The sequence below is a fragment of the Helicoverpa zea genome, chromosome 21 (genome assembly GCF_022581195.2).
Source record: "Helicoverpa zea isolate HzStark_Cry1AcR chromosome 21, ilHelZeax1.1, whole genome shotgun sequence".
Lineage (NCBI taxonomy): Eukaryota > Metazoa > Arthropoda > Insecta > Lepidoptera > Noctuidae > Helicoverpa > Helicoverpa zea.
The window spans coordinates 1549418-1813482 of record NC_061472.1 but is presented as its reverse complement, the minus strand read 5'-3'; the positions used below and the strand labels follow the sequence as shown (position 1 = coordinate 1813482).

Genomic DNA, 264065 nt, shown 5'->3' with positions numbered 1-264065 from the left:
ATGCAAAATTGGTACGAAATTGAAAAACAAATTTGTTACATATTGCTTTTTTGAGTCGATGACGACTGGGTGACGCGGGCGTATTCTAAAAGTATTTTTTATTGCTTATTTTAACGTTATGTTTTTTATTCCGGTGTTTGTTTGAATAAAAATACCAGTACATACGTCGCATATTCATATTCGTTTATTTTGGACCTTTTTGTCAGAGGTGTCTCGAGTGTAAATAAATTTTAACATTCTGTTACAGATGAAAAGTTGATGCAGTTAAAACACAAAAGACACGAACAGGGAGATGTTACCTTTTCGTAAGAAAATAAATTGGTAGAGGATAATATTTTAATTTAATACTTACATTGTCATTATTACATACAAGCAATCCCTAACCATTCAAACAATTAACCATAAAATAAATCTATTTATATAAAAACTAGCCGTTATCCCGCGGTTTCACCCGCGTTCCGTGGGAGCTACTGCCCGCACCGGGATAAAATATAGCCTATGTTACTCGCAGATAATATAGCTTTCTAATGGTGAAAGAATATTTAAAATCGGTCCAGTAATTTTTGAGTTTATCCATTACAACCAAACAAACAAAGTTTTCCTCTTTATAATATTAGTATACCGCTTTCCGCTTTCCGTTGTCACGACATAACATGAAAACGGCTTGACCGATTTGGCTGAAAATTAGAGGGGAGGTAACTTAGACCCGGGAGAAGGTTTTAGTTTTTGTCACCATCCGGCTACGGGACGCGGGTGAAACCGCTACTAATAATTACCAAAACAATAACAAGAAGCCATTGAAAAATAACATTATTTCCAGAATAGGCGCCCATCAAAATAAAAAGGGGTTGTGTCCAACATTGGCGCGTCATATTACTTCATTACATGCCATTATATGCAGAACGAAAGTTTATTTTTTTATTATTTGCGGTCCGTTATTGTATTCTGGTCTGCCAATGTGTTATAGGTACCAGTTTAATTTGTGCTGTACTTATGTAGGGATATCTTCTTTGTTTTTCCTCCATAGAGTTTCCGAAGTTCTGGTGGCAACTTTTTTTATTGCTCGTTGGCTCATAAATAAAGTAAGCTTATACTTAAATACATGCAGCGTCTATTTTGTTTTCACATTGAATAAACAATTTTTTAAGTGGTTCGATTGGTTCTTTTTAAAATTATTCTTCCGTTAGGACACTGAGTTGACGACATCGTTGAACATTTCGTGTCAAACAGTTTTAAACTGTAGTTAGAGAACTTTTTGAGAAGCTTTGATCGTATTTTAATACAATATAAAAAAAAATTAAGAAACTACATGAGGTCAAATGAATAACTACAAAAGTGTAAAGTTATTTTTTGTGGACTGTAACAACAAGCTTCTTCATTCGTTATTTTATCTTATTTTCGCCACGTTTCTGCTAAATGCTCCTAATGGAGAGAACTATGGAAAATTATCGTCTAAGTTCTAAACTAACGCCATTGACGTGACTAATCACATCACTGTCTCCAACCTAATGTGACTCCAAAACACTGGTAACCACTGGTAACTTTAGACTGCAGTCACCAGTGTGATGCAGTGTAGAATCAATCGTGACACAGACATGCTTCCTAATATCACTTAAGCACGCTGCGTTATATGAAGCCCTAATAATATTCGGGACATAGAGTAAGCTGGGCTTGTTGTTTAGTTACATTTAGGTAAAAAATGTTATGGACTAGCCACACCGATCATAAGGCAAAGCAATGCTTGGCGGTCGGTCCGAGGATGGGCGACCATCTTGTCATGGTGAATTCCTCCCGTGTTTTGAAAAGCACGTTAAATTGGTGGGTTCCGGCTATCATTTGAACATCTTTGGCAGACGTTACGGACAGTCAGACGCTAGAAAGTTGGACAACCAGTGTTATTATGGGTTACCCAAGTAATTGGGTTGAGGAGGACAGATAGGCAGTCGTTCGATGTAACTCTGTTACTCAGCTGCCTCGTTGGTCTAGTTGTCGCAAGTGCGGCTGCTGAGCACGAGGTCTCGGGTTCGATTCCCGAGTCGGGCCGAAATCGCTTTGTGGGTTTTAGAAGACTTTCACAAAGCAGCCCGGAGCCTGGAAGTTGGTGATTGATACACCCGTGCATCGGAGAGCACGTAAATGTCGGTCCTGCGCCTGATCTCTCTCCGGTCGTGTCGGATTGCCGTCCCATCGGGCTATGAGAGTGAAGGAATAGGGAGTGCACCTGTGTCTGCGCAAATGCTTGTTCACTATAATATGTCCTGCGCAGTTGGCTAATCTCCTTACATGAGAACAGCCGCCGTAGCCGATAATCGGCTAGGAGGACATCATCATCATCATCATCATCATCACTCAGCTGCATTCCGAGACTGGAAGCTGAAATAATCTATTTCTACTTCAAGCAATCGACATTTTGTTGCTTAAAAACAAGGACAGTTGTCACAAAAACATATCAACGTACCTTATCATATCTCATCTGATTATTTTTAGTCTTTGCGCAGTAAAATCATCCCTTGATTGTCGACAGCGGTGGCTGGACATTCAATATCAATGCAAATGTCTCGCTTGCAAAGGGGTGCACTTGCTATATCTATTATGTTTTATTTTGCATGTATACCACGATACCTAATTGTTGTATGTATCAAGTGTGGTTTGTAATTTCAAATATGCACGTAACATTATTTTTACTGCCGCCTTATTTACATGTAACTTTATAAAATTAAAAGTTTCCTTGTCTGCAAAGGCTCAAAAAATAACAGGTGGAATGACCCTGTTAAACAAATAAATTATTTTATTTTATTCTTACCAGAGAGCAAATTGCATAAAATAAAATAATAAGATCAAAAATGAACAAAATAATTTAAAAAACCGTCCCCCATATGGTACCAAAATTAATCAATCACCCATAATAACCTAAAAAGATCAATAATTAATCCCATTACATGCCGATTACAATATTAAAATTAATATCCCTTCGTCGCTTGCGCACCTAACAAAATCACAATGGCAATCTATAGAGGTGTGGTTCACGAAAATTATTTATGAAAAAAATATAAAAAGGGCTAATTTTTGGGCACGTGTCGAAAATATTTAATAACTTTCTGCTTAGTCATTGGCTGTGGGAATATGGTGATGAGAGAATAATTTGGTGGTGAAGGGTGGGTCCCTGTAGGTGGTCATTAGGAGAATAGTCATACTGGAACAAAATACTACGAGAAGTTAACATATCTGAAGTCTGAAGTACATTGGGTCAAAGCTCAGATTTTTTTGTTAATTTTAAGTTTGTGGTATGCGTCTTTGGTTGTGCAATAAAATTTATTTTCCTTCTTTCTTCTAACTAGTCCAAGAGTTCATAACATTGAAAGTTTCTTGGTCACAACTTTTCTTAAAGTGTAGGTTTACGTAGATTTTGTGTTATTTATGGTAAAATGAGCTTTTCATCTCATATGTCACTTACTGTAAAACTATCAATAGGTAATTTATTTTTACAAAGGTGATGATTCCAAATCGACATAAATGTAGGCGAAATAGGTTGACTATACCTATAGTTTTTAATGATAACCGCCAAACCCTCGTCTACCAGTAAATAATAAAGCACATAGATCCTATTTCCAGTCATACCCCTATCTATTACAATCCTATCATTTCAAACAAAGCACACAAAAAATATAATCAAATCACTAATGACGGCATTTACGCTGTTATTCCAATCCAACGCGTTTGCTTTTCTTACTAGCCACGTGACTTGCACGTGGCGGCCTAAACCGACGCCATCTTGAAAGAAAAACCAACTTAATCAGACCTCTCTGTGATATGTAAATGTTCGGGATGATAGGTCTCAGTATAATGGTTGAATTAACGGTCATTATTTCAACCGTTTGAATTAGAAATTCGAATAGAACTTTCGATTGCTGTTTTGTTAACGAATTATAGAACTTATGTAGACGTGTTAAGGGTTGTGTTAAGTGCATTTTATCTTGGTAAAGTTTTAAGCAATTTGATTGTATGGGAGCTAGTACAAATATGTGCGGTAGTTGTAAAATGTTTAGGCGGTTACTGGGCGATGATTCTAGTGATTTTGTTTCGTATTGTTTGCTAGAAGCGTGGCGTCCGTTGTTTAGGTGTTAATGATAGGCAATTTTGGGTTTAAGTTGCATTATTGATGGCCACTGAATCGTTGAAGAATGAATAAATGATAAAACATTGGGGAGACAAATTCGATGAACAAGACAGAAAGTAGGCACGGCATGATTATTGCGGATACTTGAACACAATCCCGATTTGAACCAACTCTTTCAAAAGCAAAAAACACTCAATACAATTTCAATAACCCTAAACGCCAAGCAGGTTCCCCTTAATCACAAAAATAGGACTAAACAACTAAAAAAAGTCAGTCGCATGTCATCAAATATCAATTCATCCCTTCAGTAATTTAGGTACCCGCAAAAATCATAATCAAAGTGTTACAGCGACCAGACGTGTTGAGCAAAATAGAATAAAAAATTCAATGACAAGATGGGGACGAGCAAAGACCAATGTAACATTACCCTTCAAATTTCAGTAGACACCCTCGAAGCTTCTGATTCTGATCAAGCAAAGGAGGGCGTGGAAGGTCTCCTAAAATTGGTCGAGCAGTATTAATGGTTTTGGACCTTGGGTGAGACGTGAAATTTAATCTTCCGCGCAAAAAGTATTGAATAGAGCGGGACAAAAAGGCTTGAAGTGATAAATGGATGCTGATCACCGTCGCCTCGCGTTTTGGTTTTAGTTTCTTGGGTATTTGCTAATTAATTTCTTTTAAGATTGAAAGGTAAAGATGGTCAGATTTTTTTATATTTCATTGTTCTGTATTATAAAAAGTACAAAATGCTTATTTTTTCTCGATTCAATTACTTTTCGAATAACTGTTGGAGTTTCCGTTTCATTTCCGTATAAAATCCACGATCATTGTCACAGTTATTATGACCACTGCCTTTAGTAACCGCTCTAGCAAATAATCAAATAAGCTTTAACAAAACAAAAGAGGTAGATGCAGTATTAAAAAACAAACACCATGAACTAAAAACAGGCACAAAGATATCAGAACTTCACACAGCGAAGTCGAAACCATCCACAATAATGATAAATGATGGCCCCGTCAATTCAGGCTCTGTTGTAAACGAACTGAACTTCCTGGACTGGAAACATGATAGTGCTATTGAAAATGAGTTTGAAGGTAATCGAGATTACAAATAAAAGCAATATTTTTTTGGAACTGTAAATATTACTCGAAGTGTCTCAGTTTCTACCTCTATCAGTGGAAGTATACAATTGTAATTTAAAGAACGAGAAATACTACCTTCCGATCAATAGTTCCTACGCTAAATTAGCGATTTTTAAAAGATTATAAGGTAGATCAAAATTAACATTCTTATTTATTTATTTATTTATTTAACAATTTATGTACACACACACAGAATACAGAGAAGAAGAAAAATAGAAAAGATAGTACAAAGGCACAGCTTATTTCATTAGAAATCTCTTCCAGCTGGCCCGTTATGAGAGAGTTAGAATAGAAAGAGATGCAGATAGAGTGCGTAAAAAGAAAAGAAGCTATAACTAACATAAAATAATCACTAACTTAACCTAAATATGTATATATAAAATATATATCAATATATATATATATATGTATAAAAATATATAAATACTATAAGCATCTATGATGACAAGGAAAGATAGTGTTCCTTCAACTTGCGTTTAAATAATGCAACAGTTTGGCAGCTCCTCAGCTCAGGCGGCAACTTATTCCACAGCCGTACAGCGTGCACGGTGAAGGAGTAGGAATAGAAATCAGTGGAGTGGGAAGGGATTTTAAGTAGGGATTTGAGATGAGTCCTGCAGGAAGCATCAGGTGAGCGGAGAAAGGAGAAACGTTCCCGCAGGTACGAAGGAGATTTAGGATTGAAGAGGATATTGAATAGAAGACACAAAATGCGAGTGTTCCTGCGAAGACGAATAGGGAGCCACTTGAGATCCTTGCGAAATTGTGAAACATGATCATACTTTTTAAGATTGAAGACAAAACGAATACAAAGATTTTGCAAGCGCTCAAGTTTATTTAAAAGCTCCTCTGTGGCATCCAGATAACAGGCATCAGCGTAATCTATAATAGGTTGGATGAGAGTCTGAGCAAGAGAAATTTTGGTTTTTAAGGGCAAAAAGTGTTGAAGACATTTTAGCGTATGAAAAGTGTAGTGAACTTTGCGACTAACTTCATTGACCAGAGTGCTTAGTGCGAGTTTTCGTGAATTTTTTTACGGACTCACATGAGAGCGCGTATACTAAGATTTGTATGCAGTGTTGCCAACTTAGTGGATTTTCCACTAATACTGGTGGTTTAAGTCCCCTATTTAGTGGCGAAATGTTGAAAGTACTGCGGGTCAAGTAGCGAAATGTAAGTTTTGTGGTACAACTTTAAGGAGTTACTATGGAGATTTGAAGTCTCACGGAATGTCAAAAAAGCATCTACAAAACAAAAAGGTGAACGACTACTATATAATTATATTAAGTACTCATTCATTGGTCAAATGCGTAACTAAACAATTTGTGAAACTACTACGCCGATTATAATTTGTGAAGGATTCGGATCGGGTCGGATGAATTGCTAAACAGATGTAATGCTTTGTCTGTTTTAATTTTCTATCGTTGCCGAGTTACATCTTTGGATGATTAAATTGTTTTAGGTTACAATAAAATATAAACAATATTTTTTTAGTGGTGAATTTGGTGATTTTAAGTGTGGGATAAATTTTTGTTAGTGGTTTTCTGGTGGTTTTAAAAGTTGACTCTGGTGGTAAGCTTCTACAACTGTTGGCAACACTGTTTGTATGGAACAAAAACAGGTTCCAATTTTTGACACTAGGTGGAGCTGTTTTTGTTCCATACAAATCTTAGTATACGCGCTCTCATGTGAGTCCGTAAAAAAATTCACGAAAACTCGCACTAAGCACTCTGAGCTGACCACGATAAGTTAGAATTTAGAATAACACCTAGGTTTTTCGCTGTATTAGTGTAGTCGATCTGAACCCCATTTAAACTAAGCGGTGGTAGTGACGCAATATCTAGCCTGCTACGCATGTATCTGCTACCAAGCACTAAAAATCATTGCCCACAATAAACAGTTAAGTAACCCTAAAAAATCCCACAAAACCGAAAGGCGTGCCCCAATCCATCATAGTATACCATGATTACACCATAATGATATCAGGACAAGGGTTGAAATTCACCAAGCACGTGACCATTGTTTGCTCTTCACCAAATTACGGTTTTGAATATACGTCGATGATTTTGTGTTAGGTAGGTATGGGCGATTTAATGTCGTTGTGTTTATAAAACTGTCTGGGAGTTGATAGGATTTTTCAGATTTTGTTGGTTGAAATATATGCCTCTAGGAGCTTTTATCACCGAGATATCAGCCTCATCGAATCTGTAAGTCATTTTTTCAATATTACCTGTGTGAGCATATCTTGAGCATAACTCCGATATATAAGCAAAAAATAATCAAACAACACCGCAAAACATAGCAACAAATGAATAGTTAAAAAATAAAACAAAATATACCTGTAGATAAACAAAACATACCTCAATCCATCTCCGTGTGAGAGAAGGCCTGTGCCCAATAGTGGGACGATAAAAAGGCTGTAACAGTACCTGTAGAAATAAACAAGGCAAAAACAGCAAATAACTAATTATCACAGTCGCATAAGTAATCCCAACCACCAGTGAGATACAGGATGATTCTAAGATACAAGCTCTTGATCCCTCAAAGAAGACACCTATTTAAAATAATCCGTATAAGAGCGGCAACGAAGGGGGAGATTTGTTTTTATTTATTGTTCCTGTATTTCCTTGATGCTGATTTATAGATGGAAATGGTGTTACTTAATTAAAAATAAAAAGAATATACTTTGTCTTTAGCAGTTTTTGATTTTTCTAAAGAATGTAATCTTCATTTGTAGCAACTTACATATACACGAAAAGTTTATTAATCAAATAGGCATAACTAAAACAAATCAAAATATGTACATTTTTCTGTATTGAAAATCGAGCTATCAGAATTTTAATTACCTTCTTGAGGGATACGCGGATTAGAAGTACTATAACTTTTAAGATTATAAGTGAACTACCGTGCTATTTGCAAATTTTAATTACATCCCATCATTTCAGACACCCTGCTGATAATATGACATCAAAGCAAATGCGGATAGCCACCCCTGGGCCACGTTATCCATGCTTTCGAATAATCCTTCTCTCTTCAATATAGGCCTTATGACTTACATAATAATGTTGAAAATTAGGACGTGATGGTGATTCTGGGTGCAAAAACAAGTTGGCATTGAGGTTTGGAATTAATATCTGTCAGCTTTTAGGCTCTTTGAACAGTATTATGAGCATTTGACACTATAAGTGTGCGATATGAAGAAAGACCTTTGTAGGGATTAAAGGACAAATGAGCTAGGGAGACAATATAGTGCGTACTTAGGTTAGTTATTGTGTGGTTCAAATTATTTTCTAGGCTGACTTAGGAATTTAATTTTGTCGTCGAGTATGATGTGTAAAGTGACGTCATTGAATGATGAATCTACATGGATATGTAAAAAAATATTTTGGGCTCTTCTAAAATATTCTAGACATTTGCGTGAGTAAAACAGAGTATTGTAAAGTTTATACTGAACAACACACTTTATTAAACAACCGGCATTTTAGAAAACCAAACTATTACATACATATTTGCAAGCATTCAAACATTCAATCCTCAAGATTATTTGCATCTTCTTCCATAACGTCCCACAGGGTTCGATTTCTGAACTCGATATTTTTGGTCTCCTCTACTTTTTCTTCAGTAACTGGTGTATCGGGAATCGATTCCAGGTCATCATCCAAGAGGGATGTGACTGAGAGTAGCGTTGAGTCTGTGATGTTCACTGTGTCACCAGCATCCCCTCTTTCTGGCTGACTACGTGTCGTGCCCAGGGTCTGGAAAGATGGAAATATTTTGTTTTTAGAGACGACTATTCCGAAATCTAGGCTTATTAACTGAGGGATATTAAAAAAATAAATATATAAAATATTTTGCAAGAAGACAGAATCTTTGAAGAATGGCGGACTGCTGAGCTCATTTTGATAATGTCTAAAATCGAATGTCACGCTATTATGTCGATAGGTAACTGACCTAAGAAGACTGAAGAGATTTATTTAGAAAATTGACGTCGCGATAGTGCCTCCAAATAGAAGTACGATATATCATATATGAACGATATATTCAAAATTATAACAATACTTGCCGGTGGATCTCCGTGGCTAGACTTCTTTGGGACAGATTGTCGACTATTCGCAAGCGCCTGTAAATTTTCTACATGAATAACCATCCTTTTTGGTTCACTTTAATTTCGAAAAACTATTTCAATTATCAATACTAATCTGAAGTTTCCTGGGAGCCGTTTGGGACGACAAACTTTCTTTAGGAGTTGACCTACTAGCAGTATGATTAATTTTTCAACTTACGTCTATGATAGCCATGTGTAGGATCGGCACTTCCAGTTTGAGCGGTTTGATCTCCTGAGGCTCCTCGTCCAAGTATGAATACTCAGTGGGCACCTGCCAATTTATCTAAAAGTTAAAATGCATCCGTAAATCAATACATGTAGGTACATGTAGATTTTAATACAGCAAAAAAAATATAGTATTACTTGAATTATTGGCAGCTAAATCTTGGAAAAGTAACCAGTGGGTTTTACATTTTTTTTAATTGGATGTTTTGTATTAGTGCGGCAACTGTGCGTTTACTGTCCGTCTCACGCCAGCCACACCAAAACAAACTAACCACTTTGATAGAAACCATATTCCTAAAGCTATCAACTAAACTTGCAACAATCGAATCCATAACCACCTAAACTTATGGTTCATTTTCATTTATCATCTTACCCGTCTTAATCTCCATTTCTCCAGAAACTCGTTGGTCTGCCTCAAAGCCTCTTTGCTTTCGTGAAGAAGATCATCAATGCGATCCTTGCTGCGGAACTGCTTGTATTTGTTTAGGAACTGGAAAATAATCTGCTCATGTTAGCCTACAATCTTCTTTCAATAAAGTGATCATTGAATACTATATAAAAACCGACTTTACAAAATATTGAGAGGGAAAATAAATCATATTTGACTAACATAAGGGTCTGCAGATCTGATGGCTTTGCTTATTTGCCAATAAGTATTATGTAAACTAATAATTATACTGAAGAGTTTGTTGTTGTTTGTTTGTTTGTTCTATTGGCCTGATCAGATTTGTTTTTCATACTAGCTTTCCGCCTGCGGTTTCACCCGCATCTCGAGATAACTGCTTCCTGTAGCCGGATGGTGACAAAAACTATCCTATGTCCTTCTCCTGGCTCTAAACTACCTCCCTGACAATTCAGCTAAATCAGTTCAGCCTTCTTGAGTTATAAGTGGAGTAACTAACACGACTTTCTTTTATATATATAGATTAGAGGTAGATAGCACACTTATCGAGGAAGGTTATGTAGGCTATTTATTTATGAGTACGGAGTAGTTCCCATAGGACACAAGTAAAACCTCTAACAAAAACTGCACTGAGTACCTAATAAAATACTTATATACTCACAGCGATAGTCAAACTCAGCACCAAAATCTCCATAAACAGAACCGGCAAACTGATCGGATTCTCTGGCAACAAGACCGCTTGCTTAGCCTCTTCTCTCACAGTCTTCTTCACAAAGCAAGCAATCTTACAGAAGAGCTTTTGAAACATATCAACGAACCCATGACCTAAAACGTAGTCGATCAGGATGAGGCTCAAAAACACTATACCGTAGAGCACAGCACTAAACGCTTCCAGTAACATGTTCGTGGTGGTTCGTTAAATCTTTGGTGTTGTTTCACATCATTTATTGTAACACATTCAATTTCTCAAATTTTCCGTTACTTGATGGGATTGACGGATTGTGTTTTGTGATTTTTTTCTTTTCTGTCATTGTCTTCAATGAAGACGTGGAAGAGGTTGGTGTATCGAATACCGAAAACATTTTTTTTTCTTTGCCAAGGTGCACAAGTTTCAGCTAATTATGTATTGAGTATTTATGATAAGCTACGCATTACACAATTTTACAATTTGAAGAGCTAAACATGATATTCCTACACATAAAATCCTAAATCATTATTGTAATATACTATGACGACAGTGGCGCAGTGGTAAGCTTACCAACGAAAACAAAGCAAATCCTCTTTGCGATAGTTACCATGGCGACGTACTTGTTGAATTACATCGAATTAACAAACGGACACTTCAGTTCCTTCAGTTTGTGCAAACATTTCGACGTATAGTTTAGTATTTATTTTCAGTTGCCCATTCAATAAAAATAGAAAATGGTACGTATTGTTTAACTGTTAAAGTGGTTGAACTGAATTTTCATTGTTTTACTTTCAGTGTGTACTTTTTGTGGTAGTGGTGAATTTGTACGAAGGTATTTTCAGGCTACTCTTGGATTATATATTTGCCGTTTGGTGTAGTGAATTGTTTACTGTTAGTGATGCATTTACAGTTTATTAATATAGTGTTACTTAATTTGCAGCCACCAAAGGCGGGAAAAGAAAAGGCTAAAAAGGCACCAGGTGAGTCAACAACTAGATATAATAGAAAAACTCGAGGACAATATTATAGACATTGTGTATTGTTTCGTTAATATCACATAATCTCATCATACATCATAATCAAATAGTCATTCAAACCTTCAATATCCGATAGCAGCACATTCACATACAATTTTTGTATTTCCAGCAATTATCATCGATGGCGTCGATACTTCAGATATGTCTCGGGAAAAACTCGAGCAGTTCACTCTTAAAGTTAAAGAGGAACTGGATAAAGAAAGAGAAGAACGCAACTACTTTCAACTGGAAAGAGACAAAATTAGAACATTCTGGGAGATCACCAGACAACAGCTTGAAGAAGCGAAAGCAGAACTGCGCAACAGAGAAAGAGCCACAGAGGAAGCACAGGAAGAAAATGAAGCGCTTTTGGAAACTGAAAAGCAAAAGATAAAGCACTTGAAATATGAACAGCAAGCTGCTGCAGCTGCTTTGAGAGCAGAAAACTTAGTTGCACTAAAAGCTGCTAAGGAAGAACACGCAGAACAGGAACTTGAACTACTAAATGACAAAAGAGTATTAAGACAAGAAATAAGAGAGAAAATGCTGGCAGCTCAAGATGAACTAAGAAGAGCTAAATTAATACATGCAGAAGAAGTATCAAAGGTCCGAGATGAGTTTGAGGAAAGAGCTCGTCAGATTGAAGATAAAGCAGATAAGAAACTACATGAAACTAAAGTAGAATTAACAGTAAAACATAGGACAGAAATTGCTGAGGTCGAAGAAAGGAAAAATAAGCAGCTCTCGGAATTAATTCAGCATCATGAAAGAGCGTTTTCGGATTTAAAGAACTATTATAATGATATCACTTTGAATAATTTGGGTAAGTGACAAGATGAAATATGTTCTGTAGGTATTTACGAGTGTTTTTTTTTAACGTGTTGATTTCGGCTTACAGGTCTGATAAGTAGTCTGAAACAGCAAATGGAGGAAATGCAAAAAGTAAAAGAGAGGGCGGAGAAAATATCTAGAGACGCAGTAGCCGAAACTAAAAGTCTTAGGGAGCCATTAGAAGCAGCTATTATAGATAACAAAGAACTTAAGCGGCAAATGTCTAACTATGACCGAGATAAGGCTGCTTTAGCTGTGAGTAGAAAAATCTTTGAAATGTCTAGTAGTCTTCTTCTTGTGAGCTGAAGGTTTAATCACCTAGCCAACCTTGGTATCAGTTTTCTTAAATCCGCCTGACGGCCTCTGGAATTGTAACAACAACTGCTACTGAGTAGCATTTGGGGTCGCGGCTTTACGTGGCTTTACGGTCTGGTGATACAAAGTAATATTTTGTCATTTTAGGCTAAAACAAAACAACTGACATCACTAGAAAAACAATTCGAAGTCTTGAAATGGGAATATGAAGTTCTCCAAGTTCGTTTCGATCGAGTTCAAGCAGAGAGAGATGAACTCAAAGCCAGATTCTCAAGAGCTGTTTTAGAAGTGCAGCAGAAAGCTTCCTTGAAGACTGCTTTACTGGAAGCTAAGCTGAAGAATATGGAAGGACGAGATGCTGGACCAAGGGAAATACACGTAAGATATATATTTTTTATTATACATAGGTCATATTTTTTAATTGTGATTAATTTTTTGAAAAGAATAACAGATTTTTGCTTACTTACAGTTCTTTCTTTTTTGAGTTTTTTTTTCATTACAGGAACTTCTGAAATTAAAAGACACACAAATTGATGATTTGCGTTACGAGGCAGCTCGACTACGCAAAGCCCATGATGATCTTCTAGCAACCTACGAAGCAAAACTTGCTAGACTTGGAGTACCTAAAGAGGAACTCGGTTTCAAGTGAGATCTTTGAAATAAGCGCCATCTATCGTAAACTAGATGCACTAATAGTACCTTACTTGTATATAACGCCATCTATGTGAAGTGCATTGAAGTTTTACTTATGCTGGGTTGAACATGTTTCGTTGTGTAAATTAGAGATGGCGCTGTAACCAGTTTTTGTTATTTTCAGGCCCTTGAAGGCTGTTGCTGTGGCTGGTCTAGCTCCTGTTATTGGACAAGGTCCAGCTGGATTAGTTACAAAAGACCCTTAGTAGTAAACATCGTTACTGCACTTTTGAGAAAAATCAACAACTTTACTATAGCAAAAAATATTCTTGATAATAATTATGTGCAATGAAAAGTAAATATTTTGTGTATATTACTTAAATGAATAAAAGTTATTTTGGAAACTTGTTTTTTGTTCATTGGTAATCTGGTCAGACTTTAAAAATAGTACATAATAAGTACATACATACATAACAAAATACACAAAGTGTGTTCCTGACAATTAGTTATTGCACAGGAAACCAACTTTTAACTTTACTTACGTTCACTTAATCAACGATCTTTTTTTTTTACGATCAACTTGAAAAGGTAAAGTAAGTTAAAACAAATAAAACACGCAGTTTGAAGCCAATGAGTGTACTTTATTTCCTACTAACGATTTTTTATTTATTTCTTTATGTACAAAACGGTTATAAGGCAACAGTTCCAAATGAATGAAAACGCACATTACGATGAATATTAATAATTCAAACATTTCGCATTTGTTAGTTTTTTATTTTATTTAGCAAGAAAATTTTGCGCCACACTTCAAAATGTTAAACTGGGTACACACAATACCAAAAATAATGTATCGAATAAAAGTATTATTATTCGAATAAATAATAATATCTTCATAACATGATTTTATTATTCCAATAACACAAAAGTCACATTCTCGTTCACTGCATCAATAAATTATGTTTTTCGAAGAAACCCCTAAGTTTTTAAGTAGTTCGATATTGCAGTACCGGCTAGCGCATAGCACTTATTTAATTTATGCAGTTTCAGATTAGTTATGTAAACATGCTTTTCACACAAAAAAGTATAACTTATAAATATTCGTATAAAAGTTTAACGTTTTTTATTATTCGAAACTAAATCGAATTTCTTGTTCGCTTCCATTTCAAAATTTATTGTGTAACATATTAAATGCTAAAAACTTTAGAATTGGACAAAATCCAAGGTTTTCTGGAGGCTAGCCAGAAACAATTAACCTTTGCAATAATACTGCCTCTGAATAATGATTTCAGTGGGTTGAATATTTTACTGTAAATCTTGATATATCACCTTCATATTGACAACTGTGACACCTAGTATTTTTTTCAAGCAAGTAACTATAATATCATTTTAACAAGTATAACATCAAAATTAAGTAACCCTGAATAAAAAGAAAACGTTACATAAACTTCTTTTCAAAATAACGGCTACTTTATTGTAAGATTTTATTTCTGTGTTTACTTTTTAAATAATAGGTTCTGATAAACTCGGTGTGTGTAGCCAGCTTACACGCGTAACTACAATTAGTTATGCTCTTAAGACCTAATCCCTTTACAAATATCTAAATTTTTGAAACCAATCTCATTGTTTTTTTTTTACAAAATACCTCTAGGTGGACTTCATCTATTCTGATATCGACTACAATTGTGTCGATAGATTGATGATAATGTTTATTATTAATATATCATTCTTATATATTTATATACATATAAGTATTTTGTTTCAAGCCAAAAAGCATTGAAATAGCGATCGCTCCATTAAACAATTTAACAAAATACACAAAAAATCGAGCATTTTCATTTCATCAACATTTTTGTGATAAAATTATTGTTGCTCGAATTTAAAGACAGGCGTTGGTATACGGAAAAATATTCGAAAGTAATTATGATAGTGTAAGAGTGTTACAAAAGTGTCGTAGACGTGATATTTATGAGAAATATAATGAGGCGAGGTCATATTTCTTATTCGTACAATAATTACATAGTTCTCCGAATAATTATTTTCAATAACAATTATGATTTTGAACTCAATAATAAACATGACAGATATATTTATGTCGTTCAACGTTCAAATATGCAATGTTAATCTTTTACAAAATTAATACAGAAATATAACCTCAAGTTTACAGTTATTGGAAGAATGGCATCGACGTGAAAACCTATACGAAGGTGCCTTAATTATATTACGATCACATTAAAGCATTTTACATACAATTGCAATACAACAATATCATTGGAATTATTAAAAATACGTACATATTGTTAATACTAAAATTACTAAAAAACTATACACAACCGAAATTCTGACGTTCACAAGGGAAACGCAAAAAATTAGAGCTAAAAAATAATTTGACCTCCGTTTACATTTTGTGATATATTTTACCAATTGCTTTTGCGCTAACTATAGTTATATTACAATTATTTTATTTTATTGAGATAATTATTTTCCATGTAGGTAAATGTATTTTTATTTTGTATGTAACATCAATATCATAAAAAAGGTTCTTTAAAAATACACAAATACAAAAGTACATTGGTTTTAACAGATCACCGAAGTCCTTTATCTGTAAAAACAATTGCAATTTAAATTGACAAAAGATTTATTAATTCGTGAAAATAATTTAGGATTTTTATATTCATAGCTGCTATTTATTAATTATTATATTACCTTTTCTGTTATTAAAATAATACAATGGGTTCAATTTATTCCCTCGACAATAAAATAATGTTTTTTTTGTTTTTACAATTTTATTTATATTTTATTCGGGAAAAACCACCACACAACATATAGTAAAACTATAAAGGCGTATCTTACTATCGGATTTCAAACAAACACTTATGATATATTCATCGAATTTAATATACTAGACAATGTGCGTAGATTTTAGCGATATCTATTATACTCAATACTCATCCAGTCTACGTGAATTTATCCAAATATTTTATATAAAACAAAAATAAATTATAAAAAACAATTATTTTGTTTGAGGAAATTATCTTGCGTTTGTGATGTAACCTGATCAATTTCCTCTTCACAAACTGGATCCTGGCAATAGGCCTGGGACACAAAAATATCAAAAATAATGGGTAAAAATTTCAAAAGTGGCTCTCAGCAGGAAAAAAATATTTACAGAAGTAATAAAGTATCAGAATTGAAGAAAATGGAACTCGACTGGCGTTATTAATCTAGAATTTACGCAATATTCACAAGCCTTTTTTGTTCATGGTAGGTATATGTTTTCGAAAAAATCTTATGCTTCTCCTACAACCATGGGCCATTTGAAAAGTTACTTCGAAATTTTCCGTGTAATTACTGTCGGGCTGAAAATTTCGGTAAAAATTTAACAGTGTGGTGAAATAGTGGAACTAATTTCGTTATAATTGTTTAATGTATTCTATTTGTGGTAGTTTAATGGTACAATGTCGGTTCGGATCGGCATGGACAGTGTTAATGAATTTTTGAATAGTCGAGGCACGGGACGGAGAATCGATACCGCGTAGCGCGTGGCAAGGAATTCGATAATCTCAATTTATGTATCATCGATTTACACATACGTTTCACCTAATTTTAATCGAGATTTTAATATATTGAAAAATTAATCCTTCTGTCAAGCATCGGGTAATTCAGCTAACTAAACTGCTATTCAAAATAGAAAGTGCATCATTACTTCCAAATAAACTAATTTAGCTTATCAACTAAAATGATATCAATGAATTGTACTGATGGGATAACTCTATTTTATAATTATTAGTCGATGTATTTAAACATATTGTTTTTCTTTCAATATACTTTTTTTCTTTCTAAATAATTTCTATTCCTCGACTTGTTTTTGTCGTGACTAATGTATCTCAAAATCAACAATTTCATAAAATTATTTCACTATTCTTGAACAGCTTGCTTTCTTATATATACCTTTTATAATATACAATACCTTTTATAATTTATATTTTCAATATATTTTAACAGCACGCGTGCATTTTGACACATTAGCGTACGAGCATTAAAACCTTATTTATAATTACTATTAGGAGATAAAATTCTTTTATTACTAATATATAAATGTTTTTGCGATAATGTCTTCTGCCTTTTACAAACCCTTCTGTATTGAGCAATAATTCTCCGAGGAAGTTAGTCTCAAAAATGATTAAAAATGAATAATATTAATTAAGAAACAATGTAATTTAATTCAAGTTTAATGCTCAAAAAATAACGTTTTTGGATAGAAACAATTATTGTCATCATGAAGGTATTATTTATTCGAAAAGTTAAGTTGGTAATAATTTCATCAATAATTATAATTATCAATAAAAAGCAGAAGATATCACCGCCAAAATATTCAGTATTACTTTTTTATTTCACAACGCGTTATAAAAAAAATCTTTCGCCCGTTTTCGACCTTTTGAAAGTCGTGCTTTCATACTGTGTCTATCCTACCTTCTCACTCTTGCACTCTTACAGAATAGAATGAGGGGAACAGCAATACTCAAGCGTGTTAAAATCACATTATGTCGAGCACAATATAGATCATAAATAGTTCGTTTATAGTGTTCAGCTCATCTCGTGATGCACTCTGTATCCGAAGCCACCTCTTCAGGAATCCTGTCATCTGAAAAGAGAATAAAACACATTTCAATTGACTTCTGAAATTACCAATAAGCTGCAAATAACGAAATGGGTGTCGAATATTTTGGATCTCTTAATTATTGGAAAATTGGCTGGCAAGCAAAAATAAAACTATCATACTTGTTTGGGGGCTAATGTAATGGACTTTACTTATGGGCTTAGAAAGCATCAAGCTCAAGATATTTTTAAAGTCATTGTGTAAATAAATCATAGGGATATGTGAGAAAAAAAAAATAAAAGTCGGGGAACAAGTAATTTGTGCAAGTCAAAAAGCCTGAACATGAAACAAAGGACAAACTGTAAGTCTTTTGATAAAAAATCATGTCAACAGAAACCATTATGGCTGATGCGTAGCTTTTGCGAGTTTCCTTCAAAAGTTTCATATTTTCCTCACGAGGGAACGTCATGAGTAAGGCTCAGGAGAACTTTTCACTTATTTCATAAAAGTTTCATATTGATTTATAATGTATGTAACAGGGAAATATATTTTAATACGTACCGGAGCAGAACAAAATACGGAGTAAACTAAAAATATGCAATACTTAGATGCTTTATTTGTAAAATAGTTGTATACTTTATTCGAGTGTACTTTAATATTTTTTTATTCGAATAATAAAAGTACAATAATTTTATTCGAATAATATATTGAATAATAATTTAATTTGTTCAAAGCATAAAGCGTCGATGATATTTTTTTTATTCTATTTTTTATAAACTGTTTCATAATATTTATGTGCAATATAATTTGTGCCATAGGATTTTGTGCCTTAAGCGTAAATCAATAAAGCTCAAGCCAACAGAGACGTACCTCTGTATTATATTGATGTAAGTCACGTTAGGCGTTCACGAACGATGACTTGGTCCTGTCGGGTGCAGAGAATTGTATTTAAGAAACTGAAGAATATATATTCTTGGGATATCAGTGTGAAATCTTTTTTTAGGATTATTTTGTATGATGAAGATTCTTTTTTAATAATTAATGACTGACTGAGCCTTGGTTTGGAGCCTCTTTTGTTTTGACAATTCATTTTAGCGAAAACTGTTTTCTTGTCGTAAAAAAAAATATCTGAAGAAAAAACATAAAACAACATTTATTAAACCTGTGTTAAGACAAGTGATATTAGATGCACTTACCCAGACAAAGAAGCAGAATTGGAAATTGGCGGACTATTGGATTCAAAGCCTTCCTTAGACTTCTCGTTAGCCAGTTGCATCTTCAGCTGATGTCCGAAACACGCCAGATCCTCCCTGAACGTATCAGACCCTGGGGTCGTCGGCTTCTCATCATCACCCGTCGCCATTGCTTCAGCATCACTCTTCAATGGCGCTTGCTCAGACTCTTCCTCAGTATTATATATCTTAAAGTACGCAAATGTCAAATATATCACCGAAATTATGAATGACGGTATCGGTATGGCCATCGCATACACCAGGTTCAATGTATTCTGCCACATGTCGAGTTCAGTGATGACCAACCCTGGGTCAACACGGCTGTAGTAGCATGTGTAGTTGTTGCCAATTGGTTTGTGCTTCGCGTAAAAGACCGTGCAGTTCAAGATAGGCGGATATCCACAGCCTTTAACATTCGGGAACAATCTGGCTCCTGTGAAGTACCATTCTGAATCGTTGCCTTGTAATCCTGTTGGTAAAGCATCGGGTAGCTCGTCGTCTAACATTTCTGGATACGATTTATCAGCTGTTACTTCATAATTCTCGTATTCATAGTCCTTCCTTAATGCCCTCTCGGCCCTGATTAATGTCTCCATGTCAGTTGGAGTAACATTGGGGTATATTCCCAATTTGTAGTTGACGCGAATTTGAGTGCACTCAAACAGGTCTTTGGTGCAGCCTTCCCGGCAGGACGCCCAGGAGCAGTTGCTGGCGCCAACGAGATGCTGCACTCCTGTCGTGACGCATAGTGCTGCGACTGGATCGAATTGCATGAATATTGTAGTAAAGGCTGGTTCTATGACGAATGGCACGAGGAAGAGGAACGCAAACAGGCTGAATGTTCCCAGTAGAACAAAGGTTGCTGTTGTGTAAAATAGAAGTTTCTCAGCGAAGGTTGGGGGTACAATTTCTTCGTCTGTCATGGTGTGGGAGCGCTACGGGCGACCATAGCGCTGTCTCAGCTCGCTTGTGTCATATCATTTTATATCCCATTTCAGTCTTTATACGTTTTTGTATTTTTCAATATCTTTTTACATATCTGCTGGTTGACTGATAAAGCTTTAATGAGGCTTGGTTACTTAAACATCCTAAAATTATTGTCAACTTATTTATTTATAGTTCAAACTTCTTCAATAAGAATTGAAGATAAAATTATTCTAAATAAACACTGCAGCGAAAATAAACGATGTTATCAACGATCTAACAAAATCTCTTTTTGTATCCCAAAAAGTTATATAAGTCAAGTTATGTAAAACAACGAAAACATCCAGTGAGCCATTCCTAGAATGTACGCAGACTAAATAACATGATTGGCATTTGACATATTTGGCGGAACATTCCTAACAGCGAAAGGCATAACTACGGCGCGGTCTGGTCTGACACACGACAGTCTTGGTATGGTCTGAGTGACAGTGAAGAAATTGAAGAGTTATTGGAAAAAATAAACGCTTTGTGATGGTAGCACACTCTAAGTGATATTGTCAACTGTATGAGATCGAATCAAGCATTACAATTCGAACTATAGTAGGTTAGGATCCGTTTCTGAGTTGAAAAGTGTGATACGTTTAAATCCGAAAGTTTGTAGGTACCTTTTTCAATTGAAAAATTATAATATTTCCAAAGCTCCGTCGAACATAAAAATCTCAGTTATCTTTATAATGCATACTAAAATACAGCCTTTTGAAGGCCCAGGCGCGACAACTAGCACCACACACAATTAAACCGGGACGCCAGACTGTCTGGCCAGCAATACAGTATCCAGATATCGATTTGGGCTAGAATTAGCATTGACACTAATAACAGCTTTATTTAGCAGAGAGCCTACGAAATTTTGGACCTTTGGTTCACCTACGAATTTTGTGGATTCTTTGCAAAACATCTAACAGTAAAATTGATACACTATATTTCAGATGACCTTAACACAAAATATTTAAACCTACATACCTATGCAATACCTATTTTTTTTTTTATGGCACCTCCCAGTTCAGGTTAGGATTATTTCATATAGTTCTGATTGTAACTACAGGTTCGATGAGGCTAAAAAAATAGCGCTTCAAATACAGCACGTTAGGTAAATGTCTATAAATATTATTAACTAATTGCAATTACGGTGAAAATATGTTATCATGTAAAGAGCACTTTATTACGTTCATGAAGAGACTATTAAAAAGACTTTAGGAAATTAAAAATGATTAATTTGATAAAAGATAGTGTAGTGCTCAATGGTATACTTAAGTTCTAGGTAGAGAGTCTGGTAGATTTTCAACTTACTTTGACAAGAAAGTCAGTTAAAAAAGGGGGAAAACGACAAACTCAAGCTCTGTTTTGGGCAGCTTGTTTCATCATTAATTATTGAATACTAACATAATTACCTATAATGATACGTCTATTATTATACACCACAATAGGCACCATGAATTTTAACTGGCCTTTATCACTAAAATATTTTTAAATTCAGGCTTCAGCTTTATTATTCATGAAGATACCATGAACTTATCATGAGGCCCATTATATCATGAATTTTGTATATCATGCCTGTTCGTGTCAAGAATCTGAAATTTATTTCACGGTTAACCTATTTCGTGTTCTATTTTTGTTGAATAAAAATTAATTGTGAATAAATAATTATTAATTTTTACTTAAATGCTTAAATGCCGTAAAACTCTGTTCTAAATGCCGTGAAACTCTGTTATTGGCTTAAAAGATTATTGTCATCATCACACCGTCAATGATCAGCGTATACGTAAGATCCCAGTTACCGTTTGGTTATAAAGTCCTCGCCTTCTGCAACTGCATTGCGCTGGTCATAAACAGAGGGGTGAAATTTCACAAAAAATGTCTCATTAGTAATAAGCTGTTGAGTTTCCAATAAATAAATAAATTTACTATAAATAATTTTATTTGGACAATTACACTTTATTTTTCGAATAAATATTTTTATTGAAAACAATTCTTCTTTTGAATTTTGCCTATTAAGAACTTTTGTGAGCTAATTAGTACCATGTTTTTAACACCAATTTTAACAAAAATCTTGAGTATATAGTAGGTATTTTGAACATGAAGAGATTTACGTCAAAAAACGGAATTTGATCGACTGATTGATGGCACTTAGGCGCGACCGGAAAACCGGAAAACTGAACCTATCTACGTTTTAACGTCAAATCGTTTATCTACACCACAAATAAACACAAAATTATAGAGCAAAGTTACCATGTGTTACTCAGCATGATAACTAAATTATTACCAGCTGATATCCGCGGTTTCACCCATATCTCTGGGGAACTACTAAGTCAAAGAAATCTTACCACTGTTGAATAGTGTTGTCCAGAAGGCATTTCGTAGTAAATGCGTCGTGGATGCACGACAACAGTAACCTTTACATTTTTATCAACGAGTTTGTGACACCACTGATTGGAAAATAATGAGTGTTTGGTTATTATGATACCCAAATTGTAACTATGAGAACACCGATAACTAGTATCGCTGTTTTCATTTCAGATAATGGTAATTAATATGAAGTAATTAGTAAGTTTTGTTATCAAACGCCACTATGAGAATTGATTTTCATAAGTAACTATTTTTTTACTATGTGTGTAAATCATTAATTCTCAACTCTATTTACCCAACAGTAAAAAGATGCCGATAGCAAATCTTATTTCATAAATTGACATACAAAGCGGATGCATTTTTATTCACAATCTCAAGTAAACATACACACAATAATTTATTGCCAGCCAATTTATTATGCAAGCAATTCTGTACGAGATAAAGTTTAAATTGCAATACACAATTAACTTCAACAAGGATTGAGTTCACTTTATCCCGAAATTATGCAATGTTGGCAGAAATATCAAATATGAGACGAGGACTTAAAATATTTAATAGGAACGTACAGTGATGCAATTTGTGATGAATATGGAATGCAAAAACAATGTAGATTATTTGAAAAATGTTGTTTTAAAGTAGTGTGTATAATAAATATTATATAAAGTGTGTTTAATAAATGTAATTTTTCTGACAGTACAAATAATAAAAATATAAAACTCCTACCACGGGTTTGCTGAAAGAGATTTCTTTAAAATAAAAAAATAAAAATAAAATGTGTTTATTGACAAAAAGTTTTACAATTTAGTTGCCGGGGCTTCCCAAAAAGTAATCCGAAGATACTTGTGTTGGGATAAACCTCGCTCTTTCTCGTTATACAAATGTATCGTTGTGCTAATTATAACTACACATTTTATATAATAAAAGAAAGACAATACACAGAAAAGTACAAATTACATTTTTGAGTGTGTGTTAGGTTGTCTGTGTGTGTGTGTGTGTGTGTGTGTGTGTGTGTGTGTGTGTGTGTGTGTGTTTGTGTGTGTGTGTGTGTGTGTGTGTGTTGTCTGGGTGTGGGTGTGCGTGTGTGTATGTTTGTATGTATGCTTAAGGGTATGAATGGGTTTCGTAAATATCAACATAGGTTTGTAATTAATTTAGTATCGGCGTGGGTGAATTTAGTTTATCCTTGTGTAACCAAGAAATCTTCAACGTCATCGTACTTTAGTGTGAGGAGCCAATTAGACAGGGTCCTCTTACACTCGCGCAACTGCATAGGGTATATATTAAGTATGCGATTCAATTTGTTATAAACGCGAGGGGCCTGAGCTATATTTTGTCGCTTAGCAAATGTTGAGCGGGCAGAGTATGTAGGGGCTACTATATCACATCGTCTTTTATTAAGTTTGGCACGGTCAAAAGGTAGTATTTTGTGATATCTGAGTACCATGTGTAAAATATATAGTTTCCTAATCGAGAGCAGCCTTGAGTTTGCGTATAAAGTTTGAGTAGGAAACCTGAAGGGCTTGCAGTACATTACCTTAATTAAGGATTCTTTCTTTAGAAATCAAAATCAAATAAAAATTAAAATATGTGTATCCCGATATCAGTATATTTATAAAACGTTGTATCTACCTATTTGAAAGATTAATTACAATGAAAGGACATTGTGACCTTCGGAACATGGATAATCAAAACCATAAGTCGAGGCAGGTTAAGATCCTGAGGCTTTACTTCAAGGTCACGAGTGAGCTTATTTACATATTCCTTGGGTTTTTGCTCTTTTAATACTGCTTAGCTTTACTTCTCAAAGTGTAAAATTAGACCATTTTGGGTATGTTTGCATATCTCTATATACTGAATCTCATATACCATGATAAATAAAGTCCTTCGATGCATCTGTCTGTTCCAAATAATGTAATTATTAAACTGAATCTTAAAATGTTATCATAGCGTGCAATAGCAGGAAGTTTGCTCGGAAGCGATGTTGATAGCAAATTGCAATGATTTATTTCAGTATTGTAGATAATGAATGTACAACAAAAACTGCATCAATAACAAGTTTACATTTTCTCCACTATATTGGATCGGCTTCTATAGGCTTTGCTGCGGCTATTCTCCTCAACGCAGTTATTCAAACAAGCGAATACTCTTGGTCAGATTGGTTGTTATACTTTCTGGCTTGAAATGACAGCCAAAAATATTCTAATGACAGCTCTCCAACTAACTTAACGTACCTTCCGAAGAACGGAGGAAGTCGTCGTAATAAGATGGTCACCCATCCACTGACCCTAAATATTTCCTAACTTTATGATCGATCGACCCTTGCGTATGCTGTATTACTTTATGGGTCAATATGCGTGTAAACATTAGAGAGATAGTTTTCAGCGGGCGGTCCGATAACTATCGATTTTATTTATAAATACATACGCATGTTAGTGACACTAGATCTATTATTAATTTATACGCTACACGAGTGAAAATTATGTTGACCATTTATACGTATATCGTATGATACGTATTATCAATGATTACGAAATGCCTATGTGGTGCGAAGTTATGTCGAAACCAGAGGAATGAGGATCATATTATCAGGTGTTGAGTATAAATGTGTTTAGATGAAGAAAAAAATTGAGGTGACGACTATGATATGAGATATGATAAATGGATTATGTAAAAAAAGATATGGCTTATAATTAATGTATCTTTTAAGACGACGGCGATGTCAAATAGAGAAATATTGAAAAAAGACATGCTGCGCCAACCCCAAATTAAAATTAGAATAAGGGTTAACAGGATAATGAGGATGGTGTATATTTTGTACAGAGGTTAGACACGGCAGCTGACCAAAAACTACTGTTTACAGGGCTCTAAGTTATGTGTATACAAATTAAACAATATATAATCACTCCACCCGTGACCAAAAGGCTGGCCTATACTTCGGTCAAAGAATATGCATTGCCATTCAGCGTGGCAATGCAGCCAGCCTTTTGGGCATGATCTCCGCTGACTTAATGTAGGTAATAGTGTAAATATTTAAATTAAAGTACTATTTTGTAATGAACAATTTAATTACTATTCACCAAAGAATACCAAGACCCATTTTTGCCGATAGCACAGAGTTCCTCAGTTCTGAAAGCTCAAGAATAGCGTAGAGATGAAATGAGGACACTGTTTGTATGGAGAAGACATCACATGTCATTGAGTCGGATGGAACCATGGAGAACTAAATGACTAACGGAGGTGCCATAACGGAAAATCTCTTAAGAAAACAGCGCGCCGAAACGCGGGTGAGCGGTGACGAGGAACGTTACTGTCTTCGCCCTTACCCGACCATCTTTTGTAATACCAAAAATCGTTGACAGATGTCTCAAAGAAGCCAAAAGCCCCTTAGTTCACTCGTAACTGATCGTTTTAGTCATGTCCACTGTATGAATTTGAATTTGTTACTAACTCCGCCTTTACACACATTCTATAGAACCCACCCATTACTTTTAAAATAAAATCATCAATTTATTAATCAAGACTAATATTTGACAGATTGATGATCATTTGATAAGGAACCCGAAAGTCTCGTTAGTTCTAGTAACTGATCACGCTTATCGCACGTTGCTTGACCTACAAGAAGGCGCCTGACCTACCTTCCTTATGGCATCTCCGCTATATTTCCTTCCTCTGTAGACGGAACCGTGTCGTGGTAGTCTTTTGTTTATTTTCTATCTGCGACGGTAGATGTTGGTTTTATTGTTATAATGCCTTTGCTAGAATGTTGATAAGAAGTACGTTGGGCATTGATTGATTCATGTCATTGTTATATATACGGCATGGTTGATAAGCATTATCAATTATTAGCTGTTAGCCCCGGTTTCGTTAGAGTTCCGGGAGAACTTCTTGTAGTGACACGGTAAATAGATAAGAATTGAAATTGTAAAGTAATTTCCATTGATTGATTAATAAACTATCAATTTTTAATTATTAGCGTTTCACTATCGTCCCTGAGAAACTACTTAATGAGAAACTGAATAAAAGTACCATATACCCTTTTTCAGACTCTAGACTATATTGGCCTTACTACAAAAACTTAAACGCCTGTTTTACAGTTGTCTAAAAAAAATGTGGCTCCAAAATGAACCATATGTCAACGTCATAATTTGTCATTTTTTTAGACAAGTCTTAAACTGACGTTTAAAAGTTTTTGTGGTAAGACGGTATATTTTTAAGTTGTATACCTATGAATCGGTTAAGTTATTTGGGCGAAAAAGCGCGAGATTATTGTATGAGCTACTTTTTTATCCAGGTGCGAGAAAAAAAATCCCTCAGGGAGCGGCTAAAACCTTGTAGTTTTAAGTAACCTTCCAAGCACTATTGAAATAAAAAATCAAAGCAAACAATGCATTTTCTACTATAAACTGACAAAGGTAAATAGGAACATAATATTAGCTTGTCAACCCATTACCTGCCATGTCCCATGGAGTACAGTCCACATCAAAAATGGTTGAAAAAACAATATTTTACTTTTTAATACTTGTGTAGTTGTGACTTTAAAAATCTTTTCTAGTAGTGATTATGGGCTCAAGTCAAAAAGTAGAGATAAATAAGATCAATCAGGTACTGAAAGATTTCGTATTCCTCTAAGGGTTTCATTGTATCTTATAAAACCTAGTTAATGGATTTATCTATTACACGTTTTGTAATATAGAAAATAATTCAATGTCTGAAAACGATCCCAAAAAAATACGTAGGTAATCAAAAGCTTAGCAGTTGTTAAAGTCTTAATAATATGGCGTAACGTGGAAGAATCTAAGTACCTACCTATATTATCTAACTTTGGCTTACACCTATTCTTACACCTATGCGTATAACATCGCGGGCAGCCAGCTTTTTTCAAAATATTTTGAACACAAACTTGCTTAGTTTGTTTTCAAAATATATATTTTTAATTTTATTTAAGTAAAAATACTACACCATCTTTTTCTGCCAACTGTACCCACACTAGCTAATCAATATCGATTTCCCGCCAATCACCATACGTTACTGGTGGGCTGTCTCCCCATAATAAGACTCGAAGTCTACCAATAATTGAGACATACCATACAGGAGAGGCTTAAGTAACAGCTGCTGGTACGATCGATCATAATGTTAAGCAACGCTTGGCGCGGCCGTTCCACGGATGGGTGATCAACTTATCATGACGAGTTACTGCGTATTTTATTTATTTATTATTATTTATTACAAAGAAAGTAGGTCCAGGTTAAGCTAAGACCCACAAAACTGTTTTATATAGTGGTATTCATGAACCATTTTAAAATGGTGGGCCTTGAATATGCCTAGCCTTTTAAAACTATGTTGAAATCAGCTTCTGGGCAAAATGCTAATTACCAGAATTTACATGGAATTACTCAATATCTTTTATCTGACATCTTCTCAGTAAGAGTAAGTTTCCTTGTTAAGACTGAATGTCAGACTTTCTGGAGTCCGACTGCCCCATACTACTATATAGTAGAAAGTAGTAGTGTATAGTAGATACCTATGGAAGAATGCTCTCTAAACTTAGGTTTATCACAATATATGAATTACATAATGTTAGATACATCCAATATTTTGTGGCATGATTTTGTCCCTAAGTAATAACCACATGGTGCCATCTTTCATAACGTTAAGCAATGCTTAGCGAGGTCTGTCTGTGGATGGGTGACCATCTCAGCTTAGCGAGTTCCTCTGTTTTCGCAATGCACGTTAAATTGATAGGCCCCAGATGTCATTTGAACACGTTTGGCTAGTAAAGAAGCAGAAAGTTTGATAACCAGTCTTACCAATAGGTACAGGCTTGCCCGGGGTTGAAGAGTTCAGATAGACAGTCGCTCCATGCAAAACACTGGTACCTCAACATAGTCAGGAAAATGACTAGGCAGATCATGATGACCTCGTGTCATTTCACTCTAAAAGTCTGAAAAAACAACACAAGCGTTCAAACGTAGATTGCCTGACAGTAAGTCAATAAGTATTTTATGTGAAAAACTGTTAAAATGGAAATAGTTTTCTATCGTAGATCTTATTAATTTAAGAAGCATAAAGACTTATGTTAATAATGTGCGTGAAAACCTAATCAAAGTCTGGTATTTACAGCTACACACTCTCAGATTCACGATACACATGCGTAGATACCAATTTTCACTGGACACTTAATAATATTACTACGAGCGACTAGAATAAAATGAACCCTAAAAAGCTTAGACTTTTGTACCGTTAAAAGCACTATTACATAACCTAACCTCAAACTATAGGGGTTTGACGTCACTTTCTACTAAAACAAGGGTATATTACCACTGAATAGAAACACGAAAATGTATACCAAACATGCAATCAAAAGGTATTGAAATATTCCTGTTATGATCATTCAATTATAACGCAAATCAAATAAACATTTCAAGTTACATAATTTTGCTCAAAAATCCTCATTTTAAATGAAACATATTTTAGTTTCGCAAATGTAGAATTGAAATACGAAAATACGCGAACAAAATACCTTACGCATATTGACATAATGCAGCAATGACTTGACGATACTTTCTCAGCGTTTTTCTCGTGAAATATGGAGTTATTTATCGAAATATCGACTAAAACACTTAATGAAATGTAAACGGTAATTAAATGTATCGTGTGTACTATAAATAAAGGTCTCTATATTCATTTAACCAGCCTCATTAAAGCTAAGGTCTCACTGTTACCATTTAAAACAAAACACGACGAAGAAAACAATATTTTGAAAAACACTTTAGTCTTTTATCACTATATCATTATGTTCTGAGTTTAAAAAACGTATATTTTTGAAAATTATTTTTTCTTTGACGTCTGTTTTTAGTCAGACGTCGACGCGTTCCCGCGACTCGAGTACTACTGGGCGCAGGCCTTCCCCGACAGCCCCGTAGCCACCTCAAAACTACGTAACGCATAAAAATCCCATAAAAAAACCTTCAATTAAACATTCACTCTACAAAACTAAAAATAAGAAAAAAAATCACAATCATTTTCAATAAAATAAAAAAATGAACATCATTTTAAAATAAGAAATTAAAATGAATAAAAGTGTCGAATAAAAAAATCGAAATTCATTTTATATTTTTATTTCTTTAAATATTTATTTATTGTTTTTTAGTTTTAATTTAAAATGTTTTTGGTGCTTAGATGTAGTTATTTGAGTGCGCGCGTCGGTTTGTCCGGTCGATACAGCGGTATCATGTGTTCCAACGTTGTACGGCGACAGACAGTCTTGTTTTACAATTCTGAGGTCCCAATGCTCAATGTTATTAAGATTACTTTCCCTTGCACCAACTTCTACTACTCCTATACAATTTTAAGGAGAGAACGTGCTTTCATGTTGTTCAAATATAGCCTTTATAGTAAATACCGGGTGTTTTGGGAACAGTGCTGGCTTCGTTTGGTTACTTTGTCTTCATAATAGTACTTGGGGTGCAATGAATGACGCTTTCCCGTTTTATGGGTTAATGACTCCTGTTTGGGGTAGGTTGATAAAAAATAAAGAATAAGAAAATATACTGTACAAAAGAAAATAATAAGGTTTCTTATTTTAATGATGTCTATGCAAAAAATAGGTTCTATAATGAGATTATTTTGCTGTAATAAGATCAGTGTAATTTACCATTGTATGTTCTGTTTTTGCCGACAATTTAGCAAAGACGGTAATGTTGTTAGTGCTACAAATAAATATGAATCCTACAAAATATGTTGACCTATAAAAATACTTGAAAGCACTTCTTTATCCTGATATTCTTATGGATTTGAGCCAAGTTATGATTCAATGAAAATACCGGTCAAGTATTATGGAGTTTATGGCTATTGAAGCTCGTAGAATCTTTGTCTTCTGTAGAATATTTGAGAGTAAAAATCCTATTTTTTTCATAAATGCAAAATACGTTTGTCTGAGTATGAGCTATGAAAAAAACAGGCTCACCTTATTTGAATAAAATCTGCCGATGCTCCAACAAAAATAAGTTTTGTGACTCAAATGTGGATGGTCAGATGTTATAGAAGAACGGCTGAGTGAAAAGAGTGACCAAAGAAACAATAAATGGATTATTTGAAAGACTACTAGTGGAAAGGTACCTACTTGTGTGATCACGGGCCAAAGAGGAGAATCACACAAGAAGACTTGCTGCGCATATAAAGATTTTGATACATTTAGTAGGATATTGATGAATTTAGATACATTTTAATTTTACAGTTAGTCTACATTGTTTAGCCAAAGGACTATACACAATTAAGCTTGTATCTTATGCTCCTAATTAAAAACATATTTTGGTTTATTGAGATCAGTATGACAATAAAACAGACCCACCATATTAATATTATGACTATGACACATCTAAATAAGCCATATTCTGTAACCATTCGTAAAGCCACTATGAGATATTTTATATCGCTCGTAAAGCGAGCTTAATTTCGCTCAGAACGCTCCGAAATGCAGCTGTAGCAAATTGCTTTGCTTTTTTTGTAGGCATTGCTTTTTCTTGAAGGAATATCTAAAGTTAAGCAAATAGAACCGTTGTATGATATTTTCAGTTATTCATATTTATATTTCTGAAAGTACTGCTGGGATTGGTCAGCCTTTCTCAATAAATCTACAGCTGCCAGAATTTATTGGATTAAATAAGATCCGAAGATCATGGCTTTAACAAACTCTTTTTAAGTAATCAAAGTCTAAGTCAAAACATTTAGTCGAGTAGTATCTAACTATTAAGTAATCTGTGCCTATACTAATGTTATGAAGCTGTAAAGTTTTATTTGAACGCGCTAAACTCGGAAACTTCTTGAACCATTAGAAAAATAATTTAAAATTCTTTTATAGATTAATAATACTTTTGTCCGGATGCACGAAGAACTTTCCTCCAGATGCAATTGAAACCAATAGCGAAACCTAGTCTACCAATATGTCGAAGCTACAAGTCATCTCGTCTCATCAACTCTTTGAAAAGTGCAACCTCCAAAGATGAAGTGGTTCGCCAAGTATCATAACTAGAGAGCTTTCTATCTCAGGCTGTCGATGGCACTTCCACATATTAGGCACTTTGTGAGATAGCCTCTTGTGTTAGTGGTCATTCTTGGCTATTAGCCTAGTGGACGACGAGGGATAGAAAGAAACATTTTAAGTACTAGTTTTTTCACTTGGCTCCGCTCGTGTCCCGGTAAACTATGTCCTTTCACTGACTCTAAATGATATGCTCTTTGATTTAAATTGGTCCAGTAGTTTAGACAGCCAACATGCGAAAAAAATACAACCCAACGACCGTGACAGATAGATGGCGTAGTTTTAGGCTGGAAGCAGTGCTCGGCCGACGGTCAGTGCTGACCCTACGTCCAGACCGAATCACGCGCGTACCGTCAGCGTAGCTGTTTGCGCGTTCATAGACTTGCACAGATATAGCCCTGTTTCCAGCCTTAGCGTGAAAGTGCATCAGATGGGCATACGGAATTACTTTCGCTTTATAATATTAGACAGAATAAGTATAGGCTACTTTTAACCGGGTATGGGAAGTAGCTTTTTTCGAGTTTCGAGTGAGACTACGGAGAATCGTGGTCCAACTTATTCCAAACTACCAATCAAGGTGCCTACATTTCCTAATTTCAGCAACTTCAAGTATGAAATAGGTTCAACAACCTGAAAAGTCGGTTTCCAGTAATTGCATTGCCGTGACTGCTGAAAAGCTGTAATTATACCTGTGACCCATTTCTGAATTACATGCAACTGAAAAACGTTTAGTAAGCACTAAGTACGGATTTATTCACGTTTGCAGGAAATAAGGTATTTTTGTATGTCATTAGTAGAGTTGTCTCAAGTTAAAATCCTTGCTAGTATTATAAATACGTACCTAAGTAGCTATGTTTGTCTGTCTATCTTGCTTTCAACAGAAAACTACTGAACTGATTTAAATCAAATTGTAATACACAAATACATAATTTCAGCTCATGTTGTTTCCCAGACTCTAGATTCCTGTTCATTTAAAATGTTTAAGTAGTTTAATCTAAGGGGGAGGACAATGTTTAGCAGCGGACTTCCTATGGCTGAGATGATGATGATGAAGTAGTTTTGGCGTGATAGTGGAACCGACTGACAAAGAAAAGCACTTTTGCATTATTAGTGAGCGTTTAGCTACTAACATGTGCTTTAAAATGCCTGAATCATTCCAATTTTCGTTTATATAAAATACGAGAATTATCTAAACGAACCTTTAAATAATTCTCTTCAATCGTCAAGGCCACATATTCAGTGGCTGACCAATCAAATATGTATCAGTTACCAGTCGGCCTCATTGTGAAACCCATGAATTTCATTTAGATTTAATACTTTTAGGAAACTTGCGTCTTTTTAGATGTTTTGATTTTAATTAACTTCTATTTTTTATGGTAGCTTTATCGGTTTGTGTTTTCGAGTTGCGTCATTAATAACGTCCTTCTAAGGAATCTTTGAGTTTCTCGTAGAAATATTTTTACATCAAGGTGTAATTGGCTATCTGCTGTTTTTTTTTTTAATTAGGGAAATAATAAAGGTGGAGGAGAATGCAGACTCGTTACGTGACCTCAATTAGTCTGACTTGAGAGTCATTTCCGAATGTACATGGTTAGCCGTGGCTCTTGACCAACAACCACCACCAAAAAAGCGAAAGACATTATCAAGCTTATCATCCTGCTGCCCTATTCGAAATCGTTGCAAAACTTTATTTGAGGTCGGCACAGCATGCCCTCTTCTCCATCTAACTTCATCTCACAATTAACATTCATTCCAACCATATCATCTTTCACACAATACATCCATTGTGTCTTCCTTCCTCTATACATCATGAAGCTGTCTCCACAAATTGTTGGCACAGTCCAAAATGCCACCAGTTCTGCCATGTTCTGAATATTTCCACATAATGTGATGGCGTTACGTAGACCCACGGCAATGCAGTGAAACGCAAGCCGCCGTGCCATGTGAGGTCGTTCAACCCTTTTAAAATACTGGCAATTCTGTTTAAGGGTTTGATTTTTGTGGGGGAGAGGAGCGACTAGCGATTTTGACCGACGTGGAGAGCTGTAGATAGGGTCCTTATTGTTGGATGAGCTTGTTACAGTAACTGTTATGTATAAGATATTTTGGCTTAAAACAGACGTGATCACATGTATTTTTATTCTAAGGTCAGAGCTAAACCCAAAGATGAGTTATCTTATAGCAATCCTTGGTGATAGAGAAATCATGATCATCATCGTCCTGCTTTCATCATCTTTTAATTTGAGGTCGGCGCAGCAGCATTGTTTCTTCTTTCTTCTATCTGAAATCATTTACCCACACTAGTCACCCATAAAGTCACCAAAGAAATATTTTAATGTTCTTCAAATCAGGCAAAATATTTCATTTTTCATTTCACCATTCGGTATTACTCTTAGAACTTTGCGAAAGTTCTGCGAAAAACAAGAACTGGCTGATTCATGGCTACAAAATAGTCCCGTTCATATTGGATGGCAATATTGTGCACTATTACGTTCCTCTTCCATACATACACTCTTGAGACTTTTCGAGACAATAGGCGTAAATTCTTAACCGCTCCGTGTATCACCCTGCCATGAGCCCAAAGGTGCTAAATTATTACTTTTTATCGATCCAAGGCAGGCATTTTTATATGCCTAGTTTTGCCTAGGCCGGTAAACTAGTAAATTGTTTGATGTCTATCTACAGAAATAAATAATGAATTAAACTACGTATGTGAATACTGAATTACTTACCTATTTTATTTAAATAGGCTATTTGATTTCTATTGGATTCATTATACGGTATTTTCAGTACTGGATGATATTAGAATGGTAAATAAATGTTATGTGAAATGCTAAACTACATCATACATTAACGTGACAGTTTGAATGATATCATTTCACGTCAAATTACTGGATTGATTAAGCTAGCTATACTTACTTTAATTCCTGGTGCGGGAAGTCGTTTCCTCAGGACTATACCTACTTTGTGAAGCTAGGGGGAAGGGTTACTCACTGCTAAATTATGTTCTTTATCAATAATAGAAAGACCTCTTATGAATAAATAATTTAACTGTCATGCTCACAGTGAAGATCGAGTCTTGAACTTGTATCATATAGAGGAAAGATACTAAAATCTCTTCATTATTGTAGGCATAATGAGGTACCTATCTCTAGTACCTGAAATTATCATTATCAAAGCTCCTACTGGCGTTCCATTGTTTCCTATAGACAGAATGGGATCAACAACCGTTGGCAGTCTTTGGGGATATTAGCTATTGGATTTGGATTACGCTAGGATTTGACTGGCGAAACTCTTATCCTTTCCCGCACTTTTATGGGCCAAGACCATCGTGTCACGTCGAATTCCTTCGTGTTTCGGTAGACATGTTAACCTGATGGGTCAATGCTGTCATTTGGACATCTGATTAGGATAGTCAAAACAAGAATGGTAACCAGTCTTACAGTTATTAAATGTATCGAGTTGCTCAAGTAATTGGCTTAAGGAGATCAGAGGCATTCGCTCATAGTAGACTCTTGATCATGAATACGTTGGCTAAAACAGTGACATCTGTTAAAATTCTATTGAACATAATTATATAGTTCACTGACACAGGACTACTCCGTGAGACTACTACAGTAATATTTATTTGGATACAACTATGTAAATTACTCGTTATATTAGGCTGGCTATTACCTCGGACAAAGAATCAGCATGGCGATCCAACGAGGTAATGCTGCCAGCCTCTTGGGCACGCTCCCAGTTGCCAGCGATGGAGACGAATTTTTTGACGCTTTTTAGTTGTTTGTTTTTCTAGGATAGTTTTTGATATTTATTGTAAATATGTATTGTAAATATCTATGTAAATAAAATAAATACTTTAATGAACTATGTAACCATATCCATTAACCACCTGCAAATACGACGGATGCTATCTGACTATTTGCTATCTACCATGTTTCACCACCCAAAAATTGAACATTTCTGAAGTTGTTTTTTTGCAACTGTATTGAGGTTGTCAGACTGGCCGGTCGTTCTATGTTAAATATTTGAAAGCATAGGCTTTTTGTAGATAAACCATAATCGAAGGGACCAGTGGAAATAAGCTGTTAATTACAAAATAAAACAAAATTACAAAACAAGCTTTATTTGTCATTACACTTTGTGTTTTGTTGCAGTTTGATGCATCACTTGCGTTATTACCTAAAATCTAATCATTAGACTCCAACAAAACATTTATAATTATAATTATTTACATATAATTCACATTGAATAACATTTCGATTATACTTTACAAATACAATTTTAATGATTATAATTCAATAAAAAATATTTTTTGGAAAACAAAACAGTAAGGATAAATAATTTATATTTAGAACGATAGTTATAAATAAATATTAAGGTATTTTTAACACATTTACTACACACAAGAGATTGATTTAAATTTAAAGCTTTGAACAATATAATTTTAAATGTAATATCACAAAACGTGGCAGATTATTTACAACAATTTTTATTTTATTTAACTTAATCTTAATTAATTCTGGCTAATGAGAGAATAATAAGCTAAATGGTTAAACAATGTCCACATACAAGAGTATTTTAAAATTAGCTTAACAATAGTTTTTAAAATAATTAGATATTTCTGTAAACATAATTATTTTAAGTACAAAATACAAGAGAAACTTTATTTTTATAACAGTTGTGCTATATCCATTTATTTTACTTATAAACCTACCACTTCAAAGATGCAATTAAAATAATGTCACACTTATAAGCTTCTAATAATTTCTTTACAGTGAACTCTAAAAATTAAATTACATTTTATGACAAAAACATAATTATTACTTAAATAAAATACAAATAATTGAATCATTCACAATAAATTATTATTGTATGTACAATAATTATTATATTTTTCTACTTTAGGCGTGTGATAAATTCTTGAAAGTGTTTTCTACGTTATTATTTCAAAAATGAATTTATGCTTATTATCTTTTCTTTATTTATTGTTAATATTTTTTTCAAAATGCCGACGAAAATATTTATGACATCATTATTTTATTAAGGTACACAATTTTGAACATGATATTTGAATGATATTTTTTTCTATCTATGTTTAATTTTAATAATTATTATAAGTAAAAAATAAAATAATAATCACGCGTTTCCGGAAGCAAAAAATATAAAAAAGGACTTAATTATTATCCGGCATAGCTCAGTTTTAGAATAAAGAGACGTTGTTACATTATATTATTATTATTTTTTCATAGATATTCTTAAATGCTTTAAAGCGTAAGCCTTTTGCCCGCCAAAAGTCGTTATTTAGTAATACTGGTCTGATATTAACCCCTCCCCTATATTTGCAGCCTTGTAAGGTAATTGCACTTTCCTATTTTCGCAAATGCTCTATTGAAATGTTATAAGATAAGAATACTGGAAACACTATCGGTTGAAAGGTCAAAACTTTTATTTTACTTCTATTTTAAATAGTTTGCTCTTTAAAAAGATCAAAGGCCAAATGGATTTTGTCATCAGAACTGTGAAACGTTGGATTTACATCAACTGACGAATTGTATAATCCTACTCTAAAACCAATTTTATTAATACAAGAAGGTAAACTACAGATGAACCTATAATGAGCATAATTATAGTTTACTCACAACCTTCCAATATCAGGTAAACGTTTCAACCGATAGTAAATAGAATAAGTTATTTTAGTGTCAGATACTCGAGTTTAGTAGATAGATCTTGATAAAATTTGAAGGCTACGGAAATATGACGTAGACATTAGAGGATAATCACGTAAATACTACGAGAAGACTACGAAGCCCCACGCAAGAACTACGTAATGTCTACGTAGAACCATGCAAGGAGTACGTAGCAACTACGCAGCTACTACGCAGAACCATGCAAGAACTACGTAGCAACTACGAAGTGACTACGCAGAACCTTGTAAGGATTACGTAGCAGCTGCTTAAAATGCAGTATTTACGTGAGAACAATGTAGTGACTACGCAGAACCTCGTAGTTCTACAGCTGTGTGTAGCCTGCGGGGTTGCGGGGGGAGGCACGGCGGCGGGCGGCTGAAGCTCGGCGTCAGAACACATCATCGCTCGGATCGTCGTCCAACTCGCATAACAGTTTGCTGCTGTAAAAGAAATAATATAAAAGTTTAATATTTTTATGATTTTTTTCCATTACATGGTTTTTGGTTACATTTGAATTTAGACTAGAAAAAAGCAAATTGAGCAAAATATTAATTGGAAAGGTTTTCAAAAGACGAAATTGAAAGGCGAAACAGTTATTCATTTGTCTGGAGTTAAAATTGAAATTGGAAGGTAAAATAGTAGTACAGCTGTTTGGAATTCAAAATGCGAAATTATTGAAGGAAGTAGGTATTATTGATGTTTTTTTTTCTACTACTTGTTGTGCTAATATTTGCGTTAACTATTTAAAATCCTACTTGCAGTGATTTTTCCTGTGGGTGATATAGAAAGACCATTTTCTAGGACAAGAGTACCAGTGAACATTTTGATGAAAATAAAACTATGAAAATTGTAATTAAAATGGTATGTTATCCACACAGCACAGTGCAAAGTTCTAATATAAAACGTACTTGTTAAAACTATAATCCATTAAAACTATGTTGTTCCAACACCATACTTGAGGTAGGACCTGAAAGTCCAGTAATTTGCACTATTTATGTTTAAGTTACAAAAAAACCGTCAGAAATCAACAAATAGAACATTATTGTAGTACAGTAAATAAGTCTCGTCAACACCCATTCATTTCCAAACCAAACGGCATTAATTATTTTCTTGATAAGCTCTTGCAATATTGCATGTGATACAAAAGAAAACATAACTTATATGAAAAAAAAAAACTGTGGTTGTTTCCGACAGTAAAAAATCTACAAAAGGCAACAACTGACAAGAATACTTACTCTTCTTTACTCGCGAAGGATTCGGCGTGCACCCGTCTGTTACACGCCCTGTCGCAGCAACGACAGTGCCAATACGCGAGCACACTCAGGCTGAACACGAACACCGTCGTGGGTAGCACCAGGGCCAGGATCAGCCCCCTCACCGTCGACTCCCACGAGTACCTCGCCACCACCAGGTCCGACCTCGTCAAACTATAGTAGCACGGAAATATCTTCGGCGCCCTCGGACCCGCGTAATCAGTCGCAAAAACTGAACAATTCACCCTCGGCGGATACCCACAACCTTCAGGATTTATCAGAAACTTCAAATCAGTCTCGTCCCATTCAGTCGGCACTGGTGCATTCTCTACAAACGGTCTTCTAGATAAATTAACACGTATCTTATGACATTTAGTGTGGGCGGTCGTGCATCCTTCTCTGCACGACGCCCAGGTGCAATTAGTCAAAGTTTCAGCGTGAACGTGTTCAGATACGGAGCAGATACCAGCTTCTGGTACGAACTCTGCTAATATTGTCTGTATAGCAGGCTCGACGACGAAGGGTATCAAGAAGAGGAAAGCGAAGACTGCGAGTATGGCTGACGTTCCAAGACAGAGCGATGTGTAGAACTTGAATCTTTCAAAAAAGTGGGTTAGAAGCTGCTCCCTCGTTGGTTGTTCCAAAGACTTGAAGTCCGGGCTACCTGGTTCGGCAGACGCTCCCATAGGTAACGTCGACCTTTCTGAGGCTGCTGGTGATAGGCTCGCCCTGGATCTGCTCATAGTAGACATCTGGAGGGAGTGTCAGCCAGTTGAAAGCATTGCAAGCAGGTTAATCGTCTCTTAGTGAACTAGCCGGACCCTCACAAAGGAGGGGAACGCCTGGAACAGATAAAATTTTCTATTTAAAAAAACAATAACAGAATTACGAATTTAATTTTTGACAGAGAGTTAATATCGTAAAGGGAATGTTTAGGGAACAAACATATGATTATAAATGAAACCACCACACCTATCAACGATTTACTACTGACTGAAATCAAATCCATCAAAAATCTTAGGCGCTTAACTGGAAATGTTTGCCGCAAATCTCCCAAATTATCGCATTAAGTCTGTTACTTAAAATATTCAGCACAAAAACACCCTGAGTCACGAAACTATGTCAAGGACAGTACCTACGTATTTTGTCGTTGGTGCTATTGATTAAGCTAAAACAAGAGTATACGGACTTTTGCTAATGAATTATGCATTAACATTGATCCTTTACGTTTTTCTAGCTAAGCGCTTAAAGGCTCAGATTTAATTATGTAACAATGAACGCCATGGCACGAATGGATATAAGTATACGTTTTACATAATGTAGTTTAGTTTTAAAGTAGCATGTTTTATAATTGAGGATTAATATGATTATCTCACGTGACTGATCTCAGAGTGGAGAAACAGGATCGTTTGGATGCAATTGCATATCAGCCTGACCACCAGCGCAACCCTTAAATCTCATCTTCGCGTCATCACCAACTTCAATGGTCCGTTGACACAACATCAGAGTTATACAAGACACCACAACCAGCACTGTCGGAAGCACCAAAGCTACTAAGAACTGGCGGTAAGTAGTTTCTAGATCAAATCGGGCTACAACTGTGTCAGGGCTATTCTCCATATAAAAGCAAGGGAATCTTGCTTTAGCGTTGTGGTCAGTCCCATCACGACCATAATCTTTCAAGAATTCTTTACATTCATCAGCCAGAGTATTGACACATCCTTCCAGGTTTATCATCAAGCGGCTGTCATTAGCTAGAGTCAGTTCCACTTCCGATGGAGCGATTACTCGATTTGGTGTTGCTCTGGATTGATATAGGTACTGTAAGTATGTAAAGTTAGTCAAATCAGCGATATCAGTGCGAGGCAGTAAGGCAGCATTAATACAATCAATAGCAACTACTCCCTGAGTTCCATTGTGAACCGCATGACATGATAACATAAGAACTTCTTCACCAGAATCAGTCCAAACTATTTCACCTTTATCTTCCTGAACTAATTTCGCACATCTTGCTAAAAACACTCTGTCCCCACTTAAAACTATCACGTTCTTGTTACGGGTAGGAATGTCGACGCATCGGCGGTCACAATTGTACGGTGTTCTTATCCTTCGACAAGTGCCTCTGTTACACGAGAAAAGTCCATGTACGTCTATACAAGTAATTTTCCCTCTTCTACCAGAACATTTTAATGGTGGATCCGTTTCTCTGAAGGCGCACTCGAAGGCGTCTGTTATGTTGATACATTTCCCTTCAGTACAGTTGAATGTACCAGTCAAGTTTTTACATTCATCTCTGATGCAGTGGTACTTCTTAGCGTTTTCCTGATCGATACCAAAGCAGGTTTTGTTCGCAGCACTTCCACATTCAGACAAAAGTAAAGACGTTCCATTCTTCCTGACGTTGACGTAGATCTGGATGCAGGCGCCTGAGGTCTTGCTGAGGCACCACTCACCACAGGATCCCCAGTCACAGTTGTCTTTGTTAATCGCCCGTGTTGTTGTGCACATAATCGGGGTAGGATCGATTCCGGACGCGATGGCTCGAGTGTAAGGCATGTAGATGGCCACAGTTAGGTATACTAAGGACACTGCACTGAGCACTGCTGTCATCTGACAGATGCATATTGTTCCACATATTTTTGTATCCTGTGGAGGAACCACGAGATCTTCGACGGGTGTCGGTTTCGGCATGTCGTCGACTTCCCACCCGCGTTCTATGACCACTGACGTAAATGTTGCTTATTTGCGCATGCGTGGTGGTGCGATCGATTTGACGCTGCAGTGCGGACAACTTCGGTGGTAGGGACTTTTTTTATAAACATGTCAACGTTCGGAAGGTATAATTATAAAATATGTTCACGCAATGGTTTGAATGAGGCGAACTCCTGTGCAATTTATATTGAGAGCACTGATGTTGATTGGAGTCTAAATTTAGAACGGATGTTATATACTGAATGGGAAGATAGTTTTGATCATTCAAAGGACTTGTAAACAAAGTATGCGTCACGGTTCAGAGCTAGATATTTTCCACTGTAGTTTTTACTAATTACGAAATTCTTATGCTTCGGAAATATTTTATCGCGTATTCTAGTTAGCCTAATAGCAATCAGTCGCAATCAACAGGTTTTTGTTATATTACATTATGTTTATAATTTTACACATAATTCCATAGTATACCATAATTTTCTAGTATTTCTTGGTCGTTTCATAGTGAAATTCTTTATTTCTCGGATTAAGCCCTTATAAAACCGCTTTAGCTGACGGTTCTTACATATTACGGCATTACTTTTCATTATGCTTTTACAGATACATAATTTTATATAAAATATTATTTGCACAATCATTATTTTGTAGAATTGATGCACACTCATGATAAAACAGTAAATTGACACAGTAAAATTACACTTACCAAGCAAACACGCTACCCGATCTCCGACACCAAAACAATCAATAGAAAAACGTTTAAAACGACTAAAATACCAACTTCTTTACAAAAATCGCACCTTTTACAAAACTTGAGTATTATTGTTTTATCACAGATGATCTTAGTTTAATTTGTATTGTTAAAAATGTACGTTTTTCGCGTTGCTGTGTGTTATTTTCTACTGGCGTGAAGTTGGTCAGAGATGGAGCTGCGCAATGCGGAGTTTCTGTACCAGACTGAAGTTGGGTATTGTCTGTTTACTGCATACAAGCTTGGAGCTGAGTTTATGAAGTTTCTTTATTCAATTAAAGTTTTTAGGTACAAGTATTTCTTCAATTAAAATGGTCATAACATGCTGGGAAGATTTTTTAACCTATAGGAAATGGAATTATTTTGCTTTTTACTTTGCCCTGACATTACTGCGTAAAATATTCTTAGAATAGTAGAAGTCCTTTGTAACATTTATTACAGACAAAAATATAATAAATTAAATAAGAGGTAATCAAAATTGGTTATAAATAAGGGCTCATCTCTGTCAAAGCGAATTTTGAAATAGAGTATTCTCTACTCGTGCATCAATTAGGATATATGTACATTAAATTGTTTGTTATTGATTTATCAGAATAAGAAGTATGAAGTACTAATAAATCGTTTATGCCTTTTGACACTAGCACACTAGCTGTATATTAAATAAATGTATTTGTATTTAAAATTGCTTCAAAAAATGGGTCGAACGAGTTCTTAACCATTGGTGTGGTATTTAACTAAAATCGAATAGGTACATTAAATGACTAAAAGGCAACAAAAATATATACCTATAAAAAAAAATACTCACCACTGACACGAACCACAACACAAACACTCGAAGCCATCACAAAAATTTCCAATTAACCGACCAATTATTATTTTCCAATTAAAAAATAGGAATTTCCAATTAGTTCCGAAATTTATTTGTTTACATTTTTAGCCTCGGAACCGGAACACCGTTTTAGCGCGATGTCCAAAAGTTTATGTTTTTAAGGTTAAAGTTGGATTCCTTTGCGCATGCGTAGTACAGTGCCAAAATTTCCTACGGTTGTATTTACTTGGTTTGCAACGTTTTCATCGACTTTCTCCAAAATATTGCAGTTGGAAGATATATTGGTATTGATGTGGTGTTTGAAGATATTTTTTTGTATGAGTTTGCAATTTTTTGGGTTTGTAAATTGATGCATTTTTATTTTAATCATTTAACAATTTATTTTCTATAGTTTAGATTGTTTATTCAAATCAAAAAAATAATTAAATCATGTTTAAATTCAATCAATTACGTAGTTATTTACAAGTTATTAAAACATGTAAACTGAAAGGTAAAAAAAGGAAAAATTGACGAGTCAAAAACATGTCTATTTTTATTATTAAAATTAATAAATTATTACTTCCACTTTTAAAAGTTAGTAATTTTAAAATTTTTCATTTTGATATTTCGTCAATAAAAGACCTGTTTATTTTTAATGATTTAATTTACAAAAACTACTTCTGTTATGCACGGCCTGAGGTAAGAACTTCGGTCGTAAAGATCTTCTATTATTTACGGCGTACATTTCCACTGAACTTTAACTCCCCCACTCAATCAATTTCATAGAAACTGCAACACATTTAAACGTAAAATTTAATACCGACACGAAGCCAGTAAACTACAATCAAGATGGCCTCCGTTACAAACGTAGGCCGATAACAGCCTATTTGCAGTAATCTTGAATCTAGACGTTAACTATAAAATCTTCCTTTATAAGCTAGCATTTAACCCATGGTTTCATCCTGCGTCCTTTTTCTCAGGCATCATTAGTACTAAATATAATCACATTCATTTATTTTACAGTGCATGTGTGACAAATAGTATTGGATGTTATAATATTGTTATTTCCCAAGATTTTTGATATTGACGCAGTATATTTTCTAGAACTCTTTTATCTGCAGTCACTTCACAATTTAACTCAAAAACTCAAAACTTATTTATTTTTGCAAATATGGGTACATGTGGTTCTTATATTCGATCTTCCACAAAAGCACCAACACATTTTTATAATACTAGTACGTATAGTGAGTAAGGAAGTATTATAAACATTTAAAGAGGTACCTACTGGATGAATCCTACTAAACTGGTAAAATGGACCTTGTAGCAAACTAGATAAAACCATATTGTTATACAAGGCATTGACAGTGTTTAGTGATTTTATTAACTAGATTGCTCCAGACTATGATAGCGTGGAAAGATTCTATCGCAAGTGGCTGTACCTATAGTACTTAGTTTTTGCGTTTTCACACGCGCCCAGTGAAAACTGCCAAGATAATAAGTAGCCTGTGTCCTTCCTCAATACATGGGCTACCAAATACTGAAATATTTTTTCACATAGGTCTTGCACCTAATCTCTCTCCGGTGTCGTAACAAATTGCCATCCTATCGTTCCATGGCGGTCTATGAATACTTAGAGTATGTGTAAACACAACGCATATGTTTGTGCACTACAATAATGTCCTGTGCTGCTGACTGATCTCCTAAGAGAGAATAACCGCCGCGGCCGAGAATCATACTGATTGCCATTAAAACAAATATCGTGTGTTCTTCAACTCCCTTATTCCTTAGAACTATAGCTATTAATAAAAACACTAAGATTTCCTACCGTTAACAATGGATGTCACCCTCATCTGAGTATTGTATACTTATATTACCTCACGTTTCATTGATCTAATCCGGCTAATCATTGTTGAATGTTTTCAACACTGTGGGAACTAGTACCAAGGGCTTGTAAGCCTGAGATTGATATTCAAAATACCACCTATATTTTCAGATCCAATCAAATATAAAATAGTTAACTGAAACTTGGCTGCAAAACAGCACTTTTTGAACGTCGAAAACAAAAGACAGTCCCTAAAACGCCCACCCATCACCACTTCCTACGTATTTTTGCTGAGAAGAAGTGGCGCAACAAACTCCCGAGCAACAATACAGAATATTACTATATAGATGATGATAAGCCTACTCTCATCATCTGCCTAGCCTTTTCCCAACTTAGTGGGATTCCAGTCTAAGAAGATGCAGCTGAGTATCAATGTTCTATAAGCAGTGACTGCTCATCTTTCATAGCATATTAGCTAGAAATAGTTGGCTAATATGTATAAGCTCAGTAATATCCTATAAACACTTTTTTATAGAGAAATATTAATAAAATAACTTTTCTTTTTTTTAACGACGTCAAAAATCATCAAATGACCCCTCCCGCTGTGGGTTAGCAGCGGCGAGGGAGTGTCAGACTCTTACTGACTAAAAACCGTCGTGTTCCGTCGTAGGCCTTTTTATGTGCCAGGACCGCGGTAACTCTTTCGAACAACCCGCAGCCCCGGCAGGCCTTGGCCCTACTGGCTCCCGCTGGGGTTGCTGACATCTCTTAATAAAATAACCTCACTTTTGCATTTTTAATCTCAGTAAGGCTGTAACATTGAAAACTCAAGCCAAACTAGTTTTTACTTTATATTTGCTTTTAATTTTATAGTTTATGCTATAATTATAACTCTTTTACTTTATAGGTACTAAAGAGCCAGATATATCGTAAAAATACGTCCTTTAAATATACAAGAACCTTTTATAGAGATACAATAACTATGAATTTTATCTATGTACCTATCTCTATGCCTTACATCTTTATAGATTTACCCGTTTTACCTGAATTGCCTAAAAATATAACAAGTTGCTTTTTTGCTGTACATTATTAGAAAGGTTGAAATACTTTGAAAACTAATTTTAATACTTGGAATGAAAAAATAAGGAACAAAGTGGCAATGCAGCTAGCCTGTTGGGTACACTGCCAGGAGACAGCGATGAGGACCAATTTTTAAACGCCCTTTAGGTATAAGTTCTAAGTTTCTTTTACATAAACTAGCTTCTGCCCGCGATTTCACAAGCGTCCTGGATGATGACAAAAACTATCCTATATCCTTCTCCCGGACCTAAGCTATCTATACCTAAGCCCCTCTAATTTTCAGCTCAGCCATTCTTGAGTTATAAAATGTGTAACTAACACGACTCTCTTTTATATATTACGTAGATAGATATAGATTTCGTTTACTTTAAATAATATGTACAGTTGGTGTAAATACCGAAAACAAAGCAATTATTTAGGAAGAAAATGAAATGTAGTCAAAAGTAAGTGAACAACAGAGGGCATAAGGGTCAACGTACAACATAAATCAGCAGGTCGGACGGTTATTGCATTATGTCGTTAGACTGATTGTTCACTCGCAATTTATCAGTTAGCGGTAAGGGTCTTAACATACTGGGTCTTTTTTTTTCGTATTTTATATTTTTACGAATTAGCCGTCGTGGTTCTTATAGCTATCTTAGTATGTGTACATTGTACAGGTCGGTATATGCAAGGACAACCTATCTAGATGGGGCTACACTGACGACAATAGATGACACACTACAAACAATGCAGCACTTTTTGTGTTTACCATTTTTCCTCTATTTTACATATCGAACTTGGGTGTGCACACTTAACTTTAGGACTATTGAAAATCATGGGTGACTGTTAGCTAAGGAAGCTATTAGAAAGACCACACCAAGACGGATGAAAATCTACGAAAGGTAAGCAGTGGTTAGACGCGTCAAACGTTTGCCACAAGCATGTTAGTCTTTGTAGCCCAGTAGCGGACAACATGTTCGGGTAAATAAATTAACAATAATTATTTAAAACAGATAAATGTCGTCATAATAAAATTAATGACGCAGGCATAAAGCGGGCCTAGTGATCTTATCGCTAACAAAAAAATATTCTTAAGCACTTAAAGGGCAAGTATTTATCTGACGTATAGTCTTAATTAAAAGGCAGCAGTTATTGTTATTGGCGAAATAAAATAAAAATATTTAATTGATGTCAAGAAAAAAAAGATTTACTCATTTTAACAACTGGACAGACATTCTTAGATGAAACATATACATGTAGTTTATTTTTAATAATTCTTATAAATAAGGTTCCAACAAAAATGAAAATCACATCAAATGCCATTTCAAAGAATCTACAACCCAAACAAAAACATAATTTTTTCTGCAAGGCATTGCAAACATAGTTCAGATAATATCCGATATCAAACATCTGAAGAAAAAAATAATAAAAAATAGTAAAAAACAAGATGGCGTCGGTGTGACCGCGTCGTTATATTCACACACAAGACACGCCCGGATCTTTCCAGAACAACCCACGTGTTTTACAGGTGTAAACAACTTTTCACCATGATTACCTTTAATTAAAATAATTATAATTTATTTATTTTTGCACAGCACCTTAGGGGAAGTTAGAGGTATGGGATAGGCTGATTGTCTGATGAAAGAGACTCGATGAGGAGAACTGTTTCTTCTAGAAGCTACATCACAAATAAAATATTTTTTTTCCAGATCACAAGAAAAATACCTAGAGGAGACTGATTAATATTAATCCTGAGGTCAAATCCTTAATAATAGTATTTTAATAAAGTTGTCTCAAGAGTTTCAGCGTGTTGGCTTCGACCGTTTCGACTCGTTCGCTTTCCAAAAATCCGGAACTCTGTAGTTATTTGTTTTTGTTTTTTTTTTTATAAATAGAAAGTAATTTGGTCTGTCTTTGCGCTTTCACGCCAAAACTACTTGGAAACAAAAGGTGCCCGTTAGTAAAGAGCCTGTGAAATGTCTGACTTTCCATCCAGGTGCGGGCATTAGTTCCCTCAGGAATTTATTTAATACCAGTTTCAATTTATTTACCTGCGTTAATTTTATTTAATTACTTTAAGATTTTACGATATTCAAGTGAATCACGGCCGCCTAGGTATTGACCGAGAAAATGTTGTCGACCCCATTTAAATCCGTCGGCGATTATCATCAATACACTGAATCTTACTGCTGGCTGCTATATAAGTCGGGAGCCCTCAGGACTCGCCACACAACTCCTGCGCAGCTAGGACATCTAAGATTACTGCAAGTTTAAGAATCAAGATGAAGACGTTTGTGGTTTTGGCGGCTTGCGTTATGTTAGTTCAGGTTAGTGGTAATTTTTTTCCAATTAAAATTGCCTAGCTAAAAAACTACTTTTTTCCCGTAATTTTGAAAATTTGCATTATTGTTGGATAATGTTTATTAGGTACCTACTGTAAATATTTTTCATAATGTTGTTTACTCACAACTGTTCCTGTTCCCAGTCATAAGTTAGTCCATCTTATTTATTTTGTTTAGGATGGAAAAATCTAATGTTTCAGAATCTACGAAACCATTTCAAATTTTGATTCATTTTTGTGGTGTTGATTTCTTCACTACATAAACTCTTATCATACCTGTAGAAGCCTAAAATAACAAAATTATACAATAATCTGTACACAGCTTTTTATGACCAGTCCGTAGATTTCTTCATGTCATATAATTTATTTGCGCTCCACTTTTTTGACAAGCTGTTACAGTAGGCTTATAGCTAAGGACAATAATTGTGGCCCCGTTAGGATCTTTTCTTTCAAGTTTATTGACGTCTACTTTTTCTGCAGGCGTCAGGTCTGACTGATGAACAGAAGGAGAAATTGAAGAAGCATCGCTCGGAGTGCCTCACGGAGACCAAGGTGGACGAACAGCTGGTCAACAAGCTCAAAGGAGGAGACTATAAGGTTGTGTATAATTTTATATAACAGCTATTAGTTTGGTACTGTTCCAATTATGAAGTAGCCAATTATCTTGCTAGATTTAGCAACATCATCACCAATATTATGAATGCGAAAGTCTGTAAGGATGTATGCATGTCTGGGGATGCCGGTATATGTTTAGTTATTATTTTGACGTTACAGAACTGATTTTGATGAAAAATGGCAGTAATATAGCGTATTACAACATAAGGTTACTCTTTTCTATGTGCTGGAAATAGTTACCTAGAAACACGGGTAAAACCGTGGGCGAAAGCGTAGTACACTACCAATTCCAAACTGATACTGACTCAAATAAAATAGCTCTTTATACTATTTTCTAACAACTATCAGCAGGTTTTCTGGCATTTAAGTCTTGCCAAAAAGTCAATTTCAACATTATAGATTCAAAAGTATCATAACATAGTACGTCATGTTTTACACAGACGGAAAGCGAGCCCTTGAAGAAGTACGCTTTATGCATGATGATGAAGTCTGAGCTGATGACCAAGGACGGCAAGTTCAAGAAGGACGTCGCTTTGGCCAAGGTCCCTAACGCAGGTGAGAACTAACTACACGTTAACAACATATATACATATACTTAGTCTGGCCATAAATACTGTTACACTTAATTATAAAAAAATATTACATTTGAATTTCGAATCTGTCATTTTTATATGATTGTTCATTGTGTTTTCTCATTTTGGCGCCAATACATTGTAAAATATTTTGCGATATTAAAATGGTGTGGGGTGATAAAGAGAACCGAATCGCTGTGATAGCATTACACAAAGTAGGTATGGAGCCAAATGCAATTTTTAAAACTCTCCATACACTTGGTATTAGTAAAATGTTTGTGTACCGGGCTATTAATAGGTACAATGAGACCTCCTCTGTTTGTGACAGAAAAAGATCTGGCCGTCCACGTAGTGTTCGTACGAAAAAGGTGGTCAAAGCAGTAAGGGAAAGAATTCGAAGAAATCCTGTCCGAAAGCAAAAGATTTTATCTCGGGAAATGAAGATAGCACCTAGAACCATGTCGCGTATTTTAAAAGATGACTTAGGACTTGCAGCCTATAAGAGACGCACTGGCCATTTCTTAACTGATAATTTAAAGAAGAATAGGGTGGTAAAATCGAAACAACTACTGAAGCGGTACGCAAAGGGAGGTCACAGAAAAATTTTGTTTACGGATGAGAAAATTTTTACAATTGAGCAACATTTTAACAAACAAAATGACCGTATTTATGCTCAAAGCTCTAAGGAAGCTTCCCAATTAGTCGACAGAGTGCAACGTGGACATTATCCGACTTCAGTGATGGTTTGGTGGGGTGTTAGCTATGAAGGAGTGACTGAGCCATATTTTTGTGAAAAAGGTATCAAAACATCGGCACAAGTGTATCAAGATACCATTCTTGAGAAGGTAGTTAAGCCCCTTAACATCACCATGTTCAATAACCAAGTATGGTCCTTCCAGCAAGACTCGGCGCCGGGTCATAAAGCTCGGTCCACGCAGTCTTGGTTGGAATCGAACGTTTCGGACTTCATCAGAGCTGAAGACTGGCCGTCGTCTAGTCCCGATCTTAATCCGCTGGATTATGATTTGTGGTCAGTTTTAGAGAGTACAGCTTGCTCTAAACGCCATGATAATTTGGAGTCCCTAAAACAATCTATACGATTGGCAGTGAAGAATTTTCCCATGGAAAGAGTGCGTGCTTCTATTGATAACTGGCCTCATCGTTTAAAGGACTGTATTGCAGCCAATGGAGACCACTTCGAATAAGCTTTTTATATTTTTAATTGTTTTATATTTATGTATTAAACTGACACACTGTAAAAGTAATAAATGTTATTTGCAGTTAACAATTTTCTTTTTTCTTTATTACAATATTTATGGCAAGACTAGGTATAGCAACGCCTTGAAGTGCTAATTTCGTAAGTTTGAAATACCTAGGTAACTTTTCGGTGAGAAGAAATAGGATGCGTTTTACGACATTATTATCCAGACACTTAATAAATAAATAAGCAAAAGTGCATAACCGAGGTTTCGACTCGGTACTGATATATTAAGGTGTAGGTACATCGACGAGGTTTCGAAGGAGGGCTTTTAGGTGATTGTTAGGTTCATTCAGCTCACAATCAGCCTCACACAAAAAAAAATTAGATATGAATGTCTTCCACATGACCAAATGGTTTTTAATTGGTAAAAATTCTAACGCAATTTCTACTTTGTTCTAGCTGACAAACCCACCGTAGAGAAGCTGATTGACGCCTGCCTAGCCAACAAGGGTAACACCCCTCACCAGACTGCCTGGAACTACGTCAAATGCTACCACGAGAAGGACCCTAAGCACGCGATATTTTTGTAATTGCAGAACATTATCAGCCTTTGGTTTTTTCCAAAGAATTTTCTGTTACAACCTCAATTTTTGAACGGATTCTGTAATTTAAATGAAGAACGCTCGCACGTCCGTACTGTTCGACGGTTAATAAGCAACTGTCAATTTTTGAATTGAGAAGTGGTTAGATATTGTTTTTTTTTCTTAATACCCTCGCTTTAAAAATAAAATTGTAAATGCAAAGTACTGTTTAGGAATAATTTGGAATACAGGGATCAATTTGAAGTAAGAAATGCACTTAAAATAAACTGCCTTAACGAATTTAATAATTAGACCAACAATAAATGAAGAACATCATTGATTTGTCGTTTTATTTTTTTTTAACTCTTCTGTCACCTATTTACTTCTAGTCATGATAAACTAAGTATATTAGACAGAGTTTCCATTATAACAGAATACGATTGAGTACCTCCTAGATTTTTAACTGGAATCTAGCCACTGAATAAGATTTTTAAGACCTGTAAAGTGGTGGTCTATCTATCAAGAACAGTCGGAAATGGTGCCTGTGATGTCTTCAAGATAAGACTCTACATATACAGAGTGTATGCAGATACAAAATATTCAAATGGCTTTGATGACTTCCAGCCTATCAAAATAAAGAATCGAAAATCGGATTTCAAAAATCCAAAAATTACTTATTACCGTTCTCACCAAAACTTAACAACAACCAAAAGCGTTTTAGTCGGTCTGATACATTCTGGATACCATTCATCTCCGTACTATGATTATCTACGATCAAATTGCTGCATTGTCGTTGTTTGCAGTGTGCTATTGCACAAGGTAATCTAGAGAAAACAATTCTCACTTTTCAAAACAGACTGTTATGATGTTTTTGATACACAACATTTGTTACAATATTGTTTAGTCTTAATCATTATTATGTAGGTACAAACATTCATTACTATCTCCATACACAAACTGCCTATAGGTTACAATATAACACCAACTGTCTATTGAATCGATACAATACTATTGTGATAGTAATAAAATAAACTATCACTTCCTAGTGGTTTAGTTTTCTATAAGATTTTGTTCAGATGTCGCGGTTTTTATATTTTACTTCCATGTTAAGTCCACCAGCATTTTCCGCCGCCTCCTGCTTAAATTCTCGGTCCTCTGAGCACATTCAAACAAACAAGCAAGCTTCATTGTGATGATCAAAAAAGCCTCATATCAGTGTTACCCGGCTTACCAAAGAAAGTGACTTATTCATCCTATGACAAAGGAACGTAGGTAGACTCTTGTGCTTGTGCAAGTGATGTGGAAGAATAACGGTCATAATACCTATATTGTGAAGATTTGTTTATTTATTTGATACACTATGGAGGACTACATAAATACAGCTAAACAAAAACTAAGAAATAGAAGGAAGTTATAGTCGACAGAGAGCCAATTAGAAGTCCTCACACATCAGTGCAACGTTTTTAGAGATAATAATATACATTTTAAACAACAGCATTTTAAACACAAAGAAAGGAACATAAAGAGAAAAAAATCTGAGTAGGTAAAACTAAAGAAAGACTGAAAGATCTGGAACAAAAACTTGGATGGATATAGAGGAATAGGATCACCAAAGAAACGACGAATGGGTTTTGTGTAAGATAATAGATCTACTAAGCGTGTCACTTATGAAATATCGTCAGAAAGAAAGTATGGAAGGAGCAGAACCAGTTACTTAGAGAAACTTTAGAGTTATAACTGGAGTTCCAATCAATTTGAACGCGCCGTCTGAACCAACTCTTAACATGACGACTATTCCTAATAATATTTTGTCTGTAATACCATTGTTTTAAATTAGTGACTGATATAAAAAGGTTGGTGTATTAGGCTGTACGTCAGTCACATTGCTTGGTCAAAGTGTGAAACTTATTCTGTTCAAAAATGTGTAGAGTCGAGTTAGCTGTCGTGTTCTTATTTGTTGGTTTGGTTCACGGTCATAATAAGGTAGGTTTATTTTTATTACATAACATCTCAAAAAATTCCTGGTCATAAATGAACCTATGTATGTAACGTTACAAGTTAATACGACTATATAAGAACGAGTACATATTGTGAAGAAAAACATTTAAGGTAGCCCTTAGCTAGTCTGTGAATTAACTTAAAACGGAAATTCGATCAAAATAGTAAAAATTACTACCGATCACGGGGCCAATAGGTCTGCCTGATGTCTTTCACGAAACTTTAACTCCTTTTTAGGCAGAGCCCAGTTTTTTTTGATGAGTAATTATCAAATGACCTGTGGGTGCAGTGTGGGAGTACCTATCTATCTAGTAAATCCTTTATGTACTAGGGCTGAGGTAACTCTTTCGAACAATCCCGCATCTCAGGTCAGGAGAAGAGAGTTTAAACTGATGCGTGAAGTGACACCTGCTGCAAGTTATTGTACATATTAATACCAATAGTGAATGTATATGCCTGTTTTTTTCCAGACTCACACAAAGAATGACATAGTCCAGATGAAGAAAAGATTTCAGATGGAGTGCATTGAAGAAACGAGGGTAGACCAAGACATTGTTTCTGCAGTTAGACGAGGGTACTGGACTGTACCCAAAGTATGTATTCTATTACAGTTAGTATCTCTCTCCAGTCGTGGCGGATTACTGTCCCATCGGGCTATGATAGTGAAGAAATACTCAGTGTACGCAAATGCTCATGCACGGAGGTTGATCTCCTTATGTTAGAACAGCAGCGGTGATTGAAATCGGCTTTGGACGCCACTATTACCATCTCAAGTCTGATTAAACAATCCTACCTGAAAAATTAACTATAAATTCTAAATTCTTAAGTGATGTACTTAATAACTATTTAGTGGTCTTATAAGTGGAATAACTGTGTGATTTCAGGCCCAACTACCGCTGCTGAAGGAATGGGCCTTGTGCGCCATGATAAAAACTGGACTCATGACAAAACAAGGGGTCTACAAGATTGACGTGGCTCTGCAGAAGGTGCCCAGACCTCGTAAGATTTCATTACTTTTAAAATTTACCTGGAGTTTATACCAGACTATAGTTATTATGAGGGTTTACCCGCTCCCAACCCTCACGGCTCGTTTATCTATACCTACACATTGGAAGTTTTGATGAGCTCTTGAGAAAAACATTATTTTTTACCTACCAGAATCGGTTTATCATAAACAGTCTTTCTGAGTAGTGGTGGCCTGAAGTTAAAGCACCTGTTTCTCATGTACGAGTGTACAAGTTTGGTTCCAAAGTTGTTATGTTCCAAGTCATAATATTTTGTGTAACTTTGATTTCCGATCTTTTCTTTCAGAAAGATACGATGCTGAGAAGCTTATAGACAAATGTCTAAGCACAAAAGCGATTCCTGCACCAGATATTGCTTACGAATTCGTAAAATGCTTCCAAAGAACAAATGCAAACTACACGGTATCTATTTTCTAATAAAACTTAAGAAAGCGCCATCTAGTGGTGGCAGTTTTCACTACATCTGTGTTTTGAAAACAGTGACATCTAGCGAACTTTAATGGAACTTAATGGCGCCATCCAACAGTTATTTAGCAAGTACGTCATGTGAGTTTACAGTCACAGTTTACTTATAGTAACAATAGTTCTTAGCTTGTGGTGTAGATGGCGTTATATTTAGTTATGCTTATAAGATGACTTGCGATAATTATTTTTATTGTCGTTTTTTATTAAGAGTATCGTTATGTTATTTGATTTGTAGGTTTTATAATAAAATATTATATGAAACAGTTAAATAAGTTTTATTTCTGTAGCATATACTTAATATAAATTGTGCATGTAGGGACCTGAACGACGTGTTGAGAACTCTCTTCTTTTTTGAATGTCGGTAAAAAAGAGGACATACCTAGGCATTTATTTAATCAAAGCGGCATATATCCTTCTATCTATCTCTATTTAGGCTTCTATCTTCCTACCAACATTATTTAAGAAGTAAATAGATATGAGAAAAAAACTAGTTCAACAATCAGCCTTGCGGGCAGCGTAGCGCCACTCAGTTATAAGCTTATTTAAAAAAAAATACTCAGGTTCCGCAGGATATAAGAAAAGATTTGTTAATCGATAAAAATAGAAATACTTTATGCTTATTTAAGTTCTTGTAGAATTTAAAAAAGCAGTACCGAATTTGATACAAGTGTTAATTATTGATTTTTGGTTTACCTATTTTGAAAAATTACTAGGCTTTCAAATGCATCCGGACTATAAGTAGACTGGGTACATAACATCGAAAGATTTGACGTTCAAGCAGGTGCTAAGAATATAGGTACTGAGATTGAGAGATGTACCATTCAAAATATGACAGACCCGTGTTAGGTATAATGAAAAGTAAGGTACCTACAGGTTAATGTCTTTTTAATACTTAGAAATAAAATTAAAACATTTCTTCCGCATTATCCTCACAAATTCACCACATGATATCACAAGAAATTCGTTCGATAAAAAGCCAAAAATAAGTACTCACGTGTTCATAAATAATGAGGGCAGATGTTGGTCGTTAATTTGCACATCAAGTGTATGTTGTTAAGATATGTAATGCGCATAAACACTGGTGATTGAAGTCATTATAAACCGTTAAATGTACGTATGTTATCATATAGAACATGGACTGTAATTAATATTGGTAAATAATAATAGGAATGACTTTTGAAAGACAGAAAGGACCTCAAATAACTTGGGAATGGGGCGTGAAGATGAAGTAGGGTGGAACAATATGAATATTAAAAAATCAAAATCAAAAGTAATTTATTTAAAGTAGGCTGAAAATCAGCACTACAAATAATATAAGCCCAAACACGAGGTAGCTTACACAGTCAGTTGTCGAGTTCCCTCGACCTTCTTTCGTCTCCATCATCAGATCAGCTCCAAACCTTCACTGTGTTGTATATTGTTATCAGACATACCTACACCTCATTGTCAAGTTTTTATCCTGCGCATGCCTACAAATTTCAAAAGTTGCCTGGATTTCTCAGGGGTTCCATCATCAGATCCTGACCTGATGATTATGGTACCACTTGTGAGGTATCAAACAAAAAAATAATTTAAAAAAATTGTCCATTAATGGACGATGTCTTATGACGATGAGTCTTATGAACGATGTTTTAATAACGGCGCCTGAACAATTTTTGAAGCATTTTTTTAGGATGAAAGTGTAAAAACACACACAAACACACAAACTCACAAAGACACAAACGCACATCTCTCACCCTAAACGCATATACCTGCTCCGTTCCGTCGTGGGTAAAAAATAAGTTAGAGAGTAGATATGCCATATTTTTTAAATATCTTTATCTTTTTTTTGAGATACGTCACTTTGTTATAGGACGTGGGGCAATTTTGATCCATCTTCTTTACAAAAGACAGCCCCCAAAACGCACGCCGTTCACCACTTTCTATGTGTTTTTGCTGGGAACAAGAAGTGGGTAAATAATGTGTAATAGGTACCTAGGTACCAATCATGTAGTCATCTAGGTACAAGATCAACAGTTGGCAACGACGTTTGCAGTATATGAAAGCGATATAAAAAGACTAACCATTACATTGTCAGAATTTTGATAGATATCTACTCCACATTAACAAATAAAAATTAGTTTATAAGCTTCCTCGGTAAATGATATTTCAGTTCAGTCTAGTATTTCCTTAGATAGTTAGATAGCATGTAAAAAACTCTTATTTAAGCTTTATATGATTAGCATTAAAGTTCTTAGAAGGCGTCACTTATTTCTCGAATTCATTTAAATCACTTTTCTAGTTTTACCCATTTCTCTAGAGAACCCTACATAGCGGTAGACCAGTATAAACCAGCCCAGTAATTGCAGACAATAGTTTTTGTATCATAATACATACGCCATTGTTGAAGGTGTTCGTCTAGTCAGAATTACCATATACATACGCCGTGGTTGTAAATCAATTTATAAGATCTTTTGTAAGCTTCGTAACGTTGTACATAGAGATGGGTTAATAAAGCTGCTTTATAGTTGACTTACAGAGGATTCATAGAGTTATTATAGAGTAAAATAAATAACCAAATTGCCTTCATTTCTAAAAAGCTTAATAAATTGGAGGAAATCCAAGACAAGATTGCTATTTTCTTTTCGCTTTTCTGGTGGATAGGTACCTATACTTACTGGGTAACCCTAAAGCTAGTTTCAATAAGTAAATGTCGCATTTAAGTAGCTGGATCTTCTGAGAAGTTTTATTCACTCCAACCTCCTATCCTAATATGTCTTAATACAATTGTATGTGTAATTAAAAAATTTATAAATTGAGTACATATGTCATTATATAATATAAATAATCAGGTATTACCTTTTTTTATTAGATGGTTCTTAATTTACAGTGGCTACCTCCTTTCCAACTACTTATTAGCGAATTTATATAATTATAGCCAAAATTAGACAGACGCACAAATTATAACCTTGTTCTGACATTGAAGCTCAGCTTTAGAAATTATTTCAGAAGTTCTAATTTAAGATAGCTTCAGGGGAAATTAAATCTACTTCTATGAATTGACGGTATTTAAAATATGAATGATTCTGTGTAATTTAATGATATAATGATAGGTACTTAATAGAATTTGAATTATAATGGTTTCTTAGTAGGTATACAATACAAGCCAGGTAGAAATTAATTCTTACTATTATTATAAATGCAAAAATAACTGACTGTCTGTCTGGCTTTCATGGACTTTCGCGTTAAAGTAGGTACTTATAATATGTATTAGTAAGGATTTCGTTTCAAACTTCATGAAGCACCTATTGTAACATTTGCATTTAAAGTTGATTACTTATATAACAAAGAAAATATCAAATGAATGGTAGGTACCTACGCAATGAGGATTGGCCAATAGAAAAACGCCAAAATACGAATAGGTACATGCAGCAAAGATACAAAACATATAATTTTAGCTAGATACGTAATACAACTGTATGTAAAACCCATGGGTAGGTAATATTTTTTAACCAGGTCGCCACAATTATCCACAATCTAAACTACCATCGCGTTTGTATGGCTCATGGTGTTGTATGGGACATACAAATGTGTGTGTGTAGGTATGTCTGTTTGTGTGTGTGTGTGTATGTGGCACAATCATATCGCTACACAACTATGATGGATATTAAATTGTTATTTATTTATGTGTCGCTTTCAATGTTTGAATTTGGTATTGGTAGAACATTTTTAGCTGTAAGTATTTTTAGTGGCCCTCAGAATATATTTTCAGTAAAGGAATTAATCAGTTTCCCTTTGTCGTAAATCGTCTGATTTGATGATACAAACGATTATTAATTCTGACCAGACCAATTCGATTTCATCTATGGCGTCTGTTCTCTGTTGTTTTGTCTCGTAGGAGATCAACCAGCTCCACATGAAATTAAATGCATTATAGGTACCTACTTAGTTCACAAGTATAAGTACCTACGCCCAGATATGGAAGCTCTCTCTTGCATCAGTTCAGTAAGATTGGAGTGAGATCAGCATAAGATACTTACTCACATCGTTAAAAGCGACTGTGTCTTTTTGTAGTTATTCCTATTAGGCACTCTTGAATATTCTTGATATACCTACTAGGTATTATGTAAAATCCTGCGAACAAAACTTTACCTGCAACATAAATAGTCGGAGAGCCAACCAACGTATCGATGGATATCACAATGCAAAAACATTGTATTTCACAAAAACTAATAGTTCTGTTTATCATGGCTGCTAGATTTGTTACGAAGTTACCTCATTTTTATTATAGTTGCTATCTAATAGGTGTAATTTGTTGTAGGTACCTATATTATTATAATGGAGGTCGGCTAAATATTGTTTTGTTGGTACTTTTACTTTTATTTAGACCACTGTGCCAACTCGAAAACGTTTTTTCTAACAATTAGTACTTTTCGAACAATGTAAAAATATATCTTTATTTTTCTGTGTTATCAGATGCCTATCTTTCTTTTTGGTACCCATTAGTTTTCAAACTCATAATTATTTTTGAGCATTAGGTATCTAGCGCTCTAGGTAGCTTTTGAAAAGAAATTATTGACTGTGTTTCTATTAAACAAACTTATCAAGCGATAGGTATTTATCATAGGTACCTCAGTAGGAAAATGTAAAATAATACAAATTATGCTCAAAGGCAATTTCTAACATTTGGTTGGAGTTGACTTGTACCTTTAGGTAGGTACTTATCACTTTGGGTTTATACAGTGCATTTTGATTTTAATTGTTTATACCTAATTCTTTTACCTTTACTGCGATCTATTCTGCGGTAAATAATATTTTTTTTCTACAATTGTGTAGTCGATGACAAAAACAAACCCTTTTCAACTGGCTAGCAGAATTTCCACGCTGGAAGTACAATATGGAAATCCTTAGTCGTTGGCTAAACTCACAATAGTATGACGAAGGAAAATTAAATATGTAGAAAAATAATTTTAGTCTCGTATCTAAATTATCTCCATATTTCCATCGAAGTTCAAACTTATTGAAGAAACAAAACAAAAAAATAAGGAAGCTCAAAAAATTCAATATTTGTTCACATTGGAATATTCAGTCGTTACAAATTCATTTTGGAATTGCGTGTTTTCGATTCACTTTCAAGATATGTTTGAACGAAAGTGTCTCATCAAAATTCACCCAGTAGCCCTATACAAACGTTAAACATACAATATATGTAACATGAATAAACAATCAATAAATTATTGGTTTGTTTTTTTTGCAATAATTTGTCATAACAATTCAGTATCTTTGATATTTTTGTATAATCGTTAATGCTGGAAAAAATTGTGACATGACATTATAGATTGATCATTTTATTCACGTGTTCGTTTCATACATTTAGAATATATTTATCTTCCTACCAGGGTTTACGATTTTATTAAATATTTTGACTTTAGTGAACTCATTGTTTTATGCGTTGAAACCTTAAAGATGAAGAAGATTTAAGCATTCATTTCACACAATTCAACGTTTGTACCTATTCGGGAAATCGTCGATGACTTCAACAACAATTTGGAGCTCTACTAGCTACACTAGCGGTGAGCTACACTAGCGGACAATAAAATAGAGCCCGCTTAAGATTCTTACAATTAACCACATCTGTGCATTGTGAAGGGTTTTATTGCAGGATTTTCAAAATATGATGAAAAAAATAATAGATTTTTGATATTCACAGTCATAATAACTATTCAAAGGTGAAGGTTGAAAGCCGATTAAAATTCACGGACAATGGGATTAAAAAAACTGCAATCAGGAACTTATAAAAGGGAATCCTTCAATTTAAAATGCAACAAAAAACGTAAAAACTATAGATACAAACCTACTTAACAAAAAGCAACATATCCTATACTTACCTAAAATGATTATTACAAAAACAATCCTACCTAACCTTGTCTACCATTCAACCAATTTACATTTCGGACAACCACTGAATTTAAATTCAGAGAACTCTTAAAAAAACTGTTTCAAATAAGTTTTTTATCACTATAATCCTGCTGAACCCAACATAAGGAACCAATTTTCATCAATCTATTTGAAAACAGAAGCCGACCCGCCCATTACTGCCCCCGGATTGGCTATCAACTACATTGTTAGAAAAGTATCAACGGAATACTGACTATCCCGCTCTAACGCGTTGCATTTTATGAACGAATAATCGGAGCTCCCTGTCTTTCGTACTATACAAATTACAGATGGCTTAATGTTTTTCTACGCGTCCGCTGTAATAAATTTTTAGGGCATTCTAATGCTTGCATCATGCATTCCAAACTCAATTCTAGCTAGTAACCTCTAAGGTTAGTTTTCAGTTGTAGAATTGTTGTCGTATATAACGTTTTGGATTGTAAGTGTGCAGGTATAATTTTTAACACAAACTTTTTTCGCCAAACGGTGTATAATCGTTATACTTGTAATGGCGGCCGCAGTGTATATTTTTTTTAATATTCAGAGAACGTTACTTTGTGGTGTTAGTAGGTAATTATCCACATATCTAGATTTTAGATAAAAACTGTTTTTTATATGTTTTTTTTGTACATAGTTTTTAAATTGTGATGTGTCCTTCCGTTTTACAAGTTGTATAATATTAATAACAGTATGAAAGATAAATTGGTCGGGTTTGTAATTATGAGCAAAAGACGCATTTTGTTAATTAATGTTAAGAGCATCTGTTAAGCAAATGTTCGCTAATGATGATGTTATTTTTTGATTGAGTTATGTTCTGAAATAAACGCTTTTTCTAAGATAGGTTACGGATAGTTTAAAATTGAGATAATTTGATATATTTTTAACACACAATTTATGACAGACGATTTCATGGCTATTAATCATTTATAAATACCTACGGTCACATGAAAATAAAAGAGATAAGTATATAATAGACATAGGTAGACATAATTTCTAGTGCTTATGTTAGCTATTTTATTTAATATTTTAGGAACACCTGTATTTTACAGCAAAGTTATTGTCATTATGGTTAGTATTGTCATAGCAATCTAATTAGGTATAGCAATGCAGACAAAACACAACACACACAAATAGTGTTAGGTATAACTACAATTTTTGGTTAAAAGATAATTTATTGTTAATCGCATTTTGGAAAATCTCACAAAACCTGTTCAAACCTTAGGTACTTACCTACACGAAGTATCTATACGTATTTTTTATTCCTAACGTTATAATATAACATGGGTATAAAAAAAACTTATTTAACTAAAGAGCTAACATTATCGGCCTTTATATACTGTGGTGCATCACCATAAAGCAACATGAACACATGCCATGGACAATAAATCATCATTTGCAAAGAAACTATGAAAAAAACATGAGAACGCCGCGAAAAGGGCAACCTTGCGGTAAGCGGGATAATACATAACTAATATTACATATTTAGTTTATATTAAGATCTAAATGTTATTGATAATTTCTTTTAAGAGCTAAGTATTTACTGAACTTTAAATTCTAGAAAAAACTTTCCAAAACTAAACGAAATGTATGTAACATAACTACAAAATATAGGTATAGAGGGTGGGTAAAAAAGTGATTGACCAAGTTTCTTTGCCCTCATGTGTAATGCTTTTTGTTTTTTCAAACTTATGGTAGTTTTTTTGCCATAAACTTCATGGAATAAACGTAAGTAAAGGTTTCTACGCAAATCTTTTCTGGTTGAAAGAAATCTGCACGTAAGTATTGACAAACCAGCAGTTCCCCGCGTCACATCTGGATAAAAAGCAGCCTATGTCCTTTCTTAGGCCCCTGTGTAGGTTACCAAAAGAGTTTATAATATTAGTAAGCATAAAATACTCAAACGAGCGTAGTTTAGTAACAGCATATCCTCCGAGCCTTTTTCCCAAACTATGTTGGGGTCGGCTTCCAGTCTAACCGGATTCAGCTGAGTACCAGTGCTTTACAAGAAGCGACTGCCTATCTGACCTCCTCAACCCAGTTACCCGGGCAACCGATACCGATACCCCTTGGTTAGACTGGTGTCAGACTTACTGGCTTCTGACTACCCGTAACGACTGCCAAGGATGTTCAATGCCAGTCGGGACCTACAGTTTAACGTGCCATCCGAAACACAGTCATTGGTGTCTAAGATATACTTAGAAAGTACATACAAACTTAGAAAAGTTGCATTGGTACTTGTCTGACCTGGAATCGAACCCGCGCCCTCCTACTCGAGAAGTTGGTTCTTTGCCCACTAGGCCACCACGACTTTCCACGTTTTAGTTTAGTAATAGCATGTACTCGCATAAATAGCAACGTAACTTTGCTGGATTTTTCTTGGAAAATGACTTAACTGACGCGGGAAACTGCTAATTCCCTACATAAATCATGATCACCCATCCATGATATAACAGGAGCAAGCTCATTTTTACCCTACAGACGCAAAAGGTGTGTTCAAACCCAAACCTGAGTGACCAGTTGTTCTGCATAATGCAACATTATGTTAAAATTATAATTATGCGAACATGAAATTTAATTGCATGCAAATTCTTTTTACTTACTCGACAAATTTTAATTAGTTATGAGGCTCTAGAAGCTACTTATTTACATTAAGCCTTGGTTTTTTAATAAAGAATAATACACATGCTTATTTCCTAGAAATATTTAGGTAGGTATGCGTCTATCATACCACCCACGTAGTGCCAGTTATGTTTCAAATTCATGTCATTCTGATAGAAAAATATAAGTCTAAGCCCTAGAAGTTATAATATGCATTTTTGATCCGTTTAAAAAGTGCCCTAAAAATTACCACACTAAACAGAAAACTACAGGTCGAATTGAACCTAATCTTTTTCGTGATACAATAAATTATGGAATTATAAATATATTTTTATTACGTGTGAAAATCTTGCGTGTCACCTTACTTCTCCCAAACGCCTCTATCGGTTTGGTAATTTTGTGTATGCCCATGCTCATATTTAAACAGGTTTCCGGATAATTTGAAAAGACAACCTGAACGTGGCATTTTACTGTAAGATTGAGTATAACGTTGAAAACTATAATTCTACATTTTCCACTTTGAACTTTGAAAGAATACCTGAGGTATATGTTAATAAATAAAATATACAAATTCTTGCTTTCCCAGAGATCACTTTAGATACTAATCCCCCGTTTATATTCAATTACAATTAGAAAACAATAACAAGTTAAACTTCATTGCAAATAATGACCGTGGTCAAGTTTTTAATGCAGTGAAAAATATCCAAACGATTGAATCGCATGCTTGATCAAATGCATGCTAGCTACTTACATGCTTACTTGGTTTCTGTAACGTTTTAATCTCTGGGTGTTCCGTAGGTTTTAAAATGGACCTTATTTTTTATGGGATAAGTTTCAAAAAGCTGTTATGGTAGGTGTCAATAGGTAAGCTTTTTAATTTAGTTTGCATTATGGTTATTGAATGAAAGAAAATAATGTAACTTTGTAAGATGACTTTAACATATGAAATAGCATGGAAAGGATATGGCATTGGTGTGTTATATCTGTTTTCTGGAGCATTATTTTCTCAGAAAGACGAATACCTCTCCTCTTGTCTTATTTCATTGACATCAATTCAGCATGCAAAATCATGAACGTTTTTTCTCGCAACGCTGCTTTTTAACCGACTTCCCAAAAAGGAGGAGGTTCTCAATTCGTTGGGATCTTTTTTTATGCTCAATAGCTCCTTAACCTTCAGCAATGACCAAATATCACTAGCAATCATCAAACCATAGCAAAAGTACAAAAAACATCATATCTGCCAAAGGCTCTCAAAACCGGCCCACAGAACTCTAAACTAAGGCACGTGCGCAAGATTTTCTCTATCACAAAAACTCGCAGTACCATATGCAATACTAGGAATATAATTATAGTGTTTGCATACGCTAATTGTAGTACGTTATCGCGAACATCTTGGTTCGGATGCGCCGGCGCACTCGAGCGGTATGCGCAACGGGACTGTATTGACTGATCATGCAAAGTATGAGCTTGATTGGTAACTTTGATACAATTGTTATGGTAATTTTTTTATGGTGGTCCGATTGTGCTTCGATTCTAGAATACTTAAAAGTATTTTCACAATTTATATTTGGTCAGCAAATTGAACTTCGATTGAATTGAATTGTTCTTTCGAAAAGTTCAATTGAAGTTACAAAATATAATCGCATGAGATTTGGTCAGCAATGGCCGATTATATTGTGTCTCTAGAAAATGTTACCACGCTACCGCCATGGGGTATTCCTGTAATGATAGCTGTGTCTTGTGAATAAATAAATAAATAAACTTTTCCTACTATTTTGGAAAGAGGTGTACTTTTTCGGTCCGTCGAACAGCTCTATGTTATTCCTAGGATTGAATCAATTAAAACAATATGAATTGCAATTACTTTCAACAAATGAATATAAAACTCAAAAGCCAGAAAAATTGTAACGGAACACACATACACACACACCTACACATTACACGGTCAATTTAAATGCTCATAAAAAAATGTACACACTGTTAATGAGATAATAAGTCGGTGAATCTTTGACTATTTGACATCTTACAACACTGTGGTAGGCCAACCAGAATTATAGATCTCTGCTCCAGAAAATTCTACCATTTTTTTCTACAATTTTCACTATCTGTATGAAATGTCAGAGCTCAAGATATGTTGGTCGTAGTATAGTGCTTTAATTTTAGTAAATGAGTATGAAGAATCGTTCAGGGCGGCCCCTTTGATGTTCGAAGCGGGTGATACAAAGGAATCGTGTAATTGGTGTCGACGGTTTTGGGTACTGCGAGAAAAATGTTGGGTTCTGTAGATTGCATCTACTGTTGTTTTTTTTGCTATCGGTAAAAAAAACAGCTGTTTCTAAATATCGTATAGTTTTTTTTTATTTGATTATGATATTAATGTTATTAGCCTACTTTTAAATAAACACACAAAATATACATGCAGAATTTTGGTATTTTTCTTTTCAAAATTTTGGTATTTATTTTTATCCGATTAATAAATAACTTACATTAATAAATAGTGATATTAATTAAATGATAGTTCTTTTCGCAGACAATCTGATAAGTCTCATCGTGCTAAGTAGTAAAATACCCGTTATCTAATCTTTGTAATAATTTTTATATTTTACGAACCGATATTAAAATTTTATTGGTTTACAAGCGATGGCCATTTTACATTAATTGCTTTGCAGTTATTATATTATTTTGTTACACATATGTGTTGTATTTTTAATTAAAGCAATAATTTTTATGGCTAAAGTGTCATTTATTCGATATCCATATTTTTTTCTAATTACTATACTCATTAATTATTTTTAAAAAAATAAATAATTTTATACATAATTTTTCAACATTTTAAAATATGTAATACAAAAAAAAATAAGTTGAATATTAAAATTATTATTTTTATTATAAACTACACGGATCTTTGATACAAAGACTGTCATTTGTTTATTTTTGATGTTTGAAGAACGTTAAGCCTTTTTCATAGACATAAGGTCCAGCCAGGCCAACCTGCCATCCAATTCACAATCTTATACTTAACAATATAAGGGTGAAAACAATCGGCAAGGAGTTCTGTCATTTGGCTATTTACAACCAGGATATAACATAGCTACTGGTTTTAACCACCAAACAAAAAAATAACCCACCAAATGTCTTTACAGCGGTATAATTTCAAAATCAACACACAACAATTAAAGGGCACTTTAATAATTTTGATAATTCGTAATATCTCATTACTAAACCATGTGGGAAGTTTTTGAAAGAACGTCGTATCTGATCAAAAGGCAAGCTGACAATACGAACAAATTAAACGAGCGATTTGCGAATTTTAAATTTGGAAACACGGAAGAGGCGGTATGAATGTAACGGTTTTTCGAAGGTGCATGAGGGTATTTGGATGATGTCACTTGATAATTGTTGTTTTGTAATTAAGTAGTTCTTAAAATAAAGCCGAAACTCGAGGTGCAAAGGAAAAAAACTTAGGTAAGGTTAGCTTATAACACGCTGAGCTCCAAATAACTTGCAATTTTTTCGGGAAGATTGCATATTAATTTGTCCCTTTCTTGAATGCAAGAAAGTTTTGCCCAGCAGTGAGATATTAAGTAGTTACAAGCACAAAATAATTTATTATTAAATATAATTCTTTAAAAATAACGCCCAGGCATCATAGAGCCGTTTGATAGAAGAAAAGAAAGGATTTAAAGAACCATTTGGTAATTCTATGGACACCAAAGTGTCAAAGAATCTAGCAACAACTTTTTAACCGACAATTAACAGGGTGTAACCGTATTATTCAATTCGTTACTAATTGCGAATTTTAAAGAAAGGCTATGTCCGACTCAAGCCCTTGAACACGATAAGCCAGCCATTTGAAAGGAGTCGTCCCCAAGACGTCTTGATAAGGTCCTTTAATTCACAGATTACCGACTAATTACCGGTATAAATGGAAAAGGGCAAATGTTAAGCGTAACATCTTTTTATTTCAAAGGTGCTAAAAAGCCTTTAAGCCGATAACAAAACATAAAAACCGATAAAAACCAAACGCATTGATAAAATAAGACAAAAGACATTTTTGTATAAAAGTTCAATGATAATTGAATTGCACTTTTATCAATTTAAATGGGTTTCTTGAAGTGTTAAAATTGTGAGACGCGAAAAAAGAATAATTTCGCTTTATGTTGACTTTTGTTAATTGTTTTAAATTTATTTTTATCGGCTATCTGTTTTAATTTATTAGTTATGTTGGGAATTTTTGATGAATTATTAATATGGGGTCTGAATAACAAATAAATGGGTGACGAAAATGGATTTATGGGACCATCTTAATTTGGTCGAGTATTAAATTGAGTACGATAGATATTGGTAAAAAGGTCGTTTTCATCAAATGTTTTGTTTTACATTTAACTGCTATAGAATTATAAATACAGTACGCATTGCGAGTTAAACCATTAATTACCGCTGCTTTCTATGGCTTTTGTTGGTAATTGAAAAACTGGTCAAGTGTGTGTTGCACACGCATTAATGATGACCACGCAGCAGTTTCTAGTCTTTCAATTTAGTTCCCAATATCTACAATAAGAGGAATAATCTCAATCGCAGATTATTGCCGATTTTTTTAAAACAATAGGGCTTGATCAGCCTGTAGACTGGCGGCACACACCATAGGAAAAGAATGCATTTTCCATGTTCCTTTTCCATGTTTCTAAGAAAAATATAAATTCTTTTTGCAAAATATACCGTAGCTTGTATGGTTTTTATTAAGTGTAGGTACATATTGCTAACCACCATACTTCCACCATGATATCAAAAATGTAAATGATCCGTCGGTTAATTTGACGGGAACTTACTGTGCGCTCGAACGTGAAATAAGCTCGTGATTAATGATATAATAATTACAGATTGCTTCATTATAGTCATATTTTGTAATGCAAAAACATCTTCCTATTGAACTACCTAATATAACAATAACTCTGAAGATGGGTATTTTTGTATTCCAATAGTCTAGTTTCAATATAAACATATGGGTGAAAGACCACCGAAAATAAAATGAGTGAGAACATTTTGTGAATAAAAATATTTTATTTTCTAATGCTAGTGCTTTTTTAATACTAAATGACAAATATGAGTAATGAGAACAAAATGACAGTATCCTATTACAATTAACTTCAGAGCTAGGTGTTTTTGTAGATATCCCAAGGCTAGCTTTTACTTCAACATGCGAGTGACCCCTAAAACAAAATAAGTAAAGATATAGCGAAAAATAAAATATTCTGTAAGTATAGTTTAATAGTCACACAACGTTTTAATTACCGGTTGAATATCTAAAATGTTAAGCCTTGTATTTCATCCCACAGGGGGTATATGAATATTCAGTTTCTGAATAAAGTCTTCAAACAGACAACTTTTAAGTACCCTTTTTCTATGTGCATATGGTTAAAATTGCCTTTTATATAAAAATGAAGTCAGTTGCATATTTTCTGAGATGTTGTTGCTTTTATGGAGAATTAGCTGTATCCCGCCGTTTTAGTGAACTACTGCGCTCAAAAGGAAAGGACGTATTTTTTTTTGGAACTAAGAAATATTACTAACTTTCGACGGCGGTTTTACCCTCGTCCCGTGTGGTGTGAGACTATTTCGAGCCCCCAGACAAAAGTAGCAAAAAGTCTTTCCGTGTTAAATAGTTTTCATTTATCGAGAAGGCCTACCTTAACCTAGAAAGATTTTTTCAAATCGGACTGAAGTTGACGCGTCAAATGGTATGATGAAGCAACAACAAACAGACTTACAAACAACAATAGCTCGTTCACCCTCTGCTCTCAAGTCTTTGCGCATTAGGTGAAGTTGGTCAGTATTAAGAAAGTCTAGAATCATGTAGCTCATGAATTAAAGCCAGCTTTACAAAATAAATAAGATTAGGAATATTCAAATAATATGGATTGATAGATCCCAAAGATGCAATGAGCGTAGGGCTGGAAGAAGCTACTTCCATGCAACTTACCAAGCATCAGAAGACACTACAAAAATAAACCTTATGACACAAGAAATAAAGCCTACTTCTTCTGATCGTTATCCATCATGACCTGATCGACTTTGACCCTCCATTCTTACCATACATTGCACCACGAAATGTTCAAGAAAAAACCGTTCGAATCGCGTGCGCAAGTAGCTAATACGCATTCGGTCTTCACATGCGTCACCGATTAAGATGGGTATCATCGCAAACCGTTATTAAATGTAAGAAGTTTTTAATACTAGCTGTTTATCACGATTTCACTCGCCTTCAGAGAGTTATACCTTCCAACTATAAAAATGGATCCTGGACTGTCGTACTATATCTTAATATATCATACCAAGGCCTGAGTCTCCAAAACTTAGGAGGTATAAATGCCCTCAGACTCTTTCCGAGACCCGAAAGAATAATTCGGATATTTTTTTTTAGTTTTCAAATATAAATTGTTCTCCTTGTAGGTCGAAGAATAAGTACTCTTTCTAGTAACTGCATACCTATGTGTATTTGCTTTTCAATCTATGCTAAACTTCAGTGTGTGTGTGTCTTCAAATAGGTACCTATTCCTTTAAAAGCGATGGATTGTACGGAGATGATTGGCAGTGCGCACATTAATGGTCTCTGCACACAGCGGGCGCGGCGCGGCGGGACGGGACGGCGACGCGACACAATGTACTAGATCGTCGCATCGCGTCGCGTCGAGCGGGACGGCTCTGTGTGGCGGCCTCCGTAATATCTAGTACATTACAACTGCTCAGCGTCGCGTCGCCGTCCCGTCCCGCCGCGCCGCGCCCGCTGTGTGCAGAGACCATAAAACGATTAGCACTTACTGGGTAGACCGACTATAGAGTTTGTTTGGATCACATTCATAAGATTACCTTCAAAATAAACCGTCAGCCAACCATCAGACCAACCATCGGCCGACAATTTAACTAAAGGGATCTAAATAAAATTAAATTCTGCAGATTTCAGTCACAAACCTTCACCTGTTCTACAGAGAACTCGTAACAAACTTACAGCCTTATTTTCGCATTGTAAATACAATGATTGTATTATTTAATTCGATAGGTTTATGCGAGAGATATTTGTTGTGTGACAGCTCACATTCGAATGATTGTTATCGATTTGACTTTTCTATAATGACGGTTTTATTCGATTATCGCTCGTTTATTCGAGTTTATTTTGTGTTGATGTGTTTTTGTTATAGGAATGAAAGTGATGGATAGACTTTCTCTTTACTATTGATGTGATGTAGGGCTTCTAGTGTCATCTAGTTTGGTTACTTTTTTACGATTTTACAGTAAGATAGGTTAATTTATTTAATTCTTATTGTCATTATTATATGAAGTATGCTGGATTGAATAGATTCAAGCTTCAGTATTCTTCTTATCTTAAGGTACATGTTTAATTACCTTTGCAAAGACTTAGGCAGGTCGCAACTCGCACCGTTTAACTGTAATGTTAACCGAACCATTTTTAGGATGGAAATGAACAGTAACTATTACTGAGTGATCGATAGTTATAAAAAAAGCTGTACCTTTAAGTGCTACAAAAGTATACGAGTAAATTGCAATTGTTCATATAACAAACTTAGAATAATGATAAACCAAAGAAGTGTGAGCATTGTGTAATTAGCACGTTTTATCTTAATTATAGTTTTTAACTTTATGTTCTTTTATTACATAATAACTTTATATAAAACAGTAAACTATGTATATTGCAACTTGTAAATATTTCTTACAACTAATTTGCACGTTTTTTTATTTGATACTGTTCAAGCAATATAATTATATACATCTTTCTGTACCATAATTATGGGAAGACGTTTTCTAGAGGTATAAAAAATAGGTTTTTAATTCGATCTCTACATCGGATTAAAAGCTAATTACTTATTGCGTAATCCTTAATCATATTTTAATCATCCATAATTATCAAGAATCACCTTTTTAAAATTAATTCAAACTCATTTTATCCAACCTCATCACTCATTAGAAAAAAGTCGTAAATACCGAATTTATATTAATATATTAATACAATTAGATAGACATCGGTCCAAGTAAATAGATATTTAGACTTCAAATGAATATCCAATAAAACTCATTTTAAAAGGTGAAATTTTAAATGTAAATGACGCAAGTTTATTGTATGAACGTTTCTGCAGGCCGGCAGGAAATCGGTCCGGTTCGACGATCCGGCTCTTATCGAGTAACGATTGCAAAACATAAAAAAAAAACTTTTTTTTCTGTTTTTTTTTTCTTTTTTTTTTTAACTTCCACTCATATGTATAAATGGTATGTTAATTAATATAAAAAAGGAACTTTAATATATTTATTGAGCTGCGAAATTTATTAAAAGGTCAGTTGCTTAGAAGTCTAGAATTACTTGTAAGAACTCAAAATGTTGTTCTGTTGTAGTTGTAATTATTTTTATTAAGTAATGTGGTTTGTCTAAGACTATTATTATTATTGTATTGTTTATTGTAATGGGCGATTATTTTTTATTGCTAGCAATAGAATGAATGAGGCGTTATGATACCACTTTGTTTTCCGTTTAAGGTGTTTTGTAAATGTTTGAAAAAATAAAGATTATGCTTTTTATTTCAATAAAACGACCTACTGCGTACAGTATTGCATTATTGTATTCACTTATGAAAGTGTGTGATGAGGTGATAAAATTAAATTAAAAAAATGGATAAGTATTAGGATTTCTAAAATTTTATAAACACACTTTTCAGCACACATTATCTTAAAAGCCGTTTTCAACCCCTTCTGGAAAAAAAGCACTCATTAGATTTTTTTTCTCATTACTTGCGTCAAAATAATACATCAGTAAATCATAAAACAGTTCATAGACAAAAAAAATCATTACATCATCCTCCGAGCCTTTTTTCCCAACTATGTGGGGGTCGGCTTCCAGTCTTACCGGATGCAGCCAGTGCTTAAAGCTGGGTACTCACTTAGCAGTGTAGCACGTAACGTATCAGATACGGTATCAACCTGCAAGTGAGTACGGCTCGTCCACGGTCCTCACGAGCACACTGCGAACCGCGGAGCGACTGCCCTATCTGACGTCCTCAACCTAGTTACCCGGGCATACCAATTCCCCTTGGTTAGACTGTACATACAAACTTAGAAAAGTGGCATCGGTACTTGCCTGAACTGGGATCGAACACGCACCCTCATACTTGAGAGGTTGGTTCTTTGCCCACTAGGCCACACAACCCAAATAAAAAGTCTTCAATCCCGCAAAAAAATAAAAAAAAACTTGCTTCATTTTTTTGCCATCCCTTCTGCGCGGCGGCATTATATCACAAGTCGCCTTTGCCGGTAGCCTAAGCGCCATCAGTCAGTTCAAACGATAGCGCTACAACTAATAACTTTTAACGTACTAAAATAAAGGTCTGCGCATACACCTGTGCCTATAATGCTCGCATGTCGAACTGGCATCGGTTGTTACAATTAAAGGTGCCACCCACCTTATAGGATACGAGAATGATTTGACAAGTATCAATGTACATTGAGAATGATGTACCTAATTTTGTATTAAGATTCTTCAAATCACCATCATCATGTTCAAACAGACAGACAGTTGTTTCTGGGGACATGTTTGTGGTTTTTGAGTGCATTATATTGCTATGCTTTGATTGTCTTCGATGTCTTCAACCACCGTACTTTCCACTTTGTGTAGGTACCTACGGGCTTTGTGTTACATAGTCGGGTTTTGTCTGTATTTATATATGTGTGTGAGGAATTTGGTTGATCTGTCACATAATTTTGACGGTCGACACTACATCACTGGCTTATTTATTTCTAACTGTTGAGCTCCTCTTCACTTGTATTTCTAAATGTTGCCGTCTTTTTACCTCTTCTTACACTGAAGACATCACTATTACTAAAACACCTACTTGTTGAAGATAAGCAATTTTAAACTGTTGGTCTGGATATCTGAACAAGATTTTCCTTCATATTTACATTGGTCCGTAGCGTCTAGACTAAATAGACTTTTAACTTAGAGAACTTACATTGTATCGAGTTTGAGACGAAATTGACATAGCGGTATACCCAAGTATTCACATTGCTACATATCAATTAAGCATTTTACAGCTAGAACTGATCCTATCAGGACAGATAACACGGTTTGACTAACAACGTGTTCAAACAGCCGCCTAGTGGTTCTGACATTTATCAATGTGTCACAATAAATGTCACAATTAGAGGCATCCCTGTTTACAGACATTTGCTGAACATTTGCCGTACCTACTATAGGTACATTGAATATTATGTAAACTAAAGATACAACTTTGCATTTTTTTATGTGGCAAATCATAATTTTTATTTCGGCCGGAGCTATGCGTTAGTACGAAAAAAATACCGTGACAATTTTACTACTGGAAAGGGCTTCAGAATGAACAAAGATAAGTCAGTACAAGTCAGACACTCTCCCCTACTCAAAAAGGGATAAATCAGATAAGCTAAGTTCACAAGGACAACTCTTCTTCATTTTAAACAGTACCTAATTTAATTTTTCCCGAGAAACAACAAACTAGAAAACTCCTTAATAAATGTATTTCGACCCCATAATCCCAACAAAAACCTTTACTATGATCGGCTTTCGTCCACATAACAGGCCCAAGTTGCATAAGCATTAATTGCATACATTTTGCTGACATATTTTCACGAGTCAACATTTGACGCGGACTTTGCATAATTGCACCAAAGTACAGTCGCATACTTTATTTTATGAACACTAAAATTTTATTATTATCTACGGATATTTTTCGCGAATTAAATTTCGACATATCAATCTTTTTGCGTTAAATCTGATTTATTGATTGAAGGATGTAATAAATGTCGAATAAAATAATGTGGAGTTTCTCTTCATGATTTTTTAAATAATGTTTTATTTTCTAATATTAATATGCATTGTTGTAGATTTATGAATATTATAGTTTTTTGAGATATTAAGTGAATTCTTCCATATGATTATTTGTCGATTATATATTTCATTTTCATGTTGTACCTACCGTGGTCGGTCGCAATTTTATACATCAAACTATGTTCTGAGTTCAAATTACCCCTTGCTAAGACTGGTTATCAGACTTCTTAATGCCCTTTACGACTGCCAAAGACCTATAGTTTATCTCACCCTCCAAAACACGGTCGTTGTATCTCACCCTCCAAAATATACTTATAAAGTACACACAAACTAAGAAAACTTGCATTGGTACTTGCCTTACCTAGAATCGAACAAACTAGGCAGCCACTCTAACTCTTCTTCTCCTAAAAAAGGTGACAAATTACACCATGTCAACCATTCTTACTACGTGATAAGAAAAGACAATTATATCATTATCATACACAATACAATTGCGAACCACAATAATTGTCAGCAATCATGCGTGTGCTACAATTACCGATCGATCAACTGTTTTTATTATAATTTGTCTTGACTTGATCAGGGTTTAATATACCAATTATATGTGGACAGTAACATAATACTTGGGTAAATAAAAACCGGCCAAGTGCGAGTCAGACTCGCGCACGTAGGGTTCCGTACCATATAAACTAATATTCTATATATATTTATGGATATCGAGCAAAAATGAGCAAAAAAATCACGTTTGTTGTATGGGAGCCCCCCGAAATATTTATTTTATTCTAGTTTTCAGTATTTGTTGCATATAGCGGCAACAGAAATACATCATCTGTGAAAATTTCAACTCTCTAACTATCACGGTTCATGAGATACAGCCTGGTGACAGACGGACGGACAGAGGAGCGAAAACATTAGGGTCCCGTTTTACCTTTTGGGTACGGAACCCTTAAAAGAGGTTGGATATTGCTCTGAAGAAAATAATGGCGCTCATAGTAATTGAGTTGAAATAACTAATAGAACGATAGATATTGTAAAGATGAGGGATCGATTAAAACTGACTTGTATTAATTTTCTAGTTATTAGTTGTAATACTAGAGTAAATAGATGGGCTATACATATAATAATGGAAGGCTGCCTTGTTCGTTTAGTGCCTGTTAAGCCATGCTTAATCGATTTCCCTCTTATTATGAACATGGATCAAAGTTACACCAAAGAATTACATGAAAAAAGCCGTACATTTTCATGTTTTTTTAACTTGTATCAACCGTTCTTATTGTTTATTAATAAGGGGTTTGTGGGTTTCAGAATAGATAAATCATCATCATCATCATCATCAGCCTATCGCAGTCCACTGCTGGACATAGGCCTCTCCAAGTGCACGCCACTGAGATCGATTTTCGGCTTCTCGCATCCAGCTCGCATAGATAAATAGAATAGAGAAATTCAGTCTATCATTATATGTTATAAGGCACACATCCCTGGCAGTTACCGGTAGTTGTAGGTGTAAAAATTTCACATCAGGCGGATTTGGAAAGACTCTGCCACCAAGGCTTAAACCTGCATCCTACTTGATAGGAACTGTACATTGTGCAGTTAATAGATAATTCCAGAAAAATAAATATCAAGGTTATGGTACTTAATAAATAATAATCCACATCTAAGTTCCAATTCTCTTTAATTCCAAATTGTATCCTCCTTACGCTTAATCATGTGGATATGACCAAAAATGGCTAACACAATGGCTATTTTTCTGACCTAATTCTACTTAGCAACGCTAGTTTTTAAAGGGATGGCCGCCTAATGAATAGAATACCCTTCAAGGGTCCAAGGACAGTTTAATAATGAGTTGTCGCCTGTCACTTGTCAGTCTAACTTGGGTAACTTGAGTATCAAGGTATTGTCACCTAGCGTTTAACACCTAAGTTAAGAAAGCATTATTTAACTTACGACTATGTAATGGTATTCCAAATTCTTGAATATAATTTGAAACAGGGTTGTATGGAAATAAGCTTTACGTCGCGGTTTTACTCGTGTATTTAATTTTAACCAACCACGTACACAGTTTTTAACTGACTCAAAAAAATGAGGAGATTTTTTATTCAGATGTTGCTGTATTATTTTCGGTGCAGTTTTGATGGTCCCGCAATACAGAATATTTTGTTATCTAATATTGATAAAGGTTTAAAATAACAACTTTTAATATTTTAGAGGTTAGGTAGAGCTTTTCAAACAACACACAAGCTTTTTGCTTTATTAGCTTTATGTACCCTTGGTGCACTACTAACTATAAATAGAAAATACATATAAATACAACTGGGGTGCAAAAAGCCCCTTAACGATACTTGAAGGAATGCATCTATCCATCATTATCGATGATTTTTTATACATTCGACCGTTATCTGCAATGGTCACGGTTATAATGAGCTTGAAAAAACGATTTCATATTTTTTCACGAACTTTGAAGCCAAAAATGGTGAACAGAACTCCTATTCTTTTTCTTCTTAAAATGGTCTAACTAGTAAAACTAAGCATATTCAAAATGTTTTCAAAAATGACTGTAATACGACATGAATGACAAGAAAGTGAAAGCTAGTATGATGGGCATTTGATAAGAATATTAAAGTATACACCCAAAATAAAATTCGGACTAGGTATTTCATGTAATTTTGCTGTAAATTCTAAGAATGTACAATAAAATGTTAAAGTGCAAATTTTAGTACTATGGGATAAAATATGCACGTTTATATACACTTTTGTCCCTGACTGTACAGCCACTAGCAAAGAGTAGCACAATTAAATCCAGCCTATGTTTAAACTGCTTTGCTAGAAAACATATTTTTCAAACTCATTACTTTGTAACTTAAGTGGTGCTATCGATATGACTTCTTGTATTTATTTTGTTATCGTCGTCTTAGAATGAAAACTTCGGAAATGCATTTTTTCTCAATATTTTTTTATTGCATTTCTTGGAAGATAATCGTAAAAAATATCGAATACCAATCCTTATCCTGAAAAGTTATCTCTTGCACTTACGAGGTTTTCACTCTAAGGCGTCGTTATGTAACTATGTATGTCAGTATGTTTTAAGTCCATTTTTGTATGGACTTAACGAACTAACTTAAAAACTAGTTTTCTTTGGATATAATAGTTGGTCCCATTTGCAATCATACCTACTAATAATGTAAATGCGAAAGTAACTCTTTCTGTCTGTCTGTCTGTCTGTTACGCTTTCACGTCTAAACCTCTGAACTAATTTTAATAAAATTTGGTACAGAGATAGAGTTGACCTTGAGAAATATCATAGGATAGGTTTTATATCGGACTTATGAAGAATTCTCTTGGAAACGCGATATAACCGAATTCTACGCGGGCGAAGCCGCAGGCGGAAGCTAGTTCAAGACTAAGTAATACTACTTTTTATTGGTTTCATATTTTTTCTTGTTAAATACAAAACAGAAAAGGCCAAAAATCTGTCAAAGTCAAAGTCAACATAACACATAAAATATTTATTTTATACCTTCCTGCTTAAGTTTTAACTCATAAACTAGATGATTTACAAGAGCATGAACATTTGCAACTAAAACTCAATGACAATTGGACGTGTTGTTCTACCAATAAAATTAAAATAAAACAAGCATAAATGCTGTACAATTTATCATATTACAACTATGACACATACTTACTAAACTATAAATTATTGTTACAGCCAGTTTCATCGTTTACTGGTAATGTCTCTGAAAACCTGACAAAAACTTATCTGACAGATAAACTCTAACATTTGGCTTCACGGATAGCAATATCTGGCAGAAACTATCAGCCTTACTTATAAAAATCCCTAATCACCTTCTAAGCAACATTTTAACTACCTCTAATCACTACTTAAAGTCTTAAGTAGTGATCAAATATTAGTTAAGACATGCTTACGTAAGAATGCTTACGCAACGTTTATAAGTAAGAATGTTCTTAAACAGCCCTTAAGTATTACATATTATTTAATTCACGTTTATACGTAAGGCTGTATACCTCTAATAAACCTTTATCTAGCAGATAGTATTAACTGTCAGATAACTAGGTAACAGATACTTTATCGGTAACCAATGAAACGGGCCTAAAAACATTAAAAACTCCTTCGTTACAAAAACAAAACACCTTAAAATTCGAAATTCGAAAAGCGCGTGGAACGGCCAATTTTTAAATTCCGAACGCGTGGCGATTGGCTGCGCATCTGCTCATGCGATGGACACTTGTCACTTTGACACTTCAATACAAAGTGCTGCATTCTGCCTCTGTCGGCTTTTTTTTTGTTTTGTCTTATCTTCGGCTTAAAGGCTGTTCTGTAGTTGATACGATGATATTTTTGCCAATATATTATCTGATTCGCAACCTAAGTCTGATAATAATTATGTGGTTTTCATTTGCAAACAACACAATTAGGCTATAAATAAATAAAATCCTTGCTATGTATCCGACTTACATAGATATATTATTCAATAGCTTGTTGTTTCATCAAAGATAAAGTGTACCGAATACCGAGTCGGAATTGTCTAATCTTCTGCTTTTTGAGAATTCAGTTGATAATTGTTATCTTTTTTAGTCGATAAAACTGTTCTCAGATCATTCAATGAATAGAAGAAAAAGCGTAATTTGGAAATCATTCCGATGCTATTACAATCCTTATTTAAAATTACCTAGCTTATGCTACAAATAGCTTAGCTTCCAGTGTGCAACACGAAAGCAGACAAACACTTTATTTAAAAATTATTTATAATACACCATTGACTTCAATGAGATATCCATGGTCGATAAAAGTAACATTTAACTGGTGTAAGTAGTTTTAAAAAACAAACTTTGTACGAACATTTATCTTGCGAATGTAAGTTACGTCCTTTTTCAATGAGAACCTATTGTGGTGAATATTTTATTTGTTTAAAGGTTTTGGTACACCGATTCGAAAAGTTTTTAACGTATTATCAGTTATCTGCAATTTAGGAGTGAATGGTAATGAGCACAAGTTGTCATCTCGTATTGAAATTTATTTAGCTCGCAAATCTATTAATGTTTCATTTGGTTATCAGGACATAATCTGCCCAGTCTTTTCCCAACTATTTTGGGGTCGGTTTACAGTCTAACCGGATGCAGCTGAGTACCAGTGTTTTACAAAGAGCGACTGCCTATCTGACCTCCTCAACCCAGTTACCCGGGCAACCTAGTTCCCCTTGATAACACTGTCAAACATTCTGGCTTCTGACTACCCGTAACGACTGCCAAATTCAACAATAATGTTTTTAAAGTAATAGGTATTTTATTACTTTTCTTATAATAGTGTGAGAGCACCTTAACTTATCATTGTCCTTTTGTCTTCATGCTAGTTCATTTGTGTAATGGTGTTATTATGGTAAATGCCCGGTATTCTATGGGTAATGTATGTAATGCTAGACTGGGTGCTATCTATCAATGTTCAATGCATTAGAAATTTTTGTATTTATAATGCGTTGCAGCTTTGTTCAGTAATTTTGTACATACGTCACGTCGATAGTTAATAAGTATGTAGGTAATAGTTATCCTTACAAACGACTTTTAATATGATATGTATAGACCACACAGAATTTGCGAAAGGTCGTCTCTCGTTTCTTTAATTTGAATCGAGTGAATGTGAAAACTAGCCGTTTTCACATTCACTCGTGGGAAGTACTGCTCGTATCGGGGAAAATTTTTTACTTGTACCTTTCTAATGGTGAAAGAATTTTTAAAACCGATCCAGTATGTTTTTAGTTTATCCATTACAAACAAAAATACATTTTTTTCTGATGATGAATGAATGAAGATATATGTATACTAAAGACACTTATTTATTTTCCACCGTTTTAGAAAACAAAAATAGAGGAGATCTTTTAAGTTTTATGAACCTCTACCAAAACGTATTTTCAACTAAGTAAAGTTCATAATTTAACTGTACTGAATCACCTGAACTTTTAAACACAGTGCTGTATCATTAAGCTTATTTATATTCCAAACTGGAAGCTATCATAGACAATTATTATGATAATCCACAGCTAAACCGACCTACAATTTCATCACTAGAGAAATATTATATGTCTGAATAAATAAAGCTTATTACACATTCATTGCGCGTATTTGAATTAAGACTAGACAACCTACATGCAAAACAGTTAATTCATGGCTTAGTATCAACCATTAAGGCGATTATCACACTGCCCCGCATGATGCAGCGTAGTGCGTGGATGCGTTTTTTTCCGTTGTATGGAAATATCTCCGTTTGTATGGAAAACACGCATAGTCCAACACACTGAAAATGCATACACGCGCGTTCATGCGGATCACGCACATACATGCGGAGAAACACGCACCCCCGCGCGTAGGTGCGGGGCGAGACGCAAGGTATGGCACACTGAATCCCGCAATGCCGCGCGTGATTTTGAATGGGCGTGACGTGTATATTTGAAAATGGAACTCGCTGTGCGTGAATTTACAAAACGCACCTACGCGCCTGAGTGCGTGAAAAACCCGCACGATGATGCAGATCTGCACTCCCGCAGGAACGCGCGTAGGTGCGTCGACACGCAAGATGCAGCGTGATGCGGGGCAGTGTGAAGATCACCTTAAGGAATTGTTTATTAGTATTTTTTGCCTGGAGTTTGGATAGAATACTAGCTGTTACCTGCAGTTCCATTTGCGTCTCAAAGGAACTACTTCCTGTACAAGGATATAAAGTTGGTAGCTTAACTATGTCTTTTCTCAGTTTCTAGTTAGACAATAATTCGTGAACCAAAGTTCATTTCAATTGGAATTGGCGTAAAAGAGTGACGGACAGTGTTTCTATGTATTCTCTCATTTTTTTGGTAATGATAAATTAGTCATAGATATGTTAAATTCTCACCAACCCTAGTGAAGAGGTATAGATATTGCTACAAACGTAATAGTCTTAAGAAAAATACATCGTTGTCTGCTGATGATTGTTTTCAGGTCATCATCATTATCCTCCAGCCCTTATCCCAATTTCATTTGGGATCGGCACAGTGTTTATTATTAGTAAATGTATAGATTAAAAGTAATTAAAACTAACAAACAGACTACTCTTATCACCATATTATTACCTACTATTAAGTACCAACTAAACACTAACAATTCGTTATTTTAATCGTGAACCGAACGAGATTATTTTATCATGCCCGCCATGACAGTAGGATTATCTCTTACTTAATTAATATAGGACATCTGTACGTCATTATTAACGCCAGGTGAATTTATGACGACTTGTGTACTTGTGAGCTATTTTTAGGTTATTTTACTTGCTGAGTCTATGTTTAGAACTTAGTCAATGAGTTTCAATGTGTGCGCTACCCGATGTTTATTTTTTTCTGTTCTGACTTCCCCTTTGGTCTAAAGGCTGCTTGATTTTGGTGCCATCGCTTTTATTTCTCATTTCATTTATTTTAGATAGTAAGATCAGCCTGGTATATTAAGGGCCCCAGAAAGAACATAGTGAGTTTAAGTCAGTAAAAGTTAGTCGCTCCTTCTCGTTGCAACCACAGCGAGAGTGGTCGTACGGTTTATTTTCAAATGAAAAACCCACTTAACAAAAACAACCTGTTTTTTTTTTTAATAAAAAATGCACATTAAACACAATAATTCAAACATGCCAATAACTATAAAATATAATCAATTGAATAACTATAAAACAATTGTCTAAAATTCTATAACACTTATGACAAACACACTTATTATTTTTACCGTAATTAAATACCAACTGCATAGATGACGATCGGTATCGTATCTGTCACAATTCTTCAAAGCGGGGAAGAATTTATGTGGAGAAGGAAAGGTTAGGTTCATCAAAGGTCTCTGTCAACATACCGTGCACTGTCATAGCTGGGTTTATGCTTATGATACGTCACGGCAAAAAAGAGAATAAAAAAATATATATAAAAAAGAAAAAAAAAAATATCAGTAAACTACATATTTATTAATAGCAGAATACACTTAATATAAAACAAATAATTAAAAATTATTGAAAATTCTTTGAATAATAATAAAAATAAATGCACGTTAAAGATAGGGCAAGCTACTTTTGCATTTTAATAATATCATGAGAAAAAAGTATCAATTTTCCGTAGGTAATATTAAAAACTATGGGGAAACTATACCTAGTTATTTAGTACGCACCTTTGCATAAAACCCCGAGGCGTGGAGGCGTTACAATAAAACTTGTGAAACATCGACTTTTGTAATTGATACCTTTATGCTCATAATTGAATTTAAAACGACAATATGTTTCATTATACTTGAATAGATCGTCATTCCTTATACGGGCTTAATTTTAAAGAGACCGTCATGTTTTGTCACCCAAAATGGATCGAATGTCAATCTTTGTGTACTAATTTGTTGAATTAATTGTTAAATAATCAAATTTTGATGAGTAAAAAATGTATGCTGAAAGAAATGTAGGTACACATACTTTTAATAGTAATATTCGTATTTTGTAAAAAAAACAGCACCAAATAATGAGTAGGTAGGTACGGCATGACGTAAGATGAGACCCTTCAAACCATTTTACTACATTTTCGACGATACGATATTTTTAAAACCAGTTAAATTTTCCGTGTCAAAAACTAAAATATTGTAGTCATTGGTTTCAGACACTGGTCACACCCGCATCCCTTGGAAACTACTCCGCTTACCCGGAAAAAAAGTTGCCTACGCCTTTTTGTCAAAGATGAAATCAGTACCTACAATAGTTTCTGATATAAGCACATTCAAGTAAGCAAACTCTTCAACTCTATAATAATACTTAATATAAGCCAGCGTTAGCTAAGTATGTATAAACTATCTTGAAAACCATGCTTCATAACGCATTGTTTAATTCCTTTATATTTTTATGATTGTCTGTTATTTCAATTGCAATTTATATGTTTTATTCGATTTTCAGATCAATATCTGATATATACCGTAGTATGATCGTTTTTAAATGTCAAATACTTATAATATATAGGTAGATATCGTCTTATGTTATGTTTTTAGATAAAAGATACTGTTGCCTTCAAAAATTGTTATTTATTACATTTTTATGGTTTTTTATAGGGCATGCAATACTTGTTTTTAAAATAAGCTGGCATTTAGATATATTTTTTTAGTTAATAAAAGTATTATCTCAAAATTCTACGATCAAAGAAACTCGCGTATAACTAAGAACTATAAAACTACAGCTTACTGCTAATACTTAAAGTGTGTATTTTTAGGGTTCCGTACCCAAAGGGTAAAACGGGACCCTATTGTTTTCGTTCCTCTGTTCGTCCGTCCCGCGTCCGTCCGTCCGTCCGTCCGTCTGTCACCAGGCTGTATCTCATGCACCGTCATAGTGAGAGAGTTGAAATTTTCACAGATGATGTATTTATGTTGCCGCTATAACTGAAAACTAGAATAAAATAAAAATTTTTTTGGGCCTCCCATACAACAAACGTGATTTTTTTTTGCTCTGGTACGGAACCCTTTGTGCGGGAGTCCGACTAGTACTTGGCCTTTTTTTTGCAGTCAAAGTATGAAAAAGGGCGATATACAACCCCGGTGGTCAAACAACTAAAACATATCTAAACGGACCATTACTTCAATACAAAATATCCTAATGACAAAACACCAGCCGTTAGCAATAGCTAATTTCCCACAATATTAACTTCTCCATTAGACAGTCATATTATCTATTTGTCTTATACATCGGCCATTTAAAATAACATGATAATTAGTGACTATGTAATTACGACATTAACATAAGCAACACAACTTTATCGTTTGAAAACGTATTCGTTGCAAAAAGAACATTAGCTATGCTAAAATAGTGGATAAGATTATAGTTGTTAGATACTTTGTCTATAGTTTATTAGATCAGAACAGACAAGATTAGAACTATAATTTAGGCTTAATTACTTAGGAAGGTATCGAGACGTTTTAATTTTATGACACAAACATAAGTAAGGCTCTTTGTCTGATACCAGTTTGATAAGATTAACTCCAAACCTTTCATCTTAATGTTATTTTCACTGATAACCAATAATTAAAAATGCTACCAACGATACGTAATACTTTACGAAATTGTATATATGTATACTCCATTCCACCAGTTGAATTCCTTTAAAAAAACCTTGTTTCTTGAGCTCCTTATGTACCAGGGATTTTCTTAATCTAAATCAAGAAAAACGTGACTTTTAATCAGAACTTAACTTTTTTTTATTACCACTTCACTGTCGAATGCATATCTACTCAATAGTTAAACAATCGTCAAGGAAGTTATTAAGTTACTTTTGAAAGTACTCATGAAATCTTCATAACTTCTGCTTATATGATAAACTGAATCTCCAAATGGCCACTAGAGACAAACCAGTTTCCAAAGAATATTATCGTATTCATTATTATCACTCCATTAAATAAATACCTAACGAATTTAAAATTCAAACTTAATTCATTCTTATCTCAATATTAAAATGTTACATGACCCTAAAACCATTTATGTCGGTACTATCGCAAGTTTTGTTTCTATAATTGTGCTTATAAATTATCTAGACACACATGATAATGAAGGCATTAGCCAACTTTATAGGAACGTAACTGTTTAATAAACAATATTAGGACGCATAAAATTAAGCGAAAAAAATATGGTGTAAACTTTAACAATATTTGATCAGGATAAATCATTAGGTGTAAACAAATATACGTAAACGAGAAAGGAAGCATCTTGAGGAAACCAGGAAGTCTGAGATCGCCAATCTGTTTTCAGCAAATACGGTGGTTAACGATCTGAGCCCTACAGGGGCAATGAGTATGATGATGATAGTAGATGACAAATATCTTATATCAATGATGACAAATGTCACCAATAGGTAATTTGCAAATCTTAAAAACTAATTCATCCATAAATTAGTCCGCTTCCATTGGTTTTGGTATATGCTTTTATGAGTAATTTTAAAGACGGCTTAACATTTCTTCTTCCATACTCGTCTATCTGATATCAAATTCTCTTAAGTCACATCGTCTTTCATATAATCCATCCATCGTTTCTTTGATCATCCCTTTCCTTTACATCTATCTAGATTCTTACTGACATTCCATGTGTCCACAGCAAGTATTTGTTCTTTGGTATTTTTGTTTGCCCTTTCGCTTCTACTATAGTATCTAGACCTAGGTGGTCTATTAAGACCGCAGACCTCACAACACAACGTTGCCCCACTCAGAGTTTACGACTTACTAATCACTATTGGTCAAATACTTAAGAATGGCAACATTGATAATTTTATTGCCAGTGATAAAAATTAAAGAGGTCGGTTACAGGTTTTGTAACATCAGACATTTCTTTGGACTATGTCGAATGAACCTTAATAGTGTAATAATTTTCGAAGAAAGTATTTAACTGTGCTTATAGGCTCTTTATTTCATATTTTGTGGGTCATTGCAAACTATCCAACATGGTCTACTAATAGCGTCTTTAATAAACTGACAAAGTATAAACCTTATAACGATATTTATTAATTAGCGCAATTATTGTCCCATTACTGGGTAAAGACTTTTATTTTTATAAAGAGAAGACATAAGTTATGATCACCATGCCTGCTAACTCATGCTCAAAGTGGATTGGTGATTTCAAGCTCATAGGTTTTACAACGATGTTAGTTTTAGGTTAAGTGACTAAGAGCAGAAATGTTAAACTGATGTGATATTTGGAACTCATAGAACATCCTTCCTCAGTTTAATCATCAATCGCGGAATTAAACGCTTTGGGAATAACTTCACCGTTCTTCGTTGTTAATGTTTTTGCATATTACAAGCTGTTACACAGATTTGCAAAACCACTAAAGCTTGTTAGGTGGTCAAACCTGCAGTCCACTTCAGAAAACGTAAACTAACACATCAATTACAACATCCTAGGTCGTGCCCTCAACCATACGCCAAAGGTTGATGACCATCCATGTTTACAACAAGACCAAGAAAAAAACCATCTCGAACACGAAGCTAGAGGTGATAACTCAAAAGTTGCACAATTTTTTTGCAATATTAAGAGTTAAAGGTATAAAAATGGATATAATTAAGATATTGATTGTTGCGCTCGCGCAGGTGTATGCGACGCGGGACGAATTTTTAATGGAAAATAAAAAATGCTACAAGACACACAGTTTTATGAGTTAACGTGCAACTGTAGTTACGGGAATTAATTGTTGGCTGCTTGGTGGAAATAATTATGATAATTTTTGTGGGGTAAGCAGAGCTACTGCTGTGTGTAAAGTGTATGCGTTTATTGGAAACTGTTTCTTTGTAACTGATATAGAAGTGTATCGGTCAGATTTTTCGCGTTCTGCGAATAATTCATACAGGTACCATCAGGGTACCATTACCCCTTGATTTCGCTCCCGTTCTAATCGGAATTACTTGGCGTATCCAGATAATAACGCTTGTCAAATTGATCCTATAGTTTCTGAAATAAGCGCATTCAACCAATTAATAATTAAACTTAACAACAATCCCTAAATTAGACAAGTAGCTGTTAATGAAAATAAAAGGAAATTTCAATGAGCGCAAGAAATTGTTAGCTGCCTTTCAATACATTTTCGACTTCCCAAGAAGGAGGAAGTTCTCAATTCATCGAGATCTTTGTTTTAATTTTTTATGTACAAGTATTCATTGTATTTACATATTTACCTAGTGTTGTTAATAGAACACTAGTGTGAATTATTACAGAGCTTACATTGTCTACAGAGGTCACAAACCTTCAACAAAGCCACAGAGTATCAATGACAAATGACACTCATTTCACCTTCCACTAACTTTGCAATTACTTCGCGAAATTACATTGTACGAACGTTTAAACGAACAAACCGACAATTGTACTGGCGATTTATCAATATGACTTTTTACTTGAATTGTTGGTATGTACACAATTACTAATTTTATAAAGAAAGTAACTTTTGTTTGTTGGCCTCAAGACGACAGTATCAATTTCATTATTGTTTTGGAAAAAATAATTATTTTTCCAAGTGAAATAATGTTAAAGAATTCTAAAGAATTCTCATATTTAGACCAAAATTGTCGCTTAGATAAACGTAATAATGTACATCTAAACGATATACCGATAACCACGGAGGCTGTTCTCCAAGGAGATCAGCCGTCTACGTGGAATCTATTATAGTGCACAAGCATATACACAGACACAGGTGCACTCTCTATTCCTTCACTCTCATAGCCCGATAGGACGGCAATCCGACGCGACCGGAAAGAGATCAGGCGCAGGACTGACATTTACGTGCTTTTTGATGCACGGGTGATGTATCAATCACCAACTTCTAGACTCCAGGCTGCTTTGGAAAAGTTTCTGAAAATTCTTACAAAGACCTATATTGCAACGTGTGGAAGGAAATAGTACCTATATTTTTATCCGGCTTAAACTAGTTTAGTATAGTATTAATGCAAGTGAAACCACGGGAAATAAGCTAGTATAAACTATCAGTATGCTTTCATACTTGACGATAACTAAAAGTAGTAACGCGTTTAATTACCAAGACAACATTTACTTTCATGAAAGTTAGTCAACTAGGATGAGTTATGTTGTGGTTAAACCTAAAACTTAGGCGTTTGCAATTTATCCTAGAAATTGACATATAAAAAACTGCTGCATGACAATACTTCAAAACAACTTTGCAAAAAAAAACTACGAAAATATTTAAAAAAACTGAATAAATCCTAAGAAACACATATTTAATTTAATGTTCCCAAAATGTCCATAAAATGCTCTTTCATTATATCAATATCTTATCTTTGACTTAAATACAATGTATTCAAATTCACAACGTTGTATTATTTATTAGGCATACTGCTTACAACTGTATATCATTTTATCAATACAAAAAAAGTTTAAATATTCCGCGAACAAGATTATCAGACATCTAAAAGGAAAGCCATCGATATATTTAGCGGCATTTTTGCCATAAATATCATAAAAATCGATTTTATTACATCAAAATGAGATAAACTATACCGAGTTTCATCTGCCTGAGAAATACACCTTTAAACAATAAATAATTTAAATAACAAGACTTTCATGTATGTATATATGCGAATTCGATAGTTTTACATCAAATTATAACATATTTTTGTTTCTTAGACGTTGTCAAAAGTTCATGGTCTTATTTATACGATTAAGGAATAAATGTTAAAACTCCCATCAAGTTCATCTGGAATTTAACTACGGTTCCGTAAAATATTTTATGCATACCTAACATTGAATATCGGCCTTCTTAGCTATGACCATTTTTTTAAGTTCCTATTGGTCAGGAACTTCTGCTATCAGTTCACTATCAGTAGTGATTTTTCATATTATTTTCAATCCATTTTCAGTTCAAGATGGAGGATGGATGGATGGATAAGGATCACATTATTATGTCAGTAAGTACTAAGTGGGTTTTATTAAGTGGTGTACTAAATGGGCATTTTTTTTTTCTAGCATAATGTCAAACTCCATACTCCAGCTTCCTCGTGGTTTTGACTCTCTGGAACTTAAGAATTTTTCATTGACTACGGAACCCTAACGGACCGTGTTCCTTATCAGCTGTTACTATGGTCAGCTGTGAAGTATGCGTTGTGTATCGCATAAGTAATAGTGAAACAACTTAGTAAAACAGTCGTCTCTTAGATTGACCTTCGCACCATATTAAAAATGTTTCCTTACAAGAGTCTGACAAATGTGTTTTTGCTGCTAATCCATGTAACTGAGACCTGCCTTTTAGACCATTTACCTATTAACGCTACCTGCATCATAATTTTGTTTCATACGGCGAAGCGTTAGGTATATTTTAAAACATACCATCTTTTTCCCGCGGCTTCGGCTCGTCCCGTGGGAACCTCTGCCCGCATCAGGATAGTATGTTACTCAGGAAGAGTGTGGCTTTCCAATAGTGAAAGAATTTTTCAAATCAGTTCAGTAGTTTTAGAGCCTTTAGGGTAAACACAGAAAAACAAAAAAAAAAAATTCATATTTATTTTATTTTATTAGTATAGAACAAAAGATAAAATGACAAATTGCGAGGCATAATCGATGCGAAGCATAAACGGGTCTGCCGGCATAAAATTGAGTTAAAAATCTAAACAGCCATTTTAAAAACCTCCCAATTTAACACTTATACCGCTACACGGTAACTGCTTGGAGAAACACAAGCTATTTATAATTCCATATTCCGAGCGAATATGACACAAACATGAGGTATTGTTGATTTATAACCAGCACGCTCTGAAACATAAATTGAAAACTAAATTATGTGGCCAAATGACATTAGGAGATATTTTTTTCATAGTAATTTTACGGTCGATTTTCTTATGGATTAATGGGATGTGAGAATGATGTGAAATTATTGCTGTTTTCTTTGAAAATGAATGATTTTTAAGAGCATATTCTTGGCGTCTGAAACGCTTTTGGGATTTATTTATTCAGCTAAAATTTTAGGATAACAAAATGGAAATTAAATATCTCATCATATGTACAAGCTTTTCTTTGCTATATTGGGGTCGGCTTCCAGTCTTAATAGAAGTAGCTGTTTACCAGTGTTTGAAGTTAAGCGACTACCTATCTGACCTCCGTAACCCCGATACACGTTGTTATTTATTTACTTATTTATTATGTTAACACGGTTTACACACCAACGGTTGTGACTGGTGGTTAGACTTTCTAGATCCTGTAACGACTGCCAAAGATATACAGAAGACCACCAATTTAACCAGCCTTCCGAAAAACTGAGAAACGCTCAAAGCGAAACACAGAAGGGTCGTTTTAGAACGGTCATCTTCTAACATGGTTCTAAAAACATACAGAGGTCTTAAGGTCACCCATCTATGTTCTAACCTGGATTACCGCTTACCTTCACATTATTTAAAAGCAATTAACCCATAAGCAAGTTCAGCAGGTGGTACCCTTTATACGTAATCCGGCTAATGGTAGTTTATTGCGCCTTAATACATGATCTGTCGATAATTAATATGCTTTAATTGCTACATTAATATGCTAATGACTTAACGGGATGGTTTTCAGTGATAAATATTGTGGTTATAATATTGTTAGATGTTCTGAGTGTAATAAATCAGCCTCCAGGCGTTTGTGAGGCTGTTGGGTCTATTTACTTTGTGGCTTCGATTTATTTGTAAGAAAAGAAAAATAACTTCTACATATGTATATAGGAACTTACTTAAAACTTAGATACTCTTACTTCCTTCAATAATAACTTGCCGGCAAAGTGAATTAAAAAGCGTGTCATCATCCTCCGAGCCTTTTCCCCAACTATGTTGGGGTCGGCTTCCAGTCTAACCGGATTCAGCTGAGTACCAGTGCTTTACAAGAAGCGACTGCCTATCTGACCTCCTCAACCCAGTTACCCGGGCAACCCGATACCCCTTGGTTAGACTGGTGTCAGACTTACTGGCTTCCGACTACCCGTAACGACTGCCAAGGATGTTCAATGACAGCCGGGACCTACAGTTTAACGTGCCATCCGAAACACAGTCATTGGTGTCTAAGATATACTTAGAAAGTACATACAAACTTAGAAAAGTTGCATTGGTACTTGCCTGACCTGGGATCGAACCTGCGCCCTCATACTTGAGGTTGACCCTTTACCCACTAGGCCACCACGACGTTTCAATTAAAAAGCGTGTATATTTTAAAAATAAAGAAAATATTGAACTTTCATATTACTTCATTTCGTGTTCTGTCAGTTTTTTAGTGTAACGCAGAAGATTAACAGCATCTGTATCATTATAAGATTCATAATAAGCAAGATACAACAATGTTACAACAAAATAAATTGATATATTCACGTTTTTCATGATACAACCATAATTCATACCAATTTCATAGTAAGGGGCAAAAAGAAAACATAGTCTTGACCACTTCAAATTAATATAAAGTATGATAAATATAATTTTAGAGCGATGTATCAACTTGTTACTATTAATGTATCATAGCTCATGTATTTTATTCATCGTCAAATGGTACGTCTGTTTAAATTACTTCGCAAAAACTATGATTGAAAGTTTTTGTGCCGACGAATACAATTAGGTTAGTCATAATGTAAGTTACATTGTAAAGATAAAATATTGTACTGGGAGCTGTATGGTATCGGAACATGATCTTCATTTGTCATTTGTAATATTAATACTTAAATTGAATTTAAATTGTAAGAAAGTGATCCTAACATATTTCTACACCGAGTAATTTATCTGTGTGAATTTTTAAAACTTTAATCGTTTTAGATATTATTAAAAGGAAATGTTTATGTATTGTAATAAAGCCATTCAAAAACTAAAGGGTTGAAATAAAAATGTTCCTACATTAAATGTACCACGGCTGCGGTAATTCCCGCACTAGTAGGTACTCTGAAAATACAACAGGCATTGACTTACATACATAAATAATTTTCAAAGCTAACAAGGCAAATATTGTAAGAATTCTAGTTAAACACTTAAGTGATAAGATAAAATAGTCAAAGTAAAGTTGTTATGCTACTTAACATCCATGTTATTGATAACTTACCGTTTAAAGAGTGTGGTTTAACAAGAAGAAGTCATATTCCATATTGGCAACTATGACTCTCGTCATCATCCTCCGAGCCTTTTCCCCAACTGTTTTCCAAAATGTTGGGGTCGGCTTCCAGTCTAACCGGATTTAGCTGAGTACCAGTGTTTTGTCAACTATGACTCTATTCCTGAATATTTTACAAACGTATATGGATGAAACTTACGTAGAGTGATTCATATTTACAAAACAAAATGGCATCTCATTTTTGGTGACTGCGATCCATGGGGTAACATAATAAAGAGAAAACATTTTCTAGTTTTAAAGGCTCCAAAACTAAAAAACAGATTTGAAAAATTATTTCACAGTTGGACAGTCTAACCAAGGGTTATCGGGTTGCCCGGATAACTGGGTTGAGGAGGTCAGATAGGCAGTCGCTTCTTGTAAAGCACTGGTACTCCGCTGAATCCGGTTAGACTGGAAGCCGACCCCAACATAGTTTGGGAAAAAGGCTCGGAGGATGATGATGTTGGACACTCTTCCCGAGTAACATAGGCTATATCCCGGTAATGGTAGAAGTGCTCACGGGCCGCGAGTGAAACCGCGGGAAAACGGCTAGATAATTATTAAGAAAGTAATATGATAAAATAATAAATATTAATAAAAAATGCAAATACACCTCTAATAGGAAATACTATAAAAATAGAGTTAAGTAAAGCCGCGAGCGATTTCATATAATTTTACACAACCTTTTCCGACAAAAATACACAGTTATAAAATATAAGTATTTAATAGACAAGAAGAGCTACCATAATTTATAATTTTGACTTAAAAATGAAGTAATTTCATATTACACACTTAAATAAAACTACCATACACCTGGATCATGTATTATACTTTAATAAGGTAATATGTATTCACTTCAACAAAGTATGGCAAGAATTATTAATAATTAATTATTTCTATGAAATTATAAATATCTAGTTGTAACTTTTTATCGTATAATTTTCGTTATAATTGTTGCTATATTGAGTACAATGTTTCCGGTATAGTTTTAAAAGGTAGCTGAAGAATATAATTTGTTATAATTTTGAAGGGTGAGTTCAACTTGTGTCAGTAATTTGTCATCTGCAATTAGGTAAAGAAATACGAACAAGAATGGTTATTCAATGTAGCAAACTTTTTCAGCCCTCTTGGTATACTACCAATTGATGGCAATGAAAACCAATCTTCATTGTATTTAAGTTATGTTTTAGATGGTTCTTATTTTCTAAAACTTACTGAAATGACTTGTACACCGTGGCCTTGGAACATAATGGGCTTAAAAAGGAACGTGGTGAGTTTTAGTCAGTAGGAGTCTGACACTGTAGTTCTTTCTTCTTCTTGTTTTTTTATATAAAACTAATTACTTATTCTATAATGGAAAAAAAAACTTTATAAATAAGTATGTGATAATTCAAAAATAAACAACTAAAACCGAGAAATAGTTACAACGTATGTTACATTAAAAATAAAATAGTTTATATTCAACTCGAATGCGCTATATTACAGTACAGACCATTGAACAAAACACCTTACTTTAGTTTATTATTGTAGGAGTTAATTCTTATGTTTCCATAATCATAAAGTAAAGGACGATGGGCGTTTTGGTACCCTGTCCAACAGTGTTGATTCTAGTACCATTGCGTAGGTCTTGGCAAGGCAAAAAATGTTTACTATGACGACTAGTCCCAAATCCTTGTCGATTTCGCGTGACATCGACTAATAGAATGTGTAATGTTCATAAATCATCAACGTAGATGTAGTTCTTAAATCGAACTGTATTTAATAAAAACTGGTGAAGTAACAAAAAACAGGAATTAGGCCTTCTTAAAATGTTTGCCTGCCGACTGCTTTAAAAAAAGACTGTGCAGACCTTTGCAGTTCACGCAGAACTAGGTTATGTATTTGATGAAAGTCTTTCAGTATTTACAATCAATTAAGGTTGAAAAGTTAGGAGACGATGTTAACATAGTACATATTACGACTTAATCTTGCTCCTCAAGAGGTGCTGAGATAATGATGAATTTCTTCTTAAAAAAAGATGAATAGAAATGTTTTGAACTTTTGTCAAATCAGATGACGATTGTGTTTCCGTAGTATGACTCCATAGAATATTGCAAACTTTAGATTATAATAGAGTGTATCTCAAACAATGTAAGATGTCTATTAACTGAGTTTAAAATGGCTTATGTTTAACTGATCACCAGATATAGTAACAAATAGCAGACAAAAATAGTAAATGATCACCAAAATGAAACTCGCATTTTAATGTAAAACTATAACCAAAGTTTTAACACTTTTCTATCCTATTTAAGTGAAATTACTCCAAAATAAATCATGCGTAAGCCAAAAATAGTAAATGATCACCAAAATTAAACCACCATTTTAATGTAAGATTATAACCAAAGTTTTTAAATTCTGCTATCCTATTTAAGCAAAATGAGTCCAAATAAATCATTGTTATCTCAAAAGTAGTAAATGATCATCAAAATTATACCAGCGTTTTAATATAAAATGATAATCAAAGTTTTTACATCTTGCTATCCTGTTTAAGTAAACTGACTCCAAAAAAATAAGTTCGGCCTGATACAATTAATGTAATAAGATTATGGGGACCCTTTTCCTGCACTAGGGTGGAAAATTGTCTATTGCATGCCTCTAACTAAACAGTGCGATAAGAGTGTGTTTTCGAGGGAGTGTATTGAGAAACACATTCTTCTTCTTCTTTCTCCTGCCCTGTTCCCAATTTTACTTGGGGTCGGTGCAATATGTCATTTTCTTCCATTTTCCCCTGTCACTCGTCATACTGACACTCACGCATGCATTGCAAGCCGGACACATAACTTAATATGGCATCATAATACTTTATTTGGTAATAAGCCTACATTTTATGGCAATCACAGTGACTTATTTAGGCAAAAATAATACATTAATTTGGTCGTCAAGAGTTGGTGATCATTTACTAAATTTGGTGGTCGAATACAATTTAAAGTGAAGTCGTGACTAAAATAGCTGGTACTATTACATTTTTAGACTTTATTTTTCTGGTGTTCAGTAGATATTTCTGGTTACAAAACTAAGGGTATCAAAGCATTTTATGGTGGTCATTATATTTGTTCCCGTTTAAAATTATAACACTGACGACATATGCCTCTTAATGAATTTGCATATTTGGATGACATACTTGTTTCTATGTCGATTCAATTTTTATCGTTACTCGGATCGGACAGCTAATTGAGGCATAGTTTTTATTATTCTTCACGTAAATACCTTTCTAATGATATATCATACGTTACTGTTGGAGAGGGTACCAAATCCCATACAAAGTGCCCATTGTCCTTTTATAATCATTTTTTGTACTTTTGTTAATAACAATTAAAAAAAGAATAACAGAAAACAGTAAAAAGATAAAAATAAATATGTATTTTTTTAATAAAAATAATAAGCCTTTTTAAGAAATAAAATATAAAATAGAATAATGTTTAGGTATTAACTAAAAATAAGCTTACATCCTTAAATTACATCATTATTCGAATTAAATATAATGTAATTCGAATTACGAAATTCAAAGTCCCCGAGGCTATTAATTCAAGACCGCAAATTCAAATTCAGAACATATGGAACGTGAAAATTCCGTCAATAATCGTCCAACTAATTCGATTCCAATTTTAAATTGTTGTCGAATTTGTTCGGTTTTTTTCGCTCGCCGACGGTTCGACGCCGACGCTATCCGAAAACTGTCAATCAAACCGTTGCATATTATTATTTAAGGTATTGTAATTTGAAAATAAAAGAAATCTTTGAATTTCGAATATTGGAACGTATGTTTTTTTAGAGTTCTTGATTTGAAATAATTAGTTTCTAGTAGGAGCGCGGTATTAGTCTCAGATGTTTTTTTGTAAAATCAAATTATGAGATTAGTATAATTCGATTCTGTGAATGCAAAAAATATATTTTGTTTTGCTTTCATAATAATATTATGGATTTAATGATAACCAATTTATTAATGCTTACCGTAAAAAAAATATATTTTTATATAGAAGGTATTTTATACCTAGGAGGAAAAACTACCGTAAAAATCTGCTGGTGTCCCTATTGCAGAAACTTTCTAGATTTCTTTTTGGCATTTTGTTAATTAACCTGAATAAATAAAACTACAGATTTTTTACTGCTAAAGTGGAAATATTTTGGACTTAAAAATACCTTGAAATATTTATCATCGTTACAAATTAAAAATAGAACTTGCTTACGATGAACAACTCACACTTGGCCGTTACCGAAAAGCTAATTGTGTCTCGCGGCCACAATCGAGGTCCGACACAAAAAAACTCACTTATCGGGCCCGGAGGTTTGTTTCTTACAAAAATTGGGCTTATCCCTAATCTTATATTGACACCGTAATGAGACCAAAATATTGTAACGTCCGAGATCTGTCTTGAGAGGCAAGGAGACGACTTCAGACTAAATATTTTTGAGAATTTTTATTCGTGTTTATGTTTTAGATAAAGTGTCAGATTCTAAGTTAATGGATTTTTATTTTATCTAGACCTAAAATAGGTTTATATATAACGTCGAAGCTATAAACAGTTTGAAAAAATTGTCCTTTGGAGAACCGGCAAGAAACTCCATAATGGAAAAACTATAGTCAGAAAGTTTTCATCAGTATTGTAATTAGAATTTTGACGAATCTAGAGAGCGCACGTAAAGCTTATACTAAAGTAGGCAGGCATTAAACATTTCATTTATATATTTCCCAATTGAAGTATTTTTAAGGCAAAAAAATTAAGACTAACAGGGTTTTGTTTTGTCGCTTTGATAACTTAAGGTGAAATACGAGGGAAATGATGAAACTGTTTTCAACCATTTTCATGAAAAGACATTAAAACCCAAAAAACACATATTCCTTCTCCACAGTTTTCCCTTCTCCTTCCCAGCCACCGGCCGGATTTGGTTCCGTGAAACTAATCAGTTTAAATAAGTAAATTGACGATAGAGCGCATTCGTCACGCGATGCCAGAATTCGGTACTTTGAGATGCTGGGTATAGACCTTGTACTATTGTGAGTGATTGGAAGTTTTTGAGTTATTTTGGAGTAGATAGTACACGTAGCTAGGTTTATATAGACCTTTTTTATGAATTACTAGCTGTTTTCCGCAGATTCTTCCCAGTCCCAGAGGAAATTCTTCCTTCATCCTAACAAAATATAGTCCATATTGTTCGGGCATAGTCTCTAGCTTTCAAAACGGTTTAGCAGTTTGGAGCCTTTATTACTATAGGAGTATAGGATATATTTACCTAAATTACAGACCTTAAAGTTTGAAACCTTCTTTTGTCTACGTTAAGGGCATATACCTATCTAATTATTTCATTAGATTTGTCATAAAAAAGACAAAACTCTAAATATAAATAGTTGCTAAAACAACCACAGCACCTTCAATTTCACGAAGCTTTTATCGATTGACGTCCACCCCTAGCTACAAAAGCTATGCAGCGGATACGAGGCCACTCCTGTTTACAGTACCAAGATTTATTGATAGATGGCGTTGCAAGACTTCGAAAACGTAGAAAAAACAAGTTAAGTGAAATAATATAAGTAGCTTATAAGTATTATACCTATACGTTTTTAATGCTGGCTTCTTACATAGTTGCATTTCTACTTATTCGCGTGGTTTTCCTTCACTCTCTTCATAGTCTGATAGGACGGCAATCCGACACAATTACAGAGAGATCAGATGCGAGGGTCTTTGCGTGCTCTCCCGACAAACGATTGTGTTAACATCTTAAATATTTCGGGACTGCTTTGTGACAGATTCTTATGAACCACATACACATCCCAAAACTCTGTCCAGAACAGTCGAATTTGTGACCACAAGACTTACTTCGACGTATAATCTGAGATACTCGCGATTTCCAAATTAGAAATTGAAACAACATGCAATTAGCCAATTCAAATTAATTATGTATGTTTCTGTTAATGGTTTTCTTCCATAAATAATGTAAGACGACGAAACTAGACAAATTGCGATTGTTTGTTAAGTAAGAAAGTAGACGTGTAAACGACAGTTGGATATAGAAAGTTACGGAGCGTGTGATGGGCTTAACATAGCGTTCAATGTTGGACAATAGTTTTTCTTAAGTAGCTGTGTTAAACGCTCAAATTTATTAATAAAACATGATTCTAACACTATCAATTTTATCAATTATCATTGACTTTCTCGTGCCCTTATCCTAATTTTTATTTGTGATCGACGCAGCATGTCTTCTTCTTCCATAGGTACTTCTCTGTCTGGCAATACTTATGTCTAGAGTGTCAGTCTTTTCAATATAGTTTAGTGTCATTAGCAGCCTATTTTAGTCCACTAGTGAACTTTTAATGATACTATTCCTTCAGTTGCAGAAGCAGTAACAATTTCAGAACCGTGAAAGTAACAGACAAACACATTCATAATATTAGACAAAATCATCCTCCGAGCCTTTTCCCAATCATGTTGGGGTTGGCTTCCAGTCTAACCGGATTCAGCTGTACCAGTACCAGTGCTTTACAAGAAGCGACTGCCTATCTGACCTCCTCAACCCAGTTACCCGGGCAACCCCTTATACCCCTTGGTTAGACTGGTGTCAGACTTACTGGCTTCTGACTACCCGTAACGACTGCCAAGGATGTTCAATGACAGCCGGGACCTACAGTTTAACGTGCCATCCGAAACACAGTCAATGGTGTCTAAGATTTACTTAGAAAGTACATACAAACTTAGAAAAGTTGCATTGGTACTTGCCTGACCTGGGATCGAACTCGCGCCCTCGTACTTGAGAGGTTGGTCCTTTACCCACTAGGCCACCACGACTTATATTAGACAAAATATTCAGTAATAAATAGAAAAAACTTAAACAAAGTCAAAAGTGACATTACGCAGAGGTGACATCATGGTTACCAGAAGATAATATTTTTATACGACGACATTCAAATAATAAAAAAATTATGCGCGCTTTTTATGACCTCACTTGTAACCTAAAATTTTACTATTTGCGTGTGGTGCAAGCGATAAGCGGTAGCATTTGTTTCGAAAAATATTATTCTTGTCGCTTTAAGTAGCTCTAATACCTAACTCTTTTCACGTCTGAGTATAGAAAATACTTATTTACTTATGTCAATATATTTATTAACTATGTAGTTTCTTGCCTGTTCTTCTCTATATGAAGCTACTTTTGAAATGGACAACTAGAATCAAACCTATTTATAATTTTTGGCGTTCATAATTATGTAGTTGTGGTGGAAAGGCCTAAATGAAATAAATGATTTGACTTTGAATTTATTTTTTTATGTCTTGTAAATATCTTAAGTGTGTTCCACTAAACATTTAACACATAGGAAAAATGCGATATCCATTTTCGGAAAACTGTACTTAATTTTGAAAAATCAACATGCCGCATTTTCCCAACTGTGCATATAAATGGTGCAAGATATTGTTTTCAACATAATGTAAAACTACAAAACTGCAACACCATTTAAGACGAAAACTTAATTGAAATGTAAAAAGAATTTAATGCCTCATTGCGATTTGGACGGCAACTAATGAACATAACATCGTAATTAGTGAACCCCGGTAATTTACGGGGTAATTACTGTCTAATCCGATTTATTAACGGTTTCAAATAATGTTTAATCGAGCAAAAGCTAAAACTACATAAATGAAGTAAACGGGTGCCTTGCAAAAAATACGGATTAATTGCTGAAGTGAGTTTAATTTTGTTTTTACAGTTTACAGCCAGGATAAGAAGTCTGAAATGGATCACAAAATAAAGTATCGCATAATACATACATACTTGCATCCCGCAGTTCCATCCGCATTCCGAGGTAACAATTTCCTGTATTCCGATAAAAAGCCTGAGATAAATTGCCTGTGTCCCATGTCATATGTGTGCCATGTCCTTTCTCAGGCTCTAGACCATCTAGGTAATATAAAACCTAGCCTATGGCACAAATGGAGCAGGGTTAGCTAGTTATGTTCATCCGTGTCGCATGGTAACAACTTTCTGCACTTGGTTGAAAGGCCTGTTATAATTTGGAGCAGGGCTAAGTTACAAGCAACAGCTAGAGCGTGGTATATGCATACCTATATAAAAATAAAAAAAAAAAAAAAAAAAAAAAAAATATTAAAATTAAAAAAAATGCCTATCCATAAAAAAAACTCTAACATCTCCAAACTTGTACCACACCAGACACAGATATTCGTAATGCGTGAGTTTTGGCAGTTCGCCCGTGATTTACTGAGCGGCGTGGACGCGGGACGAGGTGGAGGGGGGGAGGGGTGAATGTAAATCATACCAGCTCATATTTAACGATTTGAGCCTCTTTCGTATGGCTTGTTTACTTGTAGCGATGTGTTTGAGGGATGGGTCCTAACTTTATAATATGAACTACACTTTATTTCTAATATTATGTAGCCTAATATTATGCCTAATATTATGCCTAATATTATGCCTAATATAAAGCCTAATATTATGTAGCCTGTGACTATAGAATAAAGAGCTTTGACGTAGACATTGGATCCAAACATTATGAGGCGTGCTCCAGTCTCGGCTTGAGACGTGTAGAAAAATTATACAAACATGTGCTCGGGTTGAGCTATCATACGCGGCGCACGCTTTGCAAAATCTCTAAAGAGCTTTAAATTAAGTCTCCCGGGATTTGTATGCAAACCTGTGCCTTCATCTTGAATCCGTCAGTCTATTGGTGAAAATCATATGAAAATCCGGGTAGTTTTTGAGTTTACCTTAACAGAAGAATACAAGAAATTAAAAAGGATGTTCTTTTATAATGTTTGTGGCAGCTTGCTTTAAGGCGTCTGCCTTCCCTGTTGGAAGAGTAATAAAGCTTGTTATCAAAGTTTCCTAAAATTTCCTAAAGAGTAGTCTAAAATATTTTTATGAAGTCATTTACTCCATTGAAATGTCTGCCTACTTCATAATTAAAAAACAAGTGACGCTTACAATTTATTTAAATAAATGAATAACATATTAATTAAAGTCATAAATAAATTGAATAATAATACGTTTACCTAGCTGTAGTTTGCACCTTGGTTTCACTTGACATGTACAGGAAGTATGGTATCATGGCTTGACGTGTTGGATCTAACTATTATAATTACACAATTAATATACACCTCATAAGTGACATTACGATATACATAAAACAACATTATGATATGTCAAAAGTCGTATCAGGAGGGTTTGAGACACCTAAGACTACAGTTTACTAAATGTTTTGTTTGTTTTGTTACAGCCTTTTTTATCGTCCCACTGCTGGGCACAGGCCTCCTCTCACACGGAGAAGGATTGAGCATTAATCACCACGCTTGCTCAATGCGGGTTGGTGATTTCAGACTTTATAGTCCAGGTTTCCTCAAGATGTTTTCCTTCACCTTTTTATCAGCCATTGGTGTCTTAGATTACTTAGAAAGTACATACAAACTTAGAAAAGTTGCATTGGTACTCGCCTGACCTGGAATCGAACCCACACCCTCATACTCGAGAGGTTGGTTCTTTACCCACTGGGCCACCACGACTTTTACTATATAAATACCTAGTTAATAAGTAAGTACGCTTCAGGCACTTAAGTTGGGCTGCAAGATTATTTGAAAGAGTTACCGCGACCCTGGTAGGTGCAAAAAAACATGGTGGATTTTAGTCAGTAGGTAAGAGTCTTGACCCTCCTCATTGTGTTATATGATGATTTTCTATTTAAAAAAAACTGGTCAGTCACTATTTCGTTGCAGGAAAATATTTTCGGGGACGTTTATTTTCAAGGAAGTGAGTTTTAGCTCACAGTTAAAAAACAAACATTTATTTTTGGAATTGTTATATTTTTAAGTTCCATTTTCCAGTAGCTTTGATTGTGATGGGTTATGGGCAGAAAACAAACGATATTTTAGGATGACCAGGGATTTAATACAATTAAAGTAAATACAGTATTGTCATGATGCCGGCAGAACACAGAAGGGCAGAAACAATTCCATAGAGTGACGTTTTTACAGAAATGTCAAACTCGAATGACATAATAGTTTGCGTTTACAAATAAACTTCAACACTGGCCCTTAAACCAATACTATAATGTCTAACAATGAAACACTAAAGATTCTAAACTAAAGATTCACTAAATAGAACACTAAAGAAAACATTCATTATATGCATACAGAAAACAAAGTTACAACTTCTTGCAAACCATATCTTTAACAATATCTCATGACAAAACAATGTAACAGTACATAAAACAAACTTAAAACAATTTCAACTTCACAGTAAATTCAACTCTGTTACAAACTTAACATGTAATCCACTAGACAAAGGTTTTGTCAGTATGTCTGCTAACATTTCTTTTGTACACAAATATTTAACATCAATAGAACCCTTAGAAACATGTTCCCTAATAAAGTGGTGTCTAATATCAATGTGTTTAGTTCTAGCATGAAACATTGAATTACTACAATTTCTGTGCTGACTGATTGTCATTAAAGATTGTGACTTTAAAAGGTTTTTGGAACAATCCTTCTAAAAAGTTACATATAAATAGAGCCTCTTTACAGCTGTCAGAGAGACACATGTATTCAGCTTCTGTACTCGATAGAGCTACAGTGCGTTGTTTCCTACTCTCCCACGACACTGTAGAATTTCCTAATTTGAACACATATCCTGTGTAGGAGCGTCTATCTTCGCCACGTGCCCAATCAGCATCAGCATAAGCAGTGATAGTTAAGTCACCTTTAACAAAAGATAATCGCAGGTCCTTTGTACCTTTTAGGTAACGAAGAATTCTTTCAGCCGATTTCCAGTGAACTTCCGTAAAACAGTTGTTATATTGACTCAAATAACTTACGGCGTGTGATATGTCAGGTCTTGTACCAACTGCAATATACATCAGGGATCCTATTAAACCTCGATAGTCGTATTTACTGTTATCAGTAAGTTTCTCAGACTTCGTTAACTTAACTCCTGTTTCCATGGGAGTGGATGAAGGTTTACAATCTTCCATCTTATATTTCTCAAGAACTCTTTCTATATAATTTATTTGATCAAGAGTTATATTGGATTGAGTTTTAGTCAGTCTCATTCCCAAAATATGACTGGCTGGTCCCAAGTCTGTAATTTCAAATTCCTTTTTAAGCTTTTCTTTAAATACAGTTCGCTCTCGCGATTTTGGAGTAGAGAAAAGTAAAATATCATCAACATAAAGAGCTATTATTATAAATTCACTCTGTATTCGTTTATAATAAACACATGGCTCTGAAGCAGATTTCATAAACTTACAAGTTTCACATAGGACTTTATTGATCTTTTCGTTCCAAGACTTAGATGCTTGTTTTAGACCGTAAATTGCCTTATTAAGTCTGAATATTTTATTCTCTTTTCCACTGGAAACAAAACCCTCAGGCTGTTCCATGTAAACAACTTCCTTGAGATCACCATTCAGAAAAGCTGTCTTCACATCGAGATGATCAATGTCCATATTGTATTGAGCTGCAATGGCTAGCAATATGCGCAGACTTGAGTACCTCACAACAGGTGAGAATGTCTCCTCATAGTCAATACCATGTTGCTGTGTGTACCCTTTTGCTACTAATCTTGCTTTGTATCTTAAGAGCTCACCATTAAGTCCATATTTCTTCTTGAATACCCATTTACATTTTATGGGCCGCCGTCCTTCTATACGGTCAGTAAGAGTCCAGCAATTATTGGAAATAAAAGATTTATACTCATTTTCCATTGCTTCTCTCCAATTCTCAGCTTCCGGACCAGATAGGGCTTCTTTCACAGTCAGCGGCTCGCTTGCGACTCCGTTCATACCAGCGATATGAAGAGCAGACAGCATGGAATCATTATCTTCGTCTGTCTGTGTACTAGAAGATGTGCTTTCTTCTTCTTCCTCATCTGGAACGTAAGATTCATCCGCAGCAGCATTTGATGTAAAGCTCTCATCATCACTCTCAGAATCATTTATTGTAATCGTACTAATTCTCTGTCCATCCTGGTTAGTATCTGTGTCATCAGAATTACTATCCAAACATTCATCAGTATTCAATGATTCTGTTAGTGGCGATAGTTCAATGATGGATTCATTCTGCAATTTATCATCATTTGACACATTCATAAACTTGTTTTCAAAGAATGTTACATCTCTTGCTTTTATACACGCTGTTGGATTATCAGGGTTTATCAATCTGTAACCCTTGCTCTCTTCACAGTAGCCCACAAATATTAATTTCTCTGCCTTTGGATCCAACTTTGTACGATTATGTTTTTGAGAATATGCAATACAGCCAAATATACGTAAATTTGAGAGTGATACCTTTTTATTAGTCCACTTCTCCTCTGGTATACATCCCTTGACTGCTATGGTTGGTGAACGATTTTTCAGATAGACTGCCGTGTTTACAGCTTCAGCCCAATATCTCTTTCCAAGGCCAGCATCTTGTAACATGCAGCGAGCTTTCTCGAGTATGCTCCTGTTCGCCCGCTCTGCAATGCCATTCTGCTGTGGGGAGAAGGGTATGGTTGTTTGATGACGGATACCATTTGCCTTCAAATAATTCTGAAAAATCAAATTAATATATTCACCTCCATTGTCACTACGTATTGCTTTTAGGTTTTTATCTGTTTGGTTTTCTACCAAACATTTCCATTCTTTGAATTTACCAAAGACCTCATCTTTTCTTCTCAAAAAATAAACAAAAGTTTTCCTACTATAGTCATCTATAAATGTTAAAATATATCTAGATCCACTAAAAGATGAACAAGGCATTGGTCCACATAAGTCTGTGTGAACTAATTCTAATATATCAGTGGCTCTGTTGAAACTTTTCTTAGGGAAAGGTAACCTAGTTTGTTTTTCCATCACACATGCAACACATTTCTCGAAATTACTATCATTAGAATAAGTAATATCAGTAGCCATACCTTTATTCAAAAGCTGCATGCTTCTATGGTTAAGGTGCCCCAGACGACGATGCCAGACTTCCTGTGAAGCCGTGCTACATTGCTGTGTAACTAAAGCCTTTTCAGTAGTATTAGTAACATCACTACTTGAAGTAACACCTGACTCTGTTTCAGTAGACTTTTCTACTAAGCTGCATCGTATGGGAGTGGATTCAACAACATCTAGCTGATATACACCATCACAAAGTGTAGCAGAGGCCACAACTACCTCACCATCATATATTTGACAAGTGCTAGTACTAAACACCACTTTAAAACCTTTTCTAACCATTTCACTAACTGATAACAAGTTTGCTGTTAAGTTTGGTACAAAATAAACATTAGAAATTGTCTTTACATTACCATTTCTCATTTGTACATGAACTGTCCCTTGTCCAGCAGTTAATAACTTGTCACCATTGGCTACTTTCACTTCCAATGTTTTATCATTCACAAAATCACTCAAGACTGATCTGTCACGACACATATGGCCTGTTGCACCACTATCGATGTACCATGATGTACTATTGATGTTTGCTGAAAGTGCGGTAAGTAATGCCTTCGAATTATCTGTATTTGTTTTAGGATTCTTCTTGTTTACATTCTTCGGGCAATCCTTGATAAAATGTCCCGTCTTTCTGCACTTGAAACAAACAGGAGGCCGTTTGCGTGCAACTACAGCTAGAGCACTCTCAGTCCTCTCAGTCTTGTCATCTCTTCGGATGTTTTCCTGCAACAGTTTCCCTTTGACTATCTCGCTTGACAATTTTACATTTGAATTTTCCATTGCCATAATCAGTGGGTCATAGTCCGCAGTAAGTCCGCTCAACATGATGACTGCTACGAAGTCGTCTTCCAGAGGCGACCCTATCTCGCTCAGCTGTTGTGCCATTTCCGTGATTCTGTTTAAATATGCTTCCATGTTCTCACTATCAGACAGTTTGGTCGCGAACAGCGTTCGTAGTAGACCAAGTCTCCGGCATAAACCCTTATCCTCGTATGCTTTCTGCAAATTTGTCCACGCTTCGTGTGCAGTCTTCGCGTTTCTAATGTGTGGTATCGCTGTTGGCTGTACATTCAATGCAATTTTAGCCAGCGCTTTATGTGATTTCTTGTTATCTTTGCCATCGTCCGATTCAATGCAGTCCCATAACTCTTCGTGTACCAAAATCATTCGCATCATGAATTTCCACGAGCTATAGTTCTCGATGCCTTTAAGTTTCTCAATAGAAACAAAATTTGAGGATCCAGAACCCGACGAGGCAGCCATGTTTTTTTCTTTAGTGGACATTTAGAAAATATCCATGAACCGGTCTCAGAAATCTCGCGAAGTACGTGAAAATATATTGATATAATTTATCAACAATATCCCTGGGCCCATAACCTGATGGGTTATGGGCAGAAAACAAACGATATTTTAGGATGACCAGGGATTTAATACAATTAAAGTAAATACAGTATTGTCATGATGCCGGCAGAACACAGAAGGGCAGAAACAATTCCATAGAGTGACGTTTTTACAGAAATGTCAAACTCGAATGACATAATAGTTTGCGTTTACAAATAAACTTCAACAGATTGGTTTACAGAATACTCTTTGTAACTGATATTAAATAAGATACCATACCTTTGGAAAACATAAATTAACATTATAATACTCATTTAACCATGTTAATATTCTCAGAATAAATACCAATTACTTTTCCGAATTAATGTAGCTAATAGAAATTCATTAATTAGGTATTTTTCACAGCGGAAAATATTGCTGATCATATAGCCGTGATATTTAAACTATTATTGAATGCAATTAGAACCTAATCCAACTTTTAACATAACATGAAACTATCACGATTTTTTCTATTTCAAAATGGGTAAAAATTGAATTATTCCATGTCTAAAGGTCAAACATAACCATAATCAAGTAATAACAATTATACAAAAAAGTAAAAAAAAAAAACATAAAAAAGTAGGTACTTTTACTTTTTTACAATGCAGAATAAAAATGAAGTCGGCAAGATTTTTATTGTTTGAACCACTAAGTTTATTGTTTATTGTGTCATAATGTTAACTTTAGCGGTTTATTGCAATGTAATTAAATGTGATTTGTGGGTAATGAATTTTTTAATTTAAGTTATCGAGAATGGTAGAAACTGTTAATTATTTGAATAGAAATGAAATTAGTTCATTACGTAAGTACCTCGACAAAAGTGTTTTAAGTACCTACGTCTGGGCATTCTGACTAAGTATTCTATTTTTTATAAGTTCTTATTAGAGATGTACAATGCACATGCAAAATATAAAGTTGCTTAACTTGTGAGTAGAGTGACAGTATTATGAAAGTTTAGGTTCAAGGAATAGGCAAGTAACTAAGATGCAAAGGTCTCTCTCTCGTCCCAGCTATTTATCCCACATGGTATTGGGGTCAGCTTTCCTAATTTGTCTTCTCCACTTCGCTCTATCTTCGACATCATCTCACTATGCAAAGGTAGGTAGCCCAAATGATTCTTTGATCTTCTTAATATCTAATTTTATACCTAAGCAAAGAACAAAGTCCCTATTTAATTTTCCTTTCAAAAACCAGGTCAAGTTGGAAACAGCTGACGCCTGCATCCGTTGTAAACTTAAAACAAAACCACAAAAACTTAAAATTGTTTACATATTTCATAACTTAAAATAAATACAGTATAATTTTAATTTAAGATATATCTGAAAGTATTTTATCTCTCTGCATAAGTTCAAATTAGTAAAATGAAATTTTAATTTAAACATAGGGTCGTCCGACCGTGTATGCTGTCGAGGGGAAAATGCGAAAACTCGCCCTCGACCGGCGGCCATTTTGTGACGTCACCGCTGGCCGCAAGGGACGCATTTGGATGCTAGCTTTTTTATAAAAAATAGAGCTTAGTTTTTTACTAAAATTGCGTTTTTTGTTTAGATGACTTTTAAGTAATATACATTTTAGTTACTTACGTTAAAATATAGCTTACAAATATTATTTGAGTTAATTCCATTTTTGATATGATCTTAATAAATGTTATATCAATAAAAATACCTACCAACTATGTCGATATAAAAGTAGATTAACGATACAAAAATTCATAACAGAGCACTTATTTTTGTCATTCGTTCCAAAAGTTCAAACGTTCATAATTAATAATTCATAGGTGCAGTACCAAATAAACTAAATATAATTTTCCACGAAACTTAAAAACCAATGCACTTAAGAAATGCCAGTTATCCTTTCTCCTGAACGTCGACATTGCAACTGACATTGCAAACAAAACCTATACAATTTAAAACAAAACTAAGAAAAAAACCGTGCAAAAGAAAAACTCGAGCGCAATTGTTAAGAAAAATAAAAATGTTCGCTCAGTACGTCCCCGTGTGCGCTTTGATGATGCCGGGGCTTCCTGATTGGTGTGCGAGAAGTGGCGGGCGTGGTTTGTTCAAGCCCCTCCCACCTCCGTTAAGGGTCTTAGATTGTGAGGCACCAAACGTCATCGGGCGCTTGCCGGTTGCGCCACGCGTACTCTCACGCTATAGCATAACCTTCAAACACGTGCTCACTCAGAGAAAAAATAAAAAAAAGGTGAAAAAGACCCGTGCAGTAACAATGTGGTGAATTCGAATGTGACTCGACAAGACAATACAGCCCAAACAGTGTTATGGGCTAAAAATATGAAAGTATAAACAACTGATGTTATGGAAAGTGTGGAAACTAATGTTTTGTGTTTAGTGTTGTGAAATCGATCGGCTGAAAAGTGACCTCTGGCGGTGAAATTGGCCGCGTTACATAAAACAGTAACAATACAGCTATTTTGTGGAGTCATAATGTTCAGTTGATCGACGATTTTTTTTAAGTTTGAGCCAAAAAATTCTTCCAATAAGACCGAATTCTTTTAAAGCTCAATTATTCTTCCAAAAAATTAAGCTCTTCTAAGCCCCGCTTTTAGACCAAATTCGGTAATAATTCTAGATTTTCTCCTTTATTTTCTTCAAAATTCGTGACAGCCGTTTTAGGCTTTATTCGTGCAATATTAAAACAAAGATATCTCAGTGTTAAACGAGTGTAAATAAAAGCTCAGTCTAGATCGAATTTAAGCGTCGTTTAAGTGTAAATATTAGGCTCATTAATAGTGATATAGTAGATCAATTTACTGTTGAAGAAGATTGAAATATTGTTGATGACGATTTTAAAACAAATAAATCGGAGCTCATTTACATTGAGGATTAAAGAGATATTGCAGATCTCAAATATTGAATAATAGATACAGACAAAGGAACAGTTATAATTTACGTTCGACCTCTAAAAGCGGATGAATTAATTGCTATCAAACTTAATTTAACAAGGAAGATCTAATTCGAGGTCTTTGTTTACGAGTTTCCAATACAATCAAGATTTTAAGTGCCGGCAATTAAATTTGGAGTAAACACAGTAAAGAAGAATTGAAAGAATTGCTCATAAATTTTAATCGACACGAAAATTATCGAATTTTGCACAATTAGGAATAGTCGGCATAGAAAACGTCGAATTTATGACTAAGACCTCCTCCGTTCATTAATTATCGACAATCCAATCAATTACAAAAAAGTAAAAAATATCAGGATCTCCTTGACGAACGAAACCACCTCCAAATGCTGTTGCGTTGACATTACCTTTATCACCAGTGACAATCCTACCATCCACATCAGCCCGGTGAACTGATTCACCCAGTTCATCATTGAAAGCGTTCTCTACGAGTGCAATCAGATGTTCCACTGACCTTATGTCGTCACCCCACCGATCGCATTGACCTGAGGGTTCGCATACCTGGAGCTGCAAGCCGTCAAGATAGCCACTGAGTCGAAGCTGCAGCTGTGCGGGGGCTGGACTGGGCAGGCTGGCTACGCGCTGGATGGATGCGTGGATGCTGGCCTGCTCAGACCACCGCCGCAGCCGCACTCCAGCCAACTTGGTACTGTTTATGCCACGAAGAGGAGGAGGCGGAATGGGAAAAGGTTAGTCTTTACTGTAATCTAATTATTTGGCTTCTAGTACCTGTAGTGTATGTTCATCATATTTATTAGGTACATTCAAGTTGAAATAGGTTGGATTTTTGCCTATATTCTTCTGGCTTTAGCGAAAGCTTGATTTTAAATATTAAACCTAACTTCAACTACCTACGCCAATTTTGGCGTCGGTCGAGCGGTCTCCAAGTTTAGTGATATTGTAATTTTTAAATAGAATAAAATTTATCTGCTTCTTTCGTTCTCCATTCATAAGAGGAAGTTTGAAAGAGCACCGGCAACTGAAACGCTATGCAAAAACCTGCTGTCATGGTATGGGCATGTGATGCGGAGGGTTGAGGACTATATTGACAGATGACGAGCATTGTTTAGACGTAGTGGAAGGGGACGACTAAAGAAACGATGGATGGATTGCGTGAAAGTCGTCATGGCTAGAAATAATGTTACTTGTGAGTTGTAGGCAGACAGAAGAGAATGGAAGAAGAAAACATGCTGCGCCGACTCCAAATAAAAATTGGGATTAGGGCAAAATAATGATGATGATGATTAATTAATGTCAGTGATGTACTTAGTGATCTAAGGTCATATTTTTCCATGCCCGCGGTACTTATAAATTTTTATAAGGAGATAGCAAGTGTAGAAGAAAACAAACTTATTGAAGACTGCAATTTTTAGCGTAATAAATTATTAGCACACGTTTTGAAAGGGCTTTTGGCTATAATCCTAGTAAATTAATTTCGGAACTAATACGTACTTTAATTTTAATCAAAAGATATAAATCGACGTCTCATTAGATTTTCAAACCATCTGTTGTGTTAGCAATGAATAATTTTGTAATATTAATCATGGCTACCAATTCTTGAATAAAGATATTTTGTTTTGAATAATTTTATTCAAAGTTATTGAGTTATTAGCGATATCATAGTGCAGTAGATTAGGACTTTGAATAAATTAGAACCTGCGTAAATAGATATTTATTTACTAACAAAAACGTAAATCAATTAGTAAACGTAAAGTTTTTGAATTTTAAAGAAAAGTTTGCTTATTTTTTAAGTTAGGTACTTATATTACTTTTTACGATGAATATTTTTACTAATTTCATAATTAATTTAAGAGCCCAGCTCTTGTCGGTGCAGCTTCTTCCATCTAGCGTCAACTCCTGAACTTCCTTATACGTCACAACCTTCACCTTCTCTTTTACTAAGTTGCGCTATTTAAATAAAATAGACACCTGCCTATACTTACCTACGTAAGTATTAATAATGATCAGAATTGTAGGTTACCTATACCTACCTACTAATATTGTATATCAAAATCAATAGGTGTATAGTTTTATTCAATAAGAAACAATAAGTCACAAAGTTAACACTTCTATCTCCAGAAAGCCGGATATACGATACAAAACAAAAAAGTTCAATAATCGTAACAAATCGATTACTAACAATTAATAATTTTCGGAAACATCAAAATTCTTAACGCGTTTCGCCTATGAGTTTTGGCGTTTTTATGAAAATGTACTTTGTAGCCCTTGGAATAGGGTCTTAAATTCAAATTATGCGATGTGTTAAATCTAACGCCTATGTTCAACATGGCACAGAATTTGAATAACTAGAAGTGCCTTATTTAGAAAAATACCCTACCTATATATTATATACTCTAACTCTAAACGAATAATGCATTTGTCCCACATTTCAATGCTTTTGCACTAATGCTGCTATGCGACGCACTGATGCACATGTGAAAATAGAACTAAACTTCTCAATCTTTGTTCAGCATAAAATAATAGGTATACTTAACGCAAAAAATAAGCTGAATTATTCTAGAAAATGCAATTCTGACTATGTTTTTTTGTATTTATTTTAGACTAGCAACACCGACGCTATTTATTTTGAAAAATACCTATGTATTGATTCTTTGTATGGCTTCGTTCGGAATGATAAGAAAGTTTTTAATTTAAATAAATAGATTTGGCAAATTATTCACAAAAACCGTAGTATGATGGTCTTAAGATATCTATTCTGCACAAAATAATGCTTAAAGTAGAACTTATTTTACTTGCCTAGATGATGCAACAAACACAAAATCATTGAACTTATTGCGCCACCCGTTACAAACAAGAAACACCGTTATTTCAGCTCAACAACCTCAAATTAAAAGTACATTTTTTAAATAAACATGTCTGCCAATAAATTTAAATTTTCTAATCACATCTAGTAAATTTCGACATCATCATAAAACCGCGAGCGTTTCGAATGATCCGTTCAGAAATCCGTGCTGGCCTATTAGATTGATTCGATTATTAATTTATGAGGTGAATAATAGCCGTATATCGATACAGTTGAATCGATTGTACTCGGTGTGACCGTGGCGATTCAATCGTATAACGGATTTCGAATGTTTTTTCGATTTTTTGGTGTTTTATCCTCCTTGTATTCTGTGATTTTAAAAGCAAAGAAATGATTTTTAGTGATTTATAAATTAAATACTTAAGTATCTCCGTATTTACCATGACAAAACGTACCTATCCATTTATCATCCGGCTTACTTGAGGAGACCGTTTAAGCTTGCTGTTCACCACGGTTTGTGTAGGTAATGATCGTATGCGTTTTGTCTTACTAATAAACGCTCCTCAAATTAATCAATTTCAGAAAAAAAAAACAAATTTTTGGTAGAAGTATTGTTTTTATAAGAACCTTATTTATTTATTACTCATACCTTAGGAAAGAGGGTTTAAAGATGACGTCACCGTACCGTACAATGCTTGTAGTTACTCAGCGTTTTTGCAACTAGTACCTATATTTGTTTCGCAATAAGCTTTGTACTAGTACTTATAACTTTACAATAAGTGGATATTTTTATGAGATTTTTGAGGAAAACAATAAATTGAAAGCAATGTGCAAGGAACTCGAGCAAAATCCGAGAATTCCATTACAAAAGGTGTGCGACGGTATCAACGATTATTAATTTTGTTTATTGTGCAGAGGTATGACGTTTTTTATAGCAATACTGGCTTCCGGCAGTTAACTATTTCGCGCATCAGGATAAAAGAACCTTACAGCCTTTCTAGATAAACGGGCCCAGATAAAAAACGACTATGGTGATGTTTGCTACTATGACCTGAATGCAGATCTGCTGAATAAACTGGACCGGCTTCTCAACAATTGCATTCGATTCGTTTTTAATCTCCGCAAGTACGAACATGAGTCAGCGTATCGAGCGCAACTTAAATGGCTACCGATAAGACAACGACGTGTAATGAGGGCATTAACTACTCTTTTCTCTATTCTACATTCTCCCACTTCACCTTCTTATTTAACTCCTCAAGTCCAATATAAGTGTTCTCAACATTCCAAAAATCTTCGCTCTTCAAATAATCGTCTGCTACACTGCCCTACTCACCGTTCAGACATTATTCATTCTTCCTTTTTCGTTAAATCCATTCTTCTCTGGAATGAGCTTCCTCTGGAAATCAGGATGGTTAACAGTCGTTATTCCTTTAAAAAGAAGCTACGTGACCACATCCACAGGAAATTGGCAGAATCGCTACCATAGCTTGTTTTCTTTTCTTTGTCTCTCATGGCAAAATGTAATATGTATGTATATATGTATATATATTATAATTATATATTATTATCCATATATTCTATATATATATATTTTTTTTTCTTCGCATGTAGACTATATTAAATACTGCACCTACCACTGCTATTTCCCCACCACCCAAAGGTAGACTGGGAGAAAACGCCTAAGGCGTTAAGTCCGCCATTGTACTGATTGTGCAAAAAGTATTATAAATAAAATAAAAACACCTGATTCTCGAATTAACACTAAAATACATATTTTTAAAATTGAACCATTTATTTCTGAGATTACCGCGATTAACAAAAACAAGGTAACATGTAACAAGATTTCCGGTCAACTATACCTACCCATAAGACAGTTTGTAAAAATGACTATAGCGAATTACACCCTAGAACATTACGAACAAGGCCTTTTCCCTTTCACCAACTCTATTATAACCTTAAATTACCGTCAGTTGTCAAAACTATTCCTGTTTAAAAAGGCAGAAAACTTCACACTTTTAAAACATTATTCGTGACGTATGTGTGACGTAATGATTATGTAATTATCTTCCCTCAAACAGTACTTTATTAGACAACTATTGTGTTTAAAAACCATGGATCCATAGTGTGTAATTTATTTGAGTACTGACGGCGACAGAAAATTGTGGACAGTTTATTAAATACAGTTTGTTTGTGAATAATTATTGTTTTCTTTGAGCTTTGGTATTGTTTATTGTGAGTGAAACTCACTTGAATGACTAAGTATGGCTACCTGAACGAATATGGCTAATTTCTAGTGTGATATACATATATTTCTATGTACATATATTTCTTTGCACATATATTTCTTTGCACTTGCCAAGGTGTAAAAAAACAAGGAAATTACGACAAAATATTTCTTCCATACTTTTCACTATAAACGGTGTTCACATTTTTTCAATTACATTCACAATTTATTTGCATTCTATAATTTTATTTAATAATTCTCTAATTTTAATGAAAACTTTTTAGGTTCTTATCATATTAAAAATTTAAATCTCACCATTTCTTAATAATTCTATTATTAACAAAGTTGGACACCATCAAACGTTGCCGACTGTACTTTTAACAATGTACCCGTAGTTACCTTTTGAAAATTGAGTGTTTTGAAGTAAGACATAGTTACTGTTAAAGTTGACCGTTTAATTGTTGAACTAACTATTTTATTATAACGCCAAGGAAATTTAAAGAAACATAGTATTGCGTTTATAGGCTCTTGAAGTTGAAAAAGTTGTCTTAGTAATTATGAGTTCAATAGCAACTTGTCTAAAATTGTATTTGTGGAAAACTCCTGTTTTATGACTCATTAAAAAAGGGGACCTATTTTAAGTGTGTAAATTATAAAAAACAAACTTGTAAATTACAATATCAATAAGGTACAAATTTTCTCCATTCATTAAGCAAGCCACGGAGTTCTTTTTCGATGCCTATTCTATTTATTGATTCTACTTGGCCTGATATGATTAAGAGCTAAGTAAATCTTCTTCATAAATACCTTGACTTGGTTTGCAATTTAAAATTGAAGATCAAACTTCCTCCTATTTTACTTCGCCTTTGATTATTGAAGACTAAAATAAAATAAAATAACAAACGTAGGTACCTCGTACACTCTCGTTTTAAAGAAGCGTTTATGTTCCACGCGCGCTCTTCAGATGTTACAACTATCTCCTATAGGCTGCCTTTAGGGGCTGCGGGAATGTTTGACAGAGTTACCGCGGTCTTGGAACACGAGGGGGCTACAGAGTGTATACGAGCATTTTGGTCAGTTAGTGAACTTCTCTTCTGCTGAGGACATACCTACATGAGTACGAAAAACACATAATCAGTAATTGTCATATTTCGAGCTCCTTATTACAACATCAAAAATATTAAAGTATGCTTTCACCTGTGCTAAGTGCTAAAGAAAATGGCGTAACGTTGAATTGTGAACAATTTTTCGTTAAATTCAGCTGTCAATGCAACTGCTGATTTTTTGTAAACATTCATAATTTATTTAACAAAACAATGTAAAAACAAAACGTATGTACGCTAGAAATTTGATGTTTAATGTATAAGATTCCGATGTTTGTTTGTTCGTAAAAAGATGCTGGTAACAAGGAAATTTTAATATTTTTCTTATGTCTGTTTGGTGAGCATGACGGTTGGTAAATCTTTTTGTCGTTCTAGGGATGTAAGTAGGTACTGTTTTTTATATCGTATAGAAATGCGGGTTTGACTTGTGAAATTGTTGTACAAAGTGTACAGCAAATTTACTTATATCTAAAGACTATCTTTCTTTTAATAAATAATAAAATATATAAAAATATTGAATGAAACTGTTTGGTCAGTCCAATCAATTATTTATTCCTAAATATTATTAAAATAGGCTTCTCTTTGTCGCTTTTTTAACTTTTTATGAATTCTCAATAACCAGTAAACTCTCATCATCATTTCATTCAAATGCGTTATTTATTTATTTATATATTTACGAATTTTTGCACACACATATAATAAAGAAAGATGACAGGAAAGAAAGAATTTACAAAGGTAATGCTTATTAAGCGTTATATTAAGTTACCTACCTATATTATATTTGAGATTGTAGAACAAGCTATTTTATTTATTTAAGTGGTCTAAGAAGGATTTGTTATAAAATGCGGGAGGTTGTGGAATAATTCCACAACCTCCCCTCTTCTATCCTGCCTAGTTTAAAAACCTATTACGCCATTCTTTTATTTTTTAACAAAAAATACCATTCTTCTGTCGCTCTCCTTTGCTCACAGGAAACATAGTTTTCCCACCAATAAATAACAAAAAAAAAACAACAACTAAAACATACCACACAATCGTAAATTCAAATAAAACCGTCGAAATTGAAAATAAAAACAGCGAAATATACAAAATTGCGCGCGCGCAGTTACGGAACCACCTGCGCGTGCGCAGATGGCCTGTCAGTATGTTAAATAATAAGTTCGCCATTTGAACCCTAAAGCATGGTAAATTGTGCGATTTCTTAGTTTTCAAAACTCGAATTGTTTTATATTAGTCTTGTTTGACGACATATAAGTTTTGTGTTATCTGTGGAGACATCGATATAGGGATGTTAAGATAATAGTAGTCGTAGATTTTAATAATGTTGTATTTAATGACTAAAATAATGTGGACTATAAGTTGATATCATCAGTGTCTAATATGGTTGGACATTTCTGGATAAGTATTTATAGGGCTTAGTTTAGAAATACAACATTTTTTCATAGTATTGTCTGTTTTAAGACTCTTTTTAATAGGCAGTACTCAATATCAACAACAGATGCGTTGATTGGCTAAAAAACGGAGAAACCATTTATAAGAAGATTGTCTTTTTTAGTTATTCGATATTTTTGACAGCTGCGGGTTAGGCATTCTCCTGTAGCTACTATAGGTACATAGAGATACAGTGTGAAATACACAGCAATGATCTTGGCTATAAACGTGAAAGAGAAACCAACATCATCCACCTAAAGTTTACATTCATCTTTTGCAGGCCTGTCTCTGTTTCTGGCGCTATTTGCACTTTCTTATCAGAACCATTGTATTGATTTCAATGGAATTTATATATAGAGACAAATTAAACTTTGGGAAATAGCATGAGCACACAACAATTAGGTATGATTTTTGACAAGACTTTGCAAATGCCTTAATTAAAAATTTTATTTCGCAAGAACATTTTCCGTTTTTTTTTTTACTAACTGCTAAAGTAGTAAATTCACTTTAAAAACCAAGCAGATGAAGTCACAAACAAAAGACTAGTTTCCCATAAAAGATCGCGTTTAAATGAGCGCCATAACCCTTGATTATCGACCGATATCGACCGAGATCGCTGGAGGCGAAATGCGCCTATAATTTCCCGAACATCGATGTGTCGCGTGCTCTTATTGATTTTGTTATTTATCGATGATCAAGTGTTAATGGTGATGTGTGGTTTTGTTTAATTGATTTGGGGTCTATGATCGGTTTTTGTGAGGTACCTAAGTAAGTAAGTACCACAAAAAATAAACGAATTATTATTGGAGCAACACACTGCTCTACTACCTACTTACTCTATTAGGTATATGTTCACTATCTGAATTGAATCCTATAATTTTTGGAAGTCCTTAAAAATATTATTTAAGTAAATGTGCAAAAAAGGTAAAACTGAAATCGGAAATTAAACTAGAATTGAAAATGAAAGATAAATTTTTAGTGAGATAAATGCAATATAAACTTGAGAAAAATTTAATAAGATTATTTCGTGTTTTAAAGCAAATGTTTTTATAAGGAACCAAACATTTTTTAACTGTCTCGATTGTAAACAATATCAGGGGATGTTGTTTCATTCCAGAATAACTAAATTAATTAAACTATAATTTATTTTTATTTTACAGTTGCTACTACTACTACATACTACTTAAGTTCATTATTATAAAACCACATATAAAATTACTAGACCGATGCTGATGTGTCTGTCTATCTGTGTATTCATGGCGGCTGGAAGTTTTTTATGACGTCTAGGTGGTCTGGGTGGTCAATGGTGGTCATAGATACAGTTAAAAGTACTTTTAACTGTAACGATAACCTTTTAGTTACCATTAGATTCAGCGGAATAGTTTGTGTGGTCCTAGAAAATAGCTAGGTATAAAGATAAAGGGATATTTGTAAAATAGAGTATTAACGAGAAAAAGTAATTATTCAAAATCCTCCAATATCTCTATTTCGAAAGAGCAACAATTCGTATAAACTTATTTAATTAATTAACTCTTAGAGTTTTATATTTCTAATAAGTTGTCCCTGTTTTGCTCTTAGGGATGATGAGACATCATACAGAGTTATATACTTTTTCTGAACATGCAAATATGTACACTTAATGAGATTTACAGTATTTTAGTTTAAACTTCATGATTTTTAATATATATCTTTCGGTACCTGATTCATTAAAAACTTTTTTTTTTTGAACTGTAGAGTTTAAAAATATAAACATAAAACATATATAAAAGAGCATCGATCAGGCGTCGAAGTATTCCTCCGCATCACTGTCCTCCGGAAACGTGCCTAGAAGACTGGCTGCATTGCCACGTTGAAAAATTAAAATCTAATTTTCATACAACATTACAGAAAAACATAAAAATATAATAAACACAGGCACATAATCATACTTGCGATTATCAGTTGAACAGTAATTAAAGATGCCCCGTTTACATTTTTAACGTATCGCGCCAGTATTAAAGATTTTTAAATGTCCGGTAACAAGGTTGGTTAATTTGAGGCAGATGCGCTTTGTGCTGCGTTTGAACGGGACAGTGGGGCGAGTGGTTGAGCTAGTTAGGGCTGCAAGTTGTGATGGGACAGTAAGCTCTGTGCAAGAGTTGATATTTGTAAGAAGGTGGGATATCTACATAATCCAAACCTCGTTATTACTATTTTAAATGAAGAGATATTATTATGTAACTTGATACTACGAACTAGCGTAAAATTTGGTATTTTCTGCCTATGTGTGTAATTTATTCTTAGTCTGTCGAGTTTAGTAGTCAATTTGCACGAATTTAACTAGCCTAACAAGAGCCAACCGTGACTTTAAAAGAAAAATATTTTTTGTCTAGGCAACTCGCACGAATGTAATGATAAAATGGGCGAATTGACCCCTTCAAAAATGTATACTTATTAGACAATTCGCACACACCTATGTCATGTTTAAAAAAACACATCTCCTATATAAACTAATAAAACTTCTTTCTAACTATGAACTTCTAAATCTAATATTCATTGACTAACCTCTAAACTCGCCCAACCAAACGAGGCTTAGTTTTTGCTATCGACGCGTGCGCACGTGACTGTCATGTCGATCGTCCTAATTAGATCAAAGGTGACCGACGCGAAACAGTTATGATAAGAACTTTAATTTCACACCAATAACAGTTGCTTTGAATTATAAGTGAATACATTGTAGCTGGATAGTAATCTGAATTAGCTAGTGGAATATAAATTATTACCCTTAGCCGCAGTTTCCCCCTTTACATAACCGGATAAAAAACAAACTATATCCTTTGGCAGGCTCTAAGCTACATGTGTTCAAGAGTTTTAACGAGAAAGCGGAGTACACAAACATGCTCACTTTTGTGTTGCTCTTAGTAAGTATTATTGTATTTGTAATGATCATCTGAATCCGATGTAAATAGACAAGTACCTAACAGCCGCCCTGGTTGATAGTTAGAAGTTTAAGCAACGCGTAGCACGGTTCATCTAAGGGTAGGTGACCATTTAAGTTCCAACGAGCACTTTTTCAAAGTCTGACAACCAGTCTTACCATTACGAATTGGCTTGCCCAGGTTATTTGGTTGAGGTCATATAGGCAGTTGCTCCATATAAAACACTGGTTCTCCGCTACATCCTATTAGACTGGAATCCAACCCCAACGTAAATCGCAAAAGAGCTAAACAGGTGATTTATCGTTACCCACAATACTAACACGTTAAACCAATTAAACAGAACAATATACCTATCCCATACCGTGTCAATTATCCCATTCAAATGTTCTACTTCTTCACCACAAATAACTTAAATATTTAACCATAAAAGGACAACTTGATCGCAAACAGATGTATTGAATTAGCGAGCCTATACCTAACTATCTAATTAGACCTACGGAACCATGCGCTAATTTTCATAACGTGTTTCGTTGGTGTTGAAAAAGCAGATCAATGGTGTATTAAGTGGATGCGTTTTTAACACTTGGTAGTTAAATTTTAGGGTTCTGTAACTCAATGAGGAAAGCAACTCTTATTCCCGGAATACACATCAAAGATCTACCTTCTGTAATAAAAATGAATCGTTTGTAAGAAGAAACAAAGAACATTCCGTTGATGGACTTTTCTATCTACTTATATCCTTTTAAAGGCTCCCTGAGTCAAACTAAAGCTAAAAACTTGTAAATAGTGCTATTATTCAAATCTATACGATTAGTTCCCGTAGATCCGCAAACATTAAATAAATCTTAAGCTACACTTGTAATTATATCTCACACTTTCTGCTATTAAGAGCACAATTTTCCTGTCAGGAAAAACATAAGACAATCATAGTTTATTACGTGCATTTGTATGTAGGAATTCTCAATGTGTGAAACCCTCAATACATAAGCTCCAGACATACTTGGCCTGGCTTAAGAGTTCCGTACTAGAAGGGTGAAACGGAATCGTATCACTAAGACTTTGCTGTCTTTCTGCCTTTCCACCTATCACCAGGCTTTGTCATGAACCATGAGTAAGACAAGACAGTCTAAATTCGATTGATGATGTTATCTTCTATATATGCGCTATAATAACCATGAATACTGAAAACTAGAATATTATAATGAGCATGAATGTGGATGGATATAATAGTGAAAGAGGATGAGCAAAGAACCAAAATTCATGGACCAACTTTCATGGATTGTGTGAAAGTCGACATGTCTAGAAAGAACATTGCGAGATGACGGCAGATAGAAGAATATGGAAGAACAAAACGTCCTATTCCAACCCCAAATAAAAAAGCAAAATCGGGATAAGGGCAGGAGAATGATGACAGAATATTTTAATTTATTTTGGGGACTCCCATCAGGTGCTTAGTCATTTGCTCGTTTTGTAGATAATGGTACGGAACCCTTCGTGCACGAGTCTACTACCTCTTTTCCAGTTTTTTGCCCTGTAACAATTTGCGCGGTCGTCATATGTTGGCGACATTTGCAATTGTTATTATTATTTTTGGATCGAAACTAATGAAGATAACTGCGCTATAGATACTGCAATTTATTACCATTATAAGCCTTCGCACTATGAGTGTGAAAATATCATATTTCTTGCTTGTATGAGATGAGAAGCTATATGTACTTGTACAATTAAAACATTTTTGTAGAGTTTACTCCGACGCTGTTTAAGTACCTATTGCAAAAGAAATATTTCAAAAACAAATATTTCCGTATCTACAAATACCTATTCAGGGTTTTTAAGGTTTGGTTTTAAGTTTGTGCGTTATATTCTAGTGTGTATTTTCAATATCAATAATAAAATTTGGAATGAATGAGGTATATGAGGTTATGTAAGTAGTTTTTTTCAGCTTTTGGGCATCCAATAGATTAGAAAAACAGCTTGCTATATGAAACAGTTTTACTTAAAAAAAAACAGAAGGATAACAAAATACCAACATTTCAATTAGGCCCATTACAAGAACAGATGTTACAACTTCAAACAAAAACTCACACACTTTTACAGTAAGTCGGTAAAATTAATGTGTGCATTGTTTCACCATTTTGTTAATCCCTTTTTTACCGTCAAAGAATCCCGTTTTTTACTTGTAAATCCTTGTAATCCAGTATTGTATACTTCACATGTTATCGTAGTACATATATGGGTAAACTGTTATTTCCTATGTATTTAGAAAAACTTGTTCATCCGCGATAATAATGGCGCTCATAGCGCGCTGATCCAATAAAAATATCAGCAATTCTTTGGTGGAATATACGGGTTTAAAGTTTGTGCGTTCCCGGATGACTGGGATTGGGAAAATAACTACTCTACTTTCGGCCATTTTGTAGGATAGACTTAGGTTATCAATAACACTTGGATATTATTTTTACTTTAATAAATGTAATGAAGCAGTTTCGTCAACCTTTCAGTTTTGCCTACATTTGGTCATATCACAACGCAAGTTGGTTTCTTTATGTAATCAGAATATAATAGGGTCAACTGTGTTTAATAAAATTAAATTTTCTTATTACATTTGAAAACATAAAGAGACTTAATAAAAGTCAAAAGTCTTTCTGGACACGTTGCAAGTTATCTCTTTCCTGCTATGTATCCCAAACTATGGTGGGGTCAGCTTTCCTGATCTTTCTTCTCCTCTTGGAGTTTCAGACACTCGGTTCTCCTTCATACCCTCTACCCCTACATCCTTCCATTCGTTACAAGTTGTATTCAATCCAAAACAATAGCGTTCCCGCTCCTTATTCCTTCCCGTGTATTCCACCCGCGGCTCTATCTAAAGGAAACATCATGCAACAATGGTGGAATGGTATCAACTCTCATGGTTGTCACCTGTCGTAATTACTATAAAAAGCATTGAGTCTCACGTGCGATTATACTTGCTACGCGTGGCGTGAAGTTTAGATGTTTTTTGAAAGGTACGCTCATGTTTTGGTGATGAGCGGTAGCGGGAGTTGTCCCTATGCCTAGTACTGATTTATGTCCCTGTTTATCTTAAACTTTGTTATTTTATATTATATCTAACTATATTTTATCTAACAGATAGAAAAGTTGACAATAATTATACGTTCAGATTAAAAAAAATACTTGGCATAATACAAATAACACACCTTTTTTGTATAAAATTTTGTGTTTGGATGATGAACAATGACGTATGATGTACTGAGATGTAAATGCCGATTATCATAGTTAATATCAGTACTTCATGTTAGTGACCCTTTTTTAATACACTGCCGATGTAATTCAATATGAACAGTCTGGTACTAATTATCTCAAAAACACTCAAGTTTCATAAACTTGAATACTTACAATATTTATAACTCTTAGGAGATTTGTCAACCGCCCCGCCTATTTTCAAGTCGCAGCCTTAAGCCCACCTTCACACTGACAATAATAGCCGCACTAAATGTTCGAACAGTATTAAGCGATCCAATGCCATGACATGAAAATTGCTTGCAATGGATGACTGGCATTTCTTATAGTTTAATCAAAATACGTGACAAACTATCGGCTGGTCTGCTCATTATTACGCTTACGATGACAAGCGTACGTTTTTGCTATGTGCGTTTATGTTTCAAATGGTAGAGAAGATGGTATGAAAATTATGATTGTAAGTGACAGGGTGGGTTGGGGCTATTGATAGGCTCAAGAATAAGGGATAATTATTACACTTGGTGAAAAAAAAAGTTAAGACCATTCCAAGCAGTAAATAGGGATATTACTACATGTTGTATTTACGATCAAAAATCACATAAATATGTATAATTCTTCCAAAATAAAGGCAAACTCATTCTCATTGTGACTTGCAGCTAGGAGTATTTTTATGAACGCTAGAACTTGTCACCCTAAAACCTACGATTTAAGATTGAAAATTGCACTGAAAGAAACTCAAATCGTTGACTATCAGAGCCAACCAAAAGACATGTGACTATTTTCACCCACTCTTTCCTTAATTTGAGTGTGATAAACCATGACAAACCATGAAAATTATTAAACACCAATAAATTCAGCTACCATGACTCAATCTGAGCGACCATAGCAACCCAAGACCGCGAACTTTCGCACACATTTCGCCGTAAAATCGCTGCGATTTTTAAACGATCGTCTAACGGTGCTCTAACGCCTATTAACTATTGATCGTTTCACGCGTAATTTTGCTCAGACATTTATTGTTGAAGACAATGGAAAGCTATCGATGTATGGTAATAAAGGCGTGAAACGGAAAAAATGTACGACAAAGTTTAATTGAATTGTTCTATGTTGGGTTCCGTTTGTAAATGTAGATATCGATGCTGGAGTAAAAAGAATGCTTTAATTTGAAGAAACGATAAAATATTGTAACATAGCTTTGATATATCCAAAGTATACCTACATCATCCTCCGAGCCTTTTTCCCAATCATGTTGGGGTCGGCTTCCAGTCTAACCGGATACAGCTGAGTACCAGTGCTTTACAAGAAGCGACTGCCTATCTGACCTCCTCATCCCAGTTACCCGGGCAACCCGATACCCCTTGGTTAGACTGGTGTCAGACTTACTGGTTTCTGACTACCCGTAACGACTGCCAAGGATGTTCAATGACAGCCGGGACCTACAGTTTAACGTGCCATCCGAAACACAGTCAATGGTGTCTAAGAAATACTTAGAAAGTATATACAAACTTAGAAAAGTTGCATTGGTGCTTGCCTGACCTGGGATCGAACCCGCGCCCTCATACTTGAGAGGTTGGTCCTTTACCCACTAGGCCACCACGACATCCAAAGTATACCTATACTGTATTACATTTTACTTTGAAGAATTGTTATCACAATTTTAGAAGCATAAATATTCTTTACAAACACCGTAGGTACCTACACAAAACATATTACCGGTGAAGTGCTCCTGACCAAGAAAACTCAGGGACGAGGTCATAATTTTAACAACTTCCCCGTCCCATGACGTCCCACGTCCTATATGTGATACATATTGATGGTTTATATTTGTGTCTGCATAATGGACAGTCAAGAAGTTGTTAACATTTTAAAGACCACCTACATTTCGTTACCAACCAAAGTTTCCTCCCACTCCCACGGAACCCCACTCTGGTTATTCTAAACGCTATTTCAGATAGATTCTATAACGACTAATAAAGATTATTAACAGCTATTGTGGTTTGATCACACGGCAATATAACAGGCGTTTTTGTACGCGTGCGCTGGTGGTATGTGACACGTTTTCTATGGGTTACGCTTATAGAGCAATCAATTTGAGATAGTTTGCGTTTGTTCGACATTGTGATGGGGTGAAGATATTAAGATATTGTAAGACATGCAGCTTCACAGCTGGAAAATACTTGTTGAAAATATGGGAAAAGCTCGTATCTAAGTAACAGGTTAAGCAACGCTTGGTATTGTCGGCACATGGATAGGTGACCATGTCTGTCGTGACGAGTTCTTTTGTGTTTTGGAAGGTACGTTACATTGTGGGTCCCAGCTGCCATTTGTTCATCTTTGGCAGTCGTTAAGGAATGGTGATGTCATGATCACCATTCCTTAAAGGTGATGTCATGATCACCATTCCTTCATCATCATCATCATATGCCTGGCCTTTTCCCAGCTATGTTGGTGGTCGACTTACAGTCTAACCGGATGCAGCTGAGTACCAATGTTTTACATGAAGCGACTTCCTAGCTGTCTAGCTCAACTCAGTAAGCGAAGCTCATACCTTTGTAAGACTGTTAGTCAGACTTTCTGGCTTCTAACTAGCCGTAACGTTTGCCAAAGATGTTTAAATAACATCAATGATTACATCAACAAGTCTGCCCAATTTAATCCTGCTCATACGACATCAGCCATACTCTTTAACAGTTGTATAACTAAATCGTATAAATGAATTAATTTTCTGTAATTTTCACTGTTGTATACGACTAGGCGTCACGGTTACTGACGCCGTTAGGACCGGCGCACACTGCGCTTTGATTATAAACATTACTGGTCTGAGAGTGGACGATATTAGATTCAATCTGCAGCATTTAGTCTTTTGAGAAGGATTTTATTATGTAGCCTCAGTGATCGGTCCTACTAACAGACTTAGTGGGTCCGTATTACTATAATAAATACGAAAGACTTTCGCGCTCTGATGCCAAAACTACTGAATCCCTTAAAAAATATTTTTGAAAAATTATCTAGGCTACTTTGATGTTGGTGCGGGTTTGAGAAGTAGTTCCCTTGGGATACAGGTGGAACCGCGTTGAAAAGCAAATTTTGTCATAATATTGGAAAAGGTAAGACTTACAAGGGTATTTGAATAACATTTTATTAGATCCTGATTAAAGTCTTCAATGATTTCGAGAACTATATTTTACAATAAAGATACTTTGACTTTGACTTTATAAGGAAAAGGAAATGAAGTAATTTTGACCATTTGAGTTAACGCAATGTTTAACATGCCGAACGGGGGGTCCTAGGTTCGATTCCCGATACGGTCAACATTTGAAAGATAGACTGTCGAGAACAACTCTTTATACCATTTCAAAGGTTAAACTAAACTTCTGTATAACACAGTAAAATATTTAACTTTCTTAGTAATTCACGCTACATACATAGCCATGTATTATGTTAATTAACATCCATGTACGGTTGTTAATGGGTAATGTGCTCACATTAGTTCAACTGGTGTACGGCAGAATGATGAGCAGTCTGTTGTAGGAATATTCATGAAAATGTATTGTTTAAACATGTCTGTTTGTTCTTTGACTGTTAATGTAAGATATCTATGTGTAGTCTGAATTATAATTTCTTAAGAGGTTAGACAATAAAATACAAAACAATAAATTCAACAAATAAAAAAGTTATATCCTTTTTTTGAGGTGGGAAATTATCAGATGACCCCTTCCGCAGTGGGTGCAGATGAAAGGAGTGTTAGACTTTGATGGTCTTACTGCAAGAACTTAAACATGTATCAAACACTTGTCTAAAAAAAGTGTGGCTGCAAAATGGACCTTATTTCAACGTCATAATCTGAATTATTTTTAGACAAGTGTTAAACTGACGTTTAAAAGTTTTGTGGTAAGACGGTTATTGACTAAAACCTACCATGTTTCTTCTGGAGCCCTTTTTATGTAGGTATTTGTGGATAAAGCAATACATGGAAATTAATTAAATGCTAAATGCATTATTAAACATTAACATACACAGGTATGGCTAAAGATGGACGGATTGCTTGAAAGATGACATGAATAGGAAGGGAGTGAGTGTCAGTATGACGAGTGATAGGGAAAAATGGAAGAGGATGACATATTGCGCCGACCCTAAATAAAATTGGGAACAGTGCAGGAGGAAGAAGACACAAGTATGACTAACAGGCTTTCAGGAAATAAAAAATCAACTCAAAGACATAAATAAAATCTAGATTATTTATTACTTGCCTGTCAACATTAACTAAAGTTATTTTGCATACACTACAAAAATGGTTATTTTACAATGGCAAAATTAGATTTAAAATACATGATGTAAAAATCCAACCATTATTTTCACTAGACACGGTTTTTCCGGCTACGGTTCCGAAAAAAAATGCAATTTATACTACGAATCTAATTTATTATTCCAAAATGCAATATTAAAATGTAATAAGAAACGTACTTTTTACGGTATATATGACATTGACTGATTATTTCAAAGTTTTCTAGTAACAGAAAAAAATACGCTTTGAAACAAATACCCAAGGCTTTTTATTAACACTGCATCTTATAATGTATCGTCATTATTGCAATCTAATGTTATTTTATCAATTTCTTTCTTGTACTTTCTAGCTTCCAGCCAATGACGAAAACCAATCCAATTTATACCTTAAATTGTACACAGCAAAGTCCATAATCCAATATCAGATAAGTCTAAGTAAAAAATTCAACACAATACCTAGTGTTACTCACATTAATCATTGGAAACCAAATTGTTTTAGATCAAACTCACACCGCTTTTCCATTTTCAATCTTCTTTCCATGAAGCTAAAGTTCAAATTCCTTTGTGTTCTCCAAACAACTTAAGGCGAAGCTCTTTTAAGAGCAAAAGATTGACATTTAAATACTTAAGTGGAAGTGAAAGGCTGAGAAAATGATATTTTTGATTAAAATTGGAAAATAATTGCGTCTCCCACGTAGATAGTAGGTTCATATAATGGTTATAGTTTTTTTGAGTTGTTTAGTCGACTCCCGGGCGACTACTAAACTGGTTATTTCCGGCTATTTCGGTAGTTTTTGGCAGTTTTCTTGGGAAGCTGGCTATCGGTGATGGAATCTCTGATGTGGTTTAACAGTTTTGGAGATAAACCTGAAGCTTGTTAGGTTTGTCTGATTTTCTTTTGTTTAAATGTAGGTTGCATTGAATGCTTTGACAGCATGAAACATCTTGTCTGCTCTTGGTTATATTACTCGTATTAAAAGAATAACAAATCTGCACGCTATACGGTCTAACTAACTTCTCCCCGCAAATTCGTCCGCTTCTTAGAGAAGCTTTCCCCATTTCACATCCACTTGTATGTTATAATGTTTCACAAAGCCGATACATAGATGTAACTGCCAAAATGCATCAAAATTCATGTACCTACCTAATAGTCTAGACTGAAGAAGTAAAAAACATTCACACATTCAGACTTTCACATTCGTAACATTAAATATTGATTAAATATTTTCAAAAACCTCTGATCTATCCAACATGGATACTAAATCAGGTACAACAGTAGCACTCAGCAAGGCACTGTAGTTGCTGTACACTGCTTGCCAAATAAACCGACCAAGCGTCACTACTTGGAATTCTGACCATTCCGAACACCTAATGGAGTGTGAAGATATAGATAGAATACTGTTACAAGACGCTACTTTTATTTGCAAGCAAGTTGAAACTGTGGATTATATTGTTTACTGGAAGATGCAGTTTTCTGCGCCGGCGCTTATTATGTAGCAGCTAGATTTTATTCGTACTCGTATTGATAGGTATTCGGAAGATTTGTAAATCTGAATGATATACAAGCAAGAGGATGAGCCCCTTTGTCCAGTCGCGAGGCAATAGGTATATTCTAGGCTTGATTTCTGAAATTATTTTGCAGTATTAAAATAACCTGGAAAAGACCTATGCGTAAAATATCCGTTCATTTTTTAAATATTGCTTCGATTAATGGCAGGCCCTGATAGAGACTTCATTTTCAAGCACTATAAAAAACAAAAGAAATACGTCTGAACGTAAATAATCGTCTACAGCCAGTAAGAAGACGCCTAGCCCTATAAGTTCTTAGGAAATTACTATTGAACTGCTATTCATCCGTCAATTCTTGGCCCCCATAATCATCCACACTCATTTTTTCATCACCAACTAATGAAATTACTTTATCAAGTCAACATTTTCCTTCAAAACGTTCAATTTTACCTTCCAGCTATACTATATCTGCCCATATCAATTAGCTTTTATCCCATAACAAGACATAATTACTACAATGTATAACAGTAGTATAAAAATAGCCACTTACCACCATTCTTCTTGACCTCCCGTTCTTTGACCAACATTCGTAGCCAGAGGTCTGAGTAAATTGGTCTATAACGCTATGAAACTTAATGAGGCTTGACCATAGCACGGTATAGGAACGCAAAAACCAAGCAATTTCAATACATTGAGGTATTATTGTTTATGATCAATATTACTTACCTAGATTGTTATATTTGCAACGTTTTCGAAATAAAAATTAATGTATTACGTGTTAAGTTACATTATTGTTTAGGTTTCTTTTAATTTCTATGGTTATGGTAGTACATAAACTGTAGTATGAATAATCATGAATAATAATTTATTCATAATACATAGGTAGCCCTTAAAAGGGGTTTGATATCCAATAAAGGAGATTTTACCCATAAGTCAGTTTTGTCATAGTACACCACGATTTCTTTTGTATAATTTTCCTTTATTATAGTAGGGGGTATGAGGTCGCCCAGCTAACTGGGCTGAGCAAGTCAGATAGGCTAGCACCTTGTAAAACACTGGTACTCAGCTGCATCCGGTCAGACTAGAAGCGGACCCCAACATATAGTTGGGAAAAGGATAGGCATATGATGAGTACGTGAGGTAGGTATAAGAAAGAATATTTGTTGGTACAATAGAAAATGCAGCTATGTATGCAACGCACTGATAAATCAGCCACTGTCCTTTTCATAAACCTATCAGTCTAGTAGAAGAAATCATTGGACTAAACCATATCAACCAATCTAGGGACTATTATTTTTTCTTCTTTTATTTTATCTCTTCTTTCCCATAACAACACTAAAAATAAAATAACAAGAATTCTCTTGAAAATGACTTTTGAAGCACCGATCCGTGAAACAACCGCAGTAAGTTCTTAACTCGTTATTAAACCAAGTTCATGATAACCACTAGTGCACAAACTAAATGATATTTTAATTTTCCAAGTACATACTTAAACTTGGATGTTAACCTGTAGAAATTAGTCGACTGTCTTCAACAAGGTTTAACTTAACATTTAAAAACTGGAACGTAACATCTGCCAGTAATCGGTTGGATTAAAAATTATTTTTTAAATATGTACCCGCGTGTGGTCTAATAATAATTACCGCGAGCAATTTATTCGGATAATTAAATGAGAATTACGCAGATATGCGTAAATTGTTATTGTTTTTTAGGGTTCCGTACCCAAGGGGTAAAACGGGACCCTATTGTTTTCGCTCATTGGTCCGTCCGTCTGTCACCAGGCTGTATTTCATGAACCGTGATAGTTAGAGTTGAAATTTTCACAGATGATGTATTTCTGTTGCCGCTATAACAACAAACAAGAATAACATAAATATTTCGGGGGGCTCCCATACAAAAAACGTGATTTTTTTGCTCATTTTTGCTCGATATCCATAGATATATATAGAATATTAGTTTGGATGGCACGGAACCCTATGTGCGCGAGTCCGACTTGCACTTGGCCGGTTTTTTCTGTATGGTATGAATGAGTTGAATTTGTGGTATGTTTGAGATTATTGTCAGCTGCTTCGAAGGAATCAAAGTCTTTAAATGTTTGTGTATTTTTGTACTAGACGTATTTTGTTTATATTGTAATAGCAGATGTTCCTGAGTTTGTTTTGACTGGAATTTTGTTCTATAGTAATTACAAAGATTTGTAGTTATGTGCGAAAATTTGGCTTACGTAAAAATAAAGTTGCATCTCTAATATCTATAGATAGATACTAGTTTTCTTTTATATTACTTTTTCTTAAGTCAATGAACTATTTCATAACATGAGTATACAGTCATAAAATTACTATTTTGTATGTCTCTAACCGACCACGGGACTACAGAGTCCCGGATTTTTGGAAGGCGAACGTGGGGCCGAAGCCAACACGCTGAAGCCCTTTTGAGACAACTTTAATGAAATGGCGACACAAAACCGACGATTATCCCCGTATACACTATAGAAATGTACCCAAGGACAATCCCCGGTTCTGTGCTAAACTATTGCTAACTATGGAGGAAAACTACTTGGGCTATTGTGATGGGATGTTAGTGGACTAGGAATGGGAAGACTATGGGAACTATGGCACCTGCCGATAACAATGTTTGCACACGTAAAAATGGCAGGTGGAGACTCGCCAACTCAAACTATTATGACTATGTCTTTTTAAGATGAACACCATGAGTCTGCAATATCTTAGGCAAAAATGACTTTAATCCATATAGAAGCAAATTTTACAGCTCAAAAGCCTAAAATGACTATAGGTTTTGTACAAAACTATAAATACCTACAATATGAATACAAAAAACCATAGAGTATATAGTACAAACGTAAGTTTTTTTCATAATTGAGCCTTATTATGGCGCATCAAACAAATGCTTTGGAATTTGTTCCACGAAAACTGTGGTACGGTTAGCAACAAAATTACTAGTATAATTACGACAATTATTAATAATTATTAACCGAAATAGTATTATTATTTTTTCGGAAAGGATAATTTAAACGTCTATTATGTTATTTTGGTGTTTGGCATTGGATATTAATGTAATCAGTTCTTCTGAGGTTATTATAGATAAGTAGTGTTGTTGTAGAAAATATTATTGCGTAAGCATATGTGTTGTTTTCTGCAATTAGGTTCTATTATTAGTTCACGATACTATAAATATTTAACGACTGACACTCATACGTAAACCCTAAAACAGCACCTGATTGCTTACTGACCATACGTTTATAGTCATTTCATTTTCATTTCATTTTAAGTACTTTTATATACCTATTCAAATAAATTAACTGAGGACTATTTATATATATGTACAGTGATTAGGTACTGTTACAGCCTTTTTATCGTCCCACTGCTGGGCACAGGCCTCCTCTCACACGGAGAAGGATTGAGCATTAATCACCACGCTTGCTCAATGCGGGTTGGTGATTACAGACTTTATAGTCCAGGTTTCCTCAAGATGTTTTTTGTCAGTTTAGTGATTAGGTATATTAATTTTATTCTTAATAATTTATTTTTCCTTTTTATGATCATCATCAGAGTTTATTTAAAATTTGAATAATTTTAATATTCAACAAATACTTTTGGTGGTCTAAAACAACCTTACACTAACCAACAAATCTAGACCAATTTTTTTGCTGACTCTACATCCATATTAAGTCCACTACACCCGCACCGCGGGGCAACGTTTAAATGACTTATCATTATGTAATTACTATCATTGTCCACTCACACTAACACAAAAATACTCGTCCACACACAGAACTCACACATCGACACATATTTGTAACACTCACACATGCAAATGAGCGCGTAAATTCTTTCACACATAAGTGATTCGACATTTACAGAAAGACTAGCTTTTGTCCGCGACTTCGTTCGCGTTTAATAGTGGATTCCGGCAGATTTTTGGTTTGACCAATAGATGACGCTGTATATCCGGAATAAATTTTATTTTTGGTAATAAAAATTATCGTATGTCCTTTCTCAAATTCCAAACTATGCCTGTACCAAATTTCACAAAAATCGGTTCAGTAGTTTAGGCATGAAGAAAAGACAGACATATAGACAGACAGAGTTACTTTCGCATTTATAATATTAGTTTGGATTTGGATATAAGCGATTTATTTAAATGTGGTGTTCATTTGTTTGTGTGTGTGTGTGTGTATTTCGGCAGTTGTGAAGGGGTTGTGTTTCTTCTTTGTTTTTTTTTTTAAGTGGAAAATTGGTGCGTAATGTACCAGGATGGTGGTGACCAGGATAATGGATTTTGTATGAAAGGGGTGACTTAGTGGTGTATTCTTGGTTCAAATCCGATTCAAAGCTTAACTTTGTTTCCATTGAAGTTTTCCATTATTTGTCAAGGAATCAAAAGATACATTAAGATGTCATTCTACCATGCATTTAGGTATTTAGTAAAATTGCTTTAATAATGTATAATATTAATATGTTTTTTCAGGAACATATGACTGTTTTTCACTTATTTAAATCTTGACTAGTAGGTTTAATCAACGCACTATTTCTTTCAGCCTAGACCATTTGAACCAGCCTTTTCATATACCTATCTAAGGTCAATAAACTTTCAAGTCTCATTTACCAAATATCTCAACTGAATAATGCCTAACTTTAACTAAGGACCAAATTATGACACAATAAACGCCAAACAACATAATTTAAGTGGTCCTTAGAAATCTTAAACTTTTCAACAATTCACGACTAACGCCCAATCTAAGCTAAGTCATGAATCTAGTAAATTATTATCTAGGTTTTACGAATTCAGTCTAGATTTAATCGAATCAATAGACATGTCCTGCCGTGGTGTTAATGGCTGACCAAAATGTGGTTTAAGTTATAAGTTAACTGTTATTTTGTGAGTTAGGGTTACGGTTTAATTTAATGTTTTATGACGGTTAGTGGTTTAGATAACCTAATGGATTTTAGGTGTAGGTCTTTATATGAAGTTCAGAAACCAAAATATGTGGAATTACTGGAAATGGACTTATGTTTTAGAAAAAGTCAACGAAGAAAAACATTAATGGCCTTACTACAAAAACTTTAAACCCTGTTTTACACTTGTCTAATAAAATTTTAGCTGCAAAATGAACCATATGTCAACGTCATAATTTGTCATTTTTTTAGACAAGGCATAAACTGACGTTTAAAAGTTTTTGTGGTAAGACGGTAAAATTTTACGTTATTAAACTAGCTGTTTCCCGCAGTTTCGCTGACGTCCCAAAATAACCACTTTTCGCATCTTGGTAAGAAGTAGCCTATATTTTTTAGACCCTAAACTATCTGTCTAACAAACATTTAAATCGGTTCCTATATACTTTTGGCGTGAAGTTGCAGCAGACAGAAATAGACAGACTTCTGTATTCGTAAATTCGTAGCAACTAAAGATCAATTTTATTCCTACAAAAAACTCTACACAATTCAATTGCAAATATAGTTTTATATTTAAATACTCACATTGAGCAACTTAGGGCCAAGGGTTCAAAGGACCAGACTTATCTCACCCGGACAAATAAAATTATTTCGCTCTAGTATCATAAAGGAGATGGCCAAATTTTCATAGTAAAAAAACCCAGAATCGACAGCAATGAAATGCTTACCAATAGGTTCATTATGATAGACCTTTGATGGTGCCAAAAACTCCAGCCTGAAATCCATGGGGTATAGGAGCTATATCATATTTTCACAAAAAGAGGTCGTTGAATTTATATTGATTTTAAAGATCATTTACATCAGGGAACATAAAAAAAATCTATGTACACTAAGATTATACTAGCCAACAGTAATATCCCCATAGTTACTGAGATTGCCTGGTGATTAAAAGGTCTTATATTTAACCACTCCAAACACGAAAGCACCGACCTTACATACTTGGAGAGGTTTCGCAGTTATATGCAACCTTCACAACTGGCTATGAAACGTCTTTAAAAATTGTCTTTGAAAATCGCGCCATGTGACATTGTCAAATGTAACAAATGACTTAGCGATGCAAAACGGTCCAATCATGAGTCTGCATTCAACTTCTAATGAACATGAAACAGTAAAAGTAAACTTTTCTGTGAACTAAAATCATGATCGAAAAAACGTTATAAAAAGAGAACCCCATGGTTTTTAGATGATATGAAATACTTTTTTTAATCCTTACATTATACTGAATCCAATCGTACATATGAAGTTTCTGTCGACTCTGGGTGTTTTTTTGGCCATCTCCTTTAAGCTACATAAATATCTTTAACAATATAATTGACGGTTCCCCAATCAAATCTACTAATCAAGATTACTGACATTACCCAGTAGTCAACATTGACAATAAATGTAATATACAGAAGTATAACTTGAGGAAATTACTGTTAGCTGACGTCATCAGACTTTTTATTGTACCACTCTTGGGCACATGCCTCTTCTCATACAAAGAAAGAACGTTTTTTTCCACATCTCATAAATGTTTTTTTTTTTTTTTATATAAATAACAATACATTTTTTTTTTCACATTAGCCGAACTATTAGTTCTATCGAACATCGTACCTATATCATTATACCTAACGTTCTCCGCGTGTTCTGGAGGAACCCCCTTTTGACAAAATACATAATTATAACTCGGGGATTGTTCAGCTCTTAACAGTGACAGATTATTTCAAATCGGTTTAGAAGTTTGGGAGCTTTTAGAGTTCGAAGAAATTATTAGTTTTTTCTTTTTATTATATTACCACAGAAGTATAGAAAACTAAATTGCTTCCCTTCTGCACTGTTTATATATAGTGACATCTTTGAGTCAAGCATTGAACCGCTTCCCAGAAAACGAATAAAGTTTAATCAAACTCATTATAACTGCTTTGTGACAGTCGGTATAATTACTAGTAGTGTAGGTCGATGACTGTTCATTGTACAACCTTTTTTGGATTTGTTGGGACCGCAAGGGTCCAACGATCATAAGGTTAAGCAAAGACTTGGCGCGGTCGGTATATAGATGGGTAACTATACCTATGTATGTCATAAAATGTTCTGGCTGGCCACGTTTTGTGGGTCCTGTTGTCAAGTGAACATCAATGGTAGTTGTGACGGGTAGTCAGGAGCTGGAAAGTCTATCAACCAGTCGTATTAAGGAGTTGCCCGGGTGAAAAGGTTGAGAAAAATCTGATTCTCTCTCAGATTATTATATACGACAGAAAAGTGTGTTCTAACACTTTTCCGACCTGTAAATTGACCCCACAGTCTGATGGTATCAATCGCTGAACAATCTGTACATAACTATTTAAAACTATATAAAAACATCTGGTCTAAACTTACCCAAGCAAAAGCAACTACTATTTTTATATTCTTAGCGTAAATTAACGAGTACCGATCCAAGCTCTAAATAACTTACTGCTAAGTGCGAAATCAATAAAACTTTAAGCGGCTTCTAAATGACATTTAAAATACCGAGTAAAGGCTATTATAAATAAGGTCTAAGTCATTACAGCTCTTGCAGCAGTCGGCTAATTTAATTGGATAAGTATTGTACTGTGCTATCTCTGAACGGACTCTTATCTTTGGGTTTTAGAACAGGGAGTTGGTTGGAGAGGGCTTTTAAGAATAAAAAATTCTTAATGCTTAGTACACGCGAACATTATAACAGATAAAAAAGTATAGAAGAAGAAAACATGTTGCGCCAATCTCGAATATAATTGGGATAAGGACAAAAGGATTATGATACACAAACTTAATATACCTCTGTAAGGAATACGCGATTTGGTATGTACAGCTTTTTTTTTATTTAACATCGTCTTTCTGACGAAATATCTATAACAGTTACTGTTGCGTAAATTGAAATGCGGATACCTAGCCTTAGTTGTTAATTTAACAAGTGTATTTTCTCAAATCAAAAATGAAAAAAAAAAATACACAACTTTTTGAGCAGATAGCTCCATAGCTTTCTCTATTCCTACCGTCCAACCACAGTCCAACAGTTTGACGTACGATGAAGGAATTTATCGATAAATTATCAGCTCTACGTGCTTCGCTGTTCGGTCGGTTTGTGCCACGAGGGCTCTCGTTAAAATGGCTTTTAAATGAGCAGCAGTTTTTTTAGTTTCTGCTGTATTTATATTGAAATATTGTAAGGGTTTTAGGATTATGGAGTGATAGGAGTTAGGAATGAAAAGGAGCAAGTTTTATTTCTTTGTTACTGTATGATGTATAAAAAAGTCTGTCATGGACTATTTCTTGTCAAAACATATCCTGCAGGTATGACTACTCTTGATTTCAATTGTCTCAGCGATGACCATCCATGATTCAGCTTCAATACACAGAAAATTGAAAGGAAAATAATACAAAAACAAAAGACTGCTTCTAAGAACATGTTGCACAGTAGCAGTTATCTTACAATTGTATGGAACACTTGCTTAAATCTAGAAGGTAGGTACATAGAAAGAAAGAAAAATAATTATAATAGCACGTGCAAAAGACGCATATATTGAACAATATGAACATAGTAGAAAGAAAAAAAATTGCCCTCTCATAGCATAATGCTGCGACCCGATCCGAGACAGAGTCCCAGCGCTGGTTTTTCAGCGATCATCAACTGAAAATCCTATCCATATTTTAAGAAGTTCGCATCCACTACACCATCATTCCTGGAGTTCATATAGCACCATAAGTGTATTCTCAGAAACCCCAGTTCAGTGACCCCATAACCTACAGCCAACCAACCAACCAACCCGCTTGGATACAACTCTTGATGAAAATCACGTCATTTCGTCTCGTTAAATGCACTAATACGATTTGACGTACAGATGTTTGCTGATTAATGGCATGGAAAACACTTTGGTTTTGAAACTTTATACTTTACACCTCTATTTTATTTTTGATACACAACAATGCACCTTAAAATCTGAGTGGTAACGTTCAATTTCAATTAGCACCGTTTGAGGAGATTTTTTAAATGAATTTCGACTTTAAAGCTGTAATGATAAGGTTGAGTTTAGTATGAAGTGAGGGTTTGGTCAAGAAGTGTAAATAAGCTACTGTTTTAGTGTCAGTTTACTTGTACGTTGAGTTTCGATGTCCAAAATTCGATTCTTGGTCAATTAAACATGTTTTCATATTCGGCAGACATGGTTGTATCAGTTTTGAGAATCGGCATAAGGTGTGTTACACAGAATTTTTATATGTTTTCGTCACGATATTCTATCCTTGAAGCAGAGGGGTAGCCATGTACCAAATTGTTTGTATTCATCATATTATTTAAAAGTAAAAATAACAAACGTCGTCAAGCAGCTCGTTGGAAGGGCAAAATAACGCCTATTCACAGTTTTATAATGAGGATCAAATTCTACCCATCCCATGAGGACAAAACTGCAAAATAATGCTCCGCAAAATTGAATACAATCCCCCTCTGCGCACACGCATACGAGCGAAGCAATTGAGACATATATCAACGCAATACGTTCACTCAGACAACGCCGCGAGGCAAAACAGTACAAGTCCAATACTCTTATTAATTTAAATATTTTTCTCTCGATAAATTAATGGGAATATCATAAATATTGATAATTAATTGACGCTTCTGGCTGTTTGCGTTTGTCTAGTAATAAAATTATTGCTTTTTGATAGTTTTTTTGGGTTCGGTTTTAGCGCCGGGCCTTAATAGGTTATAAATTATGGGTATGCTTTAAGGCTAAGATGTGTGTCTGAAATGATTACCTGTCGTATTTAAGAATAAACAGTTTATAGATGTGTATCGTAATTCATAGCGAAAAGGCGATAGTTGATTGATTTTATAAGGTAGAGGTGGAATTCACCTAATTTAGTCTACAACAAAAACTTTAGTCTACCTATATTTTTTTTAATGTTATAGTTGCCACTGGAAGACAGACATCACACATCACACACAACTAGTCTCAAAAACTCAATGTAAAAAATTATGAGTTAAAAGCGATAAATATAACAAAAAACAGTTGAATGAACTTAATTTTAGAAAACATTATTTTTGACTTACACCACTTTCTCAAAAGTGTTAACAATAAAGATGTCTTCGTTATAAGAGAAATGAAACCTTTGAAACAAAGTAAAAAACATAAAATAAATAATGAAAGCTATATTATTTGAGACTCCAATAAATATGAAGATAGTTTGTTACAATTATCACCTTCTGATTTTGATTTTAAGTATGAATGTAGATGGATGGAGAGGAAGAGGAAGACCTAAGAAAAGATGGATGGATTGCCTGAAAGATGATATGAATAGCAAGGGAGTGAGTGTCAGTATGACGAGTGACAGGGGAAAATGGAAGAAAATGACATATTGCGCCGACCCCAAATAAAATTGGGCAGGAGGAAGAAGAAGATCGCCTTCTGATTTTGCAGTAATTAGATAAAAATAATGGTGTATAAAACATCGACGTTTGCTTTAAGTACAGAGCAATCAATTACTGGAGCTAAAAATTAATGAATATTTTAGTGTGTGACTGAAACTGAACTATATCTGCAATATGACTGTAAGAAGCCATTTTTCACATTTTGACATTATAAAAATAATAAAAGTAATTAATACTTGAAAGAAATTGTACTGGTCGTGTTTGCCCTCTTCATAAATATTTAGACTTGGGTCATTACTACCTGTAATAAAAAATACTGTTGCTATTATAATTGTAATTATTTTCATCATTCAATTAACAAGAATGTACAGGGGACAGGGCAGGAGGCAGAAGAAGAATTAACAAGAATCATTTAATTTTGAACTCGTCACTTTCATGTCGTATTAATAAGATTGCCTTAAAAAACAATTGAAAAACAGATCAAAATAATAACTTCATCAAACAATTAAATACAAGCTGAACCCTAAAACCGATAGCCAAATTAGAAAGCATAAGAAATCTTTAATACCCACTACGAACCGTTTATTACTTGGTTCCGTAGTTTTTTTTCTTATCAAAAATGGTGGTTTGCAACCTACAATGAGGTATGCAAATCGGCCGGGGAGTCGAACCTTGTACTGGTATTAGCTGGCGTCTAAGATATGAGCATTTGTGTTATTATAGAGTTTAGCCCATTTCTGGGGTTAATGCCTGATTAATTGGGATTTACGTATTTTGCGTTGAAAGCCGTCGGTCATGTTGGAGAGAGAGGTCTTGATACTTGAAAGGGTTTTGTAATAATTCAGAATGTTGTAAAGAATATGAGATTATTTTCCGCCACAAAATGTGTTAAGATTTAAGACAGAAAAATACTCATGAATGAACGTAACATTTTTTCTACATACATAATACCGAGATTAATCTCGGTATATGTCAAATTAAACATGGCAACTAAATAACCTGAACATTACTCCTTGTCTACCATAACGACGAAATGAGCAATGCCAAAAGAAACATCTTTAGATACCGACGTCATTTGCCTTTCAATTACCGTTCTTTTTAAAGTCTCAAAATGCCATCAAAAATCAAGGCAATGTCTTAAAGTAACAGCACTGTCATGAACAACCGACACAATGGCTCCCGCCAAATAGCCAGTCTGTGTAAAATCTAACCAAGAAACCATCTTGCCAAACTTGCTCGTCCTAGCTTACAATGCACGACTGTCATACCAACAAGTCAGTATCTCTAGAGCCACTTCTAACTGTAACCTAGAACCCACAAACGTAAACAAAACCAATCTTAGCAAGCTTGCTCGTCCAAGCTCTCACAATGCGTGTAGGAGTCGCGTGCTTTCCTTCGCGTGTGACGCAACACGTGGTAACCAGCACGCAACCGACGTACAACTGTTCTGATAACATTGTGTCAATGGATGGCGTGTAGATTTTTAATCATGGCTGCCTGGCTGGGCAAGAATGGCTGCTTTGCGTGACGCCTTGGGGAAGGTCGATGATGCTGATGATTTTTCGATGAATGAGATAGTTTGTGGGCTAGTTTTCTTTGAGATGCTGTTGTGTAGCTACTGTAATATGAATGAGAACTGTCTGTTTGGACATTGCAGCCCTGAAGACACCCCTTGATTTGTAAAGTAATAGTTATTACGTTATTGGAAATCAGCACTTTCGTTTGACAAACGAAACTTTGAGTGATTATGCATCACATGCATCAAATATACAGCAAAACTGTGCATCCATGCATCGAGGCAGTCCACATTTATTTTAAATCGTTCTAGCAATTGCAATAAGACATATTTTCATCGTATATTTACATAAATTGATTGATTTTATGGGAAGAAAAAGGTAAAAAGATGAAGAAGGATGAAAAAGTGTGAAAGAAGTGTGGCTCTTGACGAAAGTGTGAAGATGTCTATTCAAGTAGTTTTAACCAATTTGACTTCAGCGAGGGTGCTTACTACAAACTTACAGTTTACTACTTCAACCGTTCGTTGCTCTAGGTATTGATTTTTACTTAAATCTAGCACAGCCATAAATTCTCAGTAATAACGAAACGTGGTTTAAACCTTGGCTTATAACGTCTATGGTTTTTGATAGTTGAGTTATAGAGGACGCTATCAAAACTATTTAGACTATGGAAAAATTGCATTTTGGTATATTCATTATCTACTGTAGAATAGGTTTGTTTAAAACTTCTTCAAATCGAAAGACAGGCTCGTAAATCTGTAGACGTCGAATTTTTTGAACTGTCAAAATGACAGGTACAGCGACCTGTCAAATGTTCCGTATATTGTCCTATGCGCGTAGTTTTTAACAAATAATTTGAACAACACAAGACGATATTCTTTCTCAAACGTTACACATTTTCTTACACAGTCGAGTTTGCAAAGAAAATCGTTTTAATGTGTCTGTATTGTTTTAAAATGGACGTAAACAGTTCTCGGCTTATCTGCGCGGGCGCAGCCAAGCGAGGTAAATGGATAAAAAGAAATTGTTAATAAACTTTCCATCTTTACATCGGACGGGCTTAGTGTGTCGGACTACTTCTAGTGGACTTGCTATTTTTGCTGCTGGCAACATTTTTTAAATGTTTACTTATATACCTATCCTGATTTTGGGAATAAAAAGGTATCTGTGTCATGGCGAATTGTAGGGGAAAAGGTCACCTCGTGGTTCTATAACGTTTGTTTAACGATACATAATATGTTTTGTAGAATGCAAAGCTGACTTATTTAATACTACTTGGCTGATACATAATTGTGGTCTCGTCCACATCGCTGAGAACCCAGATAAAATATAACCCATATCATTACTCACGACACAGTAGCTTCAAACTCTTTCGAATCGCTAGACCGATTTGTTTGGCAGCCTTTAGATTACAAACAAACACACATTTTCTGATTTCGAGAACCGCAGAAATCTTACCACTCTCACCTTAACTAAAAAAAAAGCTTCAAAGTGCAACCATATACGTCACGGGCTTTAACCACAGCTGTGCAGATACTGCAAGTGCATGAGAGTTTATTGCACTTGACGAAGAGGGTGCACTAGCGAAATAAGTTGTCGGCTAATAATAAATTATGAACTTAATGAGCTTACTACCGCCGCTAAATAAATAGGTACGAAGGTAGGGAATTAATCTTTTTAATTAGTCAAAGGTACGCTGTTCATTTTTCAGTAGGTGTCTTTAGTTTTGTTTTGGTATGTATTTGAGCAGACATAGTGATGTTATGTATGAGTGTTCCCAGAAATTGCTACTAGTTGTACCGTACAAACAACTGTCATGTATGAATGGAACAAACACACATTCGTACAAATTCGATTCTCGGTTAAAATCAGCGCTAGGATTTTGTTTCCTATAGTGTGTTAGACTGACTACTTACCTAGGGGTATTGGGTTGCCCGGGTAACTGAGTTGAGAAGGTCAGATAGGCAGACGCTACTTGTAGAACACTGGTATTCAGCTGCTTTCGGTTAGACTGGAAGCCGATCCCAACGTAGTTGGGAAAAGACTCGGGGGATGATGAGAGACTGAGCGTGGACTGTTTTTCGTGGAAATTACGTATATTTTCCAATTAATTCTACTCATGTAACTAATTATTGTCTTTATTTATTTTATGAATTTAGGTATATACAATAAACACAGGCTTGATTATAATCTTATTTTTTTAACTTTTTCTTTCTTTCTTCTATATTTTTTACCTATTTACCATGAGCCAGGAATCGAACACAGGATCAAGCTCAAGTCGCCACTTACAACCTTTACACTGCCGAGGCTTTTCAATTCAAAACAGACCACTATCTCCTTCTATCTCACACAAACATCTATCTATCTATATCTCTATATAGTATCTATCTGTCGGTGTTACACTAAATAGTTTCATGTCTGATGCTAAATGTGCTTCTGTCACGAAGACACGGTACGCTGCGGTCAGCTGTTGGGGGTTCGATTCCCGGGATAATCATTAGGGTGTTTACCTTGTTTTAGAGCTATTGTTGGGGGTATTTTGTTATTTTGAAAGATGGTAATTTTCTAAACATTGAGGATTATAGATGTTTATTTAAATTCAGGTTTTCTCAAGTAGCCTTGCCATAAAATTTTAATGTTGTGAAAGTGAGAGCGCTCATTACTATCTTTAGTTTAATAAGCATAACTTTTTTTAGATTTCATTTGATTTCGACGATTCCTAGAGAAGATTTTAGACATTTTATTTGAATCAGAAAACATCTAGAAGACTAAAGAAATACACTTTGAATTGAGAACCTCGTCCTCTTTTAAGAAGTTCATATATTTAGTTAAAGGTTTAGCGATGACACGAGATAAAATCGACGCTATCCACGAATGAAAATGTGTATAAACATTTAAAAGTGAATTCAGGAACCGCTTTCTACTGTGAATTATCTCGTGTCTGTCATTTCAAAGATATTGCTAGTTCTAAAACTGTACCTAAAAAAGTCATCGTAAGTATTAGTAGATAGAACGAACAATTAACCTGCTTGCAACAAGGCCTATTGCAATTTGATAAGTTTTTACCTTCGATATTTCTAGCTAAAAATTTAAATAGCTTTTTGTGAATATAGGTTCTATAATTGCCAGAATAGTTATAGTTTCACATATGTAGTTGCATAGTAGAGATATTCAACAATATCATTGTATTGTAACATGGGGCATTGTAACTCAAAACATATTTTTCTGTCTGTCTCTTTCATTATGTATTCATTTTTGATAAAACAGTTTCAAGGAAGTTCAGCGTTTCATCAGACTTTTCACAATATCTTAAATTATAAGTTTGAAGGCAAAATGTTTCCAGGCAGTCGAAATGACAGAGAAATACTACTGTTTTTTAATCTAAAAATAAAAATTGGTTAGGTATATGACATTCTGTCACCTGATCACTGTTTAACCCGTCAATGTGCACGCATCATTTATTTCTCAAAATAGAGTTGTTCCCTATTAAATTATATCGGGCCCCATTAGCAAACATTAAAAAAAACTACAGGTGTGTTACCTTTTCAAAATTAAATAATAACAGAGACAAAGTGATGATATTTTAATGATATTGTCATTATGTAATCAGACGATAACTTGTCACTATTATTAAGTTTTGTTTATAATCGACAATGACGTTTTAATTTCAAGTTCCCTTAATAAATTATACAGCATTATAATCAAGTTCCATTTCAAGTATTTTTCAATATAATTACCATAATTCCAATTGATTCAAAACAAACCTTAAAGTACTCATTTTCATTTGTAATGTTAAAATATTCAAATAAATGCAATATTCATAGGAAAGAAGCTTACCTACAATAAATTTATTCAAATCTCTTCAAGTCTAACACGATCTAGATACATACAAATACAAACAAATGCTTTTAAGACACAATTTCCATAATCCGAAATTTGTAACCGATACAAACAATTCATTACATTTCAATAACAATAAACTAGTATAATTTGACGTAAAATCGAACTAATCGTACGTCTGACTCACCTAATATTATAATCGTGGTCTGAATCACTATTCAGAACGGACACCATTGCGTGACTAGTAATTATCTTGGGTATTGGTGAAACTTTCATTATGTTGGGGTCTTAAAGGGCACACGTCGCACGCCGAGGGTTGAATGATGTTGGAAATAAAATTTTTTGAAAGTGCACGTCGAAGGGTTGCTGTGGTAATTAGTTATTTGCTTTTTTGTGAGGAAATATGAGCTTGTTAATGTAATGATAATATAAAGTCAAAACGTATGAAGAGTTGAAAATTGCTCTCCGAACTATATCTCGAAATAAATAAACACCTTATAAGTATGTAGCTATAATAGTGATGCATTTTCAAAATCGGCAAATCTACGTAATTTTATCCTACAACAGTAGGTACAAAAATAAGTTACAATCCCTAAAAACCTACCCTATTTTTTACGCACCAACCCCAATTTTTCGTTCCCAAAAACGGGTCCACGTGCAGCCCAATTACAGCCCCCGTGCGTTCACCCCCAGATATAACAATAAGCATGTACCCCCGAGACTACCCTTAGACTACCCTCTTAACAGTAAGAAAGGGGGCGTGGCCAGACTAGGGTGGCAACAGCCATCTCACTCGCACTCCCGTCTATTTATTGAATTTTTTCAGGACTGCGCATTCGATTTTTTGTGAACCACAATTTGGGATTTCGTGAATTTCTGCAGGATTGTTGGTCGTAGCTCGCTTTTTGTATGCCTTTTATTTTTGTCTATACAAAGATTATAAGTTAAGTGTAATTTGAGCAATCTTCATTTGATAACAATTTTGAATCTCAACGTTATATTGATTAATGAAAGTAGATAATTTAGCTGTCGAGGTACAGAAATGTTTTTTGTAACTAAACTATTGTTAATCTACACAATTCTTTATACGATCAAACAGGCTAATCAATTAGCACAATGCCAATCAATACTAACACAACAAATTACAGATTTAAGCCGCGATTTTTTACAATGCAGTCACACTTTTACAAAAAACGCATCAACCGTTCCCCGTCTTACACTATAATTTGTACTAAAAAAAAGAGAAACACGCAAATCAATTCCTGGCAAATAAAAGAACACCAATTAAAAGGCAATCAATTAAAAGAGACATCTATCATGACAAAACATCATAATGTTCTAACTCATTATCTAAACTGTACTACCCAACAATTATTATAGAGTCATATCATTTCTCTCGCAAAGAATGTAACTTTCCACAGCAGTTTAGAAAAAGCAGTCTTTGCTCGACTGGAGATTCCGTACATGGAAGTTTTAAATAAGCACTCATTACCCAATGTAAATAATAATTATGTTAATGAAGCAGCCATTGAGGAAAACTGAAGGAAATTTCTTTTGTTTTTGATGTCGTTGATGATACATAAGTGTATCGCGAGACATCTTAATGTATGTGAAAGCAATTTGAGAAATCTATAACCTTGCCTGGGTTATAAAATAATCCAAAACAGGAAATTCTTTAAAAAACCAGTTGGTTAATTCTTAATCACAAGTATCGGAAATGCGAAAATAAATCTGTTTAATATGTCTGTCCGTCTTTTACGCCAAAACTACTGAACCGAATTAAATACTTTGTACTTTCAAGACACAGGTGAAATAAATTGTAATAAACATAGCAACCTAGAGTTTTATCAACCCAACGCTTTCAATTGATTCTGTAGCAAATAGATATGACAGCCGACATACTATTGAAACACTTTCATTTCTTTCATGTATTTAGTACCTAACGAATTTGTGCATACTCAAGAATATTCCAATTCTATTCTACGAAGAATGCCAGTACACCCTGAAACTGTTCTTTCCAGGGCGGGTTCCCCACAAAGATAACCAAGTGATAGATCGTTTCCTTACTTAGATAAGTAAAAGACGTATGTCTTTTACAAAAAGTTCTAATGTTTACTTTTAAACGCTCAAAAAGAAAATCTTAAAAGGTCATGAAGGTCCCAAAATTATTTTTTGTATGAAAAGAAAAATGAAAGTATTCATTAATAATATTAATACCCGTTTCAAACGCGTCCTGTGAGAACTACTGCCCGTACCGAGACAAAATATAGCTTATGTTACTCGGAAAGAATGTAGCATCGCAAAGAATTTTCCTTATCATATCAGTAGTTTTGAAGCCTTCAGAATACAAACAAACAAAAAACTTTTTCCTCTTTTTTAGTAAAAATAGATTAATATTTTTGTAGGATTTCTAAATAAACAACATTATTATAAAACTACAGCAGATTCACGTTTACTCTTAAAAAAATATTATGTTAAATTGAATCAAGGTCTACCAGCCAAATGATGATGATGATCTAAGTGTTTCATCAACAGACTAAAATAAAAACCCGCTCATATCTTTAACCCTAAAATGATCAAGTAAACGTTCCAATCCCACACTATGATTACAAACAGCGCTTTTTTACCATTAATTAGTTTATTAATTATTCAAATTTGTATGCGAATTCGCGATGCTTTATGCGATTAGTGCTATCGAGATTTTACGGCCGATAATATTGAGGTGCAAGGCGTAAGATGAAGCGATTATATGTAATTGTCAATGATTATGTTAGTTTGATGAAGACAATGATAGGAATGTCTTTTGTTTTAGAACTTTTGGTAGTAGTTGTTGTAGTTATGTTATGATTGTTTGTCGTGTGGTACGAATTTTACTCTTTACTTCAGTGTTTTCAATTTTGTTGATAAGGTGTACTTTAGGAAATATTGTTAATTGATCCCAGTTTCAGAATATAGGATTTGGTAATCAATTTATTGATACATGTCACATTTTCAGTAAAACACTCGACATCTGTTGCAGTCCCATTTTAGTTCAATAATATCCTATGATATTTCTGACGCAGATAATAATTGCAAAGGCAATTAAAAAGTAATTTATTTCATCTGTATATCCTCTTCCTGAAGGATAGGGTTCATATACTTGCACTTTGAAACAATCTTACTCTCTTAACAACATCCGCTACATATGCCACACGCTGTCGCTTACACCTTAAACCACACAAATGAGTGTTTGCCTTAACTAACGCCAGTTATTACTCTACTGTTGGCATACACTTTGTGTACAATGTCTAAGCTCATTTTGCACAATCACTTTGTTTCTGTCGACTTTTCACTTTTATTTTGCTATTTAAAATACTCGCTTTTCATTGGAGGATTAGAGTACCTACCACTGTAGGCGTTTTAGTCGGTCGTCAGCTTATTTGGGTGCATGATAAGTACGGATGTATGTGTACATAATAATGATCAGGTATTTGGCCATAGTAGATCGACTGAAGACTTTTATTGCATTCACGATTTTCTTAAAAAAATATTTTCATTAGTTTAGTACTAAACAGACGGGCAACAGTTTGCCTGATGGTTGCATTTTTTTGAAGAGAATCTTTCCAATGAAAGTTTTCAGTCGGTCTGATACCGGCTAAATACCTAATCTTTGTAGTATGCGTACTACCAATTCATCTACATACTGATCTATGAGCTCAAACAAACTATCGGCCGACTAAAAGTTTGCAGTGTACTCCTCAAGTGATGGGACATCATGATAGGGGCTGATGTCATCACGGTGACACATGCAACTGTCAGTTTGTGCGTCAACGGTTTTTATACGTTTGGAAACTTTAGCAATGACTTCATAGATGCATTGTGGTGCAGTTAGCTGTCAATTATGTGCGTATGTATGACAATACATATAATGTGATGATAAGATTGATTGATAATATTATCTGATAAAAAAGTAAATGTTACCATATACATATATTCTCAGGCTAAATGGAGAAAAAGTATACCTTGGTCATTCCAACTCTTTACAACTGATTGTAAGGCTTTCAGGTAACTGAAGAATATCTAGGCATAGGAAGTGTAAAATTAAACTGATCCTATGAGGCACTCGCTAATTTCCCAGGTCCACAAGATAAGCTAAGTTTGTTTTAATCCCTAACACATTGTCGATCCGTCCACATACTTTTCGGTTTAAGCCGAAACACATAAATGCAAGTTCTTTCTCAGCCATTCGACCATGTAGGTACCACATGACACCACATGGGTCACGGCTCTTAAATCCTTAACCACGACCCCATTACCACATCGCACTACGCCCCACAAAAACGCCATAAAACCACCACAATATAACAAAAACACCGTTCCCACAGCGTCTCAATCTTTAACACAATGTCATTGATTGATAATAATTAATAAATGCCTAATAGCATTGTTCAGATTCTAGGTCGGCTAAGTTTTTTTACTGAAAACGAACAAAGGTATTATTCAGTTTGCTGTGCATCAAGACGATGCAACTGTGTCAGCAATTAAAATGATTAGGTACTGGGGTGTGGTGCGACTGTGAGCGGGGATGGTAGCGGAGCGAGTAACGTAATACATTCAAAGTTTTAGCACTAGTTGAGAGGTTTATTTCCTAGTATGCAGTTTGAAATATGAAGCAAGGAGTTCCCGATATTATACATATTTAATTAATTCAATCATTACATACCTAAGTATTATTTCATTTCATAGTAAGTAAAAATGTATAGGCTCCAGTGGCCTACTGGTTACAAGATGATCTTGAGCTCGAAGTCTAAACTCTCGCTAAACGCAACTTTAAATTAATGTTGACTGAAAATTACAAATTAATTATATTCTTCAATTAATTCAGCTGTCACTGTTTTGTGAACATTAAAACGCTGTCGGTATTACCACGCCTCACCAGTCGGATGATTATGAATTATGTAAATTATAAATGTTAAACAATCCAAGAGATTGTTGATGCGATGCTATGAAAAAATACACCCTCCATGCTTCGGCTAACACTCATTAAAATAATAGCTTTTTGCAACCGTGTTCTCTCCGTCTGTCTGTCTGTGTATGTGTGAGTGTGTATGAACAACTGAAGTGTGAGCTTGTGTGTGTAAAGAGTGATAAACTTGGTTTCATGGTAGAGTTGTGGCTATGGGCTTGTGATAAACAATTTCTTTGAAAGGTAAAAAGCTTAAGAATTAAAAAAGAAAGTTGTTTTTTTATGATTTAGTGTGATGGTAGTGTCAAGATTCTGTTAAAGTATTATGTCTGCTCGGTTGCAGGAACATAATCTTAAAAAATATCAAGGTTTTTACATACTTTTCGATTTTGTTTAAGCACAAACCTATGTGCAGCAAGTAATCTTAAAAATCTGCCTTTACCATGTAATTAACCAAGGTATATCTTCGCGGTTTGCTCGCAAACCAATTCAGAAATGGGATATTATAAATTGCATATCAAATAAATAATCGCCTATCAATAAGTACTCATCATTTATATTCTTTTTTACATCAAATAACTTACTTCACTACAAATAAACTAAATGTTTAACAAAACTCAAACTGCAGATAATTCGAAATTATACATCAATATGACATTACTTTTTTCCTTATAATGCAATACAGTTAAATTTATTCTTGTACAAAAATACTACATACAAGCATTAAATACTGAATGCACAGCAAATTTTCCATATTTCATAGCAAAATATCTATCCCAGTCGCATATTAACCAGTAAGTACAACAAAACCTGTTCATCATATTTGTCTTAATTTTCAAGAAGCCACGCTTGGCAAATTTAATGATTATTATAACAAAAAAATCCTGTCACATTGCGTTATTTCTAAAAGCAGAACAAATTAACTGAAATCTCATTCAGCGTACTATGAATATGGTAGAATTTTATTAAGATTCAATTTATTTAGCAAATTGCCATTTATAACCTTCAATTAAAAACATTGTTTTAAAAATTGAAGCTAGTAACGAAAACGAATCGCTGCAAAACCGACTCCACGTAGTCTTGTCTGCCCTACCCCTAGAGTGCAATTCTAAACCGCGTAGGCGCGGAGGGGCGAGGCGGCCTGCGAGCTGAGGCGCAGGTAGTTTTAATGCTCACCGACGCGGTTGAGGCTGCCGAAGCTGCGGTGGTGAGCGTGAAAACCATCTGCGACGATAAGCTCGCATGGGACCGCCGGAGCCACGAAGCGCCGGAGCCGTGACAGAAGCCATGCTTGCTGCATGTTGCATGCTTACTTCCATGTTGCATGCCTGCTTACATGCTGCATGCCTGCTTGCATGCTTCAGGCTTGTTTGCATGCTTTTTACAGGACAATAAAAATTCCAAAACTATGCCAAAATATGATTCTGACTATAAACATTCTGAAATATGATAGTTCTGCCTTTTAATGACTATATGAAATGTATGCCAAAAGGAAGTACTGACAATGACTAAAAATGCACCAGCCCCATTTTTTTAAGAACTATATGTGCAAGCATATCATCGGACTTGCGATCCGACTCAAGTACGTGGCGCCACCTGCAGAGGTTAAAAATGTGCCTTTTGGGCAAAAAAGGAAGCGTGGACGCTTATTAATAATTCAATAAATTACAATTTTGTATTTAATTTTATATTTTTTTGCTGATCTCATCATGTGGTAATTAATAAATAATAAGATGACTGTGACTAATAAAATGCTGTTTTATTCAGAAAAACTGCTGTAAATAATATAAAAATAGAAGCTATATTTAAAAGAAAAAGAGTTAACATGTATAATGTGCATTAAGATTATTAGCTGTGCATTGATGAAAAAGCTTTTGCTTTAGGAAAAATCGCTGTACGCTGCGAAAATAAATTGTAGTGTGTTTAGTGATATTTTGAGTTGAATATTTTGCTGTGCAATCAGTAATTTTGATGGGAATTAGGAATTTTATTGCATAGAAAAAGGATGTTTTTTGATTTGCGTTTAAATACTACCCTTCAGAAATTAAGACATGACATGTAACTGAAAATGTCCGTATTGAAAAACATAGATTTTTAGAACAAAATGCCTTGTTCTTCCTCAGATAAACGAGGCAGTCAAATTAACCCTTTCTCTGCAGCCCCTTTGTAAAAATACAATTAAATTCAATTAAATACATACAACAATTAAAATAAATAAATCACATATAAGGAACTAATCCGGAGCGTTCACCTTAATTCAATCAGCGACGTATACTAATCGAATAAGCCGTCTCAACTAGCTAGGGAAAGGGTTAGGGGGAGCGCACAGTGAGCTGATAAAACGCTGACTCATACTGACTGGCGGTTCACGTACAAAATGTATGATAATAAGCTTTTTTATTTATAATTCTGTATGGTTAAGTTCAGGGGTGCGAATTGACAGAATAAGTGGTATTTTGTGTTTTTGTTCGTGACACTCGTTTTGGTATTTACGACATTTAGAGGTGTGACGGTTCTTTGAATGTTTGTGACAAGTAATGTTGTGTCTTATAGCAGAATAATAAAAGTACAACTGGATATCATTATTCACACTATGACTTGGCATTTTCTGTACGTCTTTTACGAACTTGAAAATTGAAGAAAGAATATAATAATATACTGTTGGCTTATTTAAATTTGGCCTTGAAAGGTTTTATACATATAAGCAGTTCAAGTTATGCTCTATCTTTGTCTATATTCTAATATTCTCTGGTACATATAAGACAGCTACTGCATTCACATTTTATTTAATAAATCTTTAAATTTTTATCAAATCATGGATTAATTCCAACAGTTAACTGATGAAAACTTTCGTATTACTTACGTTCCGTGCCTATTTATTGCCCATACAAAGAGTGTCTACAAAACCACAACATAAAAACAAAAATAAAGCCCAACACCCGTGCAGTTTTTCTATCCAGTGTAAGCGCCACCTAACGCACCACAAAATGCATCGCCGACGCGCCGCCGGCAAATCCAATAGGTTTTCATTTAATAAAACCCTTTTATTGGCTTACCTCAGATTTAGCGGCTTTATAGCTTGCTGGCTTAGCATTCTGTGGACTACAGGGCTTATTTGTATGGTACTTTATAGCCACAGTGATATTGAAAGGGTTAAATTAATATTAATTAATTTTTGAAGTCGGTGGACGCCAAAAGGTGTGGCAATCGATCGCTTTCTACGCGCTGTGAGACATTTTTCAACATTTATTTCACGAAAAATTGGTTTTGTTGTTCGTTTTTGAGTTTTTTCTAAGTTTAGTCAACGCTACATGTGTCTTCTGTAACGTCACGCGCGAAAAACGAAACAGATTATGATAAACTATAAAGATATGCGTCAAAAATCGAGTTTCTCTAATACCTACGAAGCTCAGACCGTTATTTATAACATACTGTAATGTGTCCGTATTGGAAAACCAGTAAAAGTTGTTTCAGCCATCTTTAAGCTGCAGTAATCATACCTACGAGTGTCCTATCTATATTTATACATATATTTGGTACTTAACTATGAATCTACAAGTAACATTGGCTCTTATCCCAAAATATTAACGACTATTTTACCATACACTCATTTTTACATACCCTTCCATATGCCCACGATTTGCTGATCTTGAATTGCGAACAGGGCGTGGTTGTCACGTCATAGGTCAACAGTGCTAGAAAACATGAATAAACAACGGGGAAAGGTGTAAAAAGTGACGCCTTTAACAAATAATTGTGTGTTTAAATCGGATTAGTGAGAAAATCGTGTTAGAGACCACACCTCCGCTCGCGCAGGGTTAAATCAGATGACACCGTTGCTATGGTAACGGAACGCCCCGAAACTTTGCGATTCTGCGCGGTTGGTGGCCTTTTCCCCAAGTAACTTCGAAGACAAGACCACCGAAAATATTAAATCAATATTTCTACACTTATATCAATCATTCTACAATGCTATATTTTTTCATATCCTATGATACGAAATTAAAAAAATCTTAGAATCGTTACAGAAAAACGCTTGATTCTGCGCTCTGAAAATTTTCTTTCACCGGGGTGTAATCGATCCGGGCAAAGCCATTATAGTGACCGCATTTCCCGATTGCAGCGGCAGGGTTGCTTGTATATACCATTCTGTATCGGTATGCTTAGTATTCAATATACTAAATAGTGCAAGATAATGTTAAATGACTATAGAAATTGTAATCTGTAAGAAAATATAGTATTGAAGACGAAAATTTTATTGGGAAAAAACATATTACATACAAATATCTTCGTCATTTCACAAAATGACGAAGATATTTCACAATCAAAAAGATTCACAAAAACTATTCAAATCAGGCTGGAGTTTCCATATTAAGTATAAATTAGTATCTACTATATAGTAGTTTGACTGATATTTTACGAAGGACAAGTTATTGAAATTACATAAATAGGGTAGACTAAAAGTCAAAATAAATTACTTTTATTCACATACCACCTCGTTAACATAGTAGGCTATATTTTAAGTATATTAATGCGGGAAAAAAAACACCGAAATGCAGGAGAAACCGCAGGAATAAGCTAGTATAGCTATTATTTTAGTATCGATCCAATCGAAAAAGTGCAGCATTTTATTATGATTTAGAACGAAATGTGCACTCGAGCAAACTTTATTCTTAGAATGCGAACAATTTTATTGTTAGGGACCGTTTAGTATATTCGAAGAATCGCTGCGATTTGTCAAGGGTAATTAACAGAAAGAATATAATTATTTCGTCAGAAATAATTTATCAAAAGAACACTGAAACGATTGAGATAAAAAAATTTAAGATAGGTAGTTGTTAATCCTAGAGACCGAGATATACCTAGGCTACTTTTGTCTGGGTGCTGGACGTAGTTCCGCGGGTCGCGGGTGAAAATTAGTGCTATAATAATTTTGCTCAACTTATCGTTAGAACGGAATTCAAGAGTCAGATCCCAAATGATTCATGGTACAGATATTTATTCATTAATTGGGTCATCAATGCATAAATTGGTTGGTTATTCAACGTATTGGTAGAGCAAAATGATTGAAAAGCTACAATTCAAAAGCAAATAATAACAGCTTTTTACAGTTCTCGTCAAATAAATAATAAATAAAATGTTGATCCTTGAAGTCAGCCATTTGGCGTCTCGCGCAAGAGCATTACCGTCTTACCACAAAAACTTTTTAACGTCAGTTTAAGACTTGTCTAAAAAAAGTCAAATTATGACGTTGACATATGGTTCATTTTGGAGCCACATTTTTTTTAGACAAGTGTAAAACAGTGGTTAAAGTTTTTGTAGTAAGGCCATTAGTCTTTATATATTTTTTGAGTATTGTGGAAACACTTAACCAAGTTCTAGTTTTATTGTATATTCGTCATTTTACTGACTACTACTTCTTGTAATCTACGGCCATATCTCTTGCATCTGGCCAATCCACGATTTCCCTATACCATCACCTTCATCCTCATCCTTTTTACAGGTCAAAACATTATAAACTGCACAAATTACACCATCAAGCACAACACCTACCATTCATCCCCACCTAAAACCAACCAAACCCATACATTTAAAGGTTTAATTTTAAAATCCAATTTTAGTGCGGGCGTGTAGTGTACAATCTCGCCAATTCATCTACATATCAAGTTGCTCTGTTTGACTACTGTTTGGCCCGACTCGACTCGAGCCGGTTCAGACCGACTTTTTTTCCTTGTATCGCAAATCGAGCGTTACGGTATGTCGTTGTTTTGCGGCAGCCATTTTGGATTTTTCTTTTGTTTTTAGTATTTCGTCTCCGCGCGAAATTGCGGACTAATTAAGCTATGCGAGGATTTTTAAATGTTAGTTTTTGTGTTGAACTTTTATTTTGAGTTTTTTGGTCGCTGATCTTTCATTTGTTTTTTTTTTAATGTTTAGTCAATTAAGTACACCCACATTCAGTATGGAAATTCTAACAAAAAATGATGTTGTTTTAAAACCTCTTCTTTTGAAGTTAAACAGTCTAAGATGACATTGGATCAAATACATAGTCATTTTTTGGGCCATAGTTAGATACTTATATCAACTATATTTAACCTGTAGTGGAATATGGATGGGTCTACTTACCCATGTAGTACTAAATCATCTGTTAGGTATTTTACATTATAAACAAAACTACTAGGCTAAACCACTCAATAACACAATTAAAGAACTTAAAGAGTACATTAAACAGTCTATTGCATTTATTCATTAAACCATTAACATTATGCAAACTGCCTTATACCTCTTTCTTTAACTTAGTAACACAACACTAATGTATATCTAAAAGATAAATAGAACATCACTAAAGTGTACGAAAAGATAAGTATGACGTCACTAATGGGTATGAAACTATATAACAATGCCTTAAATATATTTACAGATAAGTTAGACATACTACAATGTTGTCAAATGTGTTTTTTTTACTGTTCAATGTAAAACATAGTTTTAATAGACAGCTATGGTATTTGAACTAGTAATACTAATGTTATATAATTACTGTGTAATAATGTGTGACAGAAAAAATATAGTAATTTTGGCCATAGATTACATTATTATTGTGCTTAGTTTTATGTGTGTCTTCTTGTAGAGTATTATGTACCATAATTACAGCGGTACAGGAGACAAAACATGGTCAAACTTGTACAGGGGGCAAAAAGAGGGGTTTTTGCATCGAGGGTTAACAAGACAAAATATAAAGATTTCTTTTTAAAAATTACTTCATTCGGATAGTCTTGTACACACATGCATATTTTGTTAACTCAAGGCTTGTTCCCTATTGCTGTTAAGGCATTGTTTCTTGTACAAAAAATACTCTATATTTTTTAGCTCTTGGAAAGAGGCCGTTTGAATTAGGTATTCAGAGTACGTAGGTAAGTATATCGAGTTATTAATAAGTCGCTTACACTAGTTTTTTGTTGCCATAAGCAATAATAGTCCCACACGGTTTTATTGTCACAAACGTGTTCACACCAACCCCATATTAGGGAATGTCCTCATAAAAATATAATATTAATTAGAACTCACTTTTTGCTGCTTCAGTAGAAGAATGAATTTGTATACATTAGCTTGCAAAAAAACCTACTCATTTTATTAAATTTTTTACTGTCCTTTTTTTACAAAAAAATACTGTAAGTGAGAAAATAAACTTTAGTAATAATTTTTTTCTTTTTTTTTTCTTTTTTTGAATTATTTATTTCTCTCTTTGTTCGCTCTCAAATCTAATATATCAAGTGTTAATGCGTACTTTAATGAGTACTTTTATCGTATTGATCTAGTACAAACCAGTTTACGACACCTTTCTGTATAAAATTCATGAGCAATGTCCTTTTATTTGCACTTGAGTAAAATACCGTTGAAATTAAGGCTTTTTTTTCTTCTGTCAATTAATCAATCGTTGAGTTATTATAACCTTTTTAGTTTTATTGCGTTCTAGTTGAGGTTAACTTGTATTTTTTTTTTTGGTGAGAATGTTATAAATATACTTTGAGATAAATCTTTCTTAACTGGTGAATAGGTGCATCTCTTGATAAATATTAGTTGTTTCTAATTGTAGTTATTGTTCGGCTGATTCACACTTTTGTTTTGTCTGTTATTCGGTGATGACGATTATTAGAATCACCCACATCAAAGTTATCATCATCTGACTTGCCTTTTCTTAACTATGTTTGGGTCGCCCTCCAGTGTTACCCAATGCAGCTGAGAACCGATGTTTTACAAGCAGCGTCTGCCTATCTGACCTCCTCAGCAACGTATTTACTCAAATGCTGTGTGCGGAGTGTGTAAGGAGGAGTACTGAGGAGAGACTCTTTACTTTCAAATACCTCAATCCCAAATTTCTAAGCACAAAATCCCGTATCCATTAGCAGAACCAAAATCGCACGATTAACAATTTAACCCCCCCAACGCTGGCGGCACTTAAACCGTATTAGTTACGCTCGTGTGGTCACAGAGACCGTATTGTGGCGATCACAATGACGCTGCGGGGGTTATTTGGCTTACCTGTTAACTGATAGCTGTGGTTAATGGTTTGAATTCATTTTCAATTGGTCTGTTTAATTTGTATTGGTGTTTAAGAGATGATGTCGTTGCGGAAGGTTATGGCAGTTTGGTAGAATTTAGGTTTGTTTGTCGTTTGAGGGTTATATGAAAAAAAAATATTTAGACTTAAGACGATAGAGCACTACGCCTATTCTATTCTATTCTACCCCTATTACCTAGGTACATATTATGGAGGTGTCCATTTATCTTTACCATTTATTGATATTAGCATACGCTTAACCACTATCTCACCCACTAAGCGACAATATGGTCGGAGATAGAATACGTTGGTCCAGAAGAAATTTTTTTACTCTTGACTTGAAGACTCCCCGATTGTAGTTATGATTCTGTATTTTTATCCTTGATGAACTTAGCCACCAGACTATTGTATGAAATAGAAATATCTATTTCCCTACCATCTCCTGCAATCAGTTTTACTTCCTCCTGTACACACTGTCTCAAAAAGGACATAGTCCGTGTCTTAAGTACTTACAAGGTTATAACGACAACAATTCTATCTAAAACTTGAACCAAAGCTAGTGATATCAACAGTAATAGATTACCATCTGACTTGCCCGTGATTTGGACAATGTTTGATGACGCTCCATTATGTATCATAAGCCCCAAGCGCACTTAATATAGTTTTAATAAGCACTGTTAGAGTGCACATCTTGAGACTACACCATTTTTTCAAACTCGTTTTTGAATTTAGAGTCGTTTGGGCTACAAAAGAACGAAATTTTGATTTGGTAATTTTTAAGGTACCTATTTGATTGTGTTTTCTTTGAAATCTTTAGGTTATGCAGTAAAACAGGAACATATAGTGAAAATTAAATCAACGTCTACTATCGTTTCAAAAGAAATCTCAGCTTATGTCATGAAACCGCATATACGAGTAAACATTTAATACTAGACAATTAGAATTTCCAACAAATTTTATAAGTGCAAAAATAAATATATTTGTATGTCTGTCGCACTTTCAAGTCAAAACTTCTCAACTGATTTCTATGACAATTTGGTACACAGATGAGTCTAGTGCCTGAGAAAGGACATAGGCTACTTTTTATCCAGTATCAAGAAGCAGGTCCCCTAGAGACCCAGGTAATAGTAAACTTTTCAGTAAACCAAAAAACAAGCGATACCACAGGCGTAAACTAGTATATCTCTATAATAAAGTTTATCACCACATGTGGGCTGTTACTGCAAGCCAAACTGTGAGTAGCTAATAACTTCTTAGACGTTGTAATTCTAGTTCAAGTGAAATGTTCATAATTATTAACTATCAGATCATATTCCAGGATATTCTTGTTAATGGCGTAGTAACTGTTTGTTTGTCTGTCGGTACGTAGGTTATGTTTTTGTCGAAACACTTATAAATGTCTTTGGAACATGGTTTCCGTAAGAATTACCATATTATTGGACCTCTGCAGACAGCGAACTTTAAGTCGGCCAGATAATTTAATAGGGATCATAGAACATAGTTTGATCGAGCTCTTCTTAATAAAGATATACCGTAGCGTGCACTTTACTGCAGATCAGGTATCGGCCGACTAAGGGCCTATGCACACCACGTTTTTTAAACGCGCCGTCGACGCGCGTTTTGGGAACGCTCGTCGCCGGCGCGTTTTTATCCTGCAGAGCAGTTTGTTGTCGTTTGTATAGATACAAACGCGCGGCACCGGCGCGGCTGTATCGATACAAACGCGCGTTTGCATCGCGTCTGCATCGCTACAAACGCGCGTCGACGGCGCGTTTTTATCCTGCAGAGCAGTTTGTTGTCCTTTGTATCGATGCAAACGCGCGTCACCGGCGCGTCTGTATCGATACAAACTTGCGTTTGCATCGCTACACACGCGAGTTTGCATCGCGTCTGTATCGCTACACACGCGCGTCTGTATGTATATAGGTGTGCAAAGGTCTACAGGCTGCGTCTGTCTTGCGTGGGTATCGCGTCTGTATCGCTACAAACGCGCGTCGACGGCGCGTTTAAAAAACGTGGTGTGCATAGGCCCTAAAAAGTTTTATAGGAAACACGACCACGATCACCTTGTAAACTAAACTGTCGGCCAACTATGTATCTACTAATTTTACCAGATAGTTGGCCATACATCTTTAAAATTAAATAGTACTCTTATATTCGCAGCAAGAAGGTAGAAATGGATAAGGTACCTAAATGGATAAGGTAGGTATGAAAGGTACCAATGGGTTGTTCATTCCCGTTATCATATTAAGGACTCAAGTAATTGGTACTTCGACATTTACACACACACATATATAGTATCTTCAAAGGCAAAACGCCCCTTAACGGTCCATAAAAAATGAGCAAAATAATCCTTCCCATACAATAACCATTATCCCATAATAGGTATATAAATAAGCAACAATAATTCGATTTTCACGCCCAACCCTGTAATGCGATCAATTCCTTTTCACCCAACCCTCGTATCGATGTCTGAGGACAAAGAGACCCCGCTTTATATTGTGACAGGAGTTAATGTTGGGGGTCCTGACATCTCTACCTGACGTGAATGGTACAATAGACCCCCTGTTGGGGAACGTGTGCCGTATTGTCTGCATTTGCAGGGTTAGATAAATTGTAAGTGCACTTGTTGGAAAAATTGGGGTCGTTTATTTTGGATGGTAGGTACTTATTTGATTTTATTGAAGAGGTATGGTAACTGTCTGGTGGTCTTTTGGTGTAATAGAAAAAATCAATATTAAACACAGTGACTTAAGTTTTTTTTAGTAATGTCAAGGAACCCCTCGGCCTAGCAGCTCTTAATTATATGATTAAAATAAAAATGTAGGTAAGCATTGTCACAGTGTATACGGTTATGTATGTGATGCATTATGTGTGTGAATAGGTATTATTAGTTACATCATCTGTCTAGCCTTTTCGCATCTATGAGATATAGTAATCGGCACGAATCTTGAGCTCTGACCTACATCTACGCAGAAGTGATTTATTAGCAAAGAGCCAATCCCGAGTGACGGCTATGACGCGATGCACTGCGGGCCAATCATCGCTTTAGCCCGCTCCCGCGCCTCACTTCATACCACAAAAGGGACTCAATAAATCACTTCTGCACAGATGTAGATAAGAGCTCAAGATTCGTGCCGATAACTATATCAGGCTTGTTGTCAGACATACTGGCTTCTGACTACCCGTACCCAAAAATCTTCAAAAACAGCCGGGTATATTAGCAACGTATTAGCTAATATCTTCAAAGAAAAACTCCCATTAACAACAAAACCAATTGCCATTCACCACTAACCGTATGTTACATAAAACGTATAAAATGTCAGTCCTAACAGATCTGTTTACGTTGTTACCGTATAGACGTACAGAAGTCCAATTGTACACAAATTGCGATGATTTGTTGCAATCATGGCCGACTGTTATGTCAACTTATTACTGGACTGTATGTATGTGAATTGTGTTTATCGTGTTAATACGGGATCGGAGAATGATTTCCTTATTTTCCATTTTATTTTCACGAACTATCAGCTAACTAGAAATAACGTATTAATTAATGTTGAAAAAATATGACATAATCATTAGCCTGTTTGATATCTAGTGAGAGTAGGTACTAGCACAATTTAGACTGAACTACAGTTAATCCGATGGTTGGCAAAGATTTTTTAAAAGGAGAATCGCGAGTCCAATCAAAATTTTCAGTCGGTCTGATAATGGCTAAAAACCTGATCTTCGTAATGTGCGTGCTACCATTCATCTTCATACTGATTTAGGAGCCTACACAAACTATCGGCCGACAAAAGTTTGTAGTGTGCCTCTCTTACTGAAGTACAATTCTTTACATACCAGTGCAAACAATTAAACAGTAAACGAAATCCTTTAACGAATTCCTAAAAGGTTGTATTATATCTAACCTTGATGCACCTAAACCGCTAAACTTCCCATCCTAGCCTTGACAGAAATAGAAAAACATACTTGAAGCATTACGAGAAAAATCGTAGGAAAACGCTCGTTCACTGAAGGTTGTACGCGATCATGCGCGAACTATGCTATTGGCATACTTAATTTTACTTGGCATACATGCTCATCCGACTTTAACATACAACTACACACCAATCAAAAATTGACCCTATCATCTACAGCCAAAGATTGAAATTCAATTACAAATTCTCATGCACTTACGCCTTTATGCTACCAGTCTTTTGATCAACACAAAACGTCGTATACGCAGATTTTAATTCTGGAATTTGAGTTTTGCTACAAAGAGTTAAAGTTGAAAATTCTTTGGTGTAACTAAAAGATGAGTATTACTGTTTATACGTCCTAAATCTAGCCGATTATTCAATTATAAATATGTCCGTTTGGTGTGCGAAAAATATTTTTTCATAGTTTTTATATTATTGAGAAAAATAAGCAGTTAATGGACATAAGATTTTTTATTGATGTATTTTATAGATGTTAATTGCTATCAATTATTATACGTATTGTGTAGAAAATAATAGTAGTACTCTATTCTATTGATAAGTCAAGCAATAAATTATTTTTCTTGATTATTAATCAGGTGCAATCTTCGAACAATAAGAAGTAAACAATGCAGATTAGAAAATGTATTTACTTTAGTGATAAACAAAGCTTGTTTTTCAGTTTTTTGTCCTTACACGAGTTTACGCGTAATAAGAAGATCTTTATCATTTTCTATGGCACTTCTAGTCTTATGATATGTAATTCGTTGTTTACCTATCTGTGCTATTTTATGACATTTTAAATTAAGCTTTTTTATTTGAAACTGTTCAAGCAAATAGTACCTTGAACAGTATCAAATAAAAAAGCGGTTGGAAGGACCGACTGGAAGGATTTTATAATAGTTAAGTACCTATATCAATTTTTAGAAGTACCAACTATGTCGGTGTTGACATCACAATTTGTTTTATATTCTATCATACTTTCTTGTGCTTAAAGTCTTATAGAGGTATATTTTATTTTTATTCTGTGTGCCAATTAATATTTTTTCTTTCTTTCTATATGGGAAACAATCAAAAGTTATGTTAACACTCAAAAAACCATCGAACTTTAAACTTCAAAAGCATAACCAAAAAAAGTAGTTTCTAAAACAAAGCAACGTTCGGCCTTAACCCGTCCGCCGACCTTTCTAATATATTTATAATTATAGTTCACAACACTCCACATTTGTAAACATGCTTGTGACGTAATCATGTGTTGTTTCTTTTGTTGTTATAAACTAGGCTTTAGCGCGGCTGCGCGTGAGTAGACACGGATACATTTTGACTATAGTTTGATTTTAACTAAAGTACGCTGTTTTTTTTGAAGGAAGGAAATATTATGGCACATGCTAATATGCTAATGATCATGAAAGCAATAAGAAAAATAACATATAGCTCCATAATAATGCTGTTTTTTTTCTAATACATTGTTTATTTCATAAAACCTGGGCTCAAAAAGTCTGAACATCCAACTCCTATTAAATCAAATCAAAAACCTTTATTTTCAGGCCGCATTGGTCCATAGCTAGCTAGCATATTAAGCCAGCGTTGTGATAAAAGCTTAGGTACAGCTTCTCTCTATGAGAAAAAAGCCGTACCCAGCAACGGGACAACAAAAAGGCTGTTAATGATTCTTCTCTATTCGTTTTTAAACCTTTCCTGTTTCTAATTCATGTATTTCATCCTTCAAGCAGTCACGTCTACGTCTTTCTTACCTACCTCGATTTATTCATGTTAATCTACTTTCAATACAATTTCTTAAAACATATTAAATTTTTCAACCCTTATTTTAACTTATAGAGTCACACAAACATACCAACGATAAAAATATTCATAGATAGAGTCACAAAAGAAAATTTCATCGTCTGGTGACGCATACCTACAAAATTATAGGTGTCCGGATTATAAATAAAACAATAATTGAATTAGGTGCTATTAAAATTAGATTATCTATACATATAATAAATCTGTAAAAAAACTGTGTCTGTACATTGAATATATTTAAAAAATAATAATTGGGTGGGGTTTAGAAACAGTAATGGAGCACAAATCCAAAAAAAAAATTCTGTCTGTTTGTCTGTATGTCTGTATGTCTGTATGTCTGTATGTCTGTTTGTTTGTACACGCTAATCTTCGGAACTACTGAACGGATTTCAATGATTTTTTCTTTGTTGTATCAGTATTAAGCCTGGTCAACATATAGGCTATAATATATCTTCGAAACTTGAAGACCTGATGCAGAACTCCAACAGACCAACAAAACTATAAGAGATATAAAAATGGTGCCATGGCAAAAATTGTTTCATGTGATGAGCATTTTTAGTTGAGATAATAAATTTGAAGATCTGGAACACCTGATGTGGAACCCCAAGAGCCCAGCTTCTCTGTACCATATACAGGTATGGCGTTTTAGCAAAAGTTGTTCAATTTGATAAGCACTTTCTATTGACTTATACAAATTGAAGATCTAAAACACCTGATGTGGAACTCTAGGTGCCCAGCTAGACTATAGCATATAGAGGTATGACGTTTTAGCAAAAGTTGTTCAATCTGATAAGCACTCTCTATTGATGTATAAACATCGAAGATCTGGAACACCTGATATGAAACTTCAAGAGCAATACTACACTTGAAATGTATAGAAATGAATGTTATGAAATAGGTATGGTGAATCCTATCCTAAAATAATGGACACGTATTTTTCTTTTCTCTCTCTCTCACAAACAAATAATAACGAAGATACAACAACGCTTCGTTAAGTCACTGCTTAGTACAAATTTTACATACTTAGACGTGGCGTCACGAGCCCTCACTCTCCGACTTTGTTGCGTTATATCTTATTATTATTTTGTATGTCTCTTCCAGACCTCGGGACTACAGAGTTCCGAATTTTTGGGAGGCAAACGTGGGGCCGAAGCCAACACGCTGAAGCCCTTTTGAGACAACTTTAATGAAATGGTGACACAATACCGTCGATTATCCCTTTATACACTATAGAAATGAACCCAAGGACATTCACCGGTGGACGTCGTTAAAAAAAAGACAATCCCCGGTTCTGTGCTAAACTATTGCTAACTATTGAGGGAAACTACTTGGGCTATTTGTGATGGGATGTTAGTGGATGTCAATGGTACATGTAAAAATGGCAGGTGGAGACTCGCCACCTCACTTACTGGGCCCCCGGGAACCTGAAGCGTGAGGATACCTCGGCGGACTTTAAACACAGATTACGCGCTCCCTGTGCTTACCATGAGGCACCTACCCTCCGAGCAGGGCTACTAATCCTGCTCTAGCGACTCCACTCTGGACGGCCAAGCCAAGCCAGAGGCGTGAGACCTACCCCCGTCATGGTTCACTCCGACCGGCCGGAGAGGGGGGATACTCTCCCTGGAGAACTCAGCATATAGTATAGCCCCGCGGGGTTGCTACTCCCCGTCATCAGCCTCAGATGTCCTGCGGTGCCTATATCTCATTATTATTGTCGTTATTATCTCAAGAGCCTTTGTCCCAATTATGTTATGGTCGACTTCCAGTCACGATGCAACTGAGTACCAGTGTTTTACAAGGAGCGACTGCCTATCTGACCTCCACAACCTGGTTACCCGCTCAACCCAACATACCTTGGTAAGACTTACTGGCTTCTGACTACCCATAACGACTGCCAAGAATGTTCAATGACAGCCGGAACCTACAGTTTAACATCCCCTCCAAATAACGGTTATTGGTATCCAAAATATACGTAGAAAGTACATACGAACTTAGAAAAGTTGCATTGGCAGGCACTTGCCAGACCTGGAATCAAAGACGCACGCTCATACTTGAGAGATTGGTTCTCTACCCACTAAACCACCACGACTTCCACTAAGTCACCACGACTTTGTCATCTATTTAATGTTTTTTTACGTAATAATACGTGTAACATTTTTGCCACATAACTTAAATGCAGACTTATTAGAATCACTACTTTTATCCCTATGATCACGCCTATTGCGGTTCAGTTCTCAGCGTTTTGTTTAGTCCAATTTAATTAAATATATGGAACGTTTCTAATGTTTATCCGTATTCCGTTGTTTTCAAGTCAACGGGCCCTTAAAATTCAATATCAGACGGTTCAGATCTTTGATTTTGCTGACCCCGTAGTCGCTGGCATAAGGGACAGGATCCGCGTACGAAGTCGCGGGCAGAAGCTAGTTGTAAATAACTATAGTATTATGTGGAACGCAAAAGGTCATGTTATATTATAATAATGTCTGTATAGTTAATTTAATGATAATATTTTCTGTAGAAATAATAGATTCGGGTTATCCTTAACTGGGTGACTAATAGGGAAAAACCTTACAGAACAATTAGTCTTAGGTATGTTACTATCAAATTGAATCATTTTCAGAGTTGCTACAAAGGCAAGGAACTCTTGTAAGATCACTTCTTTGTATGTCGCTGTAGGAACCCTAAAATCATTTTTTTTTGTATTTCTGACTATAATATGTCGAAATGTCTTTTCTGAAACAGTGACGTAAAATGAAAAAAACTTAAAAAAATAACTATACCCTATCGTGTGTGATCCTTTTGAGTCTACGGTCTTTGCAATCATAATATATACACTATCTCATTTCCTATATTTTAAAGAAAAACAACCCGATACACCCCTTTGTCCTAGACCCAAGTAGCATACATATATGAAAAAAACAAGATCACCGTAGATAGCATCAAAATTCCTTTAAAAAAATCTCAAACCCCACTATGAAAACGTCACTCCTCAAGACATGACGTAGCCAGTGACGTCACAACAATTACACTGGCAGCCAAGAAAACGGTAACACTAGGGACAGTCTGAATGACTGTTACGTGCTGACATGCGAACGAATGTCACGCATCTGTATACGTACCGGGTCATGAACGCTGGCTATTTTTAGCAGGTATCTTGTACTTGTTACTGTTTGTATGCAAGTGGGTGTATAGATATTTTTGAGAAAATTTTGAAGATTTCTAAATGTCGAGATATTAAAAAGAAGTTGGTCAAAAGAAATTCTAATGCTTCTTAGGTGCGTTTATGCTCATTGCTTTTCGTGTGAGAAGAGGCCTGTGTCCTGCAATGGGAAATTAAAAAAGCTGATGATGACGATCTATACCTAACTTCAAAATGGTCAGACAGTTTTGACCACTGGATCATACATGTTGTCAAACTAAAAGCTTCCAAAGTTAAGTCTTAAATATCCTACTTCCTACTTTATATTATAAATGTGAAAGTTTGTGAGAATGTATGGATGTATGTTTGTTATTCAATCACGCAAAAACGGCTGGACCGATTTGATTGAAATTTGGTATGTAGATAGGTGATACCCTGGATTAACACATAGGCTACTTTTTATCAACACACCACGTGGGCGAAGCCGCTGGCGGAAGCTAGTAAAACATAAACAAAGAGGAAAAGCTGGTCCTTTTTTTGACTTTCGCTTTTCACTAGAACTACGCTACGGTTTTATTGTATTTGCTACTTTTTCGCATTCATCTTTGAACCTTTAAGTCATTAAGCAACACGGTCACCCATCCATATCAAACCGCGTGAAGCAATCCCTCGACAACAACTGAACCATAACAGTTAAAGAGTTATCCTACACTGAACCATTAAATAGTTACGAACAAACGTAACATCAAACGTTTTCACATGTTTAAGTGTAATTCTCTACAGTTAAGCTAACGACTGTTTAATAGTCCTGCTATTTATATGCACTTTAAATTTTTGGATTTACTAAGAAAAGTATAAAAGTATTCGTCGGAAATATTTGTGAAATTGCTGGCCGTCCACCTCAACAATGCCAGGACTGTGTAAGGTGTGCTTCACACTTCCACATGGATCACTCTATCTTCGTGCAAAATGGCATGAAGATCAGTGTAGTAATTTTTGAGTTTATGTCAAACATACAGACTGACGCGACGTGGAGGTCGTTAATTTATAATACGTTGTGTTAGAATCTTTAGTTATGTTACCTTTCTATTTATAAAGGCTCTATTGTAAACAAATGGGCTCGAGGAAAATAAATTATTCACAAAAAAATATTTAAAAATATAATTGTGAGAACAAATCAACTTCCGTGTACGCAAATTAAAAAAAAACATCACCTCCGTATAAAACTAGCGAATCAAATTGTCACTAATTTATAATTAAACGAAAATCACAAACCGTATAAAGTAGAAAATAACCTCACAACGCATAGACAAAACGTTATTACTTTTTTTGCATTAAAAACTTTTTGTACGTACCTACTTTTAAATCCATTGTCTATGGTACGCCCATGATTTCGCAATGAAATTGTTAATCACTTTAGTTGATATTTTAGTTTTTCATATATAAGTTTTTTTCAATTATATATTCGTTACGTTATGTCTAATGTAATAAACGATTCCTGTAGTTCCCATGGTTCATCAATTTTGAATATAACTGTTTTGTTGTATTGTGATAAAAATCTTTACAATATAGTGGGCAGGTTTTGTTTGTTTGTTTTGTTTTTGTTTTTAGAGATTAGAATATTACCTACTTACTAGCTGGTCCCTGTGGTTCTAACTGCGTCCCGAGGAAATAACCTACCGTATCCGGATAAGAAAGTACCCGATGGCCTTTCTCAGGGTTTAGGCTATCTATGTACCAAATTGCATTTAAATTGGTTCAGTAGTTTTGGCTTGAAAGCATGACAGATAGACTTTCACAAGAATCTTCTGCAGTAAAGAAAGAAAATAATCGCCAACTTTCAGAATGAAGTGAAAACTTATTTAATTTTAATTGACTCCTAAACAAAAATTCCTCATCGTTTCTCACATAAACCTTATAACAATTTGTCAACACAAATAACCGAAATGTAACAAAAAGGAAACGATGAAAAAATATCCATCGATAATAATAACGATACCTATCACAATCGCCAATCGATTATAACTTAATCGAGTTACGATTTATAGAAATAATCGGACTTGATTTATACTGCACTTGCACTTTGGGACTTCAGTCAAAAACCAACCTTGTAGTTAAGGGAATAAGGTTTATTTCTCTCTGAGTGATATCTGGTGTATGAATACAAATTGTATGGTAGTAATATCAAAGGCCTGCGCGTGCGCCGTTTGGTACTAAAGTTTGAATAAATCAACAAAAACGACGGGCGGCGATGACTAATGTACTATTTATAATTTGTATTGGACAGAGAAATGCGCAGAATAGACCCCTTGATACAGATATCAAATTGTTTAGTAGAAACTTGGTAGTTTATGAAGGGTATGTTAATGTATCTATGTATATGTATGAAAGTTGCCGGTTCAGGGTTTGGTTTAAATAATAATGGTGTTGATGATTTTCATGATAGGTAGATGTAATGTATAGCACTCGAGCTTTGGTTCTAAAGTTTCACAGCATTTGATATGTTGACTTATTTAGTCAGTAAACTAATTTTTAGTTTTCTGTACTACTACTAACTGTCTACAAACAAATAAAATCCTATAAGACATTAAATGGATGAGGCAATGAAAGTAATCTGCAAATACCTCTGTGGTACTTTTATTTTATTATGTAGTTTGTAAATATCTTAGTAAAAATTACAATATCTATTATACAATATAACAACTATTGGTACATACCAGTTTTTGAACATTACAGCAACTTCAAAAGTAAAAACTTAATAAGTAAATGAAGTCGCCTCCACACCTCCCTCTATTCCCTAACTAATATAACTTAACCTAATACGAGAGAGGTCCATAAACAAATTATAGAAAAACAAACAGAAAAACCAAATAACATATATAACGCATCAACAATGCAGTAATTATAATAAATTATACCGTAATTATATTAAACCTGATGATATTTTGAATGAGAACACCGTCACAATGTATTTTTTATGTTCTTTTACTTTTTTTGACGTTACATGTATGTTTTTAGGAGTTCTACTTCAAGTTTACTTCTAACTAGCTGTTGCCCGCGACTTCGTCTGCGTGGGCAATTTGGAATTGTCAAAATACTACTTATGCCGTAGCGTAGGTGTATTCTTTTACATAACAATATAATTAGGATTACCACTTAGCAGCAGCACGGGTTGATCATTCAAGGTGGTGTCGACGATGTGTGACTATTTATCTAAACAAAAGAAGTAAAGTTTGTGACGTTGAGGAAATCTCTGGATCTAGTCAACCGATTTGGAAAATTATTACGTAATTCTCACATAAAACAAAGGTCTGACAAAGTTGTCATTTGTACATTTTCTGCAGCAGCTGCGACAAATCAGGAGCCAGAAAGTCTGTCAAACAGTTTTACTGACCATGGATAACGTGGTGTCTAGTTCACTGGGTTGAAGAGATCAGATAGGCACTCCAAGTAAACATTGGTACTCAAAAAGATTCGGTTTGACTGGAAGCCAACACCCACACAATTGAGGAATAGCTGGGTGGATGATGACTGAGTCATCAGGCAAGCGCATAGTTTCACTACTTGTATTTCGGGGATTTTCTGTGCACTCACTCACTATGTTATGTTGGAATTCCACCGAAATGTTTGCATTAGTTCACGATCACGTAAAGTATACGTCCGAGAGAGTAAGTACAATTCGTGTGTTGGCACTTGATGCCTGCAGTTCTTCCAAGATTTTCAAAATGTACGCTCGCAATTTGTCAGTTCTTGGTGGAGCTAGCAGATCACAAGAAACATAAGTGTTGTGTATACTGTGCGTCACTACTGCACAACGGTAAAATTTCGTCTTTATAAATAGCACAAACGTTCGCTCTCTTGCGGAGGACGTTTAAATACCATATTATGTGTCAAACGTAGGTAAACAGGACAACAGTATATTATCATCGAACCGCTTTCAAAGATCTGATGAGCGAACAGACCAGAACTGACTTGATCGCCTCGAGAAAATCAGAGCTCTATGAAGCGATCATTCGCTTTGGTTCCTACTGTTATTGTGGTTTCTGAAAATGTATTAAATTAACCAACGATGAATATGATTCTTAGCCGGCCGACTCTTTCGACTTCTCGAAAATCATAACGTTGGTTTTTGTGCAATGCACAAACGGAAATTCGATATATTACACATTCGATATTCACACTTCTACAGAATTGATATTAAAAGGTTTGACAACGGGCTATAGTAGCGTAGTTAAACTAACTGAAACAATTTTAGTGATCCTTCAATAAAGTTAGAGAAGCGGGTGTGCATGATGAACATTAAGAGTTGGTAAATACGTGATGAAGGTGACCTAATTCATTACTATTCTAATTTGTTCATGTACCACAAAACTCAAGTTAAGGTGGAGAAAAGGATTACCAAGCTCCCAAAGGCCTGGGCATTTGCAACACACGTAATTCTCAGCCATCAGTTTGAGCAGCGTGAGGGAGTGTCAGGCATTGGCCCTAGTGGGCCTCGCAGGGGTTTGCTGAATCTCCTTGAGGGGCGCGTGAAATAACGGGTCTACCAGAAGCCGGAAGGTCGATGACCCACTCAAAACTAATCGCTCACGCCTACGGTGGCCGGGAGTCGTCTCTCGACATCCGGCTTTCGTGGTGTCTTACCGCTGTGGCTGGGATGAGAGTTGGCAATTTTCAGTCGCTCCGCCGCCTCATTCTTTGTCATCCCATTTCTTCTTGCTCCAGATCATGGTTTAAACCGGGGCCGGGTGCGATAGGTCGCACAGTCCGCACAGTGGTGACACCCGGGCGCCACCTCCATGAGATCAGAGTTGGGAATGTATGTTTGCAAAAACTAATAGAACATTTAGCGAAAACACGTTTGATAGTAATTCTGTCTTTGTAACTGAATAATATAAATGATATAAACGTAGCTATATAAAAGGTGTTTTTTTAGACTCAGTCCGTGGGTCTGACTGTGACTGTTCGTAATTGTAAACGGTGTATTTGTGATATAATTCTTAGCTCGATGATTTGTGATCAGAAGTTGAAAGCAAGTATGTCTCTAGCCTGCGACGCGTAATTTGTACGTTTTCAGAACGAACAAACTCTTGTCTTCTGTTGACATCTTGTTGACGTATTGTGACAGGTAGTTATTCCCATTGATGTTAATTTTAGAAGTGACACAATGTTTTCGGTCGTATTTTGCCTACATTCTTCATTACTCAAAAAGTATATTAATAAGGACCTTCTATTTATATGTAAGTGAATTCAAAATAATGTAATATATTAAAACCAGGAACTTATTTTTAAGGATGTTTGAATATTAATTACAATGTTTTTTTTTATAATAATAAAATCTTAGACTCGCAATGCACTTTTAGTGTGATGCATGTTTGTTATTGGATGAAATGAATGGATATTCATGTTTATGAGAGGTATAGCTTATATGATGTCAGAACAACATATGTAGACTTTTTAAGAATATGGGGAAGTTCATAATTTCTTCGGGACGTGGGTGCCGCTTCCCATGGCAACTACTGCCCGCACCGGGATAAAATATACCCTATGTTACTCGCAGATAATCTAGCTTTCTAATGGTGAAAGAATTATAAAAATGTCCCTGATGATGCGCTGATATTTCTTGTAGTGTTTTTATAGTAGCGAAATACACACGTTGTCATATAATTTTTTCTTGAAAGTAAGAACATACCATGACAAAGTGAAGTCTGTTTTCATTGATATTTTACCTACTACCAGTTTTATGGCACATCTGTTTCTGCATGATTTTCTTCATCTATAATTTTAGGATATCATTTCTTTAAATTCAGTTTTTTGCTCAAGTTACTTATAAAAGCGTTATTTTCTATGTAAAGATTGATAATAGGCCGATAAACTTACAAAGTTCAATATTCAAATATGTGTCATTATTGCACCCGCTGTTGCAGAAACGTTAACAGAAATTATCGTTCATTGCTCATCCCCCGTAGGTGATAGCGTGATAATATATATCCTATATGTTGAACCGGCCCCCAGGTAATATTCATGCAAAATTTGATTTAAATCTATGCAGTACTTTTCGAGTTCAGTGAGACCAAACATACAGACAAACAGACAAACAGACAAACAGACAAAAATTCTAAAAACTATATATTTGGGTTAAGAATCGATAATAGATCACCCCCCAAGTATTCTTTTAAAAAAATATTCAATGTACAGTTTTGACTTTCCTATCATTTTATTATATGTATAGACTAGCTGTTGCCCGCGACTTCGTCTGCGTGGGCAATTTGGAATTGTCAAAATACTACTTATGCCGTAGCGTAGGTGTATTCTTTTACATAACAATATAATTAGGATTACCACTTAGCAGCAGCACAGGTTGATCAATCAAGGTGGTGTCGACGGTGTGTGACTATTTATCTAAACAAAAGAAGTAAAGTTTGTGACGTTGAGGAAATCTCTGGATCTAGTCAACCGATTTGGAAAATTATTACGTAATTCTCACATAAAACAAAGGTCTGACAAAGTTGTCATTTGTACATTTTCTGCAGCAGCTGCGACAAATCAGGAGCCAGAAAGTCTGTCAAACAGTTTTACTTACCACGGATAACGCGGTGTCTAGTTCACTGGGTTGAAGAGATCAGATAGGCACTCCAAGTAAACATTGGTACTCAAAAAGATTCGGTTTGACTGGAAGCCAACACCCACACAATTGAGGAATAGCTGGGTGGTTGATGACTGAGTCATCAGGCAAGCGCATAGTTTCACTACTTGTATTTTGGGGATTTTCTGTGCACTCACTCACTATGTTATGTTGGAATTCCACCGAAATGTTTGCATTAGTTCACGATCAGGTAAAGTATACGTCCGAGAGAGTAAGTCCAATTCGTGTGTTGGCACTTGAAGCCTGCAGTTCTTCCAAGATTTTCAAAATGTACGCTCGCAATTTGTCATTTCTTGGTGGAGCCAGCAGATCAGAAGAAACATAAGTGCTGTGTATACTGTGCGTCACTACTGCACAACGGTAAAATTTCGTCTTTATAAATAGCACAAACGTTCGCTCTCTTGCGGAGGACGTTTAAATACCATATTATGTGTCACACGTAGGTAAACAGGACAACAGTATATTATCATCGAACCGCTTTCAAAGATCTGATGAGCGAACAGACCAGAACCAGAAGAAAAAAAAAGACACATATATTTGCAAACAAATTGAAAAAACTTCTCCTAAGCAAATGCTACTATAGCGTCAAAGAATACCTTGACGATAAAAAGATAGTCGAATGAATAACTTGTGTTTTCCTAATCTACTATTGCATCTACTACTGTAATTAGACTTTCTAGCCTTCTTTTGCTGTACCCTAACAGGGTCCATAATATGTACCTAGCTTTAAGCCCCTTGTAACATCTTTATAACTTTATGGTATGCAAATAAATATGAATATGAATATGAATATGAACTGACTTGATCGCCTCGAGAAAATCAGAGCTCTATGAAGCGATCATTCGCTTTGATTCCTACTGCTATTGTGGTTTCTGAAAATGTATTCAATTAACCAACGATGAATATAATTCTTAGCCAGCCGACTCTTTTGACTTCTCGAAAATCATAACGATGGTTTTTGTGCAATGCACAAACGGAAATTCGATATACTACACATTCGATATTCACACTTCTACAGAATTGATATTAAAAGGTTTGACAACGGGCTATAGTAGCGTAGTTAAACTAACTGAAACAATTTTAGTGATCCTTCAATAAAGTTAGAGAAGCGGGTGTGCATGATGAACATTAAGAGTTGGTAAATACGTGATGATGATGACCTAATTCATTACTATTCTAATTTGTTCATGTACCACAAAACTCAAGTTAAGGTGGAGAAAAGGATTACCAAGCTCCCAAAGGCCTGGGCATTTGAAACACGTTGCATGGCATCCTGGAAAGTTACGTAATTCTCAGCCATCAGTTTGAGCAGTGTGAGGGAGTGTCAGGCTTTGGCCCTAGTGGGCCTCACAGGGGTTTGCTGAATCTCCTCGAGGGGCGCGTGAAATAACGGGTCTCCCAGAAGCCGGAAGGTCGATGACCCACTCAAAACTAATCGCTCACGCCTACGGTGGCCGGGAGTCGTCTCTCGACATCCGGCTTTCGTGGTGTCTTACCGCAGTGGCTGGAATGAGAGTTGGGAATTTTCAGTCGCTCCGCTGCCTCATTCTTTGTCATCCCATTTCTTCTCGCTCCAGATCATAGTTTAAACCGGGGCCGGGTGCGATAGGTCGCACAGTCCGCACAGTGGTGAGATCCGGGCGCCACCTCCATGAGATCAGAGTTGGGAATGTATGTTTGCAAAAACTAATAGAACATTTAGCAAAAACACGTTTGATAGTAATTCTGTCTTAGTAACTGAATAATATAAATGATATAAACGTAGCTATATAAAAGATGTTTTTTTAGACTCAGTCCGTGGGTCTGACTGTGACTGTTCGTAATTGTAAACGGTGTATTTGTGATATAATTCTTAGCTCGATGATTTGTGATCAGGAGTTGAAAGCAAGTATGTCTCTGGCCTGCGACGCGTAATTTGTACGTTTTCAGAACGAACGAACTCTTGTCTTCTGTTGACATCTTGTTGACGTATTGTGACAGGTAGTTATTCCCATTGATGTTAATTTTAGAAGTGACACAATGTTTTCGGTCGTATTTTGCCTACATTCTTTATTACTCAAAAAGTATATTAATAAGGACCTTCTATTTATATGTAAGTGAATTCAAAATAATGTAATATATTAAAACCAGGAACTTATTTTTAAGGATGTTTGAATATTAATTACAATGTTTTTTTTTATAATAATAAAATCTTAGACTCGCAATGCACTTTCAGTGTGATGCATGTTTGTTATTGGATGAAATGAATGGATATTCATGTTTATGAGAGGTATAGCTTATATTATGTCAGAACAACATATGTAGACTTTTTAAGAATGTGGGGAAGTTCATAATTTCTTCGGGACGTGGGTACCGCTTCCCATGGGAACTACTGCCCGCACCGGGATAAAATATACCCTATGTTACTCGCAGATAATGTAGCTTTCTAATGGTGAAAGAATTATAAAAATGTCCCTGATGATGCGCTGATATTTCTTGTAGTGTTTTTATAGTAGCAAAATACACAAGTAGTCATATATTTTTTTCTTGAAAGTAAGAACATACCATGACAAAGTGAAGTCTGTTTTCATTGATATTTTACCTACTACCAGTTTTATGGCACATCTGTTTCTGCATGATTTTCTTCATCTATAATTTTAGGATATCATTTCTTTAAATTCAGTTTTTTGCTCAAGTTACTTATAAAAGCGTTATTTTCTATGTAAAGATAGATAATAGGCCGATAAACTTACAAAGTTCAACATTCAAATATGTGTCATTATTGCACCCGCTGTTGCAGAAACGTTAACAGAAATTATCGTTCATTGCTCATCCCCCGTAGGTGATAGCGTGATAATATATATCCTATATGTTGAACAGGCTCCCAGGTAATATTCATGCAAAATTTGATTTAAATCTATGCAGTACTTTTCGAGTTCAGTGAGACCAAACATACAGACAAACAGACAAACAGACAAACAGACAAAAATTCTAAAAACTATATATTTGGGTTCAGAATCGATAATAGATCACCCCCCAAGTATTCTTTTTAAAAAATATTCAATGTACAGTTTTGACTTTCCTATCATTTTATTATATGTATAGATTATCTATCTTTACATAGAAAATAACGCTTTTATAAGTAACTTGAGCAAAAAACTGAATTTAAAGAAATGATATCCTAAAATTATAGATGAAGAAAATCATGCAGAAACAGATGTGCCATAAAACTGGTAGTAGGTAAAATATCAATGAAAACAGACTTCACTTTGTCATGGTATGTTCTTACTTTCAAGAAAAAAATATATGACTACTTGTGTATTTTGCTACTATAAAAACACTACAAGAAATATCAGCGCATCATCAGGGACATTTTTATAATTCTTTCACCATTAGAAAGCTACATTATCTGCGAGTAACATAGGGTATATTTTATCCCGGTGCGGGCAGTAGTTCCCATGGGAAGCGGTACCCACGTCCCGAAGAAATTATGAACTTCCCCACATTCTTAAAAAGTCTACATATGTTGTTCTGACATAATATAAGCTATACCTCTCATAAACATGAATATCCATTCATTTCATCCAATAACAAACATGCATCACACTGAAAGTGCATTGCGAGTCTAAGATTTTATTATTATAAAAAAAAACATTGTAATTAATATTCAAACATCCTTAAAAATAAGTTCCTGGTTTTAATATATTACATTATTTTGAATTCACTTACATATAAATAGAAGGTCCTTATTAATATACTTTTTGAGTAATAAAGAATGTAGGCAAAATACGACCGAAAACATTGTGTCACTTCTAAAATTAACATCAATGGGAATAACTACCTGTCACAATACGTCAACAAGATGTCAACAGAAGACAAGAGTTCGTTCGTTCTGAAAACGTACAAATTACGCGTCGCAGGCCAGAGACATACTTGCTTTCAACTCCTGATCACAAATCATCGAGCTAAGAATTATATCACAAATACACCGTTTACAATTACGAACAGTCACAGTCAGACCCACGGACTGAGTCTAAAAAAACATCTTTTATATAGCTACGTTTATATCATTTATATTATTCAGTTACTAAGACAGAATTACTATCAAACGTGTTTTTGCTAAATGTTCTATTAGTTTTTGCAAACATACATTCCCAACTCTGATCTCATGGAGGTGGCGCCCGGATCTCACCACTGTGCGGACTGTGCGACCTATCGCACCCGGCCCCGGTTTAAACTATGATCTGGAGCGAGAAGAAATGGGATGACAAAGAATGAGGCAGCGGAGCGACTGAAAATTCCCAACTCTCATTCCAGCCACTGCGGTAAGACACCACGAAAGCCGGATGTCGAGAGACGACTCCCGGCCACCGTAGGCGTGAGCGATTAGTTTTGAGTGGGTCATCGACCTTCCGGCTTCTGGGAGACCCGTTATTTCACGCGCCCCTCGAGGAGATTCAGCAAACCCCTGTGAGGCCCACTAGGGCCAAAGCCTGACACTCCCTCACACTGCTCAAACTGATGGCTGAGAATTACGTAACTTTCCAGGATGCCATGCAACGTGTTTCAAATGCCCAGGCCTTTGGGAGCTTGGTAATCCTTTTCTCCACCTTAACTTGAGTTTTGTGGTACATGAACAAATTAGAATAGTAATGAATTAGGTCATCATCATCACGTATTTACCAACTCTTAATGTTCATCATGCACACCTGCTTCTCTAACTTTATTGAAGGATCACTAAAATTGTTTCAGTTAGTTTAACTACGCTACTATAGCCCGTTGTCAAACCTTTTAATATCAATTCTGTAGAAGTGTGAATATCGAATGTGTAGTATATCGAATTTCCGTTTGTGCATTGCACAAAAACCATCGTTATGATTTTCGAGAAGTCAAAAGAGTCGGCTGGCTAAGAATTATATTCATCGTTGGTTAATTGAATACATTTTCAGAAACCACAATAGCAGTAGGAATCAAAGCGAATGATCGCTTCATAGAGCTCTGATTTTCTCGAGGCGATCAAGTCAGTTCATATTCATATTCATATTCATATTTATTTGCATACCATAAAGTTATAAAGATGTTACAAGGGGCTTAAAGCTAGGTACATATTATGGACCCTGTTAGGGTACAGCAAAAGAAGGCTAGAAAGTCTAATTACAGTAGTAGATGCAATAGTAGATTAGGAAAACACAAGTTATTCATTCGACTATCTTTTTATCGTCAAGGTATTCTTTGACGCTATAGTAGCATTTGCTTAGGAGAAGTTTTTTCAATTTGTTTGCAAATATATGTGTCTTTTTTTTTCTTCTGGTTCTGGTCTGTTCGCTCATCAGATCTTTGAAAGCGGTTCGATGATAATATACTGTTGTCCTGTTTACCTACGTGTGACACATAATATGGTATTTAAACGTCCTCCGCAAGAGAGCGAACGTTTGTGCTATTTATAAAGACGAAATTTTACCGTTGTGCAGTAGTGACGCACAGTATACACAGCACTTATGTTTCTTCTGATCTGCTGGCTCCACCAAGAAATGACAAATTGCGAGCGTACATTTTGAAAATCTTGGAAGAACTGCAGGCTTCAAGTGCCAACACACGAATTGGACTTACTCTCTCGGACGTATACTTTACCTGATCGTGAACTAATGCAAACATTTCGGTGGAATTCCAACATAACATAGTGAGTGAGTGCACAGAAAATCCCCAAAATACAAGTAGTGAAACTATGCGCTTGCCTGATGACTCAGTCATCAACCACCCAGCTATTCCTCAATTGTGTGGGTGTTGGCTTCCAGTCAAACCGAATCTTTTTGAGTACCAATGTTTACTTGGAGTGCCTATCTGATCTCTTCAACCCAGTGAACTAGACACCGCGTTATCCGTGGTAAGTAAAACTGTTTGACAGACTTTCTGGCTCCTGATTTGTCGCAGCTGCTGCAGAAAATGTACAAATGACAACTTTGTCAGACCTTTGTTTTATGTGAGAATTACGTAATAATTTTCCAAATCGGTTGACTAGATCCAGAGATTTCCTCAACGTCACAAACTTTACTTCTTTTGTTTAGATAAATAGTCACACACCGTCGACACCACCTTGATTGATCAACCTGTGCTGCTGCTAAGTGGTAATCCTAATTATATTGTTATGTAAAAGAATACACCTACGCTACGGCATAAGTAGTATTTTGACAATTCCAAATTGCCCACGCAGACGAAGTCGCGGGCAACAGCTAGTAGGCCGATAAACTTACAAAGTTCAACATTCAAATATGTGTCATTATTGCACCCGCTGTTGCAGAAACGTTAACAGAAATTATCGTTCATTGCTCATCCCCCGTAGGTGATAGCGTGATAATATATATCCTATATGTTGAACAGGCTCCCAGGTAATATTCATGCAAAATTTGATTTAAATCTATGCAGTACTTTTCGAGTTCAGTGAGACCAAACATACAGACAAACAGACAAACAGACAAACAGACAAAAATTCTAAAAACTATATATTTGGGTTCAGAATCGATAATAGATCACCCCCCAAGTATTCTTTTTAAAAAATATTCAATGTACAGTTTTGACTTTCCTATCATTTTATTATATGTATAGATAAGAATATTAAAACTGACTAGTTGTTTTCCGCGGTTTCAATCGTGCCATATAAAATTTACTTCCCGCACCCGGATAAAATATAGCCTATACTACCCGGGGACAACATCGCTGTCCAAAAGTGAACGAATTTTTAAAATTGGTTCAGTTTCAGAGTCTCTAATACAAACGAACAAGAAAATTTTTACTCTGTATTTTAGTATAACAGTAACCATCTTACCACAAAAACTTTTAAACGTCAGTTTAAGCCATGTCTAAAAAAATGTCAAATTATGACGTTGACATATGGTTCATTTTGCAGCCAAAATTTTATTAGACAAGTGTAAAACAGATTTAAATCATATGAGCAAATTATCTCTGTATCATCTGCCTATCCTTGTACCGTCCATATTGGAGTCGACTTCCAGTCTATCCGGATGCAGCTGAATAGGTACCAGTGTGTTTAACATGGAGCGACAGTCTATTGTTTTTGATACTTTTAACTCCCCTTGTGTGATTATCTTGTGTTTTGTTAACTGTTTTTTCTTCTTCTATTTCTTCATTTTTCTAAGGCAAAGGGTTCTGTCTACTTAAATCGTTGTGGTAGCCACATAAATCCACAATATTTCATAAAAAATTTAACCTGCCTCGTCCCGATCACACGGCTGCAAGACAGTATTTTAACTTTCAAGAAAAGTCATACAAATCCAGTCGCATATTCAAGTAACATATTTAAAGCACTGTAATCTCGATAAATACAATTTGTCGTCATTTAATGACATAATAAGCATACCGAGTAATGGTCGGTAGGAAGGTAAATGCTGATGATTGGTCGACATCAATATTTCTTTCTGAAACCTTTTTATACCTGTCTAGAAAGATACTTTGTTATATTGTGTGTGGACAAAACTGTGAAGTATGAGGTGGGATAACTTCTGCGTTTACTTTATTTGGAAAATTATGTGATACTACGTAGTTTACAACGCTATTTATATAAAAAATAATGCCACTTTTCGTTGTCATTTATAAATCAAAAACGGTTTCACCTATTCAAACCAAATATTGAAGCTTTGTCCCGATTATTTAATTAGTGTATCGACACATCTTACAAAATCACTGTCTGTATCATTTCAGCTAGGAGACTGTTAATAAACAAACTAACTATCATCATTATCATCGTCTGCCTAGTCTTTACATACATTGGTATGTATGTACCTAAGTATTCATTGTCTGTCACATAAAAATTGTAAATCATCGACTACACCAAAGGGTTCCTCTAAATTATACCAATTTTAACATAACAAGCAAAAATAGACCACTTTTTAAGTAAACACTACAGTTATCGATAAAATCTACACTAGTAGGCTATCTAATGAATGTTCAATAGTTTCCAGAAACTACTTTTCGCTAAAACGGATTGACAGTTGATAAATTGCACTTTGTTGAGACAGGGCTAAGCTGCCTCATTATAGCATGTTATTACCTTTGTTTGTAGACGGTATTAATACTAGGAATCGTGTTGAATTTGTTTGCCTAAAATAGTCGATATTGATTCAGTTAATTTTTCATCAAATATAAAAACGACAATTCCGGAAAAGTTAGATTAGATCTGAACGCCCACCCCTTAGTTGAATACCTAGGTGAAGCACAATCAAATAACACAACAATTTCTAGACCCCATACGAAGATAATTAAAATAGCATTTCAAGCAAAAACCCAACAATTAAAAACAAAACTCGAAGCCACATCAAAAAGCCGCCGCTCCAAGCTCAACTAAAAAACTAAGCACAATTTCACTAAAAAACTAAGCACAATAATGCAGTAAGCTCACCCCTTATCCGTCGGCACAAGTTATGCTAACAAGTTAGTTTGCGTGACCTGAGCCTCGTTAGTTGCAAGACCAAACGCTACCGTAACACAGCTCAGTAATGTGATGTGTCATTTTAAATAGCCTCTTAGAAATGAATGATCCGAAATAAAATGGTGTTGTGAGTAGGGTGCGTATGAATTAGGTTGGAGAAGTTTTTGAGCTTGGTTTTTTTTTGGGCTTAATTTTTTTTCAAACTATATTTCGTTGTGTCTTTGCTCAGAAAATAAAATTGTTGATTCTGAAATGATGGTTTATTTAAAATTGACTTTTCTTAAGAAAGATTTTTGTTTAATATTTAAAAAGAATTATGATAAATTATACCCTGTCATACACGTGAACGTTACAAGGAAATACTGGTTCAAAGTACCTAAACAAAAACTTGATATGCAAAAATGTGCAACAATTGCATGTTATTATTGCAATTATAAATCGCTTGAAGTAAAATGAATATTTAACTTATTTTAATAAATACATCAAAGTACATGAGAAATTATACTACTAGTTTCCCACGGCGTTTCCCGTGTTGAATACTGAAAAAGAATATCAATCATCATTATTTTATTTTAGGTCCATGTCAAACTCAAACATTTGACTTTCCAAGTGTTTACCACCTTTAACTTTATATTTATAGACCATTCTAGTCATTTCAGAGATAACCACACAAAAACATAAAAATAGTTGTCTATAGTAATATTATTTCCGCAATACTATGGCAACTCCCCAAAAGAATAATATACCTACGGGTGAATAAGTAATGACAATATTAAGACCAAGCCTACAACATCAGCTTGCCATAACTTAGTTTTTATTTTTAATTACTTACTAAGGCTTTTAACCCTAGCCGTTGATAATCTGTAGTGAAGAATTTTAATATTAAATGCGAAATAAGTTTGTAAGTAATTCGATACAAGCTAGTACATGATGCGGCCAGACTTATTTCTGGTTCTTATTGAAAGAAACGATTCGTTTTGCTTACAGACGGTGTTTCTTGACGTTTCTTTGATCTGGTATTTATGTCAAAAATCTAACATCGGAAAACGAAATAGACAGTTTCGTTGTTGATAGGAACTTCCGAATATTTCTAGCCCTCTAGCACATTATAACTAAGTTTAAGGATACTGGTGTGCATATTAAATCACACTTAACAATAAACTAAAATTCTTACCGAATTGTCCTTATGAATATTTTTTGTAATATTTCTTGACTATCGTAAAGTTAATAGAATAAAACTTTAGAGTAGCAAACTTATTTGACGAGAACTGTAACCTAATAAAAATATATGATAAAACTATCGTTATAATATGTAGGCCATTGACATATGTCAATTTCTTCTACTAAAAAAAATAACCACACAACTATTGTTACAGCATCAAACCGCCATCAAAAGACGGTGTCACGAAGAGCAACCCGAGCAAGCGACATAGAGAACGTCTCAACGCTGAGCTGGATACCCTGGCTTCCCTACTGCCCTTCGAGCAGAACATACTCAGCAAGCTGGACAGACTGTCTATACTGCGGCTGTCCGTCAGCTATCTGCGGACCAAGAGCTACTTTCAAGGTTAGTGGGTATTTATTGTATTTTGGAAGGCGCGTTGTATTGCGGGATTAGGTTTAAATCATCATTTCTACATATTTGGTTGCCACTCGCTCCTCAACGTGATGTCAGCAAATTTTAAGGAGCACCTCAGGGCCGAAGCCTGCCGGAGCTGTGAGATTGGTCGAAAGAGTTACGGTGATCCCAGTATAGAAAGGGCCCCAGAAGGTGTGGTATTTAAACCAGTCAGAAGTCAAAAAGACTGACACTCACGTCTCGTTATACAAGCTGTTGATTTGCATCCGTGCCATAGTCAAGGAGGTAATTATGCTAATGATTCTCGACCCAAATCAACGAAAAAATTGGTACGTAATTTTTTTTGTAATTTTTTTTTTTCGGAATTCCGTCAATGTCATCTATCCGTATTTGAACTTGACGCGTGTGTTACTGGCCTTAAAACCGTGCTGCGCCCTCACACAAACGCAAACACAAAGCATACGCAACGATTATTCATAATTTTCATTCATAAAATTGGATTACTTCTAAAATACTACGACATTACAATGACAAAAAAAGCAGTACATATTAGCTATTTCCCGTCCACTGTAATTCCAATCGATTATTTACGTATTTTATGACCTCCTCCTGAACTATGGCACAAATGCAAATCAACACCTTGTATAAGTAGAGGAGCTCAGTTAGATAGTCACATCATGTATTCAAGATGTTCATTTTTTCAATACATATTACTAGCCGGTACAAAAGGTACTTACTGAGTAACAAAGTATTGAAGTTGTGTATTATTTACTGATTAAAATTCTGAAAACTTGCAAATTAAAGTTTTCACTAATCAAGCTAGTTATTATATACCTGGTATTATTGCGGTACTACTTAAATACTTAAATAATGTTACATTGATCTCAAATTACATGCATCACTCACAACTTACAATTTATTGAAGGACTTACAAAGTCGAGTTTTGTATAACATTCAACAACGAATTTTAAAATAGGTAACTAAGTTTTGTTGTAAATAATTACAGTATTGTAATATCTATGAAAATAACTTGAAACATGAAGTTATTACAATGAATTCCCTGATTTCGATCTTCTATAAAACTTGCTAACACATTTTATGGAAACTACAATGCAGCGAAGTTTTTGTCCCGGAAAATAGAACGAAGTAGCCCGAAATAGGGTAGGCTCAAATAATTACATAGAAATTGGTTTCGTAATAAGTTGCCTGAATTTCAGGAAATTGTTGCAAGTTTTTGTTATTTCTCGTTACACATTGTTATATTAAGTTTTGTGCATTTTATGTAAAATTCTACTTCATTTTGTTTTGGTTCTTGGTACCATACAAAGTTTCATGCAAAAAATATGTGATTACATATAACAGATAAACTCAGTGTTGTTTTTATCAGACAATAATACATATTGTATTGTTCAATAAAAATAAGTTCGAACTTTAAACTCTAGGATAGCAATAGCTGAACATGTATAACAAAACTCAAAAACGTTTATTCTTTGGCTGATAAATCAACACTTTTCGAACAATTTCATCATCATCATCATCATCTACGCGATCATTTATATATCCCGCAGACTACAGACTCTTTGCTTTAAATCAAACAGCTAGCCAGACTCTAGTTTAACAATTGGCGCCAGAACAATGAAAAACAAAAGACTGTCTACTATAAACCCACAAACAACGGATCTATTCTCATTTTAAACCCAACACCTGACGCAAAATTTAATAAATCGAATCTTAGAATCGGTTGCATACCGATGTATCGATTACTTATAAATGCCTTTCCCGGCACTTATTTAACGCTGTCAGCCAATTTTATTACGGACTACAGCGTATTAATATATGTACCGTCTCACCGTGTTCTCGATTCTGTGGAATCGATACCGCATTCGATTTTGATGTAATCGATGTTGTTTAGATGTACTTTCGAGTGATCTAGTACAGGTCGACTTATGCGGTAATTTTAATTGGAAGGTTAACTTGAGATTTAATGTAAGTGGGAAAGGTGCCTTATTTACTAGTTGTAGTTTTGCATATTAAACAGGACATTTAAGCACCTCTATAAGTCTCAATAATATGATTTTCTAGGCAAAAGCTGTAATTTGTGAAAGCTGTTTTTTAAATATTATTTTTCTTTCTGTCTGCCGCCAACTAAATCTGAGATACCTACATTTATAACATCATATTGGTTAATAGAGAGATCTAGGAACACTACACCATACTACAGAATTTTAAAACGTACCATTTAATGGGATACATACTCTAGTGTTACTTAAACACTTCATAAGTACCTATATCAAACTCCAAAAACCACGAAAATCTAGTACAGTCACCAACAAAACTCCAAAAACAAACTAAAAAAAATGCAACATAATACAAACTCTTAATTGGACGCGTAAATCTTTTGAAAAAGGCCTCGTTTTGCCTTCCCGTGCATACATCAGCGTGTAAATTATGAATACTGCGTATAATTTTATTCAGTACCGATGAGATATAAAAATCAGTAGGGGGCTGGTTCTGTTTTATTGTGAACCGAACGTGTGTTTAAACGGCGACGCGTATACTATGTTCTGAAGGTACTGGTGGGGACACAAGTTTTTAAGGATCAATTAAAATAAGTGTTTTGTCTGATAGTAATTACTATAATTATTTTTTATCGAGTATTTCAATGCGATATTAGGGCCGAGTTTTCAATCGCCGGATAATATTTGTCTAAAGAATATGTTTTACCCTTTTACAGCTTTTGTATAGAAAATATTTCAAACCGCTATATTTATTCATCAAAGAGAAGCTAACTGATGATATTGAAAAACTCTCAATCTCTCTCTCTTACTTCACTCATTTAACTCTCTCAGTAAAATATAGAACAAATTGAAATTAATAAAAAAATTGTCACCAGAAGTCCCATTCCCCAAAACTGACATAGTCAAACTAAACAAACATTAGACATTGTTTTTTATGTGAGTTAGGATGGCACGTAAGCTATGAAAATCACCAGGAAATGCTTGGTATAATTTCGTGAAAATATTCTAACAAAGTTCACATGTTTCACGTTGGTATATGGCTGCATTTTAGCCACACACATTATGATTCCCGGGCGGTGCCAAGACGTTTTGGTTCCATTTCCTAAAACAATTCATGTGTGTTATTATGCAGCTAATACATAATAGTTATTTTGGGAAACGTTTAATTTACAAGGGGAAGTTAAGCATAAAGGTACGCTTAAGGATGATTTTTTAGTCATTCATAAACCAAAAAGTGGTCTTCTAACTTTAAGGTATGAATCATGAAAAAAATCTTGGTACTTACCTTATTTATTTTCAATAAATATTTCCTAACTAATTTGTTATTTAACAATTTTTTTTTGGACCAGAATTTTACTGTTACACTAAACTGGAAATAATAAACAAAGTCATTAAATACTGTCCTAACACAACCGACCTTAACAGTACCCAAAAAAGTACCGATAATTCTAATTAAATCGATTGTTGAAGCATCGATTACAGCGGTTATTCCGATTCAAAACGATTTCGGCCTACACCACAGGGGTACTTTGGCTATAGGACAAAAAAAATATTACCGCTCAGTACCGGTAGCCTGTAAATTATATCCTTATTCTTAGTACCGATCATAATGCTTGATTAATGTATTCGAAAAGTTAATTTTTCATGTAACTTTATATCGGGTTATCCATCTTGCTTTCTCTTGAAATACGAAGTAAAGATTTATCTATATTTTTTTGAGGTTTTGTTTAAAGTGTTTTGTAGAGTTTACATAGATAATAGGGACTTGCACTTAGATTATTCTTTGTATTAAGTTCAATAGTAGTTCTTCACACTAAAACAATAGCAATTTCTATGTTTTCAATTAATTACGTTGACTTTACTCTATGTATTTTATTTATGTACTAACGTATAGAATATACCTAATTAAAATTATGATAACCAGGTATTTATTGAAGACTAATTTCATTATTAATCCTTCGAACTTATCTCTCAAAATATTGACCCATGACTCAAAATATTTTACACTATAGGTAAGCTTTAACACTCCAATTACATTTTCAATTCCAACTCTATTTTGTTCCCAACTCCACACAAACTTCCACCCACCCGCACTATATACATCCTATATACAGACACAGCCAAAACTCCGCCACAAAATAATCTATATATACCTATACCCACAAATATTTATTCAAAGTAAACAACTGCTATACCTCGGTGGTGCCTGCTACGGCCGGTACGCTCCGGAACCTAATATCGATCCAATGCTAATCTTACACAGTAACAGTTCTTTATTGATGGGAAATCGCTCCTATAGCTACTATAAAAGGCGCCATTAAATAAAAAAGTCGCGGGATTTTTGTTTTAAGGGCATTTTTTTTGGATTTATGAGTATAGTGTTTGTAGTTAATGTTTATGGTAGTGATTGGGTAATAGTTTTTTTTATTGTTACTGTCGAGATTTTTTTTTACTACAGTAATGTTTGCACTAGGTTATATAGTAAGGTTGGCGTCAGAACTAAGCAAATAATCGTCAGAACTAAGAAATCGCAACATTACTGTAAAGAAGTCTTTTACAAAGATAATACAGTAATTTGTCTTGTGACGTTTAGTCAGATCGACTCAATAAATTGCTGTTTAATTCAAGTTAAAATGTTGTACCTAGACTTTTTTCGTTATTTTTGAATTAAAAAAAAATAGTATTTACAAACAAACCATAAACAAGAAATATTATAACAACTTTACTATAAATTAACTAATTCCCATTATTTTTCCCATCATCATCATCATCAGCCTATCGTGGTCCACTGCTGGACATAGGCCAAATAATAATAATTTTTCCCATACCTACCTACTTAAATTCGTACACCATTTCCTAGAAGTCGGTAGCAACATTTTCTAAGCAAGTTCATTAGTTGAGGCAAAAGTGTTGCTCGTTCCCGGGAATTACGGGGCTAGGCAAAAATCCAGGCAGATATTTATCGACGACTGGGAACTGGGAACGTAAAGTGAGTCTAAGATTAGGGAATTTAAGGTTCGGTTTCCTGATAGGTTTATTGGTTTAAACAGTTTTATTTGTGACTGTTTACTGTGTGGTAAATTATTGGGTTAAAATATATTAATTTAAATGCTTACAGAAATGTGACAAAACATTGTTAAGTTGGCTACTTGTCTAGAATAAATTAATAAAAGTTTGAAAATAAAAAAGAATTGTGTTTTAGGTAATCTCAAATATGCTAAAAATTCCATATTTCCAGACCACATTTCCACAATTAATCCGACCCCAACATAGTTGGGAAAAGGCTCGAAGGATGATTTCCACAATTAATAAATTCTCAAAATCGAATTTAATGATTATGAATATATACGAGCAAAGTCACAAAACAAAAGCTAAATCGTTTAAAATATACAATTCAAATAAGTAAGCAGAAGCTTTTTCTTTTAAAACCCATTTACTTTTCTAGCCTAATTTTTTTCCTTCACAAACATTTTCCGTCACCACATTAATAATGCTCATAAGCCAAATTAACCTTTATAAGAAACGAATTAAAATCTAATTTTGCGTGCAACTAGCTGAAGGTTGCTTCGTCCTAACGACGTATATAATTGATCTGATAAAAGCATGCTAAAACCCTATGGTTTTGTTCACTCATAATATTTTGTTGGCTTACTCTGTTTTATTTTATACTTTCTTTAGGTAACTTTGGCGTAGTAAAATTCTTGTGCTCGCAATGAAGTAAATTATTGACGTGCTCACTAAGCATGAGTAACTAAAATCCTGATACACAATTAAATTTAGAAGGAAAAAAAGTTAGTTTTATACGCGTCAACTGATAATATCCAAAAAAATACTGAAAATAACTCTCTCGGTCATTCATTTGTTTGAACCCGCTACGCTCAGGAACCACTGGTTCTATTTGAAAAATTGTTTCATTGTTAGATAGCCAACATATCGAGAAAGGGAACAGGCTACTTTTTATCCAGATGCAGAAGTAGAAGTACCTAATTCCAGCGGGGTAAGGGTACCACCACTAGCAAAAGCTACTACCCTTACCTATGTATAAAAACAAGTAAACCTTTAAACACACCAAAGAGCATACAAAAAGAGAGCATTAAAAAAGATGGCCATCAAAGTTGTTAATCCTGTAAAAATTGAGCAAACATTTTCAGCCAATAGCAACTGAGCAAACAAAGACAACCCAAATGGGCATGACGTCAGTTTATGTAAACTTTGTGACGTCATTCCAAACAAACTCCGGTCTGAGTATAGGTTGGTGTAATTTTCTTTGTCTTTTAAAACCGACTTAAAATGTAGGAGGTGATGTGTTTAAAGAAAAAGCGCATCATAAGTGTTGTTTTTAGGGTTCCGTACCTCGAAAGGAAAAAACGGAACCCTTATAGGATCACTTTGTTGTCCGTCTGTCTGTCTGTCTGTCTGTCAAGACCCTTTATCTTAAGAACGCGTGGACGTATCAAGCTGAAATTCACATGAAATACTCGGGTCTATTGTCCCTTTAGGCTGTGAAAATATCAAGCTTCTAAGCCAAGCCAATCAAAAGATATAACCGATTATGTCGATATTTTCAACAAATTCTCGACACTCGCAAAGGAATCAAAACCTACAGGGTACTTCCCGTAAACTCAGAATCTTGAAATTTGGCATGAAGCATTGTTATATAATGCGAATATAGGAAAAATTGCGAAAATCTCATTTTTTTTGTTATATAATATAATAAAAATATTTTAATAAAATGAAACTTACTACCTTATTTCTCACGAACGAATAAAGGTACCAAATTGAAATTTATACCAAATACATAGGTCTATTGTCCCTTTAAGTAATGAAAAAATCAAACTTCTAAGTTAACGCGATCAAAAGATACAGCAGTTTTACCGACACCTTAGACGAATTTCCGTCACACGCTAGGGAATCAAAACCTACAAGGTACTTCCCGTGAACTCAAAATCTTAAAATTCGGCACGAAGCAACGTTATATAGTACAGATAAAGGAAAAATTGCGAAAATGATAAATTTGAAGTTACAAAAAATATTAAAATATTATTTTTGCTTACATGACATAAAATATTTTTTAATAATTATAAACTTACTACCTACCCTTTTTCACATGAACGCGTAGAGATATTAAAGTTTTGAATAAAAAGTGAAATTCAAATCAAACACTTCTTAAATACAATGGCCTCTAAACTGTGAAAAAATTTAAATCATTCAAAGGTCATTGGGCACCTTAGTATGAAAACCATACCCACGGCGGATACGAACGAAATATAGCACAGTATAATGATAAAGGCTCTGATTTACTATGGCATTAGTCGCATCAATGTGAACCATGGGAATCTAGAGAAAATCAGGTGTAAACATCAAATATTTTCCTCATTTCAATGGGGAATTTAAACGACCAAGTTTGACGGATTTGAGAAATCATTTCTTTGTAGTGAAAGAGTATACTCGCCGTTTATTTCCATTGTCATCAGGTCAGGATCTGATGATGGAAATCCTGAGAAATCGAGGGCAACTATCAGAAATTGTAGGCATGCATAGGATTAAAACTTGATTCTCAGATGTATGTCTGGTGATACTATCAAACAGTGAAGGTTTAGAGCTTATCTGATGATGGAGACGTGAGAAAGTCGAGAGAACTCGGTATGTTTTAGTTACGTCGTGTTTGGGCTTATATTATTCGTATTGACGAGAACTTTTCACAAAAGTTAAAAATAAAAACTTTTTACAATAAAAAAAAACAACTTCTAAAACAACAAGAAAACTGTTTATATGCATCGGTCTAGATCTCGGTGGTTAAATAAATATAGATGCATCCTCTAGACACCGACTTCTAGACCGATGCACCTAACATCTTTTTAATTTCATTCTTGCTTTTGTTTTCTTGTTGCTTTTTTATATGTTTGAAGTTGGATTTGTCTGTAAAATGCTACAAAATAAAATAATGCCGACTTTATAAAACAAAGAAAGGGACAGAATTACACTTTTGTCAAGGCTCTAGAAACGTAAAGCCAGCAGCCCCGAATCCTACTCTCTAGAAGTCGTTGTTACAATTCGACAGCTACAAGTCGTCAGGCGGTCTGCTTTAACCCAAGTTAGTAGTGAATTCTCATCACCTAAAATAAAATAAACTCCAACACAAGGTTACCTACGTTATAAATTGTAAAGGAGTTCCCATAACTATATCTGATCTTAGCTGTCGATCCCACAATGGCAGTCAAACATATCTTTGTGGAAAGTCTTCGCCAATACGAATAAAATAAGCCCAAACACGTGGTAGTTGCAACATACCGTTCGGGAGTTCCCTTGACTCTCTGTAGTCTCCATAATCAAATCAGCTCCAAACCTTCACTGTTTACCAGTACCCTCAAAAATACACTCACATGTCTGGTTATGACTCGATGCGTGCCTACAATATTCAAGAGTTGCCCTCTATTTCTCAGGGTTTCCAGATCCTCATCAGATCCTGGTCATCCGGATTGGCACCTTCCTTCTTTATGAAATGTCTTTAACAATAAAAACTAGCATTGCAACCTGTACAATCCTCTGAAACTGCTTGTCTTTTATATTTTTCAAACGATCCTGGACATTCGTCTCCATGGAATTTTAATAAAATATTTATATTCAAAGAAACGTCATACCATTCTCCACGATTTAAAACTACTTTGATTCATGTCCGCCACTTTTTACAAAGCGGGTCAGATATGCCCCATGACTTTTAAGACATAATTAGTTATTTTCAATCAGATTTCTAAATGATGACTATAAAATGTTGTATATAAATAACTTCATTAAAATAACTTTTACAAGGTACTGGCCTACTATTTTAGTTATATTATAAAATAAAAAATATTAACTATTTTGACTCTCACGAAATTACCATAACTATGATTGTTCTAAACTGAACGGTTGGCGCGGAACTCACTTTTTATCTATACAGCATTTGTACGGAACCCTCGGTGCGCGAGTCCGACTCGCACTTGGCCGGTTTATTTTTTTCAAAGTTGGTTACATGAGGAAGGGTGCTGAAAAAAATATGGTGTAATACTTACGAAACTGAAGTTTTTAATTTTTGGACCTGATTTATTTACCTATGTAATAATCTTTTGTGAAAAAAAACTATCTTACAACGCAAAAAAAGTCACATGATCTACCAATACTATTAAAATACGTAAATAAAATTACATGAATTTACGTAAATAAGGTATTTATTCTCGATCTTTAATCGATCTCAGTGGCGTGCACTTGGAGAGGCTATTTTTTTTCTTTATTATGTCCAGCAGTGGACTGCGATAGGCTGATGATGATGATGATGAAGGTTCATACTACTTCAATCTAATACAGCCTTTAGTCGGTCCTTGTACTCCCTTAAAAGCTTGTCTAAAATTGCTTAAAAGGTTTTCACCAGGTAAAAGCTATACAGGGCTAATGTACCTATATCTAAAAGCGTCTACATAAGAAAACTAAAGTACATTATAAAGCTAAAACCCCGTCATAATTACCATAAGCGTCTTAAAGAAATCACAGTCACAATATTTATTAAGTTCTACCACAAATTAATTTCTTATCAAGATTTTTATATTTCGAAATCAATTATGGTGCGATAAGCATGGTCGATGTGACAAATTAGCTTTTTTTCTATAGAAAAGAGTGGTTTATGAAAAACAATGATGTGTGATAAGGTTAATCAATCATGCTGAATAAAGTAAGGCTAGGAAAATGTGCTTCTACCTTAATACGTGGTTGATGGTGTAGTTTTTCTACGATCAGGGTTTTTTTTTTGCGGTAGTTTTGTTTGTATTTTGTTAGAATATTTATGGTAGTTTCTTGTTTATGTCATTCTCTAAGAGTAAAAAATAAATGGTCGTATGTGTGGTTGCAGTTCACATAAGAAAAATGGGAATAACACATTTAGTGTGCTTACCTACAGGAAGTTACTACCTTAATGTTATCTCAGGTATTATATACCTAATATTTTTTCGTTACCAATCAGTTTATTACAATAATGTGCCAATATTTCTTATAGGATTATCCCATATGGTAGAGCCAAATCAATAACTTCTAATCTTACAGTAAAAATATTTCTTCAGCAAAAAGAATGAACGAGCCATAGTAAAATTACGACGTCTTCTTACTAATCCATTTAAAAATAAAACTAAACTCAAATACATTAAAGTTATTTCGGTAGTAATCTCTAGATTTTAATCATAAAATAAGCACTAAGTAGTAAAAGCACTCAAATGTTCACAAAGTAAGCTAGTTTAGAGTAACCGCACATTGCAAACTTTTAGTCGGCCGATAGTTTGTTTGGGCTCATAAATCAGTATGAATATGAATGGTAGTACGCACATTACAAAGATCAGGTATTTAGCCGTTATCAGACCGACTGAAAACTCTGACTAGAATCAAGATTTTCTTACAAAAAAATAATTGGCAACCATCGGTTCAACTATCGGCCGACTGTTTAGTTTGCAGTATGTAGGTACTCAGAATATTCACAAAGTAAGCCAGTTTAACGTTCCTAAGTTAGTACATTTACTTACTGTAATCTTAAGTTGAAATCTTTAATATCGTTGATTAAAAGCCTAAAAACTTCGTATGAAATTGTTACTGAGAAAATGGATGGAAGAAAAATTGCTTTTTGGAGTTGTTCAAGTGACGTGTTTGAGGTGTTGAATTCAAAATTAAAAAAGAATGATCGGTTAATTTAAATCAGATTAAAATTAATATATTGTAAAGAGAATGTTTGGATGGTTTTGGCTATTTGAACTCAATAAGGAGCTACATGACAAACTTGGAATCTAAAGTCTGAAATGGCCTTTCTATTTTGGACAAGCGTTAAGCGTGGTGATTAACGCTCATTTCTTGCCTGTGACCAGCAGTAGGACAGTAAAAAGTGTGTTGAAAACTCAACTAAGTACCTATATAAAATTGATCAACGATGAAGTTAAGAAATATTACTTACTATAATAAGTTACCAATAATATTTATTAAATAAATAAATAAATAAATAATAATAAGTTACAAATATTCCTTTAAACACCAAAATCCTCAACCAAGAAAAAAGCCCTTGTATACCAAAGTAGTACATAATAATGAAATTAAAAGCCACTCTGTATGAACCCAGTAAAACGAGTTAACGAGTTGAAATAACTCGTAAAACGTTGCTATGGCGGCACGCACACTAGTGTAAGGGCTGTGTAAACACTACCACGTTTACAGGGTGTTTGAAGTTTGTATTGGTAGGAGTTAGAATATTTTGTTGGGTTACGTTGATAAAAAGTGGGCTTAAATTGTCAAATCTAATAATTTGAACTAATTTGAATTAAATTTATTCATCCAAAATGGTTCCAAAATTATGTACTACGCTTTATAGGATTGATATAAATATTTTGGAAAATTTTGTAGTTTAACATTTACCACACATTTTATTTTAAACTACACACACGAACACATACACACACATTGAGTACCACAACACAATAATAATCACTATAAACAACCAACAACAGCAAAAAAACCTCGTAACCAAAACAGACCACCCTGTACACAGTAGGGCGGCTCAGTCCCGCCCGCCCTGCGCTTCGCACTTATAAAATATAAATAAGCCTACATTGTACGCAATCTATGCATCGAAGCTCGCTCAGCCGAAGGAAATTGTTACCTTGTTAGCTAATATAAGTATTACAATTATCACATCATTTTAAACCCAAACTGTCCATCTTTACATTGAAAACCCCATAGCAATATTCACTATAAACAACCAACAACAGAAAAAAAACCTCGTGACCAAAACAGATCACCCTGTACACAGTAGGGCGGCTCAGTCCCGCCCGCCCTGCGCTTCGCACTTATAAAATATAAATAAGCCTACATTGTACGCAATCTATGCATCGAAGCTCGCTCAGCCGAAGGAAATTGTTACCTTGAAGGGCGGGTACTATACCAAGTTTAGATATAAGTATATATATGTAGGAAAACCTTCAGTATTGTATTGGAAAAGTGGGTAGTTTTCCAAGAAGTTGGTGATTGATTTTCTTAAAGGGTTAGGTAGAAATTCTTCACATAGTACATACATGTAAATGTTCAGATTTAAAAGCAGTTTTCACAAGTAAATCAACTTCAATTAATTAGCCAATATGTCTTTCTTGAATCTTATCGTATGTAATAAAGAGCAAACTTTTTTGCTGTTTGTTTGTACCCCAAAGGCTCCGAAACTAGTGAACCGATATTAAAAGTTCTTTCACTGTTGGAAAGCTAACTCTTATCGAGTGACATAGGGTATATTTCAACCATTTGCCATAAAATGCGAGCAAATCTAAGGGTAAAAATATAGAATATTTAAGTTCTAGCTGGTTAAAGTTCATCAACTCACAGCAATTTTTAATTAAACTACTTTAAAGTTTTTGATGAGTTAACGTGTAAAATAAAAGGAAAGTTCCAATTTAACGTTGCGTCTACAAGTCTAGAACTAGTTGACCTATAGTGACCTTGCACATTTAGTTTCATTCACCTCTCACCGCAGACATTATAAAATATAATCTTTGAATCTTTACTTTACGAATAATATTTTTTTTTTTCATGTTTAGTCGTAACCTGAAAAATAGAGAATAAAAAACTATTAATTTTATTAGCAATCAGTTTATATTGATTATTTATTGTTCAATAAATAATAAATAACCAATATAAACTGATTAAACTGTAACCAATATTAAACATGATAATTGCAATAAAAAACAGTGCCTCAATGTGTCTTTGGAAATCTAAATAAAAAACGAACAAAAGATAAAATAATGCGGGCTGGTGACATTTTTTTTTGCTACATTAAAACAAAAAAAAAAAACTTTTTTAGCCACAAGTCAAATCCAACCTATTCATAACCCACTGAAACATCATAACTCACTGACACCGCCACATATCCAAAAAAAAACTGTCATTAAAAATCACGTCAGTAAAAACTGCATGCCATAAAAAAATCCTCATGGCATCCCCAACCAATGGGGTCGTTTATACCCCTCGAAAAGGCACCCCCATAGCTATAGGTACCTACGAAATTACGGCGGGGTAGTTTGTAAAATTTGCCGACTGCCGGAGGGGGGTGATGAGGGGTAGAAACAACCCTTAATGGCGGCATTGCGTGACAGAATTTCGGCAGTGACCTGAGTTGGCCTGTGAAAGTGAAAATATCTATTTAGAGCTGATAATACTGTTGGTTAAAAATATTTTGATGTGTGTGTTTTGTTTTCGATTTTTGATTAGTGTTTTTAATGGCTTTATTGAAGTAGTAATTGTTACGTAACGCATACATTACAATGAACCAGTTATGATAATGGCTGATAATTGGAAATGACTTTAATTAATTCTATATTTTAATCATTAAATCTCTTCATCTTCATCTCCTTTTATTATCTTTAAAAAGTAATTCACTTTAATTTTTTCACACGAAAAAGTCACCTCCAATACTGTCCATAATTATTTATCGTATTTAATCAAACAGCTCTTTATTTCGCCATTCATAATAGTCAATTTTCACTTGAGAACAGTTTTTACTATCAATATTTTAATTACACTTCTCGTTAAACACACAATCTTGGTAATTGTTATTTACGTGAACCGTCAATGGAAATTGACCGCTGGAACCGTTTCAATGAAACGATTATAAATTAATCGACCATCGCTCTGTTTTATGATATTAATTTAATTTACATAAGTTTTATGTAACTTTATTTAACATTGAATATATAGAATAGTTATTTTTCTACGTTTAAGAAAAACTTGAGAATTGATTAATTTATCATTTAAGTGATTTCTTGCCTTTTTTAGTACAGCATTTTTAGTATAACAGATTTACTAATACGAATACAAAAGTATTCAACTAGTAGAAGCAACTAGCAAAGTACATGTGGTATAGGTATGATTTGTAATTCTTTAAAACAACGAACCTCACTTTTTATATAAAAGTCTATAATTTATTGTTTTACTTATTTTAGTACTAATATTCATATCATTGGGTACCACTGAAACCACCACCATTTAAGACAATCACAAACATCAAGGAGGTATTACCAACTCTTCACAATTCTCAACATTTCAGCGCGCTATGGTAAATTTTATTATAACCAAATTGTGAACAATATTTTCGTAAATATTTTCGAACGAGACCAGTTTGTGTACGGTACACAAACCCACGTAAATACTTAATTTATGTATAGATAAGTTGTAATGTTAATTTATGTGATCATTTGCGAATAAAAGAAACTAAAGGTTGTTTGCCTTTTATTTCTTTAAACGCAATTTATAAACCTTTCAATTCTTAGAAAATAAAACACTAGGTTCATTTAGTTTTTTATTGTTTTTACTAGCTAGTTTAGTATTTTGTGTTCATTGTGGAAAAATATAAATATTATTCATTATTCAAGTATATAAAATTAGAAAGTATTCTTCTAGTTGTATAAAGATTTGTATATTCAGCCAAATAACGTTTACTATATCAGTCTTGCCCCCCAAATACGGTATTTTATTTGTCTTAGATGCTGATACGTACCTATTCGATAGATCGGCGGATCATTACCTAAATTAGGACATAGGTTTATATTGTGTTCCTAAAAATGTTAAGCATTTACTTATGCCTACAATGGTCACATAAATTTATAGATTGCAACAAATTATCCAATGGAAAATCCAGAGGAAGCTTCGCAACCAAAACAGGGAGTTATTAAACCATCATCGTCGATACAAATCAGTCGATTTTCTACGGAAATATGTAAATTTTTCGTAAAGTACAGCGAAGCAATAAATCATTTGGTACATCGTTTGTTAATTTATTGGTCGTCATTTGCATAATTATGGCATTTATTTTTGTGTGTTTGGATTTATTGTTCGGTGTGTTACTACGTATACGAAATACCTAAACGTTACTTGGCTTTAAGGCTTGTATACTTAAACTTTATGGCCACATATCTGAGTTGTCCATGATATTGAGAGACGATTCATTGTTCGGCCGATAGTGAAGTTAAGCTATGGAAAATCTTCAGACAACGTCACCTAGCCAAAAAACTAATGTAGGTATTTCTATTTAAAGACGTTGTAATACCTACATACACACAAAATATTTATATTCTGACTATTATTGTTGTATACAAAAATTTTAAATATGGACCCAACTAAATTAAACAGCCGACAATATAATATACACTAAATTAACGTATGAATTACGCAAGAGTTAATTTCAGTTTAAAATGCAAAACCTAGAATTAAACTTACCCATAGCAATCGTTTCAACCACCATTTAATAAGCATAATTCATGTCAACCCCAAAGTACGTAATAAAAAAAACTTTTAATCTAAAATATTATGATAACCTAAAAAACAAACGGGCACATAAAAAAACACTCCCTAGAGGGACTGGCCAGTTTTATTACAATTCTAACATATTTTTTGTAATTTATAACATGAGTGTACTAATGACTTTATGGTAATCGTAACTGACACCGTGTTTGTAGATAATAAATTAGATGTCTTATGGCGTTCGCTGAAAATGGAAAAATGTATTTTGCTGAAATATTTTCGAGCTTTAAGTAGTTTACTTGTGTCGTTGTTGGATTTAGGAAGATACTTTTCTCCTTTGACTAATGATATAGCCTTACACATGCCTTACAGCTTTTGTCTCATGTTTCTGTCAAATAACTTCGCTGTCCCCTAAGTTGGCTACTTCTAATGATAGTCAAAATCTACAAACAAAACATGTACTTTGTGAATACCTTGCACTAAGACCTTTTTCTAAGTCTCCTCTAGTACCTTTCTAATTACAGTTCGCTCCAAAATACATATTTGCAATTCTGTCAAATGGCTACCTTCAGAATTGCAAAGTTATTTAGTCCTCAGAGACTTCCAACAATTTAAACAAAATAAGTAATTTTCTACTTCATAAAGATTTCTCAGATAAGCAAATAATAATTAACGATAGCCATTAAAAATTACACCATCTTAACTCAATACCAACGAAAACAGAAGCACCAGTAGCAGTATTTAAATTCGTCACCAATAACTCTCATAAAATTACGAGCGGCGTCACAGCACAAACATATACTATATAAACATATATATTCAGTAATAAATAACACACTACCGACGCCAACCGATGTGTGATAAATGTGCTCTTAGCCTTAAATAATTAACCTGAGGTTAAAAGCGGTCAACACGAGGGAAAAATACTTTTTTGTATGTGTTTAACTTCGCGGCGGCACCTTTGTACGATAGATAGGGTTAACTGTTGAAAAAACTGCTTCAAATGAAACTGTTATTGTAGTACCGATGGTTTGATAAAGGGTGTAAGGTAGCTTATAAATGGTCGGTTTTATTTTCAAGTGGCACTTTCACTGGCTGTCTAGACTTTTAAACGTTTACTAATGAAATATGACTATCTTCTACCCATAGCAACAATCATTTAATTTTACTTCTCAGTAGCCTTGATTAAATAGATTTTACTGAACCTAAGTTTAACTTTTTCTCCACAACCCAATAATTTGTCCGAATTTGGATTACCTAATTGCATTCCAAAATCAGATATATTGGCTTAGAATCCTCTTCATATGTTGGGATCGGCTTCCAGTTTAACTGGATGCAGCTGTGTACTAGGATATTATGTGGAGCCACTGCCTTTCTGGCGTCCTTATCTCAGTACCCTGGACAATCCACTAATCTGGGTAAGATTATTTGTCAGACTTTCCGGAAACTGACTACCCCTAACGACTACCAAATGACTGTTCAAATGACAGAACAGTGTGTACAGAAAAACTCGCCATGACAAGATGGTCACCCATCCACGGACAGACCAGATTATTCTCTGTAAAAAATCAGATTCTAGAACCAACCCTTATAAAGCATGGCATTATTTCACACCATTTTTACATACTTATCATGCAAAATAACTTGGATAATAACTGTGTTTCGGATGGCACGTTAAACTGTAGGTCCCGGCTGTCATTGAACATCCTTGGCAGTCGTTATGGGTAGTCAGAAGCCAGTAAGTCTGACACCAGTCTAACCAAGGAGTATCGGGTTGCCCGGGTAACTGGGTTGAGGAGGTCAGATAGGCAGTCGCTTCTTGTAAAGCACTGGTACTCAGCTGAATCCGGTTAGACTGGAAGCCGACCCCAACATGATTGGGAAAAGGCTCGGGAGATGATCATGCAAAATAACTTCATACAAGTATCATAATCCATCACACCAAAATACCGACAACACTACGCCAAGTATACTTTGTGTATGCAATTATCCAATGCTTGCTGTGTCAAGGTGATTACTAATAGTAACAATTTTACGGCCGTCGGCCACAGTCCCGGTAGCAAGTAACCTACTACCACACATAGATGTGGTATCTTTACGCTCTTTTTCCGTTACAAGATATACAGGAACTCAGTGAAAACTTGTGTCAATTAATTCTTGAGAAGTTGGTTTTATTAATTATCTTATGGTGTGTTTGAGTTTGGTTTCATTTCCGATCATGCGTATACTTTAATCACCAGATTGCACGTTGTAAATAAAAATAGAGGTGCACCTTAAATAGCACTAACGAAAAAGATCATTCTTAACGAAAAATATTTCCTAAAAAATCTTGTGCTAGAAAAGCGCTTTTGTAAGATTCAGGTCTCTCTAATTTGCCAAACTTAAGTGTCAAATGACACGACACTCCTTAAAAACTATATTTTTAGACACAGACATCCCACACAGATAGCTCAAGTACCTCATACTTACCATAATGTCCCTACTAGTTAATACCGTAACAGATATACATAATTTTGCAAAAAAAAAAAAAAACCATTGCTAGATAATTACATAATTGTCGAAGTATCTACAAAACGTAGTTTTCTCTTACAGCGCGTTTCTGCTTTCTAACACAATTAGCGTATGGGCACACTGGCGACTAAATAGTCGGCCAACTGATGGCCCAGTGGTTGTTAAAAATCAGTCGGTCTAATACCAGACAAATATCTGATCGTTGTTACGTGTGTACACAACTGCCTCGTTGGTCTAGGTGTCGCAAGCGCTGAGCACGAGGACTCAAGTTCGATTCCCGGGGTCGGGTCGAAATCGCTTTGTGGGTTTTAGAAACTTTCACGAAGCAGCCCGGAGCCTGAAAGTTGGTGATTGATACACCCGTGCATCGGAGAGCACGTAAATGTCGGTCCTGCGCCTGATCTCTCTCCGGCGGTGTCGGATTGCCGTCCCATCGGGCTATGAAAATGAAGGAACAGTGAGTGCACCAGTGTCTGTGCAAATGCTTGTGCACTATAATATGTCCTGCGCAGTTGGCTTATCTCCTTACATGAGAAAAGCTGCCGTAGCCGATAATCAGCTAGGAGGACATCACTTCTGTACATCTTCATACTGAGACTGGAGAGAGGACTGATTTATGAGTTTACACAAACTATCGGCCGACTAAAAGTTTTTAGTGTGCGCGATCACAATTATTGTACGCAAAGTAATAGACGGTTCAGCGCTGCAGCCGCTGCAAAATGAAAGTCAATGAAAAAAACACAAGTTTGCTGAAGAAATGTCGGCTGTAATGAGATCGATTTCAGTAATTAGATACGAATGATTGATGAGAAATTCTGAAATTCTTTAGAAAGTGCCATTATTGCTAATTAGATTGGGCTCAGAAAGACTGAGGTCCTGCACTACCTTGTAATAATATGTATACTTTGCATTGACTATTGTGCTATGATGTTCTACTCTGATAGTTACACTCAGAGACACTTAATGGTTACTTAAGCCATTCCCTAGTGAAGGATTTCTTTGACATTCCGTCACTAAGGAGTGACTTAAGTAATCATTAAATGTCTCTGAGTGCGGGAGTAAGACTGTTAAATAAAATTCCTGGACTAGGAAAATCGTAAAATTACTCCACAGTAAAATACACATTCTATCATTTGCGTTCTCATCCAATAAAATCCAAAGCAAAGGCAATGTCTTTAAAATAAATATGTCATCAACCTCTTCATAACCGACTGTCCTAAACAATGAATCGTGACCAATAAATTTATTATCAGCGCCACTAAAATCCTCCCTAATAACGCCTAAAACGGCTCCTAATAACTTTAAATATTTAAATAATTATCGAAATAAATACTGGATGTATTTCTCTCAATATTTACGGGCCGTATGTATGGGGCGTGAGCTATAAATTGGTGCGCTCGCGCAGCCGTCGATCACAATCGGGCGCATTCAAATGAGCTGCCGGCCGAATTTATGACTTCGGCACCCGATGAGTAAGACATTCTCTTGTAGATCTATGATGGTGCTAGAAGGTTCAGTGTGAAAATGGACGTAAGCCGTACCTAAGGATTGAATATTAAATGATATAAAATGAATGTCAAATTCAGGTGAGCCTTTCCCAAGACTATAACTTCAGACTTTCCTCACGACAAAGAAAATGTATAGTTATGTATATCAAGCCAGTGCAATTATTTGTGCCTACAGTCAATATTTTTAAAACAAGTTTATCATTTATTGCGAAGGCACATTATGATATCTGATACCAATCATATTCTCAAAGAGATAAAATATTACCATCACCTAATACCGCCATTTTTTTTTTTTCAATTTATATTCTTGACATTATATTTCTTCTCTAATTACTTTAATTAGGGCTTGAAATTCTCAATTTATTTATTTATTTATTTATTTATTTATTGGTTTACCAACAATTGAATACACTAACATAGACATAAAAAACAATCAAAACAGATAAACAGTAGTGCACAACCAGTTACAGGTAAACTCAGCATTCATATGGTAGTTGTACGTATGCAAAAAGTAAAACGATGCATTATATAGGAACTACTACTAAGTTACATATTATATAAAAAAAAAGAATACTAAAACTAGGTACGAGTTTAACAATATAAAAAAAATGATAATAATTTAAACACATAAAGTATGCATAATCAATCCTTTTCTAGACTTTTCAAAGTCTTTGACTTTAGAGTGCACAGAGAGTCAAAGTGTAGGTCAATAAGATCGCTACAGTCATTAATGGTCTTGCTTAACCTCGCAACAGGGGAGTTAGCACCTAGCACCGTTCGTCGGAGCGGTGGACAGAGCGGTGTTATGGGTTTACGCGGAATCCTTGAAGGCACACGAAATCTAAAACTACTCAGTATCTGTGGGCAAACAATTTTGTTAGCCATTACTTTACCCACGAACAGTACGTCCATAAGGCGACGGCGCTTTTCCAGCGAAATCATTTTAAAATGTTCTAACCGCTTGTTATATGAACGCGTTTTTTTTGCTATTCCGCCAGCAAATGCCAGGTGAAATAGAAAGCGCTTTTGGATTCTCTCCAGGCGTAACGAGTGTGTAGCATAATGCGGACGCCAGATCACGCAGCAATATTCCAGCCCGCTCCGAATGAGACTGTTGTAAAGCATAATTTTAGTTTTTGGACACCGAAACTGTTTGCAATGTCTTAAGACGAACCCAAGCATTTTCGAAGCCTTTTTTATTATGCAATCCATATGTGGGATAAAAGTTAATTTAGCATCAAACGTAACACCAAGGTCTTTTATTGTGTTTAATTCTGCTATTTTAGTTTCATTTATGTAATAGTCTTGTCTTATCAAATCATACTTTCTAGTGAATTTGACATGGTAGCATTTACTGGGATTTAACAACATTGAGTTGTCTTCACACCATTCAACAAGCCTATTGAGATCAGTCTGCAAGAGAGTGGCATCATGTTTAGATTTAATAATTTTGACGAATTTCAGATCATCGGCATACATAAATACTTTAGAATGTAGGAAACAATTTGGAATGTCATTTATGAAAAAATTAAATAATACCGGGCCCAGATGGGAACCTTGTGGAACTCCGGAAGAGATATAGCGGTTGTCGGATTGAAATCCGTTAATTACTACATAAAAAGATCGGGCTCTAAGATACGAATTTAACCAAGAAAGCAACATTCCAGTGATACCATACGCTCGCAGCTTATGTATCAGTATCTCATGCGATACTCTGTCGAAAGCCTTGCTGAGATCCGTATAAATGACGTCGGCTTGATGACCTGAATCCATTGCCTCTGATATCAGTTCGGTAAACAAAAAAAGATTTGTACTTGTCGATTTTGCCTCTACAAACCCATGCTGTTCGTCGCTTAGGTACAGTTTAAGGTGCTTTTGAATAAATGGACAAATTAGAGACTCAAAAATTTTAGCAAAGCAGGATAGAATTGATATGGGTCTGTAATTAGAGATCAGATTGTCCTCGTCAGCTTTATGTATGGGTACGACTTTTGCTACCTTCCATTCTGATGGAAAGACACCTGAGACTAAGGATTTGTTGTAAATAAGCAACAATGGGGTGACCAACTCAGCAGCACACTCAGAGATAAAAATTGGGGGTATCCCATCTGGTCCAGCGCCCTTATTGATATCTAATTTCTTAAGCTTTTCGTGTAAACTTTCACTATTTAAAGATATGTTTGATAGACATAAGCTATTAATTTCAATATTATTCAAACATTTTGTGTAGCCGTTATTGCAATTATCTTGAGAAGGGCTATAAACAGAGGAAAAGTAAGATGCAAAGTATTCACAAATGGTTGCGGGATCAGACGATGTATCGCAACCATTTGTCATTGAAATAGGATATGAACTTGACCCATCTCTTTTAGCTTTAACATAACTCCAGAATAACTTCGGATTACCTTTGAGTTCGTCTTGCAACTGCTTTATATAATTGTTGTAACAAAGTTTTGCAAGGTCATTACAGCGTTTTGTTAAAATCTGCAGTTCAATTTTATCTAAAGGGTTGTGGTAAATATTGTGGCGTTTCCTGATCTTATTTTTGCGATTAAGTAATTTGATCAGACTTCGATTGAACCATGGTGGAAATTTACTTTTTTTTGGGACTCGCTTCGTTATAAATTTCTCTATACCTTCACGAATAACGCCATAAAACAGCTCTACCATCTCATTAACATCCGCCTGTGCATCAAATAACTCATGCCATTCAATACTACTCAAGTACTTCCGGATCGGTATGTAACTCGTTTTCCGGAAATTAGGTCTATCATCAGTTGTGTTATATGGTAGTCTGTCTTCCTTATTCAGAGAAATAACAATATCAAGGGGAGGATGGTGCTGGTCAATGTTACTAATCGGATCCTCACTTTGACTCACTCTACACATTGAATTGTTACAAAGCACAAGATCCAAAATGCGGTCAGAAGAGTTACATACATTGTTAAATTGCTTAAGCCTATTTACATTCGCAAAATCTATTAATGTTTGATCTATATTGGTCAATTTAGGGCACTTATCGCAATCGGGAGTATTGACAATGCTCCAATCTATGCCACCGATATTAAAATCTCCTGCGATACAGACATATGAACAGTTTAGCTGTTCAAACACTTCATTACATTTATCCAAGAATTGTTCCAAGTAAGGGACTCGCACAGGTGGTGGCAGGTATACAGAACAGAAAGCTGCCCGACGAACAGATCGTGCCACAGACAGATCCAAAGTTAACCAAAGATCTTCACAATTACTTTCAAATTGTTTCTCTCGTTTGGAGTTCATAGATTTTTTTACAGCTATCAACACACCCCCACCCCGTTTACCACTCTGTAGGCAAGAACTTTCTCTGTCCCTTCTGTAAACAATATATCTGTCGTCGAACAACTCACTGCTCAGTACTGTACAATCAAGCCACGTCTCAGTAAAAATGACAATATCATAGTTATTACAACACACATTACGAAATATGGTATGCGTTTTTGTTCTTACGCCTCTACAATTTTGGTAATAAATATGTAAGCTATCGAATTTTACAGTATGTTTCTTATAATAACATGTGTCTTTAATTTAATTATATATTGCTATCAGACTAATTTATTTAGTGAGTCTAGATTTTTAACGAGGATGTGTTCGGACATATCTGTTTTTCTTACGAAGATTCTACCATTTCTGACCCACACAAATTTAAATCCTTTTTCTTTTGCCTTTAGCCTAGCAGCAGCATGCAGTGCTTTATTAGAGGGAGACAGGTGTTCTTGCACATATATTGGCTTCCTTTCACCAGCTAGTCCTAGGTCCGAAGTATTAAGTTTCTCAATGTTATTCTTACCCTTATTGAAGTTTATGACTGAGGACAAGAGCAGGTCACGAACTCTAGGGGAGGCCAATTGAACAACAACGGATCGCGGGCGGGAACCAGAGTTTTGTAGTTTGGCTACACGGGTACAGTGATGAATATCGGCGTCGCTCAACTTGCATCCAACGACGGTTCCCAGTTGCTTAATAACCGTGTAGAGATTTTCTTGTTTATTTTCTGGCAAGCATTGAAGTTCTAGATTAGTTGAACGCGTCTGTTGCTCCAAATAGTTAATTCGAATGCCCATATCTACCACTGACTTCTTGAGGTTAGTATTCTCAGTCTGTAAATCTTTCAGAGAGGTTTTCAAAGCTTTATGTTCTAACTGATATTCTTCAAGCTCTTTTGCATGGAAATTCATTGATGCCATCATGTCAGCGAACTCACTCTTTATCGGCTCAAGCTCTTTGTTTACGACTTTGAGTATTGAAAAGTTTATTTGCTCAAGCATAGAAGCAAACTGCTCCTGGATAGCTTCCTTGATGATTTCACGTACATCTTCACGGGTCACGATGGTTGTTTGAGGGGGCGAGTTTAAAGCCATTCTCTTGTACGCTCTTGAGGTGGAAACGTTACAGGATGGTGTATTTTCCTTTTTGGAGGAATTCAAGATGTAACTGGCGCAGTTAGAACACTTCCACGTATATTAACAATGTAATTTATTTAACGCAGGCTTCTAGGACCCAAAGAAAATACTATACATAACTATCATAACATTCAATCATATACTAATACATATTTTATATAAACAAATTGAAACTGTTTTTTTCAAAATTAAAAACAACGTACGTCCAGTCTAAACCCTTCGTAACTCTGCGTGCACTCGAAGCTGAACCGAATCCCATATTTAACAGGTAGCCGCGTGGACATTGTCGCCGATAACTGGAATTAAACACAGCCACACCACTGTGTCAAAATAAAACCAACCACGAGTACATGTTGTATGAAAGCGACACAGTTATGTGTGTTGATGGAAAAGGGTCGGTGTTTGATAAATGCATAGGTGTTAGGAAAATTAGAAAGAAAGTTTTGTTGAAAAACGTGACTCACTATGTTAAATATTGTAATTTTACTTGTATGTGTAAGTGTACAAAATATATCTAACAGCCAATTTCTTCATCAAAAGTTAAAGCCAAAGTAAAAGTCAAAGTAATGTCTAAAGTAAAAGTAACGGTCAAATTCAATTTTTCTATTAGTGTTGCTGTCACTTTAGCCTTGAAAAAAACGTATTTGACCGTTACTTTTACTTTAGACATTACTTTAACTTTTGATGAAGAAACTGGTCGTAAGTATTTCTCTTCCACAAATATCTTTTACTTTATTAAATGTCTTAACTCCCCACTCCAAGTCATTTAATGAGTACTTAAGTCACTCCTTAGTGACGGAATGTCATACAAATCCTTCACTAAGGAATGGCTTAAGTAACCATTAAATGTCTCTGAGTGGGGAGGTAAGCTACAGAGTCCTGTATTGGGTCTTTTAATCGCCATGTATTTTGGCGCGGATTGCATAAATACATTACGTTATATTCAGGCATACGGACCGAACGTGGTGATTGTGGCAGGCTTGCGTTTGCTGGATTGTTTAAAGCATAACATAAGCATTCCAAAACAATCTTTTATTTATATCCTTTACTTTAAAGGTCCAGAATTCCGCTACGTGAACACCATACCTCTAATATGCAAAACCTACTTTCACGCTTCTACATCAAATCTCCAGCCAGCCACATCTATAAGTAAAGCGTTCCCTTAATGGATCATTAAAACGGACACCGATAACGACCACAATCCCATGTTTCACATTGAGCAAAACAAACGGACATCACGACTCACGAACTCAGTATTAGTGACAAAATGTTTTTACGCCTCGCTACCAGACTTTTTGTTCACAACCTTTTTGTTACCAAGGAGTTTGTAAACCAGCCTCACCATTATGGAGTTTTAATTAAGTTTTAATTTTATCTCGCGGCTCCCGTTGGTTTAATTGAGTTTTTTTGTTTGTTAAGAAAAAGAATTATGGCTATGTGTAATATTTTTAATTGTTGGACAACCGTGCGAGTTGGAAATGTCGATCTTGACTAATGTGCTGAGATTGTTTTGCGATAAATTCGGGATTCCTGTAGTTTTGTTTATTTGTTTCCATGAATGAATCTTGTGGCCTTGTTAATAATGCTTTTAAATGGACTACATACTTCAGTCCTTATCGTTATGTGTATTTTCATTCATTCTGCTTTAGTTTGGAAGTACCACAGATGTTCCGGAGATTATCGACTTTATAATATTAGTAAAGATACAAAATAATCAATTCTAATAGTACCGCCCTTTTCTATCAAATGGGTCCAATTGAAGTCTTACCAATAATGTATTTTATTAAACTTTGTTATAATTAACTGGTTTCATAATAACCCGTTGGGTAGTTGGGATTATTATTGGAGCAATTTGCAACAGTTTAGTTTTATTAAACTCACATTATTTTGTTTTTTAAATAAATTATTTATTGAATAAAAAAGGCTTTAGAATGAAAAATTGAGGCAACAATGTTGAAACGTTTACACACAACCTCATCAATTTTTATTACAAGGTACCATTGGGCTAAAATTAAAATGACTTAAAAATAATTAAGCCTATCAGTTTACCGTTACATTCAAAAAAATATATAAAAAATGAAAAGAAGTAAAGGGAAAATATTTTCCGCGCAACTAATTAATAACAATCCTATAATAGTAACTAATAGGTACAGCGCTATGCCTCGAATTACAGTTATTACGACTAAATAGTGACGGGGCGTTGCATAAACCACTCTAATTGTATCGATAATCACCCATTCGTATCAATTACACACTTTTATCCGAAAGAATTTTTTTCGCAGCAAATGTAAGTAATTTTCGCATACATACGTTCGCAATTAAAATACGTAGTAATGATGAATACTGATATAATGAACGTTACGACTCGACTGATTGATGAAAAGTGAAATCGGTATGATTGCAAACGTTTTTGTTCTCTCCCGACATTACAATAGATAACTTCGGACTTCAGAACGTATTTTCTCTCGGAATGGCTCGAATGCTTTATTATGAACACCTTGTATAGAGTACACGAATTATCTCTTGTTGGTAGGCATGTTTTGCCCGAGGATAACTCGAAAGCATAAACCATCGATGTTTATAAAACAAGGCACCACTTGAAACGGAAACACTCACTGATATTCTGAAATGAAAAGCAATAAAACTGATAACAACTATTCATTTATTCGAAAGTCTATAAACAATTGCATAATTTTCAATATTTCTTCGACTAACAAAACTTTACCTTACTTGCCAGCCATAAAAATGAGAACCAGGCTCCAGTATCTAATAAATACAAATAGTTACAATAGTTTTTAATTACAAATGTACAATGTAAATTAACTTCGCATATTTCTTCATATAAGGATGACATATCGCCTCTGACCGCCATAACTAAAACCGAACGCCATGTGTTCGAGAAATAAACGCAAAACAAATACCCATCATAAAGAGCGATGTCGACAATCTATAATCGACATTGTATGCAAATAACTACACGACAACACTACGAAAAACCACTTGGCGTAAGCAATAACGCTTTAAAGGAATCGAATAATCGATGATAAAGAACAATAATTATTCGATAATTACAGTTTTTGAATTTAAATAATCGAGTAAAGGACACGTCAAGCTGTTGAATTCGATCATTAATTTGAAGTTCGAACGCGAAGTACGAAATGAAGAAATTATTAAATGAGTATTTTTAATTGCTGGTTTTGTGTGGGACGGCACTATAAAATTTTCATAATGGCAATTTAGAGGTTGTGAATCCTTTAAATGGTGTGTGTAACTTTGATAGGTATTTTTTATTGGGGAATAATTCTAATAATTAACGGTTATGACAAAGATCGATGATAAAATATTGCTTCATCAACTATAGGAGCTTGTAATCTTTAAGAGCCTGTATAACCCATTATTTGTTTTGTCTCGCATCGATGGAATACATTATGGTGACTTTGCATCGCGTTTATTACAATGAAAATAGCAAAAAAGTTATATTTATTGGATGTTAGATACAGTCACGAGTTATGGCTCCGTGTTCAAAGTTCAATTGGCAATAATCAGATCGTTTTGTATTTTCTAACGTCTCATACTTATTTATAGAAAAAGGCTTAATTAAAATGTATTTACATAATTAATTTATATTTATGTGCTCCGGTCACATGGGGTATTTTACACCACCATGATTAATAGTTAAATGTGTTATTTTCGCATGGTTGACGTTTCGACTGGTTATGTCAACTACCGTAGGCGAAATTCTTTGTGAACAAGTACTCAAGAAGAGTATTTTCTAAGCAGCTTATTATTTAAATCCTTACCTCTACATACCTGAGTCAAAAAACGTTCTCCGTCAAAAGTGACAGCTGTCAGCATTTGTTACCATATCAAGTTGAAAACTTATATTTAAAGCGAAAAAAACTGGTGAAAGAAGCAATTACTTTAACAGGTGCAAGTGCAAAAATAAAAGAAATTCTTTATCGAAGGGGACGCGGTAATTATAAGCGTTTATAATTAACAGTAAGGATTTGAAAACACCGGGCTACTGATTACTTCAGCGTTGATAGTTGTTAGACTGTTGTTGTTGATTAGACTGTTGTCGTTGATTAGATTGTTGTTGTTGTTGGAATGGGGGCTACCGTTTTTTGTTTCACTAGATGATTATATTAGATCATATTTAATACAATAGACCTATAGTGTGAACGTATTGGCGATGCCACAGTGTTGCGCAGTGCCGTTTTGCTTGAAAAAGAAAGGTGGACATAAGTTTCCGAAAGATAAAAGTGTGTCAAAGCAGTGACATTTATAGATCCCTGATCTGTATATGCCATAATTAATATAAAGTATTGTTAAATACTCGCAATATTAATTTAATTAGAAATATAAACTCGCGCGCGTAAAGAAACAGTGACATTTGACGTTTCGTAGACCTCACGCTACACGAGCGCCTCTAGCGGCGATTTCATACGCGGTAGCCCTCATTTAGAGAGTTGTTGAGTATGGTTGTGGGTTGGATTCCAGGTCAGGTAAGTACCAATGCAACTTTTATAAGTTTTTAAGTTTCTACGTATATCTTGGATATCAATGACTCTTCTGTCGTTGGTTTAGATTGTTTGTTTGTTGTTGTTGGAATTGAGAATGTAAAACGATTAATTAGGTAATTTAATTAAAATACCTGCAAAGATTTTTTTTGTAGTATTCAATAACAAATAATATTTTTTTAGAAGGCTTCTATTAGTTTTAGAATATACTCGTTCGTCGTACATTATAATGCATAAGGTACAGCCTTTATATTTCCCTATTTATTTACATTAACTTAGGTTCTTACATTAGAGGAAGGTATATACATTAATATGGGGTATTTTATACGTACCCTAATGACATAGTACCTTAGAAGATACAGCCAATAAAATTATTAAAAAAGTGCTGTTTCTTTTATTTCACATACTATTTCCCACGGTAAAAAGCCAATACTTGTACGGCAAAAAGTACACTTTAATAAAAAAGTTAAATGTATTTTTTTACAATTTTATGCATCCGTTTTGACGCTTGAAGGACAGAGAAAGTCAAAGAAATAAAAAAGGTGTGTGAAGTCGTAATATTATCTAGGTACTTACATATTAATTTTTTCATCGAATTCACAATAGTAAAGTTTATGTAGATTTTATAGATGTTACTTCGATAGTATTTTTTTATTTCACATGTTTAAAAAACGTGAACCGTGGACATTGACGGACATTTTTTACTTCGATTCTTGGGCCGTAGAGAATTCTAGATTTCTATTTACTTACTAGGTAAAGGTAGAAAGGTAGTATATTTCACATCACCAAGATTTTTTATACGTCTCAATTAAATATTTTCTTGGCAAAAATGAACTTGAACATCATTATTCATCAAAATAAAAATAGGCTAATATTCTACAGTATTTAATATAGGTACTGACTGGAAAAAACGTTAAAAACTACATTAATCATTTATGTGACATGTTCTATTCTTAGAAACAGAATTAGCAGCTATTCCTTCCCAATCATGCAAGCAAACGCATGAAAAAGTATGAGATCGAACCTCCAATCTCATTTCGCTATACCAAGCAATTTATTGATAATGAGTAAGCCACCACGTGTATCATGACCAACATAAACAAACACGTACAATCAGCCACAAAATGATTTAAGCGTCGCAAGTACCCGTGAGCGCACACGATTTATGCTTTCTCGCGAGCAATCAATGAGCGAGATACTTTGACGTTTCATTAAACCACTCGACATCTTCATATCTTGCGCACAGTTATTTATGCGCCCGACTGTACCTTTAGGCTCTTTACACAATATCGCCTTCTTTGCTCAGTTTACACAAGTGAATTTAGACTTTATTTTAAAGGAGTTAGGTATATTTTTCTGTGTGCGTATTTTTGACTGAAATGAGACATAAATTGAAGAGTACGCGATTAATTTTCTGAAGTATCTATGAAACTGTGAATGTTTTTGTTGATTCATTTGAAATTATAATGTATTATAAAATTGTTATAATGTAAGTAAAAGGTGCAGCCATTATGCCGCCGTTAACATTAAGTTAACGACGTGTTTGTATGGAAATCGAGAGAAATTCAATTACGAAATTAATTGAAAATTGCTTATGGATATTTTGTGCTTTTTTCTCTATAATAGTTTATGGTGAAAGTCGATTTAGAAGACATATTGGAGTATAGTTCATAAATTTAGTGTAAATTGCAGTAAAGTCTAGTTTATTAATTTAATAAAATTCGCAATTGTTAGGTAGGTAATTCTTTATATAAGATTTATATTATCTATTTTTAGCTTTCAATGCGGTCGTAATAAACAATTAGTTTTAATCAATTTTTTACTTTATCCATTCCCATATTATCTAGCATAATAAATATTTTTACAAGACCATTTATAGTGGTAAAAAAATAAAAAAATACAAGAAGGTTTTATCCATAAATCGTATAACGTCCTTAATTTGAAAAAATAAAATCATTCAGTACTAATTAATAATAAAAATCTAATCTATATTTGATAAACAATTTCTGTTTAATATTTTTCATAGCCCCATAAAAATATTCATGACTAAGGCCATTTTTATCGATATATTTAAAATTCTGCATCATGTTTGACAAGTATTGCGTAAATAGTGTGGGGGCTTGTAATTCGAAGCGTCGATAATATCGATACCTAATTAGTATAGATGAATTTTAAAATCGATTTCTATCAGAATCGATAAACGCTTACATGATATATAGTGTTTCATAATTATTATAATGGGATGTGTGCAATTATATTCAGGACCAAATTCATTGGAAAATGTAAACACTATTTTAATAATAAATGGTTTTACTATGGTGAAGGCATTATTTTGTGCCGTAGGGCAGTGGGGTTTTATATCAATAACCCTAAAGCATGGAGATAGGAAATTATTGATTATTCTATTAAATACACAGGATACCTGAAAATTATTCTGAAATTGATTGCGCTTGACAGGAAATTTATGAATGCATCATTTGTCAATTTGGAATGATTTTGCCCGGGTAACTGGGTTGATGAGACCCACTTATGCAGTAGCTCTATGTGGCACACAGAAACTCAGCGGGTTAGACTAGAAACTGGACCTAATAATGTTGGGAAAAGGATAGGCAGCTGTCAGATCAGACGTCAGAAAGATCGAGAATAAAAAGATTGACCTCTTAAAGATGGTCAAATAAAAAATGGGCTGATTTTTAAATACTCAGGTATTATACAAATGTTTACCAGTAATGGTAAAAATATTAAGACGTTAATGTTGTGTAATCAACGCTCGGACCGTTAATTTCTCAAAACCTAACAAAGCAATTATAACAGTTAATTTACCATAAGACAAAGTTTAACCCAGAAAAGTGGCCATATTTTTTAATTCACCAAGTCAACGATATAAATAAAATTTACAGCTGCAGTGTCTCGCATCATTAGCGATTACCATCGATTAAAATGATATCGATCATAATTGATCGGCGCACGGGCGCTCGATTCTCGCAAAATACCGTAACTGCCGTAATGGCCAGTGTTGCCATATCATTGAGAAATTATTTTCGTTGGCAACTCTGATCTGAGAAATGTGTAATGAGTTTGTGATCTCTTTGGTGCAGTGATGGTGTAAAATAGTTATAGGAATAAAGGAATGCATTGTTTTAAAGGTCATGTGATGATCAGTTTTGAGATACAGATTAAGAACAATAATAAACACAAATATGTTTCTGATATGTTACTGCTAAAGTTATTCAATAGTTTCTTTGTTCACAAAAAATTGCATTCAAGTAATTGGTACTTAAACATAAGCAATAATTTTATTAGCTCACTTTCGTATTTCTCAAAGTACTTATCCGTAATTAGTTACTCATAAACCGATTTTTTTCTCAACATTTAACTGTCAGTAATATTTTCATTGTGTCAAACTATATATACTTTTGCTTCACTTGAAATGCTATAAATCTTAAAAATTATTTCACACTTCAAGAAACCGAAACAATCAAAATATCGATGTTAATAGCCGAAAGTCGATTATAATCGCGACCGTATCGATAAAAAATCGTTATAACGTTACTCTCGGATAGACATAACTGGTGTTTTATGATCTACTATTTAGAGCGAAGTATATAAAAAGTTCGTTTCAAACTGCCGCCTTCACTTTCACTAATTTTCCTCATAATTTTCTTGGGGGAGATCCGGAAAAATAATAAGAATTCTAGATGCATTGCTTATGATTAACGGCTGTGAAACATCCGTCTTTGTATCACGAGAAAATGATACTGAAAATATTCCCTATTTAAGAAAAAGCGATGTATTTGTTTCACTTAAACTACTATAAAACGCTATAATATCATCTTGATATTAACGGTGTAAAGCTTAAGAGTTTGTTTACGTCTTTGCTTGGACGCGCTAATTTCAGGTCTAATTTGAAAACACCAGTCTTACACCATCAGTCTTACACCGCTCATTTACCTAAAAAGGCATACTTTTTATTTGGGTGGACGATAAAATTGCCACAGGTCGCGTATGACATCACTGATGGTAGCTAGTTAAAATAAAGAATAGAAAACAACTATAATAATTACCAAATATAGGTAATCAACTCCCTCTATCTAAAATTTCATACTTATTGCCATTCTACTACAGACATATTCCCCATACAATCTCATGTGTACATTTCCAGTCTCTATAACATATCTGAGGCAGAATAAATGACACCAGGCACTGACTACATCAGATAGTGAGTTTTTAATTGAGCAACACTGGGCTTTCTGATTTATGTGGGTACCACGCCAAAACTTATTCCCATTTTGCTGGTTCAATCGAGTCATACGGACATGTAGGTTAAGTAGAGTTTTTGTGTTTTTATCGAGAATCTAGAAATAAATCGATTTTCGTTAAGTTGCTTCTTAGTTCGTAGTTTTCAGTAGTTTTACAAACTACCTTGATGTAAGGAGGAATCGAGTTCTATGTGACACAAAATAAAAGCTTATATATTTTCCGTCAAATAATTTTGCATATACGAAGCTATTCATTTTGACGCACCATGTTGTATTATAGTCTTTTTTTTTCATATTGACATGAAGTCACTATCAGCCAACTTTGCATAAGCAAAATTACTCGCCTTTAAGTTCTGTAGCTTAGGTTTTAAATAAAAACATATAAAATTACAAAAAAAAAAAACTTATAAAATGTCGATAATACATTGCATATCTTTTCACATCCCTACATCACTTAGAGACCATTTCAAGCAGAACTGCTCGCTTTCCAACCAACCCGTGTGTCACACATCAGATCTCCTTAACGATACTACACAGCCACCACCCCTTGCATCCAACTTTATCCTTCATTGCACATCCAAAATAATATATATCCCCATTTCGATTGAATTTTCATCACCTTATGGATCAGACGTGATGTTATTATAACTTGTTGACAGATTATTAATATCTTTCAATGAATATAGAGTGTAAATTAAACTATTAAAATGGTTATTCAGAGCTGGGCGGAGGATTAACGGCTGTCATTTGTTATTCGGTTTGCACGTCCATTGCTCGTTTGTTTTTTGAGAGAGAATAGCTTGTTAGTGGTGATGCAGCAATGGAAGTTTTCATACAGTTATTGTGATTGCTTGGTACTTTGTAAGCAAGCATTTTTGGAGTTAAGATGTCAGATTAAGAAAGGCATTAAAATTATGTTTTGTTGTTAATCTTTTCGAATCAGCAATCCACAGGGGAGTACCTATATCGGGTGTGTCGTACCTAATAACATTAAGTTAAATGCATTAATATACTGGTTAATATTTATGTCGATTAGCACAAAGAAAAAAATAAAATAAGTAAAAAAAAAATTCACTGATTACTGTTACTGATTCTTTTTGCATATTATCTAGTTTTTCTAAATAATACACATGTTTTATAATTCAATCCTAACTAATATTATAAATGTGAAAGTAACTCTGTCTGTCTGTCTGTCTTTTCTTCACGCCTAAACTACTGAACCGATTTGTGTGAAATTTGGTACAGACATAGTTTGGAACTTGAGAAAGGACATAGGATAGTTTTTATTTCAAAAAAAAAATATAAAAATAAAAAATAAAATTTATTCCGGACATATAGCGCCATCTATTGGTCAAACCAAAAATATGCCGGAAGTCACTATATCATGCGAACGAAGTCGCGGGCAAAAGCTAGTCTTCTATATTCTATTGCCCGATTGTTAACACTTACAATGTACTTCTGCAAACTTTAAGTCGGCTGATAGTTTGATGGGGCTCATAAATCAGTAAGCAGATGAATAGAAATGCACACATTACAATGATCCAAATTCCATTGGATTCACAATGACTTTCAAAATAAACTATCACCCATTATAGTTCGGCCATTCAGAGAATGCGTTCCTGACACGTCGCGATTGAACTGACGACGTAACTACATTCATTGATTATTGATATAATAATGTTGTTTTAATGCTCCTCAATTGTTAAAACGGTAAACAACCAGCAAAAATATTTTTATCGTAACTGCAACGCCATTGCAAAGTTACGTCGTCAGTTCAATCGCGACGTGTCAGGAACGTATTCTCTGAATGGCCGAACTATAGTTCAACTAATTATATCGGCCAACAGTTTAGTCAGCAGTGTGAGTCTTATAGCATTATTATGTCTATCAAAGTTAATACAATATGTCAACTAGAACACTATTAAAAGCATTAATAATACGTTAATATAATTTGTAGGTTTACACATTATCATACTATTATGGTCCTTCAAGCTTACTTATTATTATTAACCCTATTTCATGCTCTTCGTCGCAAAAACTTGGCATTCGTAATAAATTTCTCTCCTTGTTATTTTCTAAACAATAAAATGAGATAGCAATATAGTTTTTTAAGCTATAGTCTTTTATATGAAATTACCATGTTCCGGAGGGCACGATAAACTGTAGGTCGCGGCTGTCATTTGATCATCTTTGGCAGTCGTTACGGAGTCAGAAGCTAGTAAGTCCGACAACCAATCTTAACTAGGGGTATTGGGCTGCCCGAGTAACTGGGTTGAGGAGGTCAGATGGGGCATTCGCTCATTGTAAAATAGTGATACTGACATCTGGTTAGACTGGAAGCCGACCCCAACATAGTTGGGAAAGGGCGAGGCATATAATGTATTTATATATGTATAAAACGTAAAATTAACGCTAAATATTGCATATTTCATAATGTATTTATTTGTCATGTTTATTCTTCATTGTAATTGAGTTTTTTCTTCAATATTGAATAATAAAGAGGAATTTTGTAAACATAAATTTTATCCAAGTTCCCATTTAGTCAATAAACGTATTAGATATGTATGAGCTTTTCTTTAGCGGTCTTTTGTAAAATTTATTGTTGAAAAATGAAAATTACATATAGTTTTTGTTCCCATTCTTGAATTCTTGATATCTTATTAAGAGTATAAGCCTAAGAATTTGTTGATTGGTTTGAACGTGCCGATGTCAAGAACTACTAAACAGATTTTTTTTTTTTATATTTCAATGAACCTATTTAAACATCTTATGTGGTGCTTACCATAAGTAATTGTGACACTAGATTAAGTATTTTATGAGCTTTATATTTGTAAATGTATAGTGTTCACAATTGTTGGTGCGACAATACTTTTTTTTTTAATCCAATGCTAGATTCTTAGCCCATTTATTGAGGAAGGCTGTAAAATACTTTTAATCCGACTGTGAGGAATAATTTCCACGGGACATAGGTGAAACCTCGGTCGGAGGCTAGCAAAAAATATATATTAACTAGCACCTGAAAAACTAGCTAGTAAATAATATAACAAGTTACACACAATAGTTAAATAATGAACTTATATTAGGACTTCAACAAAAAAACCTGAGTATAATTAGATTTAATCCTCAATAATTTATACGCAGCATATTTTATAATATCCCGCATGATACATGGGCTAATTGTTCTAGTCCATCATTTTGTACGTTTATAAGTAATTTATGTACACTTGAAATGCTTTAATGCAGTCTTTTATACAGATATATCATTCTTAAGCTGCCTCTGCATCTTATGTAGTAAACTCCCATGAATTATGGGTTTTCTTTAAGGAACATACATTTAAGAGTACTAGTGGGTATTTTGATTTCGCTATATTCTAGGTAAATACACAGTTATATTTGCGTTATGAACTTATGATTAAAAAATAATGGTCATAATGTCCACAACTTCTTTAATATGTAAAAAATACAACATAAATTAAATTATATTACATTGTATCGTAAAAATTTAGTATTAATTTTAATTTTTAAAATTAATGTAAATATTATGTTAATCGTAAAAATTGCTACTAAAAACAAATACAAAAAAAAAAACGAACACAGAGATAACAATAATACTTCATAAAATTACACTCGATGACAAAAAAAATGACCACCACAAATCCAACCTACCCTTTCCCATTAAACCGTAATCCCTCGTTTAAACGAATCAAAAGCATATTAAATAAGCAATAATACAAACGCGTTTTATAAATGTGGACGCACAAAGCAGTGGACATACCGAGATGTGATAATATGGTCCTTTTTTTGGTTCTTTTTTTTGGTCCTTCGGAACATCGTGACTCGCAGGCTCCCGTGCACGCGACTGGATTACATGCCTGCGAGTGTACGGGTATTTTAGTTTATAATTTTTATTGTTTTGTTAAGGTGTTTTTTTTTTGGGGTATTAAATAGTGTTATTGTTGTTTAGAGATAGGGATGGCTTTTTTTAAAATTATTTAGTTATATTTTTTTGGCATTGCACAGTAGAAGAATTTTGTTCATAACTTAGCTTTCGCCAGTGGCTTCACCCGCGTTTCCGTGCACCTTAATAAAAAGTATCCTACAAGTACTCCACCTCAATAAATCTGCTATTTAACATTGAAATATTTTTTCTAATTGGCCCAGATTTAGTGAGTTCTTGAAAACAAAAAAAAAATCTTGTAGGTATAGTATTGTTTTTGGAATATTAATTTATAAGAGCAATCAATTAATCTTAATCAATGCAACGCGTAGAAATACCTAGTCATCCAAAATCAAAATAAAATAATTTCTCTTACATATACAACCGAACTTTCCTACACCAAAACAATTGACAAACCAACTTCTCCGCCATGTATCCAAACACACCCGAGTGTGAAATCAGTATATTGATAAGCTAACGACCGAACGGACCGGGATTCCTTGCCGGCTGTATCAATTAAATGGACGGAGCAATCTCAACACTTTTAAATTTAAAGCGGACTGAAATTGGTTCACTCGCTCCCGTAACGGGTAGTTTAATTAATTAGCCTGTGATCGATGGACAATGTGTCGCGAGAATAAGTTTTTTTTGCAAAGTAGGTATAAACGAATATTGTATCATTTGAACATCTTTGGCAGTCGTAATAGGTAGTCAAAAGCTAGCCTGACAACCCGTCTCAGTAAGGGGTTCCGCTAACCGGGTTGCCTGGGTAGCAGGGTTGAGGAGGTCAGATAGGCAGTCACTCCTTGTAAAATACTGCTGCTCAGCTGTATCTGGCTAGACGGAAGATGATCCCAACATAGTTGAGAAAGGCAAATATATACGAATTTTATCACCTCGAGAAAACCTGGACTATTCGTCAAAATGTCTCTTGACAAATGGTCAATTGAATAATATTATTTTATAAATGCTTCTTTATTCTGCAGATTCTTGCAGATTACTGTAATCGGTCAATTATTTTGCAAAAATGAATGCCTTTATTAAAGCCTCTAAATAGTTTTAACAAAAATATGAAAAAGGCCATTAATTTTCGAACATCTAACCAAATATTAAAATAAATCCAAAAAAAAAAAACATCAAAAACGCCAATTTCAATATCACATTCCTCACCACTAATATTAGCCATTGACCGCCACGCGTCTACTCAGCGTGACAGCCACATATCAAATGAGCCAATCTCGCGATTAGCGCGCCCGTGACGTTTCGTTTCACACACCGCGCCCGTGACGTTTCGATTCACGCAACTGGCGACGGGACAGTTGGTCGCATAGATAATGTGCCAACGGTTTTAATTGGCCCTGTTGTTATGAATATAGATTTTGTGCTAATATAATGATTATTGGACTTTTATTGTTGTAGTGTTTAGCATAATATTGATATGGTTAGTTTGTTAAGTGTGGTTTGATAAAGGAAGTCTTAGGAACATAAATATGTAGAAGATCTTATAAAATGTTTAGACTATGGCTTTTTCAGTTTGTTATACTGGTCGAAACAACAATACATACGTCTTTCTTAAGATCATCATCCTCCGAGCCTTTTCCCGACTATGTTGGGGTCGGCTTCCAGTCAAACCGGATTCAGCTGAGTACCAGTGCTTTACAAGAAGCGACTGCCTATCTGACCTCCTCAACCCAGTTACCCAGGCAACCCGATACCCCTTTTTTAGACTGGTGTCAGACTTACTGGCTTCTGACTACCCGTAACGACTGTCAAGGATGTTCAATGACAACCGGGTCCTACAGTTTAACGTGCCATCCGAAACACAGTCATTGGTGTCTAAGATATACTTAGAAGTACATACAAACTTAGAAAAATTGCATTGGTACTTGCCTGACCTGGGATCGAACCCGCGCCCTCATACTTGAGAGGTTGGTCTTTTACCCACTAGGCCACCACGACTTTTTTTGACGTCTTTCTTAGATGATTGAAAGAAAAAAAGCTCTGAAACTTAACTACTTACTTTTAATTCAAAAGTATAAATATCTTTATTGGTATAAAGATAAAAGTCAGTGCCAAAAATAGACCTTATAATATTCTAATTACTCGATTACTGGATGAGGCTGTTATTGCGAATATAAAGTTGCATCTGCTATAAAAGTTCAGATGTTACTAAAAATACTACAGGAGCCTCTATTTTCATACTTCTCAAATTGACATGTGAGAATAAATTACATGTTGTTTCAACAAATTCTAACATAGAAGGGAAAAATAATGACTATAAAATACAATGCAAACCAAAAACAAATAGTCCCTTTGCTTCCTCTTAAAGACCATTAACCTCGTACCATAAAGTATCGATATTTAGGCCAGTATTTTTTTTTCTCCATCCCAAAAGACCAATAACGAGTACACAAGATTTAAAATATTCGAAACATTTACAAAATTGTAATTTTAAATTTAGAATAAAGGGTCTTATAACTCTTCTGGATTCCCACAGGGAGCGATGACGGCAAATGATTTAAAAGCATTCACTCCTTCATTAATACGAAATGTGGGATTGCTAGTTATCTCCCTCTTTCTTATAGAATTTTAAGGAGTTGGTATTGTCGTCTCTGTTGTGCTAGCAGTGAAATTGCTTCGTGGTATATTGAGACATCTTGCTTCGACGTGATTTATTGGTAGTCGGTAAGAAATTTTATCAATATGTTTACTTAAAGAATTAGTGGTAGCTGCGTCACGTTTGGCAATTTATGTAACTATGTTAATTCCGTATTGATATCACACTTGTTTATAGTTTTAAAAGGTTTGGGAAACATTTTTTTAGTCTACTTTATATTGTATTTGTAATTATAGGCGAGTTATTTATTTTCGGCTTTCGTTTGATGATGTTTATTGATTTAGCGTCTCATATTTTAAAGTTACTTTTTATTTTAGTGGTATTTAATAAAGAAGCATATAAAAATTACGGTAATTAAAGACTTTCCCAATGAAACTACTTTTTATAAGACGTGAAATGGCCATTTTCAGCACTGATTTGCTAATAAATTACCTAATTGCCACGTTGACAGTTTTACACTTTAATTTTGCATCGTATTATCACAATTAGGAGCATGTCTCTGGAACGTAAATAACTAATATATCATCAAATTATTGGACATAATTGGCACTACAAAATTACTAATAAATTATTTGGAACTACATAATTAGTGCAGATTATATCATCAAAGTTTTTTTGTAATAACGATACCTTTCAAAAATGCTTTCACTCTGCAATTTTAAAATGCACTTATTCCCTGGATCTGAAGCTAACTTCTAAAACCCATGCCAAAATAGAAGATTTCTTACGGTGAGTTGTATCATTTAACGTTAAAGATACAAAGGACCATAATCATTTTCAGTTGTCAAATCAAATGTACAGGTGTTTCTGGTTATAGTGAAATGGTGCAACTCTTTAAACTTGGCTACAAAACAGCTCTTTAAACCTCAAAAAATAAAGAGCACCGAAAACGGCCACCCTTCACTACTTCCTATGTGTTTTTGCTGGGAAGAAGAACTGTCAACAAAGAGTTGCCCAGAAAAACTGGGTTTAGTCAACCTAGTTGTCATCTAAATCTATCCAGACATACAGACATACATACCAGTCTATTGGCGAGACACTATTATAATAAGGAGCGTGACACGCGAGCGAGCGCGTCACGTCGCTAGAAGTGTTAAGATTCAACTGATTCTATTGTTTGTTTGTTTGCTTGTTTTGTGTTGTTATGATATTTAGGGTAGTCTAGGGTTTGGTATAATGAAGTGTTAAAAAGGTGTGAAGATTGTAATGAAAGTGTGATTGCAAATGCTTGTGCACTATAATATGTCCTGCGCAGTTGGCTAATTTCCTTATATGAGAACAGCCGCCGTAGCCGATAATCGGGTAGGAGGACATCATCAGGTGTGATGTGGCCTGTTTTATGAAGAGTTGAATTGTTACACTAGAGTTTATTTGACAAAAATAATATTAATATGATAATATTTTATAGATGCATAATACAAATAAATAAAAGGAAATTAATGCTAGGTAAGCATTACTTACTTCCAGTATATCATCACCTAATATTATAAAGAGGAAAACTTAGTTTGTTTGGTTGTAATGAATAGGCTCAAAAACTACTGGGCCGTTTTTAAAAATGCATTCACCATTCGAAAGCTACATTATCCACGAGTAACATAGGTTATATTTTATCCCGGTACGGGCAGTAGTTACCACGGGACGCGGGTGAAACCGCGGAAAAACGGCTAGTCTACAATAAATGATATAGTGGTCAAAAGCGTGCAATCAATAAAAAATTGCACCTTCTAAACTATGCAATACTATAGTCCGCGCCAAATAAACGTGCAATAAAGTTTGTTCACCTCCTTCTACTAATGTATCCCAATATTCCAAAACGATACGAAAAAAATGTATGGGCAGTGTCGGTAACACGATCAAAACAAGTGTATCGTGGTAAGAGGCGTCCTTGTCGCAAAGGATTACAAACCTTTGGTCAAAAGTATGATCAGTCAGTAAAACTTTCCGAGTAGAGTACCTACACAAGTTGAGTAGTTTATCCCAAGCGCATTCCAAATTCGAAATGACGGAAGGACATTATTACAAAATGGCGGACAGGTGATACGCCCCTGACGGCAGGGCGGTTGAATGACCTTTATTGCAAGTTTATTTGGCGCGTACTATATAAATACCTAGTCCTTTGTTCCTCACAAAACAAAAATTGGTCCTTCTATCCAACACACACCAACCCAAAAGTAAAAGGACCAGTATGTTTCACCTCAGCAATATCTCACCCACGGTATTCTCCACATGTCCAGTAATTACCAGGTCACGGTGCGCTACCCTCGCATGGGGTTCGACCACGTGCCATATTGTGAAACGGTTACAACAGATGTGTAGACTAAATTATACGTTTTTAATTGTTTTCCGTGAATTATGATGTGTTTTGTAGTTTGAGGCTTTTTTTTGTGTGTGTTGGAATGGTTTGCAACTCTCTCACATAAGTAGCTTTTGCCATCGGTTTCAATGCAGAAAAAAAGTATCTACTACTATACAAGTATACAAGTAATACAAGTACTTATAAAGTGAAATATTTTTCAAACCATTGCACTGGGTCCTAGATAAGCGCATTCAAGCACATTAAATAATAATATACGTAAAATAATGAAAATATCAAACAAACTTTTTAGCTTTGCAATATTAGTCCCTGTAGATAACATTATTTAGCACATTGCAGCATACAAGAGAATTAAAGTATGTAAAGTAGATATTTCTAGTTTTTTGACCTTAACGAGAAATCAAAGCCTTATCGAGGTGAGGTAATTACCTTTAACCAACAACCTACCTTCTTTTGGTCAGTAAAAAATATTGACGTGTATATTTTCTGTGCAGCACCAAAAATGCCTCCAATTTATTTTCATAGTATTTAACACTATGTTAAAAAATTAAGCTACAGAAACCGCACAAAATATTGTAAAGTTAAGTTCTAAAATCACGTACAAGGCCATTATGTAAGGTAAACCTTAAGTTCTGTGGTTCGACTAAGTTTATAGGAGTTTATCACGAAGGGCTTGTTATGGTCAGTGTAACCCGACCATTGTTAGTTCAAAATTAACATACGTTTTACTTTAACAAATATACGCGGGTCAATTTAGTTGTTGGTGAAAATTTTGATGTTAAGTCTTTATTTTGAGATCGATGTAGCCAATTTTGGGAATTATCGTATTATAAATGTGCTCCAATTCAGCCAATTTTAGGAATTAAATTATCGTATTACGCATGTGCTCGATATTAAGAGTAATTTAAACATTTGTCCATTAGATTGTAATTTTTAGGTTGCTTTATTTCTTACAAATATTAATTTAACTTTCAATTAAATATACTTAAAGTAAGTTATTGATAATTATGTAATTCAGTCTCTGAATATCTGCGAATCAAAGTCGCATTTCAGTTTGTACGTACCTACTTAGGTATAAAATAAGACATACGCTAGGAAAGTATTTTTGAAACCTCCAAAAGACTTGCATAATTATTTTTAACATTTATATGGCTGTTGTATCAAAATATTTACTCCCAAACAGCTGTAACATTCATACACAAACCTAAATACCTAAAATCGCAATAATAAAATCGGCATACGCAATTGCAATAACACAACGATATCTCCGTATGTTAATCAGCTGTGAACATGTCGCTTGCACCTTTCCGTAATATGAATATTCATATTGATGTTAAAAATACGCGCCATTATTATTTGCCTTTAGGCTTCATTAAGAAGTTTGAAGTTTGTTTAATATTTTGAGACAACTGTCCCTCTGTGACTGTTGGGCACGGGGTCCCGGGGTTGATGCTTGGTGAAATCGCTGTGTGATTTGGAAATTTTCGCAAAATCAGTCCAAAATGTTTGCAAATTGGCAGTGCACCATTAATGTTGGCTTCCCAATAGTAGTCGATCTTACAATTACGGGTCAGAGGTCGTCAGGTGGATTTGGTAAAACTCTGGCACTATGGTTTCTTTGGTGATTGAACCTGCAGCTCACTCGATAAGAAGAAGAATATTTTGAGGCGAGTTTTCATCATTATGATATTCATCATTGCTATTTAGTTTATGACCGTAACATTTTTAATAGAATGATATCCTTATGAGCTTATAAATTGTCCAAAAGTCTAGCCAGATGATGACATTGCTGTATTTTTCTATAGGTACTCTTTTATCTGGTATAATCTTACAAGAAACATTCTTGCCAGCCAATACCGTCTCTCGCACTATCCCAATTACCAATCATTGTTTCTTTCATTTACGTTTTCCGTTATTTTCAAATGAGGGGATAGAAAGCAAATTCTTTTACCGAGACAAATTAAACAATAATGTGCATCTAATTGTCAATTAAACATTAGCGTCCATATATCGTAAATCAATGCAAAATTATTCGCCTAATGATAACACACGACAAATTGTGCGCACGCGACTGTTTTTTCGATAAAAGACTTTTACGTTTCCGTAGTGTGTTGGAGTTTTTGCCGTTCAATTTAATATGGCAGTGGAATGATACCTGATATTAATTGTAGTGATTCCGGGATAGGCAGAGTTAGTTCTGTTAATTGGAATGTTAGGCCAATTGTCGCATATTTTTGTTGTCCCGGAAATACAGTTTTACGGTGCTATGAATAATTTTAAGCGGCGTTTTAATTGAAAATGATTTATTTCGAAACGACCAATAAAAAGCAATTATTTTATTTTCATTTTTCAAAGATAGAGCTGTTAAAATTTTGTATTGAAACATGCATTTAAACCTTTTTTCAACCATTTTTTATAAAATTGTAAGCTGACTGGTATCCAAAATATTGTTACCCATGCATGGTCTAAGTCTACCATAAGCACGGTATTCTTTTACACTATAATGAACCACCTTCAACACCCCAAAGAGTTAAAAAGTACATTGATAAATAGAATAGTTTGCTTAGTATTCCTTAATTGACAACGCCCTATATAGACATAAGTACTATTATTATCGACCCACTATCTTCCAAGCGCTAAAATACGAAATTAACGAGTTTCGCCAAACGGCAACAGCTACTGTCATCAATTTTAGTTTTCAATTTATAACAAAAACAAAAAAAGAAACCCTCGATAGTGTAATGACGATTATAGAGGGTGATAAACCACCGCGCATTCGATTAGTGACGTACCCACGGACATTATCGATAAATCGGTAAATCCATTCGATTGCCGGCCAGCGCTATCTTGATCTGTGAGCCGCAAAACAATAACTTTGCCTTTTTTTATTAAAAAGTTAAAATGTTGTGCAAAGAAAAGTAATGAAGGCCCTTGTGTGAAATAATTGCGATTGTTTTTATTATAAAGCAAGCGGCTTCATGTTGCGGTGTTTAAATAATTATGTGAGGTATTAAGATGTTGTGTACTGTGTATTTATATGAATTGTAAATGTAGGACGTGTGTTACAATTTATCAGAAAATAATTGCAAATGTGCCCTTGAGAAAATAGCTGTCCAAGTGCTGTAAATACGTTCTTGTTATTTATGTAAGTATGTATTTTTGCTGTTGAGATTTCTAAATATAATGAAATAATTACATCGTCCTTGTTTTTAATAAAGCATATTAATGCATATTATTACCTACTTCATTATTCAAATATCTTCATTATTAATAAAAAACAATTGATAAATTGCCTTCGTTATAAGCATTTAACATTCCCAAAAACATTATTTGTAAACACACAAAATCTACCAAACCAAACACAACCAGCTACCTTCCAACCAATTGAAAGTGACGTCGATAAACTATGATCTATCGACATAAATTTATCGATACTATCATATCACTAGCGTCCACATGGTGTCTCCCAGGCGCAGTAATTGGCCGGGCTGGTCATAAAATGTATCGTACCGTTGGTCGGTGACAACGCTATTGTGTTGAGAATTATTATTTATTTTATATTAGCTGTAATATGTTTTAGCTGTTGTTAGTTTTTGGTGTTATTTAGTATATTACTGTTATTATGTACCTATGATTTTAACCGCTTCCCGAGGCACTAGGTACTTCCCGAATCCGGTTGGGGATAAAAAAAATGTCTTATGCCTGCCTCTTGATCCTAAGCTATCTCTCTCCCAATTTTCAGTGAGATCGGTTCAGCTATTCTTGAGTTATTTTTTTTTCAAAGCGATTGGTAGGTAAAGAACCGAGATATGGGCGACCAAACATAAAAAATAAATAAAAGTACAATCATCCGAATTGTTAACCTTCTCCTTTTTGGGAAGTCGGTTAAAAAGTGTGTCTAACACGATTTTCTTTTATATAAAAAGAATAGAAGTAATTCTGCTTCTGTCTTTTTATCTACTCATATGGCGAAGGTTTCCAAGGTGTATTAGACGACTAGCTTCGCTCAGAAGTCAGTTTCAAGCCGACATGAAGTCCGCTCAGAATTATAACTAGGTATATAATCAACGATCTTCTAAGAATAATCAAAATTCTTCGATAATTATAGAATCATGATCAATTTATTACACGATTCTACATCATGATAAGATCTATTATCATGTCATATGCGATAGGTAACTGAAGTTCACACTAACTATCTGTTACAGTATTATTAACTGACCGATCAAATGTTAACTGTAATTAGAACAGGTTAACCTTTTGAATTTAACTGTCGTTGTTATGGTACTCAAAGTTTTGTTTGTATTGCGGTGTCTCTTATGAGTAATATTGATTCTTAATTTAAGATTTCTCAAAAGTGTTGAAGAACCAAACCTATTAATTTTAGTACTCCTTCCGAACGGTTTATTTCAATGTAGGTGCTTGAACTTTATGAAATGCACCTAAACGTCCTTTTATCTCAAAAATAAAATCAGACTCAACTTCACCTACAACAAATGTTTGTTTTTGTTAAAACAACAGCTTTTCAACCTAAACCTGAAAATTCATAATATCTAAACAGCTTTATTAAGAAAACTAACGTTAATATTGCCGATGAACTTGATTCTAAACATCATATACCCAGTAAAACAACATAATCATACCAACATTATTATTAAAACAGTAGCTACATTAATAAGGTCTATCATCCCTTAACAAACTGAACAAACCATCCCTCGGTACCCCAGCATCCCCCGTTACTGACTTGATCTGATTTGTCGCTTAAGCCACGCCCATCTCATTAGATGGCGCAAGTGGTACGTGTAGCTGTTTATACTTACTGATATTGTAAATTGATAAGTATGTGTATTATATTCGTAGCTTATTTGAATATAATGTAGTGTAGTACGGGAGTAGTAGGATGGGGTATTAGTGTGATATTTTGAAGTAAGTGAAAATGTTATTTGGAAATATATGCATTTTTATTGGTTTTAAAAATAATTCATATTGATATGATATTTGTTATTTACGTTGTGTTCGTTATTTTAACGTAAAGTAAATTTTTATTTACATAAAAAATAAATTAAAACGAATAAATATTGCCCTTGTCGCCAATGTTATTACATTTGATAAAGATAATTGAGAGTTTGGGCAAGTACCAATTTTAATATATATATTTTTTTGTACTTGCTGAATGCAATTGATTTTAGACAAACGTATTACTAATTTATTATTTCATACACGAAACTATTGAGCCTGAAATATTATGTTTTTTTTTTTAACTATTTTAATAGGTACCTACGCTATAATTATAATCAGTATACATACGTATGTAATTCGAAATTGTTATTCATTTCTATTTCTTATCAGGCCACTTAAAATAATCATAATTAAAATTTTATATAATTACAATTAAGTTCTTATCTGCATCTCTGCCACCTTTAAGTGTTAATTGCGGCGCATTCTTAATATCAACTGTTGTACTTTGTAAATATCACATAGTATTTTGTTTAGTAATTAAAAATAATAACTATATCTTTTTAATTACTTGTTATAAACACATTTGTTGAGACGCATCTGCACCTGCTTTAACTCGAATTGATAATATCTGAAGTTGAATAAAATCGTAACGGACAAACAAAATTATATATATATTTATTTTATATACGTACAGTTAATTTTATTTAGTGACTGATATTTCTTTGAGTATATATTTTTATGTCCAACGTTAATGTCTGGACTATTTGTAAAGATAGTGAAATGATACAAACTGCTACATTTAATGTTTGCCAGTTGCCTTTTTTACAGTTTGCAGTAGGCAGACTTATATGAAAGAAAAGAATGCAGTGAAATAGAACAAACGTATTGTTGTTATATAAGTACATTCCTATACTTTAATTAACGGAATTTATTTGCGAATTCGACTTCTGACCGTAAAATAAAGGTTTACTTAACTATAAAAGATCTTTCGAAAGGTATAACTAAAACACGGTATTGCGACTTTCAATTGATCGAATAGCAACTGTTAGCGCGTTTGGTCCGTCAATGGTGACCATCTATTTCATAACGAGTTCTATAATTGTCTATAGAGATATCTAAGCTGATATTTTTATTGTTATATATTAAATATTGTTTATTTTGTTCCAGTGGTCATGCACAAAGAAAAAGAAGACATCCACGGTCACCGGAGAGAACACTCACCTTATGACCACGCCATGCCTGATGGGGAAATGTTCTTACAGGTATTTATCCTAACAATGTTATTGTTAAACTGATGAGAGGTGGATGAAAATTATTTACTCAAAAGTGGCAAAATACTACGCCTCGTTTTCATAGTGCATTCTTTCTTCTTTCTGCGTGAGTGATTTTCCCACAAATTCATTTTGACATTTTAAGAGCTTAACCCAGCGTTGGGTTCTCTTACAACCTTGGTAGTAATAAAGGGGTTCGTTAAGAGTAGGCTGTTTTTTTACTGTTACCAATTTAGTTTAAATTCACCATGTTGTTAAATGTTCCTTCATAGAGTGGGCTTGGCCTAACACTAAATCCACTTTTAAATACATCCCGTTGGGAAGTGCGGAGAAAGAAAATCTAGCTCATTGACAAACAAACAGAATTACTTTCGCATTTACAATATACATAGTAAAGATTACACAAATATTGACTTCCCTATATTCTCGGAACCATTTTACTATAATCATAACATTACAGCATTAGCTATAACCTTCAGATCCAAGGTTACAAAACAACAGAACCTTGAGCAAAGCTGAAGTTTTTCAATTTTATTAACTTTCCCTATTTATGGCGGGTATGCAATATTGTTTATGAAAGAAAATTGCTTACCAATTGTGTCATTCTTTGTTTGATTTGTTTATGAAGGTAAATATTATATTTTTTTACTGATATAGGTAGAAAAGGTAAAAAACCTAGCATTCCACAATACCCATTGTGGAATGCTAGGTTTTTTTTCGTTAGGAACCTAAGTTTTCAAGGCATTCAGTAATTCTAGGAAAATGGATTTATATTTAAAAAAAAAACATTGTTTTAAATAGACCTCTGGCTATGTTAAGACTATCTTATAAATCATTGTTATACAATCAGTGTACCTACTATTTTATTTTAATGGATTCTGTAGTTTAGACGTGAAATCATGACAGACATATCGACAGAATCACTTTCGCATTTATTTATAATATTATCAAGGATTTATAACATAATATAATTTTATCATAACTGTTAATCTTTTTTATCGATACCCACGACATTATATCCGACTATTTTTACATTATAAAATTCTGCATAACTCGGTATAACAAGACCTATAGAGATGTCAGGGCTCTGTGATAAATTATGAATAGTTAGCCTGTTACAAAATAAATCAATAGGAAGTATCGATGCAATAAATAATCAGTACTATGTGCTTATTTTATGTTCTCTAGTTAGTCTTTGTGGGTTTCCATTGTTAGACGGTACGAGAAATGACTGCATTTTTTTGTCGTCGTAATAAATATGTCAGGACTAGACAGAAGTTTCGTTATCATGTAGTAAAATGCATATTAATTACCTTTTTGGACTGACATTATATGTCAGTTTTATAAACTATACTGCATAAATTATTAATACTGTCAGCAATTGTTTAAGCCAATATATTGGAGCCCAAATCGAATGCTATTGAAGTAAAATTGGAAAAATACCTATTAAGTATTTGATTAACAATTTAATAACTATGAACTGACCTTTATTTTTAATTAATCATTAAGTTTTCATTTCGAAACTGGGGATAACAATAAATATCATGCAAAAAAAAATCGAATAATACAGCCCACTTGATCCGTTATTTTGAATTATCGTACGTCAATGCGAACGCTCCCACATTTCTCCGTAGAACTTGGCTCGTAACTCAGCAATGTGTCTGGCTGAGGAAATAGCTACGAAACCGAGGGAAAAACTTGGCGAAGTCTTTATTGTCGACGGAATAATTTCGGTCCCCACGTCGCGGCTGATTTTACTTCGGAAAAAGTTTTTGCTTTTGTATTTTTTTTTTTCTTTGTTAGTTTGAAATTCGTGCATCGGTTTGGGGATTATTTTTTGTATTTGATGGAGTTTGGAATTTTTCAGATACTATTTGGAAAAAATAACTATGTGACTTTGATAATGTAAAGGAAAGCCCTTCCTAAGCTTTGGTACTCTAAATTATAATCACAGCCATTTTAGTAGTACTTAAAAGCTTGATTGGCTACTAAATGATTGATTAATGATGAAAGAAACCTAAGTTAAGCCTACAAAATGTAGCCTAATTCTAGAATACTTTAGCTCAGTAGAAGTTTGCTGTATTTTTAAACATAGGCGACTGCGTACTTAACTACGTACTTCTTAGTGTTTGTTTTAACATGCTACTTTATGTGACATTATATTGGCTTATTATTTTTTGTTATATAATTGATTCTTTTGTGTTAATTTCCAGGCACTCAACGGTTTCCTGATGATCCTGACGTGTGAAGGCGAGGTGTTCTTCGCTACACACAGCATCGAAAGTTACTTAGGCTTCCATCAGGTAAGATCCGTAATCCGTAATCGTAATCGTCGTAATCGTAGATCCGTATTATACATTCATCTCTCGTAAATAAAAACGTATCGTACGTATCATAGGCAATAATAACCGCTCTACACTTTGAACATGTTCCGAATTACCTAGGATAAAGCTTCATAAAGGGAAAATTTGCAAGTATTATAGGACATTCTTGTTATAGTATTATTCGAAAGGTAAAAATCTAGGCAGCAACGTTGTACACATTGACGTTTACGTCCTATTTATACGTCTAATTATAACAAACTCTTGTGACTCTTTATAAATTCTAAATGAACTTTTGTTCCTAATTCCATAATTATGCTCAAAAGCCTACAAACAAAACAGCCGACGCCAATACACGACATTTTCTGCCCACAAATTCACTTTAATTAATTACATTATTTCCACATAAAAATTACCCTATTTTCCTTATGAAAGGCCGCATTAACCTTATTAATCACTTAGCGAACATAAGATAAGGCTTGGACCAAAATTTAATTATTCATAAAATATAAAAATGTGCTATAAAAATATTAATTAGAAGTACGATAAGTGAACTTAGTACGGCCCTAGCGTTATCAGAGGCCTTCTTATCGGACTTTCAACGAATGGCTTTGTAATCTCAGGGGTATTTACATATTTTCACGTTTTAGTCCTTTTGGGCCCTTATTTAGTTCCTCCTCTTTAGAGGGTGGAAGGGGGAGACCTTAAAAAATGGTCCTGATAAGAGAAAATGTGGTTAGTTTTATCAGCTTAGGATAAAAATATGAAATTCTCCATAATAGGTAGAAAGAAAAAAGAAATGTTAAGCAGAATCTTAGTATAATATGCTTTCTGTGGCTATCTTTTAGCACATTTATGTATCTGGCTAAAAGTCCTAGGTTCTGCAATGTATTTATAGGTTATCGAAATATAATTCTAGCATCTATCAATCTAAGCTTGAAGTGGGTTGATTGGGGCATATATAGTGCTAAAACTTAATGATGATCGGCTTATTGACTACAAACATAATGTGGTTACATAAAGATATTCACATTAAAATACCGCAACTCACAAAATATTCCAAAAGTTGTTGCTTCCCATTGGGGGTTTTCCTTAAGCAATAACTCACCGTACGTCCTCACACAAAAATAAATCATTTCCATATACCAATATCTTCAACGCAACAAAATTAACATATTTAGGGAAACCAAAAAGATTGTCCTGAACGAAAAAACTGCGACGCATATTAAAATTGCTCGTTAACAAATGCCCTCCGCATTACGGCTAATAAAGTCCCCGATGAAATATTGCTTTTAGAATGTAAAAACCCCGCTTTTCGACCCCCTTTCGACCCCCGCTATAAAACTTACAGTTGGCAGTGATCGTATGCGTATAAATTTTACGTCCAAAACCCCCCTTTTCTCCTCTTTGTTTTGTTTATGCTCAAAGCGAGCGAGTAATTCGGTTACCTGAGTTACTTTAGTGACCAAAGATTATTGAGTAGAGTGGAGTGATTGGGTTTGAGTAAGAGCCTAATGTATTACCAAAGTTGCGTCTACTTAGGAACTTCGTGATACTATACGAATATTGTTTTGTCATTTGATAGAGCACTTAGTATGTTATGATAAATATTGATGATTTAAAGTCATGAAGGATACAATTGAGAAAAGAGGAGATGTTACCAGATTTCTGCACATAAGTCAAAATATAGATGAAACCTAATACATATTAAACAAATAGATTAAACATGACTAAAATCCCCAAACCCAAAATTCCCATCTAATCATCTAAAAAATCTTACATCAATTCTGTTTATACCTACTCCCCTGTCTATCCAATTACTCTACGCCAGTGCGTAGGGTGGGACTCGATTAAACAAATCGATTTATAAATCATTAAATCGGTCCGGGTACTTGCCACTTCCTGACTGGCGCGTGCCGAACCACACCGAGCTTAAATGAGGGTAGTAAAGATTTCCAGAGTAAATAACATTGGGGACATTAAAGCCGATTATTAGCATACGATTTTAAGTAAAAATGGAGAGAAAGGTCGGAGAATTGAAGTTGGTACAGGGTTTGGTGTTAATTAAGAAGTTAATAACGGTGAACTTGAGAAGTATGCTTTGTTATATTTCTGTTTACTCTTTTGTATTTTCGTAAGATACCGTTTATGTGGTACCTACACTTAATAGAACATACAATACTATTTCTAGATAGAGAAGATAAGCAGCTGAAGTTATTATTTACATACATGGACAACCCAATTTGATATCTTAATCTACATTAACTTTAAGCTAATGATACAAATAAACAGTACTGATGTTATTTCTTAGTTAAACTGAAACTTTTAAAAAGTAATTAAGTAGGAACATGAAATGTAGAATCAAAACAAATGCAACTCAATACCACAAAGACACTAAACCAGAAAAAAATGAATCTACAATTCCAAACCAAAACAAAACCGAAACTATAATAATTCTAAATACAAATGCATCTGAACCGAGGGGTGAATGAATAGCAACATTAACTTCAATCTGCGCCAGGTGGGTGCTGGCAGTATCGATCGCTAATGGCTGAGCTTCGTGGTAAATGGCCCCAACTGATACTGAGATCATTTTTATTTGAAACTTTTCATTTGTGCTGTTTTTTGGTTCTTTTATAGCGTTTTGGGCTAAGGGTTCAGCTTTAATGTTTTATTCTTAGCAGATCAAACTAATGATAGATTTAAGGTTGGAGAAGCATTCGTTTCCAAGATTCACTAAACTACTATTGTTATCATGTTCATAAAAAACTTTATTGTTTAGTATATGAGTCATAAAAAGCATGACGTTCGGATTATTAAAAAGTTGTATTTTTATAGCTTATAAAACAATCGTGATTTAATCAAAATGTCCCACCAAAAAACAGTAGGACCCTAACTTGAGTCACAGTTAATCAAAACTTTCTATCTCCCCCATTAAAAGCGGAGACAAATTATGGCTATATTTTCCAAAACTGATATAAAAAGTGATACGATCCATCAATACAATGGTACGCCGAAAAAATGCCAAAACAAAGGAATATCAACAAAACACGGATTCGTACCTTAGCAACCCCCCACCCCAATGAGAACAAAACCAATTACCCAACAAATCATCTTTTGACGTTTAATGCCAACGCAATATGTTGTTACTCATACCAGCCCCATACATATTTTACAAATTCATTTATATGTTTAGAGGGGCCGAAGTTCGTGCCTTGGGTAACCCCATTGATTATCAATTAGTTTTGTACTGGTATCATATGCTATTGTATTATCTACACTGTTTACACGGTCCTATTGTTGTGTGATGCGTGGCAAAATGAATAAGAAAGAGATGCAGAGAATTTTATAACATATATGTATATGGTTAAGGTAGTCATTAGCTTGTCGAAGGTCCGGAATTAACACGTCCATCTTCGTTACAGATGATTCTTTAATGATTGAGCTTTAAATCGATTCCTAGGGCTCGCTGTGGTTCATTGATTTACGATTTGATTGTGACTTGCTCTTTTTTCTATTGTAAAGCTTGTGTTTTTGAACTAATTATCTTGTTATCTTTTGGTTTATTGAATCTTATTAGTGTTCCACTAATAGAAGCTATTAACTAATTGAGAGGTTTTTTTCTGTGTTTTGGTTAATTGTTATTGCATTGTATTTAAATTTAATTTTTATCGCAACATTGTTGCTGAAACAATGATTTGAAGTTTTGATTCTATTAATAAAAAAATACTAGAAAAACTAGTTTTAATGGCTGTAAACTTTTCTGAGTATATTTTTATAAATCTATTACAATGATTTACCTTCTTTTTCAGTCGGACATAGTCCACCAGTCAGTTTACGAGCTCGTCCACTCAGAAGACCGGGAGGAGTTGCAGCGTCAGATCCTGTGGAACTCCTTCTTACCTCCAGAAGTCAGCAACCTGACGCTGCAAGATGTTCTGCGGCCAGACAGGGCCCATCTCTTAGAAAGGAGCTTCACTGTCAGATTTAGATGTTTACTTGACAATACTTCTGGGTTCTTGGTAAGTTGAATTCTTCAATATTACTAATTATAATTTTAGCTAGTGGGTGTTAAGAGGTAGCTTGAATCCGAAAATTCTGATACGCTGATTAACATAAGGGCTGTGAATGGAGTCAAATACTACATAAGCTGGAAAACGACTGCGGTATCAAGGGTAATGCACTTAAAATGCTACAGTCTTACCTAACAAATAGATACCAAAAAGTTGGGATAGATAACCTTGAAAGTAGTGCCTTAGCGATCACAAAGGGAGTTCCGCAAGGGTCCATACTTGGACCTCTGTTGTTCTTGATCTATATAAATAGCATATCAGACTTGAATCTACATGGCCATCTTACACTATACGCGGACGATACGTGCTTATTTTATTTCGGTGCCAATATTCACGATATTATAAGACAGGCTCAAGAAGATCTAAACGTCCTATTTGAATGGTTTCAATATAATTTGCTCACAATAAACATTTCTAAAACCTGTTACGTAATTTTCAAAGCAAAAAATAAAGTTGTCCCCGTACATGATGCACTAACCATTAATGACATCCAAATAGAACAAAAATCTTGTGAAAAATATCTTGGGCTTAGAATGGACTGTCAATTAACATGGCACAGTCAGATTGATCATATTAAAAATAAACTATCTTCTCTTATAGGCTCACTCTATAATATTACCCATTGTATACCCAAAAATATACGTTATACAATTTATAATTCTCTTGTAAAATCACATCTCTTATATCTTATCGAAATCTGGGGAAGTGCCGGCAAAACGAAATTACAGGAATTGCAAAGAATACAAAATAGGATCATAAAGGTACTCTTTCGTTATCCCTACTTAACACCGACTCGAACCATTTTTAAAGAAACCAAATTGATGAATATTAAACAGCTTTATATATATAACACTTGCGTTCTGATTAGGAAAATAATAGATAAAGCCATTCATACTGAGATATCGTTTGTCAAAAAATCACAAATATCTAAACGCAGCCTCCGTCGACCTAGCCTACTTGTCTTACCAAGAATACGAACTAATTATGCTAAAAAGAGCGTCACATATGAAGGAGCACAGCTATTTAATAATTTACCGTCTCGTATAAAAAATATAAATTCATTCCGCAGTTTTAAATCCCAGCTGTCCAAACACATACTGGAGAACTACTATGAGTAGATGTCCAGTGTGTGATTGGAAGGACTGGGAGGCGAAATAGTATCTGAAACTACACGTGTAATTATGTATTAATATTTTATCTTTGTTGTTGTCTGGTGATGGGTACTTATAATATAACTATAGTAATGCTAAGTGTTGAATTGTATTCTCATGTAAGTGACAGTGTCTTTTTGAGAATAAATGATTTAAACCTAAAAATAGGCCGTTGAAGTTGTTTTGAATTTATCTCAGTTCAGTCAAAGCCTATCAGTAGTTAGGCAGCTACACAATTATGAAAAAACGATTAAATGTATATAACGATATCATGACTGATCGTAATTCTTAATTCCACAGAGGCTTGACATCCGAGGTCGCATTAAAGTGCTACACGGGCAGAACAAGAAAACAGAAGAACCTCCATTAGCACTCTTTGCAATATGTGCGCCCTTCGGACCTCCCAGCCTTCTGGAAATCCCTCAGAAGGAAGTCATGTTCAAGAGCAAACACAAGCTCGACCTGTCTCTAGTCTCTATGGATCAACGGTAAGGAAAACCAAGTTATTTTTCAGTTTTTTGATAGATGGCAAAAGATACAACGATTTTTCTTTGTTTTCATGTGACAATACTGAGGATCTGATGACTGAGGGGGTTATGTTATCATCAGAACATCAGTCCCACGTCACAAGACAAGACAGCGTGATACAGTGTGATAGCAGGCACTCGTAACTGAGTTGTGTCTCTACAACTACCATTATTTTAAGCTAAATATTTTTGAACCTAAAAATATTAATGTCAGCATAGTTAGTTTCTTTAAATAACAAGATTCTCATGAAACATGAAAAAAAGGATTAGGTGATACACACAATAAGTCGTTAGACATACATAACATGTCATTTAACACTAAAGATGCCTCGATATTCAGAAACGATACATTTAGCAAAAACGGTAACAATAAACGATCATCAATGATCGGAAGTATTTTATATGGACCATATTAAATTGTTAATTGACACTCGAATGGTGTCTGAACAATGGTTCTGTTAATTAATGGGAATACCGCAAGGTTATAACAAAAAATGGATATTTAGACAACAATAGATCTAAGGTTAATGCAATCATGAGTTTGAATTTTCTTTGTTGAACTATCTATCTGAAATAATTGATATTGAATTCTACTTAAAATCTAAGTAGACCAGTTTGTTAGGCCTAATTAAATACACACAAAAGAGAGATAGAAGTTCGTAAATCGACGTTTTTTACATAAGGTTGCTGATGAAAAAAAAGATGTATGTATTGATAAAATGTATTTTTTGTTCCAGGGGTAAAATGTTGCTAGGTTACACAGATGCTGAGCTGGCGAATATGGGTGGCTATGATCTAGTACATTATGATGATCTGGCTTACGTCGCTAGCGCTCATCAAGAATGTAAGTAATTTGACAAAATAGTTACTCTCTTATTGTCAATTGTCTTTCTTGCATTAGTCACAATGATGATGTTTGTTTTGTTTGTTTCAGTATTAAAAACAGGTGCTTCCGGAATGATCGCTTATCGCTTCCAAACAAAGGATGGTCAGTGGCAGTGGCTGCAGACCTCTTCCAGACTAGTCTACAAGAATTCTAAACCTGACTTCGTTATCAGTACGCATCGACCGCTCATGTAAGTGCCAGCATTGAGACATTAAATGTTGAAATTCACAAAGGTATAAAATAGAAAATCTGTAATTGTTTGTCTTCTTTATTTTCAGGGAAGAAGAAGGTAGAGACCTACTGGGTAAAAGAACAATGGACTTCAAAGTGAGCTACCTCGACACTGGTCTCACAAGCCTCTACTTCTCGGAAACTGAACAGCTATCCGGCTGCGAAACGAATGTCACAACTCCTCCACGAACCGCCAGAAGATACAAAACACAACTCCGAGACTTCCTATCAACTTGTAGGAATAAACGAAGAGTTCCCACAACTCCTGCGCCACCTCCCGTGGACTATTTAGCAGCAGACGCAGTTGCGGCAGCATACACCAATTTAAATGGCGCCTACACTGCCCCTTACGGAGAGTATCCTCCAGCCCCAACCTTACACTACGCCCCGCCACCTCTAGACGACAGATTCTTAACAGCAGACAACCTCTTCCACCAATATAAACCTCTATCTTATCATTACACTCCTTACGCGCCGAATGGCTTCCTCGAACCGGCCCCTCCGCCTGGATACGAAGTGGCTCCTACATACCATCGGCCGCCTTCGAGAGAGTATACGTACGTGGACAGTAGTGGGAGGTACATGAGTCCTGTGACGGGACAGGAGAGGAGGTCACCGTCCGTAGTGCCCGGGCCGAGTCCTGCTGGGTCGAGTAACTCGGAGCAGGAACGGATGCAGCAGCCGCAAGCCTCGGAGATGCCTCGGCAGACGGTGCTCATGTGGGGTGCCGGCGGGGCGGCGCAAGAGGTCCCCGTCGAATACTCCCCTCCCCAGGTTTGGCGTTACCATCCTTCACATTATCATACCGCTGAAGCCACTCAATGAATTTTCTTTGACCTCCAAACTTGACTTAAACTTTGGAACAGATTTTTCGGTCTGCATCGAAGAAATCTTGACAAAATTATTATAATAGATGAACGTAAATACTTAGAAAAATATTGCAATCTTTGTTACCAAGGCTTGATTTTCTTGTACCTCGCTCAGTGGTGAGACCGAATCGGTCTTTAGGTCTTTTAGACTTAAACAGGGTCCTTCCAGTATCTCCTTGTAGATACTTCTTGATGTATATTTAATTCGAGAATTTTATCCAAATATATTAAAGTATAGTCGTTTAGTAGTTTAAATTGTACGGATCACGACGCAATGTTACAGCATAGGTCTAGGTTATTTTTGTAAATATTTTTTTAACATTTGATTTGAATGAAGAATCCTTTGGATATTTGCGCAAACGCTGAGGGTATAATTAGGCAATTGTTTTCCAAAATCTCTGTTAAATTATTATATTTATGTGGTATATTCTGGTGATCGTTTTAAATTCAATGCCTTGTTTATATGAGTTAATAATCACATAAACAATCTCTATAATAACATCCAAACCTTGGGTCATGTTTATTATGTTTTCTCAAATCTTCATGATGCAATACCAGATCTTTTTCTCTAAGGATTCCATTTTTTTGAGAATTAGTACATTCAAATCTTTATTTACAATTATGTTTGTTATTATAATTTGTGTTACTATCGTTGCAGGCACTTCACAGTACTTTAAGTTACGCGGCAAGCCTCGTATAAACAAGGTACATTTTAACTTATATTTCAATTTCACTCAGTTTCAAATCAAAGTGAAATATTTATGCAATACATATCATTATATTACGCACGCAATTTAAGTTCACTTTTCACTTGAAATCAGCAGTCGACCCAACAGTAGCCTTTGACTATTTGAACCTCAATTATTATCAAATTGTAATCAAATTCTTCTTCCTTTGTTCAAATATGAAAACCATGGAAACTAAAGCCTTCAGAGGCTTCTATACACAGAACAACAAATGATGGGCTTTATTCAGGCTCCATAGCTATTCCTTTGTCAATTTTTTTATTATAACCATCTAAGCCTATGGACTTTGAATCAAGTTCTTTATTAGTTTCTTGTTCTTGCTTATGCACTGTGTCTTCAAGCTTCTGGTCGACTGCATCCACTGCCGAACCAACGCCACGTAGCAATGTATATACACTTGTCGTGCCTTCCACTATATTTCTTTTGTTTACTGTATTTTTATGTGCTGGAGTTTTAGCGGTTTTATAAACTTTTTCTATGGATCATGCCAGTGATTTTATATAGATCAGGAGTATTGAATATTAGCGTAATTTACTTGTACTATTATCAAAATGGAATGCTTCCTTTGATGACACGGATATGGTCTACTTTAACATCTTTTATATCATCTATTACAATTAACGCATCATAAATTCAATAATTTCTTAGATATTTTTAAAGCCTTGTTTATTTAATGTAATACTGATGTTCACCTGTACTTGTATCTCTTCTAAAACTGATCTTCTTGATGTATGAAAGTTTCTAAAACCTCTAGAAATTCAGCTAAAGTATTAATTTAATGTAATTTGTGCAACAGTGACCGACGTTGGTACGGCATCGGTGACCTTGCGTTCAAATGACTCTTCCGCCGTCGACTTAGTATTAAGATAGCTTAAATTTTGATGGAGTATTGTGATTGACACTGGATTTTAGATTTTTGATGAAATTATTTATTTATTTATTTATTTAGTGTACTAAGGAGAACTTACAGCTAAACAAAAACTAAACAGTAAAAGGAAGTCATAGTCGACAGAGAGCCAATTAAAAGTCCTCGCTTATAATAACAGCCTAGCAATAACGTGATCACACATCAGTGCAACGTTTTTAGAGACAATAATATAAAAAAAACAATAGCATTTTTAAACACAAAGAGAAAAAAGAATGAGTAGGTAGATCTAAATTTCAAAATAATAAATTAAATCTGGGATACTAAACTACTTGAAGAACTTAAGGCACAACAACCTTCTGGCTGCCGCCACACTTATTGAGAAAGGATCCAAATCATGCTGCTTGCAAATCATATTGAAGTGCCTGCTCGCACGCACAACATAACTGTTTTGCCTATAATTCGTGTATGAGTTGGGTACATATAGGGGAGGATTAAAACGTAATACTCTACTCGGCACGTTGAATTTCAATTTAGATAACAACTCCGGGCTGTCAATATCATTATGCAATATCTTTAACAAAAACAGACAATCGGCAATATCACGCCGGTCTTTGAGTGGTAATAGATGGTGTTTCTTACAGAGTTGGAGATAATCGACTGAATGATATGTAAGGTTTTGACGAAAGCAGAGAAATTTTATGAATCGTCTTTGTATGTTTTCAATGCGGTCGATGTACTTATTGTAACGCGGGTTCCATATCTGAGAAGCATACTCCAGGTGACTCCTAACATAGGTGCAGTATAAAATTTTTAGTGTTTTGACATTTCTAAAGCACTTAGAAACGCGCATTATAAATCCAAGCATTTTATATGCTTTCCTTACAACGGCGTCAATATGAGCTTCAAAAATGAGCTTATTATCATGGTAAACGCCCAGGTCTCGGATAGAATCACACCTTGGCACCTTGGTTACAAGGGGCTTAAAGCTAGGTACATATTATGGACCATATCTACAAAGAGGCATAATGTTTTAACAGTTTTTTTAATCGATTTTTTTTTCGTGCCTTTTTATCAGAGCAAATAATAAAACACGTTATTTCTACAGAAATATTACTATGACTTTAAACGCCTTTCCAAATACCTAATCGAATTTTATCGAATTATTGCAAAATATAAAAAATATAGCTATGTCCCAGGCCTTTTTTGAGCAGCAAAAAAATCTTAAAATCAGTGTCATTCGCAATGGAACCAGAATCAAAAAAATATTTCGTCTTCTTATTGTAAAATAAAAATAGTTTTGTCGATACGGGTCGTACGACTATAGGATTTTGTATTGTATTGAGTCTAATCGATTTTAATCTTCCAATGTGTGACTTTCGATTCCAATACGGAATAATATAAAAATGTAAATTCACATTTTGAAATCATTAGTTTAAAAAAAATACATATCAAAATTGGACCACTTACTTATGGATTTTTCTTTAAAATTGACAGTTATAAATTGCCAATAATTAAATTGAATAGGTAGTTGAAAAATTGTTAATTATTCGCAAATGAACACAAAAATACTTGCTATTGAATTAAAGTTTTGAAGGACTTATGTGAACTGTTTCTTGTTACAAACAGTTGTACGTAAGTCTGTCACTTATTGCTCACTGTTTTAATACTTACATAAAAATTATGCAAAAAAAAGAAAGAATTCGCAATTTGAGTTTTTGCAATATTGCCACAGAAAATTATGTCAAAAATATTGGTTTTGTAGCAAAATCTCTTAGAATTTAAATTTTGCAAAGCTTTGAAATAACACTTATTAGTTTTTAAAAGTCCAATGATGGAATTGTCAAAATAAACAGACATTAATACTTAAACAAAACGTGTGTTCAAGCAACATATTTTCCATTAATTAAAAATCACCATAATTTTACTCTAATTTATTAATTAAATTGTAAATAAATCACTAGGTTTAGAAGCGTAACCGTGTATTATTGAATTTAATTATAATTGTTCATAATTATTTAAATGAACATAATTATAAATAAGATAAAGTTATCCGAACAATTTCTGTATTTATTTTAGCATATCGTAATACATAATGTAATTAAAAGAAAATCAAATAAATTTTTCATGACACTGACATGATTTTTTATTTACTGATTGATGATAATGTAAAAGTACCACTTTCGTTAAAATGCCTAAGATTAGGATATTTATAATAATAATAATAATAAATCATTTATTTCGGATTCATCCTAAAATTACATCCATATTTGTTAGTAAAATTACAAGCTTATAAACTAGTGTTAGTAACTACTAATACCTAAAACATTTAAATCACAATAAATAATTATTATAATGTTCAAAGTTATTCTTCTTCTTTTTCTTCCTGCCTTGTCCTAATTAATGTTACTAGTCCTCACAGTTATATAAAGTAATGACAATCATGATTTGTTTAAAGGATCAATCTAGAGTTTTTAATACTCCGTAAGTAATAAGTAGGGGTGTACACTTTCCTCAAAATAAAAATAAGTAGTTATGCAATCTTCGTTCTTAACCTTACAACGCAAAAAAAACGCAGTTATTTAACTACCTAAGTTAAATTGTTATATTGATTACATAATACAATCCAAAACTGTTGGAAGTTGACAGCGCCATCTAGTTTACGTTTCACTAACTACTTTCTATGTACTTATGTAACAGATACATTAAGTTCTGCACGTTGAACGTAGATGGCGTTATAATCAATTTTTAATGAAACAAATTAATAGCATCGATAGAAATAAGCATTTTACATGTGAAATATACATATTTTTCTACCTCTTTGTTATATTATTATATCTGAATTATTATTTATACGTAGCGCCCAAAGGTCCCTGAGTAAATAATTTCCCCATGATCATTATGATGTTACTAAGTGGGGCAGCTAAATTTTCTTGCATAGACTGTGTTGTTGTCACTTCTGAGCAAGGCCTCCCCATCAGGTTTCCATACCTATAATTTCTTTCAGTGTTGCAAATCGCTGCAAATACATTATCTCTTTAATGTGGCAAAGAATGCGACAGTTGATTGATAGTTGATAGATGGTTATCATCACCAGAGACGCATCAGTCTTTGAGAATAAATGACGAAGAGTGATGGCAATTAGTTCTCTCTATCTATAAAGATGAGATTTTATTGTTTGTTTGTTTGTACCCAAAGGGCTCCAAAAATTAGTAAGTCTTTAAGGTTTATATCTATGGGCCTATGCAGCCTGAAAATAAAGAGATTTGATTTGATTTGAAAAATTCTGAACCGATTTAAAATATTCTTGCACTGTTGGAAAGCTGGACTATTCCCGAGTGCTATATTTTTATAGTAGGCTATATTTTTGTCCGGATAACGGAAGAGGTTCTTCCGGGATGCGGGTGAAACCGCGGGAAATGAGATAATGAAAAGTATACAGAAACTGTATCTCTTTCACGATATGTAGGTAAGACAACTATGTCGTCCGTCAAATATTGAAAAACAAATAATAATTACAAAGGAACCGTTGAGTAATTCGAAGACATTGTTTATAAAGATAATAAATCAACAATAAATAAACAAAGTCAATGTGAGAGTTGCGCGTGCGCGTACTTCATTAGGAATTGTATAGAGTTGATGAATCACCCGAAGGTTTTTAAGAAAGATTTAGGAATTAGGGTTGATTTTTGGTAAAAATATGTACAAGTATATAATTATGTCTGTTAGTATCAGAACAGCAATAAAATCAACATTATTGTAACATACGTTACTTATCATTTTTTTCAAACTTTCTATTGTAAATAACTCCTCACCAGAAAAAAGCATAATTAGACTCTGTTAATCAACAATTTCAATGATTTCCCTTACTGAAACAAATTAACATTTTGTAATGTTAAGTTACAAAGGGAAGGGACTTTCATAGATAAGGTAATGGCGAAGATTAACAGACTAATAAAAAGCCTCTTAATAACCGTTGATGATTAAAAAAGTCTTCCTCTTCAATAATTGGAATGTTCATTACAAGAAAATGTCAAGAAATGCTTTGTATGAATACAGTTTGCCAAATAAATTGACAAAATAGCACAGAGTTGTAAGGGCTAATGTAAATATCTTAGATAGGTATGTTATTTTTTTCTATGACTATGTTCAGCTGTGGACGGCAATTGCCTGATACGATCATGATAATGTCTTTTTCCCCTAGAGATAGGCACCATTTTCATAAGCCCAAATTATTTTACTGAAAGCCTTTCTAACATCACTTCTATGATATATACCAACATTAGGCACCTACCATCCTAATCAATGACATCACTGCAAAATTAAACTAAAAACAAACAAAAAACAATTGCTAAGCGGTTTCATCACCTCTATAGAATCCGTCACGGTCGGATACTCAGTAGTTATCCACTATCCAGTTGGGCTCAACCACTCGTTCACAAGCTTTCGACTTGGACAGTCGCGTCCATGCTCGTACAGTCGCCGAGAAAATTTGTGTTGTGATAATGCAGTTGGCTGATGTTTTGTGTTATATTGTTTTGACGGTGAGTGTACTTTTAAATATTTACAAAAGATTTGTTTTTAGATTTATTCATTTTGGATTGATAATTTAAAGACAGCTGAATTGAGTGGCCCTGGTAACTGGGTTGAGGAGGTCAGATAGGCAGTCGCTTCTTGTAAAGCACTGGTACTCAACTGAATCCGGTTAGACTGGAAGCCGACCCCAACATAGTTGGGAAAAAGGCTCGAAGGATGATGACGATGAATTTAAAGACAGCTGAAAGCCCGTGTATCTTGAAAAAACTAAGCATATTTAATGCAGTTAAAATTAATGTAAGTATCATATAAAAAAATATTCTACCAATAAAATAACTACAACTCTAATTAGGTATATTGACATTATATATATTTTTCTAGAGAAACAAGATACTTTAATAATACCGTTTAGACATGGTTGAGTACCTATATCATTAGAAAAACTAGTCTCATTCTGATCAGGAATATAGAATTTCTAGCAAATACCTTAATAAGACGTTGTGTACATTCCGGAGAACTAGTTTATAATATCTACTAATTAAGTACCTAAGATGAATATCCAGCTAATACGGCTTCGAAGCTTCAAGTAAACATAAACATACGAAGAGCTTTAGCAACTTAAGAAGGCACAATTTGGATGGAAAATCCACCAAAAATACAGTCTAATTAAAGATACCAATGGGACACATGATGATACACTGATACAGGGACATACTTTTATCCTTTTAATGCACTCGGACAACAATTGATAGATGAAGGTGGACAGAACTTTCAAATGTAGCCCATGAAATTTGCTTGACATTTCGTAGCATAGTTACTTTTTTTTACTGGCAAAATGCAGAGCACCAAAAAGCAATCCTACCAGCTTGACGGAAGATAGCACAACGGCAAGCGAAGAAAATAACCATCCAATCTCGAATAATAATATTCAAGTACCAGAAACAATAGAATTCACAATAGAATGTCAGATTCTAATTTGCTCCGGCTCTGATTGCCTAAACACTTGCACTTGACTCTTATTAAAAGCACATTAAAATCATTTCTTCGCTGTAATAATTAATCACAGCAAGACATTTCCTTGGAAACTTTTCCCCGAGAAATAATTAAGTAGCTTTTAGCAATATTTCCTGCATGATTAAACCTGCAGTTCTGTCGCCATCATTTGTATATATATATATCATATCATTTGCCAAACTGCTTATATTTTGAGGCTTAGATTTAGCAGTTACTAGGAAGTGAAAATGTATCTATACTACTCCATTGTATAGAGCAAAGTGGGAAACTCCCAAAGCAGCCCTGAGTCTGGTTGAAGTTGATGATTGCCACCCGTACATCGGAGAGCTCGTAAATGTCGGTCCTGCGCCTGATCTCTCTCCGGTCGTGACGGATTGCCGTCCCATCGGGCTAGTGAAGGAATAGAAAGTACATATCCTGCGCATCTGGCTGGCTGGCGAGGAGTGAGTCTGGATGCCGCTCTACGTGTTTCCCGGATATATGTCTCATAAATGTTTAAAACAGTATTGTTTACATTCCCTAAACAATCTCAGTTATCAATACTTCTGATATTATAAACACATGCCCATAGAGGAAGGAAAGATGACAAATGCCAAACGGACGCATATTAAAAACAAAACAATAACAATTTTCGTGACCAAATCATAACATCTATTTAGGTTTCCTGAATAAACATAACAGCTACCTAATTAAATATCAATAGATAAAATCATCAGTTAATAAACAATAATATCTGATGTCATTTGACACATCTTAAGCAGTCGTTACGGGTAGTCAAGCCAGCAAGTCTAACAACTAGTCTTAGCAAGGGGTTGCCCGGGTGACTGTATAATATACTTAAAGTCGATTCAATAAATGCATTAACTTTAATCGAATCACTTATTCATCTCGTAAATTACTCGATTGTCATTTGAAAAAGCGATTGAAAAGTTAATATGTTTCTTGTTGGTGATAGAAAATGTTTAATGTTGTTTGCGTAAAGCCAGTGTCACTAGACACGCGTAATATTACCTACAGAGAAGAATATTCACTTTCAAATATAAGTACCTATCGTGTTTGTCTCTAACACCTACTCAACTGACTTTAGAAAAGACGGTCTTAAAGTCCGACAATGTGTCTAACACTGTAGAGTTAGTACCTATGTAGATATGACAATTTTAGTTCGCACCAGTTTTCTATCTGTTATTCCACTTCAGTTTTCATAAATGTTCCATTTCAGTACCATCTTGGTACCATTATAGAATCTTCCATTTTCATGGGTCAGTGAACTTAAAACGTTTCATGTCTTCCTAGAGAGTCCTTCCTATGTCTTTCCTATCCATGTCTCATTAATTTAGCTCCTGGGAAAGTTGAAGTTTTCTAGTAAAAATCGAAGTATTTTTATATCTCTAGTACAAGAGGAGACACCATTATTTTCCAGTATTTACCGACTTTATTTAACGTTTCAAGAAACACTGGTTTTTAGAAGTTGTTTTGTCGTGTCCATAAGAGGCGTTTGAACGATTAATAATATGCACATAAGTAATTAGTATAAGTTGATATCGATTCGAATCGGTAAGTGGCGAAAAGTTTAAAGATTTAAGTATGTGTGGGAATTTTGGTTTCGATTTTTGTTAAAATTATGATTCTGGAAATATATACTTCTATGTATACTAATATAACAAACAGGAAACATTTTTTGGTTTGTTTGTTTGCACCGTAAAGGCAGTAAACCTACTGAACCAATTTGAAAAATTATTTCACTGTTAGGAAGTTATATAATTCCCGAGTAACGCGGATTATTGTTATTTTATTTGGGTTCCGGTAGTAATTTCCTCAACACGCGAGTGAAAAAACAGGAAATCTTATTGTAATTAATAATAATAAAATAAAAATAATCGAGTACATTTGCTATGACTTAAAAAGAAGAATACAACAATAGTACCTATTGTCATAATTGCCATTTCTTTGAATTTCAATAGAAGACTCTAAAATACTTTTCCCATAATAAAGTCCGAGATAAACTGGCTGTAAAGCAGTAAAATGATGAATAGGTTATATCATATAAAGAGAGCTTCGGTCGTTATTTACCTAACGTTATGGTAATTATGACTTTAAAGGCGGCCCAAAGTTTTGAAGACGTTAAGTACCTAACAATACCATGACATAATAATGGCGTCCACGCCGATTGTCGTCTACGGGGACTGTTCTCATTTAAGGGAGATCAGCCAGGTGCACAGGAGATATTATAGTGGACAAGCATTTGCGAAGACACAGGTCTCCCTATTCCTTCGCTCTCATAGGCCGATGGGACGGTAATCCGACACGACCAGAGACAGGTTAGGCGCAGGACCGACATCGTGCTCTCCGATGTACGGATGTATCAATCACTAACTTCGACCAGTCCAGCGCTGCTTCGTGAAAGTTTGTTAAAAGCCTGATAGCGATTTCAACTTCATCCGGGTATCGAATACGAGGGGTCTTGGACACAGTTGTCGTGCTTTGCGACCACCAATCCTTCATCTTTTTCTTTCGTGTCGATGACATGTCATATATTGATACTACACTTTGTCAGCCCAATATGCCGCCACAGCGAGAGCACGGCGTATCCTTTATCATCATTATAAACTGATCTAAGTTACACAGTAGATACCATGTGGGTTAAGCTACTTGAACTTTCATGTAAATTTTCACTTCTGTAACATGATACAGTTGACCTAGAGAAACTGATTACACCAGATCTATTTCATGGTATTTTACATTATCACGGGAACTGGGTCAGCCGGATAGTCTGATAAGTAGTAAATAATATTGATGATGATAATGATGATGATGCTAATTTAGTTGCATTACTCTTTCCTATATAAAGTTCGATGTAATTTGAAGATTTTGGTGATTTACTTTTCATCAGTAAATTACTTATTGCACAGAATGCTATTGAGTGTTGTAAATCAATATCTACTACGAGAGAGGTTGATTTGTACTCAAAATAAAGCTTTTCTCTCAACAACTGTTATAATTATTAATGTAGTAGTTTAGGGCGACTTTCTAGGCCTAGGGGCTGTAACTCCTTCAACTCAAACAATATTGCTTAGATTGCTTATGAAACCTATTACTATACCGATTTCTAGTTTTTAACAGGTTACCAACACGGCATCTCTAAACTAAACCGCTTTAAAAATATTAAAATTAACACTTCGCGTCCTAATATCTAAGGTAACTTATATCATCAAAAACTAAATACTAATTATGCCACATGGAGTATTAGTTTAAGCAACTTAAATCGAGCCAATAATATCGAAAACTCATATCTACATGCAAAATACTTTTCCAATAAAGAAAATGGCTTATAATAATATTAAACAGAATCACTGTCATGATTTCAAAACACTTTTCTATCGTCAGTTACCACAAAGACTTTCGCTAGTCGCCATATTGTTTTCATTGTAATAACTCGTATGTAGTTAGTAGTACCTAATTATATTATTTAATCCGATTATGAAGATTACTTTGTAATTGTAAAGTTTATTATTGTTGTGAGAAGTGGGTTAAGAGTTTTGTTTTGTTTTTTTTTTATGATGCTGAATTAAAAGATTATTTGTGAGGAGGATCTTATGACATAGATAATAGGCTCAGGTAAGGTACTCATGAGTATGAGTTCACTTATACGAGTAAAATGTAGAATGCCAGCCAACCAGAAGTCGTTTTAAGACAGCGATGTTATTCTGCAGACAACAATTTGAGTCCGAAGACTTTTGAGATTTTGCGCATTTCTAATATAATTTTTTTAGACAGCCCTTGCTTCTTCAAAGTTAACTGTTAGTACCTTCACATTATAGTCAAAAAACTAGCCAAGTGCGACTTGACGACAAAACGAGTTCCGTACCATCTATGAGATGGGCAAAAAAAAAGTCAGTCTTTGAAAACTTACAAAGCTGTTTAAGTGTTAACGACCACTTGACCAACGGGGCAGTAATATATAATTAGTTCAAAGCACTTCCACTTTCAAGTAGAGAAACTGAAAGCATTTCACGGTGTTTAGATCAGTAAAGCATATTTAGCCTTCGACTAATTAGTTGCTTGATTGACTACTAAGCATAGACCACCTTAATTGCGTAGACTTATGTTGGGTCCCCACGATACCAACTGATCTCTCTCCGGTGGTGTCGGATTGCCGGCCCATCGGGCTATGAGAGTGAAGGAATAGTGAGTGCACCTGTGTCTGTGCAAATGCTTGTGCACTATATGTCATGTGCAGTTGGCTAATCTCCTTATATAAGAACAGCCGCCGTAGCTGATAAATCGGCTGGGATATCATCATATCACTATACCAACTTCACACAGACTTTTATAGAATTTTGTCTGCGTAACAAATCGGTGCATATAAAAGTCTGAGCCAATAATAAGTCTAGTGACAAACATCTTGACATAATATTTCCACTAACCGTCGTGCCACAAAAACTTAAACATCTGTTGAACATTTGTCTAAAAATATTACAGATTTTGACGTTAAAATAAGGTCCGTTTTACAGCCACACTTTTTTTAGACAAGTGTTCAACAGATGTTTAAGTTTTTGTAGTAAGGCTGTAGATTTTTATTGAGTTCGGTCCGTACAGATATTTGTAAAAAAATAAAATCTGTATCGTATGGATCCACTATTACAAACATGGTAAATATAACCCACCATTTGCGTGTAAAGGCGGGTAAACGAATCGGGAAATCTAACTGTTTGACTGTTTAAGTTCTAAAAAAAAATGTCTCATTAGCAAAGAGTACCGTATAATTTGTGATAAAACAATATTATGCGCACTATTTGTTCGACGATCGTATACTTTCGTTTTTCATTCGCATGCCATAAGAAAAAAAAAAATGTGTATCTTCAGTTGTTATGTAAGTTTTACAAGACATTTTAACTGTGGTAGGCATTCTAAAATTAACAATATTCAGATTTAGAAATGGCAATCTTTTCTGTCGGGCAGGTATGCGAAAACAATTTTAATTAAATTACCAACAATAAAAATCAAACAATCTTTGCAAAATTGTTATTTAACAAAGTGATAGTGAAATTCCTTTCTAACATCTTTTATTTACGAGAAAATAGATTACGTCTACGATAATAATTAACATTTTTGTGAAAATAAAAGTAAAATATCTTAGACACCTACTTCATCATCATTAATTTATCCAGTTAGAATTTTTAATTTAGATTCATCTAATACATGAACATATTTATTACATGCTAACAATTTCTCGCAGATTTACCAGCGCCCCGGGGGAACTTCTTCCCCTACCCAGATATAATATTGGCTATGTGCGCGACGGTGGCGACGCGTAGCGTTTACAACATTTGCGGAAGCTGTCAAATAGTAACAATGTAAACATTATAATTTTCTTTGCAAATATAAATAAAACCAAAGATTAAAATAGTATTGTTGACATTATTTAAATGCAATTTATTATTTTATAGTTTTACTGTAAAATGAATATACATAATAATAAAAACCGGGTTTGAAACATCCGCATTTGTTTCCAATTTCTGCCGTGTTGTGCGCTGAGGTCGTTATCTGTCCGCCACTACTCGCTTTGCACATAGCCAATACCTACATAGCTTTTGTCATCTGGTGGTAGCGTAGGTGCCTTTTTAACAGTAAAATATACCTAATTGTCAAATCGGTTCAACAGTTTCGGAGCCTAACCAATGCAAAGGCTCAATCACTCTAACGCAGTCATTTGTTTATTTTATCTACAATGAAGTTGACTTGTAGCCAACTTTTCAGCCGTTCACGAGAATGTACCCTTGGAATTAATAGGCAATTTATTATTCTCACTATCCAGTAAATAACTTGCGGTTAAAACAATGTCAGTGAACTTGTGAGATCTCTTATTTCCGTCTTCTTAACGGAAACCTATCTTGTTTGTCAGAACAATGCGTAGCTGGTTTGGGATTTTGTGTACATTTGTATCAAAAGCAATGGCTATAAAATAAATTACTTAGGATATGTTACTTCTACGAAAAGTGTCACTGTAGTATTGTTTTGGCGCCCAAATGAGGCAAATATGTTTTTTCTAGACTTCAAATTCTTTTAAAATCGTTTCCTCATTTAAAAAATGCTTCTGTACGGCATCAGTCAATGATTCGAAAACAGATTTTTCTGTTTCATAATTAACTTAGGCACGAATTGATAGAGGGTATGTTTTGATGAAGTTTTGGTCATGAACGTGGATGAAGCCTACCGGGGATGAGGGATTGTTCGAAAGAGCTACCGCAGCCCTGGTACATGGGCTTAAGAAGTGAATGTGATGAGTTTTAGTCAGTAAGAGTCTGACACACGCTGCTAACCCACAGCGGGAGGGGTCATTTGAGGATTTCCCATCATAGCATATAATACTAGTAGGTATGATGAACTGGCATATTTGTTTTCCTTTCAGCACCGGTATGTTTGTCTGTTTATTATATTGTATACCAGATCAGATGACTTATTGACATTGTTTAACTCTGCAACACGTTAAATATCGTCATCAGAAAGATATGTAGGTATAATCGTTTCATTGTTTATTTATTTTTATGAGCATTTTTGTTTTCACGGAAATGGGTTTCATAATGCTAGGTGGCATTCTTCAGCTATTTTAATTATGAATAGTAAATGGTGGTTGGTGGCGTACAAGTCCTATTTCCGACCACAACGGCTGTTCTCATACATATAAGTAGAATAGAACGGTGCATAGGCCATATTATAGTACCTAAGCATTTGCGCAGCACAAGTGCACTCTCTATTCCGTCACTCTCATAGTCCGATGGGACGGTAATCCCATACGACCGGGGAGAGATCAGGTGGAAGACCAACATTTATGTGCTCTCCTGTGCCAGAAATACACATATCTGTAGGAAAAGGATAGGTAGGTTACAGATTTTTTATATAAGATGACCACTACTAATTGAGTGGAGCGAAGTATCAATCTTGTACTGACCAAAACCCAACTTGTTCTTTCTGAAGCACTTTCGCATAATCTCGTGATCCTTATCGTTTCTACGCCTATAATTAAAACAAACAAGAATTGGGAGTAGCCCAAAATAAGCATCTCATGAATTAATTTATAAAAATGTTTGTAAATGTCTTAATTTGCATCATCTACAATAGAAACTTCACTTTAAACAAATATTACATTATGCACAACAAGTTTTTATATTCAAATCACTCATAACAACATTATATTAGCATTAGTATGTTTGTGAGATAGGGGTCAAAAACTGACAGTTTAAGTTGACCTCACATTGTTATTCCTAGAAAGTAGTCTAAAGAATTTTTACTTGCATTTTGACCTACAATGGAACTGTGAATGTTGCTGAATACCGTAATATGAGAGGCTGTTTTGAACGCAGGTTTCATTTACGGGTGAAGAATTGTATCACACACTGTTTGCAGGATTTGATTACAAGTTTCTATGCTAACTTCAGGCGGACTATCTCCTACAGACTATTTAAGTATAGGAGATTTTCCATAAAAAAGGCATTGTATAAATCCACGTTAAAGACATTATCAACGTCAACGCAGACGGCACGCACATAAAACATTTTACTTTTCCTAGCATCTGTTAAGCTGTGTAGCAAAAACTGCTATCTGCCCACATTCTATCGCCATTTACAAACTGCGCAAGAGTTGAGATTTACCGTCACATTACAAGATCACGCACGGGAAAGTGACGCGTGCCCATACTTTCATACATCTTTGTATGCAGTGTTTAAGACCTTAGGGATCAGGATTTGCATAGAAAGATGTTATGAGCCATCGTTTGTATGCAAATTTTTGTGTATTACGTGGCTTAGTTTCAAATTGTGAGAGTGGTTTTGCAATATTTTTTCAGTTTTTGAGTTTTCTCTAAAAGGTAACATAGGTAACTGAATGAAGGAGTGAGCGTTCCAGGTACATGACGTTTCCTCAATGCGTATTGCAGACTTTATGTCTTAGAATCCTTAAAATGTTTTACTTCACTTTTGTTCATTCCTCTTATTCAAGAAATATAACTTTGAAAAGTTTAATTGGCGCTTTCCTGAGGTACCTACAATCGAACCCGCACACTCATATTTGAGAGGATGGTGCTTTAACCACTCTTAATGTTTGTATTTAGCTTTCCGCAATAATAAATACCTATTCGACGGTGCTCAAAATCAAATAAATAACATTAAACATAAGATGACAGCTTGTTTTTAAATGCGATCATTATTCAATTATCTCGATGAACAATGCTTAGATCAACATTCATCACAATAGAAGAACCATTTATTTTTAATTTGATACGCAGTCCAGGTAGTTAGTTTAGTCTACAACTTGGTAGTATTTACTTTATTGAAGGCACTTCTAGTATTATCACAATTTCAAAGCTAAATCAACCAGATAAGTTGATCCTAGCATTAGCAACTAGAGATCAAGTGTGTATCGCATCGGCGCATACACATACTTTCTTAAATCATTACCGTCACGTAAAAACTTGCATTCTGCGACCATATTGGGGCTGGTTGCAGTAATATAAGAAGTCATACAAAAACTGACAAATGACCGACAGACAGATGATTCGAATGTCCTTCAATTGAATTAGAAGATGCTCGAAATATGTATGATGCTAGACTGAGTAACTTTAAGTGATTTCTGCTCTTTTAGACAGATCGGCTACCTTTTCAACCAAGTTCTAAAATCCAAAATTTTCTATTCCAGATAACAGTGACAGCATCATGCGTAAGAGCAGAAGAAAACAAGTCCGAAGTAGAAGAACCGCAAGCTGTCAAAAAAATCAGCAAACGAGAAGCGACAGTTATTCTTGATAACTTCCCAATGGACAGAATATTTCAGAAGCCTAAAGTCATCTACAGAAGAATATCGAAATCAAGATATGGACCTCCGAAATCAAAATATGGACCACCAAGGCCAAAGATTAAGCCACCCAAAGCAACCAAGAAGCCTGGAAAGAAAGGCCGTAAAGGAAAACCCAAAAAAGGCGCTATTCCTAAATTTGGGGTACATGACTACAAAGCTGTAAATAATCTTAATAAGAAGCGAGCATCAAAACCTAAACCGAAATACGGTATTCCTAAAACGAAACCAAATGGCAGACCGAGTTTTGGACATGTTGTGAAAATGCCCCATTATTCCTTCTTCGTACCTGAAAACGGAAATTTCGGAGAGCCACCAGCACCCTATGTAAGAGATCAGCCATCGCAGAAACATGGTTATATAGATCCACTTGTTGACTCTTATGGTGCGCCTGTGAAACCCAACATCAATGAAGTGTATTCGACGCCCCAAAACTTCCAAGAAACATCACCACCATACGAAGCTCAAGAGTACAACAGACCGGACTATCAATGGTCAAACAATAAATTTGTACAACAGTCTGACACAGACTACGCTTTTAGTAAGAATAGGCCTGCATTTGCAAAGCAGCCTGTTTATGTAACTCCACATCCCAAAGATTACAACGACGACACATTCGATGCAGATGCGGCTGAAAAGCATAACGTGATGCAAGATAACAAATTCTTCTTTAGAAGAAAGAGACCGTTTTACTTTGCTGATTCAAAAGTTGTGAATAGGCCATGGAAGCCAAATAAGCAGAATGAATTTGAAGATGACATTATTGTGGGTGGACAGTACGCAGAGCCTCCGGCGAGGTTCCTGGCGAAGACACAACAATCACCGATGTACGATGATGATGAAGACGAGGATACGTTCTCTCCGCTGCACGGCTACGTGGACATGGACTTGCCTTCATCTAACAACTCTCCGTACGTGAATTACAAGCACAGCAACTTGGCGTTCAGTCCGCAGAACCTGAATGATGCATTCAGTATAGTAGACAAATAAAATTAACTTAATGTTATGATCTTATCTGGGCAATGAAATGAGAGTGGGTGCTAGTGAAAATACGAGAGTTTGTGTGATATTATATGTGTGAAGTGACAAAATTGAAATGAATCTTCAATAGGTGTTAAATGATTCCCCCTTGATGAACAAAGGTAAAATAAAGATTATATTTATGTGTCCTAACGTGACTACGCAAAACTGGACTATTTAAAGTATTCTTTCCAATTCTACCAAAAATGGACAGACTAAACAACCGTTGGAGCTGTCGAAGAATAATGTTAGTATTAATATTTTGGTACCATACTACTATCGTAAATATTTTACTTTAGAAAAGTAATGTAAGCCAAGATAAAGTACTCGATTAAATTAAAATAAACAAGAGCGAACGACTGCCAGACCTCCGTATACCATATTATAGAGACTGAAACGTTCTGTGCGGATTATTTATTGACAGTTCACCTCTTACAGGAGGAAAAATTTGGACGCACTTGATGAGCTATGATAAACATTGGACCATGTTGATGTAATCTTAAAATTCAAGCAGGATTAACAGCAAAAAAAAATCGCGAGATTAAGATTTTTGTCTACAAAGACTTCGTCAGTAGTCAATCATTCATACCCACTGTGGTATGGAGGAGTACACAAAGTTGTTTTTTTAAGTACCTAGAGGTCTGACAATCTTCGATTCTCTTTGAGATATAATTCTTCCAAAATTATAACTTCTTATGTGTGGTTCATTTCAAGCTTCATTGGTAACAATGCCTCTTACAATTTACCATCAATTTACCAGTCTCGTTCCATATTATTTATGTACAACGAGCTAGATATTAACTTTATCCACCGTATGCCTTCTTTAAATTAAGTAATTGTAATTTGTAGATAACAGAAGTGATGTTAGGAATTGGGGAACCCAATACTAGCATAAGTTGTTTAGCGATAGTTACTTTTATATGAACTATATATTAAAAGGATATAATAAATTAAAAATGTTTTTCGATTTCCACATGATATCAAGAATTCTTTTTAATGTTTAGGTTATCAGGACAAAATGGAGCATCAGCAAGACTGGAGCCTTTTATACTGTTTTCGGCAGTGATCAAATGAGCGTGTTGCGACCAACTTTCCAGTAGGAAGTATTCGATTAAAACTATTTGTGAAATTCTCTGTCGCTAAGGGTGCGTCCACATCTGGCGAATGCGCCGCGAATGCGCAGCACGCGAGCCGATCGCGAGCTGTCCGCGAGCTGCGCGCGTGCAGTCACTGCAATAGTTCGGTGCGCCTCTTTAGCGCAACTCACGCAAGGCTCGTATAGAGCGCGCGAGCGGCGCGCGATCTGCGCGCAATCAGTTCTCGCCCTTACAGTTCCGTATATTGGCTCAGTACTATCGAAGATGGCAGACGTCGCGCGCGACCTAAGCGCTGCGCGCGTGCGGCGCAGAAGCGGCGCACGAACAAGAATGCACGCGCGCAGCTCGCGGACAGCTCGCGATCGGCTCGCGTGCTGCGCATTCGCGGCGCATTCGCCAGATGTGGACGCACCCTAACATGATTCAAAATGTGTTGCATTAATTATTGTAAGCATAATCTATATAAATAAAAATGAATTGTTGTTCGTTAGTCTGATTAAAACGCGAGAACGGCTGGGCCGATTGAGCTGATTTTGGGTTTGAAATGTTTGCAGAGTTCCAAGGAAGGTTTGAACGATACGAAGTTCGCGGGAGCAGCTAGTTAGTAATAAAATAAAACAATATTATCATGATCCATACTATATTAACAGAAGCTTAAACGAAATCCATCATATCAAAAGCTTATACGTCGAACGTCTTAACACACAATATTATAAAACTACAGTAAATCGAGCTAATCAAAATTATCGTAAATTCGTCGTAATCCACGCATTCTCGAAAATAAAATGTCCGGTAAGAGTATATTTACATTCCTTTAAAAATGAAATGCAAAAGCTGCTATTGTTATCCATTTTGAGAAGCCTGTGAACACTAGAAATCAAAACTAAAATATAAACTTCATGTCCTGTGTGGTTATTTGTTAAGTACCCAATTGTGAATTACCTAGCTTATACAAAATTAACCTACGAACGGACACTACTGAGACTGTTAAGACTGGAAACTATAATAAATAGATGTAAAGTTAAAATATAATTTTGGGCATGATTGTGAAAATTTTGTCGCAATATCTATAGAAAGGCACAATGATCAAGAAATCATAACTGATGAGGAATTTCCAGGAAGTGTGGCATTTCCTACAGTTGGTTGACATCAAAAGTAAAATTATTCAAAAAAACTGCACAATACAAGGTCAAGAAAGAATTAATACAGGCGGAGACATTACTACAGTTGCTAAACCGCTAAAATAGACAGCTAGTGCATTTAAACAAGTTTCTTAAGACAATAACGATGGAACTGATATCAAACTCATTTCATGTCGCAGAATCAGTGGCGGACTTGAAGATCTGATATTTGTCGGAAATTCTTTTAATGGTGCAGAAAAAACACTGCAGCAGAGTAACAGTATTTCAAATTCAAAATCCATATCTGATAAATTGAGTACAGAACTTTTGAACTAAATATGCCAAATCTGTCCATGAAGCCTTGCGTTCCTTAAGTTTCAACGATGAGTCGTATGATAAAATCCACTGTTTTTTCTTCACTCCGCCACAAAACCGAATTTCCGACCCCGAGCTGATGTTTCAATCACTTAACCATACTTTCCTTACTTTCTGGATCATCGTCCTCGCTTGCTGTCTTTTGGCGCCACAGCAATCTGGTTCATGACGTGTTTCTTCCTCCGCGCATTGCCGCAAGCCGCCCGCGCCGCCTCGCACGCGCAATGCGCGGCTTGCTTCGTCGCCGCGCACTCAGCGCAGGCGCATTGTAGCTTGTGTTGCAAGTGTGCTAGTCTTGCTCTCGCTTCCGATAGGTTATGACATTTCTCTTGTAGTCCGAATTTCGTCTTCTCTAAAACGCAGTGCGCTGACTTTTCCAGTTGTGCCGCTAGTTGTGTGGCTTGTACCATAAGTTTATGCTGTAAAATGTAATACAAAAAATAACTTCTTAAAATACTGTTTATACTAACTGATGTGTATCTACATGTCAGAGTTACCGCTTGATGATAAAAATAAAGAAAACAACGAAATAAAATTGTGTGTCTTAGTTTGTATATTTCCAGAAAATTTTATTATTATTTTATAAACGATTATCCACCATTCTTATGACTGAAAATTATTTCCTTTTACCGCCTGTGCAGAAACATTGTAATAATTTTCCTGAATATGCTCTGAAGCAGACTGGGACACAAGACAATACTGTTGCCGCTGCTACAAATGTGCACAATGACATGCAAATCATCGTTGGGACGACGTGTTTGCTTCAAATTATTTTCTCTTGATTAGGATGAAAGGCGCCCAGCCCCCGTATGGACCTTATGGGAAAAGAGAAAACAAAGTTTTACGAAGCTTCCTTGTAGTAAATCAGGCACTTCAACAATTACTACCAAATAAATTTGGAATTGAAATAATCTGGATTATGGTAGTAACCGCAATGAATTCGCCATTTAATGTTAAATACTTCGTAAAACTTTGCGTTCCTTTTCATCTGGTGGGGTAGGAATTGTTGAAGATACGCAGCATAGGAAAAAAAATAATGTAAGGAAAATTGATTTAGCTATAAAGAATTAATCTGAAGATAACTAGATGATGATACTTGATAGTTACAGAGAATGGTTAAAGAACAGACATCGACGATGTTTAAAAAATTAAGGGAATGGAGAGTAAATGAGAGGTGTATGTAAAGCATGATTTAAAAGCTCACCTGAGCAGTGGCTTGCTGTGCAGCTTGCACAGCAGCGTTTACAGTTCCTTGTTGTTGGTGTACCGCAGCTGTGTTCTCAGCTACAACAGCCTCTGCCTCCTTCACCTCCTGTTGTAGTTGTTCCACGACAGCCTGTTTGCCAGCGAGCGCTGCCTCGGCTGCCTTAGCTGCTTGTAGTGCCTTCTCCGCTAATTGAGTTTTAACCTGAAAAAATAATAAAATAATGGACAAAATAATTTTCTCTGAAACATCACAACATGGCTCAAACGCTGAAATTTTTAATTTATCAACGATAGAAGCCGGTTAATCTTGTTGAAGTTATCAAAATACAAAACACTGTAGACTCCAATCTGTTATGAAATCTTCAATAGTTAAATGAAAATCTTCCATTACACAATCAGCTGATAGTTATGTCAGATGCACTTGACACTTGGTTTAAATAAACACAATAGTTACAGTATAAATCTTACCATGTGAGCCGCCTGAGCTCCCGCGGCGTTCTGTGCCGCTTGTGCTGCCTTCGCTTCAGCAGCTGCCTTCTGAGCTATACTCGAGGCACACTTCCCCTTACAGTCCCTCGGAGCTTCCCTTACTCTATTGTCTTTCTTGCCTTGCAGCTGCTGAGCCAGCTGCGGCAAGTCTGGCTGCTTGTCGATTGATCGTCTCTCCGGGAACCCCCACACTGACGCACAAGTCAGCAACAAACACACCCACAGTCTCATTTATACACAATTTGTTATCCTACAAGTATATATCGGCAATATTATATTGCCCACGCGGACCTAAATGACTACATAAGTTTTTTCCTTTCATAGAATGGTGGATAAGAAATTTTTCATCAAGGCTTGTGACACAAACAAATCACGATCAGGTTGGATGACAGTTTGACATTGATAGTTCTAAATTTTAATTTCTATCAAAGATATTTTCATCACAACTTTTTGGTCACCATTTCTTCTTAATTGATAATGAAACCTTTTAATTGAACTTATAATTGATTTTAAATGCGATCTTGTCTATGTAAAATCTACAAGCATCAGTGAACAGACGACCTATGCAGAGAATCAATCAAAAGCTCAAAATGAACTGAAAAATTGAACAAAGAAAACAGCATAAGGATCAAAAATATCTTAGATACATTAATATTATGCAAGATAACGTGTAACTCCTATACATGAGGTCTTGTCCCGGGTTGGCTCGAAATATCTTTTGGGTTTGAATACATTTCCGCAAAGCAGCCTTGAATAAGGAGGAATTGATACCCTCGTGCCTCGGAGAGCACTTAAATCCGCGTCCTGCCCCTAACTTCTCTCTGGTCATGTTGGTTTGGCGTCACATTGTATGAGAGTAAGGGTATAGAGAATAAAAAGTAAGTATCTCACAGGTAAACTGAAACTTCGACTGATGATGTTATCCAAGAAAATATACTATAAAAAGTTTACCATAATGCTACTATCATGTTTTAGCCGATCATCATTTTTTAAACCATTGTTAATAAATGTCAAGACGGTTGTGGGAGGTAGAAGGAAAAGAGGATCATTGCTTTGTATGTTGTAGTAACCACCGCTCGAACAATCTTGGGTATACTTTCAGGTCTGTCAAATTACATCGATATAAGAGATAAAATAAATTGAATAAAAAACATAGGTATTAGGCAATAATAGAGATACAAAAATAGAGATCTTCACGGTCTAATATATCAGCGTGGTGCCTTGAAACAACCTGATACTCAGCAGTTGATTGACACGTGTTGCTGATAATACTTAACTTATAAGACAAGTAGAAGTACAACTAACAAGATTTCTTAAATAACTCAAACGCAACTCGTTTAGTTTCAGTGACAATGGATAAAAGCAGGTTGTAGTTATTCCTGATGACATGAGGTTCCATACATATTTAACTGGCAGCAAATTCACACTGATCACAGAACAGAAAATTCAAATAATGACGTCCTTACTCTCCGTCAATCAACAACTTGTCATGGCTTAAATTTTGTGTGAAAATTTGTGTTTTATAGAACCCCAATGAAATTATGTGTGCTTATATTTTAACCATTAGTTTGGATAGCCACGTGACTGAGGCTTGAATTTTTCGCCTCTGATTCGTTTGTTAAGCGCACATCGCTCACCTTCTTCTTGGGATTTTGTGTTTCAAGGGTCAGTATGGTTTTGACTTTCTCATCCTTGTCAACTTCAAATGTTTTGAAGACTTATCACTTAGCATTATCCTGATCCAACCCATCTAAATTATTATTTATGTAGCAGTTGGAATCTTTGCCGCTCATTTTATTTTTATCATTACCTTCTGGTGCCACAGATAGTAACTATCGTGTTAGGATATTAAGATTAACTTTAACTAGTTGGCCATCATTCTGTTTGAACTCTAACTTTAAAAACAACTTGCTACCTGTTCACTATACTTGTTCTATCGTACATTAGATAACTTTTAACTATTTCAGATCAGATTGTGATGTAACAGAATTCTCCTCTTGCAGATAAATGACTGATTGTTTTATATTATTTTTCAGAATTGCGTGGAGGACCTCGTATCATAGCTCCCTCCACGGACTTCATCATCTAGACAACCACACACTTGGCTCCTACGACTCCTAGGAGCTACCGCCACAGCACTGCTGGCCTCAAAATCCGTAAACGTAAAAAACTAAGCTGGCTGCAGGAGCCAGGACTTGTGAAAAATGATTTGCCTCTCTTTGTACGCCCTGATCGCTTCTGCCACGATCCTTGCGTGCGTTCCAGTCTGCTACAGACAGTTTGAGATGCACAAGTTCGTTAAGTGTCTCCGGAAATAAGAAATTATGTTAATTTGCATGAGTTGCGTGACGGCGCTCATTGCGGTTGGCTGTATCACATGTGGTCCCATATTGTTGGACGCGCTCTGGCCGAAGTGCCCTAACAGGAACGCTGACATGCCGCAACCATGCAAGAGCCCCTGCTGTCCTAAACGATCTCACAACAGCTGAGAAATTGTTTTGTATATTGTTTACTTTA

General features: G+C 34.7%; 11 protein-coding genes across 19 annotated transcripts; 5 read left to right on the top strand and 6 right to left on the bottom strand.

Moving 5' to 3' along the window:
* Nucleotides 1-8699: 8699 nt before the first annotated feature.
* Nucleotides 8700-10894, bottom strand: LOC124640988. The gene is made up of 4 exons (XM_047178991.1): nucleotides 10655-10894; nucleotides 9964-10080; nucleotides 9544-9636; nucleotides 8700-9015 (listed from the first exon to the last, which is right to left on the bottom strand). Exons 1-4 carry the CDS (start codon nucleotides 10892-10894, stop codon nucleotides 8788-8790), a joined length of 678 nt encoding a protein of 225 aa, XP_047034947.1. The 3' UTR covers nucleotides 8700-8787.
* Nucleotides 10895-11605: 711 nt separating this feature from the next.
* Nucleotides 11606-13814, top strand: LOC124640884 (dynein regulatory complex subunit 4). Its single transcript, XM_047178839.1, has 6 exons — nucleotides 11606-11661; nucleotides 11828-12520; nucleotides 12596-12783; nucleotides 12991-13221; nucleotides 13346-13488; nucleotides 13661-13814. The coding sequence occupies exons 2-6, from the start codon at nucleotides 11860-11862 to the stop codon at nucleotides 13740-13742; spliced, it is 1305 nt and encodes a 434-aa protein (XP_047034795.1). The 5' UTR covers nucleotides 11606-11661; nucleotides 11828-11859; the 3' UTR covers nucleotides 13743-13814.
* A 282-nt stretch (nucleotides 13815-14096) lies between these two features.
* On the bottom strand, nucleotides 14097-29619 carry LOC124640966 (protein tipE). Of its 6 annotated transcripts, none has more exons than XM_047178951.1 (4): nucleotides 29355-29619; nucleotides 19270-20393; nucleotides 18944-18998; nucleotides 14097-18118 (listed from the first exon to the last, which is right to left on the bottom strand). In XM_047178951.1, exons 2-3 carry the CDS (start codon nucleotides 20226-20228, stop codon nucleotides 18971-18973), a joined length of 987 nt encoding a protein of 328 aa, XP_047034907.1. In that variant the 5' UTR covers nucleotides 20229-20393; nucleotides 29355-29619; the 3' UTR covers nucleotides 14097-18118; nucleotides 18944-18970. The 6 variants fall into 6 exon arrangements, with proteins under 6 accessions (XP_047034907.1, XP_047034908.1, XP_047034906.1 ...); XM_047178952.1 differs by having other exon boundaries at nucleotides 19270-20364; XM_047178950.1 differs by having other exon boundaries at nucleotides 19270-20355.
* Nucleotides 29620-35782: 6163 nt separating this feature from the next.
* Nucleotides 35783-39367, bottom strand: LOC124640808 (protein tipE). Of its 2 annotated transcripts, none has more exons than XM_047178739.1 (2): nucleotides 38598-39367; nucleotides 35783-37802 (listed from the first exon to the last, which is right to left on the bottom strand). In XM_047178739.1, exons 1-2 carry the CDS (start codon nucleotides 39365-39367, stop codon nucleotides 37751-37753), a joined length of 822 nt encoding a protein of 273 aa, XP_047034695.1. In that variant the 3' UTR covers nucleotides 35783-37750. The 2 variants fall into 2 exon arrangements, with proteins under 2 accessions (XP_047034695.1, XP_047034696.1); XM_047178740.1 differs by lacking the exon at nucleotides 35783-37802 and adding an exon at nucleotides 38281-38329.
* LOC124640807 lies at nucleotides 35783-41580 on the bottom strand. Its single transcript, XM_047178738.1, has 3 exons — nucleotides 39992-41580; nucleotides 38598-39457; nucleotides 35783-37802 (listed from the first exon to the last, which is right to left on the bottom strand). The coding sequence occupies exon 1, from the start codon at nucleotides 41304-41306 to the stop codon at nucleotides 40002-40004; it is 1305 nt and encodes a 434-aa protein (XP_047034694.1). The 5' UTR covers nucleotides 41307-41580; the 3' UTR covers nucleotides 35783-37802; nucleotides 38598-39457; nucleotides 39992-40001.
* Nucleotides 41581-47965: 6385 nt separating this feature from the next.
* Nucleotides 47966-51411, top strand: LOC124640809 (general odorant-binding protein 56a-like). Its single transcript, XM_047178741.1, has 4 exons — nucleotides 47966-48088; nucleotides 48583-48699; nucleotides 49158-49272; nucleotides 50950-51411. The coding sequence occupies exons 1-4, from the start codon at nucleotides 48044-48046 to the stop codon at nucleotides 51078-51080; spliced, it is 408 nt and encodes a 135-aa protein (XP_047034697.1). The 5' UTR covers nucleotides 47966-48043; the 3' UTR covers nucleotides 51081-51411.
* Nucleotides 51412-52991: 1580 nt separating this feature from the next.
* Nucleotides 52992-54725, top strand: LOC124640810. The gene is made up of 4 exons (XM_047178742.1): nucleotides 52992-53054; nucleotides 53540-53662; nucleotides 53954-54068; nucleotides 54381-54725. The coding sequence occupies exons 1-4, from the start codon at nucleotides 52992-52994 to the stop codon at nucleotides 54509-54511; spliced, it is 432 nt and encodes a 143-aa protein (XP_047034698.1). The 3' UTR covers nucleotides 54512-54725.
* A 54579-nt stretch (nucleotides 54726-109304) lies between these two features.
* On the top strand, nucleotides 109305-243899 carry LOC124640864 (aryl hydrocarbon receptor). Of its 3 annotated transcripts, XM_047178802.1 has the most exons (10): nucleotides 182404-182519; nucleotides 230071-230165; nucleotides 232388-232477; nucleotides 236308-236517; nucleotides 238020-238207; nucleotides 238984-239090; nucleotides 239181-239322; nucleotides 239411-240137; nucleotides 240891-240937; nucleotides 241775-243899. In XM_047178802.1, exons 2-9 carry the CDS (start codon nucleotides 230076-230078, stop codon nucleotides 240930-240932), a joined length of 1596 nt encoding a protein of 531 aa, XP_047034758.1. In that variant the 5' UTR covers nucleotides 182404-182519; nucleotides 230071-230075; the 3' UTR covers nucleotides 240933-240937; nucleotides 241775-243899. The 3 variants fall into 3 exon arrangements, 2 of the variants coding, with proteins under 2 accessions (XP_047034759.1, XP_047034758.1); XM_047178803.1 differs by adding an exon at nucleotides 109305-109500 and having other exon boundaries at nucleotides 182329-182519; nucleotides 239411-243899; XR_006985605.1 differs by having other exon boundaries at nucleotides 239411-240937.
* Nucleotides 205440-206255, bottom strand: LOC124641021. The gene has a single exon (XM_047179029.1). The coding sequence runs from the start codon at nucleotides 206253-206255 to the stop codon at nucleotides 205440-205442; it is 816 nt and encodes a 271-aa protein (XP_047034985.1).
* A 2379-nt stretch (nucleotides 243900-246278) lies between the features above and the next one.
* LOC124640756 lies at nucleotides 246279-258217 on the top strand. Its single transcript, XM_047178670.1, has 2 exons — nucleotides 246279-246387; nucleotides 256085-258217. Exons 1-2 carry the CDS (start codon nucleotides 246349-246351, stop codon nucleotides 257228-257230), a joined length of 1185 nt encoding a protein of 394 aa, XP_047034626.1. The 5' UTR covers nucleotides 246279-246348; the 3' UTR covers nucleotides 257231-258217.
* A 1755-nt stretch (nucleotides 258218-259972) lies between these two features.
* LOC124640931 (tol-Pal system protein TolA-like) lies at nucleotides 259973-261779 on the bottom strand. Its single transcript, XM_047178894.1, has 3 exons — nucleotides 261528-261779; nucleotides 261058-261261; nucleotides 259973-260272 (listed from the first exon to the last, which is right to left on the bottom strand). Exons 1-3 carry the CDS (start codon nucleotides 261777-261779, stop codon nucleotides 259973-259975), a joined length of 756 nt encoding a protein of 251 aa, XP_047034850.1.
* Nucleotides 261780-264065: the final 2286 nt, after the last annotated feature.

Bases quoted from the DNA above. Each gene is read 5' to 3' on its own strand.
- LOC124640931 (XM_047178894.1), bottom strand. From the start codon at position 261,779: ATGAGACTGTGGGTGTGTTTGTTGCTGACTTGTGCGTCAGTGTGGGGG. The intron at 261,262-261,527 runs GTAAGATTTATA...TTATTTTTTCAG, and splicing joins GAGCTCAGGCGGCTCACATG to GTTAAAACTCAATTAGCGGA. The intron at 260,273-261,057 runs GTGAGCTTTTAA...TACATTTTACAG, and splicing joins CACAGCAAGCCACTGCTCAG to CATAAACTTATGGTACAAGC.
- LOC124640884 (XM_047178839.1), top strand. From the start codon at position 11,860: ATGTCTCGGGAAAAACTCGAGCAGTTCACTCTTAAAGTTAAAGAGGAA. The intron at 12,784-12,990 runs GTGAGTAGAAAA...TTGTCATTTTAG, and splicing joins GAGATAAGGCTGCTTTAGCT to GCTAAAACAAAACAACTGAC. The intron at 13,222-13,345 runs GTAAGATATATA...TTTTCATTACAG, and splicing joins CTGGACCAAGGGAAATACAC to GAACTTCTGAAATTAAAAGA.
- LOC124640807 (XM_047178738.1), bottom strand. From the start codon at position 41,306: ATGCCGAAACCGACACCCGTCGAAGATCTCGTGGTTCCTCCACAGGAT.
- LOC124640966 (XM_047178951.1), bottom strand. From the start codon at position 20,228: ATGACAGACGAAGAAATTGTACCCCCAACCTTCGCTGAGAAACTTCTA. The intron at 18,999-19,269 runs GTAAGTGCATCT...TGCACCCGACAG, and splicing joins AATTCTGCTTCTTTGTCTGG to GACCAAGTCATCGTTCGTGA.
- LOC124641021 (XM_047179029.1), bottom strand. From the start codon at position 206,255: ATGGCTTTAAACTCGCCCCCTCAAACAACCATCGTGACCCGTGAAGAT.
- LOC124640756 (XM_047178670.1), top strand. From the start codon at position 246,349: ATGCAGTTGGCTGATGTTTTGTGTTATATTGTTTTGACG. The intron at 246,388-256,084 runs GTGAGTGTACTT...TTTCTATTCCAG, and splicing joins TGTGTTATATTGTTTTGACG to ATAACAGTGACAGCATCATG.
- LOC124640810 (XM_047178742.1), top strand. From the start codon at position 52,992: ATGTGTAGAGTCGAGTTAGCTGTCGTGTTCTTATTTGTTGGTTTGGTT. The intron at 53,663-53,953 runs GTATGTATTCTA...GTGTGATTTCAG, and splicing joins GGTACTGGACTGTACCCAAA to GCCCAACTACCGCTGCTGAA. The intron at 54,069-54,380 runs GTAAGATTTCAT...CTTTTCTTTCAG, and splicing joins GCAGAAGGTGCCCAGACCTC to AAAGATACGATGCTGAGAAG.
- LOC124640809 (XM_047178741.1), top strand. From the start codon at position 48,044: ATGAAGACGTTTGTGGTTTTGGCGGCTTGCGTTATGTTAGTTCAG. The intron at 48,089-48,582 runs GTTAGTGGTAAT...CTTTTTCTGCAG, and splicing joins CTTGCGTTATGTTAGTTCAG to GCGTCAGGTCTGACTGATGA. The intron at 49,273-50,949 runs GTGAGAACTAAC...ACTTTGTTCTAG, and splicing joins GGCCAAGGTCCCTAACGCAG to CTGACAAACCCACCGTAGAG.
- LOC124640864 (XM_047178803.1), top strand. From the start codon at position 230,076: ATGCACAAAGAAAAAGAAGACATCCACGGTCACCGGAGAGAACACTCA. The intron at 230,166-232,387 runs GTATTTATCCTA...GTTAATTTCCAG, and splicing joins ATGGGGAAATGTTCTTACAG to GCACTCAACGGTTTCCTGAT. The intron at 236,518-238,019 runs GTAAGTTGAATT...TTAATTCCACAG, and splicing joins ACAATACTTCTGGGTTCTTG to AGGCTTGACATCCGAGGTCG.
- LOC124640988 (XM_047178991.1), bottom strand. From the start codon at position 10,894: ATGTTACTGGAAGCGTTTAGTGCTGTGCTCTACGGTATAGTGTTTTTG. The intron at 9,637-9,963 runs GTAAGATGATAA...ATAAATTGGCAG, and splicing joins AGAAATGGAGATTAAGACGG to GTGCCCACTGAGTATTCATA. The intron at 9,016-9,543 runs GTAAGTTGAAAA...CCATCTTTCCAG, and splicing joins TACACATGGCTATCATAGAC to ACCCTGGGCACGACACGTAG.
- LOC124640808 (XM_047178739.1), bottom strand. From the start codon at position 39,367: ATGTCTACTATGAGCAGATCCAGGGCGAGCCTATCACCAGCAGCCTCA. The intron at 37,803-38,597 runs GTAAGTATTCTT...TTTCTTTTACAG, and splicing joins TCCTTCGCGAGTAAAGAAGA to CAGCAAACTGTTATGCGAGT.